We start from the raw sequence: 238,437 nt of genomic DNA, 5'->3' as shown, positions 1-238,437 counted from the left end.
GTCCTTGATTGTTCTTGAGAACAAACAAGGACATAAAAGACAAAGATAAGGATGTTAGTTTGTAAATAAAGCTACAGATAATTTTAATAACTATATTTAAATACATATATTAGTACATTTGCCTTATAAATTTTCAGTATTTTATTAGATATTGGCAAACCAAACAGTGTATCTCCTTTTGTTTACTGCCAAGTCAAAATAGTTGAAGAAATGGAGAACCCAAAATCTATGAGTCAACATATATGTTTTCTTGCCACTGATTCCTTTTGGGTTCTAATGTCCAAGGGTAACTAAAGCTATTACTTACGTTTATCTACCCCACAGTTTCATTACCAGAACCTCATCTGGTATTTGGAAAGCACATAAAGAGACTTTGAATTGATTTCTGAATTCTGTTGCTCATCACAAGAGTGTAACAAGGACGTATCTGTTTTGAAGAGAGATAAAAATGTAACCAGCCAGTGTGGGCTTGATGATAAAAAAAATTTTTTTGCTCCATTGTTTGAATCCTGATTCAAACCAACCAATGATTAAAAGAAAAAAAAATTTAAGACAATTTGAAAATTTTAAATGCTAACTAGATCGTTGATGATAACAAATCAAGTATTTTAAGTACCTGGAGATGCCACTGCTGACTAAATAGACTTGGTATTTTATTTTTAAGTGAGAATGTTTGAGATTTTCTTTTACTTCAAGCTGGCCTGTTTTTTCAAAGAATTTCTGAGTTCTTAATTCATGTTCTTAGCTGCTTGGAAACTTCATTATCTCTGATAAACAAATGTGATGTTTAGAAGAAAAATGTGACAGTTTTGGGGAAATGGTTTCAGATCCCTCAAGAGATGATCATTAGTGCCTTTATACTCAGAGAATGGTAGGATGAGGGAAGGTAGTCATTTATTGTACAGAGGAAAGAGCTCCAATTTTTTTTTTTTTTTTTAATTCCACTTGGCCTGGCGTGCTGCGATTCATGGGGTCGAAAAGAGTTGGACACGACTGAGCGACTGATCTGATCTGAGTACTTCAGAGAACAGAGATTTCCCCCATCAGGATCTGTGTAATCAGTTTCAAGGAAAGATGCTGATTCCCCTGACTCGGGTCACTGCAGATGCCTGAGCATACCCACCCCTAGCAAGGTGAAGAGAGTGATGTGAAAACCTTGGAGTTTAGGAAAAGCAGTTCTCCAAGGAAAGAAGTTGCTGTTGCCAGAAGAGGGCAGGTTACAAGGCAGAAAAAAAACCCAGAAGCCCATTACATCAAGACTGAGACTATGTGATCTATATAATTAGAAAAATAATTTTAAAAGTTTGTATTGACCTTTGCAGCTTGCAACTTGGCCCTTTTTTTATCCTTTATAATTACCAGTGTGTTTATTTTTCCATCCCTTAGTTTTTCTGATTTCATTTCCCTATATTCTTTCCAAGTCTAGACATTACTCTATCTTTTTCAAAAATATTTTATTTATTTGGCACCGAGTCTTAGTTGAGACATGTGGGTATCTTGTTTCCTGTGCTCTTGCTTAATCACTCAATCATGTCCAACTCTTCAACGCCATGGACTGTAGCCCTCCAGGCTTCTCTGTCCATGGGATTTTCCAGGCAAGAATACTGGAGTGGGTTGCCATTTCCTCCTCCAGGGAATCTTCCTGACATGGGATGGAACCTGGGTCTCCTGTGTCTCCTGCTTTGGCAAGCAGATTATTTACTGCTGAACCACCTGGGAAATAGGGATCAAACCCAAGCCCTGTGCATGGGGCGTGTGGAGTACTTGCCCCTGAACCGCCAGGGAAGTCCCAAGCTTTATCTTTTATATTTAGAATGCAACTTAAAGATAACGGTTACAACTAATAATATAATGGTGTTAGTCTATATTTATATTGTTTTATACTTTTCAAAATGTAATAATTGCGAAGCAAGGAATAGTAATTGTCTAGGGTTGAGGATAGGGGAGCCTGGCTGGCTACTGTCCATAGGGTCCCAAAGAATCAGACACGACTGAAGTGACTTAGCACATAGCATACATAGGACTGAGGAAACTAAGGATCCAAGAGACTAGAGAGCCTGCACTTTCTGCATGCCTGCCCAATGCTAATTTCTGTTGTTTAAAGATCATGGATGAGAAAAGGGTAAAGGAAAGCTTTCTCAAACTTCTAAGCTTTTGAGATTATCAAATGGGAATTTCTAATCAGGTGAGAATTAATATGATACATTGAAAAAGACCCTGATGATGGGAAAGATTGAAGGCAAAAGGAGAAGGGGATGACAGCGGATGAGATGGTTGGATGGCCAATTCAATTCAATCGACATGAATTTCAGCAAATTTCGGGAGATAATGAAGGACAGGGAAGCCTGGCATGCTGCAGTCCATGGGGTCACAAAGAGTTGGACACAACTCAGCGACTGAACAACAACAACAGCAGAAGAGAATTACAGTATCCCTCTTCAAAGTTACACCAACTACATGTGATTCTTAGTGTTAGGTCTATAGATCCTTTCTTGGTCCTTGGTACAAGTCCAAGCATAACTAGATAAGATATCACTGTGGCCAGGCTCAAGTGAAGACAGGATTCCTCTTCTATGAGGTAAAGCCCGTTCTTCTCATCCAACTCCACATACCCAGTTTAAGCCATCTTTACTTGTGATACTAGTCTAAAAAGGGAGAGGGCAAAAAATGAACACATATCATAATCCACAAGATTTAAACTAGAATTTTCTTAATATAAAGACAATTTTTGAAATAAATGTTTCCAAAAGTTAGGAGCAAAGTTGAATCCCTGCCCTACCCAAAATCCTTCCCATCAAAGGAACAGAAAATTTCACATCTCAAAAATTTTATTATTCTGCCAACCAGATATTGAATGTATCCTACTGTAGAGAACAGAGAGATAAATAAGCTTTTATTGGGCCTTCCCTAGTGGTCCAATGGTCAGGACTTCACCTTCCAATGCAGGGGGAGCTGGTTCGATCCCTGGTTGGGGAACTAAGATTCCACATGCCTCAGGGCCAAAAAACCAAAACAAACCAAAGGAATACTGTAACAAATTTAATAAAGATTTTTTAAAAATAAGCTAAGCCTTTGCCTATGTGGATCACAAGAAACTGTGGAAAATTCTGAAGGAGATGGGAATACCAGACCACCTGACCTGTCTCTTGAGAAACCTGTATGCAGGTCAGGAAGCAACAGCTAGAACTGGACATGGAACAACAGACTTGTTCCAAATAGGAAAAGGAGTATGTCAAGGCTATATATTGTCACCCTGCTTTTTAACTTATATGCAGAGTACATCATGAGAAACGCTGGGTTGAAGGAAGCACAAGCTGAACTCAAGATTGCCGGGAGAAATATCAATAACCTCAGATATGCAGATGACACCACCTTTATGGCAGAAAGTGAAGAGGAACTAAAGAGCCTCTTGATGAAAGTGAAAGAGGAGAGTGAAAAAGTTGGCTTAAACCTCAACATTCAGAAAACTAAGATCATGCCATCCGGTCCCATCACTTCATGGGAAATAGATGGGGAAACAGTGGAAACAGTGTCAGACTTTATTTTGGGGGGCTCCAAAATCACTGCAGATGGTGATTGCAGCCATGAAATTAAAATACGCTTACTCCTTGGAAGGAAAGTTATGACCAACCTAGACAGCATATTCAAAAGCAGAGACATTACTTTGCCAACAAAGGTCCGTCTAGTCAAGGCTATGGTTTTTCCAGTGGTCATGTATGGATGTGAGAGTTGGACTGTGAAGAAGGCTGAGCACCGAAGAATTGATGTTTTTGAACTGTGGTGTTGGAGAAGACTCTTGAGAGTCCCTTAGACTGCAAGGAGATCCAACCAGTCCATCTTAAAGGATTAGTCCTGGGTGTTCATTGGAGGGACTGATGCTGAAGCTGAAACTCCAATACTTTGGCCACCTGATGCGAAGAGCTGATTCATTGGAAAAGACCCTGATGCTGGGAAAGATTGAGGGCAGGAGGAGAAGGGGACGACAGAGGTTGAGATGGTTGGATGGCATCACCGACTCAATGGACATGGGTTTAGGTGGACTCCAGGAGTTGGTGATGGACAGGGAGGCCTGGTCTGCTGCAGTTCATGGGGTCACATAGAGTCGGACACAACTGAGCAACTGAACTGAACAGAACTGATACAGATGAAATGGTTTTACTGTAAGAACTCAGAATTTCTACTAAGTTGTTGACCCTTGGTGGTTAAATACTGTCAGAAAGGGTAATTCTTTCAAAACCAAAGTTATTATTGGTAGTTTTTTCTCAACATTTAATTCCATTATAGTTCGTTATCTCATTCAAATACATACTTTTTTTTTTGAGGCTGTGCCTAGCAATTGTTCACAATTAGAAGTTCACAGCTCTTTGAGCAAGACTCTCTTTGGCAGTATGATAATACCAACTTTAAATTTTTTTCTGATTGAATTTATATTGTCCTCATAAAGAACTCAAAGGCCTCCACCTCCAGTTTATATATGTATTTGAACAAATACTAAATTAATTTTTCTTCCCACCCAAATTTTGTGTACTGTAACAACCAAATGAAAGCAAAATTTTTAAAACTTCGTCTATAATTATATGCTATAATTATACTACTATACTACTAACATGACTTTTTTAAAATCAGAATTCTCTCTCCTAGACTTAATCATTCTTTTATTTTAATAGACATCTTTTACTGAAGTACAATTTACATGCAAAACACACACACACAAATTCCAGGGTATAGTTCAGTAGTCCATATCACAAAGGGCACACACTTGTGTAATCACTACCCAGGTCCAGAAATAGAATATTACCCTAACTTAAAAGCCCCATCACGTCCCCTGACAATCAGTACCCTTCCCTTCTCCCTAAATGTAGCTTCTATCCTTACTTCTGTCACCATAGATTAGTTTTGCTTGTTTTCAAATGCTATTTAAATGAAATCACACAGTATGTGTTTGGGGGGGGGGGATGGCTTCTTTGATCAATATTGTGTTTTTTGATATGAATCCACATGTATTTAGCAATAGTTTATTATTTTCTTTGTTGTGTGGTATTATATTGTATAAAGAAACTATAATTGGTTTATTCATTCCATGATTGGTGGACATTTCGGTCATTTACACTTTAGGGCTTTTTTGAATAATGTTACTCTGTTACTATCAAAATTCTTGTCCTTTGAAAATATACACATGCACACATTTTTGTGAGTATATACCTAGAAATGTAATGTCTGAGTCACAGGATTAGGCAAATATTCCAGAGAGGAAGGCAGTTCTTAAAGGAAGCCTGTTTGTGAAAGTCACTCAGTCGTGTCCAACTCTTTGCGACCCCATGGACTATACAGTCCATGGAATTCTCCAGGCCAGAATACTGAAGTGGGTAGCCTTTTCCTTTCTCCAGGGGATCTTCCCAACTCAGGGATCGAACCCAGGTCTCCCACATGGCAGGCAGATTCCTTACCAGCTGAGCCACAAGGGAAGCCCAACAATACTGGTGTGGGTAGCCTATCTCTTCTCCAGGGGATCTTTCCAACTCAGGAATCAAAATGGGGTCTCCTGCATTGCCGGCAGATTCTTTATCAACTGAGCTATCAGAGAAGCCCAATCTACCAAACATATAGAAATAAAATCAGTGAATTAGGCAAAATGAGGTGACTGAGGAGTATGTTGCAAACAAGGAACAAGATAAAATCCCAGAATAACTAAGTGAAATGAAGGTAAGCGATCTCCTTCACAGAGTTCAAGATAATGATCATAAACATGTTCAAAGAACCAAAGAACTCAAGGAAGAATGGATGAATAGAGGGAGAAGTTAGTTTTTAACAAAGAGTTAGTAAACATAAAGAAGAACCAGACATGAACAATATAATAACTGAAATAAAAAACATACTAAAAAGATCTTCAGGACCCAGATAATCACGATGGTGAGATCACTCACCTAGAGCCAGACATCCTGGAATGTGAAGTCAAGTGGGCCTTAGAAAGCATCACTACGAACAAAGCTAGTGGAGGTGATGAAATTCCAGTTGAGCTATTTCAAATCCTGAAAGATGATGCTGTGAAAGTGTTGCACTCAATATGCCAGCACGTTTGGAAAACTCAGCAGTGGCCACAGGACTGGAAAAGGTCAGTTTTCATTCCAATCCCAAAGAAAGGCAATGCAAAAGAATGCTCAAACTACCACACAATTGCACTCATCTCACACGCTAGTAAAGTAATGCTCAAAATTCTCCAAGCCAGGCTTTAGCAATATGTGAACCGTGAACTTCCTGATGTTCAAGCTGGTTTTAGAAAAGGCAGAGGAACCAGAGATCAAATTGCCCACATCCACTGGATCATCAAAAAAGCAAGAGAGTTCCAAAAAAAACATCTATTTCTGCTTTATTGACTATGCCAAAGCCTTTGCCTGTGTGGATCACAAGAAACCGTGGAAAATTCTGAAAGAGATGGGAATACCAGACCACCTGACCTGCCTCTTGAGAAATCTGTATGCAGGTCAGGAAGCCACGGTTAGAACTGGACATGGAACAACAGACTAGTTCCAAATAGGAAAAGGAGTATGTCAAGGCTGTATATTGTCACCCTGCTTATTTAACTTATATGCAGAGTACATCATGAGAAACGCTGGACTGGAAGAAGCACAAGCTGGACTCAAGATTGCCGGAAGAAATATCAATAATCTCAGATAAGCAGATGACACCACCCTTATGGCACAAAGTGAAGAAGAACTAAAGAGCCTCTTGATGAAAGTGAAAGAGGAGAGTGAAAAAGTTGGCTTAAACCTCAACATTCAGAAAACTAAGATCATGGCATCTGGTCAAGCCCTTCATGGGAAATAGATGGGGAAACAGTGGAAACAGTGTCAGACTTTATTTTTGGGGGCTCCAAAATCACTGCAGATGGTGATTGCAGCCATGAAATTAAAAGACGCTTACTCCTTGGAAGGAAAGTTATGACCAACCTAGGTAGCATATTCAAAAGCAGAGACATTACTTTGCCAACAAAGGTCTGCCTAGTCAAGGCTATGGTTTCTCCAGTGGTCATGTATGGATATGAGAGTTGGACTGTGAAGAAGGCTGAGTGCTGAAGAATTGATGTTTTTGAACTGTGGTGTTGGAGAGACTCTTGAGAGTCCCTTGGACTGCAAGGATGTCCAACCAGTCCATCCTAAAGGAGATCAGTCCTGGGTGTTCATTGGAAGGACTGATGCTGAAGCTGAGACTCCAATACTTTGGCCACCTCATGCGAAGAGTTGACTCATTGGAAAAGACTCTGATGCTGGGAGGGATTGGGGGCAGGAGGAGAAGGGGATGACAGAGGACGAGATGGCTGGATGGCATCACTGACTCAATGGACGTGAGTCTGAGTGAACTCCAGGAGTTGGTGATGGACAGGGAGGCCTGGAGTGCTGCGATTCACGGGGTCACAAAGAGTCGGGCACGACTGAGTGAGTGAACTGAACTGAATTGAAGACAACATCAGACATACCAACATTGGCATTAAAGAAGTCCCAGAAGAAGAAGAGAGAAAGGTGTAGAGAGAATATCTGAAGACATGATAAATGAAAACTTCCCTAACCAAGGAAAGGAAACAGATATTCAGGTAGGAAGCACAGAGAGTCCCAAACAGGAACAACCCAAAGAGGACAATACTGGGAAAAGATGTAACTAAAATGGCAAAAAATTAAAGATAAAGAGAGATTATTAAAAGCTGCCAGGGAAAAGCAACAAGTTATGTACACAGGAACTCCCATTAGGCTATGAGCTGACTTTTCACCCAAAACTCTGCAGGCCAGAAGGGAGAGGCATGACAGTTAAAGGGATGACAGGGGGAAATCTACAACCGAAAATATTCTACCCATCAAGGCTTTCATTCAGATTTGAAGGAGAGATCAAAATTTTCACAGGCAAACAAAAGCTAAAAGTGTTTAGCACCATGAAGTCAGCTTTACAAGAAATGTTAAAGGGACTTCTCTAAGCAGAAAAGCCCACAACTAGAAATATTAAAATTATGAAAAGAAAATTCTCATGGGTAAAGGCAAATATATAATAAAGGTGATAAATCAACCATGTACAAGGTTAGTAGGAAGGTTAAAAGATAAAAGTATTACTACTTTTTTTTTAATCATCTATATCCACAATAAGTAGGTAAGGAATACATGAAAATAAGGGATGTAGAACACTGTATCCAATCAATAAAGCTGAGCTCCAGCTGCCTCCTGCCTCTTCAGATGGCTCTCCAAGATTGACAGGTGGATCTGATTTAGGATCTTTTCAACCTACTGGCTCTGCCCCGATTCTCAGAGGGTGAGATTTTTTGTGTGCCCTTGAACAGTGGAGTCTCTATTTCTTACTACCCTCTAGTTCTCCTGAAAGGAAGTGGCTTTCAGAGCCGAATGTTCTGTGGGTTCTTCTTCCTGGTACAGGACCCCCCCAGGCTGGGGAAGTCCACTGTTGAGCTTAGAACCCTCACTGTTTGGGGACCTTTATAACTGTAATTATCCTCCCATTTGTGGGTTGCCCACTCCGGTTGTATACGTTTTGACTATGTTGTGTCTTCATCCCTCCTACATGTCTTTTTTCTTTTTTAATCTTTAGTTGTATGAGATCTTTTCTGCTAGTTTTCAGATCTTCCTCATCAATAGCTCCTCTGTAAATAGGTGTAACCGTGATGAACCCTTGCCAGAGGTGAGTTCAGGGTCTTTCTCTTCTACCATCTTGGCCACTCCCCCGCTATACTGTTTCATTCAGTGGAGTCCTTTGATGAAAGAAATTCTTCATTTTAATGTAACCTAATTTTAAAATATATTTATTTATCTGGCTGCACCAGTTCTTTAGTTGCAACCTTCACTCTTAATCGTGGGATGCGGGATCTGGTTTCCTGACCAGGGATCAAACCTGAGCCCCCTGCATTGGGAGCACAGAGTCTTAGCTACTGGACAACCAAGGAAATCCCTAATAAAACCTCATCTCACATGCTAATAAAGTAATGCTCAAAATTCTCCAAGCCAGGCTTCAGCAATACATGAACCGTGAACTTCTTGATGTTCAAGCTGGTTTTAGAAAAGGCAGAGGAACCAGAGATCAAATTGCCCACATCCGCTGGATCATCAAAAAAGCAAGAGAGTTCCAGAAAAACATCTATTTCTGCTTTATTGACTATGCCAAAGCCTTTGCCTGTGTGGATCACAAGAAACCGTGGAAAATTCTGAAAGAGATGGGAATACCAGACCACGTGACCTGCCTCTTGAGAAATCTGTATGCAGGTCAGGAAGCCACAGTTAGAACTGGACATGGAACAACAGACTAGTTCCAAATAGGAAAAGGAGTATGTCAAGGCTGTATATTGTCACCCTGCTTATTCAACTTCTGTGCAGAGTACATCATGAGAAACGCTGGACTGGAAGAAGCACAAGCTGGACTCAAGATTGCCGGGAGAAATATCAATAACCTCAGATATGCAGATGACACCACCCTTATGGCACAAAGTGAAGAAGAACTAAAGAGCCTCTTGATGAAAGTGAAAGAGGAGAGTGAAAAAGTTGGCTTAAAGCTCAACATTCAGAAAACTAAGATCATGGCATCTGGTCAAGCACTTCATGGGAAATAGATGGGGAAACAGTGGAAACAGTGTCAGACTTTATTTTTGGGAGCTCCAAAATCACTGCAGATGGTGATTGCAGCCATGAAATTAAAAGACGCTTACTCCTTGGAAGGAAAGTTATGACCAACCTAGGTAGCATATTCAAAAGCAGAGACATTACTTTGCCAACAAAGGTCCGTCTAGTCAAGGCTATGGTTTTTCCAGTGGTCATGTATGGATGTGAGAGTTAGACTGTGAAGAAGGCTGAGCACTGAAGAATTGATGCTTTTGAACTGTGGTGTTGGAGAGACTCTTGAGAGTCCCTTAGACTGCAAGGAGATCCAACCAGTCCATCCTAAAGGAGATCAGCCCTGAGATTTCTTTGGAAGGAATGATGCTAAAGCTGAAACTCCAGTACTTCAGCCACCTCATGTGAAGAGTTGACTCATTGGAAAAGACCCTGATGCTGGGAGGGATTGGGAGCAGGAGGAGAAGGGGACAACAGAGGATGAGATGGCTGGATGGCATCACTGACTCGATGGACGTGAGTCTGAGTGAACTCCGGGAGTTGGTGATGGACAGGGAGGCCTGGCATGCTGCGATTCATGGGGTCGCAGAGTTGGACACGACTGAGTGACTGAACTGAACCTAATTTTGAACTTTAAGATTAGTATTGTTTTGGGAATTCCCTGGTGGTTAGGACTCAGTGCTTTCACTGCCGTGGCGCAGGTTCAATCCCAGGTCAGGAAACAGATTCCACAAACTGCAGGGTTGGCCAAGAAAAAAAAATGTTAGTGTTGTTTTTATACTCATTTAAAAAATCTTTAAAGATAATAGGATATCTTATTATGCTATGATCTGAAAATTTTGTTTCATCTTCCATATTTAAAACTTTAATAAACCTTGAATTGATTTTTCTGTATGGTATGAAATAGAGGTGAAGATACCTTTTTTCATATGGCTGCCCTATTGCTTAATCATTAATATTGAAAAGACTATTCTTTCCAACATTACTCTGCACTATTACCTTTATCACTAATCAAGTGTTCACTAATCTGATTCAGTTATCTGTTTTCTGTTTTATTATAGCTCTGTAGTAAGTCTTAATAACAAGTAGTGTATGTTCTCCAACATTTTTTTTTCCCCTTCAAGACCATGGTGATTATTCTTGACCTTTTACTTTTCCAAACAATTTAAAACCTGGCTTGGCAATTTACAGAAAAAAAAAAAAAAGTTACCTAGAATTTTTCTTGTGATTACATTCAATTCTATATATTCCTTTAGGCAGAAACAATATATATATATTATTGAGTCTTCCATTACTTAAAATGATATGTCCTTCCATTTAATTTAGGCCTTCTTTAGATTATCTTAGTAATGTTTGATAGTTTTTTGTGTAGAATCTTGCATACTTTTAAATTAAATATTTTGCTAAGTATTTTCTTTTTCATCCTATTGTTTGTTACTAGAGTATAAAAATACAATTGGTTACTTTATATTGGCCTTGTATCTAGCAACCCAAAAACTTTGCTAAATTCACTTGCTATTTCCAATACTTTGAAAATTCTTTTAGATTTCCCAGCTATACAGTCAGGCCATTTGTGCATAGAGATAGGATATTTTTTTCATTTTAAATATTTTCAGTTCTTTTTTTTTCTTCCTCAACCTGCATTGTTTAGGATTTCTTATTAAATGTTAAATAGAAATGATGATAATAGACATCTTTATCTTGTTCTTGATCTCAGAGGAATACTTTTCAACATTTCACCATTAAATATGTTTGTTGTACATTTTCTCTGTTTACCTTTTATCAGATTAAGGAATTTCCTTTATAGTCCTAGTTAGATAAAAATATTTTTTTAAGAAAATTATGAATGAATGTTGGAATTGGTCCTGATTTTTCTGCATTTTTTGAAATGCTTTTCCATTTTGTACATCATACGATATTATTTTTTTAGTGTGCAAATTACATTGAAAGAAAAACAAGGTAGCTCAGACAATAAAGAATCTCCCTGCCATGCAGAAGACCAGGTTCTGTCCCTGGGTCGGGAAGACCCCCTGAAGAAGGGAATGGCTTACCCACTCCAGTATTCTTGCCTGGAGAATTCTATGGACAGAGGAGCCTGGCAGGCTACAGTCCATGGGGTTGCAGAGTTAGACATGACTGAGCAACTAACACTTTCACTTTCAAATAAACTTTTATTTATGGTATAAACTCAGTTTGGTTGTGCTTTATCTATCACTGAATTTAGTTTCTAATATTATATTTAGAATTTTGTTCATCTATATTAAATGTCCTTTTTTTCCTTAATATTTCTTAAGGATTTATTAATAAGACCATGCTGGATTTAAAAAACAAGTTGAAAACTATTTCTGTTTTTCTATTCTTTGGAGGAATTGTTTTAAGTATTATTTCATCTTTAAGAGTTTGGACTAATTCACCGGTGAAGCCATTTAGACCTGGTTTTGGGGAGAGGTGAATAGGATAGGAAAAGACGTTTTAATAGTACACTCAATATTTAAAATAAATATAGAATTATTTAAATTTTGTTTATTTTATAGTCAGTTTTAAAAACTTGTGTTTTTTAAGGAATTTGTCAGTTTCCTCCAAATTTCAAGTTCATTGGCATAGAGTTATTCATAATAACTTCTTATTCTCTTTTTAATGATTGCAGGAGCTTTATTTGTTCCTGAGACTGGTATTTTCTCTCTTTTTATTACTTACTAGAATCTATCAGTTTAATTAATTTTTACAGATTACCAGCTTTGGGCTTTGTAATTTTTCTCTATTACTTGTTTATAATGTCATTCATTTCTGTTTTATTATTTTCTTCCTTCAACTTTGAGTTTGATATTCTGTTCTAGCTTTTTTATATGAAATTATAGAGAATTAATTTCAGCCATTTCTCTCTTTATATATATGTTTAAGGATACAAATTTCACTCTAGACACTGCTTTAGCTACATCCCATGAGTTTCAATCTACCATGTCATTTTTACTATTACTCAGTTCAAAATATTTACTAATTTCTACTTTGGCTTGTAGGTTATTTATGAGTATGCATTTAATTTCCAAAGGTTTGTGGGGTTTGTAGTGATCTTTGTCATTATACTGTGTTTTATTATAATGTTCTTTAAAGTATAATTAATGGGACCTTAGGAAATCTAATGTTTATTATGGTGATTGTTTTGCTTAGATCATGGAGTCAACCCATGGAGGGAGATGAGAAAGAGGACTTGGAGGTCTGATCAGTTTGGAAAGGGTTGGCTCTCTACAATCTCTCTAGAACCTTTCTGATCCAGTAACCTGAAGGTGTATATATTGCTGGAGCAGCAGTAGCCTTTCCATAGCACTAAAAGGCCATCAGATCTGACCTCTTGAAGCTGAGTAACAATCCTTGGATTCTTGGACTTACCGCGACATGTGGACCCAGAAAATGAAAGACATTCTCAAAATAAGCAGGAGAGATGTTTGGTGTCATATTACTACTAAAAATATGTGACCTTAAGTTAATTCTCCAAGCTGGAAAAACAGGATATAACATTTTTCATTTGACATCATATTTCACTTGATATTTAGGAGACATGAATATAATTTAGTCTCCCCACTGTGTTAATAATATCCATAGTTGATATTTACTTAGCACTTTTACTACATCTCAGGCACTTTTCTAAGCATTTTGCCCCTATCAATTCAATTAGTCCTCATACCTGATTTCCACATTTTCAGATGAAGAAACTAAGGCACTGTGATATTGAATGATTTGTCCAAGGTCATTCGGCTGCTGGTGGAGTCTGGATTTAAATTCAGGATGCCTGGCCCTAGAGCTGATGCTCCTAACCACTGTGCATACTAATAACAAGTGCTTACTTGGAATTTTCTAGGTTGCATTCACATGTTAAGTGCTCAGTATATATAAATTTATTTAATCTTTATAATAACCCTATGAGGTAGGTTAGGTTCCCTTGGTGACTCAACAGTAAAGAATCCACCTGCAATGCAGGAGACGTGGAGCAGGAAGATCCCCTGGAGAATGAAATGGCAACCCGTTCCAGTATTCTAGCCTGGGAAATCCCGTGAACAGAGGAGCCTGGTGGGCTACAGTCAATGGAGTTGCCAAAGAGTCAGACAAGACTTAGCAGCTAAACAACAAGGTAAGTAGTTTTATACCAGTCCGTCTTATAGGTAAGCATACGAAAGCACAGGGAGGTTCAGTAACTTAGTTAAGGTGGCAGAACTAGTGAGTGGCAGAGATGAGATTCAAACATGGGCAGTTTGACTGCAGAGCCTTTGTCTTCACTGTGACATACCACTGCCTCTCGAATCATATTGACTTATCAAAGACATTCGTGCGTGTTGTGTTATATTATCAAATTAACATTGACCCAGACTTGATGATTACATCAGTAACGATGAGGCATTTATTCCTGAATGGATGCTTTTCTCATAAATAAAGTTCTTCCCAATTTAAAAAAATTAAAAACAATGTATAGGCATAACAGAAATAACCTACAAATAACAGTGTTTATGACAAATATGATTATATAAAAATACACATTATAGTCTTAGTTTGAATTCTATGACAAAAAGAAATGACTTACAGATAAGATCAACTGAGGGAAAGAAAACTTCAGTTTGCCTTAAGTTATGCACACAGGTTGTTTTTTTCCATGGCCGCCACCTGAATTATTAAAGTTTAAAAGTTAAACTTTAATGTTAAACCACTCAGACTTCATAAATATGCTGTAGTGACGAGGCTTATTCGGTGTTAGTTCCACATGAGGGGGAAAGGGTCCATTTTCATCCAAAGGTCACCTGTCTAATGTCCAGGTAACTTAATGACTGCAGAGCTGAGCAATCATCTTCCTACACATCACATGTTTTAAACTGTATAGTATATTATACAGGAATTGAAGTCCTTAACTTGCTTTTAAATTTTAGGAATAGAGCCTTCAACCCTTTATCCGGTCATATTTGACTGAAGGAATAACAGTTTTCTGCTAACTTTTCACTTTTGATCTTTGGTGTATGTTCACTACACTCATTTGTTAACCACAAAGGATATGCTTCTCTGAAGCAAGAATTAATACTGATTCAAACTGATTTTATGGAAAAGTCATTCCAAGGAGTAATTTGACATCCAAGTATTCACTGAATACAAGAATGACAGTTTCTTTCAAAGAGCCGGATGGATGGTCTTTTAGATGTCCAGTTTTACATGCACATCAGTAGAACTTCTTAAGCATAAGGCACTCTTGTTTTTAATAGCATCTGAAAATTTGTGCTAATGGAAGCACTGATCCCGCATTCTAGAATAAGTTGGGAAACGACACTGAATAGAAAGGACCCCTGTGACATACTGAGTTTAAGCAATGAATGTACTCCAGGCTCGGAGAAGGCAATGGCACCCCACTCCAGTACTCTTGCCTGGAAAATCCCATGGGCAGAGGAGCCTGGTAGGCTGCAGTCCATGGCGTCGCTAAGAGTCGGACACGACTGAGCGACTTCACTTTCACTTTTCACTTTCATGCATTGGAGAAGGAAATGGCAACCCACTCCAGTGTTCTTGCCTGGAGAATCCCAGGGACGGGGGAGCCTGGTGGGCTGCCGTCTATAGGGTCGCACAGAGTCGGACAGGACTGAAGCGACTTAGCAGCAGCAGCAGTACTCCAGGCTATAAAGCAGGAATAGAGTACAATCACTACATAAGGCAAATAAGTGGAAACATTCCATATGGCTTCCTAGGCAGAAAAGAAAATTAAAACTTCTAAAGAATTCTTCTCAGTATGTTACAAAATTAAAGCCAAAGCAAACTGCTAAAATTGGGGAAATAAAAAACAGAATGTAAAAAAGGGGAAAAAAGAAAAAGAAAATAACATACTTTGGAAATTGGTGCCATGGCAACTTCCAATAGCCAGAGTGCTTCAAGACAGAAAAAAAACTCATTAAATTATTGTTATGGACCAAATGATTGTGTTCCCAACACCCCCTCCCACATCCACACACACACATTTTATATGTTGAAGCCTTAGTTCCCAATGTGGTGATGCTTGGTGCTAGGACCTTAAGAGACGATTAGGGTTAGATGTGGTCATGGCGGTAGAGCCCTGGTCTGACAGGCCTTTATAGAAAGAGACACAAGAGAGCAAGTGCTTCCACCCTTCTCTCTCCGTATTTCTCTCTCTGTCTCTCTCTCTCTGCCACACAATGAAAAGGTGTTGGCTACAGGCCAAGAAGAAAACTGTCACCAAAAACCTATATTGCCCAGCACCTTGATCTTGGAATTACAAGCTTCCAAAACTGTGAGAATGTTAATTTCTGCTCTTTAAGCCACCCAGTCTATGGTCTTTGTCCAGATAGCCTGGGCTAATACAATTGTTAAAAAACTACCTTTACTTTGTTGCAGTCAATGCAAAGTAAATCTGCTATGTCTCAGAAAGTGTGATTCTTTGTTTATACTGAAGGTCTTCAGAGCCTGCTTTTTTCTCAATTGGTTGCAGATCCTAAAAATAGGAATAAATTATATCTTAATATACCTGTTTGCAACAATCTAATATTCACTGATCTCTAAAATATGCCAACAAAAACAAATCCTTAGAAACTCAGAAAATCTCAAATACTTACAACAAGAAGATGCGAAAACTCTTTGTGCCTGTAGTTCTGAAGTATGTTCCAGCTCTGAAATCTTGTGATTTTAAGTATTTAAAGTTTAATTTTTGATAATTTTAAGAGTGGATTTTCTTCACTCAGCATGTGTAACATCTGAACATTTTTATAGAGGTAAAGTGTAAGAATTAAGAATTACAGTACTTTTTCCTCATTTTGTGCTTAGGATCATCAAGTAACAGGATAGCTTTACATTATCCTGAAACACTGGAATATTTCTTATTCTGGAACTTCCATCTTAAGACAGCTAATTATAAAATCATCAGTGTCTGTGGAGTGCATTAAAGAGTCATTGTCATCAGGCTGCCATCCTGATCCATCTTATCCCTCTATCTGAGATATATAATTACACAGCAGCACTGAAGCTACAGAAAATAGAATGTTTCCCACTGCCGAGGCAGTACAGCCAAGGAAAGAGTCCTTCTTAGCACAGACAGGGTCAGTGACAAGCAAAGAATAAATTCTCATGTATGTGCCTAATTTCATTCATAAGAGATATGTCTTTTATAATCCAGATTACCTGAAGTTAAAGACCAAGGTTTGGGGTTTTTATTTTGAATATTGATATTGGAAGGACTGATGTTGAAGCCAAAACTCCAATACTTTGGCCACCTGATGCGAAGAGCTGACTCATTGGAAAAGACCCTGATGCTGGGAAAGATTGAGGGCAGGAAGAGAAGGGGACGACAGAGGATGAGATGGTTGGATGGCATCACTGACTCAATGGACTGGGTTTGGGTGGGCTCTGGGAGTTGGTGATGGACAGGGAGGCCTGGCGTGCTGTGGTTCATGGGGTCGCAAAGAATCGGACATGACTGAAAGACTTAACTGAACTGAACTGATTAGGATGAGGGCTGATTGCCAGTGGAACCAGCCCTGTGATTAGAGGTTTGGAACTGAAAAGTCCCACCTCTCCCCCTCCCATCATCCCCAGGAGAGGAGAGGCACTAGAGATAGAATTTAATCACCAGTAGTCAACGATTTCATCAGTCACATCTAAGTAGTGGAGCCTCCATTCAAACTCAGAAGGAAGGGGTTCAGGGAGTTTCCCAGCTGGTGGACACATGGAGATGCTGGTAGAGTGGGTCCCCATGCTTTGCCCTGTGTGTCTCTTCCCCCTGGCTTCTCCTAAGTTATATCTTTCTGTGATAAACTGGGGATCTAGCAGATGAAAATTTTCTCTGAGTTTGTGAGCCTCTCTAGCAAAACTACAGCAGACAGTTGGATGACATCACCAACTTAGCAGACACGTTTAAACAAGCTCCAGGAGATGGAGAAGGACAGGGAAGCCTGGCATGCTGGGGAATGGGGTTGCAGAGTGGGGCAGGACTGAGTGACTGAACAAAAACTAGCAAAATTCATCAAACCCTAAGAAGTGGCTGTGCGAACCTCTGGTTTATAGCAGGTCAGTCAGAGAAATATAGGTAATACTTGGACTTAGGAATGGAGTCTGAAGTCCAAGGAGGGGGTCACTGGACGCTCCAATCTAGCTAGTTGGTCAGAAGCATGGGTAACAGCCTGGGTTTGCAACTGGTGTCTGAAGTGTGTGCATGTGTGTGTGTCCGGAGGTGGTAATCTTGTAAGACTGAACCCTTACCTGTGGAATCTGATGCTATCTCTCAATAGATAGTGACAGAATTAAGTTGAATTCTTGGACACACCCTTCTGATGTCCAAGAATTGTTTGTTGATGTAGGGAATTAACCCCCTTCACCACTACATCGGGTCTCAGAACACCCAAAAAAAGTGAAATGGAATTTCATAAAGTGAAATGGAATATGACATAAATACAGAAATAACTGGAAGTTATTGAAGGAACATTAAATAACTGGAAGCTACCTAAGCATAGAAGTAACATGATAATATCTCCAAATTTTAAAGCACATGTCTCTCATTGCAGATGAGAAATGAATCAAAAATGGAAGAGAGCCATTTAGAAAGTTGATGGCTGTCATCCTTGTAGGAGATCGATAATGATAAGGGGATGGAGAAAGACATACCTTTGAGGTAGAATAAGTACCTCCTGGGTTTATTTCTTGACTTTACAAGATTAAGAAGACAATAGGAAAGAAATGTCTAGATTCTGGATTGAGCTACTGGGTTAATGGTGACATCATTTAATGAGATAGGAAATGCTGGAAGAAGAATAGGTTTGGGGATAAGGTTTAAGTATGCTGAGTCAGTTTTCAACAAGTTCAATTTTGGTCGATATGACTATGTTAGATGCAAAATAAGACATAATGTCTGACCTTGAGGGTTCATAGTACAAGAGAAAAACAATTAGCACGTTATTGTATTCAGCATAATGAAAGACTACATAAAGACACAAGATGTTGAAATAGGATATGTGAGGTTATGAATAAACTCTAAAATTCAGTGACTTAACCAACAAGAATTTATTACTCACTTATGTGAACTCTAATGCAGTTTCAGAGGACTTTCCAGAGCACACCTACCCCCTCCCCAACATGTGGTGTGTTTAGGCCATTTTCATCTTGTGGTTCTGCCATCTCATCACAAGACCTTCCTAATTAACTGACAGAAGAGAGCTTTGGAAAGTCATGTACCAGCTCTTAGGTGTTTCAGACCAGAGCTGGCACATGTCACTTCCACTCATGGCTCTTTGGCCAGAAGCAGTCACATGGCTTTCTAACAAGTCACCTTGTTAGAAAGGAGCTGGAAAACATAGGGCATCGACAGACTACTCAGTGAGGAGCAAGAGTTTGGAATGAGAATGATTCAATCACTAGCTGGGAAAGTCGAGAACTCCTTCACAGGGGGGTCACGTTTATGCTGGAAATTGAAGGAAGTCTAGGCATTGGCCATGTGATGAGTATAGAGGAAGGGCTTTGCCGGCTAAGGGAACATCATGTGTGTGGATGAACACAAGGTGTTAACAGATGTCTGGGGAATGCAAGAAGACACTTGTAGTCAGAGTCTAGGGTTTCAGGGAAGTAGAAGAAGATAAGGTGATGATAAAGATTGGGGAGGGCATGAGTACCATACTAAGGAGGTTGTATTCTGATCTGTGGGCAAGGGTGAGCTACTGGTGGTTCTCAGGTAAATAAATCCCTGTATTACATCGGTGAGGAAAAGCAACTGGAAAGAGGAGAGACTGGAGGCAGGAATACCAGGTAGGAGACTGTCATAGAGTTCACAAAAGAGACAAAGAGAGAAATCTGCTTAGTAAACACAATGGGCAGGACTTGGAAAACCTCTGACATGGGAGGGGGAGGTAGAAGGGACTGTGGAGATGAAATTTGAGGTTTCCAACTTGGTCAGTTTAGAGGATAGTGAAGCTGTGAACAGAGACTGAGAAAACAGTCATTGAAACAGATACAACAGTAAAAGTAAATCTTTCTTACAGTTAGAGATGTGAGATTCTATGAGCATCCTTTTCTGGAGTTTTGTTTTGTGTTTTTTTTTTTTTTTTTTTTTACCAAGAACTGTTCTATAACTATGTTGTAATAATATTTTTCTTAAAAAAAAGTTTTGTCTACAGAAACACTGAAGGAATAGGCTTTGTTATTAGCTAAAAACACCCCTTTTATTTGAGTCTTAGCCCAATTGCTATCGCCTACTAGATCCTGATGTGCTTGGACATGGAAGCATCTGGACCAACCACATTTCCTTATTTAAGCCAAAACAAGTTAACTCATCTGTGGCTTATCTCATATCCGCCCTGTAGATCTCATGGGAGGATATAGCCCTGATTATTAAAATAATGTGTAGAACACAAAAATAGCATGGAAAGGAGTTTCAGAACACGATCTTTATAATTGCTTTTAAAAATAACTTACTCATATAAAGTTAATATAAGTTAATGTTTTGTGATGAAATATTGCTTGGTTTTGATAAAGTATCTTTGTTGTTCTTGGTTTTGCTTTTTTTTTTTTTTTTAATGTGCATTCACTGAACTTGGGGGGAAACCATTTTTTGTAATAAAAAGAGAAACACTTAGATGCTGTTTTTTCCTCTGTAACTTGTGGTAAGCCACTTGACCTTTTGACAATTAAGCCCTTGATTGTGATACAGGATAATAATCTTCAACTCTCCTTATGAGAATATTTTTAAAACTTATCTTATCAAAGGTGTTAAAACATTGTTGTGCCCTTAGGTGACATGTATTGGTAAGTACTAAGTATGAATAATTACTGCTGCTTATTTTGAGTATAATAATTTATTTAATCCTGGTACTTAGCAATCTTCTATTATATATTAGGTGCTAAGGATAAAAAAAAAATACGTGGTCCCGACTTTCAAGGGATTCTTCATTTTAGCAGAGAAGATAAATCATAAGATAAAAGAATCAATCAACACAGATAAGCACAATTTCAATGGAATCACTGGAGGGAAAAAAAGAGTGAAAGAGAAAAAAATCAACAGAAAAATTACCTGAGCTAGTTTTTCTAAAAAACTTCATATATCTTGACTGACTCTTTTTTTTTAATTAGCTCTCTTTTTTTAACTAATAATAAGCCACAGTAATTTTCAAAGCTTCCACTTGATGGCAAGTTATTTGAAGCAAGTCATATTTTTCAACCTGGTGTCTTATTTATCACAAAGAAGTGAAGAGTGCTGGCCCTGGATGTAGAGCTGCTGAATTTAATTACTGGTGTGTGACTTTGAGCAAGTTTCTAAGCCACTTAATACCTCAGTTACTTCATCTATAAAATGAGGGAATAATAGCAAAACTTCATAGAGCAATTGAGGACTGAACAAGTTATACATGCAAAGAAACTGAAAAAAAATATAAAAAGAGAAACTGAAAGTAATTGGCACCTGTTAAGCATTCAGTAAGCACTAACTATGATTATTAGCCACACCTCCTAGTACAGTGTTTTGTATACAGTAGGTACATGCTGTTTGGATTAAATTAGCAGACACTCGGGTGTAATCCAGAATCAGGTAAAAGAACCCATTCAACTGTCATTGTTCTTGACAAAGACAAATATAGGCTGGAAAGATTTCACCTCATGAAGAAATGAGGAAAGAGATAAAAAACCAAAAAACCTAAGGGTGGACCTTGAAAAGGGTTCTGCAGATCTTAGGAAGTGAACAGTATCTTTAACATGTCATGGGAGGGACTTCCCAGTGGTTAAGACTCTACATTCCCATTGCAGGGGGTACAGGTTCAATCTCTGGTTGGGAACCAAGATCCTGCCTGCCGTGTGGTGCATGTCATGAGAGCAAGGACAAGGCCAGTCTTCCAGGCCTGACACCTACCTAATGTCTAGCACATAGTAGATACTCGACAAGTATTTGTTAACTAACAACCCAATGAGGGTTTGGGGGTAAAATGTAATTCTGAAATTATCTAGCATTACTCAGAAGAAAATTTCCATTTTTGATCTCTTCCCCAAAATGCAAGAAGAGCTATTTTTTTTATGAAACAATATCGGAAAATTATAACAAGAAAAAAATGGGACATTGCTAGTCCAAGCACCAGTGATAAAATGCTTGTTGCCACCTGTGATGACTTTAAAGACTGTGTCTACTGAAGGCAAGGCCTTAGCAAATGTCATACCTGCTGCAGTAGATCTTAAGCCAGTGTGGGGTAGGAGTGGAGGGTACACAGAGTCAAAAACTGTCAGGCTGCTTCTAAGTGTTCATTTATATTGTCCAAATCCTGGACAGTGAATATGTGTGGTAATGAATTCTAAGGATGTTAGATCAGGAGGCAGGAACATAATTTTAGATTGGGCTGAATTTATCACTTGGCATGTATCCATAAGAGATGCTGGATTCAGTGAGCTAATTCAAGCAGCTGAGAATAGTTCTAATTGTTGGCTTTGATTTAATGTATTCTATGCTGAGTTAAGCTGAGATAACAGAAATTCCTTGGTATTATATGAAACAGTGATTCTCAGCCCAGTTTGACCTCATGCCCCCTTTTTATAATAATTTTTTGTAATACCCCCTTTGTTCTGAAATGAAATTCATAGTTAATATAATCTACTTATACATATTATTTTCTTAAATCAATATAGTATTCTAACTGTAACATAAAGAAGGAAAGGGAAGGTATTACTATTTCAGTGTGTAAATGCTTAAACACAACTCCTACCGGGAGACACAGCAGCAAACTAGCCAGTCATATGTCTACATCTATGTGTGGAATCGCCATAGTAAAGTAGCTACAAATATAGGCTGACATAGATGTGTTGTTTTGAAGGTAAAAGATCATAAGTAGTCTTGTGGTTAGTGACATAATTTTTCCAAAATAATGAAACGAGTATTGGTGAAGTTCTGAACAAAACAAAATAGCTATAGCTTCATTTACATGATTCCTGCTTTCCAGAAAATTTAGTGTATATTAAAACCTCATACACGAAAAAAAAAAAAAATTCACAAACGTGCCTAGTTTTTGAATGGCTTTCATGTGAAGGTCGATTTTTTTGAATGTACTGTAGTGACCGTATTTGACACAATTACACAGTGAAACCCAAGATTCTGGACTCCTGATCACCTAGCCTGAAAGTCAACATTTTTTTAAGCCTTTTATTTTTTATTTTATATTGGAGCATAGCTGATTAACAATATTGTGTTAATTTCAAATGTACAGCAAAATGATTTAGTTACATATATCTATTCTTTTTCACGTTCTTTTCCCATTTGAGCTGTTATATAATATTGAACAGAGTTCCCTATGCTATACAGTAGGTCCTTATTGGTTACTAATTTTAAATATACCAGTGTGTACATGTACACACTAAAAATCAATATTTAGATTTAAATATACTCCCTGCTTCTCCCTCTATCTTCACTGTTAGGATCAAAAAAAGAAAGTATCAGCATTTAATGATCATATATTATGTGGAAGGAACTATATAATGCTTTATAGTTATTCTCTCAGATCCCCTAAAACAGCCCAATAAAGTAGGTGTTTTTATTTCCCTTGGATGAAAGAAATGAATAAATGAAGCTCCTGGATTTTTCTGAAAGACCCTGTGTCATTTACTGAGGTAACTGTACACTGGGAAAGAGAAATACTCTTCATGGATTATGGACTGAGCGCTGAGCTGCCATGAATCCCTGGGAACCAAGAACTTTACTATGGTCACTCAGCTGAGTTTGGCTTATATAGGTCATGTCGTAAATGCTGTTGGGTTCGAGTCTATCTTACAGTGGGTCCTGATATTTACAAGCCCACCTCTGGTTTCTTCCACTATTCCAGAGTATATATTTGGAAGAATATACTCAGTGGTTGGTAGAATTCTAGTATTGGCTCCCAATCCAAGTAATAAAGGCTATTACAACAGATAAAGGTCAAGTAGAGGATTCCCTGGTGATCCAGTGGTTAAGATTTGGTGCTTTCACTGCTGTGGCCCCGGTTTGATCCCTGATCAGGGAATTAAGATCCTGCAAGCGGCCAAAACAAAAAAGAAGAAGAAGAAAGAAAGGAAAGAAAAGGCCAAGTAGAACAGCCTTCCCAATCAAAACAGCAAACTGAAAGCAATTCTAAATTTCTGGGAGAATCACAGAAGTCAGTGCTTGAAAGGGTTTAATAAAAGACTTGAAACAAACAGGAGTACTAGTCCTCATCTTATCTGCATTGAACTTGACATTCACCTGTGCAGAAGACAAATAGGTTCTGGCATCATAAGCTTAATTATATTAGGAACAGTATACAGCTGCACCTTTGATCTCTTTACTGAGTCAAATCAACAAAATGCCACATCTTGTATGCAGATATTGATGTGATAAGTGCATTTTTTTTTTCTGTCTTAAGCTGAAGCACCTTGCTTTCACTAATGTGGATAGCAGTACACCTTCACTGTCTTGGTAAGCAGATATCACGTGTGCCAAAGAACGGAAAGTAAGTCCCACAAAAGTGCATGGTCCTGCCACCTCAGGAAAGTTTCTGAGATTCCAGTTGTTTAGTCACATGAGGATATTCTTTCCAAAAAGAAATATACAGTGATGCACCTTGCAATTCTACTTTGAGAAAACGGCACAACACTTGGCGGAATGGTTTTTAATTAATATGTAACATAGTTGGGTGTACATTCTCTGACGTTTCCTAGGTAACCTATAAAGACACTGACATTGAATAGACCTAGAGGAAGAGAAGGATGTCAGCTGCTCCAGGCTTCAGTGCAAGTATCTGATCCTTCATATACAGAAAATACAATGGCAATTGACTTTACCCATGGACTATCTTGGAATTCTGTGTAGAAATCTGCGGCAGGCCTAACAAGAGAATCATTATCAAAGCTCCACTGAATTTTATCACCAGGTCCTTCTCTCTTCAGCAAATAACTACTCTCCTTTTCTTCTATGTATCTCTTAATAAATCTCTAAATTGGGTCCTGATAAAGATTAAACACATTAAATGATTAATTACCCTGGTTACTCGTCACAAACTGGGTGTTTTCTTTTCAATCCATCACAGTGAGAAGTTGGACATGACCAGCACATTCCATCATTAAATGGAAGCAGCGACTGAATTTGGTTTGAAGCAGGCCCTTGAAGGACAGATGAGTTGTGTGAACAGGTGGCTCATTCTTTATCAGTTATGCTACACACTGACTTCTCTCCCTAAACCACACATATGGCCTCGTGGAAATCTACTATCATCAGTTAACTGAGAAAGCATACTTCAAGCCTGATCTGCAGATGGCTTTTGGAGTATATGCTGGTACCAGCAAGAAGCAGACTGTCATAGCACTAGAACTTCAAGTTGGGGGCAAGAATTGGGGGGTGAATTGGATAAAGGTGGTCAAAATGTACAAAACTTCAATTAATAAAATAACAGTACTAGGAATGTAAATGTACGATATGATGACTACAGTTTATATTGCTCTGTGGTGTGTTTGAAAGATGCTAAGAGAACAAAGCTGGTTTTAGAAAAGGCAGAAGAACCAGAGATCAAATTGCCCACATCCGCTGGATCATCAAAAAAGCAAGAGAGTTCCAGAAAAACATCTACTTCTGCTTTATTGACTATGCCAAAGCCTTTGACTGTGTGGATCACAATAAACTGCGGAAAATTCTGAAGGAGATGGGAATACCAGACCACCTGACCTGCCTCTTGAGAAATCTGTATGCAGGTCAGGAAGCCACAGTTAGAACTGGACGTGGAACAACAGACTGGTTCCAAATAGGAAAAGGAGTATGTCAAGGCTGTATATTGTCACCTTGCTTATTTAACTTACATGCAGAGTACATCATGAGAAACGCTGGACTGGAAGAAGCACAAGCTGGACTCAAGATTGCTGGGAGAAATATCAATAACCTCAGATATGCAGATGACACCACCCTTATGGCAGAAAGTGAAGAGGAACGAAAAAGCCTCTTGATGAAGGTGAAAGTGGAGAGTGAAAAAATTGGCTTAAAACTCAACATTCAGAAAACTAAGATCATGGCATCTGGTCCCATCACTTCATGGGAAATAGATGGGGAAACAGTGGAAACAGTGTCAGACTTTATTTTTGGGGGCTCCAAAATCACTGCAGATGGTGACTGCAGCCATGAAATTAAAAGACCCTTACTCCTTGGAAGGAAAGTTATTACCAACCTAGACAGCATATTGAAAGGCAGAGATATTACTTTGTCAACAAAAAGTCTGTCTAGTCAAGGCTATGGTTTTTCCAGTGGTCATGTATGGATGTGAGAGTTGGACTGTGAAGAAGGCTGAGCACCAAAGAATTGATGCTTTTGAACTGTGGTGTTGGAGAAGACTCTTGAGAGTCCCTTGGACTGCAAGGAGATCCAACCAGTCCATTCTGAAGGAGATCAGCCCTGGGATTTCTTTGGAAGGAATGATGCTAAAGCTGAAAGTCCAGTACTTTGGCCACCTCATTCGAAGGGTTGACTCGTTGGAAAAGACTCTGATGCTGGGAGGGATTGGGGGCAGGAGGAGAAGATGAGATGGCTGGATGGCATCACTGACTCGATGGACGTGAGTCTGAGTGAACTCTGGGAGTTTGTGATGGACAGGGAGGCCTGGTGTGCTTCGATTCATGGGGTTGCAGAGAGTCGGACACGACTGAGCGAATGAACTGAACTGAAGAGAACAAATCCTAAAAGTTCTCATCACAAAGAAGAAAAATTTTTCTCTTTTTTGTATCTGAATAAGATTGTGGATGTTAACTAAATTAATTTTGGTAATCATTTCATCATATATATGAGTCAAGTTATTATGTTGTACACCTTAAGCTCATACATGGCTGTATGTCAATTATATCTCAATAAAACTGAAAAGATAGAAAAGAAATTTTAAAATAACACATTGTTAAGCAGGAAAAATAATAACAGATTTATAAATTCGCCAAAACAAACAACAACAAAAAAGACTTAGAACTTTATATAAGGGGCCTGGAAAAATAATTCACCTCCTAGGGGGAAGAGCTTTAAACAGCAATATGGGTTATCTGCTTTGCCTGGAAGGATGGTGGCCAAAGGTTAAAATCAACAGTGATTTATGGTGTTATGCAATAGTTTAGATTGATGATCAGGGACTGGACAGAACTCCAATTAGGATAACAATTGGAACTCCAATTAGAACTCCAACTGATAACAAGGAGATTCGGTTAAGCTATATACATGAAATGATCCTCCAACTCTCCACCCCACCCCACATTAGAAAAAGCTCATCAAAATGGACTTTCTCTTGTCAAAGCTGATTTAGTGATTGCTACTGTTGAGTGACTGTAAAAGTTAGATTACATGTTAGGCTGAAAATACAGAGGCTTAAACAAGTCAAAAGTAATAGGAATAAAGTGTATTTACCTTTCCTGTAGAAATCCTGGCAGGCGATCCAGGCTATTATGGCAACTTAACATTTTAGGGAGTTCATATTCTTTCCTGCTTGCTTTTCCCTTTTCCTCTGCTGTTTTATATAGGGTGTGTCATTAGTGGTGAGTCCACACGTCACACGTTCTCAGACGAGGATTGTGACTGAGCTAGAGTAGAAAAGAGCATCACCCCGAGGTGGACGCTGTGGCTGAGAAGATGTGGGGTCTCTTGGAGTGATGGTAAGGATGTTCTCATTTGTACAAAGTTTTGTTGCATTATATTGAGTGGGAATAGCTGGCTGTTGGAAGTTTAAGGATGAGAAGAAGGGTGTGTACAAATGAATTTTGGGTCGCCAGGAGGCCTAGCACACATACTGTAGAATGGTTTGCACAATACCTATTTCACCCTTGTCCCAGAATGCCTTTCTGAAATGCAGAGATTGGAAAGCTGAAAGATACTTATTCCAGAATTTAATAGATTTTAAAAATAAATTATTTTTGAGTGTACCAGGTCTTACTTGCTGCACATAAGATTTTTAGCTGTGGCGTGTGAACTCTTAGCTGGGATGTAGTTTCCTGACCAGAGATAGAACCTGGCTGGGCCTCCTGCATTGAGAGCACGGAGGCTTACCACTGAACCACCAGAAAAGTCCCTTATTCCAGATTTACATTCAAGTTGCAGCTAAATTTCCATGTTCAGATTATTTGGGTTGAGCCAAGCTGAAACAAAGAATTTGATTTGAAACTGAATTATGTGAGGGTAGAAACTGATACAGATGGTGAAGAAGAGCTGGGAGCTATGGCTTCCTGGTTCCCAGGGATCTTCCCATTTTAACAGGAGGCTTTTAGATTCAGCAACTTTTGATGTGGCAGAGGTGGCCTGTTTCTGGTGCCAGCCATTGTGGAAGCAGCTTCCTGATTCAGCAACTTCCTGATCACAACAGAGTCAGCCACTACCTATTTCTATGTATTACTTTGGGAGAAGTCCTGGAAGTCCAGACCAGAGGTTCTTCCTTTAGCTCTTTCAATGATTGTACAAACCAAATAAACTTTTTGGGATTTAAACTAGCTAGAGTTTACGCTCCAGACTGCTAAGAATACATAACAATACACATGGGACCTAGAGAACAGGAGGTCTCTTATAGGAGGATGATAAAGAAATGGTCCATCTTACTAGCTGTACACCAGGCCTGGAGGGCAATCAGTTCATGTTAGAGTCGGGAGGACTTTGGGAAAAAGCACCCAGCAAAATAAAAATGGAAATCATAGATTATCTGATGTGATTAGGCATTTGGAAAAATTATTGCTAAGTGTGTTGGAAAAATAAATGGTAGGAGCAGTTGAAAAGAAATTAAAGCTAGGTACAGAAAAAACACAAGCAAATAAAAAAGGAGTCAATTATTAATTGCAGGAAAACTAGAAAGGTGTACAGAAAAAACGCATGCTTAAGGGACACTATTTGGCTCAATAGTAAATAATATTTACACAACCAGAAAAATATATACATCGGCTATTGCTTTAGCAAGTTTCTTTAAAAATGGAAGAAAGGAAGTACAGAGGTAAATCTTCACCTACTGTAATAAGTAATCTATACAGTCTGTCTAAAAGTGATAAGTTGGTAGGTATAATTATAAAAAAGAAGGAGATAAATAGCAGAAGACACAGCTAAAAGAATTAAAAATGGCTGCCCCTAGGGAGTTATATTTGGTGGCAGAAAGAGGAAAGACTAGTATTTCTTGTTTAAGCCTTTAGTACTACTTGATAATTTATCTATTTGTATGTATTACTTCGATGAAAATATTTTAAATTAAAAAGAAAATACAGGAACTAAATATTCCACTTAAGAAATTAGAGAGACTTCCCTGGTAATCCAGTGGCTAAGAATTCACCTCCCAGTAATGGGGATGTGGGTTCAACCCCTGGTCAGAGCACTAAGACCCCACATGCTCTGGGGTAACTTAGCCCATGCACTGCAATGAAGAGTCTGTTCAGCCAAAATAAATAGAAACAAATGAAGATGCTTAAGAAAAATGTTGAAGGAAAATATAACAAAAAATATCCCAATAAAGAAAGAAATAACTAGAAGAACAAAGAAGTGAACTGATAACTAAGAACCAAAACCAAATATAAAATATAATCTTAATGGATAAAAATAATCTCAATCTCTATTGAAAATATCAATAAAACAAAAACCATTGGTAAGACTAACCAATAAAAAATTAGTAGAAATCATTGAACACTATTAAAAGCAAGAAAGGGACACAAATGAATATAATGAGATTAGTCATTCTTGCTGCTGCTAAGTCGCTTCCGTCGTGTCCAGCTCTGTTTGACCCCATAGACGGCAGCCCACCAGGCTCCCCAGTCCCTGGGATTCTCCAGGCAAGAACACTGGAGTGGGTTGCCATTTCCTTCTCCAATGCATGAAAGTGAAAAGTGAAAGTGAAGTCGCTCAGTTGTGTCCGACTCTTAGTGACCCCATGGACTGCAGCCCACCAGGCCCCTCCGTCCGTGGGATTTTCCAGGCAAGAGTACTGGAGTGGGGTGCCATTGCCTTCTCCATAGTCATTCTTAGATAATATTAATTATTATGGAAAATTAATTTGACAAGCTATTTGACATGAACAGTTTACTAGGAAAGCATAAAATAAATATTACTTCTGACTCAAGAAGGGGTAATAACAATAATACATTAAAACTTTGAAGAAATTGAAATCTGTTAAAGAACCATTCTAAAACAATTAACCAGTTTTATACAATTTCTTCATGTAGTTTCAACATTATAGAAACTATTTAGAAACATATGTTTAACAGGCTTCCCTAGTGGTCCAGCAGTTAAGACTCCGAGCTCCAAAAGCAGGGGATCAGGGTTTGATCCCTGGCCAGGGAACTAGATCCTGCATGCTGCAGCCAAGACTCGGAGCAGTCAAATAAATAAGTAAAATAAAAATAAATAAATGGTGTTTTAGATAAGAAAAAAAACATGTGGTTAAGAAAATCTTTCCAGCCCATTCTATGTATCAGACATAACCATGGTTTTAGCTCTAAAATACAGTTATAGCACACCCCCCAAAATTATACGGTCTTGTTAATGAACAAAGATGCAAAAATACTAAGTACTAGAAAGTTACTGTGTGAATTACCATAAACTTTGGAAAATTCTTAAAGAGATGGGAATACCAAACCACTTGACTTGCCTCTTGAGAAATCTGTAAGCAGGTCAGGAAGCAACAGTTAGAACTGGACATGGAACAACAGACCGGTTCCAAACAGGGAAAGGAGTACGTCAAGGCTGTATATTGTCACCCTGCTTATTTAACTTATATGCAGAGTACATCACGAGAAACGCTGGGCTGGAGGAGGTACAAGCTGGAATCAAAATTGCAGGGAGAAATATCAATAACCTCAGATATGCAGATGACACCACCCTTATGGCAGAAAGTGAAGAAGAATTAAACAACCTCTTGATGAAAGTGAAAGAGGAGAGTGAAAAGGGTGGCTTAAAGCTCAACATTCAGAAAACTAAGATCACGGCATCTGGTCCCATCACTGCATGGCAGATAGATGGGGAAACAATGGAAACAGTGACAGATTTCATTTATCTGGGCTCCAAAATCACTGCAGATGGTGATTGCAGCCATAAAATTAAAAGATGCTCAGTCCTTGAAAGAAAAGCTATGACCAACCTAGACAGCATATTAAAAAGCAGAGACATCACTTTGCCAACAGAGATCCGTCTAATCAAGGCTATGGTTTTTCCAGTAGTCATGTATAGATGTGAGAGTTAGACTATAAAGAAAATGTCAAAGAATTGATGCTTTTGAACTGTGGTGTTGGAGAAGACTCTTGAGAGTCCCTTGGACTGCAAGGAGATCCAACCAGTCCATCCTAAAGGAAATCAATCCTGAGTATTCATTGGAAGGACTGATGTTGAAGCTGAAACTCCAATACTTTGGCCACCTGATGAGAAGATCTGACTCATTTGAAAAGACCCTGATGCTGGGAAAGATTGTAGGCGGGACGAGTAGGGGACGATAGAGGATGAGATGGTTGTATGGCATCAACGACTCAATGGACATGAGTTTGAGTAAACTCTGGAAGTTGGTGATGGACAGGGAGGTCTGGCATGCTGCAGTCCATGGGGTTACAAAGAGTCGGACACAACTGAGCAAGTGAACTGAACTGAGAAAGGTAGATCTTACAGTTTATAAATAGATGAGTACTTTACGTAATTGGGTTTATCACAGGAATATCAAAATGCATCAACTTTACAGAATTTAAGGATAAAATTCACTGTATGAACAGATTAAAGTTAAAAGTGATCTTCAAAAAATGACAAACAATAATTCAATAAAAATTCCATGTCTATGAACACACTTCGTAAGTTAGGAATATATCTTGATAAAACTGACCTATCAGACAACATGCAAATGTACTTAATTGTGAAACATTAAATGCAATCCCATTCAAGGAAGGAAAAAGCAAAGAGTGATAGTATCAACGTTGTACTGAAGATGCTAAACTACAGTAAGAGAAGAAAAAAATGCACATTTTGAAATGGGACAGACAAATGGTCGTTATTTGTAACAATATGTACCAGTAACAGTTGCTTATAAAATATAATGAAAAAATACAGTGGAAAAACAAATAAATAAAAATCCATATAACGCCAGTGATTAGATCTATTAAACATGCTGCTGCTGCTAAGTCACTTCAGTCGTGTCCAACTCTGTGCGACCCCATAGACGGCAGCCCACCAGGCTCCCCCGTCCCTGGGATTCTCCAGGCAAGAACACTGGAGTGGGTTGCCATTTCCTTCTCCAATGCATGAAAGTGAAAAGCGAAAGCGAAGTCACTCAGGAGTATACCACCGTCAGCGACCCCATGGACTGCAGCCTTCCAGGCTCCTCCGTCCATGGGATTTTCCAGGCAAGAGTACTGGAGTGGGGTGCCATTGCCTTCTCCATATTAAACATGAGCAAGGCCCAAATGGAAAACACTAAAAATTTTACTCAAAGACACAAAAGATAATCTGACACCTGGAGAGATGAATCATGTTCTTGGATAGGAAGACTAAATATTGTAAAAGTGTTCATTCTTTCTGAAAAATAATCTATAAATTCTATTAAGAAGTATTTGACTTGTTTCCAGTATTTCATCCATCTTGGAGATAATCTGGGCTTCCCTGGTGGCTCAGCTGGTAAAGAATCTGCCTGCAATGCAGGGAACCCCTAGCTCGATCCCTGAGTTGGGAAGATGCCCTGGAGAAGTTAATCGCTACCCAGTCCAGTATTCTGGCCTAGAAAAGTCCATGGACTATACACATGGGGTCGCAAAGAGTGAGAAAATCTGGAATAATCCAATCTGATTATCTTTAGTTTGTAGAAAAGTATTCTTCTTTCTTGACATATGTAACTTTTCTTTGTCTTTGAAATTTGTAAATTTTATCAGAACGTATCTAGGTTACATCACTTTTAGTGATCCTTACTGCATAGCTACTTATAAATGTCTATTGCTTTTTCATTTCTCTTCCTTTTTGCTTTCTGCAATTCATTAAAGGCAACATTAGATTACTAACATCTACATTCTATGTTCTTCAGTTCAGTTCAGTTCATTCGCTCAGTCGTGCCCTACTCCTTGCGACCCCATGAACCACAACACACTAGGCCTTGCTGTCCATCACCAACTCCCGGGGTTCAGCTAAACTCATGTCCATTGAGTTGGTGATGCCATCCAACCATCTCATCCTCTGTCGTCCCCTTCTCCTCCTGCCCTCAATCTTTCCCAGCATCAGCGTCTTTTCCAATGAGTCAACTCTTTGCATCAGGTGGCCGAAGTATTGGAGTTTCAGCTTCAACATCAATCCTTCCAATGAACACTCAGGATTGATCTCCTTTAGGATGAACTGGTTGGATCTTCTTGCAGTCCAGAGGACTCCCAAGAGTCTTCTCCAACACCACAGTTCAAAAGCATCAATTCTTCGGCACTCAGTTTTCTTTATAATCCAACACTCACATCCATACATGACCACTGGAAAAACCATAGCCTTGACCAGACAGACTTTTTGTTGACAAAGTAATATCTCTGCTTTTCAATATGCTGTCTAGGTTGGTAATAACTTTCCTTCAAAGGAGTAAGGGTCTTTTAATTTCATGGCTGCAGTCACCATCTGCAGTGATTTTGGAGCCCCCAAAAATAAAGTCTGACACTGTTTCCTCATCAATTTCCCATGAAGTGGTGGGACCGGATGGCATGATCTTCGTCTTCTGAATGTTGAGCTTTAAGCCAACTTTTTCACTCTCCTCTTTCACTTTCATCAAGAGGCTTTTTAGTTCCTCTTCACTTTCTGCCATAAGGGTGGTGTCATCTGCGTATCTGAGGTTATTGATATTTCTCCCGGCAATCTTGATTCCAGCTTGTGCTTCCTCCAGCCCAGCATTCCTCATGATGTACTCTGCACAGAAATTGAATAAGCAGGGTGACAATATACAGCCTTGACGTACTCCTTTTCCTATTTGGAACCAGTCTGTTGTTCCATGTCCAGTTCTAACTGTTGCTTCCTGACCTGCATACAGGTTTCTCAAGAGGCCAGTCAGGTGGTCTGGTATTCCCATCTCTTTCAGAATTTTCCATAGTGTATTGTGATCCACACAGTCAAAGGCTTTGGCATATAAAGCAATAAAGCAGAAATTTGGCAATAAAGCAGAAATAGATGTTTTTCTGGAACTCTCTTGCTTTTTTGATGATCCAGTGGATGTGGGCAATTTGATCTCTGGTTCCTCTGCCTTTTCTAAAACCAGCTTGAACATTTGGAAATTCACGGTTCATGTATTGCTGAAGCCTGGCTTGGAGAATTTTGAGCATTACTTTACTAGCATGTGAGATGAGTGCAACTGTGCGGTAGTTTGAACATTCTTTGGCATTGCTTTTCTTTGGGATTGGAATGAAAACTGACCTCTTCCAGTCCTGTGGCCACTGCTGAGTTTTCCAAATGTGCTGGCATATTGAGTGCAGCACTTTCACAGCATCATCTTTCAGGTTTTGAAATAGCTCTACTGGAATTCCAACACCTCCACTAGCTTTGTTCGTAGTGATGCTTCCTAAGGCCCACTTGACTTTGCATTCCAGGATGTCTGGCTCTAGATGAGTGATCACACCATTGTGATTATCTGGGTCATGAAGATCCTTTTTATACAGTTTTTCTGTGTATTCTTGCCACCTTTTCTTAATATCTTCTGCTTCTGTTAGGTCCATACCATTTCTGTCCTTTATCGAGTCCATCTTTGCGTGAAATGTTCCCTTGGTATCTCTAATTTTCTTGAAGAGATCTCTAGTCTTTCCCATTCTGTTGTTTTCCTCTATTTCTTTGGATTGATCACTGAGGAAGGCTTTCTTATCTTTCTTTGCTATTCTTTGGAACTCTGCATTCAAATGGGTATATCTTTCCTTTTCCCCTTTGCTTTTCGCTTCCCTTCTTTTCACAGCTATGTGTAAGGCCTTCTCAGACAGCCATTTTGCTTTTTTGCATTTCTTTTTCTTGGGGATGGTCTTGATTCCTGTTTCCTGTACAATGTCACGAACCTCTGTCCATAGTTCATCAGGCACTCTGTCTAACAGATCTAGTCCCTTAAATCTATTTCTCACTTCCACTGTATAGTCATAAGGGATTTGATTTAGTTCACACCTGAATGGTCTAGTGGTTTTCTCCACTATGTTCTTAACTTTTATCTAATAATTTCCAAAGCCTTTTTGTTCTCCCTATGGGATAACTGGAGCTTCCTAGGTGGTTCAGAGATAAAGAATCCACCTGCCAATACAGGAGAGATGGGTTCTGTCCCTGGATTAGGAAGATCTCTTGGAGAAGGAAATGGCAACCCACTCCAGTATTCTTGCCTGGGAAATCCCATGGACAGAGACTGGTGGGCTACAGTCCATGGGGTCGCAAAGAGTCGGACACAACTGAACACACACCCACTTGCATGGGATAACTGACCAAGCTCTAATTCACACATTTAATTTTCCATAATTTGATATTCATTCAGTTACAATCTGTCTTAACTGGGTTTGTTTAAAATATATTTTGCTTATTCTCGGATTGCTTCCGTTGAGCAGGAGCAGCGTCTTCAGCTACACTGATCACAATCTCCCTGGAGCAAGTCTCCACGTAGGCTTCCTCTTTGTTGAGTGATTTTGAGAACAGGGCCAGGCATGTTTTCCCTGGGGGCAAACCTGTAAAGAGGCTTCCTCCAGGGTGGGGGGCTAATAAGTATTTGTGAACCATCCAGTTCTCCTAGTAAGCAAAAAAGATGAGTCAAAGCCATTTCCTATCTTGCCATAGTTGTTGTGTTGTGTTAGTTGTGTTAGTCACTCCAACTCTTTGCAACCCCACGGACTGTAGCCTGCCAGGCTTCTCTGTCCATGGGATTCTCCAGGCAAGAATACTGGAGTGGGTTGCCATGCCCTTCTTCAGGGCATCAAAATGGCCAGCAGGCTGGTGCTCCCTTCTTGGTTATGTTAGCTCTGTGAAAACTCCTTGAGTCATGAGATACATATGTGAGATAGGTCTTTATTTTCCAGGGTTAGGCAAAACATATCCATTTTATATTTGCTAGGCTATTTTAGATGTTTGGAAAGTAAGGTCATCAAATGCATATGCTTGTTTTACTATCTTAGCTTTATCTCAGGAAGAGTTCACCTTTACCATATGGTGTTAATTATTAATAGAAAGGTAAAGAAGGAGGATATGCGATTAGAAAAACAAGAACCATAACTTATTTTTACTGTTTTTGTTGAAGTATATCCTATAAGAGAGTTGGACCGTAAAGAAGGCTGAGTGCCAAAGAATTGATGCTTTCGAATTGTGGTCCTGGAGAAGACTCTGGAGAGTCCCTTGGACAGTAAGGAGATCCAATCCAGTCAATCCTAAAAAGGAGATCAACCCTGAATATTCATTGGAAGGACTGATGCTGAAGCTGAAGCTCCAATGCTTTGGCCATCTGATGGGAAGAATCAACTATTGGAAAACACTCTGATGCTGGAAAAGATCGAAGGCAGGAGGAGAAAGGGGCAACAGAGGATGAGATGATTGGATGGCATCACTGACTCAGTGGACATGAGTTTGAGCAAACTTGGAGACAGTGAAGGACAGGGAACCCTGGTGTGCTGCAGCGCATGGGATCGCAGAGTCGGACACGACTTAGTGACTAAACAAAACACCTTAAGGAGTGGCTGCAGGCTGATGGCTCCTAGGTGACAGGTATTCATTCCTTCCTGAGCTCCCTTAGGGCTCACTGGCTCATGATCAGTTAAGTCGCTCAGTCATGTCTGACTCTTTGCAGACATGACTCATGATGGAGGAGGGCTGCAATTGTTGAGGGTTGAGACATCCTTTGTTTACTGATAAGGCAGGAAATATTCCATTTCTCACCTTCAATGTTTCATTTATTAATTTATGTTAATAAGGATGCATGGAATCATAACTGTTACAAACATTATTTTGTTGTTCAAACAGTCCATTTTGGCCAGTGAGAACTCTTTTCAAATCAACTTCTGTGTCCTTTTGACATGTCCCCATCATTCTTTGAGTACTTCCTTTCAGTGTGGCATAATAAAATATTTCAGACTCATCTTTCACTCTCGCTGCACCAAGTCTGGACTCAGCTGTTTTTATTTTTATAAGGAGTCCTGATTCCTTTCAGCGGAGAATAGCATGCAGAAGCCAAGTTCTGCGCTGTTGGTGTGCTTGTTGCTATTGGACGTGGGGGAAAGGGGTGATGCTCTAGGTCAGAATTAGGGAATGCGTATATCCCATATAAATATGTACATGTATTTCCATACCCTGAAAACACTGGAATCCATAAGTTCACACCAATGCTTCTAACTCCAATCCATTACAGTGCTCATTCTAGCTTAGTACTTTTCCAAATCTGTAACTCTTTTGTCTAAAACAAAAAAGGAAGAATCTAGCACCCATCATCAATATTTTATTTCTTTTATGTATTCTATTTGTATTTTGTGTATTATCTCCCGTTGCCTCTGCTGCATGCTTAGCTTGTTCAAGGGATAAAAATACTAGTAAGTCCAGTATAGCAGAAACCGGAGAGTAAAAGGGAAAATGGTAGAAGATGAAATTAGTGCCGTGTTACTTGTACCCTAACAGTAAATCTTTCTTGGCTTCCCAGTGGTGCTAGTGGTAAAGAACTCGCGTGCCAAGGCAGGCGGAGAAGGCAATGGCAACCCACTCTAGTACCCGTGCCTGGCAAATCCCATGGACGGAGGAGACTGGTGGGCAGCAGTCCATGGGGTGGGTAGGACTCGGACACGACTGAGCGACTTCACTTTGTTGGAGAAGGAAATGGCAGCCCACTCCAGTGTTCTTGCCTGGAGAATCCCAGGGACAGGGGAGCCTGATGGGCTGCCGTCTCTGGGGTCGCACAGAGTCAGACACAACTGAAGCAACTTAGCAGCAGCCGCAGCAGCCAAGGCTGCCTGGAGAATCCCATGGACAGATGAACTTGGTGGGCTACCATCCATAGGGTCACAAAGAGTTAGACACAACTGAAGTGATTTAGCACAGCATAGGACATGATAAAACAGAATAGTTATTATATAAAAGTTAGTTAAATTTATGTGAAGTGAGATCTTAAACATGGACTTCCACATCTTTAGACATGCATATTTTTTTCTTCCTGTATTTTGTCTTTTAAATTATTTTTGTCTTATTTGTCTTTGTATGCTTCATGATGGGCTTCCCTCATAACTCAGCTGGTAAAGAATCCACCTGCAATGCAGAAGACCCTGGTTTGATTCCTGGGTCAGAAGATCCGCTGGAAAAGGGATAGGCTACCCAGTGCAGTATTCTTGGGCTTCCCTGGTGGCTCAGATGGTAAAGAATCTGCCCGCAATGTGGGAGACCTGGGTTCGATCCCTGGGTTGGAAAGATCCCCTGGAGAAGGGAAAAGCTACCCGCTCTGGTATTCTGGCCTGGAGAATTCCATGGACTATGAAGTCCATGGGGGTCACAAAGAGATGGACACAACTGAGTGACTTTCACTTCACTTCACTTCATGCTTCATAATATTTATCTAGCACAAAACAGGTGCCCCATATGTTTTTATTATTTAATTTAAATTTTAAAACAATAAATTTAAATTTGTTTTTAAAAACATAATTGAATATTTCTACTTTCTAAATAGGTATGGACTGAATTTTTTCATAAAGACAATAATGATCTGCAGTATTCCAGAGGAAACTGGCTTATTTTTATATATTCTTAACATTTTCTTTTTTAAGCATTCTATTGTTTTAAACATGTAACTTAGACTCTTAAAAATAACATTTCCTTCCCCTAAATACAAATGTATTTATTTTTTCCCATTTGGCAAACATTGATTTGGAGCTTCCCAGGTTTATAATAGAGCCCATACCTTTCTCAAGAATTAAAATGAGCCAACACCCGGCTTTCCTGCTGACTCAGTGGTAAGGAATCTGCTTGCCAATGCAGGAGACGTGGGTTCGATCCCCGATCTAGGAAGACCCCACATGCTGAGGAGCAACAAGCCTGGAAGCCACAACTGCTGAGTCCTCCGTGCCACCACTACTAAGCTGGCATGCCTTAGAGCTCGTGCTCTGCAAGGAGAGAAACCACTGCAACGAGGAGCCTGCACACCGCAGCTGGAGAGTAACCCCCGCTCGCCGCAACTAGAGAAAAGCCTGTGCCGCAACGGAGACTCAGCACAGGCAAAAGAAAGAAATCAATAAAATTATTTTTTAAAAAATGAATGCACACCTTATTGTACTCCTCTTTTGGGATCTTTTCCCTGAATATGTATCTTCTTCTTAATGTGATACTTTGGTGAAAAAACGAGTTCTGTAGAGCTTAACAAGGTCCATTGAGGAAATCGAAACCACTCTAAGACCTATGAACCAAGGGATTTTAATACAAGGAATTGGTTATGTAGGTGACGTAGGCACTGACAAGCCTCACAGGGTTAGGCGGGGCAGCTCCGGTACTAGCAGGGGCAACGGGAGGGGAGGGCTTACCAGAGCCTAGAGGCCAGGGTCAGGCAGGAGGAGGATACAAACAAAGTAGGGAGTGTCCAGCGGGTGCTAGGACCCCGGAGGAGAGGGTCACAGGTATAGGAAACGCACAGCGACTGCTGGAGATGGCACTGATTTTCACTAAAACAGTGAGAAAGAGAAAAATACCTTGGCTTCTCCCTCCCTCGTCCCTTTCAGTCTCTTCCCAGTGCCGTCCATTTGGGTGAACATCAGAGCAGCAGTTAGCAAGGGGGCCTGGGAAATGTAATTCCTTGTGATACAGAGCAGAGCAGGGGAACAGAGAAGAAATGGGCGAGAGAACAGCAAAGGTGGCCCAGAGCACGTTTCTTAGCTTTCATTTTCGGGAAACTAAATCAATAGTGACTGCATTATTTGTTGTTGTGAAACAATAATAGTACCTCACGGGATTTAAAACTACAGCTAGAATTAAATTATATGATGATAATCATTAGATTATACAGTATTTTAAGTAAGGCAGTAAGAGGGAAAATGAAGAGCAAGTATTTTAAGGTCCTTCCGTTATCTGGGAAGTTAAGTTATAATTTGTACCAGATATTTTAAAATGTCAACAATGGCTTAACATTGCAAATTATTAGGGAAATGCAAACCAAAATCACAATAAGATATCACTTCACATACATTGCTGCTGCTGCTAAGTCACTTCAGTCGTGTCCAACTCTGTGCGACCCAATAGACAGAAGCCCACCAGGCTCCCCCATCCCTGGGATTCTCCAGGCAAGAACACTGGAGTGGGTTGCCATTTCCTTCTCCAGTGCAAGAAAGTGAAAAGTGAAAGGGAAGTCGCTCAGTCATGTCCGACTCTTAGCGACCCCATGGACTGCAGCCTACCAGGCTCCTCCGTCCACGGGATTTTCCAGGCAAGAGTACTGGAGTGGGGTGCCATTGCCTTCTTCGTCACATACATTAGGATGGCTATTAACCAATTTCTCTATATACTTACCAAATCTTGTTATTTTCTGGGGTTTTTTTTTCTTTTTTCTTTTTTTTTGGTTAACAGCCATCACATCTATTAGGATGGCTATTAACCAAAAAAAAAAAAAAACCAGAAAATAACAAGATTTGGTAAGGATATAGAGAAATTGGAAACCTGAACATTGTTGGTAGGAATGTAAAACGGCACAGCTGCTATGGAAATAGTATAGCTTCCTCAAAGCATATACTGGAAATGAAGAAAAACTGAGTTAATTATTGGAGTAAACATCATGCACACAAAAATTTTAAATTCAACAAATTACTCTACCATATTAACAGCACATAGGAGAAAAGCAGATGTTTGTGACAACAGATGTAAAAGAAAAACATCTGGTAAAATTCAGTACCCATTCACAATTTAAAAAAAGAGAAACTCCTACAAACTAGACTAGAAGAGAATTTTTTTTCTTTCTTTTTCCCTTTCTTTCTTTTTTGGCACACTGCAATGTATGTAGGTCTTAGCTCTCTGACCAGGGATTGAACCCATGTCCCCTGTAGTGGTAGCACAGAATCTTAACCACTGGACTAAGCACAGAGAAGTCCACTTAGAATTTTCTTAATATAATGAAAGATATCTCGTGGTATTGGAGAAGACTCTTGAGAGTCCGTTGGACTGCAAGGAGATCCAACCAGTCCATTCTGAAGGAGATCAGTCCTGGGTATTCTTTTTTTTTTTTTTTTTTAAACTTTACAATATTGTATTAGTTTTGCCAAATATCAAAATGAATCCGCCACAGGTATACCTGTGTTCCCCATCCTGAACCCTCCTCCCTCCCCATACCCTCTCTCTGGGTTGTCCCAGTGCACCAGCCCCAAGCATCCAGTATTGTGCATCGAACCTGGACTGGTGACTTGTTTCATACATGATATTATACATGTTTCAATGCTATTCTCCCAAATCTCCCCACCCTCTCCCTCTCCCACAGAGTCCATAAGACTGTTCTATACATCAGTGTCTCTTTTGCTTTCTCGTACACAGGGTTATTGTTACCATCTTTCTAAATTCCATATATATGCGTTAGTATACTGTATTGGTGTTTTTCTTTCTGGCTTACTTCACTCTGTATAATAGGTTCCAGTTTCATCCATCTCATCAGAACTGATTCAAATGTATTTTTTTTAATGGCTGAGTAATACTCCATTGTGTATATGTACCACAGCTTTCTTATCCATTCATCTGCTGATGGGCATCTAGGTTGCTTCCATGTCCTAGCTATTATAAACAGTGCTGCGATGAACATTGGGGTACACGTGTCTCTTTCCCTTCTGGTTTCTAACACTTTCTAACACCATACACAAAAATAAACTCAAAATGGATTAAAGATCTCAGCGTAAGACCAGAAACTATAAAACTCCTAGAGGAGGACATAGGCAAAACACTCTCCAACATACATCACAGCAGGATCCTCTATGACCCACCTCCCAGAATATTGGAAATAAAAGCAAAAATAAACAAACGGGACCTAATTAAACTTAAAAGCTTCTGCACAACAAAGGAAACTGTTAGCAAGGTGAAAAGGCAGCCTTCAGAATGGGAGAAAATAATAGCAAATGAAGCAACGTACAAACAACTAATCTCAAAAATAACAAGCAACTCCTGAACCTCAATTCCAGAAAAATAAACGACCCAATCAAAAAGTGGGCCAAAGAACTAAATAGACATTTCTCCAAAGAAGACATACAGATGGCTAACAAACACATGAAAAGATGCTCAACATCACTCATTATCAGAGAAATGCAAATCAAAACCACTATGAGGTACCATTTCACGCCAGTCAGAATGGCTGCAATCCATAAGTCTACAAGCAATAAATGCTGGAGAGGGTGTGGAGAAAAGGGAACTCTCTTACACTGTTGGTGGGAATGCAAACTAGTACAGCCACTATGGAGAACAGTGTGGAGATTCCTTAAAAAACTGGAAATAGAACTGCCTTATGATCCAGCAATCCCACTGCTGGGCATACACACTGAGGAAACCAGAAGTCCTGGGTATTCTTTGGAAGGAATGATGCGAAAGCTGAAACTCCAGTACTTTGGCCACCTCATGAGAAGAATTGACTCATTGGAAAAGACTCTGATGATGGGAGGGACTGGGGGCAGGAGGAGAAGGGGACGACAGAGGATGAGATGGCTGGATGGCATCACTGACTCAATGGACATGAGTCTGAGTGAACTCCAGGAGTTGGTGATGGACAGGGAGGCCTGGCGTGCTGCGATTCATGGGGTTGCAAAGAGTCGGACACAACTGAGCGACTGAACTGAACTGAGCTGAACAAGAGCATATAGCAAACATCTAACTTAATGGTGAAATGTTCAGAGCTTTTCCCCTGAGATCTGTAACAAATAAGGAAACCATTCTTACGACTTCTATTCAGCATATCCCTGAATCCATAACCACTGCAGGAAGATAGTAAAAAGAAATAAGAACCAAACAGGTTGGAAATAAATAAATAAAACACACCTTATTCGGCTATGCCATGATTTTGTATCTAAAAATATCCAAAAGAAATGCTGATAAACTATTACAATTAATAAAAGAATTTTACAAGGTTTCTGATTACAAGGTCAATATGCATAAATCAATTATATTTCCATATGAGAACAATTAGAAAATAAATACTAAAAATGACACAATATCAAGAAAATCATCCAATTATACAGGAATAAATCTTATGAAGAAAGATGTTTACATAGAAAACTTTAAAATATTCTTAAGAGAAATTAAAGAAGCCCTACGTAAATGGAGAGATATGCCATGTTCACAGGTTAAAAGAATCAACATTGGAAAGTTATTTTTCACCCAACTAACCCAAAGATTCAGTGTAATCCCTTATCAGAAATCCCAATGGCTTTTTATTTCGTGGAAATTGATGAGCCTATTCTAAAATGTATGAAGAAATGCAAAGGGCAATTCTATAATAACCAAAAAATCTTAAAGACAAAGTTGGAAGATATATACCCTTGGATATCAAAATAAAGCTACAATAATAAAATGACGTAGCATTGACACAGAATAGACAAATAGACTGAACATAACAGAGAATTAAAAAACAGAATCAAACATTTATAGATTCTTGATTTATGCCAAAGCAGCATCACAAAGTAGTGGAGAAAGAATAATATTTTCGAAAAATGATCCTACAACGGTATCACTTAGGAAAAAGTAAATATTGACTTCTATCTCACACTATCTACAAAATTAATTCTAGGTGAATTAAAAGTCTAACTATGAAAGATGAAACAATAGTTTCAAGAAAGTAATTTAGAAGAATATTTTCAAAATCTTGGGGTCATAAGTGAGACACAAAGTGCCCTAGCCATAAAGGAAAGCATTTATAAACTGGAATACATTAGGGACCTGTCTTCATCACCAAAGACAGCATTAAGGCAGGAGGAAAAAGCAAGCTGCAAACTGGGAGGAGATCCTTGCAACTGATAAACCAACTTGTATCCAGAATCTATAAAGAACTACACATCAATAAGACAGAGAAAGACGCTAACAGAAAAATTGGAAAAAGATTTAAGATTCCAAAATGAAGATATTCAAATGTACAATGTATGGTAAAAAGACAACTATAAGAAAATTTGTAGCACCATTATTCTTATTAGCCCCAACCTATAAACAACCAGAAAAATTATGATAAATAATAAACAGCCACAAAAATTATGATAAATAATTATTATTGCTTTGTTTTTCAGTCGCTAAGTTGTGTCTGACTCTTCAGCCCCATGGACTGCAGTACGCCAGGCTTCCATGTCCTGCACTATCTCCTGGAGTTTGCCCAAATTCATGCCCACTGAGTTTGTGATGCTATCTAACTATCTCATCCTCTGTCGTCCCCTTCTCTTCCTGCCCTCAATGTTTCCAAATAGGATGTTTTCTAATGAGTCAGCTCTTCACATCAGGTGGCCAAAGTATTGAAGCTTCAGCTTCATTATCAGTCCTTCCAATGAATATTCGGGGTTGATTTCCTTTAGAATTGACTGGTTTGATCTCCTTGCAGTCCAAGGGACTCTCAAGAGTCTTCTCCAGCACCACAATTTGAAAGCATCAGTTCTGCAGTGCTCAGTCTTCTTTATGGTCCAACTCTCACACCTGTACCCGACTACAGGAAAAGCCTTAGCTTTGACTGTATGGACCTTTGTCAGCAACGTGATGTCCCTTTGTTATTATTAAACTAATATATAATAATATTATTATACACTATAACATATATATTAAATATAGTTAACATAATAAATTATATTCATCCATACAATAGAATATAACAGTTATAAAGAACCAATCATTTCTACATACAACAACATGGATGAAACAAACATAATAGTCTGGGTGTTTATGTGATATGTTTTCCAATCTATTGCAGTATTTATCCCTATGGCGGCCTAAACTTTTCCATCTTTGTCACTGGGAGCCCTTTCAGTTAGGCCTCTGAGTTCTTTTGACACATTCTTAGCAATCTCAAAGCATTCCTTGCAGTCTAAGACAAGATTTTCAAGCCTGTCCTGTACATTCCCTGTCCTATACCTGAAATTCCTTCTTTTCCCAAAGTGTCCTTGTTACTTTTAGTACAAAATATTTGGAGATCATGATCTTGGTGCTAACAGTGCTCATTGCTGCTGGCTTGAAGCTAGGTGGCTATTTTTAGGCCACCAAAGATACATATATATAACACATATATAAACTTTGAGCATCCCTATATGGCCTATGTAACAGGCTTTCTAAATTTTGTGTTATCATTTTCTTTTTATTAATATATATCTTTAAATAATGTATTGTTTAGTTCTTCAGTTTTGAAATGTTATATAAATGGAATCATATTGCAGTTATTTTGTGACCTTTGGAAGGTTTGGGTTTTTTTTTTTTCTTTTGGTCAGCATTAAGTTTATGAGATTTACCCATGTTAAAACATTCACTTTCATTACTCTATACTATTTCATTCTCTGAATAGACACCATTTATTCATCTATTCTCCCAAAGATGCAAGTTTGGGTCATTTCAAGTAGTTTACTCCAGTGAACAAAGTAATTATGACCATCTGGTGTGTATAGTCTCTTGGTGCATTCATGCAAGAGTTTCTTGTTTCCAATAACTGAGAAGTGAAATTTCTGAGTTCTAGGATCTAATCCCACTTCTGGTCCTTCAGCTAACCTGAAAGGCCTTCATCAAGATTACCAAAGCCACCACAGTGGCGGATGGGTAATTTTCCGTTCTCATTGTGCTTGGGCCCTCAGCGGTTTCCAACTCAGCTTTTCCTTCCCTGGATGCTCTGCCCGGGTCAGCATAGCACAGTCGGCTGACATTTCTCATATTCCAACGGTAGCGCCTTCCTGGTCTATATTTCCAGCTCCTCTTAATCCACTCTACCCCCGCCTCTCAACACAGAGTTCCTTGGAATCCTTCCTGAGCCCTTTCTTTTTTCACTCTCTATCCATATTTCTCTAGGTGAATGCATCCATTTCTATGACTTTAAACGCCAGTTATTTGTTTTAGACACTGATTTTTTTGGTCCTCAGCTTTCCTCTCTGAACTCTAGTTGTATGATTAACTGCTCAGATGACTCAGAGTCTTCTCAAATTTAGCATGTTTGAAGTGAACGTATAAATTTTTCTCCATATATCCTAGTCTACGCAGACTCCCTCATCCTAGTAAACAGGATACTAGTCTTTCAGTTGCTACAGCCAGAAACCTGGGTCTGACTCCTGATGCTTCCCTGTCCTTCATCCCCACCCATCTAATCCATCACTATGAACTGTGGACTCTACCTGTAAATATATCCGGAATCTGAACCTGCTTCTCCACCTTTATTGCCACTGCCCTACCTGAACCACTTTCATCTTCAGCTGTGCTTCTGCAATACCATAACTGATCATAAACACTGCTGTTCTTATAATCCTTCAGTTTATTCTTCCTACTGCAGCTGGTCCAGATGCTTCAGTCACACAGGCCTCTGCCAGTTTTTTTTACAACATGCTAAGACTTGCCTTGTAGGGTCTTTGCACTTACATTGCCTCTACAAGCCTTGTTCCTCTTGGATTTCCCATGAATGACTTCTTTTGATCATTGGGGTCTCAGTTTAAAAGTCCCCAACTCAGAATGGCTTCGAAAAGAACACAAATAACAAGTGTTGGTGAGGATGTGGAGTGAAGGGAACCCCCATACGCTGTTGATGGGAATATAAATTGGCACAGCCACTGTGGAAACGGTATGGAGGTTTCTCAAAAAACTAAAAATAGAACTACCATATGACCCAGCAAACGCACTCCTGGGTATACATCCAGGAAAAACAAAAACACTAACTTGAAAAGATACATATACCTGCAATGTTCATAGCAGCGTTATTTACAATTGCCAAGACATGGAAACAGCCCAGGTGTCCATCAGCAGATAAAGCAGATGTGGTGTATCTCTAGTGGAATACTACTCATTCATAAAAAAAGAATGAAAAGGTACCATTTGCAGATACATGGATAGACTTGGAAGGTATTATTCTAGGTGATATAAGTCAGACAGAGAAAGACAAATACTGTATGATCTCAGTTATATGTAGCATCTATAAAACACAACAAAGTAATGAATATAACAACAAAAAAAATAAGCAGACTCACAGATATGGAGAACAAACTAGTGGTTAACAATGCGGAGGGGGGCAATTTAGGGGTAGGGGACTAAGAGACACAATTATGTATAAAACAAGTTACAAGGATATATTGTACAATACAGGGAATATAGTCAATGTTTTATAACTATAAACGGAATATGTTGTTGTTGATGTCAGTTAGTCACTCCGTCGTATCCAACTCTTTTGCGACTGTAGCCCACCAGGCTCCTCTGTCCATGGGATTCCCAGGCAAGAATACTTGAGTAGGTTGCATTTCCTTCTCCAAGGAATAAATGGAGTATAACCTTTAAAACTTGTGAATCTATATTGTACACCTGTAAGTTACAGGTGTTGTACCTTAGTTATACTTTAGTTTAAAAAACAGAAGAAAAAAAAAGTCCCAAGTTAGAGAAGACTTTGCTGACTTCTCTATTTAATTAGTTCCACTCCGCTATCTTCTTCTCAGCGCCCTGGTTCCTTTAAAACACGAATCACAGTTTGCACAAATATATTGTAAAAAGATGTTTACAGCCTGTCTCCACCACAAGACTATGAGGTCCAGGGGAGTAAGAGCTTTGTTAGTCTTTTTTGTCTGTTGTACCCCAGCATCTTGCAAGCTCAACCCCATTTTGTCAAGTTGTCAAGTTGACAAAAGTTGTCAAGTTTTGTCATGTCAAGTTACTAAAGCTTGACAGTTGTGAATAAGACCCATATCACATCCTCAGGTTTGCCAAAGTAAATAATTTATTTGTAAAATATTCATCAACCTTGACAATAGATGCCAAAAGAATTCTATGCATATTGTAGTAATTTCCTGAATAAATTCCTGTCTGACTCCATCTATGTCAATACTTGGCTTCCTTAGCGGAGGGTATTTGGTGGTGGCTTCCGAAATGCCATTAAAACCTTGTTTAAAATCCCATCAAACTTTTTAGCTTAGCCACACAGCACTGATCAAAAGTTCTGTCTTGAGGAAATGAGCAATCCTTTTTCTTGACCTGGAGTCCACCTGAACAGCCACCTAGAGTCTCTTTGTTTGGTTGGGTGGGTCCAGCTTGATGAATGAATAGCCCCTTTATCAAAGAACAATAGGGTAGAAGACCTAGGTCACTAACGAGTTGAGAGGTGTTAATCTCCTTGCAGGTAATTATTTCCAGAAATCTAACAACTACTAGAATGTTTCAACTGCTACCATGGTTCTAGAAATTTAGCCAACATACTTAAAATGTTTTTAAAACTTGTTGGATTTCGTAGTTTTCACCTGCACACAATTTCAGAAATCATGGTTTCATATTAAAATTGTAAAGTAGTAAATATTTTTCTTGAAATTGTTTTGAATTTATAGTTTAGAATCTGAGAGAAGGGTTTCATTGATAAGTTTAATTCACTTTCAGATCAAACATGTGGAACAGATACATCGATCAAATGTGTAGTTTACCACGAACACTTTTAACACCTCTCCACCTGAAGTGATATGTCAAACCTACCGAGATGCCGCTGTGACCTGCAAATGTTTACTTCAAGAAGTTTAAACATCAGAGCTTCTGCAGGGGTTAATCAACAGTCTATTTCTAATAGCTTGCTGACAAAGGCAACTTTATTCTATGTCATTCTAAAAACCACCAACATTATTTATTGTAACTTTACAGTGAAAACCAAACTGTTCATGGCCTCGATGCCCTGAGAAGCATGGAGTCCTTAGAAACCAAAAGTAAACCTTAGAATGGGAAAAATAACTTCCAAACTGGATCTTCCTCTAAACTTTACGGTGGCAGGTAAAGTAAACCGGGGATCCTCCCCACACCCTTGTGAGCTGGGACATTTCATGCGGAGCGAATTGTGCGTGGTAACACACCACACTGAATTTGGCTCATATCTGAAAAATACCACAACCATGCTCCATTGTTTGGCCACGTTTATTTCTGGCTAAAAGAACTTCCAGAGAGTATTCATTTCCTCTGTCTCTCTTAGGCTCTGGACCTTTGTTTCTTGCAGTATAGCTTTGCGTGGTGGGATTTAGGTTGAGTTTTGAATGCCGAAAAGGCATGATTAGATTTATCTTTAAAATACCTTTTGAAAATACTGTCCATATCTTACTGTTTTACTGTAAAATCCCAGTCCATTTTTACACAAGATTTCTAGATAAATTGATTTAATGTTTAAGACCTGAGACCTCAGATTCAAAAACAAGAAAAGACAAGACAACAGAAAAACCCAGGAGCTTGTCATTTCTGATTTAATTTTGTTATCGTTTAGATATTATACCAGATTCTTCAATTGGGTGAGACTGTTTGTTCCTCTGTTTCACCTGTCAATTTTCAATTGAAGTCTCAAATGGCTTTAGGCTCCTAAGTTGGCCTTCAGTTTCCCTTCTGTTAATAAGCAAGATATGTCCGTGGAGCAATCCAGTTTCTGACACTGACATAGTGTCAGATATATCTAATGTGATATCACAAAGATATTAGACAGGAGCAGCCTCCAAAAATGGGTTTTCTGATTGGCAACATTTCACTCTGACATTTCCATCTGTGTTTAAGTACATAATTTAATTTTTAAGTTACCCAAATCAAAAAATACAAGAACGAAAAGAAAGAAAATTGCTTCTGTGAAAAGTAAGTTGAATGCACTGGAAACTTGCAATAAGATCGAAGCACTTCAACTTGTCAAATTTTGTTGTTGCTTAGTCGCTGAGTCATGTCTGACTCTTTTGTGACCCCGTGGACTATAGCCAACCAGGCTCCTCTGTCCATGGGATTTCCTAGGGAAGAATACTGGGGTGGGTTGCCATTTCCTTCTCCAGGGGATCTTCCCAACCCAGGGATCGAACCCTTGTCTCCTGCATTGGCAGGCAGGTTCTTTATCACTGAGCCACCTGGGAAGCCTAAGTTGTCAAATTAGATATAGGTTAAACAATAAAAAGTTTAACTGACATTAAAAGGTCTGAGAACAGTATAGATTCCGTGGTGGCCCAGTGGTTAGGGTTCTGTGCTTACTCTGCCGAGGGCCTGAGTCAGGGAACTAAGATCCCACAAGCTGGGCAGTGTGGCCAGAAAAAATGTTTTTAAATCTGAAAAACAAACACCTCAAACATAATAGAGCCGCCACCTCACCCTAAGAGTTACTGCTGTGGTCATCAGGTAGGTCAGTTAGGTGGAGGTCCTTAAAAGAGAGTCTACTTTAATGTTGACTTATGCCATCTTTATGATATTCCTTATTTTTTAAATATATCATGGGTGTTACAAAGTGTGTCAAAGAAATGCAATTGAACAACAATGTAAGACAGACTCATGCATGACTTAATTACGATAATAAAAATGGCAATAAAATATCCCAAAGAAAATGCTCTAATCATTTCATGATTGTAAAAAGCTCAATCAGTTTTTAGAAACAGAAACTGACTTCGGATATTTAAGCAGTTTATTAAAAGAAGTTTTTAAAAGATATTGGCTTAAAGCACATGAATGTTATGGTATGTAACCCACAGACTGATAGGGCTGCAAAAGAGGATGCTGTGTCTGTTCTCAGTCGTGTCTGACCCCACCAGGCTCTCCTGTCCATGGAACTCTGTCCAGGCAGGATACTCTCCTGTCCAGGCAAGAATACTTTCTGTTCAAGTTGTGTCTGACTCTTTGTGACCCCATGGACTGCAACATGCCAGACTTCTCTGTCCTTCACTGTCTCCTAGAGTTTGCTCAGATTCATGTCCATTGAGTCTGTGATGCTATCTAATCATCTCATACTCTGCCACCCCCTTCTCCTCCTGCCTTCAATCTTTCCCAGCATCGGGGCCTTTTCCAATGAGTCATCTCTTCACATCAGAGTACTAGAGCTTCAGCTTCAGCATCAGTCCTTCCAATGAATATTCAGGGTTGATCTCCTTTAGGATTGACTGGTTTGATGTCCTTGCAGTCAAGGGACTCTCAAGAGTCTTCTCCAGCAACACAGTTCAAAAGCATCAGTTCTTTGGTCCTCAGTCTTCCTCATGATCCAACTCTCACATCCATACATGACTAATAGAAAAACCATAGCTTTGACTGTATGGGCCTTTGTGAGCAAAGTGATGTTTTTGCTTTTTAATACAGTGTCTAAATTTGTCATAGCTTTCCTGCCAAGGAGCAAATGTCTTTTAATTTCAGGCTGGGAATATGCACTGGATTATGAATGGAATGGAATCTTCAGTTGTTTTGTATATGGGGTGAGGTGGGGCTCCAGCCCATGCCAAGTCATTCTACCCCAGATCATTCCATTCTTTTCTCTCCTTCATTAGTTACCCTCTCACTCTAAGTTCTTTGAAAGATATTAACTTTTCAAGGCTACAAGATAAAATGAATTACAGTTATAAGTCAAACTGGAAATGCTTTGAACTGGGCTTGCTCAGTTTTCGAGATCCCCACTACTGTATTCTTCCCTGGGCTGCCTGAAGATGGTTTTTGTTATCTGAACAGGCAGAAGCCAGCACAAGATATTCAATGATTCACATTTTCAGCATTTATAAGGCAAAGACGTGACCACACTTCCACTCACCTCTACACTCACACATTTTTTCCCTCTTACTCTCTCTGGGGGCAAAGAGAAGGAAATGGAGAAATCCTGGCTTAGGTCAAGCATTCCTTATCTAAAACGTACCGCGTTCCCCCTTGCCTTAGTGTTTGGTATATTTCCTCCAGCAACAAATGCAGAAGAAAGACGGCTAGATGACTCTCTGGGACAGTGCTTCTTCACGGACTTCCCTTGGACTCTAAGTCGCTCCGTCAGCCCACATCTGCCTGGAGTCCCAGGCCACCCAGCGCTCTGGTACCTCTCACCCAGCAGCAGTTGTTCCACTTGGTGAGCCTTCCAAACCTGCAACTAGCAAGTTGACTTAGAAAATGTCCCTCAGTAAAACATGCTTATGGCTTAGACTTTTAATACATATGAGATGAATCCAAATTGAAAAGTATTCCAAAGGACGTAGGATTTGTAATTCCTAGTGTTAGGGAGCAAATATACTACTGTTAAGAGTTTGGGGGCTTCCCTGGTGATCTGGTGGTGGTTAAGAGTCCGCTCTGCAATGCAGGGGACACCAGTTCGATCCTGGGTCCAAGAGGATCCCACACACTGCAGGGCAACCAAGCCCATGTGCCACAACCACTGAAGCCCAGCCCCCCTAGAGCCCATCCTCCACAACAAGAGAAGCCACATAGTGAGGATCCCACACGCCACAAGGAACAGTAGCCCCCGCTCGCCACAACTAGAGGAAGCCTACCTGCAGCTATGAAGACCCAGCACAGCCGAAAATAATTATTAATTAATCAATAAATACATGTGTGTATACAAACACACATGTATATATGTACACATGTACATCTGTCATAGAGCCGAATTTATGGAGCATGGACTTGGTCACACCAAAGTGTATATTTTTTTATTTAATTAAATTTATTTATTTATTTTTGGCTGTGCTGGGTCTTCATATGAATATTGTATAGGAACAATATGCATAGGAATATTACTCAGCCATGAAAAGGAAAGAAATTTTTCATTTGCAGCTATGTGAATGGACTTGGAAGACATTATGCTGAGTGAAATAAGTCAGACAGAGAAAGACAAATACCATATGATTTCACTTGTATGTGAAATCTAAAACATAAAACCAATGAACAAACATAACAAGTAGAAACAGAGGTACAGATTCAGAGAACACACAGAAAACAAGCAGTTGCTACAGAGAAGGAAGGTGGAGAGAGGAAAGAAATGGGTGAGGGAAATTAAGAGGCACAAACTTCTAGTTGCAAAATAAGTGAGTCATGAGTATGAAATGTACAGTGTGGAGAATGTAGCCAGGACCTATGCAATATCTTTGTATGCTGACGGATCATAGCTAGACTTATCATGGTGATCATTTTGAAGTGGACAGAAATATCAAATCATTATGTTGTGTTATAAGGACTAACATAGTGTTGTAGATCAATTACACTTCAAAACAAACAAACAAGCATAGGAAAAGAGATCAGACTTGTGGTTACCAGAAGCACGGGGAAGGGGAGGATGAAGGTAAAAGGTACAAACTTCCAGTTGTAAGATAAATAAGATAACACTGCTGTATGTTATATACGAAAGTTGTTAAGAGTAAACTGCAAGAATTCTCATTACAGAAAAATAAAACAAAAACTGTTTCTTGTTCTGTATCTACATGAAATGATAGATGTTCACTAAACTTACTGTGATGATAGTCATTTCATGATATATGTAAGTCAAATCATTATGCTGTACACCTTTAAACTTACAGTGTCGTATGTCAATTACAGTTCAGTAAAACTGGGAGAAAAAAAATCTGGTTCTATGACTCAAAACCAGAATAGGAAACTCACTTGTTTTACCTGTTTTACCACTGTTTATCCATTATTGGTAATTTTTTTTAAAAGCATGAGAATTTATTGGCTCATATAATTGAAGAGACCAGAGGTAGTTACAAATTTCAAGCATGGTTGATTCAGGGCTCTGGTTTTCTTTCTTTCTGCTTTTATTGGTACTGGCTCTGTATTCAGACTGGATCCCTTTGTGGTTGTAAGAGAGATCTCAGTAGTAGGGCTACACGTTGAAAATCTTATGATTTCCCTGGAGGCTTACTGAATAGCTTTACTTTCCTTCAAAATTATACAGAGGCTGTATAATTACACAAATAGCATTGGTGTATTTGACAAATGGTTCTTCAAAGCATCAAAGTGCTGGAGCACCAACGTCTGGTGCTGGATGATGAATAAGGGTTAAGTCACCAGAGGGGCCGTGGACGTCCTCATTGACCAAGGGCATGGGGTCTCTTCAAGTTGAACAGTTCTGCTGGTCACGTGTCAGGGGAGCACCCACGGCTTTGCTCATCTGGGAGTCCCAGCAGTCAGGGTTAAGCCTTCTTGCCTTACCATGTGGCCGGTTTTCTTCAGAGTCTTTTCATTACTGGTTATTTTTAAGGGATTTGGAAAATGAAGCAATGAATATTGTAAAATATTATCACGTTTTCTGTGAACACAGAGGAAGCCTAAACAGTAATGTGAAGTTTTTTCCTAATGTATCATTCTCTTTTATTGTTTTTTGACATTCAGCGTGATTCTATTTCTAGTCTGACTGTTAAGTATAGGAGTTAATGTGTATGACAGTCTAAAACTGCACTGATGACATTTTTTCTGTGCTGCAGTCTGTGTGTTTTAGTGTGAGGGTCTGTATGTGTGTGTGGACTATGTGTTGCGGGGGGTGGGAGTCAGGGGGGTGGTCAGGGAAATGAGAATAAGATCCTGCTGCTGAACTCGGCAGCAAGTAACATCCACTAAGCACAACTGTGTGTCAGCCATGGCTTTGAGCTTCTTACAAACATCATCTCATGTAATTCTTATAAATACCCAAGGAGGTGATTTCTTTTCCTAATATTGATTTTTATTCATTTGGCTGCACCAGCTTGTGGCATGGGAGATCTTTTTTTAGTTGCATGGGCGTGCGAACTCTCAGCTGTGTCAGGTGGAATCTAGTTCCCTGACCAGGGATCAAACCCAGGGCCCTGGGGTTGGGAGCTCAGAGGCTTAGCCATTATACCACCAGGGAAGTCCCCCAGTGATACAATTTCTATACTTGTTCCCATTTACAGATGGAGAAACCCAAGTTCAGAAAGGCCAATAACGCTTCTCAAAATGGCCTAGCTTGAGAGGGGCTGAGCTGAGCAGTCTTTTGCCAGAGCCTGAGGCCTAACTGAACTGGCTCCCCGTGCCCTTTCCTTTGAAGTTTATGCTTGATGTTCCTTAATAATGTGACAAAAGATGTCTCCCACCTCCATTCTATGCCCTCTGGGAAGCCTTTACTCTGGGAATTCCATAGACAGTTTAAAGTCAGGAGTAGAAGAGCTAGCCCAAGTCTTTTTGTCCCCCTAGGAAACATTTTATTTCCTCTAGTACAAAGGCCTTCTTCTCTTTTCATATGATTCAATACTCTTCAAAACTTAGACAAAGAGCTACTATTTGATTCTTTAAAATATATTTTTATTATGACAGAAATACATGCAAGTTGAAAATCTTATGATTTCTTATGATTTCTTTTTAAGAAAAAGAAAACATGGAACTATGTAAAGAACCACATAATCCACCCACCCCCAAATCCCTAAGATAATGCTCTTAACATGTTTGTGGATTTTTTTCTGCATATACAGCTTCAAGGGTTTTGTTTGTTTGTTTGTTTGTTTCATATATGGTAATGTGGTAAACAGGCTTCCCTGGTGGCTCAGCGGTAAAGAATCTGCCTGCTAGGCAGGAGGTGTGGGTTCCATCCCTGGGTCAGGAAGATCCCCTGGAGAAGGAAATGGCAGCCCACTCCAGCATTCTTGCCTGGGAAATCCCATGGACAGAGGAGCCTGAGGGCTACAGTTCATGGAGTCGCAGAAGAGTCAGACAGGACTCCCCAAGTAAACAGCAACAATGTGATAAACACTCAACATCCTTCAGGGCAACAGCTGTGTTTATTTGGGCTACTGTTATATATAGCACAGAACCTGGCACACAGCAGTTAACACCTAATTATTAATGTCTAATTATCTGATTTAATAAATATTAGTTGATCGAATAACTGACATTATATATCCTTCCAAAACTTTCTAAAGCCCACATAATTATGAATCTCTGAGATAAAGTGTAACTGTGAAATCACATTAAGATGGTGCATGACTCATTTCCAGCTGTTTCACCAGGGAAAGACAAAACAGTATAACACAAAGAAGCCTGGGGCAGGAGTCAGGCTGGCAGGCTCTAGCTTAGTTCAGCTATCATACGTACAACAATACACACTCCATTTTAACTTCCTAATACCTCAGTTTCCTCATTTGTGATATGAAGGGGTTGATTGGACTGCTTGCTAATATTCATTTCTATTTTTACTCTATACCATTTTCTCTCTTTGAAAGGGTGTTACTGTAGTACATACATATATTTTTTTAAAACATTTAAGTAATACAGAATTATATGGGGTAGAAGATAAAGTTTCCATTTTACAACCGCTCCCATCCCCAGTACCATTCTCCTCCCCAAAGGTGACAGCGAGTATAGTTTGATGTCTTTAGGTCCTTCCATCCCTTTACTAATGTTTTTATATATGTCCAAATATAAATTTGCAATTTAAAAACCCATAAATGGGATATTATCTGTATTATTCTGAGAACTGCTTCTTATCCTTTTTTCCCATTTCTCTACAATATATTTTTGGGGCCCTTTCTGAGTCAGCATATTCAAATTGGCTTTATTTTGGTAAATTGGGTGTTACCATCGGTTATTTACACCACCAGCAACAGATGTAGGTTGTTTCCAGTTTTATGCTATTATAAACACTGCAATAGTAAATAACGTACTGCAGGCTGTAGCAATTAAGAGCATGAACTTTGGACTTAAGACTGTGTGCATTTGAATCCTGGCTTCTTCACTTCATAGCGGTTACTTAACCTTTCTGTGCCTCAGTTTCCTCAACAGTAAAGTGGAGAATATGGATTTTAGAAATAAACCAATCAGCATAAATAGAGTTCTTCAACTATATATGGCACCTGCTACTGCTAAGTCGAGTCAGTCTTGTCCGACTCTGTGCGACCCCATAGACGGCAGCCCACCAGCCTCCCCCGTCCCTGGGATTCTCCAGGCAAGAACACTGGAGTGGGTTGCCATTTCCTTCTCCAATGCATGAAAGTGGAAAGTGAAAGTGAAGTCACTCAGTTGTGTTTGACTCTTAGTGACCCCATGGACTGCAGCCTACCAGGCTCCTCCATTCATGGGATTTTCCAGGCAACAGTACTGGAGTGGGGTGCCATTGCCTTCTCCCATATATGGCACATCAGATCAGATCAGATCAGTCTCTCAGTCACGTCCAACTCTTTGCGACCCCATGAATCGCAGCATGCCAAGCCTCCCTGTCCATCACCAACTCCCAGAGTTCACTCAGACTCACATCCATCGAGTCAGGGATGCCATCCAGCCATCTCATCCTCTGTCGTCCCCTTCTCCTCCTGCCCCCAATCCCTCCCAGCATTAGAGTCTTTTCCAATGAGTCAACTCTTCACATGAAGTGGCCAAAGTACTGGAGTTTCAGCTTTAGCACTTACTATGGCACATAATCATTATAATCATTATGTATAACATCTTTGTGCACCTACACAAGGGAATTGATTTCTAAAGATGGAATTACTGGGTTAAAGTTAAGCACATGTAAGATTTTGAAAAGTTTTGCCAAATTGCCTTCCTAAAAGTCTTTAACAATTTCTACTTTCATCCACAGTGGTTAAGGGTGCCTTTCTTACGTTGGTCACTATCCATTTTAAATATATTTGCTCTACTATTAGAGATCTGTGCACTCTTCGAAACGTAGGCTAATTAGCTATTGTCTTTCTTAGTGTCCTTTATTGTCAAGATTGAAGTGTAAGGCTTCTGATGGGTGTCAAGGCACGTTTGGGCCACTAGCTCCACCAGAGGAGCTGGAGTCAGCGGCTTCGGGGCGTGCTTTGTCCATAGCCCACACTGCCTCTCTTTAGTGGAATGCGTGTGCCCTGAAACATGTCTGGTGCTTCTCTTCCTTTGGGTGGTTTATGTAAAACGAAATTAAAATCCTGTATTTACCTCAAAAAGAGCTAAAGCAACAGCAGAACACAAAACAAGTTATCAGGGAGTAAGCACTCATTGCCAAAGTTTGAAGATTTAACAGACATCACATTTGAGGCGAAAGAAATGTTAGACTTTAAAGAAATGTGTCTGAGCTTGTCCTTTAGCAAACTGGTGTGTAGCCTCCTACTGAGTCAGGGCTGGAGCCGGCGGGGCTAAAGGAATGCTTCAGGCTCCACCCAGCCCTTTGGGATTAAACCGCGCAGAAGCTCTTTAGTGCCCTCTTCTGGCCAAATTGAGGAGATACATGCTTATTAGAGAATGTTCCTGTATCCTCCCAACATTCAGAATATTTGTTTACAAAGTTAACAAAAAGAGTTAAGGAAGAGGGGAAATTTGGTGTTTTAAGAGAGAAAAATTAAATTGCTGACTGGAGTGTTTATTAATATCAATTTTTTGCAACTGAGAAAACCAAAAGGAAAAACAAATATAACTGTATTTCACAGCATCCTATTGAGTGCACTTTCAAAACAATAAAAACCATATATCCACCATATGAAACTTCTACAATTCCTAGAGCTTCAGATACACTCACTCAGTGTTTTCTGACCAATACAAACCTTATTTAAATAAAAGGAAGGGGTTATATGTATGCCTATGGCTGATTCATGTTGAGGTTTGACAGAAAATAGCAAAAATCTATAAAGCAATTATCCTTCAATTAAAAAATAAATTAACTAAATAAAAAAATAAATGCTTAACATATAGAAAAATATGAAAATAATATGCTAGCAACATTAAGGACTTTATAAAACTGTAGCTACTCCTTATTTACCTGTGTTCTTTATATCTGAATTGTCCTCTGGGAATGACTGGGTGAAACAGAAAACTTTTCTCCCCTTGCAGCTGTCAGAGTCGAAGGTTTTCCTCTGACTTCCTTCAGATCTTTACTCAGAAGTCAGCTAATTCAGAAGTCAGCTGAATTTAATTTTGAATGCCCAAACACCTAAACGATGGCTAGAACAAACGGAAATTGAATCTTCCCAATTTCCATTCTTGATCTAGTTTCCCCCTGCTCCCTTCACTTTCCAAAGCATGCCAAAGTCACGAACTACCCCCAAAGACAGAGTGATTATCTGAATAGATATTCGCAGTTTCGCCTTCTGCTAGCATGCACGCTGTAGTTAAAGTATAGAATTTTGTGTGCTGGGATGAAGTAGCAGTCATCAGCAGGGCTGCCTCGATAGCTTCAAAGGAGGAGGTGACTGCATACCCAGCACAATATTCGCCTTTGCCATTTTTCAAATAAGAAACATCCATAAATCATGCAATCTCTGCAATAGCAATAGTAGTTTCTTGTAAGTCAGCTCTAAGGATTAATAACTGCTGAGTCAAACAGTCATGAGGAGTTTGGTGAGTAGGTAAAGGGACAGGCTTGCAGGGTTCAAGTTGTTGCAGTGGGAAAGGGTTATGTGAAGATAAGTCAGCAACCATATTTCATATGCAGTAAGATGGCTTGCAGAAAGGTGTTTATGGTAATAGACTTGAGCCAGGCTTATATCACATGGGGAATACAGATGATGAGTGGACAGCCCATAACTGTTTGCTCAGTTGATTTTGCAAGGGTTGCTACCACTGAAATAGCTCTCAGGCATGCGGGAAAACCTCTGGTTACAGGGTCTAATTGTTGACTGCAATAGCCAAGGGGTCAATGTTGACCTGTGTGCCTTTTAATAAGCACTTCTAGGGCATTCTTTTCCCCTTCCTATACAAAGAGGAAAATAAGAAGCTGGTAATTAGGATGTCCTAAAGTAGAGACTGAGAAGTCTGCTTTTCAGGTTCTGGAAAGCCGTAAAATGTGTTTTCCTCCCCCTCTAAGAGATCTGGTCTTTCAGCTTTGAGCAATGCATAAAGATATTGGGCAATTAAGAAAAAGTTAGGTATCCAGTTCCTACAGTATCTGGCAAGACCCCAAAATCCTTGAAGTTGTTTTTCAGTCTGTGGGAAATCTGAGACCCTGTGAATCTTATTAGGTTCTAAAAGGATTCCTTGATCTGAGATCAAGTGTCCTGAATTTGAGCAAGGTGTCATTTCCTTAGAGACCTGAAGACCTTTAGTTACTAACAGCTTGAGGAAACGGATCCTATCTTGCTCACTTGCTTCCTTGGAAGAGGAGCAGAAAAGAAGTTCATCAACATATTTTCAGAGGGTAGACACTTGTGGAAAATCGACATCTGCTAAATCTGCTTTTAGGATCTGTGAAAAGTAGAAAAAACTTACGGTGTAGTCAGGTGTATTATTGTCCTTTCCACATGAAAGTGAATAAAGATTGACTCAGGAGCCACACCAAGGCAATGGCACCCTACTCCAGCACTCCTGCCTGGAAAATCCCATGGATGGAGGAGCCTGGTGGGCTGCAGTCCATGGGGTCACTGAGAGTCAGACACAACTGAGTGACTTCACTTTTCACTTTCATGTATTGGAGAAGGAAATGGCAACCCACTTCAGTGTTCTTGCCTGGAGAATCCCAGGGATGGGGGAGCCTGGTGGGCTGCCCTCTATGGGGTCGCACAGAGTTGGACACGACTGAAGTGACTTGGCAGCAGCAGCAGCAGGATTCACAAGGTATGCTGAAAAGTGCATTATAGAGATTTATCATAGTGAAAAATTTACTCTCTGTAGGTATTGCAACCCACTCCAGTATTCTTGCCTGAAAAGTCTCATGGACAGAGCAGCCAGGTGGGCTACCGTCCAAAGGATAGCAAAGAGTTGGACACTACTAAACGACTAAGCACAGAAGATCCCCTGGAGAAGGAAATGGCAATGCCCTCCAGTACTCTTGCCTGGAAAATCCCGTGGACGGAGGAGCATGGTGGGCTACAGTCCATGGGGTTGCAAAGAATCGGACACGACTGACTTCACTTCACTAATTGCCACTAAAAGGGTGGAGGATTGGAGACAACTGGATGACAAGGGATAACAACGTTATTAATAGCCCTCAGATCTTGGACAAATATCCACCCTCTTCCTTGGATTTCTTAACAGGGAGAATGGGTTAATACAAGGACTGGTGCCAGGGACTAGGGTGCCTTGTGTCTCATATTCCTCTATGATTGGTTAATTCCTGCTAAGGCCTCAGGATTTAAAGGATACTGTTCAATATTAGGAAAAGGCTTACCAGAGTCAATTTAAATTTGAATTCAGTTCAGTTCAGTTGCTCAGTCATGTCCGACTCTGCGACCCCATGGACTGCAGCACACCAGGCTTCCCTGTCCATCACCAACATCCAAAGCTGTCTCAAACTCATGTCCGTCAAGCTGGTGATGCCATCCAGCCATCTAATCCTCTGTCATCCCCTTCTCCTCCTGCCTTCAGTCTTTCCCGCATCAGGGTCTTTCCAAATAAGTCAGTTCTTCACATCAGGTGGCCAAAGTATTGGAATTTCAGCTTCAACATCAGTCCTTCCAATGAATATTCAGGACTGATTTCCTTTAGGATGGACTGATTGGATCTCCTTGCAGTCCAAGGAACTCTCAAGAGTCTTCTCCAACACCACAGTTCAAAACCATCAATTCTTTGGTGGTCAGCTTTATGGTCCAACTCTCACATCCATACATGACTACTGGAAAAACCATAGCTTTGACTAGATGGATCTTTGTCGGCAAAGTAATGTCTCTGCTTTTTAATATGCTGTCTAGGTTGGTCATAGCTTTTCTTCCAAGGAGCAAGTGTCTTTTAATTTCATGGCTGTAATCACCATCTGCAGTGATTTTGGAGCCCAAGAAAATTCAAAAATTTGAATTGGGGATGCTGAATGAATCCACCCAATGTTGGTTGTGGACTTTGCCCAGAGTTTCTCAGCGACTTCTTTGGGGAGTTTTAAGTTTATCTTAGAAACTTGTCTTAAGGGCAAAAACTGCTAGTGGGATTGAGGAGCTTGGAATGCCATGAGTTGTTGAGGAGGTTATATCAATTTCAAGGATAATTTCCCTTTAGAGGAAAAAATGGAGAAGGAAATGGCAACCTACTCCAGTACTCTTGCCTAGAGAATCCCAGGGATGGGGGAGCCTGGTGGGCTGCCATCTATGGGATCGCACAGAGTCGGACACAACTGAAGCAACTTAGCAGCAGCAGCAGAGGATAAAAAGATGGCAGTGTGATATTTTTAAAGTCTTTCCCTAAGAGGTTGACAGGAGCAGAATTGGTCAGGAGGGAGGAATAGCTGTCCTGGAAGGAGCCCAGTGGGAAAGGTAAGGGACTTATAAGCTATAAGGGGTTTACTAGACATCGTCTCCATGTGAGTGTGCTCTGAGGAAGGGGTTGCTTGTGGATGGTGTGAAAGTGTTAGTCGCTCAGTCCTGTCCACCTCTTTACAACCCCATGGACTGTAGCCCACCACGGTCCTTTGTCCATGCGATTATCCAGGCAAGAATACTGGAATGGGGTGCCATTTCCTTCTCTAGGGGATCTTCCCGATTCAGGAATGGAATCCAGGTCTCCTGCATTGCAGGCAATTCTTCATCGTCTGCGAGTTTGGTGTGGGTGAGCATGAATACTGTGGCTTCAGTGTCAATTAAGACAGTAAGGACTTCATTTCCAGTTATAAAAGAGGTTTTGCCCATAAGAGAGGGAAGGACTGGAAAAACCCCTTGTTTGTCTTGGAGCAGGTTCTGTCCATAAGAGAAGCTGAAGGCTTAACGTGGGAGAATTGTTTACAATGTTTTAGTTTAAGGCAATCCTTTATCCAATGACCAGGTTTCTTAAAAAATGGCAGAAAATTTGAGAGTTTGAAGGCTTTAATTTAGTTTGTTGAATCCCCTAGAGAGAGGCTGCTAGCTGTTGAACCTGTGAATTCATGATTTTAGTGGCTTTTTATTTCAATTTTGAATAGTCCAGGTTGATTTGTTTGCTGGATTAACTACATTGGGAGATGCCTGGTTTCCTAGTTGAGTTGTGCTCACTTTATTAGAATGGTGAGATCTTCATCTGAGCTGTTTATGAACAGCTTGTTTATAAACAAGGTGTTAAAGGCCACCTTAGTGACTCTGCATCTAAAGGGAGTCCAGGGTTTTCCTTAAAAACAATTTTAGGTCTGTTGTAATAGTTATGCAGAGGTTCATCAATCCTTGAGTGCATGCTTGGATTTTATTTCAATCAACAGGTTTTGGGAAGGCCTGGGAGATGGCTTCATATAAAGTTTTTGCTATTTCTTGAGCCTTGAATCAGTCATCATGATCCACTGAAGATTCTCTAGAGGATGATTCCAGCTAGCTTTAGCCATCAAGTGTTGGGCCTGACCTTCTTGGATGAGCATGTGGACTAATTGATAAAGATCAGGAAACACGGGCTCATAGGTTTGGATAGCAATGTTAAATTCCTTTGCAAAACGGCCAGGCCTTCAGTAACCTTGGGAAATTCTTTGGCCATATCTTGCAATTCTGCCTTGGTCCAAAGTGTGTAAGTTACATTTAAAAGGGTGCTCTGGGAATTCCCTGGAGGTCCAGTGGTTGGGATTCCATACTTCTACGCTGTCAACCAGTGTTCAATCATCCTGGTCAGGGAGCTAAAATCCTGCAAGCTGTGCGTGCGGCCAAATAAATAAAAGGGGGCCTTCAGTATTGGGTTCCAATTTAAAGGGAAGGATTTGAAATGGTTTAAGTGGAAGATGTTGGGCTGGAAGATCAAGGGAGGTCTTGTGGTTTCCGGACTAAAAGGGGAGTTCAGCAAAGGAAGGGTAAAGGGAAGCAGAAGTGGAGGAGGTGTGGGCAAAGGGCAGACTGAGGAGTTGGGGGGCAGAGGGGTGACAGAGAAGAGTTACGAGTCTTTTGTGATTGAGAAACGTACTCAGAAAGTTTAAAATTTTCATCTTGGAGGGAAGTGATTTTGAATCTTGGACTCATTGCTGCTGCTACTGCTAAGTCACTTCAGTCGTGTCTGACTCTGTGTGACCCTGGCAGCCACCAGGCTCCCCCGTCCCTGGGATTCTCCAGGCAAGAACACTGGAGTGGGTTGCCATTTCCTTCTCCAATGCCTGAAAGTGAAAAGTGACAGTGAAAGTGAAGTCGTGTCCAACTCTTAGCGACCCCATGGACTGTAACCTACCAGGCTCCTCCATCCATGGGATTTTCCAGGCAAAGTACTGGAGTGGGGTGCCATTGCCTTCTCCCTTGGACTCATTAATAGGCTTCTAAATACCAATTAAAAAGTCCCATTCAATCTGCTTAGTTCTGTAGTTCTCAAGTTTATTGTGCAGAAAAATAAGTTTAGGGATGTCAGAAGAACTCCACTGTGGCCACTGTAATATTAAATATATTTGGTGTTGTTAATCCATTGAAAGAGGAATTTATATATTTAAGAACCATGGTTTTTTGGGTTTTCGTTTAGTTTTATTTATTTATTTATTTGTTTATTTTTATGTCTTGGCCCTTCCATGTGGCATGTGGGATGGTTCCCTGACCAGGGATTGAACCTCGGTCTCTGCATTAATAAGCACCAATTCCTAACCACTAGGCAACCAGGAAACTCCAACAACCATGGTTTTTAGACTTCAAATCTGCTTGGGTCCCTGAGGGAGGCTACTTGGGAGAACTTAGAAGAGGACAGTCCCACAATTAAAGAAGAATGCCAAGAAAACAGAACACTCACTGGAAGGGAAATCCTTCTAGCAGCATAGTGATGAACTGGCACAGTGAGACAGTCAGTATGCACCAGGGCGTCTGCCCACCTGATCCCAAAGAAAGGCGGAGACCTCAGCCTCAACTTAGTTGAAGGAGATGGCAAGTTGTGAAAACAGTGAACGCAAGAGGGTCTGGGTGTACCACACCGATTCCTGGAGGTATCAGTCCTGTGGCCTTGAGAGGGCTTCAGATCCCACTTCTGACACCCCTCAACCCAAGAAACCTAAAAGGGCATAATCAGGCAAAAAAAACCTTTATTGGGGATCAAAGAATTGCCATTCAAGGTGTATAGATTTCAGTAGCAACCCAAAGAGTATCCCACTAGGGAGTAAAAGTCAGGGGCTTTTAAGGCAAAGAAGGGAGGTTTGCATTACAAAGACTTTTAATTGGAGTTGGAGGCAGAAGCTAATCTTGGTTAAACATGACTGAATACCAAGATTATCTCTGCTGCTGCTGCTGCTAAGTCACTTCAGTCGTGTCTGACTCTGTGTGACCCCATAGACAGCAGCCCACCAGCCTCCCCCGGCCCTGGGATTCTCCAAGCAAGAACACTGGAGTGGGTTGCCATTTCCTTCTCCAATGCATGAAAGTGAAAAGTGCAAGTGAAGTCGCTATCTCTAGAGGGAAGTAAAAGTATGTTCCTGTGACAGGTTGCAGGTGATCTCGTAGAGTCTTTGAACGACTTGTGGTTTGGCTCAGTTAAAAGATCCTGGTTCCACCTGGTGAGGACATGCATGAGGTCCACCTCCTTAGTAGCCTCCTGGCTCCATTTTAAAACCCCTTGCCATAAGTGACTCTATTTTATTTCACATTTCACAAATCCTCCAGGTCTCTGCTATCTCTCCAGTACCTTCCTCCAATCCCAAAACTGGTTTTATTACACTCCAGCCTCTATTCCATCTCTGTATTTATTCCAGGTGGGTCTGCACTTCTCCTGACGCCAAGTCCCTCCTTGAGATAATAAGGAAATATCAAGAAAACTCTGAGGCAGGGTAAATCTCTGAAATGCCAGTAAGCTTTATCTACTCTTTGTTTTGCCTAGGGCTAGCTGTTATTTCCCTCTCCAGTACCCTTGCCTGGAAAATCCCATGGACGGCAGAGCCTGGTAGGCTGCAGTCCATGGGGTCGCTAAGAGTTGGACACGACTGAGCAACTTCCCTTTCACTTTTCACTTTCATGCATTGGAGAAGGAAATGGCAACCCACTCCAGTGTTCTTGCCTGGAGAATCCCAGGGACCGGGGAGCCTGGTGGGCTTCCATCTATGGGGTCGCACAGAGTCAAACACGACTGAAGCGACTTAGCAGCAGTGGCAGCAGCAGCTGTTATTACTCATCAGGGCTTTGTTCTTTCCCTTGAAGACCAAAAAGAGACTAAAGAAGACCTCAAAGTATTAATATTCAGGGGCTTCAGGATTGAAAGAATTTACAAGTCTGCTTTTTCTATTCAAAGTGACCTAGGAAGAAAAAGAAGGTTTGATCAGAAATACTTTCTGATAAAAAATAATGAGTTCTAAATTTTAAATAAAATTTTGACATTTAGATTGTTTGTATATTGGAGACAACCTGTGGAGTTAACCCAGATAGCCTAACTCAAAGAGAAAAACAGTTTACAAATATTCACATTAATCTAAAGAACTTAAGTGTACATGTGTTAATAACTGGTAATGTGAGAACTCTGTGCTGAAAAAAGCTCTATAGTGGGCATCAAGGAGATAACAGGGGAGAAGGACAAATACACATTTCAACTAGATATTAAAAAAAAAAAATTTATGCACTCCAAGGGTACAAAAGGGCACAGAGGAGAGAAACTTTAGTTTCTCTTTTAGTCAGTACAAGGGACATGTATTGGAACATGGCCTAGAGGAATGTTGACAGGTGGAGACAAGCAGGAAGGGCTTGTGCAAGTGAAGAGAACATCAGGAACAAGGTAGGACAATGGCTAGTGTTCAGATCCCTGGGAATGAGAGAGAAAGAAAGATATCCAGGACCTTAGATTTCTCAAATTCAATTCTGCTATGGCGAAGAACTAAAGAGCCTCTTAATGAAAGTGAAAGAAAGTGAAAAAGTTGGCTTAAAACCCAACATTCAGAAAACTAAGATCATGGCATCCAGTCCCATCACTTCATGGCAAATAAATGGGGAAACAATGGAAACAGTGACAGACTTTATTTTGGGGGACTCCAAAATCTCTGCAGATGGTGACTGCAGCCATGAAATTAAAAGACGCTTGCTCCTTGGAAGAAAAGCTACAATCAACCTAGACATCATATTAAAAAGCAGAAACATTCTTTGCCAACAAAGGTCCATCTAGTCAAAGCTATGATTTTTTCAGTAGTCATGTGTGGATGTGAGAGTTAGACCATAAAGAAAGCTGAATGCCAAATAATTGATGGTTTGAACTGTGGTGTTGGAGAAGACTCTTGAGAGTCCCTTGGACTGCAAGGAGATCCAACCAGTCCATCCTAAAGGAAATCAGCCCTGAATATTCATTGGAAGGACTAATGCTAAAGCTGAAACTCCAATACTTTGGCCACCTGATGTGAAGAACTGACTCATTTGAAAAGACCCTGATGCTGGGAAAGACTGAAGGCAAGAGGAGAAGGGGATTACAGAGGATCAGATGGTTGGATGGCATCATGGACCCGATGGACATGAGTTTGAGCAAGCTCTGGGAGTTGGTGATGGCCGGGAAGTCTGTCATGCTGCTGTCCATGGGGTCACTAAGAGTCGGACGAGACTGAGCAACTGAACTGAACTGAACTGATAGCCAGGCAGGCATCCCCTTCAAGATCCTTGTGAGAAACAAGACAAACCTGGAGGTTTTTTCGACAAAACCCCAATGTGGAAACTAGCCATGTATACAGAACCCGCAGACTCCTCATTTTTGGCTGGCTGGAGCTCTAATGTCCACACAGGCCTGGCAGCATCCTGCTCTTCACTTTGGGGCACTACTCAACTATCAAAACCATGCATTTTACTACTACAATGGCTGCTGCTGCCGCTAAGTCACTTCAGTCGTGTCTGACTCTGTGTGACCCCATAGATGGCAGCCCACCAGGCTCCCCCGTCCCTGGGATTCTCCAGGCAAGAACACTGGAGTGGGTTGCCATTTCCTTCTCCAATGCATGAAAGTGAAAAGTGAAAATGAAGTTGCTCAGTCGTGTCCGACTCTTAGCGACCCCATGGACTGCAGCCTACCAGGCTCTTCCATCCATGGGATTTTCCAGGCAAGAGTACTGGAGTGGGGTGCCATTGCCTTCTCCTACTGGAGAATGGCAAGGAAAACCAAATCAAGGAAATATGTACCCCTCTCGCACACACCCCACCCTACCCACTCCACCCCCACCCTCCTCTTCGCAGGGTATAGAGTGGAACTGGCCTCGTTTAGCAACCAAGGCCTTGCTAGTTAGAATTACTAATCAAATATGAAAATTGTTTTAAGTGCTGTGAAAAAGTACTGACTGATTTAACACTGATAGGATGTACCTCAGTTCAGTTCAGTTGCTCAGTCATGTCCGACTCTTTGCGACCCCATGAAGCTCAGCACGCCAGGCCTCCCTGTCCATCACCAGCTCCCAGAGTTCACGAAAACTCATGTCCATCGAGTTGGTGATGCCATCCAGCCATTTCTTTTTTTTTCTTTTTTTTTTTTCATCCAGCCATTTCATCCTCTGTCGTCCCCTTCTCCTCCTGTCCCCAATCCCTCCCAGCATCAGAGTCTTTTCCAATGAGTCAACTCTTCGAATGAGGTGGCCAAATTACTGGAGTTTCAGCTTTAGCATCATTCCTTCCAAAGAACACTCAGGGCTGATCTCCTTCAGAATGGACTGGTTGGATCTCCTTGCAGTCCAAGGGACTCTCAAGAGTCTTCTCCAACACCACAGTTCAAAAGCATCAATTCTTTGGTGCTCAGCTTTCTTCACAGTCCAACTCTCACATCCACACGTGACCACTGGAAAAACCATAGCCTTGACTAGATGGACAAGGACTAACTAAATAGATAAACATATTACCTCATTACCACAAACTTATTTATTTTTATTTAGTTTTAAATTTTTATTGGTGTATAGTTGATTTAGTGTTAGTTTCTGCTACAAAGTGAATCAGTTATACATATATCCACTCTTTTTCAGATTCTTTTTCCATCTAGGTCATTACAGAGCATTGAGTAGAGTTCCCTGTGCTAAATGGTAGGTTCTTATTAGCTACCTATTTTTTGTAGAAGTATGTATGTGTCAATCCCAACCTCCAAATTTATCCCTCCCCACCCCCATTCCCTCCCTGGTAACCATAAATTTGTTTTCTACATCTGTGACTCTATTTCTGTTTTGTAAATAAGTTCATTTGTACTTTTTTTTTTTTTAACCACAAATTTATTTGAGTCTCATTTTACTGGTAAGGAAACTAAGGCCATAGAGAGGAGAAGAAACTTACCGTTATATCACAGCCAAGCCACTGAAACCAGGAAGTCTGGCCAGAGTTCATGCTCTTGATCATTCATTATACAAATTAACTTAAGCAAAGAAATGAATTGAGAAAAAGTGCTAGAGGAGAAGTAAGCTCAAAGACAGGAGTCCAGTGAGATCAGCTACATGGGCATTCAAACTTTCAAATCCTTTGCATGTCTCCATCCCTTAAAACCCTTCACTCTCAGCCTTAGGGAAAGGATGACTAATACTCTACAAGTCCAGGAAAGTGAAAGTGAAGTTGCTCAGTCGTGTCCGACTCTTTTCGACCCCATGGACTGTAGCCTAACAGGCTCCTCCATCCATGGGATTTTCTAGGCAAGAATACTGGAGTGGGTTGCCATTTCCTTCTCCAGGAGATCTTCCCGACCCAGGGATTGAACTCGGGTCTCCCGCATTGTAGGCAGACACTTTACCATCTAAACCACCAGGGAAGTCCAGGGAGGGTGCCTAATTTCCCATCAGTTCCCAGAGCTAAAATTGATTGACTTAATAATCTCAAGTGCTGCAGCTAACACTCTTTTAGACCAATAGCTCAGATGAATCAGCACTGAGTCCAATTTTGTAGAGTTCTATTCTATCTTATATCCCAATTCTGATAACTGCAAGTAGTGGATGCTGGGGTGAGCTGCCCCTACCCCTCTTTTAGAACCAAGACAGTCATTTTCCCAGCTGCTGAGAGTGCTGCCTACTGAAGACTCACATCTGTATCCCTCTCTGGGAGTTAGCCTCAGCCACATGGAGCTGCCACCACCACACATCCCTTAGAATGGACAAGATTCAGAATACTGATGACACTGCATGCTGGAGAGGATATGCAGTAACAGGAATTCTCACTCATTGCTATAAGGAATGTGAAATGGAACAGCCCACTTTGGAGAACAGTTCAGCAGTTTCTAATAAACAGAGCTGCCACATCCAGGTGATGCTCTCTCTTTTTGAACAGCTTACATTCAATGACTGGAAGATCCAGAGGTACAGAGGCCCATTCAACTAAAGGGCCATCCCAGTCCAGAGCTGCCAGGAGGAGTGGCTGAGGACTCATTTTAAAAGTATCAGAATTCAATAGCTCTCTTTGCCATTTCCACTTCCTTCATTCTCTTACAGATGTGATTTTCAGAAAGACTTCCTCGAATTCTCTTCATGCAAATCATCATCTGATTCCCAGGAGACCTAACCTAAAACAGCTGATAAGAAAGCAGATTGTGTGTTAGTCACTCAGTTGTGTCCAACTCTTTGCAAACCCTCCAGGTTCCTCTGTCCACAGGATTCTCCAGGCAAGATTATTGGAGTGGGTTGCCATTTCCTTCTCCAATGGAAGCAGATTATAAGATAATATTTTGGAACTGGATCACCAACTGTCAATGAGGACACTGTCATTGGTGGTATGTGGAATACTGATAGCTCCTAGCATGATAGGCAGGTGCAGTTGTTAAAACTTTCACTGTGGATGAAAGGGAAGGGCTTCACTGGTGGTACAACATCGGGAGTTTGAGAAGTTAGGGAAAGAGGTAATTATAACCACTACAGAATCTCAGCATTCAAAAACACTAAGATCATGGCAACCAGTCCCATCACTTCATGGCAAATAGATGGGGAAACCGTGGAAACAGTGGCAGAATTTATTTTGGGGGGCTCCAAAATCACTGCAGATGGTGACTGCAGCCATGAAATTAAAAGATGCTTGCTCCTTGGAAGAAAAGCTATGACAAAACCTAGTTGTTTAGTTGCTCAGTTGTGTCTGACTCTTTGTGACTCCATGGATCCCAGCACGTTACGCTTCCCTGTCCTTCACTATCTCCCAGAGTGTGCTCAGATTCATGTCCATTGAGTCGATGATGCCACCCAACCATCTCATCCTCTATCACACCCTTCTCTTCCTGCCCTCAATCTTTCCCAGCATCAAGATATTTTCTAATGAGTCAGTTCTTCGCATCAGGTGGCCAAAATATTGGAGCTTCAGCCTCAGCATCAGTCCTTCCAATGAATATTCAGGGTTGATGTCCTTTAGGGTTGACTGATTTCATCTCTTTGGTGTCCAAGGGACTCAAGAGACATCTCCAGCATCACAGTTCGAAAAAATCAATTCCTCGGCACTCAACCTTCTTTATGCTTTATTTTAAAAGCAGAGACATCACTTAGCTGACAAAGGTGCGAATAATCAAAGCTATGGTTTTTTCAGCAGTCACGTATGGATGTGAGAGTTAGATCATAAAGAAGGCTGAGCACTGAAGAACTGATGCTTTTGAACTGTGGTGTTGGAGAAGACTCTTGAGAGTCCCTTGGACTGCAAGGAGATCAAACCAGTCAATCCTAAAAGGAATCAACCCTGAATATTCATTGGAAAGACTAATGCTGAAGCCAAAACTGCAATACTTTGGCCATCTGATGTGAAGAGCTGACTCAGTGGAAAAGACCCTGATGCTGGGAAAGATTGAAGGCAGGAGGAGAAGGAGATGACAGAGGATGAGAAGGTTGGATGGCATCACCGACTCGACAGACATGAGTCTGAACAAAGTCTGGGAGATAGCGAAGGACAGGGAAGCCTGTCATGCTGCAATTCATGGGATCACAAAGAGTTGGACACAACTGAATGACTGAACAATGACAATAGAATCAAATGGCTCTTGCTAAGTCTTATTTATTCTCTTCACAGACATAAGACAAAGAAAGGCTGAGGTAATTAATTGCCAGTTTAAGGTTTGAGGCCAGAGGCCTCCAGTACAGCAAATAAAAATACTAATTTACTGTTGAAGGACAGAAAAAACACAGCTCCAGGTTTTTGTAAGAGTAATGAAGTTTCAGAGTAGGTTGAGTTCTCAGCCAGAGCAAGACTGCTAAGCCAAAGTGAGGCTCTGATTGGGAAGGAATAAGATTCTAAGACTTGGAGACGTACTGGTTGACACATTTGAAAATATTGAATCCCCAGATTCCCTTGAACTTTCTGGGTGCACAGCATCCCATTAAAGCCTGCTCCCCTATTGGAGATGATGCATAGGCTTCTGTCTTACGTAAATGTCTTACGCCACTCCTGATGATCCACCCATATTTCCTCCTGGCCACTAGTCTAATAAATAAGATTAAGATACAACATAACCCATCCAGAGAAGTACCGGGTTTGCCAAGGGAAGACAAGGACACTGAAGGAGTGGCCCATATGTACTGGCAGGTAGTGGGAAAGTTTATCTGGAAATGGATACTGAAGGTGCTGGATTAGAGAGTGGAATATAAAGCTGGATAAGGGACAGTCCTTGTGACTCATATGACTCGTAAAGAATCTGCCTGCAATGCGGGAGACCTGGGCTTGATTCTTGGTTTTGAAGATCCCCTAGAGGAGGGCATGGCAACCCACTCCAGTATTCTTACCTGGAGAATCCCCATGGACTGTAGCCTGTCTGTCCATGGGGTTGCAAAGAGCTGGACACGATGGAGCAACCAAGCACAGCAAGGGACAGTTTATCAATATGGTTGGAATTCAACTCCTTAATACATCATATATGTGACTCTTTGTGATATGACTTTTGTATGTCTTTCAAATTTGCCCCCTCTGTTCCAATAATACCAAGTTACTTGGCCAAGTTATTTTACTCCTCTGTAAAACCATTAACAACTCTCTCCATCTAGAATGTTTACCCTACTCCACCCCCATTCTACCCCTGCCTTAGACACCTATAGAAGTGGAAAAGAAAGTGAAGTCGCTCAGTCGTGTCCAACTCTTTGCGACCCCGTGGACTGTAGCCCACCAGGTTCCTCTATCCATGGGATTCTCCAGGCAAGAATACTGGAGTGGGTTGCCATTCCCTTCTCCAGGGGATCTTCCCGACCCAGGGATCGAACCCAGGTCTCCTGCATTTCGGGCAGACGCTTTAACCTCTGAGCCACTTACACAGCCAATCTGGGAATCTTATCTGCTAATGGAAGTAGAAACTAATACATCCTTTTTGGGAAACAATTTTGCAATATTGAAAGCCTTAAAATGGTTCAGGAACCCCACTTTTCTGGTGGGTGGGGATCTGAAATTTTCAAAAATTTATGCACAAAGATATTTAAAATGGTATATTTATTATTATACAAATTAATGTAACCAATATCTGAAAGCATAGGTTTATGGAAATTATATCCATACCAAACAACTGAATGTAGTTATTGAAAATTATGTGTTTAAATAATTTGCAATGATAAACAGAAAATGTTTATGATACACTAAATAAAAAATGAAATTATTAGGACCAAAACTTGGCAACAATGTGATAGGAAAAAATATTACAAAATTTAACAATTGTTATTGCCTGGTATTGAAAGTAAATTTACTTAAATTTGCTTTTTTCTTATGCTTTTCCATATTGCCAGATTGGCTCAGGGAATAGATACTGCTTTCAGAATCAAGATTCAGCTTAAGTATCACCTCTGGGAAGAAAAGACCTTTTTCTCACAGTGTGAAGAATATATGTATATGTGTGTGTGTGTATATATACATATACATATTTTTTTTTTTATCATGGTCCTTACCAAAGACAACCACCTATTCACCCATCTGCACCCTTCACTAGGATTATGAAGATAAGAATCTTGTCGTTTATTTCTATAACTTAGGCATCTAAGCACTGCCTGGCAAACAGCAGCTTCCTAACAAATTGTTTTCTTTTCTTTCTTTTTCTTTGGTGGGAGGTTGTTTTTGTTTTTGTTTTTAAACTTTTGACTAAGACAAGTGGTCTCTGTTACTCTGAACCTAAAGAGTAAAAAGCCTGCTGCTGCTGCTGCATCGCTTCAGTCGTGTCCGACTCTGTGCGACCCCATAGACGGCAGCCCAGCAGCTTCCCGTCCCTGGGATTCTCCAGGCAAGAACACTGGAGTGGGTTGCCATTTCCTTCTCCAATGCATGAAAGTGAAAAGTGAAAGTGAAGTCGCTCAGTCAAGTCCGACTCTATCGACCCCATGGACTGCAGCCTACCAGGCTCCTCCGTCCATGGGATTTTCTAGGCAAAAGTACTGGAGTGGGGTGCCATTGCCTTCTCTGAGTAAAAAGCCTACATTTTATTAAAAGCAAACTTTGTCAATAAATGCTAGTGTAATTTGTTTTTCTTTGATGAGTAAAATCTATGCTGCTGCTGCTGCTGCTAAGTCGCTTCAGTCGTATCCGACTCTGTGTGACCCCATAGATGGCAGCCCACCAGGCTGCCCCGTCCCTGGGATTCTCCAGGCAAGAACACTGGAGTGGGTCGCCATTTCCTTCTCCAATGCATGAAAAGTGAAAAGTGAAAGGGAAGTCGCTCAGTCGTGTCCGACTCTTAGCGACCCCATGGACTTCAGCCTACCAGGCTCCTCCGTCCATGGATTTTCCAGGCAAGAGTACTGGAGTGGGTTGCCATTGCCTTCTCTGGAGTAAAATCTATAGTTAGGGATAATTTTTTTTAAAAATCCAGGACTTCTGACTAAAGGAATAAGCTTAAGAGTCAAATATGATGAATGTTGTAATTATTCCCTGAACTATAGTTACACGATATTAATACTAATATTTTCCTCAAAATAAACTGCAAATTTAACACAGTGTCCTTCCAGATGAACAGGAAGGCAGGCAGGTGTTTTCCCAATGCTGTTTCTCTCCGTGGGAGCTGTCAGCCCCAGCGCAGTATTTCACAGCTAGACTGTAAACAAAAGTTATTCCAATTGGCTCAACAGTACTTTCAATAGAAGAAATAACAGAAACGAACGGTCTCTGTTCTCCAAAACTATCATCTTGAGCAGACTTTTATTGTGAAAGCGTTCGTCATTTGCACACATTACTCCCAGCTGGAAATTTGTGTGCAGTTCAACTGTTACAGAACATATTCTTTCACGTGAGAATTTTGAGCAGCAAAAAAGGGACATGAAAATAGACCAAACCTATCCTTCTTGGCAGAAAGTGTCTTCCTTAAAATGTAAAGAAAATTTTATTTTGGGAAACTTGTGAAAAATTGGGGGGAAACCTAGGTTGCTGGATTTGTCACTAGATTTTCCTCTAGTAATAACCAGAAAGGTCCAGCTACCATTGCCACTCAGTATAAAAATAAACTTTCTTTCAGGCTGTATTTGAGCAGACACGTGTGCATGGAGGGTTAGGTAGCACCTACATATATTAGGTTATGAAGACGTGGAGGGTGTCCCACAATCACCCTGAAAACGTATGAGGTCCCTACGAAAATCTTCCTTTGGGAGAGAATTCCGTCTCTAAAGAGACGGTTCTAAAGAGGGCAAGGTGAGGTTAGACTCAGCGTCTGATTTCTCAGTTGGTAAGGACTCTGCCTGCAATGCAAGAGACCCAGGTTCAGTCCCTGGGTGGGGAAGATCCCCTGGCGAAGGAAATGGCGCCTCACTCCAGTATTCTTGCCTGGAAAATCTCATGGACAGAGGAGCCTAGTGGGCTACAGTCTATGGGATCCCAAAAAGTCGGACAAGACTGAGTGACTAAACCACCACCACCATCACCAGACCCAGCGGGCGCCAAGCAGGCCGCCATCTTGTGGCGCCCCTGCCCCGCCCGCCAACAGCTCGCCCAGAACCTTCCTTCCATCCCGTCCCGCCCCCGTCGCTCCCCACAGCATTCCTACCCGCCCCCAACCCCCAGATTCGGACCCGCGGCCAACACCTCATCCCCCAACCCACTCCGGGCGGCATCCCCTCGAGCCGCCGCGCTCGTCGCGGGACCTGCAGGTACGGCTCGCCCATCGACCCGCGCGGCCCGGGCCGGAAAAGTGACTAACGGCTGCCGCTGGCCCGCAGGGTGCTGAGGGGATGGCGTCGGGGTCCCGGCTGCCTGAGGACGCGGTCCGAGGCGTCAGCCCCGGCCAGCGAGGCGAGAAGATTGTCTCGGCGCTCACCGGGGACTTGGTGATGGCTGCGGCCCTGAAGAGCGCCGCGTCCCCGGTGCGGTCGGTGGTGGCCTCCCCTCGCCCGGTGAAGGGGACAGCGGGCCGGGAGGCGGCCCGGCGGCGGCTCCAGCTCCTGCCGGGCTCTCAGGCCGAGGGCCTGGGACAGGGGCCAGAAGAGGAGGAAGAGGAGCCCCTGCTCTCAGTGCCCGAGGAAGACGAGGAGGCGCGGCCGCTGCCCCCGGTGTGCGTGTTCCCCATGAGGGGGATGTGGCGGGAGGAGAAGGTGGCGTTGTACTGCGACGAAGTGCTGCAGGGCTACAAGGTGAGGACAAGAAGACAGCGGGCCCCGAGGGACTCGGGGCCACCTTCCGTGCAGATGTGGGCACAGAGTGCACGAAGAACCTGCATGTCACAAAAGTAAATTTACTCCACGCTTACAGGACTTCCACCTTGATAGAGGTTCCCAGGCCTCTGTTGAATTCCAATTCAATTTTTCCTTCAAACAGATCACATAGCGTTTTCCAGTTTTTTTGAGAGCTGAAGGAAGATAGGCCTTATCAGTGCCCTGGTCATAACTTTTCTTCCCAGAATTAAGCGTCTTTTAATTTCATGGCTGCAGTCACCATCTGTAGTGATTTTGGAGCCCCCAAAATAAATTCTGCCACTGTTTCCACTGTTTCCCCATCTATTTGCCATGAAGTGATGGGACCAGATGCCATGATCTTAGTTTTCTGAATGTTGAGCTTTAAGCCACCTTTTTCACTCTCCTCTTTCACTTTCATCAAGAGGCTTTTTAGTTCCTCTTCACTTTCTGCCATAAGCGTGGTGTCATCTGCATATCTGAGGTTATTGATATTTCTCCCAGCAATCTTGATTACAGCTTGTGCTTCTTCCAGCCCAGCGTTTCTCATGATGTACTCTGCATAGAAGTTAAATAAGCAGGGTGACAGTATACAGCCTTGACGGACTCCTTTTCCTGTTTTACTGTGTCATTAATCAGTCAGGGTTTAATGTCTGGGTTTCATACTAGTTTAGATTATCATCCTGGGGTAGTTGAATTGAAATGCAGAAAACCAAATGGGCAAAATATTTATTGAATTCTTAGTATGCTCATTTGTTTTATAGAATGGATTTCTATTTTAAAATTTTATTTGCTGAGTAAATTCTAAATAGGTCATTAAATCTTTAAAGTTCAGAAAAAATTCATGACTAGGTTTTTAAACATAATAACCATGTTTTTGTATGTATAATTACAGTAGAGCTACCTGGAGTAACAGGCAAGTTTGGCCTTGGAGTACAAAATGAAGCAGGGCAAAGGCTATCAGAGTTTTGCCAAGAGAATGCACTGGTCATAGCAAACACCCTCTTCCAACAACACAAGAGATGACTCTACACATGGATATCACCAGATGGTCAACACCAAAATCATATTGATTATATTCTTTGCAGCCAAAGATGAAGAAGCTGTATATAGTCAGTAAAAACAAGACCAGGAGCTGACTGTGGCTCAGATCATGAACCCCTTATTGCAAAATTCAGACTTAATTTCAAGAAAATAGGGAAAGCAGCTAGGCCACTCAGGTATGACCTAAGTCAAATCCTTTATGATTATACAGTGGAAGTGAAAAATAGATTCAAAGGATTAGATATGATAGAATGCCTGAAGAACTATGGATGGAGATTCGTGACATCAGATGGGAGGCGGTGACTGAGACCATCTCCAATAAAAAGAAATGCAAAAAGCAAAATGGTTGTCTGAGAAACCCTTACAAATAGCTAAGAAAAAAAGAGAAGTGAAAGGCAAAGGAGAAAAGGGAAAATATACCCATTTGAATGCAGAGTTCCAAAGAATAGCAAAGAGAGATAAGAAAGACTCCCTATGTGATCAAAGAAATAGAGGAAAACAATAGAATGGGAAAGACTAGAAATCTCTTCAAGAAAATTAGAGATACTAAGGGAACATTTCATGCAAAGATGGGCACAATGAAGGACAGAAATAGTATGGACCTAACAGAAGCAGAAAATATTAAGAAGAGGTGGCAAGAATACACAGAAGAACTATACAAAAAAGATGTTAATGACTCAGATAACCATGATGGTGTGATCACTCACCTAGAGCCAGACATCTTGCAATATGAAGTCAAGTGGGCCTTAAGCATTACCACAAACAAAGCTATTGGAAGTGATGGAATCCAGTTGTTATTTCAAATCCTAAAAGATGATCCTGTTAAAGTGCTGCACTCAATATGCCAGCAAATTTGGAAAACTCAGCAGTGGCCACAGGACTGGAAAAGGTCAGTTTTCATTCCAATCTCAAAGAAAGGCAATACCAAAAAATGTTCAAAATTGCCGTCATTCTCACACATTAGCAAAGTAATGCTCAAAATTCTCCAAGCCAGGCTTCAATGGTATATGAACCAAGAACTTCCAAATGTTCAAGCTGGATTTAGAAAAGTCAGAGGAACCAGAGATCAAATTGCCAACATCTGTTAGATCATAGAAAAAGCAAGAGAGTTCCAGAAAGAATCTACTTATGCTTTATTGACTATGCCAAAGCCTTTGACTGTGTGGCTCACAACAAACTTTGGAAAATTCTTAGAGATGTGAATGCCAGACCATCTGACCTGCCTCCTGAGAAATCTGTATGCAGGTCAAGAAGAAACAGACAGAACTGGACATGGAACCACAGACTGGTTCCAAATCCAGAAAGGAGTACATCAAGGCTGTATATTGTCACCCTGGTTATGTACTTATATGCAGAGTTCATTATGCAAAATGCTGGGCTGGATGAAGCACAAGTTGGAATCAGGGTTGCTGGGAGAAATACCAGTAACCTCAGATATGCAAATGACACCACCCTTATGGCAGAAAGTGAAGAGGAACTAAAGAGCCTCTTGATGAAAGTGAAAGAGGAGAGCGAAAAAGCTGACTTAAAACTCAGCATTCAAAAAACTAAGATCATAGCATCCAGTCCCATCACTTCATGGCAAATAGATGCAGAGGCAAGGCAAACAGTGACAAATTTTGTTTTCTTGGGCTCCAAAATCACTGCAGATGGTGACTGCATCCACAAAATTAAAAGACACTTGCTTCTTGGAAGAAAAACTGTGACCAACCTAGACAGCATATTAAAAAGCAGAGACATTATTTTGCTGACAAAGGTCTGACTAGTCAAAGCTATGGTTTTTCCAGTAGTCATGTATGGATGTGAGAGTTGGACCATAAAGAAAACTGAGCGCTGAAGAACTGATGCTTTTGAACTGTGGTGTTGGAGAAGACTCTTGAGAGTCCCTTGGACTACAAGGAGATCCAACCAGTCAATTGTATAGGAAATCAGTCCTAAATATTCATTGGAAGGACTGATGCTGAACCTGAAACTCCAATCCTTTGACCACCTGATGCAAAGAACTGACTTATTTGAAAAGACCCTGATGCTGGGAAAGATTGAAGTGGGGAGGAGAAGGGGATGACAGACGATGAGATGTTTGGATGACGTCACCAACTCAATGGACATGAGTTTGAGCAAACTCTGGGAGTTGGTGATGGATAGGGAGGCCTAGTATGCTGCAGTCCATGGGGTTGCAAAGAGTCAGACACAACCGAGTGGCTGAACTGAAATTGCTCAGTAGATCAATAAAACAAATTACTTAAAAAATAAATAATAAGTAGATGTCTCATCTCTGAATTACTCTATGAGTGAATAGATATCTTTTAAATTTATTCTAATTTTTTAATGTTTCTATTTTTCATTAAATATAGATTCAGTTAAAATCTATTATTTCTGAGTTTTTTCATTATTTTAAGGGCGTATGGGCTGCATACTTAATAGAAATCAGTAAAAATACTTAATTTCATATATATATGTGTACATATTTTTGTTTTGCTAGGCAGAAGATGCTGATGATGCTATGAGTAAATATCTATCAGAAAAATTAAAGTTGAAAGACAAATGGCTTGGAGTCTGGAAAGCTAATCCTGAGTTATTCTTTGTGAAATATGAAGAATCTTCTATCCCTTTTGTTGGTATATTGGTTGAGGTAAATAATTTTTACCTGATCCTTTTTCTTTGCGTGAAATTATCAGTTCTTTTTAGGACCAAAATTTAACTTTATAAATTTGAGGTTTGGATACTTAAACAAAGGTTGGCAAAAGTTTACATCTATTTAAGTTTCTTAACAAGTTAACAATGTAAAAAGAGGGTAAGGAGGGGTATTTGCACACATTTTCCTGTAAACAGTTACCATTAAATCAAATCTCATAGTATTAGGTAATATTAGCCTACTTTCAATTGCTCAAATAATGTAAAAATAACAAAAGTGCACTTCTTAAAAATTAGTAAATTAGGCTTTAATTAATTTGGGTCTTTTTTCCCATTATTTATCTTTAATCTTCATTTATCTGAATTATGAGGTTTAGTTATATTAAGAAAGAATAAACTAGATCAGAAAATTATTGGTAAAATTTGTAATTTTTTCCTATGAAAAGTGACTTTTTAGTATAATACATCTACTTCCAAGCTTTTATCTAAGATTTTGCTTTTATAGTCTATAGGTTAAATATTGTAGCATATTTGACATCATAAATCTGATTGCCTTAAAGGTCAGTTATCCTGTGTAGAAATTAATACTTGCAATCACAAATGGTACTCCTTCAGATAGATATTTCAAATCTGTGGTTTTGGTGATAAGAAAAAAATTGTGTTTGAAAATTGTGTTTGAAACTCATTACATGACATACTATCAGAAAACAATTCAATTCTGTGTTTATAGAAAATAAGTTATGGGTACATGTATATATATGGTTGAGTCACTTTGCTGTTCACCTGAAACTGTCACAGCATTGTTTGTTAATTGGCTATGCCCAATACAAAATAGAAAGTTTAAAAAAGAGAAGGAAAGAAAGCATGGTTAGGTAAGAAAACCAAACAGTCAATTGACCGTAACTTGATTCCTTTGAATAAAAAATTAAGCACCAAAATGCTGTATATGTAAAAAAAAAAAAGTAATACTTTTATTGGACATGTATTTGAAAATGTTCAAAATGTATTATTGGTAGTGTTTATTTTTTTTTCAGTTTTATTGAGTTATAATTGACAAGATTATAAGATAGGGTGTATAACATGATGATTTTATACATATATATAAAAAAGTGAAAGTGAAGTCGCTCAGTCGTGTCCGACTCTTTGTGACCCTGTGGACGGTAGCCTACCAAGCTCCTCCATCCATAGGATTTTCCAGGCAAGAGTACTGGAGTGGGTTGCCATTTCCTTCCCCAGGGGATCTTCCCAACCCAGGGATTGAACCTTGGTCTCCCACATTGTAGGCAGATGATTTACTGTCTGAGCCACCAGGGAAGTCATATATACATATGCTGCTACTGCTAAGTCGCTTCAGTCGTGTCCGACTCTGTGCGACCCCATAGACGGAAGCCCACCAGGCTCCCCCGTCCCTGGGATTCTCCAGGCAAGAACACTGGAGTGGGTTGCCATTTCCTTCTCCAAGGAAGGAAGTATATATACATATACTTCTTGGCAAATAGATGGGGGAAAAAATGGAAAAGGTGGCAGATTTTATTTTCTTGGGCTTCAAAATCACTGTGAACGGTGACTGCAGTCATGAAATTAAAAAACACTTGCTCCTTGGAAGAAAAGCTATGACAAACCTAGACAGCATATTAAAAAGCAGGGACATCACTTCACCAACAAAGGTCTGTATAGTCAAGTTAAGGTTTTTCTATGTATGAATGTGAGAGTTGGACCATAAAAAAAGCTGAGCGTTGAAGAATTGATGCTTTTGAACTGTGGTGTTGGAGAAGACTCTTGAGAGTGCCTTGGACTGCAAGGAGATCCAACCAGTCCATCCTAAAGGAGATCAGTCCTGGGTGTTTGTTGGAAGGACTGATGTTGAAGCTGAAACTCCAATCCTTTGGCCACCTGATGCGAAGAGCTGACTCATTTGAAAAGACCCTGATGCTGGGAAAGATTGAAGTGGGGAGGAGAAAGGGGCAACAGAAGATGAGATGGTTGTATGGCATCACAGACTCAGAGGACATGAGTTTGAGCAAACTCTGGGAGATGGTGAGGGACAGAGAGGCCTGGAGTGCTGCAGTCCATGGGGTCACAAAGAGTTGAACATGAGTTGGTGACTGAATAACAAATTATCAACTGTAGTCACTATGTTATATGTTAGATCCTTAAACCTTTTTCATCTTACAGCTGAAAATTTGTACCAACTTCTGTAATTCTATATTTTATGCTAATACTTAGTGTAGTTTATTAATTTTTAAAGCTACTGTGCATTGGTTAAGATTTCTCCTTTCAATGCAGGGTGTGCTGGTTTGATCCCTGGTCAGACAGCTAAGACCCCATGACTCCCCGCCAAAAACCAAAACATAAAACAGAAACAATATTGTAACAATGGCAATACAGACTTTAAAAATAAATAAAGCTTCTGTCAACTCAGTAATTTCATGCACTTATTTTCAGACATGCTAGAGGTTATCACAATATTGTGGTGAAATAAGACAAGAAAACACACGTGTGTTGTTTATGAAGCTAAATTTATTCAACCTGTACTCTTGCCTGGAAAATTGCATGGACGGCGGAGCCTGGTAGGCTACAGTCCATGGGGCCGCTAAGAGTCGGACACGACTGAGCGACTTCTGTTTCACTTTTCACTTTCATGCACTGGAGAAGGAAATGGCAACCCACTCCAGTGTTCTTGCCTGGAGAATCCCAGGGACGGGGCAGCCTGGTGGGCTGCCATCTATGGGGTCACACAGAGTCAGACACGACTGAGGTGACTTAGCGGCAGTAGCAGTAGCAGCAAGGACTTTACCTTTTACTTTTCTTTTTAGGACTTAACTTTTTTATTATGTCCATTCTACTTTTTTTGGTATTTTATAATCCTTTCTTTTACTAATACTGTAATACAGATAATCAGTTCAGCTGCTTAGTAGTGTTGGACTCTGTGACCACATGGACTGCAGCAGGCCAGGCTTCCATGTCCAATATAGACTATAGAATATTTTAAGACATACTTTCATGGCAAAATTAGTCCAAAATTTTTTTTAATACTACTGTTTTATAAAATCCAAAAGTCTGGCAACTCAAACTTAGAAATTATGTAGGAGACAGTTCCTCTCATGAACCTTAAATACTAATAATTGTTTAAGAAGTAGTTTGAAAATTTGTTTTGATATTTTATTCTGTATTGATCTATTGTTATTATGTACGTTGACTGTTAGAGAAGTCATAAAAATTTAAAAGAAGAAATGTTATAAGTAGCTCATATTTGAGGAAGAATCTTTGTGACTGACTTTCATTCACAACTACAAACTTCATATTTATCTTAGGTAACTTGTAAACCAAGCCAGAGCTCATCGTCTTGTTTCAACGTTACTGTTTCTGTTGCTGAGCCCTTTTCTTCTAACATTGCAAATATTCCAAGAGATTTGGTTGATGAGATTTTGGAAGAACTAGAGCATAGTGTGTCTCTCTTGGAAGTGTACCCTGTTGAAGGACAAGATTCTGATTTACATGATATTGCTTTGGCCTTGGAAGTTGTAAGGTATTAGAGCTTTTAACTTCTGAAAGTTCTCATATTTAAAAAGTTGATTTAATATGTAAGTCTTGTTCATATAGGTACTTTATTTAACTTTTTACTCACTGCTGAAATCAATTTTTCTATTTTCAATGTACATATTTGTATCTAAAATATTCTCTCTTGTGGAAGTATTTTATGTGGGCAATAAGTTTGCTGGGTTTTGATCTTGCATTTTACAAAATTTGAATTTTAAAAACTTCTAGAGATAAGTCACACTAAATTCTGGTATATTCCTTGGCTTTCACTGATGGGACCCAGGTTCAATTCCTGGTCAGGAAACTAAGATCTGGAAGGCCGCAAGGGGTGGCAAAAAAATAACCCAAAAAACAAAACCACCATATTCTGCTCATATTTAAGCATCTTAAATATATTAGATTTCATTTTTCACATTTAAAAGCATTACAAGTACCAGATGTCATCATCCCCATTATGATTGCTTCTTACACATTGATGCAATTTGAGAGAAGCTATATGTAAGCATAATACAGAATATTGGGGGGCATGTCTTTGTTTTCCTAATACCCCCCAATATAAAATATGATTATATCTCAGATATTATTTATTTGGTAAACAAAATCAGCCACAGTCTATGAAATGTGGAACATGAATTTTATAATCCCACTTCAAGAAACATTATCTGTAGTAACTTGAAATATAATGCAGATCATCTAATGTTTGAAGTTTTACTTTTAATATTAGTTCACTGAAAGTTTATTTTGAAATATTGGTGATGGACAGGGAAGCCTGGCGTGCTGCAGACCATGGGGTCACAAAGAGTCAGACATGACTGAGTGACTGAACTGAACTGACTGATTTTTTTAAACAATTAAGATTCATATAAAGATTTCTGACATCAGGATATCTTTTTAATTATAAACATGGTACTGGCTGATTTTGATCACTGTCATCTCAATCTGATTTGTCATAGGTTTTTTTATGACTTTCTTTGGAGAGACTGGGATGATGAAGAAAGTTGTGAGAATTATACTGCTTTGATTGAAGAAAGAATTAATTTGTAAGTATAGTTAAAAACTTACTCATCATATTATGTAAGATAAACATTGTCACTGTACTGATACTTTTCAGGTGGTGTGATATACAAGATGGAACTATACCTGGCCCTATTGCACAACGTTTCAAAAAAACTTTGGAGAAGTATAAAAACAAGAGAGTTGAACTCATTGAGTATCAGAGCAATATTAAAGAAGATCCATCTGCGGCAGAAGCTGTTGAATGTTGGAAAAAGTACTATGAGATAGTAATGCTCTGTGGATTACTGAAGATGTGGGAAGATTTACGCCTCCGGTAATAATTTGCCCTATTTTTTTTTTAAGATTTATTTATTTATCTATTCATTTTTTTCGTTGTCGTAGGTGTGGGTCCTCATTGCTGTGTGCTGGCCATTTCCAGATGCAGCGAGCAGATGCCACTCTTTGATGCAATGTGAGGGCTTCCCACCATGGTGGTCTCCCTGTTACAGAGCTCAGGCTCTGGGTACACGGGCTCAGCAGTTGTGGCGCACAGGCCCAGCCACTTCAGAGCATGTGGGATCCTCCCAGACCAGGGATCAAACCAGTATCCCCTGTATTGCAAGGCAAATTCTTAACCACTGGGCTACCAAGGAAGCCCTGCCCTATTTTAAATGGAAACAAAAAGATTGCATGGTCATTCTTTTTTTTTTTTAAATTAATTAATTAATTTTAATTGGAGGCATTACTTTACAATATTGTAGTGGTTTTGCCATACATTGACATGAATCAGCCATGGGTGTACATGTGTCCCCCATCCTGCATCCTGAACCCCCCTTCCACCTCCCTCCCATCCCATCTCTCAGGGTTGTCCCAGTGTACTGGTCCTGAGCACCCTGTCTCATGCATCGAACCTGGACTGGCAATATGTTTCACATATGGTAATACACACGTGTCAATGCTATTCTCTTAAATCATCCCACCCTTGCCTTCTCCCACAGAGTCCAAAAGTCTGTTCTTTACATCTGTGTCTCTTTTGCTGTCTTGCATATAGGGTCATTGTTACCATCTTTCTAAATTCCATATATATGTGTTAATATACTGTATTGGTGTTTTTCTTTCTGACTTACTTCACTCTGTATAATAGGCTCCAGTTTCATCCACCTCATTCAAATGCATTATTTTTAATAGCTGAGTAACATTCCATTGTGTATATGTACCACAGCTTTCTTATCCATTTGTCTGCCAATGGACATCTAGGTTGCTTGCTTCCATGTCCTAGCTATTGTAAATAGTGCTGCAATGAACACTGGGGTACACGTGTCTCTTTCAATTCTGGTTTCCTCAGTGTGTATACACAGTAGTGGGATTGCTGGGCCATATGGCAGTTCTATTTCTAGTTTTTTAAGGAATCTCCACACTGTTCTCCATAGTGGCTGTTCTAGTTTGCATTCCCACCAACAGTGTAAGAGGGTTCCCTTTTCTCCACACCCTCTCCAGCATTTATTCTTTGTAGACTTTTTGATAGCAGCCATTCTGACCGGCATGAGATGGTATCTCATTGTGGTTTTGATTTGCCTTTCTCTCTTTTCATGTGTTTGGTAGCCATCTGTATGTCTTCTTTGGAGGAATGTCTGTTTAGTTCTTTGGCCTATTTTTTGATTGGGTCATTTATTTTTCTGGAATTGAGCTGCATGAGCTGCTTGTTTATCTTTGAGATTAATTTTTTGTCAGTTGCTTCATTTCCTATTATTTTCTCCTATTCTGAAGGCTGTCTTTTCACCTTGCTTATAGTTTCCTTCCTTGTGCAAAAGCTTTTAAGTTTAATTAGGTCCCATTTGTTTATTTTTGCTTTTATTTCCAATATTCTGGGAGGTGGGTCATAGAGGATCCTGCTGTGATTTATGTCAGAGAGTGTTTTGCCTATGTTTTCCTCTAGGAGTTTTATAGTTTCTGGTCTTATGTTTAGATCTTTAATCCATTTTGAGTTTCTTTTTGTGTATGGTGTTAGAAAGTGTTCTAGTTTCATTCTTTTACAAGTGGTTGACCAGTTTTCTCAGCACCACTTTTTAAAGAGATTGTCTTTTCTCCAATGTATATTCTTGCCTCCTTTGTCAAATATAAGGTGTCCATAGGTGCGTGGATTTATCTCTGGGCTTTCTGTTTTGTTCCATTGATCTATATTTCTGTCTTTGTGTCAGTACCATACTGTCTCAGTGAGTGTAGCTTTGTAGTATAGTCTGAAGTCAGGCAGATTGATTCCTCCAGTTCCATTCTTCTTTCTCAAGATTGCTTTGGCTATTTGAGGTTTTTTGTATTTCCATACAAATTGTGAAATTACTTGTTCTAGTTCTCTGAAAAATACCATTGGTAGCTTGATAGGGATTGCATTGAATCTATAGATTGCTTTGGGTAGTATATTCATTTTCATTATAACAATTCTTCTGATCCATGAACATGGTATATTTCTCCATCTATTTGTGTCATCTTTGATTTCTTTCATCAGTGTTTTATAGATTTCTACATAAATAGGTCTTTTGTTTCTTTCAGTTCAGTTCAGTTTAGTTCAGTTGCTCAGTCGTGTCCTACTCTTTGCAACCCCATGAATCACAGCACGCCAGGCCTCCCTGTCCATCACCAATTCCTGGAGTTCACTCAAACTCACATCCATCCAGTCAGTGATGCCATCTAGCCATCTCATCCTCTGTTGTCCCCTTCTCCTCCTGCCCCCAATCCCTCCCAGCATCAGAGTCTTTTCCAATGAGTCAACTCTTTGCATGAGGTGGCCAAAGTACTGGAGTTTCAGCTTTAGCATCATTCCTTCCAAAGAAATCCCAGGGCTGATCTCCTTCAGAATGGACTGGTTGGATCTCCTTGCAGTCCAAGGGACTCTCAAGAGTCTTTTCCAACACCACAGTTCAAAAGCATCTATTCTTCGGCCTTCTTCACAGTCCAACTCTCATGTCCATACATGACCACAGGAAAAACCATAGCCTTGATTAGACAAACCTTTGTTGGCAAAGTAATGTCTCTGCTTTTGAATATGCTATCTAGGTTGGTCATAACTTTCCTTCCAAGGAGTAAGCATCTTTTAATTTCATGGCTGCAATCACCATCTGCAGTGATTTTGGAGCCCCAAAAATAGAATCTGACACTGTTTCCACTGTTTCCCCATCTATTTGCCATGAAGTGATGGGACCAGATGCCATGATCTTCATTTTCTTTTCTTTTTTTTTTTTTTACATATTTCAATGCCATTCTCCGAAATCATCCCACCCTCTCCCTCTCCCTCTCATATACAATAACCCTGTATATGAGACAGCAAAAGAGACACTGATGTATAGAACAGTCTTTTGGACTCTGTGGGAGAGGGAGAGGGTGATCTTCATTTTCTGAATGTTGAGCTTTAAGCCAACTTTTTCACTCTCCTCTTTCACTTTCATCAAGAGGCTTTTTAGTTCCTCTTCACTTTCTGCCATAAGGGTGGTGTCATCTGCATATCTGAGGTTATTGAGATTTCTCCCAGCAATCTTGAATCCAGCTTGTGTTTCTTCCAGCCCAGCGTTTCTCATGATGTACTCTGCATAGAAGTTAAATAAGCAGGGTGACAATATACAGCCTTGACGTACTCCTTTTCCTGTTTGGAACCAGTCTGTTGTTCCATGTCCAGTTCTAACTGTTGCTTCCTGACCTGCATACAGATTTCTCAAGAGGCAGGTCAGGTGGTCTGGTATTCCCATCTCTTTCAGAATTTTCCACAGTTTATTGTGATCCACACAGTCAAAGGCTTTGGCATAGTCAATCAAGCAGAAATAGATGTTTTTCTGGAACTCTCTTGCTTTTTCCATGATCCAGCGGATGATCTCTGGTTCCTCTGCCTTTTCTAAAACCAGCTTGAACATCAGGAAGTTCATGGTTCACATATTGCTGAAGCCTGGCTTGGAGAATTTTGAGCATTACTTTACTAGCGTGTGAGATGAGTGCAATTGTGTGGTAGTCTGAGCATTCTTTGGCATTGCCTTTCTTTGGAATTGGAATGAAAACTGACCTTTTCCAGTCCTGTGGCCACTGCTGAGTTTTCCAAATTTGCTGGCATATTGAGTACAGCACTTTCACAGCATCGTCTTTCAGGATTTGAAATAGCTCAACTGGAATTCCATCACCTCCACTAGCTTTGTTTGTAGTAGTGCTTTCTAAGACCCACTTGACTTCACATTCCAGGATGTCTGGCTCTAGGTCAGTGATCACACCATCGTGATTATCTGGGTCATGAAGATCTTTTTTGTACAGTTCTTCTGTGTATTCTTGCCATCTCTTCTTAATATCTTCTGCTTCTGTTAGGTCCATACCATTTCTGTCCTTTATCGAGCCCATCTTTGCATGAAATGTTCCCTTGGTATCTCTAATTTTCTTGAATAGATCTCTAGTCTTTCCCATTCTGTTGTTTTCCTCTATTTCTTTGCATTGATCGCTGAAGGCTTTCTTATCTCTTCTTGCTATTCTTTGGAACTCTGCATTCAGATGCTTATATCTTTCTTTTGCTCCTTTGCTTTTCACTTCTCTTCTTTTCACAACTATTTGTAAGGCCTCCTCAGACAGCCGTTTTGCTTTTTTGCATTTCTTTTCCACGGGGATGGTCTTGATCCCTGTTTCCTGTACAATGTCACGAACCTCTGTCCATAGTTCATCAGGCACTCTATCTATCAGATCTAGGCCCTTAAATCTATTTCTCACTTCCACTGTATAATCATAAGGGATTTGATTTAGGTCATACCTGTATGGTCTAGTGGTTTTCCCTACTTTCTTCAATTTAAGTCTGAATTTGGCAATAAGGAGTTCATGGTCTGAGCCACAGTCAGCTCCTGGTATTGTTTTTGCTGACTGTATAAAGCTTCTCCATCTTTGGCTGCAAAGAATATAATCAATCTGATTTCGGTGTTGACCATCTGGTGACGTCCATGTGTAGAGTCTTCTCTTGTGTTGTTGGAAGAGGGTATTTTTTATGATCAGTGCATTTTCTTGGCAAAACTCTATTAGTCTTTGCCCTGCTTCATTCCGTATTCCAAGGCCAAATTTGCCTGTTACTCCAGGAGTTTCTTGACTTCCTACTTTTGCATTCCAGTCCCCTATAATGAAAAGGACATCTTTTTTTGGTGTTAGTTCTAAAAGGTCTTGTAGGTCTTCATAGAACCGTTCAACTTCAGCTTCTTCAGCGTTACTGGTTGGGGCATAGACTTGGATTACTGTGATATTGAATGGTTTGCCTTGGAAACGAACAGAGATCATTCTGTCGTTTTTGAGATTGCATCCAAGTACTGCATTTCAGACTCTTTTGTTGACCATGATGGCCACTCCATTTCTTCTGAGGGATTCCTGCCTGCAGTGGTAGATATAATGGTCATCTGAGTTAAATTCACCCATTCCAGTCCATTACAGTTCGCTGATTCCTAGAATGTCGACATTCACTCTTGCCATCTCTTGTTTGACCACTTCCAATTTGCCTTGATTCATGGACCTGACATTCCAGGTTCCTATGCAATATTGCTCTTTACAGCATTGGACCTTGCTTCTATCACCAGTCACATCCACAGCTGGGTATTCTTTTTGCTTTGGCTCCATCCCTTCATTCTTTCTGGAGTTATTTCTCCACTGATCTCCAGTAGCATATTGGGCACCTACTGACCTGGGGAGTTCCTCTTTCAGTATCCTATCATTTTGCCTTTTTGTACTGTTCATGGGGCTCTCAAGGCAAGAACACTGAAGTGGTTTGCCATTCCCTTCTCCAATGGACCACATTCTGTCAGATCTCTCCACCATGACCCTCCCATCTTGAGTTGCCCCACGGGCATGGCTTAGTTTCATTGAGTTAGACACGGCTGTGGTCCTAGTGTGATTAGATTGACTAGTTTTCTATGAGTATGGTTTCAATGTGTCTGCCCTCTGATGCCCTCTTGCAACACCTACCATCTTACTTGGGTTTCTCTTACCTTGGGTGTGGGGTATCTCTTCACGGCTACTCCAGCAAAGCGCAGCTCCTTCCCTTGGACGAGGGGTATCTCCTCACCGCCTCCCTTCCTGACCTTCAATGTGGGATAGCTCCTCTAGGCCCTCCTGCGCCTGCGCAGCCACAATCCTTGGACACGGGGTTGGGCCTCCAGGCCGCCGCCCCTGGCCTCGGTGTGGGGTTGCTCCTCCTGGCCACCGCCCCTGACCTCGGATGCAGGGTAACTCCTCTCGTCGACCCCCCTGACCTCAGACGCGGGGTAGCTCCTCTCGGCCGTTCCCTCGCCATCGCAGCCTGGCACTCTGCCGCTGCCCCTGACCTCGGACGTGTGGTAGCTCCTCTAGGCTGCACTTAGTGCGCTGGTCGTCGCAGCCGCCTGTGCTTAGTGCGCTGGTCGTCGCAGCCGATTTATTCCTAAGTATTTTATTCTTTTCATTGCAGTGGTGAATAGAATTGTTTCCTTAATTTCTCTATTTTCTCATTGTTAGTGTATAGGAATGCAAGGGATTTCTTTGTGTTAATTTTATATCCTGCAACTTTACTATATTCATTGATTAGCTCTAGTAATTTTCTGGTGGTGTCTTTCAGTTCAGTTCAGTTCAGTTGCTCATTTGTGTCTGACTCTTTGCGACCCCATGAATTGCAGCACGCCAGGCCTCCCTGTCCATCACCAACTCCTGGAGTTCACTCAGACTCACGTCCATCGAGTCAGTGATGCCATCCAGCCATCTCATCCTCTGTCATCCCCTTTTACTCCTGCCCCCAATCACCCCCAGCATCAGAGTCTTTTCCAATGAGTCAGCTCTTCACATGAGGTGGCCAAACACCCAGGACTGATCTCCTTTAGAATGGACTGGTTGGATCTCCTTGCAGTCCAAGGGACTCTCAAGAGTCTTCTCCAACACCACAGTTCAAAAACATCAATTCTTCAGTGGTCAGCTTTCTTCACAGTCCAACTTTCACATACATACGTGACCACAGGAAAAACCATAGCCTTGACTAGACGGACCCTTGTTGGCAAAGTAATGTCTCTGCTTTTTAATATGCTGTCTAGGTTGGTCATAACTTTCCTTCCAAGGAGTAAGCGTCTTTTAATTTCATGGCTGCAGTCACCATCTGCAGTGATCTTGGAGCCCAAAAAAATAGAGTCTGACACTGTTTCCACTGTTTCGCCATCTATTTGCCATGAAGTGATGGGACCAGATGCCATGATCTTTGTTTTATGAATGTTGAACTTTAAGCCAACTTTTTCACTCTCCTCTTTCACTTTCATCAAGAGGCTCTTTAGTTCCTCTTCACTTTCTGCCATAAGAGTGGTGTCATCTGCGTATCTGAGGTTATTGATATTTCTCCCGGTAGTCTTGATTCCAGCTTGTGCTTCTTCCAGGTGGTGTCTTTAGGATTTTCTATGTAGAGGATCATGTCATCTACAAACAAAGAGAGTTTTACTTCTACTTTTCCAATCTGGATTCCTTTTATTTCTTTTTCTTCTCTGATTGCTGTGGCCAAAACTTCCAAAATTATGTTGAATAGTAGTGGTGAGAGTGGGCACCCTTGTCTTATTCCTGACTTTAGGGGAAATGCTTTCAATTTTTCACCATTGAGGATAATGTTTGCTGTGGGTTTATCATATATGGCTTTTATTATGTTGAGGTATGTTCCTTCTATTTCTGCTTTCTGGAGGGCTTTTATCATAAACAGATGTTGAATTTTGTCAAAGGCTTTCTCTGCATCTATTGAGATAATCATATGGTTTTTATCTTTCAATTTCTTAATGTGGTGTATTACATTGATTGATTTGAGGATCTTGAAGAATCCTTGCATCCCTGGGATAAAACCCACTTGGTCATGATGTATGATCTTTTTAATATGTTGTGGGATTCTGTTTGCTAGAAGTTTGTTGAGGATTTTTGCATATATGTTCATCTGTGATATTGGCCTATAGTTTTCTTTTTTTGTGGCATCTTTGACTGGTTTTGGTATTAGGGTAATGGTGGCCTCATAGAATGAGTTTGGCAGTTTACCTTCCCCTGCAATTCTCTAGAAGAGTTTGAGTAGGATAGGTGTTAGCTCTTCTCTAAATTTTTTGGTAGAATTCACCTGTGAAGCCATCTGGTCCTGGGCTTTTGTTTGTTGGAAGATATTTTATTACACTTTTGATTGCCATGCTTGTGATGGGTCTGTTAAGATTTTCTATTTCTTCCTGGTTCAGTTTTTGAAGGTTATACTTTTCTAAGAATTCATCCATTTCTTCCAAGTTGTCCATTTTATTGTCTTATAGTTGCTGATAGTAGTCTCTTATGATCCTTTGTATTTCTGTGTTGTCTGTTGTGATTTCTCCATTTTCATTTCTAATTTTGTTGATTTGATTCTTCTCCCTTTTTTTCTTGATGAGTTTGGCTAATGGTTTGTCTATTTAACTTCTCAAAGAACCAGCTTTTAGTTTTGTTGATTTTTTCTATAGTCTCTCTCCTTTGTTTCTTTTTCATTTATTTCTGCCCTAATTTTTATGATTTCTTTCCTTCTACTAACCCTGGGGTTCTTCATTTCTTATTTTTCTAGTTGCTTTAGGTGTAAAGTTAAGTTATTTATTTGATTTTTCTGTTGTTTCTTGAGGTAAGCTTGTATTGCTATGAACCTTCCCCTTAGCATTGCTTTTACTGAATCCCATAGGTTTTGGGTTGTCGTGTTTTCATTTTCATTTGTTTCTAGGCATATTTTGATTTCTTCTGTGATTTGTTGTTTATTCAAAAGCGTGTTGTTTAGTCTCCATATGTTTGTATTTTTAACAGTTTTTTTCCTGTAGTTGATATCTAATCTTACCTCATTGTGATCAGAAAAGATGCTCAAAACGATTTCAAATTTCTTGAATTTACCAAGGCTAGATTTATGGCCCAGGATGTGATCTATCCTGGAGAATGTTCCGTGTGCACTTGAGAAAAAGGTGAAATTCACTGTTTGGGGATGAAATGTCCTATAGATATCAATTAAGTCTAACTAGTCCATTGTATCATTTAAAGTTTGTGTTTCTTTCCTAATTTTCTGTTTAGTTTATCTATCCATAGGTGAGAGTGGGGTATTAAAGTCTCCCACTATTATTGTGTTACTGTTAATTTCCCCTTTCATACTTGTTAGCATTTGCCTTACATATTGCGGTGCTCCTATGTTGGATGCATATATATTTATAATTGTTATATCTTCTTCTTGGATTGATCCTTTAATCATTATGTAGTGTCCTTTGTCTCTTTTCACAGCCTTTATTTCAAAGACTATTTTATCTGATATGAGTATTGCTAATCCTGCTTTCTTTTGGTCTCCATTTGCGTGAAATATCTTTTTCCAACCCTTCACTTTCAGTCTGTGTGTGTCCCTTGTTTTGAAGTGGGACTCTTGTAGATAGCATATACAGGGGTCTTGTTTTTGTATCCATTCAGCCAGTCTTTGTTTTTTGGTTGGGGCATTCAACCCATTTACAGTTAAGGTAATTATTGATAAGTATGATCCTGTTGCCATTTACTTTGTTGTTTTGGGTTCAAGTTTATAAACCTTTTCTGTGTTTCCTGTCTAGAGAAGATCCTTTAGCATTTGTTGACAAGCTGGTTTGGTGGTGCTGAATTCTCTCAGCTTTTGCTTGTCTGTAAAGCTTTTGATTTCTCCCTCATATTGGAATGAGATCCTTACTAGGTATAGTAATCTGGGTTGTATGTTTTTCTCTTTCATCACTTTAAGTATGTCCTGCCATTCCCTTTTGACTTGAAGAGTTTCTATTGAAAGATCAGCTGTTATCTTTATGGGAATCCCCTTGTGTGTTATTTGTTGCTTTTCCCTTGCTGCTTTTAATATTTGCTCTTTGTGTTTGATCTTCGTTAATTTGATTAATGTGTCTTGGGGTGTTTCACCTTAGGTTTATCCTGTTTGGGACTCTCTGGGTTTCTTGGATTTGGGTGGTTATTTCCTTCCCCATTTTAGGGAAGTTTTCAACTATTATCTACTCAAGTATTTTCTCATGGCCTTTCTTTTAGTCTTCTTCTTCTGGACCCCTATGATTTGAATGTTGGAGGGTTTAACATTGTCCCAGAGGTCTCTGAGGTTGTCCTCATTTCTTTTAATTCTTTTTTATTTTTTTCTCTCTGCGTCATTTATTTCCACCATTCTATCTTCCACCTCACTTATCCTGTCTTCTGCCTCAGTTATTCTACTGTTGGTTCCCCACAGAGTGCTTTTGATGTCAGTTATTGTATTATTCATTATTGATTTACTCATTTTTATTTCTTCTAGGTCCTTGTTAAACATTTCTTGCATCTTCTCAATCTATTTATCTGTAACTCGATTTTGTTTTCAAGATTTTGGAGCATTTTTACTATCATTATTCTGAATTGTTATTCAGGTAGACTCCCTATCTCCTCCTCTTTTGTTTGGTTTGGTGGGCATTTATCATGTTCCTTTACGTGCTGAATATTTCTCTGCATTTTCATTTTGTTTAGGTTGCTGTGTTTGCAGTGGCCTTTCTGTAGGCTGGAAGTTTGTGATTCCTCTTTATTGTGGAGGTTGCTCCCTGTGGGTGGGGTTGGACTAGTGGCTTGTCAAGGTTTCCTGGTTAGCGAAGCTTGCATCTGTCTTCTGGTGGATGGAGCTGGATTTCTTCTCTCTGGAGTGCAATGAAGTGTCCAGTAGTATGTTTTGAGGTGTCTGTGGGTTTGGTGTGATTCTGGGCAGCCTGAATTTTAATGCTCAGGGCTGTGTTCCTGCGTTGCTGGAGAATTAGCATGGTATGTCTTGCTCTGGAACTTGTTGGCTCCTGGGTGGAGCTTGGTTTCAATGTAGGTATGGAGGCTTTTGGATGAGCTCTTGTTGATTAATGTTCCCTGGAGTCAGGAGTTTTCTGGTGTTCTCAAGTTTTAGATTTAAGCCTCCTGCCTCTGGCTTTCAGTCTTATTCTTAAAGTAGCCTCAAGACTTATCCATCCATACAATACAGATGATAAAACATCTTGGTTAATGGTGAAAAGATTCTCCACAGTGAGGGACACCCAGAGAGGTTCACAGAGTTACATGGAGAAGAGAAGAGGGAGGAGGGAGATAGAGGTGACCAGGAGGAGAAGAGGGAAAATCAAAAGGGGAGAGAGCAGTCTAGCCAGTAATCAATTCCCTGTGTGCCCTTCACAGTCTGGAACACCCAGAGAGGTTCATGGAGTTACATAGAGAAGAGAAAATGGAAGAGGGAGATAGAGGTGACCAGGAGGAAAAGAGGGGGAGTCAAAGGGGAGAGACCAATCTAGCCAGTAATCAGTTCCCTAAGTGTTCTCCACAGCCCAGAACACCCAGAGAGATTCACAGAGTTAAGTAGAGAAGAGAAGGGGAAGGGAGGAGACAGAGGTGACCTGGGGAAGGACAGGGAGAGTCAAAAGGGGAGAGAGCAATTAAGCCAGTAATCATACCCCTAAGTAAAAATGGGTACTGAAGATTAGATTCTTAAAGGTACAAAATTGATAACAAATACCAAAAAGCAAAGATTAAAAATCTAGAGTAGAGGTTAGACTCTCAAAAATACAATATTAAAAATACAAAACAAAATCAATCACAAAAATTATAAAATATATATATATGAAATTTGCTTTAAAAATAGGGTCATTTTTTTTGCAACTTAGTAGTACGTTATAATGGAGAAGGCAATGGCACCCCACTCCAGTACTCTTGCGTGGAAAATCCCATGGATGGAGGAGCCTGGTAGGCTGCAGACCATGGGGTCGTGAAGAGTTGGACACGACTGAGCGACTTCACTTTCACTTTTCCCTTTCATGCATTGAGAAGGAAATGGCAACCCACTCCAGTGTTCTTGCCTGGAGAATCCTAGGGAGGGGGGAGCCTGGTGGGCCGCCGTCTGTGGGGTCACACAGAGTTGGACACGACTGAAGCGACTTAGCAGCAGCAGCAGTAGCAGTAGGTTATAAAAATGAAAATTAGAGGAGTAATAAGAACTTAAAAATTTAAAAAGTAAAAAAATTTAAAAAAATGATAATAGTAAAAATATATCTAGAAATTTCTCTGGAGCTGTTTAGGGCAGTGTGGGGTCAGTTCAGTTTCAGATAGTTCCTTGTTCCAGCTTGTACTTCTTCTCAAGGTCTATAGGCCCCTTCCAATGCTTAGTCAATGCTAACTACAGGGTTTTAATCTGTTGCACCTGGCACTTCTAGAGTGGTTCCCTCTTCTTTGTTTATTTTGGCTTCCTCTGTTTGCAAGTCTCTTCGGTGTCTAATTTCCCCCCTGACACAAGAGGGCAAAGGTGGTCACTTATTTAGTCTCACTTGTTCAGTTGTGCTATGGGAAGGGAGGAACACTGCAAACAAATATCACTGGCATGTGTGGGGAGTGCTCTGTTATGGACCACACTGGGTTTGCCCCAGCTCATGGCGGTATGTGCTTTCCTGGTCTACACTGCTCAGGCTCTGCAGGAGAACCGTCCAAAGCAGGCCCTGCATTTCGTACACTTCCCAGGTCTAAGATGCTCAGGTTCAGGTTCTCAGATACTCCACAAAGGCACAGACTTGGTTGGGCGCGCGTTTTGTGCCCTTCCCAGGTCTGAGCAGCTCAGGTGACCAGGTGCTTGGAGAGCACACTGTCCCAGGTGGGCTGTGCATCTTAATCACCTCCCCGGTCCCAGCTGCTTGGTTTCCTAGGTGCGCCAGGAGAGCACCGTCTCAGGTGTGCCGTGTGTCTCCTCTAGGGAGCTGATCTCTGGCTGCAACCCTCCTGGCAGATGTCAGCTGTCCAGGATCCCAGGAGGACTTGGTTAGCAACTCGGAGCCTGCTCACAGTTTGGTGGAGGATGCATCTCTGGGGCCAACATTGCCTCTCATCTTCTGGCTCTGGTTCTCGCCCGCCTGCCTCTCTGCCTCTGGCAAGGGGAGGGGCTGGTCCAGAGCCGGCTAGCTCTCCTTTGGTATTTATGCAATCCTTTGTTCTGTGAGCGGGCCAGGCTGTGCCTTAGGTTAGAGCTTTTTGCGGAAAGTTCTCTCTCTCTCTCTCTCTTTTTCTGTCTCTGGCTATCCCACAGTTTGGGTTGCTATCTCATGTTAGGTCCCTCAGATTGTCTTCAGGGCATTCAGGCCTGGTCCTTACCTTAAGCGTTCAACCCGCATCTCCCTGTCCAGCCCCCACTCGCTGGTGGTGGACACAGCATCTGGGCTACTTCTCCGCTGGGAGATGCAGTTAGGCGTGTGTTCTGTGGGTTTGTTTTTTTTTTTCTTCCTCCTGGTTATGTTGCCCTCTGAGATTCCAAAACTCCTCACAGACCCACCGGTGAGAGGATTTCCTGCTATTTGGAAACTTCTCCTCCTTCATGACTCCCTTCCTGGGATGGATCTCCATCCCTAACTCTTTTGTCTCTTTTTTCATCTTTTATATTTGTCCCACCTTCTTTCAAAGAGAATGAGCTGCCTTTCTGGGTGCCTGGTGCCCTCCACCAGTGTTCAGAAGTTGTTTTGTGGAAGTTTTTCAGCATTCAAATGATCTTTTGATGAACTCATTGGGGAGAAAGTGGTCTCCCTGTCCTATTCCTCCATCTTCCATGGTCATTCTTTTATCATATCACTTGTCATATATCACCCCAATTGAAATAAGTTATAAAAATAGACATCTAATTTATGCTTTTGGACTGTGGTTTTGGGGAACACTCTTGGGAGTCCCTTGGACTGCAAGGAGATCAAACCAGTCAGTCCTAAAGGAAATCAGTCCTGAATATTCATTGGAAGGACTGATGCTGAAGCTGAAGCTCCAATATTTTGGCCACCTGATGCGAAGAACTGACTCATTGGAAAAGACCCTAATGCTGGGAAAGATTGAAGGCAGGAGGAGAAGAGGACGATAGAGGATGAGACGGTTGGATGGCATCACTGACTCGATGGACATGAGTTTGAGTAAGCTCTGGGAGTTGGTGATGGACAGGGAAGCCTGGTGTGCTGCAGTCCATGGGGTCACAAGGAGTCTGACACGACTGAGCGACTGAACTGAACTGAACTGAATTTATGAGATAAGCACAGGCACAACTACCAATATTGGAAAATTATTTTTATATGAGCTGAATTCACTGAAATCAATGTTCTGGGGTTTTTTATTTTTAAAAAATCTCATAAATCTAGTCCTTTCCTTACCTTTCTTCTTTACCTTCTTACTTTTGGCCAAAGCATAAGAGAAGAGTCAGGAGACATTGTCCACATATAAAATGCAAAGTAGAGAGAATTTGTGGCATTTTGGTTTGAGGGTCATCACCAGCTGTTAATAGCTCAGGTAGCAAAAAAGTGCCATCTTACTGTTTCAAGGTGACACAAAGGACAGAGTTCAAGGCTGACAGAGTAGCTGGAAATTTAGTTGGGATATTCTGAAAGTGAGAGAGCTGCAAAAGGAGTGAGACCCAAAATTTGAGCAACAGAGAATCTCAACAGAGAAATGAAAACTATAATAAAAAAGAACCAAGAATTTCTGGATTTAGCTCTGACATGCAAAGAGCTTGTGAGTTATCATCCTTATCCTTACAGTAAGAAAAAAGCTGAACAAACTTGAAAATTACTTTCTTGGAACCATCAGAGAACTGAGATCACAGGACAAACTGCCACTCTAAAATTTGGAGAAAGATAAATTCAGAGTCACAGCTAAGATCTGCTTATCTTGAACAGAACCAGCTAGAGCCATAAATTATAAGAACATTTAAATGGTAATTTTGATAGATTGCTGGATGCTGAATGATAACTAGTATCAAAGAAACTCACAGGGAGCTGCAGTTATTAGTGAGATCCCATACCTTTGTGGGGTTTTACCTCTAGGAGTCTAACTAGGTTCTCAGTGAAGAGCCAAGAAAGATTCTGTTATGACTCTGGAAGGGTGAAGGGAAAAGTACCCATTATGAAATATACCCAGAGCATTCTCCATAATAAAGATCTGCTATTCTCCAGGAGAAAAGTCTTTACCAGAGTTTTTTGCCACCTAGAGGAAAGGCATTTCTCTGACTCTAGTCCCTTATAGCCTTCCTGTCTGGGGAAAAAGAGGATTAAGAACAGTTGTGAAGGTCACAGTCCAGGGACAGACTCAGTAAAAGACCAATAAGTAATCACAAGAGTATAGACACTTCCTCTCTGCTAAATCTTAAAACCATACCAACAAGATTCCAGGATAATAACTGGATTATAGTTAAAAGAGCTGTAAGACACAGACTCTTCTAAAGAGTAGTTTGGGGCTTCTAAAGGAAGCCCGAAAATATACAGAGACCGAAAATTGGAAATTACAGGAATTTGAAGCCTCTGACACATAAAGCTACAGCAAATAAACATAGGCTACCTCCTGGTTGGATTAATAATTAATCTACTTCACTTCCTGTTAGCCATGTGTAGGTTTCAAAAAAAATTATGATATGCTAAAAGGCAAGGAAATAAACCAAGTCTGAAGAGGGAAAGCAAGCATCAATAACAGACTCAATTATGATTTTGGAATTTATCAGACAGGAAATTTAAAATAGCTATGATTGGGACTTCCCTGGCAGTTCAGTGGTTAAGACTCTGTACTTCCACTGCAGGGGGCCAGGTTCGATCCCTGGTCAGAGAACTAAGATCCCACACACCATGCAGTGCAACCAAAAAAAAAAAAGTAGCTATGATTAATATGTTAAGGACTTTAATGGAAAAAAGTATACAACATGCAAGAAAAAAATGGATAATGTTCAAGCAAAACATGGAAACTGTAAGAATGAATTAAAAGATCATTCTAAAAATCAAAGACACTGTAAATAGAAATGAAGACTTCCTTTGAAAGGCTCATGAATAGATGGGACACAACTGAGGAAAGAATCAGAAAGCTTGAGAAATTGTTTCAAACTGAAATACAAAGAGAAAAAATAATGAAAAAAAGATCTAAGAATTGTGGAATAGTTTCAAAGAATGTAGCACATGTGCAATTGGAATACTAGAAGAGAAGAAAGCAAATGCAACTGAAAAAAAATTCAAATTCATCAGAGCAGATCAGATCAGATCAGTCGCTCAGTCCTGTCCGACTCTTTGTGACCCCATGAATCGCAGCATGCCAGGCCTCCCTGTTCAAATTCATAATGGTGAAAATTTTCCAAAATTAAATGAAAACACCAAACCGCAGATCCAAGAAGCTTAGAGACCACCAAGTAGGACAAATACTCCCAAAATGTGCAAATAGGCATATTATACTTAAACTGAAGAAAACCACAGATAAGAAAAAATCTTGAAAGAAGCCAAGAGGGTAAAGAAACCCTACCTGTGTGTGTGCATTTAGTTGTTCAGTCATGTCCGACTCTTTGCAATCCCATGAACTGTAGCTTGCCATGCTCCTCTGTCCATTGGATTTTCCCAGAAAGACTACTGGAGTGGGTTTGCATTTCCTACTCCAGGGATCTTCCCAAACCAGGGAGTGTACCTGTGTCTCTTGCATCTCCTGTGTTGGCAGGTGGATTCTTTGCCCCTGAGCCACCAGGGAAGCCAACACCTTTTTTTTTTTTTTTTTTTTTGGCAAAGTCTTCCAAAAAATAAAAAGAGAAGGGACTACTTCCCCAACTCATTCTATGAGGCTATTATCACCTTGATACCAAAACTATAGAAAGATATCACAAGAAAACTGCAGAAAATATCCAGTATAAATATAGATGCAGGGACTTCCCTTGAGGTCCAGTGGTTAAGACTCTGAGCGTCCAATGCACAGGATGTGGGTTCAACCCCTGGTCAGGGAACTAAGTCCCACAAGCTGCAGGACACAGCCAAAAGACTTAAATAAAAAATAAGTGAATAAAATAAGTAAATATAGATGCAAAATCTTCAATAATACTTTAACAAACTGGGTCTAACAACATATGAAAAAGATTAGACACTATGACAAGTGGAATTTATGCCAGGAATGCAAGGTTGGTTTAACATATGGAAATAAATCAATATAATACACAATAAAGCCACATTATCATCTCAAAAGTTACAGAAAAATCATTTGACAAAATTCCTCTTTCGTGATAAAAATTCTAAAAAAACTTAGAATAGAATGGATCATCCTCAACCTGTTTAAGGCCATCTGTGAAAATCCTATAGCATCATATTTACCAATGAAAGAATGGATGTTTCCCCGCCTAAGATAAGGAACAAGACAATGATGTCCACTCTTGTATTCAGTTGTGCTGGAGGTTCTAGCCAGAGCAATAGGAAAGAAAAGGAAATAAATTCATCCAGATCCAAAAAGGAAAATGAAAATTATCTCTACTTGCAGATGACATAATCTTGTATATAGAAAATCCTAATGAATTGATGCTTTTGAACTATGGTGTTGGAGAAGACTCTTGAGAGTCCCTTAGACTGCAAGGAAATCCAACCAGTCCATCCTAAAGGAGATCAGTCCTAGGTGTTAATTGGAGGGACTGATGTTGAAGCTGAAACTCCAGTACTTTGGCCACCGGATGCAGAGAGCTGACTCATTTGAAAAGACCCTGATGCTGGGAAAGATTGAAGGCAGGAAGAGAAGGGGACGACAGAGGATGAGATGGTTGGATGGCATCACTGACACAATAGACTTGGGTTTGGGTGGACTCCAGCAGTTGGTGATGGACAGGGAGGCCTGGCGTGCTGCAGTTCATGGGGTCACAAAGAGTCGGACACAACTGAGCGACTGAACTGAATAATGAAATATTTTTCTGTGATGTAAAGAAATTGCTGATATACAAAATAACATGGTGGATCTCAAAATAGTCTGACTGAAAAACTGCAGACAAGAGAGTACATAGCATATTCTACTTTAAAATTCCATTTTAAAATTCTGAAAAAGGTAGTGGTACTGATGAACCTATTTGCAGGGCAGGAATAGAGATGCCGACGTAGAGAACAGACTTGCGTACACAGCTGGGGAAAGAGAGGGAAGGATGAATTGAGAGAGTAGCATTGAAACATACACATTACCATATATGAAATAGAGAGCTAATGGGAAGTTGCTGTATAATGCAGGGAGCTCAACCCAGTGCTCTGTGACAACCTAGAGGGATGGAATGGGGTGAGGGGTGGGAGGGAGGTTCAATAGGGAGAGGACACGTGTATACTTATGGCTGATTCACATGGCTATATAACAGAAACCAACACAACATTGTAAAGCAATTATCCTCCAATTAAAATTACAAGAAAGGAAAATCTATGACAAAAAGATTAGTGGGTTTCTGAAAGTCGATGCTGAGGACTGACTGCAAAGATGTATGAAGGAACTTGTACGATGGGAATGTTCTATATCTTGAGTGTTATGATTGAGTTGCTGCTAAGTGACTTCAGTCGTGTCCGACCCTGTGCGACCCCAGAGACGGCAGCCCACCAGGCTCCCCCGTCTCTGGGATTCTCCAGGCAAGAACATTGGAGTGGATTGCCATTTCCTTCTCCAATGCATGAAAGTGAAAGGTGAAAGTGAAGTCACTCAGTCGTGTCTGACTCTTAGCGACCCCATGGACTGCAGCCTACCAGGATCCTCCATCCATGGGATTCTCCAGGCAAGAGTACTGGAGTGGGGTGCCGTTGCCTTCTCTGACAATAGTATATAGTACCACCTATAATCTTTTTTTTTTGAATGAAATGTCAGAACATTTATTCACCTGAAGCTCATCAGTTGAGCCTTCTCCAGAACCCTCCTGATGGGTTCAAAATCCCTGCAGTAGAATGGTAGTCTTGGCCTTGCACTCTGCCCTATGAAGGAGAAATGAGCTCCTGACAAATGAGAGACGCCCACTGATCTACATTTCTCCTTGAGTGCAGCTACTTCTTCCAAAGGCTGGAAGGAGCAGGGTTTGACCTCTTCCTTCTCCTTTTATACCGGGTAGTTTGAGGCAACAATTGTAAGTGTGTGTGTCTCTTCTGCAGTTCCAGGCTCTTCTTCTGGCCAGCTGGTCCTCAAAACTCAGAGGGTAGATTTTTAATTGAATCTTAATATTACCAAGCTTCTAGATCTAAATGTCAGGGGGATTGAAGAACTTTTGAAATGATGCCTTGTTATTCAATTAGCCAAATTATGTGGGAAATTCTATAGATCAACAAACAAATATCAGGGAATTCCCTGGTGACCCAGTGGTTAAGACTCCAGGCTTCCACTACAGGGGACACAGATTCGATCCCTGGTGGGACAACTAAGATCCTACATGCTGCAGGGCCAATAATTAAAAATAAACATCATAAAAGAGAATGGGTAATTAGTATAAATGAAAAAAGATAGATTTAGACATTTAAGATATATTGATCAAATTTAGTGTATGGACCTTGCTTGGCTCTTGATTCACATAAACCAATGGTAAAAATATCTTCCAGAGCTAAGTGCAGACATTGAACACAGACAAAGTGTTAGATGATGTAGGGGCACTATTATTAACTTTGTTTGGTGTAATAATGATACTGTGGTTATGCTATTTTAAAAAGTGGCTACCTGTTGGATATACATACTGAGGTATTTACAAGTCAAATTAAACCATAGCTGGGATTTCCTTTAAAATATTTTGGTGACTATGATAGGGGAAAATGTTGTGAGAATGAGATAAATGACAATTCTCGAAAGTACTGATGGATGGATATATATTAAATATATATATATTCTCTACTTTTAAATATACTATTTTTTCTACTTTGGATATGTTTGAAATTTTTCATAATAAAGAACTGGGGATTTTGTTTGTTGAATTTTAAATAGGTTATGTTCACATAGGTTATAGCCATCAGAGTGAGTTCAACATGAGTATTCCCTATCTTTACCCACACACTCAATGACTGTCAGTCACAAATGAGAGGAATGAGTCAGTGGTGAAGAAAACAGCAAAGCAAGTGAAGTGGGCAGAACAGTGGCAACTGGTACCCACCTCTGTATTTGGGATGAGTGGGGAGTTGTAGGACCGTGACAAATGGAAGATCACAAACATGATTGAGTTAAATGGGTGTATACATTTGTGAAATCTCATAGAGAGGTTCACTTAAAATGAGTGTTATGTAAATTATACCTTATTAAAAATATAACTTTGAAAATCACTGACATAAACCTTTAATTTTAAAGCTAGGATTGTATGATAAACTATTTCCTGCATGTAAGATGCTTTACTCTTTGAGCAACTAGTAATTATATATATGGTGAAAAAAATGTATGAGTAGTTCTCTTTCTCAAATCAAAATTTGCTTAAATAGGTATAAAAGTGCTGAATGGGTTTGATGTTGAAATGTCAAATGAAACTTTTCCTTTGGAGGACATTGCTAATATCTTAGAGTTCAAAATTCAATCATTGGAATGATAAATACGTAGGAACAGTTCTCTGAAATGTTAAGCTTCACAAAAATATTGGTAACTGAGGTATTGCTTATATGTGGAACCTAAAAAGAAGGGTGCAAATGAACTTAGTTACAATACAGAAGTAGAGTCACAAATGTGAAAACAAGCTCATGGTTACCAGGGTATAAGGGGGAGGGGAGAGAAGTAAATTGGGATTGACATATACACACTGCAAAGTGTATATAAAATAGATAACTAATAAGGACCTACAGTTATAACACAAGGAGCTCTACTGTATACTCTGTAATGGCCTATATGGGAAAAGAATCTAAAAAAAGGGTGGATATATGTATATGCATAACTGATTCACTTTGCTCTACACGTCAAACTAACACAACCTTATAAATTAATTATATACCAATAAATTATTTTAAATATTGATAATTGAAACATAAGCTGAAAAATATTGGTTTTAATGCTGCATCAAGTGATAAAGTGCTGCAGAGAACCCAAAAGATTACCCATACAGTAAATATGGCTGACAGTAATGATAAAAGTTATACTCAATTTTTTTTCTTTCTTTTGGTAACACTTAAATGATGAATAGGAAACAGGAACTGTAAGGGAAAGCAGAAAGAAGACAAAGAATGGAATTATCTAAAAGTGCTGAATAGCAACTAGTTAAAAACAATGAAGAAAGAAGCTAGAATTGTTTAATGGAGGCCAACAGCCAACTTATCCTGCTTCAAAGGATAAGTTCTCCATAGATACAAAAACAATTAATTAAACGTAGTCTCTCAAATTAGGCAGGTCCCCAAATATTCTTATACCTCAGTAGCACAGACATAACCTATCTCTGCTTTGAGTGTCTACAATTCAATGTATTATGGAAGTATAATCAGGAAATTTTCTACTGTACTGAAAAGATGATTGAGGTATTGATTGTAGTGAGTTGCATGCAGATTTTCAGAGTTCAAAAGATTTCAGAGTTCAATGGTTTAAACACTCAGTTATTTAAAAGATCTCAATTATTCCATCACTCTCAAATTGCTCATTGCTCTCAAGAAGCTCAAAATGAATGGAACCTATTACTCAAAGATGCTTAGTACCAAGTTTTAAGTAGGTGTACCTTAAGTATTTTTCATACTGATTTAATTAAAATACATGTTTTCAACTTCAGAGTTCATGGACCCTTCTTTCCAAGAATTCTGAGGCGTAGGAAAGGAAAAAGAAACTTTGGAAAGACTATAACACATATCGTAGCAAAAGTGATGACTACTGACATGGTAAGTAATACATTTTATTCTTATTTGTTCATTTAAGTTTAGCTGCATATAATTAGAAAACAAGCTCTTTGAAGGTTGGATTCTTGTCTGACGTTAATGTCTCTGTTACACCCAGCTCAGTGATTGACATAATATAGGTACGAAATAAATAAATGTCCACAACTATTTACAGAGTACTAATCTTGTTGCCAGGTGCTATGCTAGCATCTATGGGAGAGAAATATGAGAAATACTGCATTTGAAGGAGATACACTTTTGAACCAGACCCACAATCGTGCTTCTTCCATACATCTGAGCAGTTTGAATGATGGTGGAGATGTTGTTTAGTGGAAGCTGAGTCATGTCTGACTCTTTTTGTGACTCTCTGGACTGTAGCCTGCCAGGCTCTTCTGTCCGTGGGATTTCCCAGCAAGTATACTGGAGTGGGTTGCCATTTCCTTCTTCAGGGGATCTTCCCAACCCAAGGATCAAACCTACATCTCCTGCATTGGCAGGCGGATTCTTTACCACTGAGCCACCTGGGAAGACCTATGGTGGAGACACAGACAAGTAAATAGGCTATTGCAGTTGCAACACAGAATAATATAATAGTAAATGCTACGATAGGAGTATATACAGGAGGCACTTAGGATGGGTACATAAGCAGAGTTAGGAATTCTGGCAACGTTGCTTGAAAGAAATAACGCAGATGAAACCTAAAGGATGAGTGTAAATTTAACTAGCCCAAGTGGGGAAATGTTCTAAGTCATCTCACTTGACCTCTCAGTAGTATTTCACAGCTGTCTCCTTGAATAGTTTTTCATTGTCTTCTGTTATCATATTTTGCTGGTTCAATCTCTCTAATTGTTGTTGTATTTTTTCTCCTTCTGTCCTCTAAATGCTTGGAACTTATCTTTTTTCTGCACTATAATATGCCTAAGTGATTTATGTGATCTTTTCCCATGACTTCAGTTATATACATTAATAATCTAAAATGTGTATCCACAGCCCACATTTTTTGTTCTGAGGCCCAAACCGGTATGTCTAGCTACCTATTGCTCATCACCCCTTAATTATGTCCTGAGTACTTCAACTCAGTGTCCACAATTAAATTCATGATCTTATCGAGTAACTAGATTATCTTCTAATGTTCTCTGTTTCAGTAAATGGCACAACCACCTACCCAATTGTTAATTACCATCTTCTGAGAGTTTATCGTCCCCTTGTCACCTTCATATACCCCTTCCTCCCTCACTAAACCACGTCTTGGCATACACCATGTTGTTTCAGAGAGCTACCGTATGTCCTTTAGGTCTCAATTTAAATGTCGTTTCCATAGAAAAAAACTTGCTCAACCTTCAGAATACATAGACTACATACTGTGCACCCTGCATGTTCCCTTACTGTCACTTTTCCTTATCATAACTGTGCTAAATATTTTCTGTGGCTACCTATTGAATGTCTGTCTCATTTACTATTAATATACTAGCTATTAAGAGCAAGGGGAGTATGTTTACCATTCATGTAGTCACCTAGCATGATGATTGGTATAAGGTGGGTGCTGAGCATTTTTCATTGAATAGTAAATGAGTACATGTTTGACAGAGAATGGGGTATATATGAGGAACTAAAAGAAGTCCAGAAAGGATGGTATTTAATACCTAGTAGGAGAATGAATCGGAGAAGGCAATGGCACCCCAGTCCAGTACTCTTGCCTAGAAAATCCCATGGACGGAGGAGCCTGGTAGGCTGCAGTCCATGGGGTCGCTAAGAGTCAGACACGACTGAGCGACTTCACTTTCACTTTTCACTTTCATGCATTGGAGAAGGAAATGGCAACCCAATCCGGTGTTCTTGCCTGGAGAATCCCAGGGACAGGGCAGCCTGGTGGGCTGCCATCTATGGGGTCGCACAGAGTCAGACACAACTGAAGCGACTTAGCAGCAGCAGCAGCAGGAGAATGAATAGAGATAAAGCCTGGCCTATTAGACTGGTCTTATCTGTTATCCTACCAACTTTTATTATTTTTAAATAAAATTTAATTTCCTTTGATTTGCTTACTGGATCAGATTTTCAATAACATTAATTATTCCACCAATTTTATTTGTAAACATCTTTTGAAACATCATTGTAAAGTAAGGTATAGATTTTATCTCCAGCCTTTTAAAATATTTTTTTTTACCTATCTTTTTATTTGTTTTTAAATGTTTTTGGCTTTATTTTCCTATATAACAGTAAAATGTTTCTGTGATTTTTATTCAATGCTTTGCAACCCTGTCTTCATTTGTGTAAGTAAATATCCACAAACTTCAGACAACAGGACAATGAGAGGAAGACTACTCTGAGAAGGCAGCATCATCAATTTCTACTTTGCTTAGATCTTTGATTTTAGATTTACCTTTGAGGTGGACAAAATATTTTAATTTGGTGTACCTAGTCACAGCTGTGTATATAAGCCTTTAACAGTTTTCTCAACTTTGAAGATTCTTCGGTCTTTTTCCTGCTCTGTACTCTCCTTAAACAGTTTTAATCCATGCCCATTATCATTATGCTGGTGATCTTTACAAGCAGTGTAGTGAAAAGGCATGGACTTTGTAGTCAGGTAGTCCAGTGTTTAAATAGCCTGTTTTGGGCAAGCAGCCTAACTCTGAACCCCAATTTCTTTATTTTCAGAGTGCTTTAAAAAGAGAGAAAAACTGTGCTGATTAAGAGGATGATCTCTGGAGCCAAACTGCCTGGATGCAGAGTCTGGCTTTGGCACTTATTAATTATGTAATTTTCAACAAGCTGTTTTCCCATTTGCGCTTTAGTTCCTCGTCTGTAAAATAGGGATAATACTGTGTTCTTTATTTATAGAGACTATATGAATTCACATTTGTCATGTGCTTAGAATAATGGCCAGCACATAGTAAGTATTCGATAAACGTTTTCTACTAGTATGATGGCTACCGTGGCTACCACCACCATCACAACCATCACCACCAATACCACCACTAAACTTTGTTTTTTTGAGGATGAAATTAAATCCTATGTATAAAATACCTAGCAGCCTGGCATGCAGTGGTTTTTCAGTAGATTTATCCCCTCTTGCATTTTTTGCTGATCAACATCACTAGAAGTTCTTCTCAGCATCTTTACCTTATGTTTCACTAAAAGATAACGACCCTAAATTTGAACTTACTGTTCTTTTGTACACAGCCTGTCCTTAGTCCTCCTGTATTCTCTATTGAATTAATGTCCTAGATATCCTTCCAGTCAATTGAACTAAATATGTCTACTTCCTTAGTCTCTCAAATTGTGATGAGAGACCTGAATTCTGTCTTTAGGTTTAGACTCAGTCTGACTTCTGAATCATTCCTAACAGAGATAAGCAGTATTTGTTTCAGTGCTTAAACTAAAGTTCAACATTAGTTATTCTCCTATATTTAGGAGAAATATCAATGTCCCCATTGTTCATCATAGGACTCTATCCTGTTCCTTCTTTGTCTAGAAGGCAGGATAGTGTGGTGGTGAAGAATATAAGCTTTACAATAATAGAAATCTAGGTTTGATTCATAGTTTTTCTTCATAATACTTGGGTTGGATTTAAAAAATTGCATAGTTTCTCTTACTTGCTTATCTATAAAAAGGAGTAATGAAGTCTATCCTATAGAGTCATTCAGTTCAGTTCAGTCACTCAGTCGTGTCCGACTCTTTGTGACCCCATGAATTGCAGCACGCCAGGCCTCCCTGTCCATCACCAACTCCCAGAGTTTACTCAAACTCATGTCCACCGAGTCTGTGATGCCATCCAGCCATCTCATCCTCTGTCGTCCCCTTCTCCTCCTGCCCCCAATCCCTCCCAACATCAGAGTCTTTTCCAATGAGTCAAATCTTTGCATGAGGTGGCCAAAGTATTGGAGTTTCAGCTTTAGCATCATTCCAAAGAACACCCAGGGCTGATCTCCTTCAGAATGGACTGGTTGGATCTCCTTGCAGTCCAAGGGACTCTCAAGAGTCTTCTCCAACACCACAGTTCAAAAGCATCAATTCTTCGGCGCTCAGCTTTCTTCACAGTCCAACTCTCACATACATACATGATCACAGGAAAAACCATAGCCTTGACTAGACGGACCTTTGTTGGCAAAGTAATGTCTCTGCTTTTTAATATGCTATTTAGGTTGGTCATAACTTTCCTTCCAAGGAGTAAGCGTCTTTTAATTTCATGGCTGCAAACACCATCTGCAGTGATGGTAACTCTGGGACTTGGATTCTATCCCATCCCCAGAGTTTGCTGTATTGATTGTTGAGGACTGCAGTTGTCAATATGTTTAGTGAGTTTCTCAAGCTATTTTTAAAAGGCTCTATTTTGTGTATGGCTGCTAAAGTCTCTATTATGTCACTAACTGAGATACAGTTAGTGACCTGACAGAAATTTTCCTAAAAACCTACAGTTAAAAGTAAAAAATCTTGTTTTTGCAGAATAGGTACTCTTCAAAGCTATGTCAGGCTGCCTACAACTGCCAATTGCTTTCATGTTCTGCTTGCACAGGGCCGTGATCAGTCAGAAGCACAAGCCTAAGGTCTTTACAGATCTTTTCTGAGTATGCATCCATCCGTGAGATTGTGCATTTCATTGTAGGTTCCCAGGATATGAGGTAGCTCTTATTACCCCAAGAAATCTTCCTCTTCAGCTTCCTCATTTGTAGGCTTTTTCTTGTCCCTTCCTTCATCCTTTGTCCCACGTAGCTTTGGGTATAGGATGTCTTTAAATGCTTTTATCAGCTGCTACTTGGCAAAGCTCCTCCATCCTCAGTTCAGTTCAGTTCAGTTCAGTCGCTCAGTCATTTCCAACTCTTTGTGACCCCATGAACCGCAGCACGCCAGGCCTCCCTGTCCATCACCAACTCCCGGAGTCTACCCAAACCCATGTCCATTGAGTCAGTGATGCCATCCAACCATCTCATCCTCTGTCTTCCCCTTCTCCTCCTGCCCTCAATCTTTCCCAGCCTCAGGGTCTTTTCAGATGAGTCAGCTCTTCACATCAGGTGGCCAAAGTACTGGAGTTTCAGCTTCAACATCAGTCCTTCCAATGAACACCCAGGACTGACTTCCTTTAGGATGGACTGGTTGGATCTCCTTGCAGTCCAAGGCACTCTCAAGAGTCTTCTCCAACACCACAGTTCAAAAGCATCAATTCTTCAGTGCTCAGCTTTATGGTCCAACTCTCACATCCATACATGACCACTGGAAAAACCATAGCCTTGACTAGACGGACCTTTGTTGGCAAAGTAATGTCTCTGCTTCTGAATATGCTATCTAGGTTGGTCATAACTTTCCTTCCAAGGAGTAAGCGTCTTTTAATTTCATGGCTGCAATCACCATCTGCAGTGATTTTAGAGCCCTCAAAAATACAGTCAGTCACTGTTTCCACTGTTTCCCCATCTATTTGCCATGAAGTGAGGGAGGTAAAACAAAGGTCAGTTTCCTTATCAGTCCCTCTTCTGAGGTAAGGAGGAATAAGAAAAATATAAATCATGGGAATTCCTTGGTGGTCCAGTGGTTAAGACTCAAAGCTTCCCAGTGCAGAGGACATGCGTTCGATACCTCGTCAGGGCATAAAAATCTTGCAAGCTGCAAGCATGGCGCAGCAAAACAAAACAAAACCCAAACAAACAAAAAACTTAGGGGAAAAAAAATGAGATGGCTTCTAGAGTTTTTCCAAAACATTTATTTACAGAGATAATCCTTGTGCTGTTTGCCACAGATGTATAAGAGTACGTAAGATGTAATATAAACACAAATGACTATCTTGGTTTGCTGACTTAGGATTACTGTAAGAGTTTCATATGTATATTTCTAGAAAAATGTTCACTCCTGCTTATCAAGGAAAATTAAAATTAGGCAGCACTCCCACTTATCAAGGAAAATTAAATTTAGGCAGCGAAAATTGTTAAAATAGCAAATATTTTTATACATTTAAAAGATACCCCATTCTGATGAGCTTGCAGAAAGAAAAGTGAGGTCTCAGATCAAGTTTCAATTGGTTAAACTTTTCGGGACGGCAGTTTAGCAATATGTATACAAGAGGCTTAAAATGTTTTATACCTTTTGACAGTAATTCTCAATCTAGCAATTTACCCTAAAAAATAACCAGAGATGTGCATAATTTATTTGTGGTAGTATTTTCACGATATTGGAAAATTATAAGCCATCTAAATAAGGATAGAAAATTATAACATAAATTATGACACATCGAGATTTCCCTGATGGTTCAGTGGCTAAGTGTCTGCACTTCCAATGCAGGGGGCCCAGGTTCGACCCCTAATCAGGGAACTAGATCCCACGTGCTGTATCTAAGACTCAAGCAGTCAAATAAATAAATATATACACATCTATATGATGTATTATTACATAAATTTAAAAAATTAGGTTTTGAAAAAATATTTAAAGACATGGGGAAGTGTGATATAACATAATGAGAAAATCAGGATTCAAAATCACCTGCATCCATCTTATGATACATCAGTATTATGCATGTGAGTATATGCATAGGAAAAAGACAAGAAGGAAAGTAGCTTCATAAATATATTCTATTTAGGTAAAAACTTGTTAAAATTTCCATTTTTGTTATGCTTTGTTTCAATTTTCTATTTTTTATAATAAGAAAAAAGAGACATGAATGATAATGCCATTTGTATTGGGATAAAAGAATAGACATTTTTTCATGGTATATATTTAGTTTTCAAATTTTATTTTTAAAGTTTCTCATTCTTACTGGTTCTAATAATGAAGTTCTTTCACCTTTTCTACTCCCAGTGCAAATTCCTGGTACTTTTTCATTTTAGTTTTAGAATCTATAATAAATTTTTGATGGTTTACCAAAATTTTAGGGTCAGTTTGAGTTAAAGAAAATAAAGTAGTAGTTTCCAATAGGAAAGAAATCTGGGGTCATCAAAACCTAGACCTAAAGTTTAGCTTTACCACTCACTCATTCTGTGTCCATAGGCAAATCATTCACTCTCACTGAGTTTCAATTTTGTAACATTACAAGGGTATAATAATACTTTATTTCAAAGAACTGTTGGGAGTTTAGGGGGTAAAGGTCACAATAACTTCTGGCTGTATTTAGTAGCTGTAAGAATTATTAGGGATTGTAAGGAAAATCTCCTTTCATTGAACATTTAATGAACATAAACATACACAGTATTTAAACAGTGCATTACCTATAAGATAATGTGAAAAAAGGCTTCCCTGGTGGCTCAGAGGTTAAAGCGTTTATCTCCAATGCGGGAGACCCGGGTTTGATCCCTGGGTCGGGAAGATCCCCTGGAGAAGGAAATGGTAACCCACTCCACTATTCTTGCCTGGAGAATCCCATGGATGGAGGAGCCTGGTAGGCTACAGTCCATGGGGTCGCAAAGAGTCGGACACGACTGAGTGACTTCACTTCACTTCAGTGTGAAAAAGCACATTACCAAGGAGTTAACTGATTTAAATGACCTATGTCATTTGGACCTACTGTTCTATTTCTTCTTTTCAGGTAAAGGACTTATCTCCAGACACACTTCTCCAACAGCATGATGATTTGGATTTGGCTTTGGATAGCTGTTACAGTGGAGATACAGTTGTTATTTTTCCAGGAGAATATCAAGCTGTAAATCTTGCTTTATTGACTGATGACATTGTTATAAAGGGTTAGCAAGGCATCCTTTTTAATCTTTTAATAGCAGTGTATTCTGGACAAACTGTATATTATAAACATGGTTAATCAGATTACTAGAAATTAGGACAGTTTGGGGTTTCACAAATATCCCTTATGTGCCTTTTCCAATTAATATTTTGTCACCTGTCCAGTGTGGGCTTCTAGGTGGCTTGGTGGTAAAAAATTCAGCTGCCAATGCAGAAGATGCAGGAGATGAGGCTTCAGTCCCTGGGCTGGGGAGATCCCCTGGAGGAGGGAAGAATACTGCCTACTCCAGTATTCTTGCCTGGATAATCCCATGGACAGAGGACCCTGGTGGGCTATAGTCCATGGGGTCACAAAGAGTCAGACACAATTGAGCAACTGAGCATGCACCTGTCCCGTAGTGTACTATCTGTACAGATTTCCTCCTTGGACGCACTGTACCAGAGAGATCAGTGAGACTGCTTCCCCATGATTAACAGTCAGAACAAAACAAACAAAAAAACCTGCTCACAGTATCTTCCAGCAGCTCTATTTTTTACCTGAACTACTTTTTTCTCTTGTCTCCACAGCATTTCATACTACTTTAGTAGAAAACCCAAATGTAAAGGTATATTAAAATATACTCAGTATTTTCTCTAAAAGCTTAATTCTATGGAAACTTACTAAACTAGAAGTAAAAAAGCAGAGTTTACTAAATTTCTTTTAGATTCTGAACATATTTAGTGACTGGTTCTGCCCTTTTACATTAAGGTTGTTCCCATTGTCTGGCCAAAAGACAAGACAGATGACAAACTTTGCTATCATTTCAAAAATTGAGCATAATTTCCACTAGATTTTGATGACTGTAATGTTCACTTTGCTGAACTATATGGGTAATAAGGATATTTGTTAATTTTAAAAATTTGTCTTCAATATACAACCCCTCATTTTTGGATAGATGTTCAACTTAGAGGATTGCGACGACTACTAGAGCAAAATTATAGACACAATTACAATAATCTTATAACCTAATTCAAGAGTCTCTGCCAGTCTTTTTTATTATGGTTTTGAAACCAGGTTATGGTAAGATACTTCCTGGATCTTACACATTTTGTAGATTACTGCTCACTGTAATATAGGGAAATATGTAGTGGAATGAGTGTGTTAAGTACCATAGGTACATTTAGGTTGATTATAAACCCAGATTCTTCCATCATGGCATCAAAATAAGGAAACAAGACTACATTATAGTTAAATGTCTAAATGGTTGACTGAATAATTACAAATGTTACTTGTAATAGCAAGTATTACTGAATGACTAATGGGATTTAAGCTTTGGAAGTACTCATTTAATTATGTATTTTTGTCCCTATAAATCAGGAATTGGAAAGAGAGAGGAAATTATGATTACTTCTGAACCTTCTCACGACAGTTTTGTGGTGTCCAAAGCTGATAATGTGAAGCTAATGCATCTGTCTTTGATACAACAAGGGACAGTTGATGGGATTGTGGTGGTAGAGTCTGGTCACATGACTCTAGAAAACTGTGTATTAAAATGTGAAGGAACAGGAGTATGTGTTCTTACAGGGGCTGCTTTGACTATTACAGACAGTGAAATAACTGGTGCCCAGGTATTTTATTTTATAAAATCTATGGTTTATTGGCTGTATATAACTTTGAGTGATATTAATATGTAAACAGAAGGTACCAATTGTTTTATCTTTGAATGGAATTATAATTAAGCTTGGAAACTGATAAAAGTAAATTAAACAAGAACAAGTACAAGCATGTTGTTTTATACACTTAGTATACTGAGGAAAGTGAACTGCCGAAGTAAGAAATGAGTTTTGTTGATGTGTGCTTTTTAAAAATAACTAGGAATCAGCGGTTATAAACAGATTTTTAGTCAGGTTAAGAGATTTTAGCAGCATTATGAAGGATTTAAAGTACATATACATTAATTTTTATAACTACTTAGAATAACTGCTATTAAGAGATTTTCCCTTCTAAGACAGGATTCGGGTGGGAGGAGAGCAATGTAATGGTCCATACACCTTCAGCCTTCCTATAGGTCTAATGATTCTTTGACACAGAGTTTGTTTTCAATGTTTTAAAGGTTATTTCCACAATAAATTGTACTATTGTACTTTCATGTAACTTAATATGTTTAGATTGCTAATATAGAACTACATTTTTCAAGTCTAAAGAAAATTTTGGAGGTGTACATGTGTTTTGTAGATTGTTTTATTTGCTTTTAATTTACAGGGTGCTGGTGTTGAACTGTATCCTGGGAGCGTAGCCATTCTGGAAAGAAATGAAATTCATCACTGTAATAACCTCAGAACCTGTGACAGTTCAAAAAGCACCTTAGGTGGAGTTAATATGAAGGTACTCTCATATTTTTTAACATAAGAATTGTAAATTATAAAGATACCAAAATATTAGCTTCAGCCTTAAATTTTAGTCTGTTAAGTATGGTACAAGCAATTAAAATACTGTTTAGATGATAGTTGACAGGAAACAAATTTAGTCTTATAATAATTTCAATTTAAATTCTTAGTAAATAACTTTGAATATGAGAAAGGGGTAAGTTCTTTTTAGATTTTGTTTTCATTGAGCCAGCTTGTAGTATTAATACATTTGGCTAAGTAAAGCAAATAAAGAGGATAAATATATTAAGAAATATTTAAGTTGTTCAAAAGTTGTAAAATAATTTAAGCTAAGCAATTAAAACATAAATAGCAATAATTTGTAAGTGAAATGCTTTCCCATTCTTTTCTACTTATGTAAATTCTACCTTTCTAGGTCCCTCTCTCGACTTGTATAGTTAACGATAAATTTGAAAACTTCATATACTATTTCCTCAAATATTTTTGTAGTTAATATTACATTAATCCAGCGTGAGGAAAGTAACACTTGTTCAAAACTGAGATTCAGTTGTTTTAAGGAAATGTGTGAGCTCAAGAATTAAGTTCTAGAGCTTATGAAATGTTCATTAGTTCACAGTTTTATAGAAATTACTGAAAACCCAACTTCCTTGAATAATTTAACAGGTTCTTCCAGCACCCAAATTGAAGATGACTAATAATCATATTTACAACAACAATGGCTATGGAGTAAGCATTCTTCAACCAACTGAACAGTTTTTTATTGTAGCAGAAGAAGTCCTCAACAAAGGGGCTGCTTCAGGAGATAAAAGAGATGATAATATGCTCTCCAAAGTAATGCAAAATCTGAATTTGGAAATGAACAATAATAAAATAGAAGCAAACGTAAAGGGGGATATTAGAATAGTAACAAGTTGAAGCATCTGGATTTAAATTTTTATATTTCAGCTATTTGTTTAATAAATCTCATATCCCACAGAAATGGTCATTTTAAATTCAAATTTTATTTAATTAAAAAATTAAATATTTAAGGACTTCCCTAGTGGCTCAGACGGTAAAGCATCTGCCTGCAATGCAGGAGACCCTAGTTTGATCCCTGGGTTGGGAAGATTCCCTGGAGAATGAAATGGCAACCCACTTCAGTATTCTTGCCTGGAGAATTCCATGGACAGTGGAGCCTGGCGGGCAGCAGTCCATGGGATCACAGAGTTGCACACACCTGGAAGACTCACACACACTAGGTGAGCTAACCTGGTTGTATTTAATGCTCTCACTGAAGATTCATTTTAATGTTTTTTAAAAAATGTCTTTGAAATATCACACAACCTAAAAGCTAAATGGTAGTACCATCACCACCCATTCCAAAAGCAAACATGGTTTAAAATTCTTCAAATTTCTTGTCACACCACAGGGCAAGAGGAATTAGTTCCCTGACCAGGGACTGAACCCAAGCTCCCTACACTGACAGCATGGTCTTACCCACTGGACCACCAGGGAAGCCCCTGAATATTGTTTCTCATGCCTTAGTCCAATAAGAGCCTTAGTTTTTTACGTAGTGTCTGGCCAGTTTATGGTCAATTCCTGATTCATTCCTACATATCTGTGCAGGTAACTGGAATAAGACAACAGTTATATAGGATTAACTATAGGAAACACAAAAAGTCAAAATAAAACAAAAAACAAAGATGTATTTCTTATGTTCAAGAAATCTAGAGGTATTGTTACTTATATTCCAGAAATCCAGAGGTATTCAGTTATAGAACTAGCAGATGTTCCACATGCGTACTCAATATTAGGTGTTGAGTGCTAGATATTCAGAGTGCTTCAAATTTCTTCTGTCTTCCATTTGTATGGTTTTCATCCAAAATCACCACATGGTCTAAGATAGCAACTGTTGCTCAAGCCAAGCAGAAGGGATAAGACCTCTCTACTAAGTCATACACATTATTTCAACTTTTATGCCCCCTGCCCCCAGCCAGAACCTAATCACATGGCTGTATCTAAGTGCAAATTAAGCTAGAAAATATAACCTTTAAATTGGATTGCCATGTGTGCTCTACAACAGGGTTTTTTGTTTTTTTTTTAAAGAAACTGGTCTTTTTCACAAAGCACAATTTACACTGATTTCAGGATATAAAAGGAAATAAGCACAGGCTTCAGCCCTTCATCTTTCCTTCTGCAAATTGACTATTTGTAATTTGATCAGTCCTGGGTGTTCTTTCGAAGGACTGATGCTAAAGCTGCAACTCCAATACTTTGGCCACCTGATGCGAAGAGTTGACTCATTGGAAAAGACTCTGATGCTGGGAGGGATTGGGGGCAGGAGAAGGGGACGACAGAGGATGAGATGGGTGAATGGCATCACCGACTTGATGGACAAGAGTTTGATGGACAGATAGACCCTCTTGAGAGTAAACAGAAAGCAACAGCCTTGCATGAACAAACTTCTCAATCATCGGTCACCTGCCTCCTTTTGGTTGCTTCCATTGGTTTCCAACCAACTACTTCTCAGGTCTTCTTCAGAATACAGTTACTCCTGCCCCCCGTTCTCAGTTCACTGAAGCATACAGTGTTTTTAAAATTTTTTAAGAACTTTGATAGTTTTCTCCCTCCTTTGCCTTCCCATCCTTACTTTTTTCTCTCCATCATAACAGATTAAGAGGCTTCAGTTCAGTTGCTCAGTCATGTCCGACTCTTTGCAACCCCATGAACCACAGCACACCAGGGCTCCCTGTCCATCACCAACTCCAGAGTCCACCCAAACCCATGTCCATTGAGTGGATGATGCCATCCAACCATCTCATCCTGTCCCCTTCTCCTCCTGCCCTATCTTTCCCAGCATTAGGGTCTTTTCAAATGAGTCAGCTCTCCGCATCAGGTGGCCAAAGTATTGGAGTTTTAGCTTCAAATCAGTCCTACCAAAGCACCACCAATTTATTATCAAACAGTTCTGTAGGTTGCAGTCTGGTATGGGTCCCACTGGGCTTAAAATCAGTGTTTCTGGATGCTCTCGGGGATTTCCTTGTTCACTTGAGTGTTGGCAGAACTCTGCTGTTGCGGTTGTAGGATTGAGAACTGGAGTCACCTGGGGGCTCCTCCCAGCTTCTAGTGACCAATTGCATTTGGGTTGTCTTCCTCCCTCCATCTTCAACGCCTGCAACAGACTGAGTCCCTTTCCTGCTTTGAATTTCTGCCTCCCTGACCCCTCTTTTGCCCCTTCCCTTCCACTTTTAAGAACCATGGTTAGATTGAGCCCACCTGGATAATCCAGGGTAATGTCCCCATCTCCAGGTCTTAAGTTACACCTGCAAGCCCCTTTTGCCATGCAAGATACATATTCACAGGCTCTGGGAATTAGGATGTGGACATCTTTGAGGGGCCATTCTGCTTACCACCCATCTTAATTTTCTAAGTCAAGGAGTGACAAATCCTAATCCTACTCCTCAAATGGGATTTAAGAAGCTTCCTCCTCCAGGACCAACCAACACATAGCTTGTACACATTTAGAAGAGATTCTGATTCAGAACTTACAGAAGTGGTTCTGTTTTTTCTGCTCTGTCTTCCCCTGTTGTGCACATACCTGGCTGGCCTACTAGTTTTGGAGTACAGGCATTGGGTCCTAGTAACCATTGTATCCCAAACCGTACTGCGCACTGCAGGTAATAATGTTAACTGTTTTAAAGGAATGCTACCAGTGGGTCTCTGCTTATGCAGAGAAATGAGGTTTACTCTCTGCTTATGCAGAGAAACAATGCAGGACTGTTAAGGATATTTCATCATAGTTGCTGGGGGTGGAAAGGTTAGGATTTTGGGGGTGAAGACTGGACAAATCAAGATGAAAAGAGTGGTGGTGGTGTACAAGGAAAAGGGATGAATCAGAACCCCTTTTTTGGTAAGGGGTTTTCTTTGCTCCACTGCAATGCCAGTAGCAGCTATGGTGAAGTCTCAGCCAAACTAAAGAACAGAATGGGAACCATAATACTAGAGTCTCTTGTCAATTTATTAGAAGTAGTAAAAGTGGCAGGTGGCTACAAACCAAAGGACTGAAAGGACTCCTCAGCAGCACAAGGTACAAGCAGTTGCTAATTTATTCTTTGTGAGATACACAAGATGCAGTGAATTAGGGGGTTTTCTTCAGTTTGGAAAGTTTTGTTTCTGGACAGCAATCTATTGTTCAATAAGCAGTTTTTTTTACAAAGGTCTGATGCACAGAAAGAAAATCTCAGCTGGAGATACAGATTTGAGAGTCTATAAATAAATTGGACTTATCAGCAGTTAACTGTTGAAGGTAATCCACGAGAAGAGGATTTTGAAAACGCCCCTAAGACAAAATATAAGTTGTCCAAGATCGTTCACATGTCAGCGGCATTAAGATATGAACTCTGTTCTAATGGAAAAACTCTGTAATCTCTACTATACTATACTGTGCTACTGAAATGAGAAATGTGAAAATTCACTGGAAACAAAGTATATACTAAGTGTATAAATGTCTCCAATAAAATAACCTAGCTTAACAAATATCCTTTGAAATACATGTTAATGTTATTTGTCAAACACCTAAACATTATGCACTGGTGAAGCTTCGCTTACCTTAGTTTTTTGGATTAATTTTTAAACTTTAAAATTAATTTTAATACTGGAAACTACTAACCATGAAAAAAGAGAATGCTGACCTTGGTCTTAGATTTTTCAAAGACAAAGCCTGGGAAAAAGTAAAAATACTCAGTCCTAGGTCAAAAGTTTTATTCAGGTACAGAGATTCAGGTCAATTGGGTACCAGCCAGTATTTAATTCAAGAATAACAACAGCATTCCAAAGCTATTTATTCTAACTACTGTAGGTAATGACATCAGTTGGTATAGTTATGAAATGAAGTAGTTTTCCCCCTGACATTTAAAACTAATGAATGTAATTAACTGGCATTGTAAAATTATTCTAATGTGTAAGATCAACAATTAACTATACATGGCCAGTATTCAATGTAATACTTTATTTTCTATTGTATTAAACTAAAGTCAAGAAAATATCAAGTATTTTAAAGACAGTTCTCAACTCCTGAAAGAAAAAAAATACAAACTGTGGTACCTTTATTATAGATTATATTTTACATAATATAAACAAAATCACTAATATAACTAAATGTCTAGTAGTTTAAGCTACAATGAACTACAGAACAGGTGGAAAATGGGTTTACTTACTGGCAGCAAATAACTTGAGAAAATGGGTAGCATGCTTTTTTATTCAACTGTCTACGCATAGACACTGACATAACTAAACTTTAATAGCCTCCACCTCCTCTTCCTTGTCCAAAGTAACCACCCCCATAGCCCCCTCTGCCACCTCCTCGCTGGAACCCTCCAGATCCTCGGTATCCTCCTCCACTCTCCCCTCTGTAGTCCCCTCCTGACATACCTCTATAGCCACCTCGGGAAAGCCCTCTGAAACCGCCACCGCCGCCACCAACACCACCACCACCTCCAACATAGCTTCCCCGAAAGGAGTTGGAGCCACCCCCATAGCCACCGCCACTGTAGCCTCCTCTACCACCATAGCCTCCACCACCTCCGTAGCCTCCAGTGCCATAGCCTCCAAGACCATAGCCCCCACCGCTGTAACTAGAACCTCCCCTTCTATATCCACTTCCATTGTCATAACGAGCCATCTTGGGAGGACGGGGACCATCTCCATACCTAGGAAAAGCACAAAACCACCTCTTTAGTAAAGCATCCTGAATACTTCTTAACTAGTCACAAAATATTAACATTTAGTCATATTTGAATATTTAGTACACAAAGGGAATACAGCCAAATGCACCAATTAAGCTGAAATGAAATAAATCTACTGAACTCCAAGATAGACACAAGAGGAGGCATATCTGTAAATATCTGTTTTTCTGAAGTTCTTACTGGTTCATTCTAAAAATCCTAAAATTTTGGCATGTGTTTACAACTTTCACTCATCTCAAATATATGGCATTCTAAGAAAGTAATAATTTGACCTGGCAATAAATCATTTGACCTTTACCACAAAATATTTTCCTGTATTAACTCTGAAAAATGTCTTTGCAAAATGCCTTTGGGTAATTTACCTACATCTAAATTGGCTTCATATGGCAAAGAAAGGAGGGTAATGAAAAACTGCAGAGCATCAACATGTCTCACCAAAATGTCAATTTAACATACCCCAATCTGCTCACTCCTCCTGTGCAGCTTTTCTTAGACACTAGCATTACCAACTCAGCTGCTGTCCATGCCAGAAACATGGTGGGATCTGTCTTCATTCCCTCACTACACTGCTCTCCCCATTTTAATCCATCACCAATACTTACTGACTCCATCGCAAATCTTTCTAATCTAGTTACTTTTCAATTCCCCTGTAATTCAGACCACCATTTTATTCACACAACATAACCTCTTTATTTCTATCCCATCCTTACTAGTTCCTGGCCTTTTGTCCTTCACAGAGCAGCTTGTATGCGAAGACTTCTTGATCACCACCCCTTCCTGACAAAAGTTATATCTCCTAAACATCTATGAGTACTGCACTTATACCATGCCTGGGACATGTATTTTCCATCTTTCTTTCTGAAGATTCTTTCTCAATTATTCTGTACAACTGACCTTGTGGGGAGACCACAGTTATGAGAGCACCGTTTCAGGAGCCTTCCTGTCTGCCTGAGAATCCAACTCTACCATTCACTAGCTGGATGATCTGGGTTTTAACTTCCCTGTGCTTAGTTTATTCATTTATATTAAAAGGGATAATGATCTACCTACATCACAGGTGGATTAAGTATTAAAACAAGCTAATATGGGAAAAGCACTTAGCACAGTGTGCCACACCCTAAGTACTATGTCTGATTAATTCAAAGGAAAAGTTAACTCAGTTCGAATCAAAATGGAATGCCAGAATCCATAAAGCACACAGCATTTCTGTATAGTAAGTTAACACTTTAAAACCAAATGCAGTTAAGTGATTTTTGATGTGGAGATTGCAAAATATTTTTGAATGACAAATTTTAATGACTGTATATTAGATATTGTTATTTTAACACATTTTGGGGATGTGACTTGTAGCCATGTTCTTAAAAGATACATGAAGCATACTGATGTAAAATGTCGCTAACACCTGCAACTGAATCACAAATGGCTGACAATCACTGAAACCTAAGTTAACAGAGTTTAACTACTGTTCTGCCTTTTCTACAGGTATCAAAAATTTTGAGAGTAAAAAGCACTGGGCAAAGAAAATTTTTAAAGGTGAAAAAAACTGAAGCAAATAAAACATTTTAAAGATTAAACTCTGATGCTTTTCATTTGAAGCAGCAGCAATGTAACCCCTCATCATTTTTCCTTTTTTTCCTGTCATGGGACCTACCCTGGACTCTATATGTACTTCCAAGGTCTCTTTCTATCTCTAGCACGCACTGGTGTCACATATCATTAACACTCTTTCTCTGAACGTGTTAACCAGAACTAAACTTCATTTAGAATGTGTACAGAATTTTAACTTAAATAACAAGGCCTCCATAAACTAAATGTAGAGTAAGATTACTGTCTCTTCTGCTTAGTTCAAAGAAAAGCTACTGTGGTACCCACCGTGTAGTGCCTATCATAAGGTTGATACCAGCAGCTGAGGGCCGAGAGATCTGGCGGATTGTGTTCAGCATACGTTCATTAACAGGATCCAACTGGCTGATGATACCAGGCTGTTTGGTTACTTCAACAACCAGAGCCTCCATGGCTGCTCGAAGAGCAGTGATACAGGCAGCAGCTTCATGAGATATTTGCAGTCTGATCCTAAATTAGGGGAAAATGATTAAAAATGAGAGGAGGTACCCACAGAAAAGGACTATTATCTCCCAGTTTCACCCATGGCAAGTGATGGGATAAATTTAACTTCTTTCCCAAGTAACAATACTTTCAACAAATGTAATGGCCCTAGATTTAGCAAACACAGGTATGAAGAGTAACAATAAGCTAAACCAACTTCTTAAATTTCACTGCTAGCTACTGGCAGGAGTTGTGAACCATGAAGTCTACCAAGCGAAGTACTCTTAGCAATATAGATCACTTCAGCCTCCAATAAAAGAATGAAATACGAGACTCAGAGTTCTGTAAATTTTCATGAATATGACTGAGCCTACTAACCATTAAGCTCTGTTCAATTCTGCCAAGTGGTTACTACACAGACACCACTAATCTCTAAGCAATATGAAGTGTACATAACAAAGAGGCATCCGAATTCCAATTAGATTCTAACTCCTTAGTGTGGTATTCACGGTAGTGGATGGGGCTCCAGTGAATAATGCAGCAGTCCCCAACCTCTCTGGCACCAGGAATCGATTTTTGTGGAAGACACTTTTCCCACAGACTGGGGTGGTAGTGGCATAGTTTGGGAAGATTCAAGTGCATTACATTTACTGTGCACTGAATTTCTGTTATTACGACATCAGCTCCACCTCAGATCACCAGGCACTGGATCCCAGAGGGTGGGCACCCCTGACTTAATGCATCTGCCTCTGCAAGTATAATCAATTTAACTTCACAAATCATAAGCCTAGGATATACTACTCTTCAAAAGACAGTGCTATAAAACTCATTGTTTATGCCATTGAATTTTGCCATATTTCACAAATAGATTAGCAGCTGAATTCCACTACATTTCAATTCTAAGAATTCAGGTGAGTTCACATCTGAAAATCCATACCAGTCGTCTACAAGCACAAGCTGTCCATCAGACTGAACTTTCTTGGAGGCAAAGAGAAGCAGCTGCAAGGGGGTGACTAAGGTCATGCCTTTAGCAGAGATGGCCCGGGTTCGAATCTGAAGGTAAAGAGGCAAGAGGAGAAAGTTGACATTCCAACTGTCAGTCAGCTACCATATACTAATAAATGAACTAAAACTCATGTTCCCACTACACATTAATAAAGTAATCTGGATTTTAAATGTAAAAGTTTTCTAAACCTCTCTTTTCTTACCTTTTCACCAAATACAAAGAAGGGAGATGGGTACTTCATGTCTTGGCTGCTAAAAGGACAATTAACAGATGACTTGTGGATAAGTGCATTACGCCCTTCAGTGGTGAGAATCTTTCTCTTTTCCTTATGGTAACACACATTGGGGTATACACCAAAGGCCAGGAGAGAGATAACAACATCCAGATTATTGTCTGGTCCAGTGTTAGTAAACACTTGTGTCAGTAAACACTCTGTTAAGAGGAAGGAGATTAAAAAAAAATAATCAAGTATCTGGCTAATTCTAACACTGAATTTACCAAAATTAAATGACAATTGTAAGAATTAACTTCTCCCTCATTCTCTTTTTCAAATAACCCATTTAACTGTCTCTGTTCTTAGCATTTTTGCACTCAGATTAATGCAAGGAGAAATTCTGCCGAGTCTTCACCATTTTAGTAAAATTAAAACGTCTGTTTTCTTTTGTAGACACAACGTAAGCTTGAAGTACTTAAAAACAAATACCCCAATTAACCATCTCCTCTCAGATTAGAGATAGACTGGTATGACCAGTATTCCACCTGCTGCTCTTAAAAAGCTGTTCCTTCTGCAGAAGATGAAATGATGACCAAGAGCAACACACTAGAAAAACACTGATGTTTTCACCCCAACAATGCTTTATGCCCAGCCCATCACACGGAAAGTATCACGGTAAGAGTATGGATAAACTTTGTCCCCAAAAGCTTGTATACCAGTCTTATAAACTTCTGAACTGAATGAATGTGGACAAGTAATTTAAACCTCTGTGCCAGCTGCCTCATATGGGGGTCATATCTGCATTTCAGGAATTTTATAAAGAGTCTATCATACAAAAATGTCCTATTTTCCTTTGATTTTTCAAAGTACAAATTTAGTCAGTTTACAACACAAGAAAAATGTTTAATTATTTAGATATGGCCCAGAAGGTAGTCCTTCTGTCTCTCAACTAGCTGTTTCTGGTTATGTGTTCCCATTCTCGATGTTTCAGAAAATTAACTCTGTCTCAATCTAGTTGGAAAAGTACAATAGTCCAAATTCACACAAGAAATGAACAGTTGGATTACTATTCCAATATCATATATCAAAGTCCTCTATGATTAGCTGTCCATTAAAACTTACTCAAAGCCAATTAAAATTTAATGCAATAGAGCTTATTTCACATCTAAGAATGAACAGATCAGCACAAACCACTACCTGAGGTCAATTCAACAAACTGCTCATTCTAGAAGTGCAAAAAGCTAGGCCTATGTTTTTCACAAGGTAAATGGATTAGAAATAAAAACACACCCTTCCATCTAAAAAAGACTAATGTGTAACGGATTCACTTTGCTGTACAGCAGAACCTAACACAACACTGTAAATCAACTATAATCCAATAAAAATAAAACCTCCCAAAGCAGCACAATTCTCAAAACATCTATTAATCATCTTTGTACAAAACTGTGATTTGAACATTATAACCTTCTGCAGCCTTAAAAAAAATTCAATTAATGTGAAAAACTGATTATCACCAGAGTTCAAAAAACTTAAGAAATAGCTAGGAATACAAAAAAAAGCAAAAGCCTTATGTTTAAAGCTAAAATATACTGGACTGTCAATGTGAATATATAATATTAATAAGGTACTTTAGATATGAGAATCTTACCTTCTGGAAATCCAGAATTAATCAGAATCTCTTTGAGCTGAACTTTGGCTTCCCAGGTCATTCTTAGTGTTGCCATATTGAGTCTTTTGTGCTCACAGAAACGTATCTCTGCTTCTTCTCCGCCCATTCTAAACAAACAGGTTAAGAAGTTATGCTCAAAGCCTAAAGAACTAGATACAGATTACAAACTAGACAGTTCATTCAATCTTACAAATCTCTGTCTTTCAAGCCCATACCTAGCATCATCCCAAGCCTGGAATACTGATAAAAGGGCCACATGATCAGAAAATCTGTTTCCAGCAAAATTTCGATGGATATAACCCAGTCGCTTTCCTTCACTGATGAACGGCTCTGGAAAGCAGGTGGCGGCAGAGATGGTACAAATAGCGTCTCCCACACTGAAAGAGACAAGAAAACCAGTCTAAACCACATTCTTGTTCCAGCAACTCGCGCAGTACAGTCAATTGTGGGTCAGGGTATCAGCTATCATATTGCTTTTTTAGTACTGAAATTGGTTTAACAAAGAACTTTACAGCTGCTCTCCAGAAGAAAAAAACATAATGAACTTTGATGTTAATGGATGCTTATTTACCATAAATTGACCAAGTATTCTATTTTCCTTTCCCATTCTCCCTCATTTTACTAAATCTCTTAATCTTCAAAACTTTCTCTTTCTTGGACAGCTGCTTAACCTCCTAAAGGAAATGCACTTCTCTTGATAAATCTGTGCTCTTTGTCTCAACAAATTAGGCCCAGGTATCCATCTACTAAAACAGTCTCTTCTCATTTCACACTTTCCTCAGTATCTGAAGTATGCCACTTCTCTACTGAGGAATATTTAAGCTTTTTCTTCTATTTGGGCCCATCCTGTTTTTACTGGGAGGGGGATAAAATTCTGAAACTGTTTTACCATTTAGTTGTAAGCAATAAAACAAAGCACTTACTAGAAAATACATCCCATTATCATCATTTTGCCAAAACGAGGCTCAATGGGGAGTTTAGCCAGGATTCGTCCTAGAGGAGTCAACTCATCATTGGCATCTAACGCATCAAGCTCTGCGGGGAGAGATTTCTTTGTGAGCAGAAACAGTAAGGAACACCCCTTCAACCCCGGCGGCGAAGATGAAACTTAAGTTTACAGATTAAGTTTCTGTAAACTTAGATACTGACTCAAGTTTTCATCATTTGTCAAGCCAACTGCCAGCATTATGCCCATATCAACAATTCTCTTCACTCAAAAACAGAGCAAGATTAATGAAGAAAGCACTAGAATTAGGCCCTGTAGGCTATAAAGCTGAGTACCGTCCATGAGAAGTCTGTAAGTACAGTAATAACTATAACAGGTGCATAAAACATGCTAACAAGTCTGACACCATCTGTTAATAATTTTTAGAAAGAAATGAAACCTGGAGAATAAATTTCTGAAGTTCACACAGCAGATGAGCATGAGATTAAAAATTCAAATTGACTCCAATGTTCTTATTTTTTTCCACTATATACTGTTTCTCTAAGTGTGATTAGAAAACAAAGAGGTTCTAAGAGATGTACATAAAATGCTGTGGGCATCATGAATAATTCAGTCTGATCTTAAATATTGGTTAAGAAATAACATCTTCCTTTTCTCCATTTTTTTCCCCAAATGAGATTCATATTACTACCCCTTTCTTACCTTATATTGCTCATTTTATATACTGATCATACTAAGTACATTAAGCAACATTGGAAGTTTTACTATCACAGTCCTGTGGACTGTATCCTCTTCTTGACTCCTTTGTGAAGTGTTATTTATCAGGACAAGACAGATGGTATAATTGACATGAGCTAGGCAGACCTGTATTTGTGGGTACCTCTAAGTGTGTGCTCCGCTTCAATCACAGCATCCAAAGGCGGAGGTTCAATTGCCTTGGCCAGAAACTGGCCAATTCCTCCCAGACGCAGAAGTTTTATGCTCAAAGCAATTTCATGCAATGGTGTTCGGAACATCTCTGGTGTCATGTGGGTTTCGAGTCTAAGAGAAAATAAGCATAAAATAACCGTCTTCTTTTGTGTACACACGTGTTTAATTAGCAAAAACCTTGCAGAGAGCTATCAGGCCCTTCCCTCATCCTTCCACAATTACCGAAGAACACTTACATTTACTATAAAGACTCTCTTCCCTTTTACAATTTTATTAATAAAAACTACACAAATAAATTAACAATAGTATTTACTGAGAGTTTACTGTGTGCCGAGCACTGTTCTCAATACTTTCCATTACTGACATACTTAATTCTCAAACAAATCCTATGGAGTTAGCATTATATTACCTTTTTTCCCCCACTGAGGAAAGAGACACAAAAAGGTTAAGTAACTTAATCTCATTTTGTAGAATGGGGAAATAAAGACCTCAAGAGTATGAATAGGTACAAATAATATTAAAATGCAGGTCTCTACATTTCTAATTCATGCTTATTCTATATAAACTACTTGTAACGAAGATTCAGAGGGACCATCTGGAGGTGAATGCAAACATTTCTGGCAAGACTTAGACCAGCTTAAATCAGGTTTACATAAACGCATATAGCATACCTATACTTTATCTTACAGAAAAAAAGAACAAAAATCTCAATCTATTCATGCTGTTACTAGCTGTGAGCTGATTTTACTCCAAGACGTTTCTTCAGTTCAAGGGAGAATCCAACCTTTAAAAAGAACTAAGTATCATGTTGCAGCCAGTTGCCTGCATTAATTTCTGATGCTCAAATAAACCTACATTTACAATTACTAAGGAGCCATGCTACCAGTATAAAAACAAATCAAAGCTCTGATTTTTATTCAGTGTTATATACATCTAGACCTAAATTAGTCTGGCCCACAATTCTTCATTGTGGTAAATACACACACACCCCTAACTTACCTTTATTATCAACTTGTTAAAGCTAACGTACACCACACTGATTTCCAGAAAACATACAACTAAACAGGTATCTTAAGTCTATAATTCAAGGCCAGTACTTTTTTTATTTAAAAAAATTGGGAAGGGGGGCGTTGTGGGGAGGCACACAGGGAATACAACTTGATTTGGAGAGCCAACAATCTGAGAAGATGGTGTGCTTATGCCCAGAGAAGTATATTAAAGCACCTGGTCTCATCCACTAACATTCCCCAAAAGGCCTTGTGGTATAAATGGGAAATGGACAAGGCACTGACAGACTTGGATTTTAGCACTGGAGAGGTCTGCTAAGCTCCTCAGACTCTGGCTTCCTTAGGTGAACAACACCCTCTGTCTCTCACACACGAGGCAGGTCATATGACAGAGGTGATGTGCTGGGTGGTTGTGGGGTCTATAAACGCATATTTTAACATATTTTTCCAGAAAGCTAATCATTTCATAAATATCAGTACTCCCTATGTGGTGCCAGAATAATGCACATATATCCTTTTTTTTTTTTTTTTTTTTGGTGGGGAAAACACATCATGCTTTTAAAAGATTATCAATAAAAAGTATACCAGTATCAAATATGCCACTGTGGATAATTTCTAATTTCATCTCATTCTCACCATAATCTTACATCTAAGCTAAGTTTCCTGCAATGAACTTAACTGAAAGCACTATGTACTGAGTTCATTAAGTTATGTCAGGGCAGAGGTGTGGGGAGGGGCTGTGTGTGTAAAAAGGCTGAAAGAAAATCTTCCTTCTTCACTCAAGAATTGGTCTTACCTCTCAAAACGAGCTCGGCTGCAGAGGTGAAAGCAGAATCCAGGGCGCACACGGCCAGCTCGTCCTTTCCGCTGCTCAAGGTTTGTTTTAGATGCCCATACTGTAGCATAATTGGTCATATTGTTGTGAGCAGTGAACAGCTTCACTTTTTGCCTAAATAGGAATGGGCGGTTAATTCTAAAACTCACATGACTATTAATACATGGCTATTATATTTCCACCAAGTGGCAGGTGCTTCCAGATAGTTAGGCCTACCTGCAATGTCTGTCTGTGAGCAGCACCAAGAATCTGACCCTGCACTCTCTAAGCTGCCAACCTACTATGAGCTAATTTAACACATACGTGCCACTTGCCAGCTGGATGATCTTGGCCAAGTTACTAATCTTTCTGTGACTCATTTTCCTCATCTGAAAATGTGTATAATACTAGCACCTACCTCAGAGTGTTTTTATTTATAAACATTTTGTGAATTAATGAACACATAGCATTTAAACAGGATATGGCACATACAGGTAACTAAGTGCTAATTATTCAAGGCAATTCTATTCCAAAGTTTATAACTGCTAGGCAACCTATGATCTAAAGACTATGTGCTAAACCGGAATACGTAGTACTTCTAATGACCTCACCAAGCGTTGTTAGCAAGGTACTTCTGGAGCCCTGTAGCAAACTCGGAATTTGTCAATGTCGCACACAGGCAGCTGTCACTAAATGACTGAGGTTGGCCTGACATGGGCACTGGCAAATCTTTTTCAACTTCCAGGACAGGCTTAGGGACTATACTGAAAAGACAAGCTGCACAAGCTGGCTGGACAGAACCAAGCTCTGCCGTTTCTGTCCTCTCTGTGTATTACCTTACCTGTGACACAGTGCCGCCCTGGCTGTGTCCCAGGCCATCTCATATAAATGTGAAGTCTTAATTCTAAGTGAGCGTCCTACAAGTAGGACATTTGTCACAACCTAAATATTGGTTATCTTTACACACCAAATAGCTCACTATTGTACTATGTGCAGTGGTCAATGGAAACACCCAATGGCTTATGAGAAAAACACCAGCAGATAAAGAGAGTGAGAAGCAGCCAGAAGCTAACATTAAGCTCTGTCACTTTCTACCATAACTGATATGATGATCAACACCAAGAATCACTCAGTAGCCTGTAACTCAGTACACAGAGATACAGCACAGTAATTTTGATGGTAAGAGAATAGACTTTTAAAGTGTTCTGATTCTGTAAACTGACTTTAGACACTACAAAGAACTTTCTAAAGATTTCTTATATCCCAGGCAATGGGTTCCTTGTGAACTTACTTGCAGGAGTCAATGACATAAACAACATCATTTATGGTAATGCTTGTCTCAGCAATATTTGTGGACAAAATGATCTGTGAAGAAATGATATTTTAAAAATTACACTCAGGAAAATATTTTATTATGTACTCAAAAAGAATGATCTGCCTATGTAGTAAGTGACAATAGAATTACAAAAGTTTAAAAACAAAAACAACAACAAAAACCACTCAATGACTGGATAACTGGAAAAACCACTAAATTCATGAAGAAAAGACCTATGTTTTTCTTCCTCAATTTAGATCATTTACAAGTAACTGTTTTGGATAGCTCTTTGAAGGTCTGTCTCATTTAATATCTAAGGCACTTGCAACCCTGTTACCTTGGTTACTCCACTTGGTACTGGATCAAATACTTTGCGCTGTTCCTCTCGCGGAATCTGAGAATGCAGAGGTAGAATCTGATACCGGTGGCTTCCTGTAACAATATGGAAAAATTCAGGTCTTAAAAAGGAGCCTAGTTTAAAACTGACTACATTATGTACTTTTTAATAAAAAATCGATGCATTAAACTTTGTTTTCACATACTGGCGAGGGAACAAGCAAAATCATTCATTTCCCACTCTCAAGTAGTTGAAAATTCAAGAAAGACTCATACCAAAATGTGGATTCATTTCCAAATGCTTCTGCATAGTATAAATCAAATTCCAGCCAGGCAGAAAGACCAACACCGCTCCAGGAACATTAAGGGTCTCAATGTACAGAAGTAGAGCTTCAATGAGTTCAAAAGGAGTCTCCTTTTCATTCAGTTGAGCCATGCTTATCCTTGTTTCTGCACCATATTCATCACCACAGATCAGGTTGCAATTTGCCTGCAAAAAATAGGGAAACATATTTTGGACTGTCTCAATTACCACAGCCCACAACTAGGCAGATGTGTTCTCAATGTCCAAATGACACCTAAATATCCTGATTATCTTTAGCTGTTTAGTTGTATTTAGCATATAGAAGAAATTTAATTTTTAAAAATGTAAAACCACTGCATACTGGCTTACTGAATTTTTCCACTGACCAACATGCCCCGTAGGACATGACTAAAATTCAAAGCACAAACTCTTCATTCTACTGAAACTACTAACGGCTCTTTCTACCAAGTTTCTCTCTTTTGACTATTAACTTGGTTTTTCAAAAATATTTTCCTTACAGATTAACGAACTGCTTCTATGATCCTCTCTTTGTATCAATTACTGTATAATTACTTTATATATACACAATGCTTCTCTGTGTAATTTCCAGACTCATCTCACCCTAAATATTAAGTCCTTTAATTCTAAAATGAGACCTACAGACAGGATATTGGATCACCTTCATCTGAAATACTATGGTTGGTATTTTCCAAAAAGTGTGCCTGAGAAACAAAGATAACCCAAACCTTCAGTAACGAGAAACAAACTTGTTATGATTCCCAACCCCCATAAATTTTCTAATTCATCAGAAGATTTGAGAACGTAATTCACAATATAATTCATTTATATCTTCAAATCGTCTGATTAAAACTACCAATCCTCAAAAAAAAAAAAAGTCTGAGGTTATGTTTATTATATTATACATTGTTGGCTGCCGTGTAGTCTTCATTCTGCTCACGTTTCCAGACTTAAGACGCATTTTAAAATATCACTGGTCCAACTCTTAAGCACTATGAAATAAGTGTCAACTTTTCTTTCCTGTTTCTTCTTAGGAAATCCCTCATGATCCCCCACTTTAATACTCTCTCCATGTGCTAATGTCATCACCATACAGTCTGTGTAACCAAGGACTGTAACTGCTGCTTCTTAAAACTTTACTGTACATATGGGTCTCCTGGAGATCTTCTTAAAATGTGGATTTTGACTCAGTACATCTGGGATGGGGTACAAGATTGTACCTACCAGTTTTCCAGGTGCTATGGCTCATGGAAAATAGAGCAGCAAAGTCATACAAAATAGTTACTAAATATCCTCCTCTTTCCTTTTTTTAAAAAACCTTTATGCCAGAGATAAAACTTGTATGAAAAACTTTTCACTGAATGTGGAATTTTTTGGAGTAAAATACATCAGTGAATTCAAATACATCAGCGAATTCAAAGATAGATATTAATTTATAGAGGTTTTTTTGTAATGTTAACTCGTTATCTTTTTACTGAAATCATTCTCTGTAATAAAAATTTTGCCCATAATGAAAATTCTTCATTAAATTCACTTACATCATCATCCTCACCACCATCATCATCCTTATCCTTCTTCTTCTTGTCCTTTGGTGGAGGAACAAAGTGGGTCATCTGAATACAATCTTCCAAAAAGTATTCTGCCAGGACAATATAATCGGGTAAGTAACAGCAACCTTCAGAATGAGCAGTCTTTAAAACTCACCCTCTAATTCACAATTCAAAATCATTTCCATGCCCTCCAATCTGATTTTTCACAACTACCAAGGCATTTCAGGGGCAATAACCTGTTTTCCCAACCAAACTCAGTGTTCCCATTTCTTAAACCTTGAAGGAGGGGGTGAGGTATCTCTTATACATACATGTTCCCACAAAGCCAGTCAGGGTATCCACCAACAATCATGGACTGCATACTGTGCTCTATATTGTATACTCCCGTGGTGTGTTACATGTGGACAGAAATTAATAATAAACCATAGTCCATCCTTATAAAATGGGTTCCTTTCAGTTACTACTCTAAAGAAGGACCTTAGTGCAAACAACGGCTGGAACACCTACTGATCAATTATGCTCCTGAGGGTCTCTAAAGTGTTCCAGAAGTGTTTTGGAAATGTCTCATACTCTAAACACTTACCCACTACACCAAAGAGCCCCAGAGTACCATTCTCATCACATTATATCAAAGGTACATATCAACATGACTCCTCACTGGTGATATTAACTTGATCATGGTGAGGCAGTGTTTGCCAAGTTACTTGTTTCCCCATTTCCCTACGTTACTCTTTGGAAGCAAGTATTAAGCAGAGTACACTGAAGATACAAAGAATTAAAGAGTCACTTTTTTGAGTAACAGAATCTACGTAATTCTTTCTGTAATTCTTCATATGAAAGCTGTGTCTTTATTACCCAGATATTTATTCAACCACTGCATAAATTAATCAGTTCAGTTTAGTTGCTCAGTCATGCCTGAATCTTTGAGACCCCATGGATACCTATTTTTATACTTCAGGTTATAATGCAATACTATGTTTTTTATTTTTCTGTTCCAACTATTCCATTTTTGGCCCCTGAGAGCTTACAGCTGACTCCTATGTCCCTCTGACTCCTTCACTGTTTTAAGCACTTCCTTACTTTCTGGTACTACAAGATGTTTTAGGCTCATCTTGTGTATTCCCTGCCTCAGAATCAGTTTTCTTTAAGGACATCTGCTGGAGAATGGTATTGGAAACAAGATCTGGGTATCATACTAGAATGTCATTACTTCTAGGCGTATTCAGCAGACAAAGCTAGAAAATATACAAATTCATGGATCCAGACTTGTCTGCATTTATTTACTTCTATTAGAACATGAGTTCTTACAAATGTCTACAACTGTAATCCAATACCACAGTTTATTCACGTCTTCCCTCATACTCACCTATATAGCCTCTCACTGCAGCAGTTAACCTGGTTCTCACCACCTGCCATCCACTTAGTTATTTTCTGAATCCCAGTATGCATGCAAAGCCATTTGGGAATTACTAACTGGACCCTCATGAGATATGAGTGCACTGACTTTTATTTCAGAGCTACTCTTTTGAATTTCATAAGTTACCATCTTGACACAGCTATTCATCATTCCATATGTACACTGAAAACTTTTTAGCTTATTTTCATGTCTTCAAATTAGACTGTACCAAGTAATTCATTTTTAAAACCAAGCTACTAGATGACTATCATAGAATATGGTGATGATAAAAATCTTCCAAATAAGTTCTTAACAATCAGAGATGCATGAATTTGACAAACATTCACCTTAACCTTGTTTCAAAATCTGCCTGCTCTGCTCTACAAAAGATTGATTCTCTAGTTAATTTGGCCCTGGCGGCTTAAACTTTTAACAGCATTTTCCATGAATATATATAGGCCATAGTAATTTACATTTGACTGTACAGAATCTTAAAAGTTTAGCTATTAAGGATAGACAATTTACTGGATACGTAAACTCAAGTTGAGATCATTCACTACTGCTTGACTAAACCCCAAGAATGTTATCATGTATGTGATACCCTAATTTAGACTTTATTTTAAATATCCTTGAGATTACTCCTATCTCTAGGATTAAGGAAAACTACACACTACTGCACAAAAAACGCTCACCCTCCCACCCTACTCCCACAATATTTACCTTGAACCGGGAAAGTCCTCCCATAAACTTCAATGATTGGGCAATTGAAGAAATATTCACAGAACATGCTAGTATCAATAGTAGCAGACATGAGAACAATGCGCACTTCAGGATAAGCCTGAACCACATCACGCAGCACTACCAAAAGGAAGTCAGTCTATTAAAACATAAACACAAATGGAAAAACAAATGAATTAACAAGTCCTTGCTCATGAGATACACCTAAAAAGACTTCTGAGTTATATAAGCACAAGACATCAGTGAAATTTGGTTTTTAGGTGGCTTGTAAGATGAGGGATTACAGTGGGACGCAGTAGCAGTACTTTTAAACAACAGTTGTAGCCTATTTGTTGTGGGGATTCGAAATGAGTGCTATCAGGGTAGGGGAAGGGAGAAGAAAAAAATTTAATGAGAGGAAATTTTCAATGAAATTTACATTTTCAGTTGCACAAACTTTACTTAAAGAAAGGGAGAAAGTCACGATGAGCCTATAATCAGTTTTCCAATCACCTGTAAACCTAATCTGAAAAATGTTGAAAAGGTTGTACTTAGTCCATTTAAACAAATAATGATCAAGGCACTTATTTAATAATGTAGAGTTTCCATCAACCTACCAAACAACATTAAAGGTGGATCTCTGACAAACTTTTCTCTGGCTATGGTCTTCAAGTCCATCATTCTGCCTCCCCAAGCTAGAGAGAGATCCATCATTCTCAATCTTTTATTACTTTTCATATACTTTCCTCTTATCTATATGTGTATCTAAATACATATACAGACATATACATGCATGAATACATCGAATTTTTAAATTTCCCTATTCTTAACTTTATGAGAAGGTACAATATTCTATGTCACCTTTTGGGATTCCCTTTTTCACACACTATAGCACTGCTAAGATTCACCCGCGTGTGTTACCAGTCTGACAAAACTACTTAAATATCACAATGTGTGTATATACCCGGTAATTCACCAGAAGATTTCTGGGGATGCCCTCTGCAGGTATCGATGTTGTTTTCAGGATCTTAATCTTCCAAACTTTCGCCCTCTGAACATTCTTGTGCGTACCTCCTGTGGTACATATCCAAGTTTCCATGAGTAAGTGTAGGTAGGGAACTGTACTCAGAGGGTGTGAAATGTTGAACTTTGGGAAATAATGCTCAAATATTTTCCTAAGGTATTTCACCGGTTCATAAACCACCAGGAGCAATGGATAAGAGATCCTGATGACACTTATATTCTTCAATACTTGGTATCATCACTTGTATTTTATTAATCAAGTGGATATGAAGGAGAAGTATCTTATGGTCTTAGTCTGTACTTTCCTATTCACCAATGAGACGCAACACCCCACATCATGTCTACTAGCCAAATGTAACTCCTCTTTCAAATTTCTCTCCTGAGCCATCTGTACTTTCTTACTAATTTGCAGGAGGTGTTTATATATTGCTAATCCTTTGTTGGCTATATTGCAATCTTCAAGCTTGTGGTTTTCCTTAAGGTATCTTTTGAATGAATAACTAATATTAATTTAGATGAACACATCAGTGTTCTTTCATGGTTAATGCATCTCACGTTTTAAGAAATTCTCCCAGAAGGACTGGGACTTGTTGCCCCATAGAGTTGTGCCTACTGAGGACATGAAATATGCCTCATCTAAACTAAGATGTGCTCTAAGAGCAAAATACATAGATTTTTGAGGATCTAACATGAAAAAGAAAATGCAAAAAACCTTGATAATTTTTTATATTGACCACATGATGAAAATTTTAGATATACTAATTTTGTATTTCTCTTCACCTTTTAAAATATGAGGCTAGAAAATTAAAAATCACACGTGTGGGCCACATTATATCTTTACTGGGTACTGCTGTTTAGATGTCTACTTACGTATTCTAGTTTAAAGTTTTAAAATTGCTTTGGCACTTAGACCCTTATCTACCTGCAGTTGATCTTTGTATTTGGTTATGAGGTAAGGATCGAACACTATTCAAGTATCTCCTTATAGATGCCCATTTGTTCCCAGCTCCGTTTCTTGAATAGTCCATTCCCTTTCCCACTGATCTAACCTGACATCTATCACTCATTCTACTACACCAAAGCTGCACACAACACTATCTGTTTCTACAGTCTGTTACTCCATCAGTCAAACTGTCACCCCACGTGCCACACTATCTCAATTACTAGAGCTTCAAATTAAGTCCCAGATCTGTAAAGCAAGAGCCTTCATTCTGCCCTTCTATAGGAGTCCTGGTTATTTTTGGTCATTAAATCTTTCCTATTTACAATTATTCCATTAAAAAAAAAAACCTACTGGAAATATGATTAGACATTCAAATGTGGATCAACGTCAGATGAACTGACATAAGTCCTTCTAGCCATGAATACAACCTACTCTTTTCTAGTATTTTGTTATGAAGTTTTATTTTTCCTATAGAGGTTCTGCATGTCTTTTTGTTGGAGTCAGTCTTAGGTGTTTGACATTCTGATTAGTACAGTGGTATCTTTTTAGTTGTTTTCTAGCTGTTGGTAACATACAATGCAACTGACTTTTGTATATTAACTTTTTATCCCACCACATCGCTAAGTATTTCTAATAATTGGTCTTATAAGTTCTTTGGGGTTTTCCCTCTTAAAGTGACAAGTTTAGATTAGGTTCATCTGAAAGAGAACAAAGTTTCTGCCAAGTTGTTTTTCCATTTTTACTGAATGAACAATACATTAATATAGACCTGACAAGCTTTCAAGAAAAGCTAACCAAAACCACTTATTTTGGGGGAAATTAGTAACAATAATCCATAATGTTTCTCTGGAATTATTTAAACTGGAAGAACATTTGTGTGCTACCTATTAGTAAAGATAATACTGAAACATTTTGATTGATTAGAGGGGGAGGAACCCTGCATTTTCAAAGGATTTTGAATGACAAAAGCAGCAAATATGTTATCCAACCAAACAGCTAGATTTGTGATTTAAAAAGGTCATCCAGGCAAACTTTGTTGTAGCACAACAGTAAAAATCAATTTTGTTAAAACTAAATATGATTAACAACAACGGCAATGGAAGGATTTGCTAAGAAGGAGGAGCACCAATGAATGTTTAAGTAACAGCAGTTTGGCAATAGTTTGAATGACTTATTGTCCATCCACTAACATCTGTGTTTGGATATGTAAACAGTGCCATAGAAAAGAGTCACTGCTTTACGGGATCAATCTTTGAATTATACACTGTATAAAAAGTTAATTCTATATAAGTTTTGCTAAGAACCAAAAGGATCAGGTGTGAAAAATCTAGTTTTTTCCCCTTAATTCTGGTATTATTACCATTAACGTCAAAAAAGACTAAAACTACAAATATCCAAAAAACACTGTTAACTGTATTAAATTGTAAAATTCCCTAGTGGCGCAACAGTTAGGACTCAGCACTATCACTGCTATGGGGATGGGTTCAATGCTGGTCAGAAAACTGCCGCCAGCCACATGGCCAAAAGATAAAAAAGTAAGATTTATCACAAATTTTCAACTCAAAGAAAAACTGATCGGTAAAATTCCATCAGATATTCAGTGATAAATCATTCAGTTACTGAATTATGCTACAGCTTAATAATCACTGAAATTATACTTACTTTACAATAAGAGGTCTTTACTTTTAGAACTCTGCTTTAACAAAAAAAGGGTTTAACTAAAGGGTTTAACATTTGCTAAAACAGAATGGCCAATATCTTAGTGACTAGAGTACATAATTTTGTCAGAAGTTGTAAGCTATGGAAAAATGGAAATAAAGATATTCTACTTTGATCTCTCTTTATTCAGAGTATTAGTATCAGTACCTTACTATAACTCTCTGGTTACTTACATTTATGTCTCTTTCATGTATTTCATCTACAATTACATGACTGATTCCTCGAATGCCTGCTTCTAGTTTTCTTAGGAGCACACCTTGAAAAGAAAATCAGAGCAAACACTGGAGATGAGCTTCTATGTTAAAGTAGGGAGGTACAGAAAAGTGCAAAGAAACAAATTTCTAGACAATCATCCATGCTTCAACTACTATAACCCCCGCATTTTAGAAAAGAAACAATCACTGGTATAAATTCTTGATTTGTACTTTGAAACACCCTTGTCTAATGAAGAGTATGAAAAAGATGTTACTCTTGTAACCTAGGTTGATTTCATTTGCTCTGTGCTACAAAACCAGAAGTGTATCATACTCTCTAAGAGGAAAATGGCCAAAAGTTCTGTTTAAAAAAGAATTCTGAGACTGGGTTCTTGATACATCATTTCCAGTCCTTCTGTGCTGTTATCAAGTTTTCTTCACAAACAACACAATGTACACCCCCAGTGAAAGGCAAAAATAAAACCTGTCACTGACCTACAGTGCAAAACATTATACTCGCATGAGGGCGAGGAAGTATGGACTCAAATCGAACGCTATAGCCACAGCTTTTTCCAGGCTCTTCTCCTCTCTCGTATGCAACTCGTTCTGCCACAGAAACCGCACTGATTCTCCTGGGCTGAGACAAACAAAAAAAGTGATTTAAATGCTACAAAATTAACTTATTAGGGTTATTAAATTACCTGACCCTGGCAGTTCAGTAATCAATAGAAAGAATAATAGTGATATATTTAGAAAGCTCCAAAATTTAAAAATAAAAATTTAATTCTATGGCAGACATGTTTAAAATGCTGTTTTTTACTTTGTATATAAAGTGATTCCAAGGTTTTTATAGAAAATAAAATTTCTTCACCACTGGCCCTAACTCTTAATGGTATCAAGTGATCTCAAGAGGGAAACCGATCACACGTGGTAGAGAGCTTGTTGTTTTAAGTGAAGGCACACCTTTAAAGAACTATTTAACTGAGATGTACGAGCTACTAAGAACGCGAACAACCTCATCCTTTGCTGTATCTACCATTCACCCATCTATTAATTCATAAGGTAAGCAGTCATAGCACATTATTATCAGGTGCCACAGAAGGTGCTAGACAAACAGAAAAAGATAAACAAGCCCCTCCCCCAAACCACACTGAAATCACTCCTAGTTTTGATGAGCTTATGTAGCTGGGAAAACTGAATGTATATAATTGTTTCCTGCAATGTAGGAATAAACAGGCTGAATCATAAGGACGATGCTATGGGTTTATGTTTTAAGTGTTGGGCCTTGACTTTTCTGAAAACTTCCAAAGATTTCCCTATCATCCAAGTATACAAAACAACATTATACTTGGTAGATATTATGGCTAGTATGATACCCTGTGAGTATAGCAACAAAGGTACATGTAGATTTAGACTATATGTTTCCAGGCTGCCCTGGAATCAGAAGACACAGGCCACACCTCCACACCACTGGACATTTTCAAGCAGAAGTTAGGTGACCATCTATTGTAAATACTCCACTCTGAGAAGAAAGATGGAATAATTCTCCGAAGCATTTTTCAACTCCATAAATTTACTACTTTATGAAGGATATAACAATAAAGGAAAACTAGTGAATAAATGAAAGCTGTTTTATATGCAAGGAGAGAATAACCCTTGATCCACCATTCCACACTAGTTTCCTTGGTTTTATATTTGTTGCTGCTGCTGCTAAGTCACTTCAGTAGCGACCGACTCTGTGCGACCCCATAGACGGCAGCCCACCAGGTTCCCCCGTCCCTGGGATTCTCCAGGCAAGAACACTGGAGTGAGTCGCCAATTTCCTTCTCCAATGCATTAGAGTGAAAAGTCAAAGTGAAGTCATTCAGTCGTGTCTGACTCTGTGCGACCCCATGGACTGCAGCCCACCAGGCTGCCCTGTCCCTGGGATTCTCCAGGCAAGAGTACTGGAGTGGGCTGCCATTTGTTACAGCCTACTTATAGAAATCTGTGCATTTTACAGATGAAGCCCACTGGAACTGTCCAAGTTTATTTGGGAGGGGGCACAAGTTAGTGAGCAAATCATACAAAGTTGAAGACCATATTACAGAAACTATTCTGTCTAGAACAAACAGAAGCCATTTTTGTCTGGAACAACTTGGATTTGGTAAATCAGATAGAAGGTGAAAAGTATCACTTCCTACTGGGGCAGGAGTTAGTTTTTTCCTACTCATGACATGCAAACAACTTCTAAGTGAAAATACAGGTGTTCAGCTCATTTGTTGGGAGTCTGCATTTTTGCCTATATTGCTGGATTGTTCTGAGTGTAAATGGAAAGTGGTAGCACAGGGAGGGCAGAACAGAACTCAAATGTTCTGTAAAACGGCATCCTCCTGAACAACAGGTCTCCCGAAAGGTAAGTATTAAGAGGAAGGGTCCTTTACTGATAGGTGTAGTTGGGAGTTAGAACGTCTCCTGTGAGGCAAAGAAATCATAGCTAGTTTGGGGAGAAGGGCAATCAAGGAATAGTTTGAGAAGAAAAAAGCTAAGGGTCCTATCCCAGAAAAATGGACACCTATCCTATCTCTTCAAGCTTACAATATCAATTTTAAATGCATTTCTTCAGTCAAGATTTTTAGATCCTCCCCAAACCCAACTCTCCTATAAAATATACAGGGCAATTTTAAGACATATATTCATTTCAGACACATTAAAAGCATGGTTTGCACATGTCCACATAAATGTATATGCACAACTTTTTGGGGGGGTGGGGGGGGCGCTATTTCAAGGTTCAAGACACTCCCCTGAGTATCAATTATACTTTCCAGGTTAAGAATCCCTAAGTCAACCCTAGTCAGCCTAGGAGGTGGTATCCGGCTACCTGCGACGCTCTCCTTCCAAATGCCAGAAGTACAGGGTTACAGCTGACAGGAACCACTTTACCTAAGAAGACTTGGAAAGGTAATTAGCTCTTCCCTAATTGTGGGACAGACTTGCTAGCATTGCTTATAAGTGGTAAGGTAACCGAACGTGGCAGTCAAAATGGGGAACACTGAAGGCAGACTGGTTGTGAATACTAGTTTCAACCACTTCCTGTGTTAATCTTGGGCAATTTTTAAATCTCTTTGTGCCTCAAGTTACTGAAAGAAAAATACTAAATGATACAGTACTTACATCTTAAGAGTCATAAACTTTAAATGAGCTCAAAAATATCAATTGTTTACAACAGAACCCAGCATATAATAAGCATTCTGCTAAAGTCAATCATTTATCTGTTTTTCTATCTTGTCTACTCTTGTTCTGATTGGTTTTTATTGAACCTTATGGTGATAAGATAAAAAGAGAATCAAGCTTTGAATGCAAACTTAAGGACAAAGTACTCTCAGTTTTACCTTATTTTAGGCCCAAAGAAATGGGAATACCAGACCACCTGACTGACTCTTGAGAAATTTATATGCAGGTCAGGAAGCAACAGTTAGGACTGACATGGAACAACAGACTGGTTCCAAATTGGGAAAGGAGTATGTCAAGGCTATATGCTGTCACCCTGCTTATTTAACATATATGCAGAGTACATCATGAGAAACACTGGGCTAGATGAAGCACAAGCTGGAATCAAGATTGCCAGGAGAAGTATCAATAACCTCAGATATGCAGATGACACCACCCTTGTGGCAGAAGGCAAAGAAGAACTAAAGAGCCTCTTGATGAAAGTGAAAGAGGAGAATGAAAAAGTTGGCTTAAAACTCAACATTCAGAAAACTAAGATCATGGCATCTGGTCCCATCACTTCATGGCAAACAGATGGGGAAGCAATGGAAACAGTGACAGACTTCATTTTTTCAGTCTCCAAAGTCACTGAAGATGGTGACTGCAGCCATAAAATTAAAAGACATTTGCTCACTGGAAAAAAAGTTATGACCAACCTAGACAGCATATTAAAAAGCAGAGACAATACTTTGCCTGCAAAGGTCTGTCTAGTCAAAGCTATGGTTTTTCCAGTAGTCATGTATGGATGTGAGAGTTGGACTATAAAGAAAGCTGAGTACCGAAGAATTGATGCTTTTGAACTGTGTTGGAGAAGACTCTTGAGAGTCCCTTGGATTGCAAGGAGATCCAACCAGTCCATCCTAAAGGAGACCAGTCCTGAATATTCACTGGAAGGACTGCTGCTGAAGCTGAAACTCTTAAAACTTTGGCCACCTGATGAGAAAAACTGACTCATTTGAGAAGACCCTGATGTTGGGAAAAGATTGAAGGCGGGAGGAGAAGGGGGTGGCAGAGATGAGCTGGTTGGATGGCATCACCGACTCAATGGACATGAGTTTGAGTAAACTCCGGGAGTTGGTGATGGACAGGGAGGCCTGGCATGCTGCAGTCCATGGGGTTGCAAAGAGTCGGACACGACTGAGCGACTGAACTGAAATGAGGCTCAAAGACTCCCTGCAGGCCCAGACAGTAAGAATCTACCATATGGTTCGGTTTACCTTATCAGTGAAAGATACCAGAGATTAACACAAAAGTTAAATTCTTTTCATGCCTTTTTTCTGTTTTTAACTTAAAGGGGCCTAATGCTCTACAACTTTCAGAATTTTATGTCACTACAAAGGGAAGCTGATCAAAGAATTAGGAATGCTCTGGCCTTCTAGATGTTTCCACCTCTCAAACACTATTCACAACAGGCACATGCCTCATAAACTGGCTTGTTACTTACCTGAGTTACTACAATGTTACACTCAGCTGCTCGGTCATTCTGGATACAATCATCTAGAATAAACTGGGGAACCTGTGTGGTTTTACCACATCCAGTAGCACCTCGAATAATGACAACTGGATTCTGACTAATTGCTTCCAGGATTTCACTTTCAAATTTCTTCACAGGCAGTAACTCTCTCTCCTGTAAGACCTGTATTAGAAAAGTTACACTTCACATGTCCACCAACATACATATCAGAAGCAACTATTTTAATTCTGAAAAAAAAAAAAAACACACACACACAAACCAAACCTGCCATCTCTAGGAAAAGTTACTCCTTCCCACTGGCTTAATACTCAGAAAATACTTTTCGATAAAAGTGTATATATATATACACACACACACACACCTCTAATTGAATAGCCTCTTTCCATTAAATTTCTGAACAATATCTTTTGGCCTTATCTGCATCCTTATTTTCCTCATTTTTATCCTGGACATTACATATACATTACCTTTCTTCTAAACATTTTAAGTCGCTTTACTCAGAAAACACCAAAACACACACACATGGAAAGTTATTATACTCCATCTCTTCATTTACATTAAGAACAACAGGCCCTTAACTCACTACTCCTATCCTCAGAGGTAACTAGGATTATCAGTTAGATTAGTATCTTTAATTTGCCTTCCTAGAAAGGGCAAAAATATATTATTCACTGTTTTGAAGCTCTTAAGCACCATATGTTTAAATACTTCACTTACTGCTTGCAAATCACGATCCTGTTCCAGCTGATACATTAACTCATTCTTGAGGTCCATGCTAATTTGTTCGGGAGTAGCCTGTAAAATGGGAAAGCAACAGTCACACAAAAGCGTAATTCAGCTTCAAAAAAATGAAGCTGAATTCATTTCTTTAAAACTAGACATCCTAATGAAATATGTTCAAAAATAAAACACAGAAGTCTGATCTCAACAACAGTGTTGCACTCACATAAGCCAGAGGCCCCTCATCAATGTTGCTGCTAGTCCAAGGATTCCAGTTGGATTGTGGCGGTGACCAAGGAACCACACCCACTGGGTTTTGCCGCTGAGATGGCTCAAACTGAGCCAGTTTGCCAAGGTTGAGTGCAACAGGCACAGAGGGATCTTCAGGCTATTAAAAAAACAAACAAAACCAAAAATATCAGTTGCTTGTCTGACTGAAGAAGGTCAATACAAAGGTGAAGAACTAAGTATCTGTATGCTTACTATGGGCACGATCTCAAGATTTAACTCTTGAACAATGTTCTGCAGCTGATGCTCCAAATCTTGAGAAAGGTTCACTTTGTAAGGCTCCACCTACAGAAAAGGGAGAGTCATCAGAATCGTGTAACATACATATGAACACTACTCGGATTTACTACGGGAGGGTTAAGAGTATGGAGTTGATACTAGGCCTACAGTAGACCTAAAGCCAACAAGAAGTCAGTTCCCTGGTGAAAGAATTACTTTAATGATGAGGAGTAAGGCCATTTCCATTTCTTGAGGCAAGAGTCCTACAATGATCAAACATCTTTAGCCAAATATTAAACAGAAGCTGAACTGAATCTCACGGGCTTCCCTGGTGGCTCAGCAGTAAAGAATTTGCCTGCCAATGCAGGAGACCAGGGTTTGATCTCTGGGTCAGGAAGATCCCCTAGAGAAGGAAATGGCAACCCACTCCAGTATTCTCTCCTGGGAAATCCCATGGACAGACAAGCCTGACGGGCTACAGTCCATGGCGTCACAAAGAGTGGGACAAGACTTAGTGACTAAACAACAGCAAAACTGAATCTCATATTATCTCTGGGCTACTAAGTCTAAAGACTCACTGTCTCTCCTTCTTTCTTCTTTGTAAGTCCAGAGTATGGTTCAATCACTCCAAGGTGGTAGAGTTGTCTGACAAGTGACAGCGCACAGGACTGTGCTGCCAGTTTTTTATTTGATCCATGTTCACGTGCAAAAATCCCTATAATTTAAGTTCAAAATTACCAAAGAGAAAAAGATCAATTGTCTAAGTACAGAAACATCTCATCATAAGCAACTAGAAGGTTAGGGTACAAAAGCTGACCTAAAATACGGGATTAAGAGTTCTAAGCTCCTTTTCATTCTAACTGCTAACTCAAACCAATACCATTAACAGCTGACCATCCTGGTTAGAGGCACACACTAAGACACATACCACATACAAATCTTTACATTAAAAGCAAATAAACTATTTTAACGAAGCTGTCATTATTAACATCATATAGCATTAAAACGGGAAGAATTTAACTTCTGAAAAATAAAGGATTAAAAAGCAAATCAAGGAATAAAAATGGGTCCAAAATGCCCAGACCAGAGTCAAGCAATTTTCTTCTATTAAGGGTCAAAAAATATTTCAGGCTTTAAGGCCATATAATCTCTGTCACAGTTACTCAATTCTGTCTCTCAAGAGTGAAGCCATTTACTAAGAACACTTCAACTAGAGTTTGACTATGGGCCCAGGAACCAGAAATGTTATCATGTTTGTAAAGAGTTCATAAATATAAGACAGAAATAATAATGTGTTATATATTTGACCCACCAAGCTTAAAATATTTATCTGGACTTCTACTAAGTTTGCTATTCCCTGATGTAAACAAATGACTGTAGCTGTGTTCCAAAAAGCTTAGAAGTCCTATCCACTCAAAGTATTCTTAAGTCTAGGATTAAAAAAATTCAACATCATCTCCTAGTGCTTCTTTCAAAGACTTGATTTTCTAAGTTTTTGATACACTACACTTAAGTCATAAGAATTATCCACTACACATAAGTGCGTAATTCTCAAGCTGGAAAGAATCTTTTCCCACTTCTTTCAACTTGTAGTGAGGTAAACTGAGTCCCAGCAACACAGGTATGATTTCATTGAAATCATTAAATTTGTTAGAGACAAAATCAGGTACACAGAGCTATTGTTTACTTTCAAGCATGACACACTGCCTGCTTTTAAACTTACTAAGAATAAAGAATACATGCTCATGCTTGTCTTTTTACTTCCTTTATGAATAACCCCAGTTGGTTCCTTAAATGCCTTAAGAGTAACTTTCTCAACTTTCTTTCTTGACTCTGTGACACTTAAATGCTCACATTCACCTTTAGACCTCAAATCCTATCATCTGATTAACTCCTTTCTAAATGTCACTAAGTTTTACCTGAAGGAGCTGTATCTTTTCTGTATCAATGGAAAGATTAATTGACACTGGCACATTCCTCAGCAGCCTACCACCTCTTACCCTTTGAAATACAATGCTAGCACAATCTTTCAACATGTAAAACTGGGAAACTGGGCCTGCTAATCACTAATATTCTAAGACACCCTAAATGGTACCTTATAGCATGGACTCTGTCAAATTAATAATACATGTGGCTCAAGACTTTATAATGAATACTACTAAGCTATACAAGACTCAGAATATCAGGAAAGCAGTAACACTTACTTCTGCCTATCTGCTTGATATAAATGGTCATTTCTGCAATAAAGCTCCTGTAACAACATATACAAACAAGGTTAGAAATTTCACCATTAGAATTATTAAATCCAGGATTCTTAAATCAGGCTTTCCAACTGCTTAGGCAAATCAAAGCAAAAAACCACTGTAAACATTTCTGTTCACTCCTAGAACAAATGAAGTATATAAACGTCAAATAATGCACAGCACGGCATGAGACAGCTGTAATCAAACCTGATGAGCCAACTGTTCATGGAAAGAAAATGTTAGGAGCTCTGATTCCACATTTACTTACTTTAAACTGTATTTCAAGGCTGCAGTCTGAATAGCTAGAAAACATTCAGTGAAAAGGAATTTTCCACTTAGCTTGAGGCCAAGAAATAAAGTAAGTCCAATACTCTCCTTAAACTATAGTTGTGGTTGTTCTACGATTCTTTGCATGGGCCACCCACTAATGATTTCAATCTGTTACGATCAGCTAAAAATAGGCTTGTATGCCCACATACACATGGGAGTAAGAACACCGAGCCCATGTCAGTGGCTGGAGACAGAGGTCTGCTATCTGCCTGCAGTTGGAAGTAGCCCTTAATAACAAAAAAAAAATTAGTTTATATAAGTCAAGTCTCGGAGAACAAAATATTTTTGAAAACTATAGCTAAAATAGCTAGCAGATACTAGGGAATAAATTTGGGCTTTAAAAAGGGGAAAATTGCCCTTTGGAAACTATGCTTTCTGATCTTTCCATTGCTCAGGTATATTCTAACCTTGGCTTTGTGCTGTGAATAAAAGGTCAGGTGAGACTTACAAAAAAAAAATGTTAAGATTCCTTCCTATACCTCGTGAACTGACCTTCAGGCACAGCGGCTTCAGGGGTCAAAGGCCACTGGCTTTCAGGGAAACAACATCCACCCTTTCATTAATGACACCGATGCCAGTATGTTTCTCAGCCAGGCTTAAAGTCAGCACTCAATCTCATTCTCCTCCACCTAGGGGGGAACAGCAACACCAGAAATCAGTTTACAATAGTTTCCCATGTGATTGCTTAGTTCAGCCTAAGCAGCAGCACATGTGTGTATGAACACAGACCTCTAGTGTTGCTGTCTGTTATGCCTTTAAAGGACATACAAAGAGCAATGCTGTCCAAGCTCCCCCAACTGCCTCTGCCTTCCTTGTCATAGCCTGAATTCTTTAACTCTTTGTATCAGAATCAATTAAGATATTAAAAAAAATTTACAGTAAGTTTCAGGCATACTTAAATTATCTAACTGCCCTTCAAGTTATCAAGAGCTACTAAGCCCAATCGGTGTAGAAAAACAAAATTTGAAAAAAAAAAATCAACAAACCAATCTTTCTTTTATAATTTCTGATGGTTTAATAAAGTCAGATGTCAAAATTAAGTATTTGAGAATTCAGAATTGAATAAAACATTGGGAAGCAGGGGGAACCATGCTCTGAACATCATTTTGAGCAATATCAAAGTTTTATTTCAGTAATAATTATTTTAGGGTTGCTAGATGCAACACTTTGATTTTTAAAGAAAACAGTTTTGATGCATTTTGACTTAGTTCATATAAGGACAGCAAATTAAATCATCCAGATTTTCATTAAAACATCCCCTCCTTTTCAATAAAATATTAGTGCCCCCAGAAGAATCTTATCCATATGAGCCTTCCTGGGAGTAATAATTACTACACCCTGGAATGCTCTCAGGAAGAACAGCAAGCAGGCTGAGAAACATACTGTCACTGTGAGAACCTCCTCCTCCTTGTATGTTCAGTTTATGAAATTTAACAGAACAAAAGTGTGCCAAACTTAACTCACATACAAAGATGGAGGCTCTCCTTCAGCTTCACAACAGGCCCTTAAAACGTCACTAATAGGACTCGAACACAGGCAACTTTCAAAGCCGATGGGAAATTTGGTTCTAGATGTAACACCATCTATCTCTGAAGACTCGAAGTGTCTAACTTGACACGTTAAAGAAATAAACATTATAACTGCTTCTAACACCACAGAGAACAACAAACTTACTACCTCTGGCTGACTTTTAAGTCAAACATGGACAAACCACTACTTGAGGCTACTACTGAGGCTTTTGCCTCTCAGATTCATACGAGAACCAGAAGTCTAGCAACACAAAGAGCAGATTTTTTGCAGATTTTATTCTTAAACAGAAAATTTTTGTGATTTTATTCTTAAAATCACACTCCTAAGAGAAAACCTTAGCAAACTGTACATTACACATCAGTGACAATTTTTCTCGGTCAATATAACATATCTTTTCACCATTTTCTACTCATCCACAAACTGAACCAGATGCCACGTACAAGAACAGAACAATAACTCTACAAAACCCTAACTCACGATAGAAGGAAAAGAGTGAAACAAGCAAACCTGTTGTGATCGGGACCCACTTGCGTGTACTTATATTCTCCTTGAATCTTTTCTTTTTGGAAATATTGGTTCAGACGAGCCTTAGCATTTTCCAAGGTCCAGTTTCCATGAAGTCCAGCATTTAAATCCACTTCTTCAGATTCAAGGGTCTGTTGAGTCAATAATTAAACTTGGCTTCATGATGCTATGTAGATTTAAGATACACAGTTCTATAACAACAATTTCTTTGTACCATGCTTTAAAAGTGCGGAAGTTGTCTTTTAACAGCTTTTAATCCTAGTCAAAACTGAGCCAGAACTAGTTCTTACTCCATGTGACGGTCCTATCACATAAACAAGCTATTGGTTAATGCATCACACATTTAAACTGTTCCTAAGACACCTTTGACCAATTTCTTTAGGCTGGTTTAAAAACTTTAAACAAATAAAGTGAAAGGATTTTCACTGGTGGTCCAGTGGTTAAGACTGCACTACAAGGGCATGGGTCTGATCCTTGGTTAGGGAATGAAGATCCTGCATGCTGCACACAGCCAAAAAAAAGTATCTACCAAGTTAGCAAAGTAAGCTATCTTATCAAAGCACTTTTACTGCAAGTGCTCAAGAAATGAGGTTTACTGAGGCAACTAAGTTTCCTACAAAGCAGATGAAGAGACATTTTATTAGTACCAGGGAAAAACAGTTTTATTTCACAGGCAATTCTACTGACCAGAATTAACAGGTAGCTTAGGTTTACGGTGTTTTGTGTGAACTATCAGTCTCAAATAATTAAAACAATCACTAAATTATAAAGTTGCAAATATTTCAAACTGTGCCATGAACCAAGTCCTAAATCACACTCTAGGAGATGTAATACAGGGTTATATATAGCCTTACCGCTTGGACTTCCTGTTCTTCTTTTCTTGAGTAATAATCCTTCAAGTTGGCACCTCGATCCCAGGTGGGCACATAGCCAGAGCCCCCACCTCCAGAATTATTTTCTATTATGGAAAGAAAATGTTATTTTAACATATCAAATTGTACAAACACCCTTAGTATTTTTTAAAACCACTCCTAATTTAGATTTCAGAGCTTTATTATTAGAAATTCAAGATTTTAGTTATTTGGAAATGGACCTGAAATCTCTCACATAAAGTGTTACCTCACTGAATACAGGTCTAAAATTGCTAACTGTAAAGATGGTATGCAGCAGGGTGCTGCTAGTAATGATCATAAGTGACTGATAACCTGGTATACATTATCATGTAGCTCTGTTTTAAGTTGTTACATAGGTAATAACTGACTAAATGGTAACTGTTTCTTCACTAGATATGACCCTGAAAGAAAGCTACATGCTAGTGCTAGAGATGGAAATAAGTTAAAAAGGTGTTAAAAAGTGATGAATTTTAATGAGAAAGCAGAGTAAAAATTGTAGTTAATATTGCCTAAAACTGTTTATTAATACTTTTTAAAAGTTTACTCAAATAATCTTGTAAGTAAACATTGTTATCCTTGTTTCATAAACACTGGATCTGAGACATAGGTAATTTGACAAATATTCCAGGTAACTGACCCAACAGTGGACACACTAATGAAAGTTTTGATATATACAGAATTCAGCAGTGACCGGGACCCATATGGCAAACAAACAAGCCTACAATATTTGGTAGGAATCAAGTTAAAGAAAAGAAAGGGCAGTAAATAAAACCCCTTTAACCAAATATTCTAGCCTGTGCAAAATCTATCCAGAGATCAAAATCTATTGACAGAAAGTAATTGAGCTGTACCACTTTTTAAGAGATTAAATAACCTGGTAGTATCTGCAAACTTATGAAGATCTTGGGTTCTCTCCACATTAGGACTTCAGAATAGTTATTTCTACCTGTCCGAGTGAGAAAAAGATGACGACTGTGCAAGACAGTCTATCTTATTCTCGGTCATGTGCACACATTCAAGTCCTTACCTGCTTGGAGAGTCAGGTGTGGAGGAAGAGGTCCTCCCAGGTTTCCTGGTACACCTCCATCCTCTGCTGTGGTATCAGAGGAATCAGTAGCTGAGGGTGTAGGGGGTGCTACCTGCAAGAGGAAAAGTCAAGGCAAGGTCAGTAACTTTGCCTTCAGAGACCATTCAATTCTTTAAAACTCAGAGGAGGCCCATGTGTCACCCCCTCTTTTCCTCATAATATTAATATTGTTGGCTTTCAGTATTATAAAACTATTATGTTCTCATTTCAGGCAGAAAAGGTAAGGGTAGTAAAAATATCCATTATTTTCTCTCTGGAGATTATGTAATTATGTAGATGAATATAACTTTCCCACAAAAACTGGGATCACTTTATGCTGTATACATCATTTACCTTTCTGCATAACTCAATAAAGCTATGAGCCATGCTGTGCAAGGCCACCCAAGGTGGACAGGTCATAGCGAAGAGTTCTGACAAAACGTGATCCACCGGAGGAGGAAATGGCAACCCACTCCAGTATTCTTGTCTGGAGAATCCCATGAACAGTATGTAAAGGCAAAAAGATATGACCCTGAAGGATGAGCCCCCCAGGATGGAAGGTGTCCAATACACTACTGGGGAAGAGTGGAGGGCAATTACTAACAGCTCCAGTAAGAATGAACCAGCTGGGCCAAAGCGGGAATGATGCTTTGATCACAGGATGTCTAGCAATATCCCTGGACTACCGACTAGATGCCAGTAGCAACCCTCCCCCTGTTCTTAGTCAAAAATGCAATCAATGGGGACTGGGGGGACATGCCAAAACTGTCTGCTGAGAACCACTGGAAATGACTGAAATGGTGGAAATCCAAAATAATTAAACTCTTGTCCTACAGAGAAAGAAAATGGTAACAGCCTGCAGAAGCACATATGCAATATCCTTTGATCCAGCAATTCCATTTCAACAAATCTCTCCCCAAGACAGATAAGCAAAAATACAAAAAGTTGTATGTATACACATGCATAATACATAGGCTGTTCATTTTAGCATTGTAAGTAACAGTAAAAAACACAAAACCCCATCAGTACAGGTAGACTTCATCTTTTCATCAGACTTCAAATCTCTTCATCACAGAGATTTCCTGTGCCCTCCCCTCTACTCCAATCAAACTGAAATCTGATCAAGTCTCTAACCACCAATTATGAGAAACAGAGGAACAGAGAAATACTTTATGATACAAGGGGGCTGTATCTGCAAGATCTAAAGTGTGGGAAACTAAAAAATAAATAACATGCTTTCTTTAATGAATTCCAAAGAAAAATTAGAGAGGGGGAGGGAGAGAGAATCTAGTGATGAGAACACCAGACATCAATTAACTGTAGCATCAGACAACATCTGGAACGTAATTTAAATAAACTACTAAAAATGGACTCATGGAACAATCAGGAAAATCTGAGTACTGATTGGGTATTTGGGGACGTTAAGAAACTATTAATTTTTTTTGGTTTGATAATGGAATTGCTGTGTTTTTTAAAAGGATTACCTTTTAGAAATACAAACTGAAGTAGTAACAGATGAATGACAGGATGTTTGGGATTTGCCACAAAATAATCCCAAAGGAAGAAGGTAGATAGAAATTAAGAGATGAATCATGACTGGTCATGGTGAAAAGTGTTGTAACACAGGGGTTTGTGATATTATTCCTAGTTTTACTCTGACACACATCTGACATTTTCCATGATAAAAAAAAAAGTTTAAGTATCCTCGGCATTTAGAAATCAGTCATTTTTGGCAAGTACATTCTGCTGCGTGAAAGGGCAAGTGAAGTGACACAAGCAGGGTTTGGTGAGGATGGGGAGGTAAAATACAGATGGTATGGCAAAGATTTGCTTGTGATATAACATTTTCCCAAGTTCATCCCTCATTCATCTAACCGAAATATATTAAGTGCCTACTGTATGGACCAGAGGAACCGCCACCTCCCCCAACCCTACCCCATCTTCTGCTCTCATGAACTATAGTATGAGGATCTAGAGGTAGAAAAATAGATTAAAAGAGGGGTCCTCAAACTCAGTATAAATGACATTTTGGGTTGGATGATTCTTTGTTTCAGGAAGCTTTCTCCTATATATTTTATGATGTCTAGCAGCAACCCTGGCCTCTACCCATTAGATGTCAATAATGCCACCATCCCCTTCCAGTTGTAACAAAAATGTCTCCACATATTGCCAAACATGCCTGGGGGACAAGATCACTCCCAGTTGAGAAGCACCAGCCTAGAATTCAGTAAGTGCTATGGAGAAAAATAAAATAGTGAAAGGAGATGGGCCACCAGGGTAACAGGAGATTTGTAATTTTCAACAGGATGGCTGGGAAAGAGCACTCTAGGCAGAAAGAATAGTCAAGCACCAAAGTCTTGAGATGGAAAAGGTGCTAGCCTATTTGATGAATTGCAAGAAGGCCAGTGTAGAAGTGAGGGACAAAGTAGAAAATGCATAGCTGGAGCCTTAACGGAAAAGATCTCAATGTGTTACAATGCTAACAAGAAAAAATTGAAAATAGGATACTATTCCTGGTATGGCCCAGTAGCTCCTACTATACTAACTCCTGCAGGTAACATGAACTCCAGGAAAAAAAAAAAACCCCTAAAACTCTCCTCAGCTATACACGGGCACTAAAAAGTGAACAAAATCTGGCAAACTCTAGAAGGAACTTGAAATGAGAAAGCAAAAAATAGAAAGTATAATTCCAGCTTATTATGCCTTTTATTACTATGGAAGACCATCTCAGACAGCTAAAACTCAACAGAAAACCCAGTCTTTCTGGCCGGAAGTATCAAAGGATAAGAATTTGGGGAAACCAAAGCTGCTAGAAAGTGAGAAAGAAATCCCAGAAAGGAAACAAAGAGGAATCCCAAACTCTGTGTATAAACTTTCCCCAAATCTCTGGCTAACCTTTAAACTATACATACGTAGGAGAGATTTCAAGCCTCCTAGCACAGGATCAGAAAACTGAAGTGAGATTTGAACTATCACTTAAAAGATAGTGCTGGCGCGTAAGTCCGTCTAAATTAACTGCTTGACAACACAATGACAAAATAAATACTTTTTGGAGGTCTAACATTATTTAGTCTCCAAAATATAATAGTCACAATGCCCAGGATATAATGCAAAATCATTTGACATACAAAGAGGAAAAATCTCAAAAGCACAATCAACAGAGCCCAACCCTGAGATGGCCCCGATGCTAGGATTAGCAGTTAAGAATTTTAAAGCAGCTATTGTAACTGTGCTCAATGCTATACAAGAAATTCAGTCATATTATGAATGTATGCTTATAACGGATGAAAAGAAATGCCACCAGAAAAACAAAACCTGTTTAAAAAAAAAAGGCAATAAACTTAGAAATAATAAAAAAAGTATCGGCGGGGAGAAGGGGGGTGGGGGTGGGGACGGGGACTGACGGAACCAACAGAAAACCATCAGTGAACTTGAAGATACTGATTATCTTTAACATAAACTGAACATACACATGAAATCATCCAATCGGAAAATTAGAGAAAGGAGGATAAAAAGACTGTCCAGGACCTCCAAAATAGTTTCAAAATGTTTCTCATATAACGTTAACATGAAAGTCCCAGAAAAAGAAGAAGAAAAAATTAAGAAATATCTGGGAAAAAAAAAAAATAGCCAAAAGTTTCCCATATTTGATGAAAGACATAAATTTACAGATTCAAGAATTTCAGCAAACTCCAAGCAGGATGAGTACAAAGAAAACATCATAGCCAAGCTACTGGAAACCAAAGAAAAAAATAAAGCAACCAAAGAAAACACATACAGGCGGAAATGATTTGATTACTGCCCACTTCTGCCCATCAGACAACGGAAGTAAGACAACAGTGCAACATGATCTTTGAAGTGCTCAGAGAAAACTGGCACCTCAGAATTGCGTCATCTTCTATTCAAGGTAAAACATTTTTACATAAAAGATATCAAAGAGCTTGCCACCAACAGACCTAGGAAAAGGCTTAAAAAAAACAAAACCAAAACACACAACTAGAATAGGTCATAACACATGGAACAAAGGCCAATGGGTCAAATATTTGAAAAAGAATCAAGGTCGTCTTGTCCAATCTCTTTGTTTCACAGATGGCTCAACCAAACTAATTAAAAATCTTGTAATTATATAGCGGTACACCATACTAGAAAGTAAACTCAATTCCTGGGTAAATGCAATGGAAAGGTAAAAAACATGTATTTTTACCTTTATAAACAAGTTAGAATACAAAAACCTTTGGGTTTTTGTATTCTAAAGGTTTTATAAAAACTGGATATTTCATGTAATACCTAAGGCATCTGCTTAAATCATAATGTGATTTTTTTCATAATTTATGACTTTTTAAAAACATCAGCAATACCACTGTTTTTGTGAAAATTCAAACTTTCACTTTTTAGTTAATAAGTTTATTTTTTAAAACTTTTGCTGCATACACACAATGTAATTAAAAATAATTACGGTATCAAAAACACAAGAATGATATTCCACTGTACCAAATACTATTTTAACTCTAAGAAAATGTCAATGGGAGCAAATGTATCTTAAAATGTTACTGATTTTTATATTCTGTTTAAAATGTTATTTTTGAAGTACACAAAATATAACAGGCTCTGAAAAATCAGTTTTGAATGAACACAATATGTAAAACCCTAAGACATACAGACTAAAGGGAATCCCCAAGTCAGGTACATAATGAAAATGAAATCCAAATCTTCAGGAAATCATCCCAGTTCTCTGAGAAAACAACTCACCCCCAAGGTTCACTAAGGAACACATCAACATACTATTTGAAAACAACACTGAAAAACTACCACGCTGCGCCTCCATACATGCTGGATTAGCATAATCTACTATGTCTCAAGTGCTTGGCCATACTTACCCCAATAGCCGGGACTTCTTCACTCTTTAGTTCATTTATTCGAACCAAGTAGTTAACGAAGTCTCTGGCAGCATTGCTCTGTGCGTCTTTTTTATTGGTGGAGTTACCCATGCCAGTGTAATTATATCCTTCGACTCGAACCTTCAAGAAAAAAATATGCTCAGAGTGTGACCTGGGTAATTTTGGGATTTAAAAAATTCATACTACACTAGACCATTAAGGGATTACAGTTAATTACTGGAAATATACTTTATAAACATAGTGAAAATAACACACCTAAAAGAATTCACAGGCTGTCTTATAAAAAATGCTCAATTCATACTGTCCAGTGATAAACTAATCCAAAAGCAAGAATGTTAACTTATGTGGCTCAGATAATCTCTTCTAATATAACATTAAGTTCCACATTAAAATCTGATTTTACAAGACCAAAGAATAAACTACCTGTATTTATTTTAAAGCACTCTGACGTTAAGCAGTTAAGAACGCACCGACTTTCTACTGGAATTAGTAACTAACTAGAGACAGTTAATCCAATTTTTCTAGTCTGCACTACTGGTAGTGCATAAAGTGTGAAAGACACATTGTTCTAATTAGAATAATTTACCTACCACTTGTTTTAAAAGTAACTCTCAGGGAATTCCCTGGCTGTCCAGCGGTTAGGACTCAGTGCTATCACTGCAGGGGGCATCGGTTCCACCCTTGGTCAGGGAATTGAGATTTTGGCTGTGTGGTGCAGCCAAAAGTTTTTTTTAAAATGACTGATTTCATATCACTTGAAAATGATTTATAATGAGATAGAAATAGCAGACAAGTCACAATAAAGGACATATCCCAATGTACAACACATTAATATTTCCAAACAGAAAACATTATTCTTTTAATAATAAAATAAGCCTTAAAGTCACATAAATGCAAACGGTATTTTTTTAATACCTCGCACATGAATTTCTGTCTGTTTTTGTTCCCCACTGCTCTGATTTCATATGATGGGGTCATCTTCCTTTTGCCACACCAGGCATACAGAAAATTTTTAACATCACCCATGATTCAACTGTCTTCTTCAGACCTAAGAAACAAGTTAGTTAAAAACAGCATTATTTATAAGAGTAAACAGTGGAAATTACCAATCTGGAAATATCCAATGGCTGAAATTTACTGAAAATCTATATTAAGCACAGGATATTCTACCATGATATTCTATCATGCTGCTATTAACATTGCCTATTAAGAAATGTTAATGATGAAATTGGACCATCACATTTTGTTAAAAAAAAAAAAAAAAAAGCAAATACTAAAGTATAATTTGTACTACACAAAAAGTATGCATAAATAAATCAAGACTGGAAAAGAATTATCCCCCCCCAAATGGTTATCTTTAGGTAACTACATGTGATTTTTACCCTTTCTTAAAAGAGATTTTATGTAATCTCCTTTTTACAAGGGGTACTTTATGTGTTTTATCTAATCCTCACAACTGTGAGAAATATACATGATAGATCCTACTATATCATCATTTTACAGGGGAAGAAACTCTGGCATAACTTCCAAGTTATCCACCGTGGAGGCAAGTTCAAACCCAAACTATTATATTAAGAAATGGTCATCAATTATTTCATATATAAATCCAATAGTTTACCCTCATTTGCACTGTCTCCTAGCAGACTGTCCTCAAAGCTGCAGGCAATATATTGTTCCTGCTGCTGCTGCTAAGTCACTTCAGTCGTGTCCGACTCTGTGTGACCCCACAGACGGCAGCCACCAGGCTCCCCCATCCCTGGGAGTCTCCAGGCAAGAACACTGGAGTGGGTTGCCATTTCCTTCTCCAATGCACGAAAGTGAAAAGTGAAAGTGAAGTCGCTCAGTCGTGTAAGACTCTTTGGGACCCCATGGACTGCAGCCTACCAGGCTCCTCCATCCCTGGGATTTTCCAGGCAAGAGTATAGGAGTGGGGTGCCATTGCCTTCTCCACAATATATTGTTAGTAAATCCAAATACATAAATTAATCAGTACTTAAAATAATTAATGAACCTAAATATTTTATACCAAATCTTTAGGCCTTGATATTCATTAAAATTTGAAAATATTACATCTTCTTGATGTAATATTGCACTTGTTAACATTCTCCCTCTACTCCCCCTATAAGATAGCAAAAGATATTTAGCCTAAGTCTAAAATCTGAATTTAAATTACTAGCTAAGTATCTGAGACTAAATTTAGAACCAGAGAAAATATACTACAAATTCAATTTGCTGTGTTGTGAGAAGAAACCCCATTTCAAGCATTAAGTCTAAGTCTTGTGTCATCAAACTGGACTTAGTATAAAGTTTATTTTGTAGTCACAGTCACCCTGTTGTTCAGTTGATAAGTCATGTCAGACTCTTTTTGACCCCATGGACTGCAGCACACCAGGCAGACAGTCCTCCACTATCTCCTGGAGTTTGCTCAAACTCAAATCCATTGAGTCAGTGATGCCATCCAACCATCTCATCCTCTGCAGCCCCGTTCTCCTTTGCCTTCAATCTTTCCCAGCATCGGGGTCTTTTCCAATGAGTGAGCTCTTAGATGGCCAAACTACTGGAGCTTCAACTTCAGCCCTTCCAATAAATATTCATACTTGATTTCCTTTAGGATGCGGTTTGATCTCCCTGCACTCTTAGGGACTTCTCAAGAGTCTTCTCCAGCACCACAATCTGAAAGCATCAATTCTTGGGGCTCTAACAGTAAAGAATCTGCCTGTAATGCAGGAAACCAGGGTTCAATCCCTGGGTGGGCAAGATCGCCTGGAGAAAGAAATGGCAACCCACTCTAGTATTCTTGCCTGGAGAATAATTCCATGGACAGAGGAGTCTGGTAGGCTACAGTCAATGGGGTCACAAAGAGTTGGAACACAACTGAGTGACTACCATACTCCCACACCCCACAAACACACCCACCCCCTTCTTTATGATCCAACTCTCATGTCTGCAGCTGACTATTGGAAAAACCAAGCTTTGATGATGCGGACCTTTGTCTGCCAACTAAGTTAACCCTGGAGACACCCAATCAACGAAAAGCTGTGGAAAGCTAAGGATATCTTCCAACCATGAATAATTAATTAAAAAAACAAGCCCTCAAGGTGAACGAGTAACTTGGAATATGAAGGACTACACTATCAAATTCCTTCTTCCCTCGGTAGTTTCATCTAACTCCATAATATTAAACACCAACTATACCCTGATGATAACCAAATATATACTAAACATTTACAGTCTTTTTAACCTCCAAAACCAAGTTCATCTAACAGACCCATTTGGATGCTACCGTGGCATCTCAGTCAAAACAGAACTTTAAATTTCTTCCCCAAACCTGTTTTTCTTCCCCCCAAGCCCAGTTTTCCCATCTCCCCAAATGGCACCACCATTCACCAAGTTACTGACGGTGTGGGACCTACCCAGTCCCTGAAGATCCTCTATAGCTATCCCTTGTTATGTGCCCGTCGGTACCCTTAAAGGAGCACCCACGTGAACTATTTTACTTAGCCTTTACCACACTGTGCAGAAAAGCATTATTTCCTTGTTACAGGTGAGTAAACTAAGTCAAGAATAACCTGCCCCAAGAGACAAGAGCTCCTAACTGGGGGCCCCAGAATTTCCAGCCAGGTAGTCCACTGCTCACCCACTGCCCACTTCTGCCTCCAAGGCAGGTGTCCCATCTCCCTGCTACCCCTCTGCACACCTGCAGTACGGGAATGACGTCCTCAACGATTCCCACTTCCTCCTCTCTACTACCCCCGAATCCTTGCTTCCATTAAATTCTCACCACACTCCAGTCACATGGCCTTCTTTCAGTTTCCAACGCCTGCCTGGCCGTTAACACTCACTACTCCCTTCGGCCTCTGCGGTTCTGCTCCCTCCTCCGTCGCTGACGCATCCTCCGCCCCACGGCCGACAGTTCAAAGGTCTACCTCCTACGGGACGCCTGCCCTCGCCACGCGATCTCAAGTGGCTCTCTCCCTTTACACTAATTCCTCGCGACCTCTTTACGGAAACCTGCAGACGCCTGTTTTCCGACTGCCTCCCCACCCCCACCACAACCCCTGGAAAGGAAGGGCCGGGACGCTGCCTCACTCCTTTACTCTCTGTCTACAGCGGCCGCAGGACAGCGCCTCCGAGACAACAGCCCGTTCTGTGCGGCTTGAACGACCGAAGGGCCCTAAGGCGAGCGCGGCGCCTCGGCGGGCTCACCCCTCCCCCACCCCCACCTTCCCCTCTGCGGCGAGAGCCGCGCCGCCGCGCTAGGCCAGAGGAGGAAGTGCGGCCTGGCCGTTAAGCAGACCCGGCCGGGAAAGGCTGCGCGAACAAGCATGGCAACAACGCGGCTCCCCCGACCCCACCGGCAGCGCAGCGCGGCAAGCAGCGCCCAGCCTGCAATCCGGGAACCCGGCGGGGCGGCGCCCCACCCCCACCCCAACCCGCCACCGCCCGCGCCAGCGAACAAAGCCCGGGGCAGAGCCGCGGGGCCCACGCCGGCCCAACGAAAACCACAAGGCCGTTTCCCCCTTACCCTCGTCTGCTTTCCTGGTGCCCGAGAGCACAGCCCTCTTAGGACCGTCCGTAGCACCGACCTTTAGCGACGGACACCGGTAGAGCGAACCGCAACTTGCAAGAAAGCGGCTGCGAAATGGCTGCGATCGCGGCGCCAGGGGGCGGGGCCAGCGCTCTGCGCATGCGCAGAAAGCGAGCTGGGGGCGGGGAGCGGCCCACGCCGCCGCGAGGGAAGGGCGGGGCTGCGGCTACTTAGCGGCCGTTAGCTTCTGGTCGCCTGGGAGATGGGGCTGCCAATGGCGCCCGCGGCCCCGGCCTGGCTTTCTTCTGTAGCAGAGCCACTTCCTGTTTGAAAGTTTGGGGGACTTGGGGGGCCCGGTAGCATTTTAATGTATCAAAATGTTTTGCAGCTTTTGTCATAGGGACCTGTGGTAGATGAGGTGCCCTTCCAAGACAGAACTGAAATGTTAGGTGCTAAATTTATAGGGGTTTTGTTTTAGTTCCTAAGGCTTGTCCAACTCTTTGCGATACCTTGGACGGTAGCCCGCCAAGCTCCTCTGTCCATGGGATTTCCCAGGCCAGAATACTGGAGTGGGTTGTATTTCCTTCTTCGGACCCAGGGATGGAACCGGTGTCACCTGCATTGCCAGGCGAGTTCTTTTCCTGGTGAACTACCAGGCAGGACCTCAGAGGCTTGTTGCTGCTGCTGCTGCTAAGTCGCTGCAGACGTGTCCGACTCTGTGCGACCCCATAGACGGCAGCCCACCAGGACCCCCCGTCCCTGGGATTCTCCAGGCAAGAACACTGGAGTGGGTTGCCATTTCCTTCTCCAATGCATGAAAGTGAAAAGCGAAAGTGAAGTCGCTCAGTCCTGTCCGACTCTTAGCGACCCCATGGACTGCAGCCTACCAGGCTCCTCCATCCATGGGATTTTCCAGGCAAGAGTACTGGAGTAGGGTGCCATTGCCTTCTCCGAAGAGGCTTGTTAGGGTAGTTAAACTAGACACCATGTGAAGTGGGCTTATTGTGTGTTCCTGACACACAGTAGGTGTTCAACAGATACTGTTGTAGTCATTCAAATACTCTTTACAGGAATGTCTCCTAAGAGAAATAATTTCAATGAAGGCAGGAACTCTGCCTGGCTCGCTCAGGCCACTCACTGTTAACAGAGTCCAAGAATACTCTGCCCGCTACATGGACAGGCCAAAGAATCGGAGAGGAGGGGCTGAAGCAAGGAATATGACTTTATGTTCAGAGAGTTGACTGGTCAAGAAGATGGCAGACAAATGACTCAAGATTGGGGGAGGTGAAGAAACAAAGTAGAAAGGCCATTAATCTTGCAACTGTCTCCTAGAAAGAGAAGCCTCAAACAGGGATGTGTTCATTTCCTTCCTGCCATCTACAGATGGACAGGGTTCTTGAACAAAGACACTTTAACAGGCAGAGGGGCAGGATTCTCTGAGGCAGGCCATTATGTATGATTATAATAACAAAAGCAACTAAAAGCAAGTCAAATAGTTCCAAAGTGGAGTCAGAACTGGTTTTTCCCTGCTACAACTGGGGTACGTATCACATGCTTACTAAAATGAATAGATTAAAACCTGTAAGGTTGTTTTAGCTCAAACTGGATATCCTTTTGTCTTCAGTCTTTGGAATAATTTGTATTGTTAACTCTTGTATTAGTCACTTAAATTTTTGAACTCTAGTGCTTCCCACAGAGTCAATAGTACAGAATATTTCAAGTTGGGATTGTTCCAGAGAACCCAGACTAATCAATTATCTGACCCCATCATACCTACCATCCTTATTTTTCACCTCTTTCACTAAGTTTTTTTCCTAACTCTTCTAGCCCACTGTGGTTAATCCCTTGTTTTAGTATTTCTCCTATGATTAGAATAACACAGCATTTACTCAATCTTATTTTCCTCATGGGTTTGCTGTCTTCAACTAAAAACAAAACCATTCAGGGAAACACCTTAATCTTTTGTTTCTTTGTCTCTTTCAGGGTGTAACCGAGCAGGACGCCATGGGAGCTTCTGGGGACGGGCCTTCCCCCAAATGTTCCCCCAAAGCTCCTCTGAAGTACCTAGACAATACTGTTTGATGCACATTTCCTGAGTTGCTTTGCAGACGTAAAAAACCTCCTCTCTCCAGCAAATGGAAGATATTATGACCATGAGTCAATTGGAGCCTAAGGACCAATTTTTTTAAACCCTGTGACACCACCCTCACCATCAGCCAATCAGGGAATTGTGACAAGCTGATCGCAGACTGCCCCCTCCCATCTGGTTTGTAAAAGAGCTTTGCAAGAGCTCAGGGCTTTTAAGGCATAAGCTTCCTGTCTCCTTGAATGACCTTGCAATAAACTTTTCTCTGCTGCAAATCTCGACTCTTCAGTTTGTTTGGCTTCACTGTCAGGCACACAAACTTGCATTACAAGGGTACTTAAACCAGCAGGGTTTTGTTTTGTTTTGTTCATTTTATGATAAGGGAAACCCAACTAGCATAAATGGATTACAGGTATTTTCTTGTAGATAAAGAACACAGCATTTTTATTACCAATGTTTTGAACTCATATAGTCTGGTAGATGGATTACATATATCTGTTTCATCATTTTCTTGGAGACTGTCTCTTGTTCTTTCAATTGAGAGTAGTTCTTCTCTTTTCATTTTACTTACATTTCTCTGTGTCTATAAATTTAGGTGAAACAGTTATCTTGTGGTCTTGAATAGGTGTTTGTTTGTGGGACCATCCCTATATAGACTGTGTGCCCAGTGTCTTTGATGTGAGTGCTGGATCTGATGTGACAGCAGCCACATCTTTTCTCAGGGTGGGCCTGCCACCATCACCTTGATAAAGGGGGTCATGGTTGGTGCTGAAGTAGCTAGAGCCTGTGCAGGGTGTGAGGTGGGACTCTGTACAGTGGCTGTCACCACACTGGCAGTGTTCTCCTGAGTTGCTCGAGCCAAAGCCCTGGGGGTTGGACTCAGGCTGGCTTTGCTTCGTTTAAGTTTATATCTTTGAAATTTTTTATTGAAGTGAAGTGGAAGTCTCTCAGTCACATCTGACTCTTTGCGACCCCATGGCCTATACAGTCCATGGAATTCTCCAGGCCTGAATACTGGAGTGGGTAGCCTTTCCCTTCTCCAGGGGATCTTCCCAACCCAGGAGTCAAACCCAAGCCTCCTGTTTTGCAGGCGGATTCTTTACCAGTTGAGAAGCCCAAGAATACTAGAGTGGGTAGCCTAGCCCTTCTCCAGCGGATCTTCCTGACCCAGGAATCGAACCGGGGTCTCCTGCACTGCAGGTGGATTCTTTACCGCCCCTAAGTGTGTATATCTTTACTTCTCCCCATACTGAAGCCTTTGCCTCAAAGCGGGGGAGTGGTGAAGTAAGAAAGGCTTGTGTGCACTGCCTGTGTAGGCATCTGTGGCTCTGCTCAGAAGCAGCCCAGAGTCATGTCTTATCCCGTGTTGCAGCCATCCCATATAAATGCAAAGCTGTGGTATGGAGTGAGTGGGCCAGAGCATTCACCAGGTTGCGACCAGGAGTCATGGTGGTTTTAAGTGACCATGCTGCTGTCAGAAATCTGGGTGGGCTTTAGTGGCACCATTTGAGTGAGTGCCAACAACGGCCACTGTTGCCCCACCCAGACCACACCCCAGGCCCCTGGATTGCCTCTGCATCTTTAGATCAAGTCTTTCCCAGGTCCCGGGGCACTAGGTTCATTGCCAAGCTGTGCTGTGGAGTATGTGGGGCTTGGGTGTTCTCTTAGCTCAGACTAGTGTTAATTGCTCAGTCATGTCTGACTTTTTGTAACCCCATGAACTGTAGCCTGCCAGGTTCCTCTGTCCATGGAATTCTCCAGGCAAGAATACTGGAGTGAATTGCATTTCCTCCTCCAGGGGATCTTCCCGACCCATGGATCAAACCCTGGTCTCTTGCATTGGCAGGTGGATTCTTCACCACCTGAAACATCAGGGAAGCCAGCTCAGATTAGGGATAGCAGCAAAGAAGCAACCACTAGGGCAGACCTCTTTCCACCCTGTCTGATGGCAGACCAGTACCTGCACACTCCTCATGAATGGAATCTAGTCTTCCCCAGCTTCTTTATCTGTCCTAGTGGTCCTCCAAGCAGCCAAAGGGGCTTGTCTGTTCCGGGCAGGACCCCAGGACTGGGGTGCCCAGTCTGTGGCTTCACCTGCTCACTCCCCAGGGCCACCTGTGTGATTCCCCTTTACCCCTTGTCCCCTCCCAAGGTCACAGGTCTCCACTCCAAGCTTTTCTTCCCAATTATATGGGAGTCTTTCTTGCAGCCTTAGTTGTTTAGTTTTTCTGCCAATTTTCAGTTAGTTTTCTGTAACAGTTGTTCCACGTGTAGACGTATTTTTGACTCATTTGAGTAACAGGGAAGAATAAAATCTGATTTCCTGTTCCATCTGTTTCTTTTACTCTAACCTTTGCTTTCCATTGCTTTTGTTTCTACAATCACTAAGAAGATGCTGCCTGAAGTTATAAGCGTACATTGTGGCCTCGGGGAACACCTGCCCCTCTGCCAGAATGTTAAAATGTCTTTATTCAGCTCATAGGGAAACATCCTGACCCTGTCCACCTGTGAATGGCTGCAGAAAAAAAGGAATTAACACTTTCCCTAATGGAGGCTGTACAAAGGAGATACTTTGCAAGACTTACTGCCTTTTCACTTTACTTCCTCACCTTCTCTCCTCTGTTCTATAAAAGAAGCTAGCATCCAGACCCCGTAAAACATCTTGGACTCTAGTCCGCCACCTTCTCGGATGCCTGGTTTTCTGAGTAAAATCGCTACACCTTGCCTCAACACCTTGTCTCCTGATCATTGGCCTGTTGTGCAGCAAGCAGACTTGGACTTGGTAACATTTGCAGAGGGAAGTAAGCTCTGTTATCTTCTTAGTTTGTCATCTTGATCCTCATCCCATGGTGAGAATATTTAGACCATGGAATTAGGCAAATGCTACACCCCACCCCCACCCCCCCACCCAATCTTCTGCCAGAGTCAATTGTTAACCATTTATCAGCTCACCTCTGACCTTGGTCCGGGCAAGTCCTTCAGCTGCCCTGTGTTTAATCTTCCCTTCCCTTGAACCAGGGGTGAATTAGATGCTAGTTTTTCAGCTCCAGCCTCCTGCCCTGCAGCTTAGGCAGGCGATGGTGAGTCATGCTACTTCTGAGCTGCCCTAGAGAGCCCGTGTCCTGAGCCTGGGGCTCAGTGACAAGGTGATTGGGAATGGAACCTCACATGGTACTCAACTTCTGAGGTTCCAGGGCTTTCCACGCTTGCAAGATGACTCCAGGGGTAATTGAAAGACCCTGGTCCTTTGGGGACTGGTGACATCTGCCAACTGCCCGTTTCCCTCTGAGCTTTAACATTCTCCTCTGAGAAAGAGACTTCTGAAGCAGATCTTCTCTGAACATCACCACCCCTCACATTTGAGGCTTTTGGAGTTCCTCCGAGCACAGCTCTGCTCCCATGTCTCCAATCCCTCCATCTCAGACTCCTATGAAGCTCCCTCTGTAAGCGCACCGAATGCCAGTCATGCCCACGTTCTGTTCTCAGCACTCTATATACACTCTGCCTGGACTATCTTACATGCTTTCCACTACCATCTATGTGTGAATGAATACCCTCTAAACTTCAATCTCCTATCCAAACTTTCTTTTGAACTTCAGATCATAGGTAAATGCTTGGTGAACCTCTCTCCTTAACGTCCCCCAGGCTTTTGAGTCTCGGGTCTCAATCCTGATTCTTTTATCATTGGAGTAGGCAGCCTTCAATATGGCCAACAACGATCCTTTCCTCCTGGCATATGAACCTTGTGTAGTCCCATCCTACACTGTTACTAGGACTGGTCTTTTTGACTAAAGCACACGGAATGGGATAGTAAGCCACTTCTGAGATTGCTTTAAAAGACTGTGGCTTCTGTTTTGAGTTTTGGCTCACTTGTGTGCCATCTCTATCTTTCCGATCACTCTCATATCTTTCTGGAGTAAGAAAGCTGCCATAGTGTCATGAGAAACTGAAGTCTCTGGCCAACAGCCAGCAAGGAACAGAGGCCTGCCCAGCTACGTAAGTGAACCCAGAAGTGAGTTCTTTGGCTCCAGTTCAACCTTGAGAGGAATAAAGCTCTAGCCAACGGCTTGACTGCAATTTTTTCAAAGACTTTGTACCAGAATCATCCAGTTAAGCTGCTCCTAGATTCCTAACCCTCAGAAACTACATGAGTTAATGTTTCCAATGTTAAACTGTTACATTTATGGGTGATTTATTACATGAAATAAATAACAAATACAAGTGCAATTGTCCCTTAGTATCCATAGGGGATTGGTCCCAGGACCCTCCCAGATACCAATCTATGGAGACTCACCAGTCTCTAAATAAATGGCACAGTATTTGCATAAAACCTATAGGATATACTTCTGTATATTTTAATCATCTCTAGATTTCTAATAACTACAATGTATGTGCTATGTAAATAGTTGTAAATACAATGTAAATGTTATGTAGTTATCTGCTGCTGCTGCTGCTAAGTCGCTTTAGTCGTGTCCAACTCTGTGCGACCCCATAGACGGCAGCCCACCAGGCTCCCCTATCCCTGGGATTCTCCAGGCAAGAACACTGGAGTGGGTTGCCATTTCCTTCTCCAATGCATGAAAGTGAAAAGTGAAAGTGAAGTTGCTCAGTCGTGTCCGACTCCCAGACCCCATGGACTTCAGCCCACCAGGCTCCTCCGTCCATGGGATTTTCCAGGCAAGAGTACTGGAGTGGGGTGCCATTGCCTTCTCCAATGTAGTTACCAGTATGTGGCATATTCAAGTTTTGCTTTTTGGAACCTTCTGGAATTTTTTTTCCCAATATTTTTCTTCTGTATTTGGTTGAATCCTTGGATACAGAGATATCCTGCAGATACAGAGTGCCAGTTGTATCTTCCGTATCTAGTTTCTGTTCATTGTTTTTTCTAAATATCTTTTATTCCACTCTCTCCCCTCCATCACTGCTGCCACTTCCTTAGTTTGAGTCTCCACCACTGGTTACCTATTGCAATAGGCCACCTAATGGTTCCCCTATTCCCAGTCTGTCTTTTAATCTACTCATCACACTGCTTCAAGAGTGACATTTTTAAAACAAAAAGTCATGTCACATACCTTCCCAGCCCACAAACACATTCAGTTCAGTTCAGCTGCTCAGTCATGTCCAACTCTTTACGACCTCAAGGACAGTAGCATGCCAGGCCTCCCTGTCCATCACCAACTGCCAGACTTTATTCAAACTCATGTCCATTGAGTCAGTGATGCCATCCAACCATCTAATCCTTTGTCATCCCCTTCTCCTCCTACCTTGAATCTTTCCCAGTATTAGGGTCTTTTCCAATGAATCAGTTCTTCGCATCAGGTGGCCAAAGTATTGGAGTTTCAGCTTCAACATCAGTCCTTCCAATGAATTTTCAGGACTTATTTCTTTTAGGACAGACTGGCTGGATCTCCTTGCACTCCAAGGGACTCTCAAGGGTCTTCTCCAATACCACAGTTCAAAAGCATCAATTCTTTGGTGCTCAGCTTTCTTTATAGTCCAACTCTCACATCCATACATGACCACTGGAAAAACCATAGCCTTGACTAGACGGACCTTTGTTGGCAAAGGAATGTCTCTGCTTTTGCATATGCTATCTAGGTTGGTCATAACTTTCCTTCCAAGGAGTAAGCATCTTTTAATTTCATGGCTGCAGTCACCATCTGCAGTGATTTTGGAGCCCCAAAAAATAAAGTCTGACACTGTTTCCACTGTTTCCCCATCTATTTGCCATGAAGTGATGGGACCAGATGCCATGATCTTAGTTTTCTGAATGGTGAGTTTTAAGCCAACTTTTCATTCTCCCCTTTCACTTTCATCAAGAGGCTCTAATTCTTCTTCGCTTTCTGCCATAAGGGTGGTGTCATCTGCTTATCTGAGGTTATTGATATTACTCCCGGCAATCTTGATTCCAGCTTGTGCTTCATCCAGCCCAGTGTTTCTCATGATGTACTGCACATATAAGGAAGCCCCATAAATACTTCAAATCTTTCAGTGATGGTAACTTTTAAAATCTATGTCTCTTTGACATGGTTGTTCCTCTAAAGTCACTTAGCAAAAGGCATTCTCTTATTGTATTTGCCACTGTTCCAAACAGTGATACATGGGTCATTCAAGAGTCCGTAGATATTTTCCATTCCCCATCTGCTACTGTTAGAAGCACAGTCAAAACTTTGCAACCTAGGAAAAAATCTGAGAGTGGAATTGTGATCTGATCTCTGATGATAATAAATGGAAATTTCTATATCACTTCTTGGGTTTTGTATCTTTTTCAACTTTATTTTGCCAGCTATTGAGTTAGCGGTTTAGCAGCAATGACATGTTTCTCTCTGGTGTATAAAGAACACACACTGGGGGCTTCCCTGGTGGCTCAGTGGTAAAGAATCTGTCTGCCAATGCAGGAGACACAGGTTCAATCCCTGGTCCAGGAAGATTTTGCATGGCCTCGGAGCAACTAAGCCTGTGCTCCACAACTACTGAGCCTGGATGCCTAGAACCTGTGCTCTGCAACAAGAGATAGCATTGAAACGAAAAGCCCATGCAGCACAACAAAGAGTAGCCCCTACTGCAACCAGAGAAAGCATGTGCAAAGCAGCAAAGACCCAGCGCAGCCAAAAATAAGAAATAAAATGAAAATTATTAAAAACAACAACAACATAACAAAGTTTAAACTCAGCCTTGGTCATTTGTTTAACCATCATCTTTCTCTTTGTGTTCACAAGATCTCATTAATCATGTTAAAAGCTCTCCAAGTGCTAATTTCAGATGAGCAAAAAAAGAAAAACAGAGCTCTTTGCTTAATGGATATCCAGCATTTATTTTCACTGAAAAATTAATTTGGCCTTAGTATCATTAAATAGGGATATGACATCCTCAGAAACAAACATTAACAAAAAACCTCACTTTTCTTCTTCTGGAAGTTAACAGCTATACAGAGAAGTTTCAATGAGGTAGAATATAAGCTCACATAAGCAACTGTGGTTCAATTTCTAATTTAGATACCTTATTCCTAAAGAAGACAGAAATATGAGAAAACAGTATGTGTTATTCCTGGGCAAAAAAGGAGTGTTGTTGTTCAGTCACTAAGTCATATCTGACTCTTTGTGACCTCATGGACTGCAGCATGCCAGGCTCCTCTATACTCCACTATATCCTGGAGTTTGCTCAAATTCATGTTCATTGAGTCGGCAAAAGGAGGGAGGAGATATAAATATAACAACTGTTACCTACCCAACCAATTTTTAAAAGGGTTAGCAAAGATAACTGAATCCATTGTTCATTTTGAATTTTCATTTTGAACAAGTTTTCTTGTTAATTTAAAAAATTAAAAAACAGCATAAACTGATACGAATTTCAAACAGTTCTCTTCTGCAGACTCATCAGACAGGAAACAAAATGAAACCCTAGGTAGTTACTAGATTGGATAATCAAGTTTAAAAGCATTAGGGATTAACCATCAATAGACTTTGTTGCTATAAACCACACACCTGGGTTTGTTACAGAGGAGGCTGAGCAGCCAATTATACATTTCAGGAAAAAAAGAAGTAAAGGGTGTGTAGAGAAAGTTAAAGTGAGATCTTTGCTGCTGCTGCTGCTAAGTCGCTTCAGTCGTGTCCAACTCTATGCGACCTCATGATGGCAGCCCATCAGGCTCCGCCGTCCCTGGGATTCTCCAGGCAAGAACACTGGAGTGGGTTGCCATTTCCTTCTCCAATGCATGAAAGTGAAAAGTGAAAGTGAAGTTGCTCAGTCGTGTCCGACTCTTAGCGACCCCATGGACTGCAGCCTACCAGGCTCCTCCATCCATGGGATTTTCCAGGCAAGAGTACTGGAGTGGGGTGCCATTGCCTTGGGTCCTCCCTAAACTTTTTATCACTGAAAAGTGACTGCTTGAAAATGCAACTGGAAAGTGAAAGTAAGTAGCCACTGGGCTCACTGCAGAAGGGACTCTGGTTTTCATTGCCAATAATTCAGTGCACTGTTGGGGGGACACTTTCTCCCCAGTGAGGAAAGGAGGAAGTTGCAGTGCCCAGAGCAGAGAGATCTTTGGTTCTGTGAAACTCTGAGCTTTAAGAAGTTCTCTACGGCAGCAAGTAGACATGAATTCATCTTTTCGGAAGGCCTCCCCTTTGTTATGTGAAAACCACCCAAATAGCCCTTTATTATAGTAACTGAAGCAAGTCTTCACCTAACCCAAAGTTTTTGGGGAAAATTGTGACACTGTAATTAATCTGCAAGAAGATATACTGAGTTAGACTGAGCAACCAAGTGAATTGATATGTTAATAATTGTGCATAGTTGAGTTATGTTGTTAGATGTAATTGTAATTGGCATTACAGTTAGAATATCTGCCTAAATGCAATCACTCAGAGTTGTCCTAGATTACAAATGAATATTTATTAAAATGAAAGTATATTGTAGTAGTTTAAAATTAGAAAACTTTAAAATAGAATTAAGAACCAGGAATTAAGATAATGGGAGCTCCTGAAGGCAAATGGAATTAATCAAGTACAGTTTTCCTCTTGATTTGATCTCATCCACATATGCAAAAATTTCTCTACAAAAATTTTTTAAAAGATCATAGAAGGTATTTAAATACTTGTTGACTGCTGTAAGATTTCATTTGCTAGGAAGGTTGAGTTCAAGCTCATCTAAAAAGTCTTTGAGAAATAAATGCTGTATTCAAGGTGCATTATATTTCAATGTACACACCCTGATTTGATAGACACTAGCTACAAGCTTCCATATTTCCATCCTTTAAATCAGTGCAAGAAAGGAAATCTAGGCTTTTCAGTTTAGCTTCTGCATTATCAGTAAACTCCCTGGAGGCTTTCTGTAGCGGAAGACGGGGTGGGCCCATTGGAATCCCGGAGACAAGGGTCATGATGGCTTTGGTCTGCGACACTCCAAAACCTAGGAAAAATAAACAGGAAACATGGCTGGGACAGTTCACTTTGCCACAAACATTCCAGAGAAGAGATCATATTCTTACAGTGATTCCTAGCACAGGATAAAATGGAACTAAAAGATGGGGTATTTCTGTCAATATGGCAGATTGAGCAGATGCAGGAAGTCCCTGCATGCATGCTCAGGGGCCTCAGTGGACTACAGCCCACCAGGCTCCTCTGTCCATGGGATTGATTCTCTAGGCAAGAATACTGGAGTGGGTTGCCATGCCCTCTCTAGGAGATCTTCCTGACCCAGGGGCTGAACCTGGGTCTCTTGGTGTCTACCCCCACTGGCAGGCAGGTTCTTTACCATTAGCGCCACCTGGGAAGCCCCTTAGGGAATCCGTAGGCCTGTTCTGAACACATACAAATGCTGGAAGCTTTTTTAACAAATTGATAAATTATAAAATAAAACAAAATGAGACTCAAAGTCAACCTCAAAAGCAAGAAGGAGGGATAAGAGGTATCAGGAATAAAGAGGTCAAAGTGGTAGGGAGACACTGAAGCCAATGGTCCATGAGGATAATGTGATTCAGGGATGTACCGCTGTGGATTGAAAGATAGAGGACTTCATCACTAAGACAGAATTTAGTTCCAGCACATCTAAGAAGTCCCTGAGAAACGCACTAATTAAGGGAATAGTTTATGACTCAGTGCTGGTGTTTAGATTAGGGTTGCAATGCAAGATAGAGCCTTCAGTCTGTGAAGTGGAATTAAAACTCCCAGTATCAAGTTGGTAGTCAGTCTTATACAAAAAGCAATAGAAAAAACAAAACCAAACTAAACAAACAAAGAAAAACTCTCCTAAGAAGCAAGGGAGCCTGACTTCTGCCAGGGCTGTGGCTGGAAAAGGAAGTAAAAGAAATCCCACGCCTGTGCCATATATAAATGCTGGATCTATATTATGTGCTTAGTTCAGGAACCATACTAAAAAATACACCTAAAGACTTGGTTAGAACTGATGAAACTGAAGTGTTTGCAGAGGCAGATATAAAATCCCTTGATAAGACACCTCACAACCTGGAGGACAACGAATTCCCCAGGAAACAACTGTCTCTGAAGATGAATTCAGAGTTAAAAGTTATAAAGCACATGAGGAAAAAGAAGCTGCATGGGAACCAGCAAATACACAACTCAGAAATTTCACATCCTGAGAAAAGATGACACAAAATTCTGAAAGAGATTCCACAGAGATAAAATATTTAAGAATAGAAGCCATAGGCTAAGAGAAGGACATATAAAGAAAGGGATCATTTGAAAGAAATAACCAAAAAGAAATCATGAAAATGAAAAATATATAACCAGTGAAATGAAATTGTAGAAAATAGCTGAAGATAATATTAGTGATTTTGAAGGCAGGTCTAAGGAAATAAACCAGAATATGGCATAGGAAGATATTTGTTTTCTTAACTGGCTATTGCTCTTAGATTAAAGGTATGAGCAGTAATTTTCTTTTCCTAAGGTAACTTAGTTACAGTCAGTAACAATTGAGCACTGGGAAAGAAAATACTAGCTTGGCTAAATACATAGAATATACTTTGCTAAATGCAAAGTGACCCTCCTATTCTTATTATCAATGATGGGAGAGGGAGAGCTACCTTCATGATAAGGCTATCATATTTATTAAGTCTCTCTTATATACAATGGAATGAGAGTCCCTTGGACTGAAAGGATATCCAACCAGTCCATCCTAAAGGAAATCAGTCCTGAATATTCATTGGAAGGACTGATGTTGAAGCTGAAACGCCAATACTTTGGCCACCTGATGTGAAGCGCTGACTCATTTGAAAAGACCCTGATTCTGGGAAAGATTGAGGGCAGGAGGAGAAGGGGACGACAGAGGATGAGATGGTTGGATGGCATCACCGACTTGATGGGCATGGGTTTGGGTGGACTCCGGGAGTTGGTGATGGACAGGGAGGCCTGGCATGCTGCGGTTCATGGGGTTGCAAAGAGTCGGACAGGAATGAGTGACTGAACTGAAACTGAAACTGAAAAAAGAACGAAAGCTTGCAGCTTATAACAGATGGACCTAGAGGGTATTGAACTAAATGAAATTGAAATAAGTCAGACAGAAAAAGGCACTATATTAGTGGAATCTTAACTACAAAAAATAAACAAAGACAGAAACAGAGTTATACATGCTGTATGTCAAATTTATCTCAATAAAACTGGAAGAAAAATCCTTCTCTGCAGTATCACTGCTGGTATGCAAAGTGATCTTAGACATACAGGGAAATGTTTAGTTCCTTAAAAACTGGAAAACCTAGTAGTAGTTCAATATCTACTTTTACGCACCTTAGGAATATATACCAACCCATTTTGGTATTTTGTGAAAAGTATTGCTTAAGACAAGGGAATAATAATAGCTAACAATATTGGGTGGGCCAAAAAGTTCCTTCTAGTTATGGAAAACCCAGAACGAACTTTGTGGCCAATCCATTAGTACTGGTGGCACACAAATATGACCAAAATCATCGAAGTGGAAAAGCAAATGGGAAGCATTGTCTTTGAAGGATAAAGAGAGCTGGCTGAAAACCCATGAGAATGAGGGACATAATACATAATAGGTGCTTAGGGCTTGGGAGGACTTGCCAGGAAGAGGCAGAAAGGCTCTGAAAGGAAGGAAGGAGGTCTGCCAAGAAAAAAACCTAAAACTTTTCCTGGACTTGACCCAGGTTCTCAGGAAGGGCCAAGTTCTTGCAGAAGTGGAGTGAATGGTGGCATTTGTCATTTGTTATGGATAAGACTTCGGAGACTGTGGAGAGGTTTCTCTACTCAGATTCAGGGTATTTCCCTCAAACTTTACATTGTCATATTATTCAAACCTCTATCCATTCAAGCTTACTTGTGTTAATAAACTTTTAAATTGCAGATACTCTTGGGAGAGCTGTCAGTCAGTCACATATTCAAGCTGCTTGCTTCCAAATACTTAGGCTGAAATCAGCTATAGTGTGGTAGTAGAATTTTAAGGAGCAGAGGCAAGGGAAGGGAGGGAGTACTGATGGTTTAGAAGAAAAGGGGTAAAAAATGGTGTGTGCACAGAGTAGGAAGGTGAGTAAAGTGCTAAGATGGAGAAGAGAGGTTTGCAGAGGGTGCCAAGACCTTCCAACTGGGTTTACTTCACCGTTTTATAGGATTGGCTCTGAAAGTTAGCATTAGGGATAGAACCTTGTTTACAACTGATTAAAAGGTGGTGTTGTTGAACCCTCGGACAAAGTGATGAAAGTCCCTCATTACTTTCTCTGAAACTCTCCCAGCATCCTGTGTTCAGATGCTCAGTCGTGTTCAACTCTTTGCAGCCCCATGGGATGTAGCCTGCCAGGCTCCTCTGTTCATGGGATTTTTTTCCAGGCAAGAATACTGGAGCGGGGTTGCCATTTCCTACTCCAGGGGATCTTCCCAACCCAGGATCGAACCCAAGTGTCTTGCATCTCCTGCATTGGCAGGTGGATTCTTTATCACTGTGCCACCTGGGAAGCCTCCAAACCCTCCCGAGTAGCAGACAAAGAGGGAAACTTACCTAGTTTGACCACAAAGTTGATAAATCTCTGAATACAAAACTGGAAAGAAACAAACAAATCTACAGTCAGTATTACTGAACCGTGGTAACAATTTAAAGAATTTGGAGGTCCAGTTACAGAAACCTCAAACCAAAGGTCCACACATCTTATTTTTCTGTAGGTCTGACTGAATGGAGAAAAACAGCCAAGTGAGGATGGTTGAGATCCATCTCGGATAACGTAGGATCTTTCTGTATATATAAGCTTTATGAATCGAGCCCATGAAGAAAAGAAGCTCCAATGAAGGAACTGTTCTATACAGAGTTAGGGTGGGGAAGGCAACCTCTACCCATCTAGGCTACCTAGGTAAGCTAACCAGCTAGTGTAGTTGTTTCCAAATTGGGGTGCTCTAACTTCTGGATGACTTTACAAGACACCTTGGGGACACTTGGCCAAGGCTGATTTATGGAAATCAACTTCTAGATACTCAAATCCCGTAAGTGCTATTTCTAAAATTGATCAGAGAGAGGATTTACACATAATGGAGGTATAGATTGTCCTTTTCCATTTTCCCTTTCACAGTCCTTCTCCTACTTTTGAAAAAATAAAGACATACCTCCTATATCACTGCCTTGGGACACCTCTTGGAATCAAATAAAGGAGCAAATCAAATGTTGGTATTGGCATCCACAAAGAGAGCTGACAGAGTGATTCCTCTAATTAATGAATAACAAGTCCTCTTAAAAATCATAGGGTTTTCAATTTTTTCCTTTCAACATTGCTTTTAATGTTGTGATTCACACTGTCAGTTGAAAATCATTAAATGATCAAGCATTCTGTGATCTGTGGCATATGACTCAAAAACTGCTTAAAGAACTGAGTGACACTGCTTCTTCCATTCTTATCTACTAATATATATGATCATGCTTTCACAGCACTTATTTCTATAAAAACAAAAACCAGAAATAGTATTGATGCTGAACTGTAACTCATTCTAGCATTAAAGGATATTCGTCCCCAAATTCATGAAGCAATTCTTAGAAAAAGAGATCCCCATCCATCTCACTATTTTCAATAGAGACGTATTTTCAATAACATTTGCTTTTTGTGTTGTTTTACTCAATTGTATGTGTGTGTGTGCATGCTTAGTCATTCAGTCATGTCTGACTCTGTGATTCCATGGACTATAGGTTGGCAGGTGCCTCTATCCATGGGAATTCTTCCAGGCAAGAATACTAAAGTGGGTTGCCATTTCCTACTAAAGGGGATCTTCCCCACCCAGGGACTGAACCAGTGTCTCTTGCATCTCCTGCATTGCAAGGTGGATTCTTTAGCATTAGAATGTGCTTTAGCATTAGAATGTGGCACCTGGGAAGCCCTTAATCAATTGTATACAAGCAACAAAAAATTCAATGCAGATTAAAATTTGAATACCAAGAATGTATATGCATATGTTCTTTTTTTCCTGACAAACTATGGCACATTACGTTCAAAAGTCTCTACTTTGCTTCTCTTCTAAGCTTTTATTTCCTATTCACTATGACACTATCCAACCTTGTCTTAGCTTGGTGCTCAGTGGAAATAATTTAATCAAACCATTCATTAATAATGTTAGCTACTCATAATAAAATTAAATATATAAAAAAACAAAAAACCCCAAAAGTCTCTACTTTGTTGTTGTTTTTTTCTTACACTTAATATATCATAGAGATCTCTTCACATCTGTGCATATAAAACTTTTAAAGGGCTGTAAATAGATCCATTAAAAAACTCAAACATAGCGGTGGGACCTTTCCCTTTAGGCTGTGCCCAGCTGTCTTCTGGGCTTCCCAGGTGGCTCAGCGGTAAAGAAGCCACCTGCCAACGCAGGAGACATGGGCTCGATCCCTGGGTCAGAAAGATCCTCTGGAGGAGAGAATGGCAACCTACTCCAGTATTCTTGCCTGGAAAACCCTATGGACAGAGAAGTCCATGGGGTCATAAAAGACTGACTAAACAACAAGGTATTTAACCGTCTCCTTGGGTGGATATGTGAGCTGTTTCCATCTTGTGCTATTATAAACAATGTTATAAGGAATAGCTTTGTATATGCATTATTTCACTTTGTAAATATAATGGATGGCATTTAAATCTATGAGAATGAGTAAGTTTAGCCCTAACTTTTTACTTGTTTGTTTCTTCACTTGACTACAAACTCCTTTAGGGCAGAGACCAGCTTTACTGAAATCAAGTATTCAGTTCAGCCCTTGGTATATTAACAAATAAGTAAATGAGACCCACTCACACTGGCTTTCTGTAAGAAAAAATAGAATGTGATGAACGAAACTCCTTCCCAATAATGTTTTAAGTGAGATGATTTATTTGAGTAGGACTAAAAGAAAAAATGGGATGGAGATGGAAGCTGAGTCAACCCATAAAAGAAACCACTAAATGGAAGGGTCCATCTTGCATCCATTTCATGCCATTCTATGATTTTCCCTCCATTCAGCTCAGAACAGGTTGAAATTTTCAAAAATACTTTTTTTTCTGGGAAACTTTGGAAGAAGAAAATTATAAATGAAAAGAGATGGCATGAGTCTGCACAATTCAGACTTCATGCCTTAGTTTAAAACCAACGTCCTGCCAATGCTTAATCTAGGTGACATAGCCTCCTAAGTCCTTACGGTGTTCCCGCTTTCAGCCTCACCTGGTCTGAGGCTGAACAAAGATGAATATTAAATAAGCTGTTTTAAACTTTAAGTAGGAAGTAGATTTAGGCTGGCTCAACGTTCAGGCCTAAAGGCTAAGGATGTATTTTTTTAAATTAACTAATTAATTTGGCTGCGTTGGGTCTGAGTTGCAGCATGCAGGGTCTTGTTTGCATCTTTGGCTCTTTCCCTGTGGCATAGGCTCAGCAGTTGCAGCACGAAGGTTTAGTTGCTCTGTGGCATGTGGGATCTTAGTTCCCCAACCAGGGATCTAACCCACGCCCCCTGTGTTTCAAGGTAGATTCCTAAGGAATGGGCCACCAGGGAAGTCCCAGGAGGGACGTATTTAATCACTCTTGGCAACTGCTTCTTTCTGTTCTCTTCTTGGTTAGAGCTCAGGTCACCCCCTCTAACCCTCAGGATGCTTTGTGGCTTCTGCTCTGTAATTCCTGATTTGCCCTGATGGTGGCCAGTTCAGTTCAGTTCAGTCGTTCAGTCATGTCCGACTCTTTGCAACCCCATGGACTGCAGCACGCCAGGCTTCCCTGTCCATCACCAACTCTCGGAACTTGCTCACACTTATGTTCATCGAGTCGGTGATGCCTTCTAACCATCTCATCTTCTGGCCTTCCCTTCTCCTCCTGCCTTCAATCTTGCCCAGCATCAGGGTCTTTTCCAATGAGTCCATTCTTAGGACAGGATGGTGGCCTGTCCTATTCAAAAGATCCCTTATCTGAGCTTACTGGAACCAACCACCTGCTCTGATCTTGCTTATGCCTTTCATTCCCACTCATTTTTTTTTTTTTTTGGCTACTCCTCTTGGTCACTTTTATGATCCTGAAAGTTCCTAGACCTCTCAGGGCCTCCAGAAGTTACTCTGTTGTGCTGACTCTTTCTTTCCACCTTATTCTGTTTACCTAAAGTATACACACTACCAGCTGCTGTGACTGGTTCTAGCCTTTGGTGAGGCTCTTCCTTTTCTAGACAGCGAGGCTGTCCTCCCTGTAACATTAACAGCAGCCACCATTTCCCCCAGGGGTCTCCCCTAAGACACACCAGTTTCTGATGCTTTTCTCTTCCTGTTTCAAAGTTGGTGTCTTCCTTTGCATCACCTACTTAGCTCTTGTTTCCTGCCTGGTGATAAAGTTCTCAGCAACATTTCCAGGGCAAAGGAGACTGACCTGCTCTGATTTTGGATAAAGTCTCCTGTTTTTGGGTCACCAGCTTCATAGCTTCTTTATATACTCTGGTGACTCAAGTGTCAAGTTCTCAAGGGGATGGCATGTGGTCACTTACCCAGAAACCCATCACTATTATTTCACAGTCATAAAAACACTTTGAATGTAGATTAAAAATAAGATCATTTCTAGGAGGAATAGAAAGGAGTCATTCCCGTATGGGGCCTGTCCTGATTAGACATGTAGGGAGTGTGGACAATGGGGCAGATTTGGTTTTAAACAAACAAAAAAAAAGACAGGAAATACAGAAAGAAGCAGCTGGGCAATTTTCAAGAGGGCAGGCATGGTAGGAATGCTGATGAGAGAGAATAAGAATTCTCAAGTGGGAAAGAAAAAAGGCTGTGATTTCTAAGGAGGGAAAAAGAAAGCTAACCTGATGGTTCAGAGCTGAAGAGAAGTCCTTTCGTTCAAAAGCCTCCAACATCTGCTTTGTCTTTTTTCCCAGGTAGTTATAGGTACTAGAAAGAGAAAACAGCACATACTGTAAGGTCAGTAACTCAGCGGGAAGACCCAGCTCTGCAAACCCCTCTGAAGCTTAAAAAGGAAAAATATACCAAGGCTTCCAGAAGCCTATTTTTGGGCCCTAATCTATTAAAGCATCAGGTGTCTTTAGTTCTGAATTTTCCAGCAATACTAAGCAGTGCAGAGGAGGCAGAGAACACTAAAGGGAATGAAGAAAAGGGAGGAAAAATACAAAAAGGGTAGAGGTGGAAAAAAGTGAAAGAGGTATATTTGGCAAAGAGTGACTGAGGGCAACACCTGACCCAGGGCACACACAGAGGTGCAATGCTAGATAAGAACTGTGGATTAAAAAAAAAAAAAAAAAAGAACTGTGGATAAAATGCAATGTCTAAAGTACATCCTAGAAACCTTAAGCTGAGGAACAGGGTGAATGGAGCACCACAGTAAAAGGGGAAAATCCTAGCAGATTACCTCAGTTCTTTGTCAGGTTACATGCTACCTAGAGACTAGTTTCTAATAATAATATGAATACTGATTATAATAATAATATGAGAGACCTCTCATTGACTATTATATTTCACTGCCTGACATAAACCATGTCTGATCCTCCCAAAACCCTGCGAGGGAGATGTGGTCTCCATTTCGCCGTGAAGATGCTATGCCTCAAAGAAAGGCTACAGAGTTGTCAAGAAGGTTTTCCATCCCTTTGTACCGCCTTCTATCACACTTCAACAAAAACAGAGATGAGAGTTATTTGATCTGATAAGATGTTCTTGCCATCTTAAAAAAGAAACTCTAACTCTACCAATAGTACCTTAGACTAATCACTGGATTCTTAGAGAAACCAGCAAGGCAGGCGTTTCTTGAAATTCAGAACAAGGATGTTTTCCCAGCTTCTCATACAGTAACTCAGGATCAGAGAAGGGTTTTATCTTTTTGTACTGGGAACAGCATATTGTTGGTACTTCAAACATGTAGTCCCTGGAGTCCATACAAGGGATTCCAAGACTGTGAAGTTCATATTTTCTCCCAGTAATAAAATAGGGAAGAATAAAATATAATTGCTGAGGTAAGTTACTTGCAGATGTGAAACACCGGAGTTCACAATATGTTACATGAAGGTCTGAGGGGTCTTGGAATGTTGATCATGATTAAGAAGAAATAAACTGTAACCAAATGTACTTTGCCTTCAGATTATGTTGACAGAATAAAAATGCCTAGTATGAAGGTCAGAAAAAAAAAAAAAAGTCTAAAAAGAACTTCCATGGTCAGCAGATCCAGGCATTCAGGCTTCCTCAGTATAAATGGCCTGTGTGACAATGGTTGTTTCAGGCATCCTGGCTCAATGAATGAGCCATTAAGATTATCCAACTCAACTACTCTTCATCAAAGGCATGCTCACCAAGATATACTATGAGTTTTCACTTTGCTTCCCCTGTACTTTTCCCACAGGGGGAAAAATACACTTACAGTTAATAGAAATAGTTCAATCTGCTTGCAGGCACATTTCTAATGAATTAGGTTAACATGTGCAGTGGACATGCTCAATCGAATGTCCCAGGGCCTTTTGCTGAGTAGACATCGGGCCACATGATTCTGCCCTCCCAGTTGCAACTGATTGGGCTTTAGGTGGACATCTGACTTGGCAGTGCTATCTAATGACAGCCTGAGATGCCCCAATCAGGCACCATGACTGGCCACACACATGCTGAAGCAGAGAAAGCCCATCTGGAGAGAAGGGAGATAGAGACACGTCCAAAGACCACAGATGGAGAACAGTCTGCAGTTGAGAGCTTTGCAGTTTTGGGTTCTCATCTTCTCTGAGACCTCACTGCACTCCCTCCCCTTGGGGTGTATGAAATTTCTCAGTATTTTACAATAACTTACCTTCTTTCACATATGCTAGTTTGAAGAGTTTTCTGTTATTTGTAACCAAGTAATTTCTGACAAAGAAGTTCTATGCACACTTGCAGCTTGTGTGCCTCACCTCTAACTGCAACAGCTGCTTCGTAAAACAACGACTGAGTCACTAACAAAGTGTTACGTGAAGGTTAGTCCTTCAGTCATGTCCGCCTCTTTACGACCCCATGGACTGTAGCCCACCAGGTCCTCTTTCCAAGGAATTCTCCAGGCAAGAATACTGGAGTGGGTTGCCATTCCCTTCTCCAGGGGATCTTCCCAACGCAGGAATCAAACCCAGGTCTCCTGCATTAGAGGAGGAGGAGGTAAGAACTTGCTGTTCCCAGTACAACAAGATAAAACTTCTCTGATCTGAGTTACTGTATGAGAAACTGGGAAAACATTCTTGTTCTGAATTTCAAGAACCTCCTGCCTTGCTGGTTACTCTAAGAATCCAGTGATTAGTCTAAGATACTGTTGGTAGAGTTAGAGCTTCTTTACCATCTGAGCTACCAGGGAAGCCCACCAAAGTGCTAAGCCCTACTTAATTCATTTTCACTGAGAATGTGGCAAAGAAGGGCAACTTCTCTTAGAAAAGGTTTACATGCAAGAAATACAACTACTCAGGTGACAAATGGCCCTGGGTGGGGGGCGGATTTTACAGTTATGATCACTGGGGAAACGAGTCCTGCTTACCTGCCCACCGCTCCAGTTGCTCCCATCACCAGAGCACTTAACAGTTGCTGATCAGAAACAAAGATTTTCTTCCATTATGTTTTGACAGATAAAAATATATACTTTGTAAAATATAAACATCATTGAACATACTCTACATAATTACATTCAACTTCTGCTTAATGACAGCTTTTTTTTTTTTTACTATATATTCTTATAACTTTTATCAATAAATGTGTGCAGTGTTTGCAAGGAATAGTCACATAAAGCAGTTTTCTGCCCATTACCCTAGTTCCCCATGCTAGAGAGTGACATCCAAATTGCTGTTAGCCAATAATACAAATACTGTTCAGTAACCTATTGAGTTATCTCATTATAATGGACAGAATTCTAAGATGGCCTACATGATCTCCGTTTGTTACTGTTACCCCCTAAATATGTCCCTTTCCTTGAGAGTGGGTGGGACCAATAACTTGCTTCTAACAGATTATGGCAAAAACCTCATCATGAGGCTATGATAGACTTTTTTCAGTTTTATTAAGGTATAAATAGCAAATAAACATTTAAAATAAAAAAAAAAACAGAAACAAAGAACATAATTACTATGATGAAAAAGAAAAAGAGTTGCTACTGTATAAGCAGCTACATCAATTGTTTGGGAGGGAAACTAACCAGCTGGGACATGCCAGGAGGTGACTTACCTCATCCACCCCAAAAAGGAAAGCAAACTGTCGCTGGCGATTCTGATCCACACACTGCCCGAAGTCTAAGAGATCTGTGTCACTGAATTTCAGCCCTTGGAAGCTGGGGATCTTATCCTGAATCCCATCCAACAGTTCCTCAGCACGAACTGTTCAAAGCAATAAACATCTTGTTCACCTGCACACCCCCGGGAAGTATCAGAGGACACCCCATCTAGCCCCATACATCTGCACGGAGCTGCCAGGAGCTGCTCTCAGCTGCAACTGGCTGCAGATTGAACATAATCACTTGCCCTTGCCTCCTCGTTCGTCTGTACTTGTCAAATTATAGATCTAAATCTTCTGTTCCTTGAACAATAGATGGATATTTATAAAGCGCAACTTCAGTGTTTTCTTTTAAGGAAGTTAAAAGGAGCAGAATTTTAAAAATAGCCTCCTAAGAAATTTCATCTATCTGTAACAGTCTTCACGCTGGAGAAGTACGATAATGATGACAGAAAAGCTAGAAGAAAAGTGAGAAGAGATCAGAGTACCTTCCTGTGTGCCAGGCACCGAGTATGTGGTGGGGTACAAAGCTGACTGTCCTAGTGGGGTTTGCTGGCTGTATCTTCCCATGTAAGAAGGAGGGGTGTGTGACATAGACACAAGGCGTCTGCTAGAAGTGCCTAGGGGCCAACGTGTCTTTCATACTTAAAATATTCCATTTAAGGTAGTGCAGATGACTGATAAGGACGGACATTTTATTTTCCCCCAGCCGTGCTGGGTATTGCGGCTCCCAGACTCTAGTTGCGGTGCATGGGCTTAGCTGCCTAGTGGCATGTTGGATCTTAATTCCCTAAAAGGGACAGAACCCACGTCCCCTGCTTTAGAAGGCAGATTCTCAACCACTGGACCACCAGGGCAGTCCCAGACTGCCTTAGTTTTGATGAGTGACTTATTTTGGAGCAGTTGGAACTATCTCAGTCAACAGTCTTGTGCTTTTGTGACATGGGGTGGGGTGGGATGGGATGGAGTGTGGGAGTTTCTTAGTGAAATAGGGTACAACGTGAGGGCTAAAGGGAGGGAAACGTGGAAAGAGGCAGTACTTACTCTTCACCCCGGTCAAGGCAGGGATGTGATAGTAGTAAAACGGCAATGCAGGGGCAGCAGCAGCCACTTCTTTTAGGAAATTAATTAGGACATCTGAAAGAACAGCAGGAAAAGTCATGGTGTGAACAGGTGTAAAACTGCCTTTCCCCAGGGAAAAATGAGCCACCGAGTGACATGCAACCATCTATTTCGGAGGCTGAAAATTCTTGACCATGCTTACTATCTCTGAGATTGCTACTGCAATTCACTTCATGCAAAGTTTTGTTTTCCTCTCTCCAGAAGGGCCAAAATAAGAGGTTCACTTTCCTACTATACTAAAATACTAACAAAAAACTGGTGCAAATCTTCCCACATACTAAGAGAAGTCATGAAATACTCTTACAAAAACCAGGAGCCCATCAAACAGGATCCTCTTCCTCTTACCCAGCAGGCTAAGTGTGATCAGTGAATAGTAAAGACTTTGCATTAGCATCAGAATAAAGTTGTAATTGAGAAAATCCTACAACAAAAAGATAAAACAACATCTGCTCAAAATGGGAAGACATGAAAGTAATGGCACATTTCAACCAGAGTTTGGTACTTTTCCCCTTTGGAGAGAAATTTATATTTTTCAGAAGAGAGTTCAGTTTGGTTTACTGAAGAACTGGGGTTTCCTACATCCTCCAATTTGAGCTTCAACAACAATTTCACTGCTGTTTATATAGATATTTATGATAAACAAATCCAGCAAGACTGCTTACACTTGGATGCCACTGAATAGTGGGAAAAGGAATCCAACGTACTTCATCTGAATGCTGTGATAAATGTTTTTTATCTATGATAAATATTTCTGACAAAATTATGCATTATTTTTTTTGTCTTTTATGTAAAGTATTTATGCAAGAAAAATGAAAAACCATGTTAAAAAACTTTTAAAATATTCATTCTAAATTTCTGAATTGTAATATTTAAATTATTTATCTATATTAACAACTATTTTCTCTCTACCAATAAATATTTATTTAACTGCATGCAAATAACATCTTGTGTTTTTAATCCTTTTACATTTGTATTGTATTTTTGCTAATCAAAAGAATTAAAAGGACTCAGTACACTTGGAAACCACAAATAGTTTCCATAGAGAAAACAAGAACTTGATATTTTGAAAGCAATGGATATTTCTGTGAAATCTTTTTTCCAGTTCATCTGACTCACTTGAATAGTACATGTAGTCTCAAAATGCCCATCACTTATATTCCTCTTTTTTTTTTTTGGAGAAAAATGGTCTCACGCTTTGCCATGTAACTCTGACTCTACACAACGGATTGGACAAGAAGTGGACACCTGACCCAAACACAGGCACCTGTAGGTTGACCCCAGGCTTGGTGAATGACCTAATCAGATTACTTGGCAAAAGAGCCAAAGTCCTTTGATGGAGTCTTTTCTCCTGTGGATCCAGGAAGTCTGAAAATTCCAGAGAACTATGCCATGGCAGTCTCATGCCGTGAGACTCTTCACGGCAGTTCATAGGACTTTACTCTCATGAGTTAAATACAAGCATTTGGAACGACGGCATAAAGAAATGGAACATGTGTGGCATTGTGTGTTTAGACCTATCTACCTACCTTTGTTCCATGGCTTGAGAAAGAAAGGTGCGATGACAGCGATGCCGTCGGCTCCTATTTCTGCTGCATGTTGGGCCTTTAAAAGAAGAAAGACCATTGGTCACAGTTCCAGTGTGGGTGAGTGTGGGGGTTTCTCCACACCAACAAGCAATTCTCAAACACCAGCTGGGTTTCCTACAATTCAAGTCAACTCTGACACTGTCTATCTGGAGATGGAGTCAGCTTCTACGAGTTAAGGGCTCAGTCCCATAATACCAGCCTCCTGTGCTTAGTTGCTCATTCAGGACCAACCCTTTGTGACCCCATGAACTGTAGCCCGCCAGCCACCTCTGTCCACGGGGATTCTCCAGGCAAGAATACCACCCTCACATCAAATGCCATGTTATCCTGTGCTCCTGACCTACGGGCTGTAGACTGGAGGTGTCAATGCCCCCTCCAAAGATCAAATAATTTGCTAAGGTGGCTCACAGAACTCAGAGAAACGACTGAGGAGACCACTGTCTACTTTATATATATATAAAGTAGGATATGACTCAGGAACAGCCAGATCAAAGAGTTGCACAGGGCAAGGGGCGGGTAGGGCACAAAACTTCCACATTGTCTCCCAGTGGACATCTCCCACATCCTCCCCAAATCTCTACATGTTCACCAAACTAGAAATCCATCCTTTGGTGTATTTAATGAGGTTTTACTACATACGCATTATTGGTTATATCATTGGCCATTGGTGACTGGTTCAAATTCCAGCCCCTTTCCCTCCCTGCAGGGACAGAGCTGAGAATGAAAATTCCAACCCCTTAATTCACTGGCTTGGTGTTCCTGGCAACCAGCTCCCAACCTTAAGTGCTTTCCAAAAATCACCTCATTAACATAACAAGAGACACTTTTATTGTTCTCATCTCTGGGAATTCTAAGGGTTTTAGGGGCTCTGTGCCAGAAATGGGACAAAAACCAAATACATAAGATCTTATGGAAAAAACCAAATGCTTTTTTGGCCAATTCAATCTATTTCTTGTTATAAATCACAATATCACAACTCTCCTGAGTAAGAGATTTATTATATTCACCTCTAACTTAGATACTAGAGGTTAACAACAGACTTTTCAAATTTGCCAGCTGATGTACCACTAGAGTGGGAAATTAGCCATATTTAATAATGTCATTACCAGGAAAATCCCAGGTTGCAAAGTAGAGACCTTTGGAGGAGGTGAGCTGTGTTATTTAACTTGAACCTTCCAAGGCTTTGTCACTACAAAAAAAAAAACTTGCTATGGAGACATGAGCAGTTTGTTTTGATAAACTATAACTGTTCATGATAGAGAAACTAGCAAATGTCATTGCTCTTCCAGTGTTCAGCCCGTTGGATAACACCGACTTTCCTCTCCAAAGATACAATAGTCACATTTCAAAATTTATATTACAGATTGGAAATGTTAGGGACAGGGTAAAAGGGACAAAGCAGGTGACTAAATAGTTAATGCCACTAGTGCATTATAAGTAGACAAAAAATGGGAGACCTCTGTAAGTTAATGATTACTCCAGAAAGCAGGTTTGCTTGTCCACAAAACCAAGCATGCTTGCTTTGCAGCAGAAGCATGAGACATGACCCAAACAATAAAACAATTGCAACAATAGGAAAGAGCTGGACACGACTGAGCAACTGAATAACAACAATCCTAAGACCTACGCCATGCCCAGTGAGCTCAGTTGTTAGGACACACTCTTTGCACCCATGAAAAACAATAATTTGTGTACCTAGCTTGACCATGAAGGGATAAAAAAACTCCCCTGCCCAACCTGAAGGAGGAACTGATGTTGGAAGCATGATGTCTATTCAAGAAAGACAAAGAACGTCTTCTCCCCCTCCCCACTTCTCTTCTGATTATAAAACTATAGCCCGGTAATCTCTCGCCCACTCTCTTGTGTAAGCCTCACAAGCATCCTATTCGAATAAATCACTTCTTAGCTATCATTTTGCCTCTTGCTGAAATCTTTCTGCACTGAGACATAAAGAACTGGAGCTCTTCGGAGTACCCTTCACGCCATCCTGAATGGATGGTTTCAGCAAGGCAGTTGGGAAAGTTTGAGTAGAAAGATAATACACATCACAGAAGATAGAGTGCTACTCTTCTGATGTTTTCTCACATTATCTCATCAAAAATGAACATTTCTTCCCACTGAGCCCTCATAACTTTTTTTGTATGTATTTCAAGTAGAGTACCTAAGCCTACCACACTGTAAGATAGTTGCATATGGTTACTGGTCTCCAACAAGAGTTAATTCCCTGAGGGTAGGATGTCAGATCTTATTGACTCTTGTGTTCAGATCAGTCATGGTGCTGAACACATAGCAAGTACCCAGTACCCAGTAGATGTGTGAAACATGCCCCATTACCTAAAAGGGGCATCACATTAACTATGGATATCTGTATCTAATAGATGTGATTAACTTTCTGCAGAAGTAAAGCAGAAGAGTCAAAAAGAGACTGGAATACAGTCTAAAGACCAGTCAAGGACATTGGACAGAATTTTATTAATAAAGGATTGAAATGAGATATATTTGAATCATTCAGTACACTGTTCAGGACAAGAGTAGTGGGGTAACCTTAGCTGAAAGGAAGGACAAAAACCACTTCATAGATAGTTGATGGCAGGGCCCATTCAGGCATCATCCAGTGGAGACTTATGACTAAGCAGATGCCAATATCACTGTCTCTTTGGCAAGATTATCCCACGGCAGGGGATTAATCTTTATGCTAAGATTATCTTTATATTATTCTAGTATTGAGTCCAATGAACAACATTGGCTCTCATGTCATGATATGACAATATTTTAAAATTTACGAGACCCAGGTTCGGTCCCTGGGTTGGGAAGATCCCCTGGAAAAGAGAATGGCCGCTCACTCCAGTGTTCTTGCCTGGAGAATCTCATGGACAGAGGAGCCTGGTGGGCTACAGTCCATGGGGTCTCAAAGAGTCAGACATGACTGAGCAACTAACACCTCTTCCATCGGAGAAAACGGCAATTGAAAGGAGAAGGGGGAGAAAAAAGATTTCCTCCACTACACTACCTTACTTGAAAGACTGACTGTAGGAACAACAAATCAAAAAGAATAAATTAAGTTTTCAAGTTCAGATTCTAGGCTTACTAAGCAATCATTTAGTAATGCCTTCACTTGTGGCTTGCCTAAGAGTGTTGAATTGCAGTTTTGCAAGTATACAGTATGCATCCCATTTCTAAATTCAGTTAATCGGCATTTCTCCAACAGTCCAATGGTTAAGACTCTGGGCTTCCACTGTAGGGGGCACGGGTTCAATCTGTAGTAAGGGAACTAAGATCCCAAATACCACATCAAGGCCAAAATAAATAAATAGACAAATAAAAACTTAATTAATTCATTCAAATAACAGGAAATAGAATCAAACAGGGCTTCCCAGGTGGCGCTGGTGGTAAAGAATCCACCTGTCAATGCAGGAGACGCAGGAGACATGGGTTGGATCCCTGGGCCAGGAAGATTCCCCTGAAGGAGGGCCCGGCAACCCACTCAAGTATTTTTGCCTGGAGAATCCCATGGACAGGGAAGTCTGGCAGGCTACAGTCCATGGAGTCGCAAAGAGTCGGACACAACTGAAGCGATTTTGCATTCATGCTGCTGCCGCTGCTGCTAAGTTGCTTCAGTCGTGTCCGACTCTGTGCAACCCCATGGACGGCAGCCCACCAGGCTCCCCCATCCCTGGGATTCTCCAGGCAAGAACACTGGAGTGGGTTGCCATTTCCTTCTCGATCAAACAAAACCCACAAGAAGATGCTGGAGTTAGATCGGGTCATTGTGCTCCCTGGAATTAAAGCATCAAAGTTACGTGGACAATGTCTCTGCCATTTCAGTAAACAGTGTTTCGGCCAAACTGCCATCAGCTGCTGCAGCCACCAGGTCAGTGTGCCCTGAGGAGAACTCAGGATGGAGAAAAACATGCATATCAAAGGAACGGTTTCGATAAGCCTGCATGCACTTTCCCATACAAAGAAAAGCACTAAAGTAATTAACTTGAAATGTATTTTTGTGATAAGCTATAGTCTTTTGGGAGAAGGCAATGGCACCCCACTCCAGTACTTTTGCCTGGAAAATCCCATGGACGGAGGAGCCTGGTAGGCTGCAGTCCATGGGATCGCTAGAGTCGGACACGACTGAGCGACTTCACTTTCACTTTTCAGTTTCATGCATTGGAGAAGGAAATGGCAACCCACTCCAGTGTTCTTGCCTGGAGAATCCCAGGGACGGGGGAGCCTGGTGGGCTGCCGTCTATGGGGTTGCACAGAGTCGGACACGACTGAAGCGACTTAGCAGTAGCATAATCTTTTGATGTTCAACTACGTGGTTTATTTTTGTTTTTTTCAGCCAGAAACTCCTACATATGCAGATTCTTCCCTTGCCTCTTTGGAACAGTCCCTCAGAGCTAGCTGAGTGGCTGTACCCCAGGCCCCAGTCCTTAGTTAAGGACGCTGATTAAAATATAATTCTTGCCTTTTAGACTGCACATTTTTTTCAGTCAACAGTTAACTGACAGCAGTCCAGTCTAGATACCTCTGGGCTTTCTTTACTTACTCCATTCACAAAGGCTTCAAAATCACCACACCATTTACTTTTCTGCTAGCAACTTTCAACTCCTTCCTCCCTCGCCACAGTTTTACTCCACCTAACCTGCCTACCTCTAAACCCAGAGCAATGTAACTCTGCATTCTTGTTCCTATGTTCTAATTGAAGAATGTACCTAGAAGAAAATTTCCACAGCTGTGTTGAGTGGTGATGGGACAAACTGAAGACGTACAACTTTAGTTGGTTTTTAGCACCACTAGGGCAATCCTTTTAAGAAAATTTAATTCCTTTAAATTTATTTTTCAAAATTGTGACTCAGAAAAATGCAACACTGGGAGTTCACTGGTGGCCTGATGGTTAGGATTCCAGGATTTCATTGCTATGGCCTGCATTCAATCTCTGGTCGGGGAACTAAGATTATACAAGCTGCACAGTGAGGTTTAAAAAAAATCTTAACTATTTTTAAGTGTGCAGTTCAGTTCTGCTAAATATATTCACATTGTTGAGAAACAGATCTATAGAACTTATTCATCCTGCAAATCTGAAACTTGTGGAAGGAGTTGTCAATAGGAACTTTATTTTGTACCTTAGGGCTCCATCCTGTTAAACTGTGAACTGTGCTGACCCTGCTGACAAAAACAAAAAAAAGCAGCAGCAGCAGCTATCTGTTGAGAAAGGCATCTTGGGGCAATGTGCAGAAATGTGCCTTTACTGATAATAAGTGAGACACACTTGTTTAGTCCCTCAGTCGTGTCCAACTCTTTATGACCTCATGGACTGCAGCACAGCAGGCTTCCCTGTCCTTCACTGTCTCCCGGAGTTTGCTCAGACTTATCTCCATTCGAGTCAATGATGGCATTCAATCATCTCATCCTCTGTCACCCCTTTCTCTGTCTTCAATTTTCCCCAGCATCAGGGTCTTTTCCAATGAATTGGCTTTTTGCATCGGGTGGCTAAAGAGTTGGAGCTTCAGCTTTAGCAACAGTCCTTCCAATGAACATTCAGGGTTGATTTCCTTTAGGATTGACTGGTTTGATCTCCTTGCTGTCCAAGGGATTCTCAAGAGTCTTCTCTAGGACCACAGTTCGAAAGCATCAATTCTTCAGTGCTCAGCCTTCTTTATGGTCCAACTCTCACATCCATACATGACTACTGGAAAAACCACAGCTTTGACTAGACGGACCTTTGTCTGCAAAGTGATGTCTCTGCTTTTTAATATGCTGTCTAGGTGTGTAATAGCTTTTCTTCCAAGGAGCAAGCATCTTTTAATTTCCTGGTTGCAAGTCACTGTCCGCAGTGATTTTAGAGCCCAAGAAAATACAGTCTATCACTGTCTCTATTTTTCCCCATTTATTTGCCATGAAGTAAAGGAAATCAGTCCTGGGTGTTCTTTGGAAGGACTGATGTTAAAGCTGAAACTCCAATATTTTGGCCACCTCATGTGAAGAGTTGACTCATTGGAAAAGACTCAGATGCTGGGAGGGATTGGAGGCAGGAGAAGGGGATGACAGAGGATGAGATAGCTGGATGGCATCACTGACTTGATGGACATGAGTTTGGGTGAACTCTGGGAGTTGGTGATGGACAGGGAGGCCTGGCGTGCTGCAATTCATGGGGTCACAAAGAGTCACACACGACTGAGCGACTGAACTGAACTGATGGGACTGGATGCCATGATTCTAGTTTTTTGAATATTGAGTTTTAAGTCAGCTTTTTCACTTTCTTTTTTCACCTTCATCAAGAGGCTCTTTAGTTTCTCTTTGCTTTCTGCCCTTAGGGTGGTATCATCTGTGTATCTGAGACACTTTTGACCAGTCAATAAATTGTAACCGAAAAAAAAAAAAAGATATAGACCTCCCAATCAGAGCTCTTGGCAAATAACTTATGGAAACTAAGTGTATTTCTCTGTTTCCCTTTAAAAACTCCTGCCTTTTGGTTCCCAGAGGGGCACTGTTCTGGTGGCTGCTGGAATCTGTGCTCCCTGAATTGTAATTCTAAGACCCCAAATAACCATGAATTTGTTTTCTATTGTCTGTGAGTTTGTTCCTGTGTTGTAAATAAGTTCATTTGGGTATCATTCTTTTTAGATTCCACATACAAATTTGACGTACTTCACTTAGTATGATATTCTCCAGGTCCATCCATGCTGCATCAACAGATACATACCACTTCCCACAAAACAGATAAGCAACAAGGACTACTGTACGGCACAGGGAACTTGTAATAATCTATAATGAAAAAGAATCTGAATCGATATTCTTTATATTTATATATACGTCTGATCCAATTTGCAAAAGAGAAAACACAGCTGCATCACTCGACGTTTATAGTGACGCAGACAGGCTGCACGGCTGCAGTTTGTGCTTGTTTGACAGTCAGCTAACACCTAAGTAACCTCAATCTCAAGACTACTAAGTTCTACCAAGGTCTATTTGAAATTAATCCAATCAGAGATTTAAGTAAATGTCCAGGGAATAAAATTTAAGGTTCAAGCAAACAATAGAATTCTGAAGGTAATAACTGCTTCATCTAGATGTGTGTGTGTGTGCGTGTGTGTGTATCTCTGTATGTGTGTATATATAAAACTGCATCGCTTTGCTGTATACCAGAAACTACCACAACACTGTAAATCAACTATACTTCTATTTAAAACAAGATCTCAAATAAATGTATGTCTTTGTTTTATAGCCTGCTGCTTTTTCTCAGACAACAAACTCTATTCCCATTAAACGACTCTTCTTTCCCCCTCCCACTAGTCCCCAGTAACCACCATTCTAATTTCTGTTCACGTGGATTTGACTACTTTGGATACCTCATAACATAAGAGGAATAATACAGTATTTGTCCTTTAGTGACTGGGGTGCTTCACTTAGCACAATGTCCTCAAGGAGGTTCATCCATACTGCAGCATGTGACAAGATGGATTTGCTTCAGTTTTAAATAATATTCCATTATATGTATATACTATATACCACCTTTTCTTTATCCATTCATCCATCCACGGGCATCTAGGTTGCCTCGACCTCATGAACAGTGCTGCTATAAACACGGGTGGGGGCAAGCTTCTTCTGTCTAAACTTTCTCTTCCATTCTCCAGGCATTCATTCTCAGTTTTTACCACTTCTCATGTCTGAACACTCACTCCATCTCCTTTAGGCCCAGCAGATGGTCTTGCCTTTTACTTCCCAGAGAAAACTGAGGTTGGCTCAAGTTAAGTTCCTTACCTGCAAGCCAGATAGCTCCATACCCATCCTTACTTTGCCCAAAAGAATAGGTGCCTCTGTCTCCTATTTGACGCTCTGCTACAGCAGTTATCACCTTGGGCTGCTCTCTTCATAGCTCCGTGCTGGCTTCCCTGAGGTCCTAGACCTTATACGCACCAGCATAGCATCCAATAGTTAGCAAAAGTGATACTGACTTTAACTCCAGCATAAAGATGGAGGTCCCTCAACTGGTCTCTCCCAGATGGACCCACATACATACCAGTTCTTGTGACTCCTTCAAGCTCAAGGCTCCCACATGAATTACTATCTGATCCAACCTGCAAAAGAGAAAACTCTGTTGCATCACTTGAAGTTTACAAAGGGCTGTGCTACTCTGGTTTGTGCTGGTTTTACCAGTTAGCTAATATCTGGCTAATCTCACTCTTAAGACTAGTGAATTCTACTGTGGTCTACTTATAATTAACCTGATCAGGGATTTTTTAAAAAGTCCAGGGAATACAATTTAAGATCCAACCAAGCAATAGACTGATGTTGAAGCTAAAACTCCAATACTTCGGCCACCTGATGTGAAGAGCTGACTCATTTGAAAAGACCCAGATGCTGGGAAAGATTCAAGGCGGGAGGAGAAGGGGACGACAGAAGATGAGATGGTTGGATAGCATCACTGACTCAATGGACATGAGTTTAAGTAAACTCCGGAAGTTGGTGATGGACAGGGAGGCCTGGCGTGCTGCAGTCCATGGGGCCACAAAGAGTCAGACACGACTGAGTGACTGAACTGAACTGAAGCAATAGAATTTTGAAAGCAGTAACAGATTAATCAACACTTGAGGACTTGTTTTGACTATGCCTTGTTAGAGATTCTGCATTTGATGGTGACGGTATACATGCAGATAGGTGTAAAACTGAGATATTTTGGGTTGGAGATAAAAATAAAGAGGTTCCTTAAGGCGTACATCCAGGAATCAGTCCTATAAGAAACAAACTCGCTGCGAAAAGTTTTTTCCTATCTTGAAAGCCCTCAGGATTTGGCCATGGAAAAGGTTTTCTCTGAGACCCCAGTGTTCATCTTTGGATGTGTGCCACAGGGTCCCCGGGGAAGAAGCCACACTTAGACTGGTCCTCTGTGGGTAGGATCAGTAAGACTCAGCTGTAATTCAGTCATGCTGGTGAGTCTTCCAGGGATTCTGAATGACACACGTGCTGCTCTCACGGGATGGAGACATGTCATCCCCATTGAGGCCTGAGCACTGAGCCCTCCCGTCATCCTTGACTTGTGCTGTCTTAGGTAAAATGGGATCTCACTGCGAAGTCCTGTGATCAGGTCTGCATTTGTAAAGGATAACAGAAGATTTCTGAAAGGAGAAAAGGTGGCTGGCTTTTTACCCTCACCAGCAGCTTTACTGCGTGACTCCCTTAAACCTTTTACTACCCCATCTCCTGGCTTAGGTTAAAACAATCATGCATTTCCTTCTCTCCACCAGGCTGCTGACTCTGTGGCTTTAGTACAAACTTGCAGTTTCTCAATTCAGGAGGAAAAGACTCCCCAAAGTGTTCTAGCCGCCATGACTTACTTCGTTTTCCAAGTCCCTGCAGAGGCTGCTCCAAGTCTTGACTTTTCACCTCAAGCTCTAAATTCTACCCCACGACCCCTTTTTCTTGGCAGATGTCCTTGCTCCTCGCTTGCAAGGCACCAAAGATAAAGGCAGTCTGCACAGACTCCCTTTTCCTCCTCCTCACCTCTGTGCTTAGCAGTGTCCCCTTCTGAGTGTTCCTCCCAGCTTCTCACTGTCTCCTAGAGCTACTCTACCTACATTTGGTTTTATTTCAAGCCCCGCTGAGATCTTCCATCAAAGGCGTCGGTTCTCCACTCTCTTTATCTCTTCTCCAATGGCACTGTCCTTTCAGCATGGAAATGTGTTTAAGACTTTCCTATTCTGAGAGAAATAAACTACCCTTCTTTTAATCTTGGTTCCTCTTCTCTAATCCATTATTCCCTTTCTCCTTCCCTTCATCCCAGCACATTTTTAAAAATAAGTATTTTTAAAATTTATTTCTCTGTGCTGGGTCTTAGTCACAGTCTGTGCAATCTAGTTTCCAGACTGGGGATCGAACCTGGGTCCCTGCATTGGGAGTTCAGAGTCTTAGCCACTGGACCACCAGGGAAGTCCCCACCTGCAAAGGTTTTTCTGAGTGTGAGAATAAACTACCCTTACAGGTCCCCCTTCCAGGGGTCTGCTGCATTCTACCCCCTCTGTAGCTGCTTCTGTGACAATGACCGGATGGGCTCTGCTCTCTCTGAGGTCACTGGTTATTTCCTGCCTTCTCAATCCTCCATTCTGCCGACTCTCACAGCATCTAACAGTTATAACAAATGTTATAATGGACATGGCACCCACGGCAAATAATTACAGTGAATTCTTATATAATCCTTAGCACTGTGTCAGGCACTTCTTGGACCCTCACCACCACCTTATAGGATGGGTACTATTAACATTCCAGGCTGATAGAGTACAGGGCGTTTACGACCAGCCTGAGCTCACAGAGCTACCGAGAGGCAGAGCCAGCAGCCGACTCAGGCAGTCTGGCCTTCAAGCCCTGCTCTTAATTCCCACGTTCTCTGGACGCTCTACAAGACCTTGCTTCCTGCAGTGACAGGACTCTCTCCTAATCTCCCTCCAACCCTTCTGAGTGTTTTCTGTCTGGGCCCACTTTACTATCCCCCTGTTTCTGGTGCCTTGCTTTTCTGACCATGCTGGGAGGCACATGGGATCTTAGTTCCCTGACCAGGGATCGAAGCTGCACCCCCGGCAATAGAAGCACAGCTTCCTAAACTGCTGGAACTAGGGAATTTCCTCTGGTGCTTTTCTTAATGTTTACCCTTAGCCTTCCTGTTTTCTCACTCCACCCACGGTCTTTAATTGTTTGGGGCCCAGGATCGGACTGAAAATTAGCTGAAAACTGACAGAAAATGCCTATGTGGACGTTCAAATTTGGCGTACAATTTCAGAGTGCCCGAAGTGCTCCAAGGGCTTCTCAGGTGCTGCTAGTGTTAAAGAACCCGCCTGCCAATCCAGGAGATATAAGAGACTCGGGTTTGGCCCTGGCTCAGGAATATCCCCTGCAGGAGGGCACAGCAACCCACTCCAGTATTCTTGCCTGGAGAATCCCATGGACAGAGGAGCCTGGCGGGCCATGGTCCATAGAGTTGCAGAGTCGGACACAACCGAAGCGACTTAGCACACAGGCAAGGTGCTCTAAAGCCATTTAAGGATTGGAGACTTACCTCCAATCTAAGGCATCGTCAATCACTCCCTCCTCTGATCCCTGTTTACACTATTTATCAGAAGGATCAGTGTTAGTTTTCATGGTCTGACATCTCCACTGGATGGTAAGCAACCTGAGGGCAGAGATCCTGTTTTATATCCCCAGTGCCAGCACAGTGCATAATACACAAAGTAACAACGAATCAAACTTGGTTCATTGCGCCTATTGAATCGATGCAGTTCTATTGGTTTCACTGGGCATGATTGAGTGTTATGACAAAAATCCATCACTGCACTGAAGTTTAGAGGATGCAAAAAGCTCCCTAAGACTATGAGAGGAAGCACCACAGACAGCATGCGGAGTCATGTGCAGAGACAAGACGTGATGGAAGCAACAGGACCCACCCTGAGATGGGAAGGATGCTGAGCAGCTCAGCAGAAGGGCCAGCAGCCAACCACCAGGACCCTCAGCCCCAGATCCAAGGACAGGGAACCCACCCCCAGCAAGGGACTGGCCTGGTAAACAGACCAGAGGCAGTTTCTGGTTACCCAATGGGATCTCTGAGAGCCGGGAGTGTCTTGCTGCCCTTCCACATGGAAAGGAAGGGCGTTCCTCTCTCCACAAGCTGACTTTGGGCCAGACTTGTGGCCGGAAGGCAGGAATGCTGTGTCAGCTGAGATAGAGCTGTGGTCTCTGCCGCCCTGGCAGATAAGGGTGTTTATCTCGATGGAGCCACTCACTTGTTCCTCCCCTTTGTCACCCACTCCTCTGCGACCCGGCAGCGCTCCGAGATGCTCAGGGACAAGCCTTCTCCCGTCGTGCCGTTCACTGTTCCAAACAGAGAGTCAGTCATGGGGACCAGCTGATACCTGTCATTCCTCCGGCACCAACGCTGGCAGTGCAGGGGCAGAAACCCCTGCTCAAGAGGAAGGGACACGGAGACACACTGAGGAGAGTCTGGAGCCAGTGGTGTGATGTCATGTTTCCATTCTTCACTTCAGAGCCAGTCTTTTGTTCATCTTCATCTTATCAAAATGACCAGGAAGGTTAGGCATGACTTGTAATTACAAATCTGTCCTTGTTTTCAGGGATAGAGAGTAAGTATTTTAAATGGAGACAGAGATGACTGCTCAGGTTTCAGGCAAGTCTCCGAACACGCCAGGCAAGTTCTCTATTTGGGTTTAATGGCAGGAAAACCAATACCACCCAGTACCGGGATGTCCCAGCGGTCCTAAGTGGCATTTACTGACGAAGACAATGGTGGGGACTGCAGATCTAAAATGACCTCTGTCTATAGACCTTGGTCCGTGGACTATTTAATCAATAGAAATTGGTAAGAGGCCAGACGAGAATCTCAGGCAAGGCTTTATGGCAGTTCCTGATGCGGCCGGAGGGAGGGAGAAGCAGAAACAGGCACCCTTGCTCGGTCCCCAGAGTGGCAAGCTGGTCCTTAAAAGGGGTCACAAGAGGGCGGGTCTGTGGGTTGGGCAGGAGGCATAGGTGGTCTGCCCACTCCCTTGGTGTGCTGTATGCGGGCATCATGTATAGCACCCTGCTTTTGCTCCCAGCACCTCAGAAGTGGCCACTGGCCATTGCCTTTTTGTATCTTATTGCTCATCATTTGCCCCAGGTGCACAAGTGCATAGCGATTTTTAGTCCCTTCCAGTCTCTTTATAGTCTGTTGCTCTAGGTGCAAGTGCTCTGGTTAAGGGTCCCAGTTCCTGGCCGATTTCAAGCACACTACCCAATTAGATAATCCCTTGATCATCTTTTAGGTCTAAAATTGATGAACCTAAAAATTCACAAATCTTACACTGCTTAGCCAGGCTCAACCATAACCTATAACACAATACTACTGTGACCTCCAGGCTAGTAATCTGCTTTCCAAGGACTGAGCTCGAGATATGTAGAGAAATCCCTAAAGATGACTTACCAAAGACATTCTTCACTCCCTGTTCCTCTACAAGATAGTCCACATACCGACCAATGACTGAAAAGTTGATTTCTCTGAAAAACACAAAAAAATCAGAAAAGAATTGTGCATTTATTCTTTTCTAGATTATTCAATCTATGTTTATTGTTTAGTTGCTAAGTGGTGCCCGACTCTTTTTGCGACCCCATGGACTGTATCCCGTCAGGCTCCTCTGTCCATGGAATTTCCCAGGCAAGAATACTGGAGTGGGTTGCTATTTCCTCCTCCAGGGGGTCTTCCTGATGCAAGGATCCAACCTGCATCTCCTGCATTGGCAGGCAGATTCTTAACAGCTGAGCCACTGCTCTCTCTTGTTAATCGTTATTCAAATCCACCCAATCAGACTGAAATTCTTAGCCTGCTCTGAATAATGGCTGGGTTTTTTTCTTCTCTACTCAGCCACACGTGCCTCAGTTATGTGAGCAAAACCTTATTAGTTATCCACAAAGGTTTTACATTTAAACTTCGTCACAAGTAATATTTAAAAAATAATTACTTAATTATCTTTTGCCCTTTTGGGGAAGAGTGATGGGCTGGGGTTAAATGAGAACTTAACATTTTCCGTGTGGCCAGAAGCAATCATTTCTTAGGCAGTAAGAAAATCCAATCTTAGTAATTGAAGAATTTTCGCACTTAATATTTATGACAATAGAGGAAGGCGTAAAGCCATTTATATGTGTTAAACTGAAGGGGAGTAACAGTTGGAAAGGAACTTTGCCATCAGTTTGTCTTTCAAAGTGTCATTTGCGGGACAGCGGTATCAGTATCTGGGGATATTAGCTGGAAATGATGAGTCCCAGGCCACACACAGTTCTCCTGGTCAGAATCTGCACTGTAACAAGATCTGCAGATGATCTGGATGCGCTTTTCAGTTTGAAAAGTACTAACCTTGTAAAGATCTGATACTTCAGGCAATAAGGGCTCTTTTCCTTAAAATCATAATGAGTTTGAAAATCTAGAAACTGACAGATGAGATAAAATGACCTGTTCTCAATCAAAATATAGGTGGGGAGGATGGAGAATGAAAACAAAGGAAAACAGTGGGGCAAGGGTGTGTTAAATGCCGCAGAATGCATGGTTGACAAGAAAACTAAGTATTGATATGAGTTGGCTAGCACTTTTGCATTTGTGTCAGTGGGGCCAGAGAATACTAATTTAATTTTAACCTTATTAACATTCTTTTTGTCTTATTACTCCTTAAAAAAAACAAAAGAAACCAAAATATCTGAGGCATATAGAAAACAAAGACATCAAAGGGTGTTTGTCAAAGGAAACAGAACAACAGAGATGAAAACAAAGAATGCCTAGGCAACCGCTGCCCACAATGTGCAAGAGGCAACCAGGCCAAGCTGCCACGTGGGCAAAGGCCCGCTTTAGTGTAGTTGAAAGGCCAGCAAGGGGAGCAGGCGCTCTCCATAATGGCTCATGTCCCAGCATCGTTAACACTGCCCCTCCCTGCCCACTTGCTCAAATGTCAAATCCTGGCCTCTCAGTCCCACTGAGCAAGACTCTAAGATGGGGGAGTGGGCTGCCTAGACAATTCATCTCAGGACCCTCGTTTAGGTCAGCTTGACCTGCTCAACTTCTCGAAGTCTCTCTGCTTCAGACATTTGTGACCACTCGGAACCACACCTTTACAACACACTTGCCCCTTGCTGCTTCCGTCGGCTCTTCCCCACCTGGAACAAGCCCTGAGATGCAGGAACCATCAGCAGGGGCTTTGTCTGTGTGACAGTAGCTCTGGTTTTGACCGATGATGTCCACCTACTCACGCAAGCAACCAGGAGACACCTCTGGCAGGTCCCAGGGACTTTCCAATCACGGACTGGAAACCGGAAATAAAGTCTCTGGACAATAGCTTATGCTGGCGTCACGGATTCGGACACAGTGGCTCCTGCAGACTTTCACTGAAGTCTCAACATCTCCCCAGTTCACCCTGGCCACATACTCACACACGGAGAGCAGGCCTGGACTTTTCACCAAGGAGGAACCTCTAGAGCTCCAGGTGACTGAGGCCTAGTAGGTACTATACTCATTTTAATATGCTTTCTTTTGGTTTAATCTAATTCCTGGGCTTCCCTGGTGGCTCAGATGGTAAAGAATCTGCCTTCAATGCAGGATACCCAGGTTCGATCCTTGGATCCGGAAGATCCCTTGGAGAAGGGAATGGCAATCCACTCCAGTATTCTTGCCTGGAGAATCCCATGAACACAGGAGCCTGGTGGGCTACAGTCCATGGGGTTGTGAAGAGTCAAACATGACTGAGTGACTAACACTTTCACTCTAACACTATTCCGTGTATACTTCAGCTTTCAAAATCAGATGGAAGCTACTCATCCTTTTTGGCAAAATAACTACTCAGTTACTTAAAAACTCCTTTGGGAGAGCAGCATGCAGGGGCTATAATGACCCCACCCTGCCAGAGGCAGAAAGTGTCCTATTCTGGAAATCTGGGTCACTCAGTCTCCCGCAACAGTTACAAAGACGACAGTCTACACAAATCCATCTCCAGCAGGCCGGGCCCTTTGACTGGCTGGGTAACAGGTTTGTTGTTACTACAGTGTGTTGTAAAAATTCTCATGAGGAAGTCCAGGGCCTTCGAGGGAGAAAACACGACTTTTTTCCAGACATTTTGGCCAATCTGAAATGGACTCTCTGTTCTAATGACTGTGAACTTGCCCAGTGGAAAAAGTGATTTCTTGAAACAACTAAGGAAAACAAAAGTCCTTCACTCTAATGTAGAAAAAGACACGAATTGGGCTGGGTAGAGATTGACCTTCCTTTCCAATGAGGCATTAATCCGTAGGATCTCAGTTTCATCAACTGCACAAATAGACATGACAGCTCTGAGTTGCTAGGAAGATTTAAGTGGAATACGTCCCTTAAAATACCCCACATGAAGACTAACACATAGTGTTCAGCCAATCAATGTCAGCTTCCTCTCCTCACGAAATTACAGCTAACTAAATTTACCATATGCTGTGTGAAATGCTGAAGATTCAAAGATAAATAAGATATATGCTCAGTCCCTATGCAGCGTCTGGTACCCAATAAATATCTATATGTAAGGGTAGGCAGCTCAAAGCCTGTTGGGTGACTTCCCTGGTTAGTCCAGTGGCTAAGACTCCAGGCTCCAAATGAAGGGAGCCCAGGTTTGATCCCTGGTCAGGGAACTAGATCCCACATGCTTCAATTAGGACCTGGCACAGCCAGATTGAAGAAAAAAAAATCTGTTGGTAGAAACACGCATGTAACAAACAGCTATTATAATAATTATCATAAACAAATAATTGTGATATAATATGAAAGGGTAGGCACAGGGTGCTCAGAGACCACAGAGGAAGGACTCTATAACTCTTTTTAGGGAAACTGGGGAAAAATAACCAGGGGACGGTTTTGATGGATGCAGAGACAAGTTCAAATGGAGCAGGGAAAGGAGAGGATGGTGGTAGAAAAAGGCAGAGGATACAAAATGTGTAAAGGCACAGAGAAGAAAGGGGATGAGGTGTTTTGGGGAAAAGAAATGTAGGAGGAAAGGTAGACTGTAAAGGACTTCCTATGTCATCCCAGGTTCTGGGCTTCCACCTTCAGACCAGTTCATGCCAGACTTCAGTGTGCTAAAGAATTATTCGGGGACAGCGCTAAAATACAGGTCCTAGTTCAGTGGTATGTAGTAGCACCTGAGATACTGCATTTCTAGCAAGTTCCTATGTGATGTTGGACCATGCAAGTAGCAAGGCTTAGACAAAACGGAATTCAGAAAGATTCTTAGAGAGTAAATCTAATTTGTTTTTGTTGTTCAGTCGTCAAGTCGTGTCCAACTCTGTGACCTCATGGACTGCAGCACACCAGGCCTCCCTGTCCCTCACCATCTCCTGGAATGTGCCCAAGTTCATGTCCATCACATGATTATATTTATGAGGAAACTCATTGGACTACAGTGTGGAGGATGCCCTGCAGTTGCAGGTACTCAGAAATTCTTACTTAATGGACATCACCACAGTATCCCTAATAACCTAACACTAGAGAACTGTGGACTCTCAGCATTTGAATGGCCTTAGAGATTATGTGGTTGAATTCTGTCTCCTTACAAAATATGAGAGAACTTTTACAAGGTGAATAGAGCTCCCCCACGTCAGATAGTTAGTGGTGTCAGAGCTGGGGGTTAGGAACCCAGATAGTCTAACTAAAATCTATTTAACCATGTTTTTTCCCTGCCAATTTCCTCACTTTAGGAGATCAACTTTTGTTCAGAGTCGAATCACTAGAATTATGAAGAAAAAAGAATCTTCAGCCATTCTGAATTATGGAGGACGTGGTTTACTCTAAGAGCCAGGTTAGGAAAACTCCTATCTTGGTAGGTCACCGGGCAGAATTTCTAGGTGTTAGATTCCATGTAGCTCTTCTTTCTGTCCTGTCTCTTAGAAAACATGTCAGAAAAACAGATTCTCTTGTGGGCAAGTAGGTTAATATCTACCTGCTCTTGGTGGTACTCCAAACCTGCTTCATAGCTATAGGAATGTTTAGATGGAGCAGAAAGATGGAGAGAAAAGGGAACTGACAAAACTTACATGCCTACTAGGTACCATGTAGTTACACACATTTTGATTTAATTTAAATTCTTACAAGGCCCTTATAAAAACACATTTTTATTTCACACTTCAGGAAAATGAGGGTCGTAGAAGAGAAAATAATTCATGAAAAAAGAGGAAATAGTGAATGGAGGCAACAGGGCTAGAAGTATTTGGGAAACAGAGAAGGATCCAGAAAAGCAGAGTCATTTTAGTTATCTCTAATATGTGTGGGTCTTGGTGTCCCAGGAAAACAGCAGGATAGAGCGAAAACACAGATACTCAGAGGGTTCCAGATGAATAAGCAGGACTTTGAAGAAAGCCACTTCTAGGCTAAGAGGGATCTGATTAAAAAGGTTAAAGTAGCACCAACCAGATACAGTGTTCTGAGCTTGCAAACAGGATCTTACTCCATAACAGGAAGTTAAGTCCTGTCTGCTCATGCAATCACATGACTGCTGTTTTATCTGCCCAACAAGTAGCTGACACATTGAGAAAGAGCTGACTTCAGTTTTTCTTAGCGCTTGTGGAAATGGAGAGGCAACAGGAAAAAAAAAAAAAAAGTGCTATTAACCATGCCATCTCAGCAAGAATTTTACTTAGACCTAGTAAAAGATGTGATTTTTTTGAGAATCTTAGAAGTTAAAATGTTTGAACTCCAATGACCTAAGGGAAAACTGTGATACAGCCAACTCTAAATTAAGAACAGTAAAAGTCATAAGAAATGTCATCCACTTTAAAGGGATAGGGTTAAGGTTTGTAAAAATTCAGTAACAGAAGACCAAAAACATGTCTTATTTAAAGGCTTATAGAATACATCATCTTTCATTTATCCCTTACGCCACAACAGCAATTCAAACTAATTAACCTAAGCACATGCTGACCCTATGCTAAACACTATTACATGGATTATCTCATTTTAATACTCATAACTCCATAATGTAGGTATAGTTGCAATTAAATAGAGGAAGAAAGGAGAAGCTTTTCTTCTAACATGTCAAAAACAGATCCAGAAGGTGGACAATTCCCCATTGGGTTAATGGTAATGTTCAGGGAGGATTTATATATTGCTCATGGATGCCCGGAGCACATGACCACTCTGCTAGTACCACCATACTATTCATCTGGAAAATGCTTGCTTGGTAACAATCTCTCAGCAATCACATGTTATTACCTCCCTTTTGCAAGCTCCCCATCATTTAACCAATGTTGAAATGAGTCTGTAAAACATGCCTTAAGGGGGCCATCTGGCAGAAACCTTCCCCACTTTCTTCAGGGTAGGACATTTCATCACATCCATGAACAGTCTAGATCCAGCTTCTAGAGGCCAGAGCTTGATATCAAATCCTGCTAAAATGAGATTTTCCTCACCCAACTCCACTGGTCTTATTTGGGATGGGCAGGGCTCTGATGAAATCCAAGCAGAATTTTGCTTTGTGGGGCTACAGACACCAGGAGGAAGGTGAGCTGCCATATATTATCTCATCTCCCTCTGCACTGCCTGTGATACAGAGACCTCTTCTCTGACCTGGGGTCAGAGACACTGTAGGGGTGGAAGCTGCAGAGTCCAAGCCACCACTACTATGGAGAACTTTTGATCATTATGGTGGAGGGAGATCCCTTTAGTCCCAAACCATAGTTACCCATGCTCAGTCATCGGCGTGATGGTCGCAGCAACAAGACCTTGGAGCTTCTTCTTTGGGGAGTCCATCGAGTTGCTTAAATGTCTGGAAAACATGTAATGTCCTTCCTGTCTTCAAGAAATGTCAATTAATGATAAAACTCTGGGGCAAAGTCCATTCCTACACAGTTTAGAACTGTGAAAAATGCTTACAAGTGTACAAACACAGAGCAAATGAGAGGAATGTAAAATGTGAGAGCTTTACACTATAAAGGAGGAAACTATATTTTAAAGACAGGAGAGAGGGAGACAAGAGAGTAATGTTCTAGGAAAATACCATTGGAAAGGACTCCCGGCTTATCTATACAGATGACCAAGGCAGGTTGAAACCTCAGAGAGCAGGGATGAAAAACAGCAGAAGAAAGAATATGAACCAAATTCAGCAAGGTCAAAGACATTACTCAAGTTGAAATATGGTCAGGAGAAAAGGGACAGTCTTATGTCTTTTCATAACTTCATATGGTTGAACAAGAATCTCCCCTTAGACCAGTATTTAAGCCTTAAAAGGCTTCAGTGTGAGCTACATAATTATCTTTAGATTTACCTATCGTTTCATATTCTAGTTTTAATCAGTTTTTCCCTGTTTCCCTGGCTTTAGGAAATCACATCACAAATACTACATTCACCTCTTCCCCACTAGACCAAGCTCCCCCAGCACAGGAAATAGATTTCATTTGTCTTTGCTTTCCCTGAACTCAGTGCTCTGTTGGACACCTTGTGTTCAATTAAAAAGTGATGGATATGTGAGTGATTGGGCTTCCCTGGTAGTTCAGATGGTAAAGAGTCTGCCTGCAGTGCGGGAGACCCGGGTTCAATCCCTGGGTCAGGAAGATCTCCTGGAGAAGGCAATGGCAACTTACTCCAGTATTCTTGCCTGGAAAATCCCATGGATGGAGGAGCCTGGTAGGCTACAGTCCATGGGGTCGCAAAGAGTCAGACACAACTGAGTGACTTCACTTTCTTCTTTCTATGTGAGTGATTGAATGAGGTATCCAGATTGTAGCTGGATGATGACTCCCACAGAGATTTCTGCTGAGACAATGAACCTAGCACACACTCATCTGGGGTAAAAGGATCCCTCACTACCTGGCAGAGAATGTACCTGCTCATAACCAGCATAAAAAAGCTAAGAAGTTGCCCAAAACAGGCAATGAGAGGCATCAAGCATCCTGGTTAAAAGCCTAGATTCCACAGGAGGCTACTTGCTTCATCTCCCACCTCTGCCATTTAACTAGTTATAGAAGCACTATTAATTTTTGAGCTGGAGGACATGAAAATTTGAAGCCACACATGCAAAGTCTAACAATTGAAGAAGAAAATAAAACATAATCAGACAGTATTTGGTGGCAATTTTACAAAAGATGTTTGGCTTGGTGAAAAGTTAGTGATGTCTATAATTAACAAGACAGAGTATATAATAGTTCTGAGGTCACTTTTAAAAACCCAATGCCAGATTCCCTGGTGGTGCAAAAGAATCCACCTGCCAACACAGGGGACATAGGTTCGACCCCTGGTCCAAGAAGATTCCACGTGCTGCAAAACAACTAAGCCTGTGCACATCCACTGAGCCTGTGCTCTAGAGCCCAAAAGCTACAACTAGAGCCTTTGCTTTGCAACAAGAGAAGCCACTGCAATGAGAAGATTGCACCCCTGCAAGGAAGAGTAGCTTCCCCTTGCTCACCACAACTAGAGAAAGTCCACGCACAGCAACAAAGACCTAGAGCACCAAAAAAAAGAAAACAAAAAACCACCAATGCCCACTATGCTTAAATTTGACCCACATAAGGTAATATCATGGACTATCCTATTGTGTTCTTTTTTTATAACTGGTAATCTCATCTCCCCAGATAGCATAAACTTCCAGAGTATAGAGATCACTTCTACTTTTTCTGTATCCCCCAAGATCCTGGCTCAAGTGAGCTCTTGAAGCTAGAAACAGGCCAGAACAAGGACAAAAACATGAAAGGGTACAGGTGGCAAAACGTATTGTTTTTGTGGCTGGCCAATGATGATGCCTCCCCTTACAGACAGATACATCCCTGGTGAGCTCTGCTGCTTAACTTAAGCCCAAAGCCTTCCAGTAGTTTTGCTCTGTACTGAAGGGCAATAAAGGGGGACCTTACCAGATACAAAGGATACTAGGATTTCTCTGACTTCTCCTAGTTTGAAGATGACACTAAATCCTGTTGGAAGTTTTGAAAGAGAAATGTAATCACCTGGCCCATGGGGAAAATGCAAGGCCAAGAACACAGGACCCCAGAGGAAGGTCTGAGCACCAAATGAGGCTGACGCTGTGTCCACTGCACACCGTCAACTGCACGCATCCTCCTCCTGCACGCATCTCAACTCAGGAGAGCCTAAAGCAAACCCGCCATCTGATCATCTAAATAATGTCTTCGTTTGCTCCTTACAGTAGGGGAGTTAGAGATCTAGGTCTGGAGTCAGACTTCCTGCATTCACATCCCGGCTCTACCACTTACCAGCTGGGTGACCTCAAGACAACTATTTAACCTCTCTGTGCTTCAGGTTCCCCTTCTGTAAACAGGGATAACAGTAATCACTTTTCATAGGGGTGCTGAGAGAATTACATGAATTGATTCTTGTAAAGTGATTAACAGTGCCAGGCTGCCAGGCACATAGTAAGTACAGGTTCAGCCCCCTCGGTGAAGTCTTGCCTGCTGACTATAGGAGACAATAGGCAGCATTCCTTTATCAGCACCGTTTCCTGTCATCTCAGCTCCATCGGTACCACCTTCCCAACACTGGCTACTCTTTTCTATTCAGGGACTAAGTCATTTCCTTTCCATCTGTTATAATCTTTCCCTGCAACCCTTCCCGCTCCCCTTACTGTCCCTCTCATAACTTACACATCGTTAATTACCTCTTATCTAGACCAATGGGCACAACTCCATACTAAAGGGGCTCAAGAAGGTTCAAGAGATAAAAGTTCAGAGAGCTAGGTTCCATATCAAGTCTCCTAGAGGCTGTACACTCTATATTTCCATATTCTTGTGCTTTTAGCTGCATTTATTTCATATTTAGGGCAGTTACAAGGATATTCTTAGGATGGTCAAAAGCCTGGACCGGCAAGATAGAAAGACTTATCTATCTATGTCTCAAATTAAGTGCACTTAAATACAGCTTGCTTCGTTAAAACATATGGGGCTTGGGATAAGAGTTGGGAATCACTGTCCTAACCCCAACTCTCTTCTTCAACACAGGCAGGCTACCAGACCAACCTAGTAGCTCAGACATTTCTGATCTTGATTTTGCCCTGCTCAGAAAATACTAATTAACATCTTCCCGGCTTCCACGGGACAAATACCCAATTTCCTGGTCTATTGTCTCTGTAGAGATCTCTCCACACCTGAAGTGCACCATTCCAACTGGTCCCTGGTGCTCTGCTGCAACCTACCTCATCCTGGCTCGCCTGTTCTCCCACCCAGAATGGCAGTATCTCCCATTTCAGCCCCTTCAGTATAACCAACTTTTGGAACTCACCTTAAATATGAGAGGACACTCTCTGATCCTCTAAATGAAAATAATTTCTTACTCTTTAGCATTCCCTCAAACATTTGCTTTTCATTAAAAACTATATCAGAGATAGGTAGTTCTGGCTCTTCTTTTCCAGTGTAAGCCATCAGGGGGCAAGAACGGTTCAAAAATCTATCTTTGTGCGGCGCAATACACTAAATAAACGAGCAATTTGCTGGCTTTGGAAACCGTGAAAATGCTTCAGGAAGTGAAGTGAAGTGAAAGTTACTCAGTCGTGTCTGACTCTTTGCGATCCCATGGACCATACAGTCCATGGAATTCTCCAGGCCAGAAATACTGGAGTGGGTCCCTACTCCAGGGGACCTTCCCAACCCAGCCATCGAACCCAGGTCTCCTGCATTGCAGGCGGATTCTTTACCAGCGGAGTCACAAGGGAAAATAAATGAGTAAAGTTTGCTGGCTTTGTAAACTGTGAAACTGCTTCAGGATGAGATGGAGTTAAAAAAAAAAATCACAACCATGGTAACTGAGAATGATCCATATTTTGTAAATAGGAATATTAAGAATATCATTACTTAAACACTTATTATTCTCGAAATCTTAACACCTCTATCCACAGACAAGAATCCTTAATGCAAAGAATTCAAGCTGCCTAAGTCAAGCTCTCTTAAAAGAACAAAGTTAAAAAAAATCGCTGGGGGAGGAAGAGGAAGATGCAGTTCTAGACGTGGAAAATCACTCCAAAGAGAAATACTTGGAAAGATACAAACAGAAATAGAGAAACTAAACACACAAAAATGCAGAAATACAGCTTCCCATCAAATGAAGGGACTGTATGACTCTTAATCCCTAAACTCTCTTCTCCTCAGTGGCTGACTCTGATTAAATCACTTTTAAAAAAGGATCCTTGAGGCCCGGCTCTGCGGTCTGGACAGAACCTAGCGGAGTGGGTCCCTCTTCCCGTCCGTCCAGACACTCCCCCCGGGCCGAGAGGGTGTCGCGTTCACAATCCCCCAGGCTCCATTTCCCAGCTCCCCGGCCCTGACCTTTGCGTCCGGCCGTCACGGTCTCACCCACCCCCGAGTCCACTCCCTGACGCCCCTCTGCGCTCATTCCCTGTTTGTCGGTCTCCATGCGTCCGTCCGTCGGTGCGTCCGTCCACGCCGCCCGGGCGCGCTCACCCAGCCGCCGCGAGGCCGCCTGTGCCGCTGCGCTCCGGCTCCCAAGAGCGTTCTTTATCGCGGCAGCCGCGCACCACGTGCCCGCCCCGCCCGGCCCGGGAGCTGCAGTTCCGCCCGCGCCGCCCGCAGCCCAAGGCCGGGCGCACAGGTGGAGTTCCCTCTGCCCGGGGTGTCCCCGCCAGCGCCGGGGTCTGGCTGCGCACAGGCGCGCAGCTCCGGCTCCCCAGCAGCTGCGAGCTCGGAACTTGCCCCTGGGTTCTCCGAGCGCGCGCTCATCCCGTCCGGCCGGCACCTCCCCTCAGGTGCAGCCACACCTATCTTTTTCTCCTGCTGGGCCGGTCCTTCCCCTTCTGGGGTCCTTTCTGTGTTAACCTGCCTTCTGCCCGAGGCCCTGCAACAAAGAATTTGGAAATTCGGGCTGCTGTTCTAGAAGCGTGCCGAGAACACTGCCTGCCCCTTGGGGATTCCCTGATCTTCCAGCTCCAGCTGCTGCCCCAACCCCGCAGGTTCTCCTGTTAGAAAGAGATACACCTAGAGATTGTTGTCATACTGAGTGAAGTGAGTCAGAAAAACAAATATCATATGATGTTGCGTGTAAGTGGAATCTAAAGAAATGGTAAAATGAACTAATTTGTGAAACAGAGATAGAGTCAGGTATAGAACACAAACTTGCCGGTTACCAGGAGGGAAAGGGGGGAGTGGTAAAATGGGAAACTGGGATTGACACATACACATACACACTACTATATATAAAATAAATAACTAATAAGGACCTACTGTATAACACAGGGAACTCTATTCAGTACTCTGTAATGACCTAAATGGGAAAGGAATCTTAAAAAAAAAAAAAGATATATGTACAGGTATAACTGATTCACTGAAACTAACGCAACGTTGAGAATCACTATATTCCAGTTTTTAAGAAGAGATGAACGGATATTAAAAGCGGATTTGTTACTAATGCAACAGTTTTTCTGGCTTATTCTGGAGAACAATTGAAAGAATTTTGAAAGGAAAAAGTATTTTTAACCAAAATATCTCCACTTGTAAAAATGTCAAGAGTTTATTTTCTAATATCAAGTGTTGTGTTAATAAATCAGAAACACAACCATAAGCAACTCCCTGAGCTTTCTCTTGCTGATGTGAATTAACCTCAGTTTTCCATAAAAGGCAATGGGCAGTGCTTATTTCATTTAGAAAAAATGGATTTCCTGAAGTGCTTTCTAGTTTGCAAAGTGCTTTTAAATCCATTCGGATAGGTCTTTCATTGCATGTTGCACCAGAAATTAATTCATTCCATTCAGTTCAGTCGCTCAGTCATGTCCGACTCTTTGAGACCCCATGAACCGCAGCATGCCAGGCCTCCCTGTCCATCACCAACTCCCGGAGTCCACCCAAACCCATGTCCATTGTGTTGGTGATGCCATCCAACCATCTCATCTTCTGTCGTCCCCTTCTCCTCCTGCCCTCAATCTTTCCCAGCATCAGGGCTTTTCAAATGAGTCGGCTCTTCATATGAGGTGGCCAAAGTACTGGAGTTTCAATTTCAACATCAGTCCCTCCAATGCGCACCCAGGACTGATCTCCTTTAGGATGGACTGGTTGGATCTCCTTACAGTCCAAGGGATTCTCAAGAGTCTTCTCCAACACCACAGTTCAAAAGCATCAATTCTTTGGCCCTCAGCTTTCTTTATAGTCCAACTCTCACATCCATACATGACTATTGGAAAAACCATAGCCTTGACTAGATGGACCTTTGTTGGCAAAGTAATGTCTCTGCTTTTGAATATGCTGTCTAGGTTGGTCATAACTTTCCTTCCAAGGAGTAAGCGTCTTTTAATTTCATGGCTGCAGTCACCATCTGCAGTGATTTTGGAGCCCAGAAAAATAAAGTCAGCCACTGTTTCCCCATCTATTTGCCATGAAGTGATGGGACCAGATGCCATGATCTTCGTTTGCTGAATGTTGAGCTTTAAGCCCACTTTTTCACTCTCCTCTTTCACTTTCATCAAGAGACTCTTCAGTTCTTCTTCACTTTCTGCCATAAGGGTGGTGTCATCTGCATATCTGAGGTTATTGATATTTCTCCCAGCAATCTTGATTCTAGCTTGTGCTTCCTCCAGCCCAGCGTTTCTCATGATGTACTCTGCATAGAAATTAAATAAGCAGGGTGACAATATACAGCCTTGACATACTCCTTTTCCTATTTGGAACCAGTCTGTTGTTCCATGTCCAATTCTAACTGTTGCTTCCTGACCTGCATATAGGTTTCTCAAGAGGCAGGTGAGGTGGTCTGGTATTCCTATCTCTTTAAGAATTTTCCATAGTTTATTGTGATCCACAGAGTCAAAGGCTTTGGCATAGTCAATAAAGCAGAAATAGATGTTTTTCTGGAACTCTCTTGCTTTTTCCATGATCCAGTGGATGTTGGCAATTTGATCTCTGGTTCCTCTGTCTTTTCTAAAGCCAGCTTGAACATCTGGAAGTTCACGGTTCACATATTGCTGAAGCTTGGCTTGGAGAATTTTGAGCATTACTTTACTAGCGTGTGAGATGAGTGCAATTGTGTGATAGTTTGAGCATTCTTTGGCATTATCTTTCTTTGGGATTGGAATGAAAACTGACCTTTTCCAGTCCTGTGGCCACTGCTGAGTTTTTCAAATTTGCTGACATATTGAGTGCAGCACTTTCACAGCATCATCTTTTAGGATTTGAAATAGCTCAACTGGAATTCCATCACCTCCACTAGCTTTATTCGTAGTGATGCTTCCTAAGGCCCACCTGACTTCACATTCCAGGATGTCTGGCTCTAGGTGAGTGTGAGTGATCACACCTTCATGATTATCTGGGTCGTGAAGATCTTTTTTGTATAGTTCTTTTGTGTATTCTTGCCACCTCTTCTTATTAATGAATTTACAAAACAATCCTATATGGTGGGTACCATTTTTTAAAAAGTCATACTTTACAGATGAGGACGCATTCTCCCATTTTATAGATCAGAAACAGGAGTTTAAAAAGCTTAAGTGATTTGCCAAAGGCTATAGAACCAGTGAGCAGTTGAGTTGTGATTTGATCTCAAGTCATCTGGGAGCTGATACTATTAATTGCTACTCTGTGTTATCCTGCGAAAAAGGAAGGAAGGAAGAGTCCTAGTTACATCTGTTTGTTTCATTATGTTAAAAAGAATATTATATCCCAATGGGACAATGTTAGTATTTTTTTTTCAAGGTCACATTTAAAGAAATGTTTTTAAATTGTATTTCTTTTCATTTTTGGCTGTGCTGGGTCTTTGTTGCTGCTTGGGCTTTTCTCTAGTAGCACAACTCTAGTGGTTCGTGGGCTACTCATTGCGGTGGCTTCTCTTGTTGCGGAGCATAGGCTTTAGGTGTACGGGCTTCAGTAGTTGTGGCTCTCGGGCTTAGTTGTTCCTCAGCATGTGGGATCTTCCCAGTGCAGGGATTGAATCCATGTCTCCTGCCTTGGCAGGCAGATTCTTCACCACTGAGCCACCAAGGAAGCCCTCAAAGTCACACCTTAATATATGAAAAATTAAGTACCCAAAAGATGTAAATCAGTAGGATTAATATTGCCAGCCAATAAGCCAATATTCTGAATCTATTTGATATAAATATTTTATAAATAACTATGTTTATTTATTGGAGAAGGAAATGGCAACTCACTCCAGTATTCTTGCCTGGGGAATCCCATGGGCAAAAGAGCGTGGAGGGCTACAATCCATAGGGTCACAGAGAGTCGGACACGACTGGGGTGACTTAGCATATGTTTATTTATATAAATATATAAATGTTTATATAAGTTTGGTGCATGTATGCTAAGTCACTTATGTGCTAAGTCACCCCAGTCATGTCTGACTCTGTGTGACCCTATAGACTGCAGCCTGCCAGACTCCTCTGTTCATGGGATTCCCCAGGCAAGAATACTGGAGTGGGTTGCCGTGCTCTCCTCCAGGGGATCTTCTCAACCCAGGGATCAAACCCACATCTCCTGCATTGGCAGGTGGGTTCTTTACCACTAGGGCCACCTGGAAATTCCTTATTATAATGTGTTAGGGTTTGCTAAGAAGCAGATGTAACGTGGAATTTGATATGCAGGAGATTTTCAGAGGGAGGTAGCAAGGGAAGGCAGGAAGAGCCTTTAGGTTGTCATGGAGCTCTGATACTTCTGGAAGGAGAAGGAAAGAAAGAGGGTTGAGTGGGAAGAGTCTCATTAGAATGAGGGAGAGGTGTGCATATCCCAATATCCACTAACTGCTCTGAAGAAACTCACAGCCTCAACTATGAATTGTGGGAAAGGCATTTATTAATATATATATATATGTATATATATATATATACCTGTGTAAAGATATTAAGAAGCACTGAGGGGAGACTCCATATGGATTGGTTGAGTATGTGTGTGTGTTTTACTAAGTGTGTGTATGATGAAGCAAGAGAGTCTCAGGGAGGTCTCCCTAGGGGAAGATGACACCTAAGTTCAGTCTTAGACACTTGAGTAGGCCTTAGAAGAAGGGAGAGGCAAAAAAAAACCCCAAAAAACCCACTATGGGCTTCAAGTCCTCTGACACTTTTCTTTTTTAAAAGCTTTTTTATTTTGTATTGGGATATAGACAATTAACAATGTGATAGTTTCAGGTGAACGGCGAAGGGACTCAGCCATACATATGCATGTATCCATTCTCCCCCAAACGCCCCTCCCATCCAGGCTGCCACATGACATTGGGCAGAGTTCTCTGTATTGTACAGTAGGTCCTTCTTGGTTATCCATTTTAAATATGGCAGTGTGTACATGTCCATCCCAAACTCCCTAACTATCACTCCCCACCCTGACACTTTTCTGATGAGTGGCAAGGACTCTGTGACATTTCGTCTCCTGTCATCCAGTGTTGTTTAATCACCTTCATTAACTTTTTATGCTTTTATTTTCTGCCCCGCAGCACCACTGTGAGGTGCTCCAAGCAGGCACCGGGGCCCATTTCTTTGTTTTTCATGCGGTGCAGAGAGCAGTGTCTGTCCACCTGGAGGCCAGAAGGGTGGGGCTTGGAGGCACTGACTCCCTTCAACCCTTCTTTGTTTTTAAAAAATATATTGGGGTTCCGCATCGTATATTGTTCACTGTAACTCAGGTTTGAAACTTGGTGATTCAGAGAAAAGAGCTCGAGACTCTGGAGCACTGTAATTGATCAGAATGGCCACAGGCTCCATCTTTGGAGGAGGATGTGCAGTCATATTACAAGCTCCTGAACTGCCGACTGTGAGTAAAGGGTGATTTCCCCCAAAGGTTGCCCTTTTTTTCTTGTGAGGTTGTTGAAAGATGCTAGTGCCAATTTCAACATATTTGTGCCAGGAGGGGTTTGATTAATTTGCTAGAATGGCTCACAGAACTCAGAGAAACATACAACTCAGGCACAGCCAGATGGAAGAGATGTTTACGGCAAGGCATGGAAAGAGGGTAAGGAGATTTTTTCATGCCCTCACCACGCTGACCACTCTCCAAGTAAAACGGAGTGGGGCCCTGTGGAGGCCTGGGGCATGGAGGCCTCTTTTTTGTCCCCCATTTCTCAAAAGAAATTGGGCTTCCCTGGTGGCTCAGATGGTAAAGAATCTGCCTGCATTGTGGGAGACCTGGTTTCGATCCCTGGGTTAGGAAGAGTCCCCTGGAGGAGGGCATAGAAACCCACTCCAGTATTCTTGCCTGGAGAATCCCATGGACAGAGGAGCCTGGCGGGCTGCAGTCCATGGGGTCGAAAAGAGTCAGACACGACTGAGTGACTAAGCATGCAGCACAAGACTCCAGCTTCCATGACCTTCCTTGAGTTCCAAAGGGCAGATATGAACAGTTGCTAATCAAGGGAGAAGCAGCCAAGGAATCACCTGAGGCAAGATTAATGAGAAGTTTGTGAAGATTAGGAGACCCATCACCTGAGGCCCTGCACACACCTCAGCTTGTCAGAGACCTCACCCTTGGGAGTTACAAGACTCCAGGTCAGATCCTCCTGGGTAGGGGCACATAGTTTTGGAAGGCAGGATCCCACTGTGTCCTCCTTTGCCTGGCAAAGTAATAAAGCTATTCTTTTCTACCCCTTCAGACTCTGTCTTCTCGTTTCTATTCAGCACTGGTGAGCAGAGGTCAGTTCGATTCAGTTCAGTTGCTCAGTCATGTCTGACTCTTTGTAACCCCAAGGATTGCAGTACCCCAGGCTTCCCTGTTCATCACCAACTCCCGGAGCTTGCTTAGACCCATGTCTATCGAGTCGGTGATGCCATCCAACCATCTCATCCTCTGGCGTCCCCTTCTCCTCCTGCCTTCAATCTTTCCCAGCATCAGGGTCTTTTCCAATGAGTCAGTTCTTCACATCAGGTGGCGGAAGTATTGGAGTTTCAGCTTCAGCATCAGTCCTTCCAATGAATATTTTGGACTGGTTTCCTTTAGGATTGACTGGTTGAAGTCCAAGAGACTCTCAAGAGGCTTCTCTAACACCACAGTTCAAAAGCATCAATTATTTGGCGATCAGCTTTCTTTATAGTCCAACTCTCATATACATTCACGACCACTGGAAAACCATGGCCTTGACTAGATGGACCTTTGTTGGCAAAGTAATGTCTCTGCTTTTTAAGATGCTGTCTAGGTTGGTCATAGCTTTTCTTCCAAGGAGCAGGCGTCTTTTAATTTCATGGCTGAGTCACCATCTGCAGTGATTTGCTCTTATCACTTAGGAAATTCCAAGGGTGTTAGGCCCTCCATACCAGGAACTGAATGAAGACCAAATGTATATTTCTTACTATAGATCAAAATATCACAGTTGCCTTATTAGAAAAGAAGAAATGGGTTTCGGACAGCTAACATGCTGTCTGAATGCGCTACGCTGGGGCACATCCATGAAGGAAAGAGTGTAAGTTGGATCTTAAAGTGTCTCGCCATCCTTTGTGGACCAGAAACAGGTGTTGTCCTTAAGTGAGCCGGAGTTGTTTCCATTCAGGGGAAAGAACGTATAACCAGCTTACAGTTATGAGAATTCTCTTGGAAGTTCTGGCCATTCAGGTATGTCAGAGGGCCTGGTTGAAAAGCTGGAGTTCATTTTGGTGGTGGTTGGTGATTTAGTCGCTGAGTTCATTTGGCATCTTGTCAAATGCTTGTTCTTCATCGATTGAGATGGTCATATGGTTTTTATCCTTCATTTTATTTATTTTTTATTAGTTAATTTATTTTTGCCTGTGTTGGGTCTTTGTTGCTGCGTGGGGGCTTTCTCTAGTTGCAGTGAGTGGAGGCTACTCTCTAGCTGCGGTGCTCAGGCATCTCAATGCAGTGGCTCTTCTTGTTTTGGAATGTGTGCTCTAGGGTGCATGGGCCTTGGTAATTATGGCATATAGGCTAAGTTGCTCCTCAGCTTGTGGAATCCTCCCAGAGCGGGGACTGAACCCACATCCCCTGCATTGGCAGGCAGATTCTTAACCACTGGATCACCAAGGAAGTCCATCCTTCATTTTCTTAATGTAGTGTGTCACATTGATTTGTGGATGTTGAACCATCTTGTGTCCCTGAAATGACTCCCACTTGACCATAGTATATGATCCTTTTGATATTTCATTGAATTTTGTTGGCTAATATTTTGTTGAGGGACCTTTGTGGTTAAGAGGGATGGTGTCAGCACAGAAGATGTGAAACTAGGGAGCCCGATGGGCACAGGAGCCAGACAAAAACAGTAGTGCCCCTCTGAGAGTGGGGAGGGGATTATTCCTGGTGTGGATTAAACCCAGGGAACATTGCCTTGTTGCTGACTTGGACATTCTCTGTTCTGTCTTTAGACTGAAGTACCAGTGGGTTGCACACATGTTTTGTCACCACCTAATCAGAGGAAAACACTTTGAAAATTTGGGCCTTGTTTGACAGCTAGCAAGGGTGACTTATGAGCATGCCGTAGGTTGAAAACAGAAATGTAATAATATTAATTTTGCTTGGCTGGGCTTCTTTGATAATCTTCAAATAATTACAAAGGCCAGACATTCAGCCTGCCTTGCTGCTGTCTACTTGATGATTGCATTTGTCTGTGCTCAGTCATGTCCAACTCTTTGGGACCTCATGGACTGTAGCCCGCCAGGCTTCTCTGTCCATGGGATTCTTCAGGCAAGCATACTGGAGCGGGCTGCTATTTCCTACTCCAACGAATCTTTCTGACCCAGGGATCCAACCCTGGGATCTTATGTCTCTTCTGTCTCTTTTTGTTGTTGTTGTTGTTTTAAAATTTATTTATTTTAATTAGAGGCTAATTACTTTACAATATTGTATTGGTTTTGCCATACATCAACATGAATCCTCCACTGGTGTACATGTGTTCCCAATCCTGAACCCCCCTCCCACCTCCCTCCCCATACCATCCCTCTGGGTCATCCCAGTGCACCAGCCCCAAGCATCCTGTATCCTGCATCAAACCTGGACTGGCGATTCATTTCTTGTATGATATTATACATGATTCAATGCCATTCTCCCAAATCATCCCTCCCCTCCCTCTCCCACAGAGTCCAAAAGACTGTTCTAAACATATGTGTCTCTTTTGCTGTCTCGCATACAGGGTTATCGTTACCATCTTTCTAAATTCCATATATGTACGTGTTAGTATACTGTACTGGTGTTTTTCTTTCTGGCTTACTTCACTCTGTATAATCGGCTCCAGTTTCAACCACCTCATTAGAACTGATTCAAATGTATTCTTTTTAATGGCTGAGTAATACTCCATTGTGTATATGTACAACAGCTTTCTTATCCATTCATCTGCTGATGGACATCTAGGTTGCTTCCATGTCCTGGCTATTATAAACAGTGCTGCGATGAACATTGGGATACACGTGTTTCTTTCAATTCTGGTTTCCTCGGTGTGTATGCCCAGCACTGGATTGCTGGGTCGTATGGCAGTTCTATTTCCAGTTTTTTAAGGAATCTCAACACTGTTCTCCATAGTGGCTGTACTAGTTTGCATTCCCACCAACAGTGTAAGAGGGTTCCCTTTTCTTCACGTCCTCTCCAGCATTTATTGCTTGTAGACTTTTGGATCACAGCCATTCTGAGTGGCGTGAAATGGTACCTCATTGTGGTTTTGATTTGCATTTCTCTGATAATGAGTGATGTTGAGCATCTTTTCATGTGTTTGTTAGCCATCTGTATGTCTTCTTTGGAGAAATGTCTATTTAATTTTTTGGCCCATTTTTTTGATTGGGTCGTTTATTTCTCTGGAATTGAGCTGTAGGAGTTGCTTGTATATTTTTGAGATTAGTTGTTTGTATGTTGCTTCATTTGCTATTATTTTCTCCCATTCTGAAGTCTGTCTTTTCACCTTGCTTATAGTTTCCTTTGTTGTGCAGAAGCTTTTAATTTTAATTAGATGCCATTTGTTTATTTTTGCTTTTATTTCCAATATTCTGGGAGGTGGGTCATAGAGGATCCTGCTGTGATTTATGTCGGAGAGTGTTTTGCCTATGTTCTCCTCTAAGAGTTTTATAGTTTCTGGTCTAATGTTTATATCTTTAATTCATTTTGAATTTATTTTTGTGTATGGTGTTAGAAAGTGTTCCAGTTTCATTCTTTTACAAGTGGTTGACCAGTTTTCTCAGCACCACTTGTTAAAGAGATTGTCTTTTCTCCATTGTATATTCTTGCCTCCTTTGTCGAAGATAAGGTGTCCATAGGTGCGTGGATTTATCTCTGGGCTTTCTATTTTGTTCCATTAATCTATATTTCTGTCTTTGTGCCAGTACCATACTGTCTTGATAACTGTGGCTACTTTGTAGTAGAGCCTGAAGTCAGGCAGGTTGATTCCTCCAGTTCCATTCTTCTTTCTCAAGATTGCTTTGGCTATTCGAGGTTTTTTGTATTTCCATACAAATTGTAAAATTATTTGTTCTAGCTCTGTGAAAAATACCATTGGTAGCTTGATAGGGATTGCATTGAATCTATAGATTGCTTTGGGTAGTATACTCATTTTCACTATATTGATTCTTCCAATCCATGAATATGGTATATTTCTCCATCTATTAGTGTCCTCTTTGATTTCTTTCACCAGTGTTTTATAGTTTTCTATATATAGGTCTTTAGTTTCTTTAGGTAGATATATTCCTAAGTATTTTATTCTTTTCATTGCAATGGTGAATGGGATTGTTTCCTTAATTTCTCTTTATATTTTCTCATTATTAGTGTATAGGAATGCAAGGGATTTCTGTGTGTTGATTTTATATCCTGCAACTTTACTATATTCATTGATTAGCTCTAGTAATTTTCTGGTGGAGTCTTTAGGGTTTTCTATGTAGAGGATCACGTCATCTGCAAACAGTGAGAGTTTTACTTCTTCTTTTCCAATTTGGATTCATTTTATTTCTTTTTCTTCTCTGATTGCTGTGGCCAAAACTTCCAAATCTATGTTGAATAGTAGTGGTGAAAGTGGGCACCCTTGTCTTGTTCCTGACTTTAGGGGAAATGCTTTCAATTTTTCACCATTGAGGATAATGTTTGCTGTGGGTTTGTCATATATAGCTTTTATTATGTTGAGGTATGTTCCTTCTATTCCTGCTTTCTGGAGAGTTTTTTTTTTTTTTTATCATAAATGGATGTTGAATTTTGTCAAAGGCTTTCTCTGCATCTATTGAGATAATCATATGGTTTTTATTTTTCAATTTGTTAATGTGGTGTATTACATTGATTGATTTGTGGATATTGAAGAAACCTTGCATCCCTGGGATAAAACCCACTTGGTCATGGTGTATGATCTTTTTAATGTGTTGTTGGATTCTGATTGCTAGAATTTTGTTAAGGATTTTTGCATCTATGTTCATCAGTGATATTGGCCTGTAGTTTTCTTTTTTTGTGGCATCTTTGTCAGGTTTTGGTATTAGGGTGATGGTGGCCTCATAGAATGAGTTTGGAAGTTTACCTTCCTCTGCAATTTTCTGGAAGAGTTTGAGTAGGATAGATGTTAGCTCTTCTCTAAATTTTTGGTAGAATTCAGCTGTGAAGCCATCTGGACCTGAGCTTTTGTTTGCTGGAAGATTTCTGATTACAGTTTCAATTTCCATGCTTGTGATGGGTCTGTTAAGATTTTCTATTTCTTCCTGGTTCAGTTTTGGAAGGCTGTATTTTTCTAAGAATTTGTCCATTTCTTCCACGTTGGCCATTTTATTGGCATATAATTGCTGATAGTAGTCTCTTATGATCCTTTGTGTTTCTGTGTTGTCTGTTGTGATCTCTCCATTTTCATTTCTAATTTTATTGATTTGATTTTTCTCCCTTTGTTTCTTGATGAGTCTGGCTAGTGGTTTGTCAATTTTATTTATCCTTTCAAAGAACCAGCTTTTGGCTTTGTTGATTTTTGCTATGGTCTCCTTTGTTTCTTTTGCATTTATTTCTGCCCTAATTTTTAAGATTTCTTTCCTTCTAATAACCCTGGGGTTCTTCATTTCTTCTTTTTCTAGTTGCTTTAGGTATAGAGTTATGTTATTTATTTGACTTTTTTCTTGTTTCTTGAGGTATGCCTGTATTGCTATGAACTTTCCCCTTAGCATTGCTTTTACATCTCTTCTGTGTCTTATGTCTCTTGCGTTGACAAGCAGATTCTTTACTACTGTGCCACCTGATCATTAGGTCTTTGGGAAGCATACAAGTGAGTCCATTCTCCTTGTGACAATAGTCTATAGCATTCCCCAGGGATCTTAAAGAAAAATAAGCGTGTATCCCAAAACATCCCCAAAACTCAGTAACTGCTTGTATTGTATTTCAAGATAACTCGAAAGAACTTTTTGTATTGTATTGTATTGTATTGCGAGATAACTCGAAAGAACTTTTTGGCCAACCCAATACGATGCGTAAAGTAAAAACTCACCACTGGGTGGCAGTCTATCAGCGGAAATTACTTTCTCTTTTGATGAATCCTTCCTGGACTGAAAGTTTCTGGGAATATCAGTAAACAATAAAAATATTAGCTAATCCTTTCCTTCTCCCATTTCCTCATCCTCCTTTCCCCTTAATCTATGCAGGTGACATCTTTAATTTTAAATCTTCTTTAAACCTTGCCTCTTAATATTAAAAAAAGGATGTATAGAAACACAAAAGCTAGACATGAAAAATTATGTTCCCCCCTTCCCCCGCAAATTGTAGTCTTTTGTGCTTTAATGATAAAGATGACTATAAGAAGATGTATATTCAGTGGTCTTGACTTTCTGATATGTAGAGGATACTTAAAAATGTGTAGTTTTTAAGTATCCTCTTAAAATTTAGTTTGTAAGGATTTTCTCCCTCATGAATAAAAAATCTCTATGCTTCTTTTCACATTTGAGATGAAGATGGAGCAGTTAGGAGAAATATATTTTGACTCTTTTATGAGGAAAATTTATTATGTGTCCCTTTTGAAAGAAAGGAAATTCATTGAGGTAAGGGCAATTTGAAATTTAATATATTTTTACCCAAGACTGGTTTGATTCTGGGTAAGGCCTGAATTTAGGTACTAATAGTTCAACCTCTGGAAAGCTTAGGTCCTCTCTGCCAGCTGGTAGCAGGGGTAGGAGCCCAGATGGTCTCTGGAGGGAGACTCAGGGAGGTTTTGCTGGGCCTGTCCCTCCTCATTCTCTCTACCCAAGCCGTCAGGGCATCATTGTCCTAGGCCAGCACTCTTGGATTCCAGCTCTCAGTGGTATTTCCACTGAATCCATCGGCCAAGTTCTTCTGGGTCTACTGGAAAGCTCCCATAAGTTATTCCAGAATCTCACTCTTTATTCCTGTGCCCCATTTCTCAGGCCAGTTTAGCTTAGTTATAACTAGATTATGTTAGCTCTGAAAGAAATACATATAGTCTACATTTGTAAAGGTGGGCCAAGCAGGTAAAAACACGCAGAACACAGAACAGTGTTCAATTCTTCCATCTGTATTAAAAGAAGTAAAGATGTGTGTAGGGATATGCCTATATATGCAAATAGGTTATCTGGAAGGATAACAGTGATGTTCAGAATATTTATCTGGCTCGGCATTGACAAACAGGATGGCTGCTGGCCTTCAAGCTGGAAGGTTGCTGGAGACCCCCTCGAATCTAAGCTTTAACCCATTAATGATGGATTGAAATTCTGGGCAGGCAGCACTTTATGGGCTTGAAGCAGTAGCTACTTATCAACCTGAAAGGAAATATTTAAGAATTTTAACAACTTGCTAGTTGTTTTATACTAGTGAGAAGGCAATGGCACCCCACTCCAGTACTCTTGCCTGGAAAATCCCATGGACAGAGGAGCCTGGTAGGTTGCAGTCCATGGGGTCGCTACGAGTCAGACACGACTGAGCGACTTCACTTTCACTTTTCACTTTCATGCATTGGAGAAGGCCATGGCAACCCACTCCAGTGTTCTTGCCTGGAGAATCCCAGGGACGGGGCAGCCTGGTGGGCTGCCGTCTCTGGGGTCACACAGAGTCAGACACGACTGAAGTGACTTAGTAGCAGCAGCAGCATGCCAGTAACTATCAGTCATTTCTCCTGGCGACAGGGATTGAGGAAGGGAGGGACTTATTTTTCAACATTCCTTTTCGGGCTGTTTGAAGTTTTTGCTTCTTTTTTCCAAGAACCACGTACTTGTGGATAGAATTTCATTTTGTTTAGTTAGGAGAGAAGTCCTGCTTTAAATTTGGTTCTGAGCACTCCTGTCTGGTCGTCTGATGTCCAGTCTGTGCGCAGCCTCGGGGCCATCTTCTTTGGCTGCATCTTCCTGGAAACTCCTCCACCCAGAGCTTTGGAGCAGCCCTCTCCGTGTCTGGCTGAACTCCCGCTCACCGCCACCCAGTCTCCACCCTCACCCCCAAAGTTGTGTCTGAATCTCCTCTTGTTACTTATCTTGGACTTCCTATAGCTCTACCTATCAGACCCACTACTAACTAGTGTACGTACCACTCTGCTTAATCTTGTGGCCAGAAAATAAGGGCTTTTTTTGGTGTTCACATAACTTTTGTGCATGTAGAAGGGGACGACAGAGGATGAGACGGTTGGATGGCATCACTAACGTGATGGACATGAGTTTGAGTAGGCTCCCAGAGTTAGTGATGGACAGGGAAGCCTGGTGCGCTGCAGTCCATGGGGTCGCAAAGAGTCGGACACGACTGAGCGACTGAACTGAACCGAACCTCTGTTTCCTGAAGTTTTACCTATGTGTCAGCACTGCTGGTAACAGTTATTGTCTTAGTGGTGAGAACTCCCACTGCATTGGCTATGCGTCCACCCACCTGCGGAGTGGGCAGCCCTCCCTCCACGTCTCCCCCAGTGTTCCTGGGAGGCATGTGGTACTGCTGGTGTTCCCTCCAGTCTTTTCCTGTTAGTCTTCCAGCTCCTTGTTGGTGTCCCCTGCCATGAGGCCACTGGGGGGCAGTGTCTCCCCTCAGCCACTTCACAGCTGCTCTCAGCCAGAGTTGCTCTCTCGGCGCCTAAAGACACAGAGAAAAGCCCCTTCTTGGCCACAGTTTCTCACCCTTGTCTCAAAATGACATGACTTGTATCCAGCGGCTCACTGAGCCCTACCCTCTCTGCCTGCAGGCTCTCCGTCCACAGGCTCAGAAATGAGTCTATAGAGCTTAGGCAGGGAGCCAAAGTCAGAAGACGTTTTTCTCTTTCCCATGCCCCATTCTGCACCCCAAGACTGTTCCTTCCTATCATTCCTTTGTCGCAAGCACCTTCAAGCCATCCCTTCCCTTCAGTCTAATCAGCTCCTAACCAGGCCAACCGCTCCCTTAGATTTATCAAACAAAGTTGACTTCTAGTGGTGGCCAACACTGGCCTCAGGCTGACAGCCTGGCCACACACTTTCGATTCACACTTATCTCCCTGAGTGGTAGTTATCTTTCAGACTTTCTGCTTCCCCCATCAAAGGGGGGTTCCCACTGTGGGTTCCTACAGTGGGAGTCCCCCAGCTCTGGAGGGTAGAGTGGTAGTCACCTTTGTCTCTCCAGCACCCAGGCCCTGCCCGTTACACGGCAGACCTTGATGAATACTTTCGAGAGAATAATCGAATAGTTGTTTAGCACAGGTATGCAAAAGGAAACAGTTCATCTTTTCCAAAGGGATATTCAGGCAACCCACGAAGAGGGAGGAAAACTCATCTTAAAGGGTGTCCTCTACACAGACATGGAGAGCAGGCTTGTGGACCCAGCGGGGCCGAACTGAGAGTAGCGTTGAAACATATACATTACTACTACTACTACTAAGTCGCTTCAGTCGTGTCCGACTCTGTGCGACCCCACAGACAGTAGCCTATCAGGCTCTGCCATCCCTGGAATTCTCCGGGCAAGAACACTGGAGTGGGTTGCCATTTCCTTCTCCAGTGCATGAAAGTGAAAAGTGAAAGTGAAGTCGCTCAGTCGTGTCCGACTCTTCTCAACCCCATGGACTGCAGCCTACCAGGCTTCTCTATCCATGGGATTTTCCAGGCAAGAGTACTGGAGTGGGTTGCCATTGCCTTCTCCAACATATACATTACCTAGTGTGAAACAGAGAGCTGCTGGGAAGCTGCTCTATAATACAGGGAGCTCAGCCCAGTGCTCTGTGACAACCTAGAGGGTGGGATGGGATGAGGGATGGAAGGGAGGTTCAAGAGGGAGGGGACATATGTATATTTATGGCTGATTCACATGGTTGTATGGCAGAAACCAACGCAACTTTGTAAAGTAATCATCCTCCAATTAAAAATAATTTTAAAAAGGGTGGTCATCTATCCTACAAAGTAGCCGTTCAAAGCTCTTTAGTCTCCTGGGGTCCTCAGGTGGAGAAGATCCAGGGTTAGAGCAGCACTTTGGGGGAGGCTTGAACTGCTCTTGTTCTAAGAAAATAACATGTCACAACTACGTGACTAGTTGTGTACCTGCCGATCCAGAAAACAAAACAAAACAGAAATGGATACAGTGTGGCAAACATATTGATGAAAAGGGGGAAAAGCAAGTGACACACAGGGACAGAATATTTTATTTGTATCATCCCTAGTTCAGAGAAATAAGTTGACTCTGTGCTCCATTCACCTACATGTTTATAGCAGAGGTGAAAGTGACAGGCTGAGGAATGGATTTGTTAGTGCCCTGTATCGGGTGTTTCTTCACTAATTATTTAGTTGAATAAGTCTGAAGTCATGTGATAGACCGTTAAGCATAAACAATTCCTCAACCAAGAAAGATAAAGAAATTGTGTAACTCCCCAACTTTGTTCTCTAAGAAGAAAATCCATGAATCACCGCTGAAGCAGACGCTCTTTAACTAGTGTATGAGACAGAGATGTTTGTTATACTTATTAGGATAATAATAATTCTTAACACTTCCTGTGAGGCATGGCACTTGCAGAAATTGGAAAAAATAAGAATATTCCAACAAGCTTATGGACAGTAGTAATATTACAAATAATTACAGTCACTGAAGTAACTTCAGAGATGAGAGTTTAGTTTCAGAGAGTGAGGTTTATTTAACTATTGGTGAACGATCCCATAGCTGGTAAGAAGTCTCTCTAATTTCAAAGCATGACCTCTCCTCTACACAGTGATGCCTGTCCCACGGGAGGATGTTATCATGTAAAATCTTTGGATGAAAAACATCATGTGATCTAAAAAATGGCATTATCTGGTGACATGTCTTGGTTTCTCTATTCTATATACAAGGGAAACCTAGGTAGAGAGAAACGAAATGACTTGGTCGGTGATGAGGCAGTTTGAACTGAAGGATGGTGGCTGGAACGATCAAGGTGCCGTGTTCTGTAACCCAGCACCTTCTCTGTTTTCTCCTCCAGGTTCTAGATGGCTCAGATGCTGACTTAAATAGTCTCCCAAACCCCCCACCCACCAGAAAAGCGGCTGGCACTTGTCAAAGGCCCACTTTGTTGTTCCTGAAACAGTGTTCGGGTCTGTGGGAAGCTCCGAAGCAAAAGACCAGACAGGGTCCCTGCCACTCTGGAACTCCTAATCTATGTGGAAAGACAAGACAGAAATACATGACAGAATTACAGAATCTGACAGAATGTAATAGAGTGCTAAATTGTGTGGTGGAGGCAATTAGAGAACAAGACAGTATATAATAAAGTGCTAATTGTGTGGTACAGACAATAAGTATAATAGAGTTCATGAAGGGATGGATGAGTGTGGGCTGCAGTCTTCAGGGAGGCTTCTCATCATGTCAGGCTGCTGTGCTCCCCCAGTGCATGATGGGAAACTGAATGTGAAATAGGAGATGGAATAGAGCCGAGCAACTGCGGTACCCTGGCACCTCCCCTCTGGCTGCGTGAGGACAGAAAGAGAAGGGGTTCTTTGACAGGTGGCATCCTCCGTTAAAAAATATTCAAATAGAGCAATGCCTTCTTTTCTTTATTAATTGTGCTACAGAAAATTTCCTCAGAAATGTAAAATCATATTTTTGTTCTATGTTTTTTGGCTGCACCCTGAGGCATGTGGGATCTTAATTCCCTGACCAGGGATCGAACCTACGCCCCCTGCATTGGAAGCATGGAGTCTTAAGCACATATTTTATTTTTTAATGGTCTTTGCTCCTGTGATAGGTTTGTTTGTTTGTTTTTAAATTACTTTTATTTATTTTTTAGCTCCACTGCATAGCATGTGAGAAATTAGTTCCCTGACCAAAGAGCGAACCTGTGCCCCCTGCATTGGAAGCAGGGATTCTTAATAGCCGGACCATCAAGTGAAATTCCCTCAGTTGTGTCCTACTCTTTGCAACCCCATGGGCTGTAGCCTGCCAGGTTTCTCTGTCCATGGGTTTCTCCAGGCCAGAATACTGCAGTGGGTAGCCATTCCCTTCTCCAGGGGATCTTCCCCACCCAGGGATCGAACCCAGGTCTCCTGCACCGCAGGCAGCTTCTTTACTGTCTGAGCCACCAGGGAAGCCCCAGACCACCAAGGGGGTTCCTAAAGTCTTATTTTAAATTGAATAATGTTTTACATGTACTAGGAGATTCGGTGTTTATAGAATTGTAAGTAAGGGTTGTAAGTCCTTTTCATTAATAAAGAGTACTTTTGCATAATAGATAATCTTCCTAGTTATACAAGATTCCTTAAAGCAAGCAAATAGATGCTCTTGAATGCTGATGGGGCTGACAAATGTATTGCAAGGTAATTTGGCAACGTGTCCCTCAAATCTTGAAAATGCGCTTAGTCGTCAGCTTATCAATTTCACTTCTGGGAATTTATTCTAAGGAAATAATCATGACTGACTGCAAGGATAACTTTTCTATAAGAATAAGTATTACAGAGTTGAGAGAAATTGGGGACAACCTAAATGTCCTCAAATAAAGGACTAATGAAATAGCACACATTTAGAAAATGGCATGTGTAATTACTAAAATGCTGTAGAAAAATACTTAATATGGTGGGAAATATTCGCAATATGTAGCTAAGTGGAAACAAATTCTACATCTTCTAGAGTAGGATTTCATTTTTGTTAAAAATGTTTTGTGTAGAAAAATTTATCAGTGTGGTGGAGATATATGGATTTTCCACTTCTTTACACTTTTGTGTAATTTCCAAATGTTGCCCAAGCTACATGGTTTGCTCTGAAGTAAAATATGTATTAAAAGCCTATGGTTTTCTGATTTGATCTAGTTTGAGCGTTTGAGTAGTCATACCTTGGACTGTTACCCTGTGAGATTTTTAGCATGGGGTAGACCAGTCCTGGCAACCCACTCCAGTACCCTTGCCTGGAAAATCCCATGGACAGAGGAGCCTGGTAGGCTTCAGTCCATGGGGTTGCAAAGAGTCAGACATGACTGAGCGACTTCACTTTTACTTTTCACTTTCATGCACTGGAGAAGGAAATGGCAACCCACTCCAGTGTTCTTGCCTGGAGAATGCCAGGGACGGCAGAACCTGGTGGGCTGCCATCTATGGGGTCGTACAGAGTTGGACACGACTGAAGTGACTGAACAGTAGCAGCAGACCAGTCCTACAGAAATTCTACAGATCTTGGGGCTGGAGGTGGAGGTGGAGGTTGTTGGAACTGAAGAACTCACGCAACAGAGGAGTTCTGGGCTTAGAGACACACATCAAAAGCACTATTCCATTTTCCTTTGAATTATAAATAATTTCTATTTAGCAGAATATGTACCTTATTTCTTGAACTCATATCAAGTAGGAGATGTTTTGGAGGTATGCACATTTTTTAAGGCCCATACAACATGAATTTTTAACAGCAAAACCTTAAAGGGGGCAGAAAGCCTAGGACATGAATCAATTTTAAAGGTGTCTGAAATACTGAGGGAAAAAAAAAAAAGAACAAAACAAAACACACCAAAACAGAATTTGAGAAGTTGTGTTGTATTTTAAATGTTTATCTTGAACAAATGAATACCCTGAACACAGAGTACAAGAACAGAAAGTAAAATTTTATTTGGAGATAGGTCAAAGGCCTGAATTTGAGAATTTTGGTGAATATGAGGCCGAAGACAAATTAGGCCCTGCCTTGAAACCACATGGAGGATGTGGAATTGCTGAAAAAAAGTCCAGAATACTGGAGTATTCTGGAAAGGATTTTGGAATTTTTGGTGCACGGGATTTTCCATGTCTAAAGTCAAAACAAAATACTCTTTTTCAATTCCGAGAACTTGATTTAAAACTGTTTTGAAAGGGGCCTTTCTCTGAAACATTTCAATACAAAAGTACTTTATTTTCTCACCCTATGACTCGGTGTCTTACATTTTTTAGGTTTTGACTAATTTAAGGTCTTAAAATATACTTGTTTGAACCCCGTTTAGTTAATAATTTTCTATTTTTACCTCACCATCTAGTGTCTCATCTTCAGTTGGCCCAGTGAAAATAAAACCCAGCAAAGTCAAAATTTTGCTTCCTTTTCTGTGTTTCCCAAATATAGAAGAAATCTTTGGATACCCAGGTTTGGGGAAAGTCAAACCTTAGCTAAAACGGGGTCGTGTTTGCCCCCCTTTTGAAGAGTGCATCCTGTAGGAATAATTCCTTTTGCTGAGATGGGCAGCATCCCTGGAGTACAAGTGAGGGCTTGTTCCTGCACATTCCCTTGTCTTCCTGTTAATTCGGGTGAATCAACCCTCTGTGCTCCAGGCTTTCAATTGGATGGCATCGCACATTGCTCTGCTGGAGGCCGAGAGGCATATGACAAGTAATTAAAGCATTTCTGACAATGGCCAACAGCTGACATGGACAAGTCTCCTCTCCCCCTACATGTATGTAGAGGTCTGGATAAAACATGTCAGCAATTAAAAATATGTATAACCAGTATTGAAAAAGTAAGTGAAACAGTTTAGTTCTCATTATGAAAAAGGAACTTAGAGTCAATGTGTTAACTGTAGCTAATATTCCTGGATCTGCATGTGTGTCCTAGAATCTGGGGGCCGGGGTGCTGAGGCTCATGTAGAGACTGGATATGTGGCCTCAGGCCAGTTTTAGGCAGAGCGACTAAGCTTGTCAGGTTTCGCAAACTAAAATATGGAATACTCAGTTACAGTTGAGTTCCGCAGAAACAGTGAATGTATATACATACATACATATACATATTTTTTGGTATAAGTATGTCCTAAGAGTTGAATTGTGCATACTTAAAGGAAAAATGTTTATCTGAAATTCAGATTTAACAGAGTGTCCTGCCAAGAAATTGTCATACCACTTGAGTGAAGTAAGTCCGACAAAGAACATCAACTATCATATGATATCACTTATATGCGGAATCTAAAAAGAATGATACAAATGAACTTATTTTCAAAACAGAAACACACTCACAGAGAATGAACTTTTGGTTACCAGAAGGGAGGGGTTGGGGGCTAGGGACAGTTAGGGAGTTTGGAATTGACGTACACATTGCTATATTTAAAATGGATAACCAGCAAGGACCTACTGTATAGCACAGGGAACCCTGCTCAATGTTATGCAACAAACTAGATGGAAAAATAATTTTAAAAAGAACAGATACATGTATATGTGTATACACACTCACACACACATATGTATATATATAAAATAATCACTTTTTACTTTGTTGTACACCTGAAACTAACACAACATTGTTACTCAACTGTATTCCAATATGACATAAAAAGGTTTTTAAAAAGATACCCTAAAACATGGATAGAAAGCTACTTCTCTCCCATGTAAGAGGTCAAAGGCTGCTAGAGTGGCTCTGTTATTTTCAATTTGTGGCTTCTATTTCAGGATCCCCCATGGCTTCTTTAGCTCTGGCCTTCTGGTCTGTATCCTAGGCAGGGGTGGTGGTGGGAAGATTGCAGGGAAAAGAGGCATGGATGCCCATTTCCCTAAAAGCACATGCAGAAGATACAACCATCACTTCTCATATCAGAAAGCCATTAGGGAGGCAGGGAGAGGTTCTCTATCCTTTTTTTGATGAAAAATAATGTTCAACCTAGAAATCTATGTGTGCTTAGTACCCCAGTCGTGTCTGGCTCTTTGCGATCCCATGGACTGAAGCCCACAAGGCTCCCCTGTTCATGGAATTCTCCAGACAAGAATACTGCACTGGGTAGCCATTCTCTCCTACAGGGAATCTTCCCAACCCAGGGACCAAACCCAGGTCAGCTGCATTGCAGGCAGATTCTTTACCATCTGATCCACCATGGAAGCCCAGAAATCCATATTCAACAGAATTATCATCAAGAATGAGAGGGAAATAAAAGTATTTAATGATAAATAATTTAAAAAATAGACTTTTGTGGACAAAACTACCAAAGTATATTCTTTGGTAAGATAGGCTTTGGGTATAGAAGGGAAATGTGAGATGCAAGAAACAATGGAAAGCCTCCCTGTATAAGTCTTGAATTCAACTGCACTTAACATTGCATCTCAAAAGACTTTCCTGGTGGTACAGTGAATAAGAATCCACCTTCCAATGCAGGGGACACAGGTTCAATCTGTGGTCCGGGAAGATCCCACATGCCACGGGCAACTAGAGCCTGAGAGCTGCAGCTACTGGACCCACGTGAGCTGCAGCTACTGAAGCCCATGTGCCTAGAGCCTGGGCTCCGCAACAAGAGAGGCCTGCGCACTGCAGTGAAGAACAACCCCTGCTCGCTGCAACTAGAGAAAGCCCATACCCAGCAACAAAGACCCAGTGCAACCAATAAATAAATAATTTTTAAAAATCTCAAAATGTATAAAGAAACAACGTGATAGGATTATGCGGATGAGAGGTACCATAGAAAGCACGTCAGATCAGAAGATCTGGGTTGTGGCCTCTGCTTTTTCACTTTATATCTCAGAACTTCAGGTTGCTGCTGCTGCTGCTGCTAAGTCGCTTCAGTCGTGTCCGACTCTGTGCGACCCCATAGACAGCAGACCACAAGGTTCCCCCGTCCCTGGGATTCTCTAGGCAAGAACACTGGAGTGGGTTGCCATTTCCTCCTCCAATGCATGAAAGTGAAAAGTGAAAGTGAAGTCGTTCAGTCGTGTCTGACTCTTAGCGACCCCATGGACTGCAGCCTACCAGGCCCCTCTGTCCATGGGATTTTCCAAGCAAGAGTACTGGAGTGGGGTGCCATTGCCAGGACTAGGTATTTCTATAATTTATTCTAACTTCAAAAAACAACAGACACTCAACTCTGATTCATCAGTTTTACATCCTTGTGGTATAACTTTCCTGGTTTATAATGTGAGTTTTGGATTATGACGGTCCTGCTTCAAATCTTTGCTCTGTCATTGTTTAACTTTGTGATCTTGAGGAATTTAACCTCTTAAAGCTTCCATTTCCACATCTGAGAAATAGAAAAATAGTTGTTCTTACGCAGAGTTCTCTAAACAGTAGAAGCTGACTCCTGCTGAATAAGTGGAAAAGCATTTTATTTAAAACATACTGGATGGCTCACAGGACTGTTGAGTGAACTGGAAAACTGGACTTGAGGATAAGCCTGGAGGAGCAATACTACAAACCAGGACATAGATCTAATAGAAAATTGCTGCTGCTGCACAACTGCTGCTTCTACATCAGAAATACACCATTGCAATCCCTGGGAAATAGCCACAACTGCTGCTGCCAGCACAGAAAGCCAGAGCATCTTTCCTCGTGGCTTACTTCTGAATCAAAGTCTTATCATGGCATCCCTGATCGGTTTTAACTAAAGCACGTGCCTGAATCCTACCTGCCAAGAAGGCTGGGAATTTGTATTCTTTCTTATGTTGGAATGGTGATGATCAGAATTTGGTTATTTCCCCAAATAAAGAAGGAGACTCGAAAGCTAATAGACTGCCATGAATAGGATAGATGCCCAGGATCATCATGTTAATATTTACTGTCCTGAATTTGAACTCCCTCCTATGTTTGGGAAATTTAACTTTTTGTAAGTCTTTCTAGGTGGAGAATCTTCCTATGGCCAAAGCCAAAAAAAGAAAAAAAAAAAAAAAAGACCAGATACTGGTTTGCTTGAAATGTTGACATGAGACAGTGTTTGAACATGAGACTTAAGTTCTTGTCCTATGCTTTATGACCCAAAGAAGCAGGGGCAGTTTGGTAATGTCAGGAAGGAAGAAATTTTCCTCTACCCTTCTAGGTTCTTTTGGCTGATCTAAAAAACTATGTAGACAGGAGATAGATTAACAGGAGAAAATCCTGTAACATGTATACATTGGAGAAACCCAGGAAAACTCAGTAACTCACCAAAATGGCCAAAGCCCTCATCATAAATTCCATTTTTAGCTAAAGATAAAAGAGGATGTTGGGGGTAATGGTTTGGACCTACAAAAAGGAGGAAGGCTATATATATGGAGGTGGAAAAGCAAATACTTGATAAATAAATGTTTGCAGGGCATACAGAGACAGTGGGATACAGAGAGGGATTTTTATGAGCCGGAATTTCCCAGTTTCCTCCCTAGTTCATACTACAGGTATCAATAATGATGATAATGCCTTCCTGGAATTGGTCTTCTATTTACACTCTTTTAGTGTGTTAGGGAAAATTCAGTGGTTCTTCCTGAATCTTTTAGGCCCGAAAAATAACCAGCCTAGATTAATTTTCGTGCCAAAGAGGCACAATTTGCGGTGGCAATTTTTGTTCCCATACTATAGTCATTCTAGTGGCAGAGTGTTGATGGCTATGATAGTCAGTGTCCAATGGCTAGTAACAATAATGACAATAGGGTGCGGAGTCCACAGCTCTTATCATGAGGAACATCTCTTTCCTCATCTGAAAATGGATGCACCTTACTTTAGAGGGTGTGCGTAAGAATTAAGTGAGAATTGCCTGTGAGAAGGACCCCTGAGAAGCGTCAGTGGTCTATACATGCAGGCATTTTCCTCTTCCCCTGTCAGTCTTGGGAACATAGCATAATGTTTGGAGTTGCAGAAGAAAAGGAACAATCCATTTAAACTTTAAGAGTGTAGATAATAGAAGTAAGAGAAAGCAAAGACTATGTGTTCAGTTGACCATCATGGATTGAAAGGTTATAAATGCAACACTACATTAGCTCACTGGGAAAAATGAGAGGTCACCTATTTTGACAAGCCAGTTATTCTATCATTCTATTACCTGCAACATGCAATGGAGATGTTTGAATTCCAGCTGTTGTATGTCTTTTGAGTAGATTCAGTTGAAGCTCCAGATAAGGCTAATTCAAAATTCTCTGGCATGTTACAGTTACTCTCAGTTAAAAAAGAAGAAAACTCAAGACATCTCTTTGTCAGAATCTCATGTGGTAAGAATGTACAATTAATACATCAGGGGTTTTCATTTTGTTTTTGCTGTTTTATCCACACAGTGTTGTATCCCTGTCTAGTATTTGTGTATGTGATTGCAGTTTCCTTTTTGTAGTGTTTGGAAGGAGAGTGATGGCCGGGGGAATTTTGAGTCCTTTGAGGCTCAGTCAGTGGTGTGCGGGTCAGCCAAATTTTAGAGAGAGGAAAAAAAAAGCCCAACAACTGATTTATAGCCTTCGTCAACTGCCAGGGTTAAACACATGCCCTATGCTAACTTAAAGTTACCAACATGGCATCACAAAACACAAAACTGGGAAGAGATATGCAAAATAATCTTGCTACCTCGAGGCACCAGCTCCCAATACACACCACTGCAAGTTTGCATCTTAAATGTTTGCTCTTAAGGTAAAAGATTACATAGGCCATAAATCATACTGTATAGTTGAATATGTTTCAAAGGTGTAGTAGCCAAAAGAGGAGATTCCTAATAATGTTTTATCCCAAGGTAAAACCTTTAAATCTCTTGTCCCTCTACACTTCTTAAAAAGTTGCTAACTTAAGTTAAATGAAGGCTTAAATGAAGGTCTCTCTTCATTTAAGGTTGGAAGAGACCCTCTCTTCCAACCCGTAGAGTGAAGAAGATGGAGAGGTTTCTCTTCAGGGTGGGAGCTCTTTCCATGAGTTCTTGAGTGAAGAGGCCTTTTTTCAAACATATTGAATCATTTCTTATATTTAAAAAAAATGTTTACTTGTATTTGTTTGGCTGCACTGGATCTTAGTTGCGGTATGTAGGATCTAGTTTCCTGGCTGGGGACTGAACCCAGGACCCCCAGCATTGAGAGCATGGAGTCTTAGCAACTGGACCACCAGGGAAGTCCTCATTTCTTTTACATTTATCTAGCACTTTGCAGTTTTCTTCACTTAATTCTCTGTTTTGAAGAGGAGAAAGTTAACTCATCCAATGGAAGAACTGAGATTTGATTCTTTTTTTAAAAAACTTTTAATTTTATATCAGAGTATAGCCAATTAACAATGTTGTGATAGTTTCAGGGGGGCAGCAAAGTGATTCAGCCATACATATACATGTATCCATTCTACCCCCAACACCTCTCCCAGCCGAGCTGCCACGTAACACTGAGCAGAGCTCCCTGTGCTGTGCAGAAGGAGAGATTCGATTCTTGGGATCCCCTATCTGGTGCTCTCCTGACTGCTCCACTGCCTTTCCAAGGTGGGCAGAACCTTCCCTGGTTCCTCATTGCCTTGCAACTCAGTCAGGATATTTTCTACTCAACTGCCGGGAAGCTTCTTATTTCATCATCCCCTTCTCACTTTGACAAGGTGAAATTCCCCTGGCTTTCCAAGGACTTGCTATTTTCGGTGTCTCCTTGCATCACATTCCGGCCAAGGTCCTATCCCGCTTGCTGATTGGCTGTGAGTAGCCACTCCCACATCTCTGCACAGGACTGTGATTGGTCTCATGTCCCAGCAATGCAGAGAAGTTGAGGCTTCCCGAGAACATGTTAAAGGTCATCTCTAGAGTTAACATGTGTTAGGTCAAGTCATTCTGCCTTCTCAGTAACAACATTAATCCACCATTATTAGTGGTGCCGAGAAAGAATTTTTATGAAATCAGTGATAGTCGAACAAGCTCAGAACCTTACATTATTTGACTTTCCAAGCAGACCGAACCACAACAATTCTTCAACAGTTTCATGAAAGGAAGGAAAAGGATTGCATAGGAAGCTTGAAAAGCTTAAGGAGCGTTTAACTAATGCCCTCCTATAGTAACCAAATATTTATTGTGCATCTATCATGCTCATGGCTCTGGTAAAAAGCCTGAAGACTCCCGGGGTCTAATGATGGTGTTCCTATTCTTCATATTTTTGCAGAGTGGCAGGGCAGACATACACACTGGCGGTTGTGATTGAAGGTGATACATACTACAGCAGAGATGTGTGTGAGCCTGGAGGAGGAGGTGTTCATTCTGCCCAGGGGAATGAAGGAACCTTCACAAGAGGTCAGAGCTGAAGCTAGGATGTGAACAACAAGACTATGCAGTGCTTCCTCTGTTCCAGGAGCCGTCGTAGTCTAAGTGTTTTACATATATTAACCTATTTAATTTTCCAAAAGCCCTACAAGGTTGGCACAGTTCTCATCCCCTAGAAAACTGAATAATAGAGAAGTAACCTGTTCAGTGTCGCCTATCCAGGGAAACGTGGAGCTGGGATTTGAACCCATGCTGTTAACCCTGATTTGCTGGGATTATGGGACCGAGTGAGGACAGGAGGTGTGTGGAGGACATTCTGGGCTCAGGGAACACCATAGGCAAAGGCCCAGAGACAGCACAAAGGCTTTTGTTTTGTGTTTCTATGGGGAAGCAACACAGGACCATTGGTCATACATGCATCATTTTTCTTTCAATGCAGAGGTTTTCCCCCCCCCTGCCCCCAGAGGATATTAGGAAAGGAATTTGTCAACACCATTTCTTAAAATCTGAATGTTTTCAAATGGCTGCTGTCCAACTATTCACACTGCTGAGTTGTTGGCTGAAGGTTGTCTTAAATATTATCTATGGTCCCATAGAAGGATACACATTTCTTGATTTCCCATTATTCTTGAAATAGATTTATTCTACTGCTACTTGGGGCTAAAATTGCAAGATTGATTTCCACTGAACACAGCATTTCCAGGTGGAAATTAATGGGCATAACCACGAAGTGCATTCCTGATCAAGGCTGAAGTTCTTGCCAGCGTCAGCTGGTGATCATCAGTGAGACCCTGTGTCCCATGCGTTATCTCAAGGCCACCTCAGGATAGGTGACAAGCACTGAATGTGTGTGCTTTAGCAGCGGCACTAAATGTCACGGTATTTGGCCTGGAACAGCAGTATTCTGTATTTCTTGGTAATTTTCTATTCTTAATACACTGAAGGGTAGGTCATTCATTCATTCATTCACTCAGCCTTTTCCAAGTGCCAGTATAGTAAAAGCTAGTAATAATGATGATCATTTTTAATAACTTTTTACTTTACAGTTGGTGGCTCAGCGGTTGAGAATCCGCCTGCCAATGCAGGAGACATGAGTTCGATCCCTGGGCTGGGAAGATCCTCCGAAAAAGAAAATGGCAGCCCACTCCAGCATTCTTGCCTGGGAAATCCCATGAACAGAGGATCCTGACAGGCTATAGTCCATGGAGTTGCGAAGAATCGGACACGACTTAGCAACTCAACAACAACAACAAACGTAGCTGATGAACAATGTCCTAATAGTTTCAGGTGGACAGCAAAGTGATCTGTGTGCCCCTCAGTTTACACGCACGTGTAATAGAACCTATCATGTGACAAGCACGGTGCTTGTTTAAGGTGCTTGACAAGCACCTTAAAATGATCACATTTAACCCACAGCACTCATCTCACATGCTAGTAAAGTAATGCTCAAAATTCTCCAAGCCAGGCTTCAACAATACATGAACTGTGAACTTCCAGATGTTCAAGCTGGTTTTAGAAAAGGCAGAGGAACCAGAGATCAAATTGCCAACATCCACTGGATCATGGAAAAAGCAAGAGAGTTCCATAAATACATCTATTTCTGCTTTATTGACTATGCCAAAGCCTTTGACTCTGTGGATCACAATAAACCGTGGAAAATTCTGAAAGAGATGCGAATACCAGACCACCTGCCCTGCCTCTTGAGAAATCTG

General features: G+C 40.6%; 3 protein-coding genes and 1 long non-coding RNA gene across 7 annotated transcripts; 2 read left to right on the top strand and 2 right to left on the bottom strand.

Moving 5' to 3' along the window:
• Positions 1-74,946: 74,946 nt before the first annotated feature.
• On the top strand, positions 74,947-116,338 carry SHCBP1L (SHC binding and spindle associated 1 like). Its single transcript, XM_061383416.1, has 10 exons — positions 74,947-75,532; positions 79,098-79,247; positions 82,564-82,778; positions 83,743-83,829; positions 83,901-84,119; positions 105,237-105,342; positions 112,844-112,997; positions 114,350-114,600; positions 115,235-115,357; positions 116,023-116,338. Exons 1-10 carry the CDS (start codon positions 75,134-75,136, stop codon positions 116,272-116,274), a joined length of 1,956 nt encoding a protein of 651 aa, XP_061239400.1. The 5' UTR covers positions 74,947-75,133; the 3' UTR covers positions 116,275-116,338.
• Positions 116,339-119,426: 3,088 nt separating this feature from the next.
• Positions 119,427-161,346, bottom strand: DHX9 (DExH-box helicase 9). 2 transcript variants are annotated; one of them, XM_061383414.1, is made up of 28 exons: positions 161,190-161,346; positions 157,580-157,712; positions 156,644-156,784; positions 151,728-151,839; positions 150,662-150,765; positions 149,790-149,938; positions 147,384-147,430; positions 145,758-145,894; positions 145,156-145,245; positions 144,899-145,060; positions 144,670-144,747; positions 143,923-144,114; positions 139,725-139,866; positions 139,209-139,291; positions 135,354-135,510; positions 133,226-133,326; positions 131,642-131,855; positions 131,367-131,461; positions 131,006-131,079; positions 129,697-129,849; positions 127,844-128,004; positions 126,941-127,052; positions 126,233-126,394; positions 125,997-126,124; positions 124,337-124,566; positions 124,066-124,181; positions 122,955-123,155; positions 119,427-121,046 (listed from the first exon to the last, which is right to left on the bottom strand). In XM_061383414.1, exons 2-28 carry the CDS (start codon positions 157,688-157,690, stop codon positions 120,635-120,637), a joined length of 3,864 nt encoding a protein of 1,287 aa, XP_061239398.1. In that variant the 5' UTR covers positions 157,691-157,712; positions 161,190-161,346; the 3' UTR covers positions 119,427-120,634. The 2 variants fall into 2 exon arrangements, with proteins under 2 accessions (XP_061239398.1, XP_061239399.1); XM_061383415.1 differs by lacking the exons at positions 150,662-150,765; positions 151,728-151,839; positions 156,644-156,784; positions 157,580-157,712; positions 161,190-161,346 and adding an exon at positions 148,245-148,381 and having other exon boundaries at positions 149,790-149,876.
• A 61-nt stretch (positions 161,347-161,407) lies between these two features.
• On the top strand, positions 161,408-163,553 carry LOC133228077 (uncharacterized). Its single transcript, XR_009730049.1, has 2 exons — positions 161,408-162,732; positions 163,176-163,553. It is a non-coding gene; the product is annotated as an uncharacterized LOC133228077 (long non-coding RNA).
• Positions 163,554-170,073: 6,520 nt separating this feature from the next.
• On the bottom strand, positions 170,074-210,169 carry NPL (N-acetylneuraminate pyruvate lyase). 3 transcript variants are annotated; one of them, XM_061383420.1, is made up of 12 exons: positions 210,067-210,169; positions 205,353-205,436; positions 199,100-199,173; positions 197,907-197,994; positions 194,159-194,216; positions 186,082-186,157; positions 184,478-184,570; positions 183,389-183,537; positions 182,709-182,755; positions 180,025-180,109; positions 175,747-175,786; positions 170,074-172,188 (listed from the first exon to the last, which is right to left on the bottom strand). In XM_061383420.1, the coding sequence occupies exons 2-12, from the start codon at positions 205,418-205,420 to the stop codon at positions 172,004-172,006; spliced, it is 963 nt and encodes a 320-aa protein (XP_061239404.1). In that variant the 5' UTR covers positions 205,421-205,436; positions 210,067-210,169; the 3' UTR covers positions 170,074-172,003. The 3 variants fall into 3 exon arrangements, with proteins under 3 accessions (XP_061239404.1, XP_061239401.1, XP_061239403.1); XM_061383417.1 differs by having other exon boundaries at positions 205,353-205,459; positions 210,067-210,108; XM_061383419.1 differs by lacking the exons at positions 197,907-197,994; positions 199,100-199,173; positions 205,353-205,436; positions 210,067-210,169 and adding an exon at positions 197,715-197,862.
• Positions 210,170-238,437: the final 28,268 nt, after the last annotated feature.

Source organism: Bos javanicus, chromosome 16 (genome assembly GCF_032452875.1).
Source record: "Bos javanicus breed banteng chromosome 16, ARS-OSU_banteng_1.0, whole genome shotgun sequence".
Lineage (NCBI taxonomy): Eukaryota > Metazoa > Chordata > Mammalia > Artiodactyla > Bovidae > Bos > Bos javanicus.
This window is presented reverse-complemented; position numbering and strand designations above follow the sequence as displayed.

Coding starts and splice junctions, on each gene's coding strand:
- DHX9 (XM_061383414.1), bottom strand. CDS start 157,690: ATGGGTGATGTTAAAAATTTTCTGTATGCCTGGTGTGGCAAAAGGAAG. Junction 145,246..145,757: donor AGAAGAAAGAAGGAGAGACA/GTGAGTCTTTAG, acceptor CCTTTTCTGTAG/GTGGAGCCTTACAAAGTGAA. Junction 144,115..144,669: donor AGGATCGTGATTTGCAAGCA/GTAAGTGAAGTA, acceptor TTTCTAATACAG/GTCTTACAGGAGAGAGAGTT.
- NPL (XM_061383417.1), bottom strand. CDS start 205,447: ATGTTTTCCAGACATTTAAGCAACTCGATGGACTCCCCAAAGAAGAAG. Junction 186,158..194,158: donor TGAAGGAGTCACAAGAACTG/GTATGTATGTGG, acceptor CTTCTTTTAAAG/GCCCAACATGCAGCAGAAAT. Junction 184,571..186,081: donor TCTCAAGCCATGGAACAAAG/GTAGGTAGATAG, acceptor CTGTTCTTTCAG/ATGTCCTAATTAATTTCCTA.
- SHCBP1L (XM_061383416.1), top strand. CDS start 75,134: ATGGCGTCGGGGTCCCGGCTGCCTGAGGACGCGGTCCGAGGCGTCAGC. Junction 75,533..79,097: donor AAGTGCTGCAGGGCTACAAG/GTGAGGACAAGA, acceptor TTGTTTTGCTAG/GCAGAAGATGCTGATGATGC. Junction 79,248..82,563: donor TTGTTGGTATATTGGTTGAG/GTAAATAATTTT, acceptor TATTTATCTTAG/GTAACTTGTAAACCAAGCCA.